The 212,832-nt window shown below is 40.9% G+C and overlaps 8 protein-coding genes and 2 long non-coding RNA genes across 32 annotated transcripts; 7 read left to right on the top strand and 3 right to left on the bottom strand.

Moving 5' to 3' along the window:
• The first annotated feature begins 83,882 nt into the window (after positions 1-83,882).
• On the top strand, positions 83,883-133,877 carry SLC1A1 (solute carrier family 1 member 1). Its single transcript, XM_054004148.1, has 12 exons — positions 83,883-84,351; positions 97,835-97,975; positions 113,705-113,797; positions 115,336-115,450; positions 117,264-117,306; positions 118,971-119,078; positions 120,384-120,568; positions 122,521-122,628; positions 127,334-127,456; positions 127,982-128,176; positions 128,693-128,827; positions 131,733-133,877. Exons 1-12 carry the CDS (start codon positions 84,261-84,263, stop codon positions 131,977-131,979), a joined length of 1,584 nt encoding a protein of 527 aa, XP_053860123.1. The 5' UTR covers positions 83,883-84,260; the 3' UTR covers positions 131,980-133,877.
• Positions 133,878-134,125: 248 nt separating this feature from the next.
• LOC128822443 (E3 ubiquitin-protein ligase TRIM11-like) lies at positions 134,126-155,590 on the bottom strand. 13 transcript variants are annotated; one of them, XR_008441429.1, is made up of 9 exons: positions 155,364-155,590; positions 154,992-155,266; positions 154,464-154,562; positions 153,869-154,078; positions 149,908-150,134; positions 148,794-149,215; positions 148,371-148,699; positions 147,863-147,910; positions 134,126-134,345 (listed from the first exon to the last, which is right to left on the bottom strand). XR_008441429.1 is itself a non-coding variant. In XM_054004151.1 (7 exons), the coding sequence occupies exons 2-7, from the start codon at positions 155,052-155,054 to the stop codon at positions 149,006-149,008; spliced, it is 726 nt and encodes a 241-aa protein (XP_053860126.1). In that variant the 5' UTR covers positions 155,055-155,266; positions 155,364-155,590; the 3' UTR covers positions 148,973-149,005. The 13 variants fall into 13 exon arrangements, 5 of the variants coding, with proteins under 5 accessions (XP_053860126.1, XP_053860125.1, XP_053860127.1 ...); XR_008441432.1 differs by lacking the exon at positions 134,126-134,345 and adding an exon at positions 143,405-143,917; XR_008441431.1 differs by lacking the exon at positions 134,126-134,345 and adding an exon at positions 146,221-147,734.
• LOC128822440 (glutamine-rich protein 2-like) lies at positions 136,368-143,273 on the top strand. Of its 3 annotated transcripts, none has more exons than XM_054004146.1 (16): positions 136,368-137,109; positions 137,416-137,520; positions 137,742-137,846; positions 138,255-138,548; positions 138,670-138,761; positions 138,923-139,031; positions 139,191-139,379; positions 139,649-139,771; positions 139,978-140,040; positions 140,362-140,526; positions 140,686-140,804; positions 141,438-141,503; positions 141,817-141,918; positions 142,357-142,453; positions 142,625-142,718; positions 143,053-143,273. In XM_054004146.1, exons 1-16 carry the CDS (start codon positions 136,708-136,710, stop codon positions 143,100-143,102), a joined length of 2,175 nt encoding a protein of 724 aa, XP_053860121.1. In that variant the 5' UTR covers positions 136,368-136,707; the 3' UTR covers positions 143,103-143,273. The 3 variants fall into 3 exon arrangements, with proteins under 3 accessions (XP_053860121.1, XP_053860120.1, XP_053860122.1); XM_054004145.1 differs by having other exon boundaries at positions 138,231-138,548; XM_054004147.1 differs by lacking the exon at positions 142,625-142,718 and having other exon boundaries at positions 138,231-138,548.
• An 87-nt stretch (positions 155,591-155,677) lies between the features above and the next one.
• Positions 155,678-158,366, top strand: LOC128822446 (butyrophilin subfamily 1 member A1-like). 2 transcript variants are annotated; one of them, XM_054004160.1, is made up of 3 exons: positions 155,678-155,828; positions 156,876-156,978; positions 157,305-158,366. In XM_054004160.1, exons 1-3 carry the CDS (start codon positions 155,763-155,765, stop codon positions 157,814-157,816), a joined length of 681 nt encoding a protein of 226 aa, XP_053860135.1. In that variant the 5' UTR covers positions 155,678-155,762; the 3' UTR covers positions 157,817-158,366. The 2 variants fall into 2 exon arrangements, with proteins under 2 accessions (XP_053860135.1, XP_053860136.1); XM_054004161.1 differs by having other exon boundaries at positions 155,778-155,834.
• Positions 158,367-158,412: 46 nt separating this feature from the next.
• LOC128822447 (C-type lectin domain family 2 member B-like) lies at positions 158,413-163,174 on the bottom strand. Its single transcript, XM_054004163.1, has 5 exons — positions 161,591-163,174; positions 160,578-160,676; positions 159,716-159,888; positions 159,262-159,368; positions 158,413-158,806 (listed from the first exon to the last, which is right to left on the bottom strand). The coding sequence occupies exons 1-5, from the start codon at positions 161,646-161,648 to the stop codon at positions 158,593-158,595; spliced, it is 651 nt and encodes a 216-aa protein (XP_053860138.1). The 5' UTR covers positions 161,649-163,174; the 3' UTR covers positions 158,413-158,592.
• LOC128822448 (uncharacterized) lies at positions 158,697-160,545 on the top strand. Its single transcript, XR_008441437.1, has 3 exons — positions 158,697-158,772; positions 159,101-159,263; positions 160,377-160,545. It is a non-coding gene; the product is annotated as an uncharacterized LOC128822448 (long non-coding RNA).
• LOC128822444 (C-type lectin domain family 2 member B-like) lies at positions 160,691-167,487 on the top strand. Of its 5 annotated transcripts, none has more exons than XM_054004158.1 (6): positions 160,691-160,799; positions 164,884-164,982; positions 165,298-165,438; positions 165,886-166,040; positions 166,266-166,375; positions 166,785-167,487. In XM_054004158.1, the coding sequence occupies exons 1-6, from the start codon at positions 160,748-160,750 to the stop codon at positions 166,951-166,953; spliced, it is 726 nt and encodes a 241-aa protein (XP_053860133.1). In that variant the 5' UTR covers positions 160,691-160,747; the 3' UTR covers positions 166,954-167,487. The 5 variants fall into 5 exon arrangements, with proteins under 5 accessions (XP_053860133.1, XP_053860132.1, XP_053860131.1 ...); XM_054004157.1 differs by having other exon boundaries at positions 164,866-164,982; XM_054004156.1 differs by lacking the exon at positions 160,691-160,799 and adding an exon at positions 164,001-164,200.
• Positions 167,488-183,256: 15,769 nt separating this feature from the next.
• On the top strand, positions 183,257-191,901 carry CDC37L1 (cell division cycle 37 like 1, HSP90 cochaperone). The gene is made up of 7 exons (XM_054004142.1): positions 183,257-183,446; positions 184,678-184,959; positions 187,242-187,332; positions 188,774-188,889; positions 189,180-189,302; positions 190,190-190,345; positions 191,173-191,901. Exons 1-7 carry the CDS (start codon positions 183,342-183,344, stop codon positions 191,272-191,274), a joined length of 975 nt encoding a protein of 324 aa, XP_053860117.1. The 5' UTR covers positions 183,257-183,341; the 3' UTR covers positions 191,275-191,901.
• Positions 191,902-194,451: 2,550 nt separating this feature from the next.
• AK3 (adenylate kinase 3) lies at positions 194,452-204,892 on the bottom strand. Of its 4 annotated transcripts, XM_054003509.1 has the most exons (6): positions 204,743-204,830; positions 203,114-203,256; positions 200,419-200,538; positions 197,441-197,613; positions 195,724-195,842; positions 194,452-194,779 (listed from the first exon to the last, which is right to left on the bottom strand). In XM_054003509.1, exons 2-6 carry the CDS (start codon positions 203,145-203,147, stop codon positions 194,656-194,658), a joined length of 570 nt encoding a protein of 189 aa, XP_053859484.1. In that variant the 5' UTR covers positions 203,148-203,256; positions 204,743-204,830; the 3' UTR covers positions 194,452-194,655. The 4 variants fall into 4 exon arrangements, with proteins under 4 accessions (XP_053859484.1, XP_053859481.1, XP_053859485.1 ...); XM_054003506.1 differs by lacking the exon at positions 203,114-203,256 and having other exon boundaries at positions 204,743-204,892; XM_054003508.1 differs by lacking the exons at positions 194,452-194,779; positions 203,114-203,256 and adding an exon at positions 194,786-194,953 and having other exon boundaries at positions 204,743-204,892.
• Positions 204,893-204,978: 86 nt separating this feature from the next.
• On the top strand, positions 204,979-211,470 carry LOC128822027 (uncharacterized). Its single transcript, XR_008441321.1, has 3 exons — positions 204,979-205,056; positions 207,718-207,797; positions 211,340-211,470. It is a non-coding gene; the product is annotated as an uncharacterized LOC128822027 (long non-coding RNA).
• Positions 211,471-212,832: the final 1,362 nt, after the last annotated feature.

Raw genomic sequence — 212,832 nt, 5'->3', positions numbered from 1 at the left:
AGTCCTGCAGTAGCTCAGTGTAAGAGTTACAGCTGACCAGAGCAGGTGCTTATTCTAAATAAACATAATAACACATAAATCAAAACTGTTCCTTATCAACATATAACAGTAATAGTTAACAAGTAGAAACAGTAAAAAAAATTTATGGAAATATTTTAATCCATTCACTTCCGCATTCATTAAGCTGCTTATTTTCCCTGTTTATTCTCTACAATTGTTTAACAGCTAAGCTTCACTCAACCTTGAAATGCAAAATTATTTCACTGTAATCTTCTGAAGAACATTCAAAGAATGCAGAAAAATACAACTACTTTAGAATTTACACAGAATTTTAGATGAGATTTTCTTAATTTATGTAATTTTCTTATTTTTTGGAAGAAGAGTCCAATATGAAATCAGTTTCACTTAAAAAACATTTTATTTTATCAGATATTGACTGAAAATCAGCCAATTTCTTTGTCTACTTCTTCATGTTAAGAGCAATAATTTGTTAATTCTTCCAAGAATCTCAGGTTAAAAAATTAAACTACTTCACTAAACCTTTGAAATTGTAAACTATGCTTTCCATATATAAATCATGATCAACAAAATATACAAAAGCAAAACCAGTTTTAATTGTCAGGTGTTCTGAAACACAGTACATACATACCAAATATGTAACACCAGATCAAATTCAAACATCTCTTTGATTAGTAAATTCTGTAATTACTGAACTAATCACTATGAAACAAAGCTACTAAAGTGATCTGAAAACCTGTGTCTTGTTACTTACTGTTAGAGCAACAATTATAAGAATTACAACAAGAGAGCAAAAGTTAATTAAAAGTTAATTACAACAAGAGAGCAAAAGTTGCTCTTACTGTTAGAGCAACAATTATAAGAATTACAACAAGAGAGCAAAAGTTAATTTCCCTAGGGGGTTTTCTGTGTACACATACACAGAAAATGTACAAGTTAAGAGCTTTGGAAGTGGTTGGTTTTAATGTTTCCCATGTATTGGGCTACCACACTTGTTGGTGCGTACTCTTTATTCACCAAAAATGGGGAGAAAAGGGCACAAGCAAAAAAGCACATTGTAAGACCATAAATACGGAAGAGGACAGAGACCAAAGGGATAAGGCAGATAGTGTGAATGTATTCTTCACATAGATTAAACTCACCAAGGCTGTTTGAAAACACAGTTGGCATTTTTCACAACACATTAATCCTCTGGATGCTGCAGCCCCCAGTTACTACATACATTTTTACTGTCTGTCACCATATCTGTAGGGTTATTGACATCCTATTTGGAGGGGGTGGGGGCTTCACAGTGGCTAGTAACTCAAAAAACTCAAACGTTTGCATAGAAGACATGCTTCCCAATGGTAATATCTTAGTCCCTCTCACCTTGAGCCTGCCGAAGCTTTCAGGATTCCCCTGCAGCAATTTCAGTTATATTATTAATGACTGCTAGAGAGCTAGCACGTGTCCCTTTGCCCTTAAACTAAATGGCCACATTTCTATTATTTCTACAGCCACCTAAGAGAGTCTATTGCACAACAACTACGTAGACAGAGACAGTAGATGCAGGGCAGCGGATATCAGACCCCTTCGAACCTTCTTTAAGTGTGTTAAACTGAAGCTTCAAAGGGTAGCAAATTTATTTTGAAAAGGCAGACTAGGGGGAATATTGTCATTTGCCTTTATGACTATATAAAATAAAATTTTTGCCAATTTGGAAATCTGGGCTGCTGGGCTTCTTCAAACTGGCATCATACTCTGAGTCCAAATCTTTTTGGAAGACCTTGAAGTTTCTTGGTGAACTAGACAAAAGCATAGTCACAAGTTTATTAGGTATGAACTTTTTTTTTTTTTTATAGCATGCAAGCTGGAGTTTTTCAGAGTACAAGTAAATTATTAAACTATGACTCAAAAAGTTGCTGAATTATCATTTGTGTTGCAAGTCTTACAAAACATTGTAGTTTCTCAACTATAATACACCACATAGCCACTACATGCTAGTGAAACAGTGATTTTTAGCATTTATTATCTTAAAACAAAACAAAACAAAAAACAAAAACAAACAAAAACAAACAAAAAAAAAAAAAAAAAAAACACCACAAGGATTTGTAGTTGGAGAGAAAATCATGAAATTATGATCCTAAAAGCTCATTGGTTTTCATATCATGGTTATGGTCATAGTTTATGGTTTTCTTAACACATTCAACAATGACATTTAGTAACAAATTTTCTCCAAATCCTCTGGCAGTGTCCACTCTGAACACTGAGTTAGACACACCATTAATCTGACTAGTACTGGATATACCCATGTTCTTCACTGTTTACGGGGACCTAATCTTTACAGTCAATAAAAATAATCTTACGAAAATACTCTAAACAGAATTATAAGATGGCATGGTATTAAGAGACAGGACTATGTACGTATTTTAAGATTCTTCATGCTTTGAATCTTGTAAAGGTAGTTTTTTCACTATCAGAGTGCATTTGGTAAATTAACTTGCACTGATTTCCAATGTTATTTGCAATCTTTGTATGAAGTAATCAAGCATGTACTTTCAGCAACTCTACTGGAGAGACAAAAGGGACTGACAAAGTACAATGAAAAACAATATCTCCCTTCAACTGGAACCAAGGTAAAAAATTATCCAGAACCAACCAGTAAAAACAATACCTCACAGGTGATTAACTTAGCTAGTTTAGAGCAGACAGCAATGAGATCACCTACTTCTATGGAACACTTTAACCACTAAATTTAAACAAATGAAAACAGTGGTCTTGTAATGACTAAACTAAGAATATATTATGAAACAGTCAGGTTCAGGAAACTTCCAGGAAAGAACAGACACAGTAAAACAAAGATTTTCAATTAGATCTACAGACATCTGTAATATCTCATACTAACTTTCAATCCATTTCATCTACATCAGGAAGACCTATCACTTACAAAAAAGTTATTTAGAAAGCTACTTTGTTTTTTTTTTTTTTATTTTGCATAAAACGTAAAACTTTATCAGTTAACTAATGCACACAATAGTTAATGTTTAACTGAACTAAAATATAAATGTTTTAGCTGCAATGGGTAATACCCTATTTGTTATCAGCAACATTAGATGACTTATACTTTTGTCCTTATTAGGCTAATATGGTATGTACTTTTCTGTTGCAGAAAACTTACAGCATTACACCTTTGGTTTGTGCTACTACTTTTCCATAGTATTAGTAACCAGTTTCTATTTATAAAACTTAGCCTGACCATTTAGTTTGTATTTCTGAAATATTAATATATTGTGCAAGCCTCATAATGAAATAACTGGTACAAATCAAGAGAAACTCCACTAAAAGTGCAATATATAAATATAATGGTGAATACTATCAGGTGGAAAAACCCAACAAGTTTCCTGTTTTAAGTTTCACAATTGGCCAGCTTCTTAGAATACCACTACAATACAGACAAAGAGAAAAGTATTATTAAAATCAAAATGGAAATTTACAGGTGTTTGAAAGAACAGAAGATAATTGTATTGGAATTTGAGATAATAAGAGATAATACCTTCCAGCTGCAGTGCCACTGGGCAATTACTGCCTGAATCTGACTTAAATAAACACAGAGCATATATCAATATGTATGTGAGAGAATACACTACAATTTCACTTACATGGGGCATTACTTGGGAAGCAAATAAAAAAATAATATTTTTAAAACTTCCTCATATATTTTGAATTATAGGACTCAAATGAAATCAATAGGGAAACACTTTGCCCAGCATTTTAACAGCATTGCAGTCATCTGCAAAATAAATTAATGTATTCAAGCAATTTTGTTGGAATACTTTTTTGTTGATACCATCTGATTGCAATGCAGCCATCTATGGAGGGGCAAAAAGAAAACATTCTAGAAAAAATAATTCTCTGTACTAGGTAACACTTCATCTGCAACAACAACTTCTAGCACTGTTCAACCTTCACTGCGCATCTGTGCTTTTCTTCATGTTAGAAATACATTCTTGGAATATTTTCCATTAATTCTTGTTTTCCTTTTCCCTCAATTTTAATTAAAACATGCTCAGATAACTTCTGTTATCTGAATGCTCTTAGTGTTTTTGAAAATATCACATAGAAGCTTTACTATCTGTAACTCTGAGCACATGTAGATCCTTACTCTAAAGACTTTATCATTCCATATGTATCAAAGTAAATCAGCACAGCTATGTACCCTCTGTTCAGACAGTAATTTCTGATTTCTTTCTGTATTCACTGGACCGTTTTCTGTCTTCCTTGATGCACACCTTATACATGTTTCTTCTGTCAGCCTGCCTGCATGGGCAGTGATGGGAAGAAGACCCTTTCCTTCCTCCAGGCCCCAGGAAAAGGGAAGACCCTCTGCCTCCTTTACTCCCTTATAAAAGGGGATGCAGCAGAGCTCTAAGAGTAAGGGGACAGATTCTCAGCAGATGAAGTCTGCCTTAACTGCAGTGCTCTATGACAATATCCTCCAAGCAAAACCTGCTGCCTTCTGTGCAGGAGTCCTGAACAGAGGAGAGAAGAGCAAGAAGATTGCTTTCTACCTTCAGCATGGGCCAGACCTCAGTCTTTGCCACATAGTATGTCAGTGCCAGACTTTGCTGCACGTCATGTTCCAGTAATAGCATGAGTTCAGCAAAAAAAAAAAAAAAATAAAGGTGTTGTTTAATGTTAAACTCTAATATCACATGAGGCTCCCTTTCTAAATCTCTACAGATAATCCAAGGCATTTGACTGTTCTTTCTCAGAAAAACATCTTTCCCCTCTAAGAGACCAAAATGTACAAGAAGCAGATAAAGATAAAGATAAAGATAAAGATAAAGATAAAGATAAAGATAAAGAATCCAATTTGTTTAATAGTGATACCCATTTAAAACAGGTGACAAATGCTAACATGGAAAGAACTTCAGAAACTGAAGTATGGAATCAGGAATCTAAGTAACTTGCAGTCACATTCAGTACATTTTTGTTTCTCAGATAAAGTCAACTATTCAAGGACACTACTATTTTTCAAACAGTATTGTCCCTGAGATTCTGAGCAACACATTTTTTCTTTCCTCACACTAAAAACAAGGTACTGTTTAAGGTTGTTTCTCCTAAAAGGTAAGAATGTTATCCTAGTTGTCAGTTTAACCAGGCAGAAATAACAAGCATACAGCCCATGTAATGTACATATTCTAAGAGGTTTTATATTCAGTTAACTAGTTTAACTATTGCTTCCATGGTTCATTTAAGTCTTTCATGATTCATTAAATATCAATATATTTTATCATCTCAGAAAAACTTCTCAGTAAAAATACAATTGTATTTTCAAGTGATAATATTCTTAACTAATATATATATTTCAAGCATGTCTATCAGACACCAGCAAAGTCTAAATTGCTATAGTAGCAGTATCTCAAACCATTATGCAAATTTCTTTGCCCAAACACAATGGAAATAAAAGTACTTTTGCTGAAACAAAAGTACTTCATCAAGAAAAAGAAAATTATTTTGACACATCTTACTTTCATTATTAAAAACATTCTCACACTGATCTTTTGCTGCTCCACCTTCACAGCAATCAGCTCAAACATACCCTGGATTCAGTAATTGTAACTACCCTGCCAAAAGTCCTCAATTCAGAAAGTCAGAAAATAATGTCCTTAAGGAAGCATAAAGACCAATGAAATTAATAGAAACCAAAAGCCAAGTGCAACTCATAAAACAAACTCCTGCGGTTAAGAGAACATTTGTCCCACCAGAAGGGTTTACTTACTTATGCATAGTATGAATTTTCTCCATTCAGGATATAGGAATACGTCAGAGCTAAATGGAAGAATATTTTCTAGACTGTGAAATTAGTCCTTACAAGTCCACCTGCAATTGCATACCACAAATTCTCTGGAAATTTCTACTACTATCTTCACATGCAATCTCGTTCTATGAAATATACAGCCAGTAAGGTACATTGCAATAATAGAACGACAGTGGTTCTTATTATTTAAACTGACTTTTAGAGGAGGCTACTATCAGCATCATCATGGTCCAAACAAAACCCTCTACTTGTCTTGCCACCTTAGTTCTTCATGTCAATGAGAGGCAAATCCTGGGAAAATTATACAAACATACAGAAGTATTTAAAATCTGAATTGGCACTACATGCTTCCACTCCTCTCAAAGCTTTAGACATTTTTTTTTTCAATTTTATTCTTTATTCCTTATTCTTTTCATCAGCCCAAGCCATACTAATGAATCAGAGTTTCCCAGGTCTTTTGTTGTTGTGATCAAAAAGAAAGGACCAAAATGAAAGCTTGCTTCATCTTTTTAAAGTGAGTCCATCTACCTTCCACAAAGCCAGACTAATAAGAGGGAGGATTAAGGCAAATTGAATGGCTTAGGCCCCTAAATACCAGTCCTGCTTCTGCCCTGAGCTGTCATCCTTGCCAAAATTTATTTGCAAAGAATGACGTCTTAACCACAGCTATTACTTTGCAAAGACAAGGCTGCCGTGTTGGCAGGGTTTGGCAGCCAAAGCTGGCTCCTGACTAAGGTCTGAGGTAAAGACACAGGAAACCACAGTGGTATCCCAATGCAATGGTGTCTGCAAGGGCCATCTGAAGGGCGGAAAGAAGTGCTCACAGACAAAGGCATAAAAAAGGCAAGTGTTTGCGTGCTCTGCTGAGCTAAGTACTTTTGTTCAAGGGTGGAAACCCATACAAATGTCCCGATGGACACTGAAATATTTTCAGGAAGCTGGTCAACCTAACTGTGTATCTCTCCTCCATACCTCTAAAAAATACAGTTTTTCATATTCGTTTTAGAGACAGAATGTGCTAAATAGGTAAAATATTTTAAATGGATCATGTGATTTTTGAGGACATCATCCTAGTGAATTTCAGTGATGTTAACTTCACAAGTATATTAGTAATTTTTTACAAACAGAATCTGGCCTTATGAGCTGCTTATGTAATTTTTCAAACTTCTGTCATAAGCAAGTGTTCATTTATTCTTCATATATTTTAGTGTGTGTTTTTTTAGTATTCTGGTGTGATTTTCATTAAATTGCAGGGATTTGGTTCCTCCCAACTCAAGGACTGCAATTCCCTGAAGTTAATGTGAATGGGATACAAATCTCTTACAGTCAGCTGTCATTGTATCCCAATAATGCTGCAATCCATACTCTATTCTACAGTTCATGAAATTCTATGTTAAAAGACATGTTTGCTTTTGAAATACTTACAATGCGTGCTGCAGGCTAAAAAGGCAAAGCAAAGTCTATTCCACATCCAAAAGGCTACAGACGACTAAATCAGGTCAACAGAGAAGACTTAAAGTCCTTGTAATTGAAGAAAAGGCAATAACCAAAACAATTGTTATAGTACTTTATCCTTTATATAACTAGCTTCTCTTCCTCAAGCAACATTCAAGAATCAAGTCTGCAAGGGCAGGCTGAGTGAAGCAAGAGTATGTATTTGCAGTCTGGTTTTGCAAGAGTTTTCAATGAGTGCCCAGATGTTGTCAGTTGCTGGCTGACAAATGCCTGCACAGCTGGTTTCTCCCCCTGTACCCACATTAGCACAGATAGCACAGGAGAAGAAAAGATGGTAAACACTCCTGGGTCAAGATAAGGACAGTTTAATCAAAAAGGTAAAAATTTCATACTGAGGCAAAGCAAAATAAGAAATGTATTCATTACTTCCCATCAGCAGGCAGGTGTCCAGCCACTTCCTCAGTCTGTGTAGCAGTTGCTCAGTAAGATAAATGCCATCACCACTAGTGCCCTTACATTCTCCTCCTTTCTCTCAGCTTTTATGACTGAGCACATCATACAGTACGGAACACCCCTTTGGTCAGCCAGGGTCAGGTGTCTTGGCTGTGTTCCCTCCCAGCCTCTTGCACACCCCCTTTCTAGTGGCCTTTTTTTCAGGAGGGTCATGGAGAGAAAACCTTGACACTGTGCAAACACTGCTTAACAAGAACCAAAACACTGGTTTATTATCACTGGTTTGTTATCAAGACTGGTCAAAAATGCAAACCCCAGCACTGTATGGACTGCTACAAAGAAAGTTAACTGCATCCTGACAGATGCAGTATACTTCCTGTAGAAAAATCCAACTAAATGTTAGGAGACTCCTCTGGAAAAGTACAAATACATGGGGAACCAGCTCAGTGGGGTAAGGAGGATAAGCACTTCCCAGGGAACCACCAGACTTCTGGCATCACTGCAGAATTCAAATTTACTTCTAAAAGCATTATCATTTTGAAATGAGAAATGTTTTCCCATTGTGATTTTAGTTTAAAATATGTGAGAAAAAGGAAAATTAAACATTGAATAGGTATTAAACACTCTGCATTCTATAGAAATAATGTAGTTGTAGGATTTCACAAGGGTTACATTTTCAGGAAAGAAAGTAATTTGCTTTAAAAGCAGGGATGTCTTACTGGTTTCAGAAAACAGCAAGAACTTTGGCTATGAATACTTTAATTTCACTCACTCTGAATAATTAAAAGCCAATTTCTGTTTTCATCACATAAAGGTTGTTGTTCTTTAAATCAGCAGGTATTCTTTTAAAAGGATGTTTTGGCCTAAGAAACTCAAGAAATGAGGAAATCTTGAAGGCTCAGCTGAAGCTAAGTCTATAGTACTTTTGCTCCTATATATGTATGCATTAGGTGTTGAAACATGCTTACGTGATTAAAGAATATGATTTTGTTTCATGTGCATTTTTAGTCGTACTCAGCTATAATACCTACTGAGAAACAATGACATCATTACTGGAGCAGTTATGTGAGGTTGATTGTGTTGCATTTCTGCTTATGGAATAAGATTTTTAAAAGAAACTACAGTTCTTAAATTAACAACTCATAAACAGCTGTTTGTAAAGTCTGAAGTTTTCATGACTACATTTTGATCTCCTCCATGTTTTCTACTGTTCTAATCCTGTTATGTTCATTACAAAATTTTTAAGTAGACTGCCACCTTGTCCTTCAAAAGGCTGCAGCTAAGGGACAGGAAAAAGCCATCAATATTTCAAAGGTTATCTATGGGCTAAAGAAGGGTGCTTCATTGAACATACTATGCAATCTTGTCCCATTCTTATTCAACTTACCAACATCCTGGACAAAGGGATTGAATGCACCTTCAGCAAGTGTGCTGATTATATGAAACCAAAGGGAATGGCTGATAGACCTGAAGGCTGTGCTGCCATTCCATGGGACCTTGATAGGCTGAGAATTGGACAGAGAGAATCAAGTTCAAAACAAGCTAGTGTAGGGTCCTACCAAGTACCAGTAACAGCTAACCATAAACTGGCAGTACCCTTGCAGCCTGGAGAGCCCACCATATCCTGGGGTGCACTAGGAAGAGCGTGGTCAGCAGGTGCTATTACAGGGAGGTGATCCTGTCCCTCTACTCAGCCTTAGTGAGGCCACAGATCAGTACAAGACAGACAAGAAGAGGGTGCAGCAGAGGCCACAAAGATGATGAGCAGACTGGAGCATCCCTCTTATGAGGAGAGACTCCAGGAGCTGGGTCTGTTTACTCTGGAGAAGACAGAGGGGATCTCATCAATACATATAAATATCTCAAAGGCAGGTGCTAAGAGGATGGTGCCAGACTCTTTTTAGTGGTGCACATGACAGGATGAGAAGCAATGGCCACAAACTAAAACACAACAAGTTCCACCTCAACATGAGCACTGGAACAGGCTGCCCAGGGAGGTTGTGGAGTCTCCCGCTCTGTAGGTATTCAAAACTCAGCTGGATGTGTTTCTGTGACACTTACTCTGGATGACCCTGCCTTGGCAGAGGTGTTGGATTAATGACCTCCCTAAAAGATTCCTTCCAAGCCTGAAAATTCTGTGATTCTGTGAGCTTTGTGATATTAGTTTGAAAAACTATAGTGTGCTTGGCCAAAAGGATAAACAAACCAACAGCCTGACCATGTGCAGTGATGTAAATACTTGGGAATAGGCTATCTCACATCTGTAAAGGTGTGTAAATTCTTAATATATGGGACTGGATCACAGCTATGATCAGAATAAATGTGGAAATTTCAATTAAATAATATAAATCTCAGTAGCAACACCCAAGTTTTCTATTTTAAAGAAACAATAAAAGTCCCTTTATTGGGAGCGGTTTTGTTAGAACCATAACTTAGCCCCTGGTTTCTAGTTTCCAAGTCTTTAAAAATCATTTCTTTCTCTATGAATTTTTTGAGCGAAAGAAATCTTAGTCAAGTTATAACATGATAGGTAGTCATGAAGGAGAAAATGAGATTATTATCATTATATTCAATGTTCAAACCCCTTGCAAGAGATTCCAATATCTAATTTAAGAGACTATTTGGAGATCTGTGGGTAAAGAACTATTCAAATAATTCAGTTTGACCATTAATGAACTTATAGGTTAGGATACAGTGAAGGAATTCACAGGAGCAATCATGTGGAAAGGAACTGCTCACAACTACTATTTGTTCTTTTTTTGCAGCACTTTTTTTCTTTTAGTCCAATCAATGTGGGTTTCTTCTTTCTGGTTCAATATACTACAAAGCTTTTTAAGTCTTTTCAGAGACTGAGGAATTCACAATCTTTCTTGAACCAGCATCCCTAAAACTGAACATAAAAATAAATATGAAATAAAGATCACAAAAAGAAAATTTTTTAAATTGTTATTTTTTTGCACAGAATTGATGTCTTGATATTTGCTATATGACTGTACAAAAGCAGGCTAATTGCTTGTGCTCTTGAAGGATTATTTTTATTCCTATTAGGAATAGGAATATATATTTCTTGTGTTCTTAAATACTCCCAATTCTACTTATAAATCAACAGCTATAAAAAACAAATTTAATTCTGATAAAAATCAACTGTGAGGGAAAAAACATTAAAGATCACTCTAAACATACTCCTCCCCATATTAAATCCTTTGGTTGTAAACATATATTTTGCTAAAAATACATACTTTTACATAGTTTTTTTTCCTTTGAAGTTTTCGCTGAGTTACTTCTTACACATAAAATGAGTGATAGAAGGCACTGCGTGCCTCAAATGGTGTTAGTGACTTGACATTTATCAACATTTTTTAACCACAGAGCTACCTGTAAATGTACTCAGGTACATTTTCTTTTCACAGTCAAGCCAAGGGGGACTGGCAAGGGTACTGAGAAGACCCTGCTTGTCTTCCACCCCCAACACCAAGGACACTGAGTTCATGTTCATCAGCTGGTGATATAAGAATACCAGGGGTGTTTCAGCTACCCTCTGCAGTGCAAGAATCCAGCTAGATGTTACCATGATGCCTGCAACAGCAGGGAACTTGCTCAGTCCAGCTCTCAACCTCCAGCTGCTCATTACACCTGCAGTGCACTCAGTCCCCACCTCTACTTCTGTTTATGAAGTAAACGTAAAGTGAGATTTTCAAAAAGTGCCGGCAAACCTTCTAATTCGCCTACACCAATTAAGATCTCAGGATCAGACAAAGTGTAACCACTTCTGAAGGCTTAAAAACAAGCAATACCAGACTAAAACAGCTATTCTTCAGTCAGGGCACAGCAACAGGACAATGCACACTCCAAGGCTGACCCTACAGTGTTGGTATAGAAAAAGGCAGATAATAGTGAAGTAAGAGTAAAGAAAAGAAAGTAAATCAGAACTGCATCTGCCTAGTGCAACCTGTGAACTCCGAGGCACAATACTTCCCAGGTCTCTCCTTCAGGAAGAACAGCTTTGCAAAACTTCTCAAGTAACCTGAATGTCATTTACACAGATTTGGTCCTCGGTGTTCCACTTGGCTTGTAGCAGGGCAATTAACAGCATAGTCCCTTTGTCCAGCTGGCAGAATTATACTATGGTTAAGTAAACATGGGGCATGTACACTTTGTTCTCCCTCTTCCTCCCACAAGTATCCCTTCACACACTTTCAGCTCTGACACACAATTTCAATTAGTATCGGTTTTACCAAAAGTCAAAGGCGAAGTAATGAAATCTGCATCACTAAAACATATTACCTTCTTATGCAAGAAGACTTCAGTCATTCACATGGCAGACATTGCATACTGCAGCTATACCTGCTCTGTATGTATGCCTTTCTGTAGTTGTGTGTAAACCATGTATTTTTAACACAACACTGTTGCTTATCATGACTGCTGTCACAGTAGCTCTTCATCACTCTATAAAGAAATTGGAGACTGAGAGGAGATTTGAACACTGCTTCAAAAAGTCTAAAAATAGAAGGTAGCAATGATGGGGAAATAATTAGAGCACAACAAGGATGGTGGAAGATAGACTAGAAATAAAACCACAATCAGCAGAAAAGCAAAAGACACACTTTTTAAGGCCCTCTACCTTATCTGAGTTCACTGCCTCTGTTAAAGGACCACTTGCCCAAAGGTGCTTCTAACATGCACCATCAGTTTGGGGAAATGACAAGGACAAACCTTTTCTTAGTCTTTTCTGAGTTATCATGCCTGTCATTAACACTAATTTAGAGTTGATACTACTCACCATTGCCAGGAATTTACCTTTCACATTCAATTAAAGGCTTAAAGCAAAGGATCAAGTTGTAAAATTTTGAATTGGACTCAGTAGCATGTTGAAAATGTTTATCAACATTCATAAACAGGGTCCATTTCACACAAAAAGACACATACATAAGGCAAGTGACAGGTATGGGAGAGGTATGACTACAAGCACTATGCAGATATTAAGACACTTTAATTTGCAGTTGTAAGTTTTTGTGCCTTAACAGTCGCAGATTTTGACACAGTATTAGCAGCAACTCAGAGCACCTGGAGCAGGAATTGCTCCAGTGAGAAGGCAGCAAAACTAGAGTTAAGGGAAAGAAATAGTAGTTTTCCACAAAAGGTAATAGACATGTACAATGCAGATATTTCCTTTCATGTGCAGTAGGCTGAGGTTTTTTTCATATATAGGGTAAAATATAGCATCATGTCCTACTGCAATATAAAAAGGCAGCTGATGTAGTTTTTTTGCTTCAGTGGTGAGAGTATTATCACAAACACAGAGCAGCCACTAATCAGCACACAAAATCAGCAGCCACTAATTTTCTGGTTACAAGTTAGACAGCTACGGTATTTGATTCATTTGTACATAGGAATAAAGAACATTTGCATCTCACATTTTGAATTTGTGCTGTACAAATAAAGGCATGTAAAATTAGGATATGTGCATATACTAGTATGTAAATAGATAACAAGCAGAAATACTGTAAATAATTAGAAAGCTCACCAAGGAAATGGATGGGAATAGACTCTAAGAAGAAAATCCTAAACCTTATACTGCATTAGCGTCAGCAACTGACTAATTTGAATGAAGTCATCTGAACATCCGACTGCATCTTTCACAATCAAATATGAATGACTAAAAAACCTGATGCTCAGTCTTTTCTTTTAATAATTCAAAATATCTTTTAAAATGTTTGCAGTCATAAATCAGACATTTTGTTAATACTTTAACAACTTGTTTTTCCTTTTCTAGAACAATTCAAGACTTCTGGGAAATTTACAAAAGACAGCTAGACAAAAAGTCCTATGTATAATTTTTCTTATCTTTCAAAGATACTATTAATCTGTAAGTGATTTATCATTGGCAGTTTTTAATCCAAATTCATTGGCTTCCTTTTAACACTATTTTACCATATTAATTTCAACAAAATCTGTTCTATGTGGAATTCCATATAACAGGATTTAATTAAAATGAAATAAATCAGTTTAAATATGTAGAATCCAATACAAATTTTTCTTCTATACATTCAACACTTCCACAGAAACAGCCAGTATCAGCATCATTTTCTATTATATTCTACAGAACTCCAGCATTTTCTAATAAAACTTCTATCACTCCTCCACAAATGCTAAAAATAAACAGCTCCAGCAACCTTTCATTCAAAGTTTCAACTTCACCTTTTGACAAGGAGAAGTTGTTACAATCTGAAAGAAATTGTTTTTCCAGCTTCACAGGCCTACCACCTCTCTCAATGGAAGAGGTTAATTTTAAAAATCTTTAGATTAAAAAAGAAACTAATGATAGAGACAGGGAACTCACAGGGAGTATTATCTGATAATAAAAATGTAAAAATTCCTGTTCTGATGGCCAACAGAGGACACAGCTGTGTAGAAAGAACCTGCCAAACTGTATTTTCAGAACTCTCTGAGAGAACACTGGAGCTTATCTTCCTACTCTCAAAGCCCCATGGACAGGCATATTTTCTCCTCAGTACAGTTTTCTAGTACCAGAGTCATAAATGTTTGCAAGAGTCTTCTACAGAATGCACACAAGGATCCTTTTCCTTTTACTAGGAGGAAGATTTTTACACTACATTTTAGGTTTGAAGACTTCAGACACTTCTCTTTTAAAGTAAATATTTTAAAAATTATTTCCCCTAAAAAATGATAGTGCACAATGACAAGAAAATATACAAGTCTAGATAAGTCTTTTGAACATTAAGACCAAAATGAAAACAGACTTGCAAACCCCATGGAAGAACTGAAGACAATCACAACTTAAGCTTGATTCAAGAGTAGTGATGGTAAGTAACTATATCCGTATTTAAATTACAATTTCTAACTCCAGTCCTGGTTGCCGTATGTATGCCCTGGTGCCTGGATGCCCATTTTCATCTCCTGTGGTCCAGATGATGATCCTTTAATTCCGCTAACCCTTAACTTTATACAGTGTAATCTTTAGAAGGCAAAAGGTTTTCAGCATCTGTTTTCTGTATCAGATAATATTTACATCTGTCAAAGACAAAATTTAAAATTAATATCTATTCAGACTTACTTTTCATATTAGACTCTTCACTGGTGTTTGGGGAGTTTGGTGTTTTCCCATACAAGTGAAAGTGAGAATTCTTGAAAGCCCCAAGTTTGTTTCTCCATCTCTCAAAATTACAATTCACTGTACTTACTCTTTGTACAAGCTAGTTTTCCTCTCCTATCATTGCTGTTGACACGCCTGGAAGAAGTTGAGCTACAGGAAGTTAAGAGGAGTGCCAGCAAGATACAAATGAGGAGAGGACACAGCTATCTGAGATACAAGAAGAAGCTGCAAGGCACACACTGCACAAGCATGCTGGTTTCTAGAAATGCTGGTTGACAGAGCAGTCATAGAGGGAAAGGAGACAGAATTGTGATGCTGGGGTCACCAGGACTTACCCCGATCCCAACTGGTATGGACCAGTGGCCTTTGGTAATCACTACACAGAAGACACTGCAGAAAAGGCATGGGTGAATAGTTTTCCAGTAGCCAACTGGACATGTGGTCTGACTCATTTGTTTCTCAATTATTTCCTTGGCAGACTCAAAGCTGATATACATTTCAAATACCCAGTAAGTTTAACATCATAGTCAGATATCAACCCTACCTAATTTCTGCACAGGACTGTCATGAGGCCAGTTAAAGTTATAAAACATTAAGCAGTTTCCATATTTAGCAAGAAAGCAATTTTTCTTTTGTGAGAAAGGAATTCAAAGCAGACATAGGAAAAAAATTAATTAATGGGTTTGGTCTTATATAAGTTTCTAAGTAGAGTTAGTAATTTGACTATTAATTACACAACAAATGCTTTCAACCCCCATTCAAATTAAGAGTAATAGACTGACCAAAAAATTGACAGTTTTACTGTGATTTGAATACTGCCCCATGTTTGTGATTACAAATGAAAGAATGGATAAATGGATAAATGAAAGAATGGATAAAAACAGAAATCTACATAAAATTAATTTCCTCATTTCTTTTCCCTCTCCATTAATTTTTAAAATTCATTCAATGAAAAAAAAATTTCATTAGAACATCTCTACTCCTTCTTCCATCTTGACAGCAAAACAAGTGCAGTTAAGCAACAATTCACTGCAACAGAAACTATATTTCCATCACATGAACCCAGTAATTTCAGAGACAAATACTCACGGTAGAAATTTCCCTGTTCTCTTTTGAACACACATGATACATTCAAAAATAAATGGCTTTTCACAAGGAACTAAGGTGTGTAACCATACTTCACACTAAAGAAGGGAAGTAGTTGAGAAAGTAGTGCAAGATGGTAAAGGTATGGACATGTATGAAGTCAATATAGAAAGCCACTCCTGGTGGTGCAGCAAATCTAGCAAGAATCCCAGTTTAGTTTAAGCAGGTGAAACACACCAGCTTTGTACCTCTCTGGACAAAGAAAAGTCATGGAGCAGCATTAACAATCCCACTACTCATGTGATGGCCAGGGAAGGTACATCATGGCCAACTTATCTTCCATCAGGCTGTCTTGAGGTCCCAAGATGAACAGCATTTCTCTTATATTACTAAAAGTTTTTAAACATTTCCTCATATTTGAAATTCAACTACATTTACAGCTACTTGTTTATGCAAATAATTATCCAAGCAGTCCTCTCTTAGTGCCAAAAGTGTCAAAACATTCATAAGAAACAGTGGATTGTGTTAGAAGATATATTTCACTAATTAATTGACATCAATACTGGGTCAGTAGCTTTTTTACGAACAACATTTATTTGTGAACACTGACTGACAGGACAATTATAGTTTGGTTAGCTGGAGCTTGACAGCCAACTACAGATTTATTAACAAATGTTCAAACAGTAGTATACAACAAATGCAAGCTCAATCTAGGTGAAATATGCTACAACCGAATTCTAAAATAAGCTATTAAAAATGTCTCAGGAGGACAGAGCAATCATCTTAAAGTGTATGTTATATAATTAAGAACTGTATTTAGCTGCCAAAGTGGTATGTCAGCAATGATGATGACTGCCTGTCATACTATACTTGTATTTGAATAAAGAATGAATTATAAATTTATTCTGGTTTTCTCAAGTGCCATTTTAGTAAGAGTACGTATTTTCTTTTTAACTTTCTAAGTAAAAATCACTTAACTGCATATAGAGATTTCTTTTTCCTTCTTTAAACACGTACTTACAATATTTCCAAAATGTTCATAGTAAAACCCTTGGTAACCCCAAGGCCTTTACACTGGCCAAATCTCACTCAAGTCCCAGAAACAGACAAAAACAAACTGTATCGCTTAATTATAAAGTAAAGGTAACTTTTTTGTGCAACAGGAGAATATAATACTAGTTGAAAGTACTCAAGTAACATTAATGAAAAGAGATATTCAAGGCAAATAAAGAGAAACATCTTTCATCAAAACCCCAAGATTTGAGGATACTTGGGCAGAAAAAACGGACAAGAGAACTTTTTAGTTTCTTTTTTTCCATCCTCAGTCCAGGCAGTACTAAATACTTCCTTAACAGAAAAACCTGTACAATCTCCTATGCTCATACAAAATCATCACTCTTGGTGTTCATAACCACGAAAACCTGAATAAATTATAATGTTAATAAAACATTATCCAGCCTAAAAACTCCCTCTCTGAAGGGGAACTCAAAACTTTTTTGGAACCTTTTTTCTTGGAAATGACATGATAATATTTCTTCTTTCTTGAAGAAAGAAACATTCCCTATATGTTTTCAAGATCCTCTCACAGCTGCTGAAAATGCAAAGCTGGGACAGCTTGACCCAAGCAGTATGTTCCTGGTTCCATTGGCTCCTTTCAGAAGGGACAGCACCAAGGTCAGTCATAGAGAAGAGAGGGGCTGGGCAGCTTTTGGCAACTGCTGGGCTAGTGGAGAAGAGCGAGCTGGAGAGATTGCAGGGTACAACACAGGGCCAGGATGGGGCAGAAGCATGGCTGTGGGTGGACAGAAAGTCACATCTTGGGGGAAAAGAGGCACAAAGACTTTGCAAAGGACTGGTGCCTCACTGCACCAAACCTCTGTACTGGTTGCCAGCAAGGATTCTATATATATTGACCATAGGGCATTTATGAATAAACATTTTTATTTCTCTTCTTACTGCTTTTACTCTTCTCTTTTTATGTTATCTCTACTTAACATCTAGCTCGAGTCTCTTCTTTAGTTACGTTAGCTATCTTATTTTTTTGTAACAGCTTAATTTAGAAAAATTATATAGGGCTTGGCATATCTGTTTTATAAAGGCCAACCAGCATTCTCCATCAGCATTAGCAACTGTTACCTCCACTAGCAACTGGAGAACTGGATCAGACATTGCATGGAGATTCCATTTCCAAAACCTTTTTAGTACTATTTAGTAGAGCTAGACCAGTTATGGACCAGAGACAAAGAAAATCTCCTAAATTTAATGATTTACATTTTCAGTATTATCTTCAATCAATAGGAAAAGGAGAGAACATATTAGGGCAAAAGTGACTTTGAAACTTGGCTTTCCAGTTGACATTTGCCATTTTCAATCTGCCAGCTCCTAATACTTGACAGTGTTTTTTTGAGCCATGCTGCAAATTTTAATCTACTGGTGCTTTTCAATCTACTATGTTTAATCTACTGTTAAATATTTTAGTAATCAACTCTTCAAATTTCAATTCTGTAAAGGATTTTTACTAAATACAAGGTAGGACTCACCCAAAAAATATTTGTAAATGCAGAAAGACCTGGATTCTCCTGCAAATGATAGCAGTTCCTGCAGGGAAACTGCAGGAAAAGAGCATTATCCCACTTATAATGGGGGAAAATTATATCCCCCATTATAATGGCTTATAATATGCCAAAATATGGCTTCTTTAGTAGGAGAAAGATTTTAATCTGATGGAGCTTATTTCCCTGCAGACGAGATACAGACCGGATAGAAGTGGCAAAGCATATTTTCTATTTTCATTTTGTTTGATTGAATTTAGGGAAAAAAGGGAGAGACACTGAAAGGAAGTAAAAATGGAAAAGTATGTGATTACCAGGTGTAAGATTGATGCCGATCTGGCTAGCTCTGGACCCCCGGCCCTTCTCAATCTCACAAGGACAAAAGTAAAAGACTGGAGGCGCTCTTTCCTTTCAGGATGATAGTCCCACTTTATTGTGGAACCACTCCAGGGAAGTCCAAGGGAGGTAAAGAGAGGAAAAGAGGTCGAGGGTCTTGCTGCAGGAGATTTTAAACCCAGGGGAAGGGGGGCAGAAGAGAGGGGCCACAGCCAATGGAATATAAGTGATGGGAGGGGTGAGGGGAGGGAGTAACCTGGGGAATGACCACCACTGGGGCTTTGGGCGAGAGGGGAAAGGGTGTGAGGAAGAAACTATGATACAAACCACTTAGTGCAATATAAAAATTACCCAGTGCAAATTCCAATCACCCAGTGCAAAACAACAACTAAACAAACTATTTAGTGCAACACAACAACCAGGTATACCAGGTACTGCATCCATTCACAATTGTTTAAATAAATTTTCTTCTTCCGATTCATCTCAATTAAATTTACTAACTTTTAAGGCTTAATTTCATTAAAAAAATTAACAATACCAAGGTAGAGTCAGGCAAAGCAACCTTTTCAACACAAAGGAATGCCTTCTGAAAGAAAATAACATTTTACCCTATCAAGATGCCCTCAAAGCCACAGGAAGCTCTGTAGAGCAATTCTGACAATGCAGATAAGTTACATCAATGTGCAAAGAAATCCCTTACTAGAGCCCAAATATGAATTTCTGGCTACACCATTGTTTTCAACAGGAATTTGGCTGAAGCATGACGCATTATCATTTCAGAGGACTAAATTCATTTGGCTTTTGGGCACATTTGGAAGGGGAAAGTAGAAAGGGAAAGCCAGAGCTTCCTCACTATTGCACATGGCTACCATGGGTCAGCCAGGACACCAGTACTTCTCACTGGCTGAAGTTCAACCACACCAAACACCAACAGAAGATTCGTGCCCTGGAGATGTTGCTTGGACAAAATGGGCCTGCCATGTGAACACTTCCAGGGAAACCTGTCAGGTCAAAATTCTCTCCAGAGATTTTGCAAGTGAAATGTTATGCAGCAACTGTTTTGTTGTAATAATTAAAGCTAGGAAAGGCATGTCTCTTCTACCGACCTCTCAGCTTGGTACTGTCCTCACCTAAATATGTCAGACTCAGTGTTAAGCAAAAAAACCGGAGGAGCCGGTGGCCTCTGCTCATTAAAGCATAATAATCCACTATAGACAGGCTCTCCTCCCATCATTTGAAACCTCTAATAAAGTGCCATGGTTTAACTTCAGCCAGCAACTAACCCCTCACAGAGCCACCACACTAATAATGTGTTAAATGGTTAGACTAAACAGGGATAGACTTCTTGAAAAAGCCCAGGAAAAACCACTTAAACAACTAATTTTATCAACCATATAGTATCTGTATAATTGACTGCATGAAACCTCAATGAAATGAGATGTTAATCTCAAGTTCCATTTCATGTATTTAGAGCTGCAACCAGAGATTATTGCCTGAACATGTGGTTTGTTTGCTTGGGGTTTTTTTGGGTTGCTTTTTTTTTTTTTTTTTTTTTTTTCCAGAAGGGCCTATGTATTCAGCTGTGTCACAAGACTGAGACACAGAAGAAAAAAGCACATTCCTTACTCCTGCCCCAGGCCTTCCTGCATTTCATGTGAGATGCATTCCTTACATCCCCTTCTGGGGGAACTTCTGGTCCCCCACATTCTGTGGAGTGTAGCCCAGTGACACCTAAACCATTCTGAATCTCTCTACAACAAATGTCTATGAAACAACAGAAGGCCATGCTTGTGTCACAAGCAGAATTTAACAAACATCGGTACGAAATGGCAGTATTTGACTTAGCCCCAAATATGACAGTTAAATGCATACCTTTATTACTGTATTTCATGCCTAGTGCACCTTCTACTGCACTCATCGCATATTGAGCTGGTATCTCAAGTCTGCTGAAAAAATGGTGCATACCCTTACCACTAGCAGTGAAAGGAATTCTCCACTAGTTGAAGTATAAGGTAACACTCCTGCAAACACTTCAGTGGCTTGAGATGAAATTTAGCCTGGAAGGTATAAAAGGAACAGAAACATGGACAAAGGGACATATGCAAGCTGTTTATAACCCAACTGGATACAGGTTAGGTACATGTTAAGCAGTTTGTTGTCCAAGCAAAGCCAAAGTTCAAACATGGAACTCCTTGCAAGAGTCTTCCATGCATTTATAGCTGTATGAGTTTCCTGAAAGTAGATTAAAGATAACTTTGCATTTTATGTACAGAATAGACGCCAGAAGAGCAGCTTCTCTTCTCATTGTTTTCTGTGGCTGAGTAGTAGGACAGAGCAGTTAAACCAAAGCAAACAGTGGATTTTATTCCTGTTCAGCACCATTTAACAGGTCTGAAGAAGTAGGGACCAAATAAAGAAACACATCACCATGGTGAAGGTCATGTTACAGTACTGCTAGGAAAGGCAACATAGTTCTGGAAGAACACAATAGAAATATGCGAAAACACCAAATAAACTGCAAAATTTAGTATTTGCACACTTCTATGCTGAAGTGTGTACGGGACAGCTTTTTGGTAGCCTGCTTCTCTATGAAAAGGCATAAACAACTTTATTTTATGTTCCATCTCTATAGGTGCATACACAGGTCTAAAATTAATTTTGTGTTTGACATCAATAAATTACACTTTATGTGGAGATCTCAAATCACTTTATTAATGTAAAAATAACTTTTCCAAAATTTGCCAACAAAAAGAATAGAGGCACAGGAAATTTATGTGACTTACCCATATTCATACCAAAATAGTGAAATCTTAATTCACCCAGAGGAGCAGGTGGCCTCAATGCAGTTTTCAAGAATTTTCAGGTACAAAATTTCCAGAATTCTCATACTTCAACTGTATTTTTATTACTAATTTCCTCTATAAAGAGTGGCTGAAACATACATCTCTCTGTATGAAAACAGATTTTATTAGTGCCATCTCCTGGTGATAAAACAAAACTGAAAAATCATTAACTGGTGTTGAAGATTCTCGGAGTAAAGTGAAAATGTAATCATTTGATCTGGTTAGGTTTTCTTTTAATGGCTTGACATGAGACATCAAATTTTTCTCTCTGTAGACTTGGAGGATACAGAACTCATTAGCCAATTTTAGGATGACATAAATAAGCATCAGTGACAATGGAGGAAAACCACAAGCTCTCATCATAGTGAAAACAGGTGTCAGAAACCTATTGATTAATACACCCTATCCCCTTTATTGGGTTTGCCCCAGTCAGAAAGAATAATATTTGGTCTAGGAAAGTCAAAGACATGTGAACCTTACTTAAACCAGCACCTTCGCTATACTGCATTTTGGATTGCTGCCATTAATTTTAAATCTCACTGTCCGAGTCCACAAAGTGGAGGGTAAAGGGTATAAGACACAGTATGAGAGAAGTTAAAATACACTCAGCACAGAATGGGAAACTGTTGGCAACATGCCTAATACTCTTGAGTGGGTTTACAGTTCTTGTGTAAAGTAGCTCCTTTTTGGCATTAAAGCATAGACTCTTCAAGGCATTTTTCTAAGTTGCCTGGGGCCTTTATAACACATAGTCCAATATGCATTTTGGCATCACCAGCTTTTTTATTTTCTTCAACATTTTGTTCTTAAGCATAATTTTGAATATTTAAGATAAAGACTGCAAAAGTACAGAGTCAATGTAAATCATACCCTTCCATCCATCACTTCTGTTTAAGAGTTGCCGGAACATCATTTGTGTTCAGGAGTTGAACCATGCCTGAAACATGAAAGATAGGGGAGAAAAGAAATAAGCCTGAAATAAGCACTCCAAAGGAGTGTCTTGCAACAGGAATCTGTGCACTAGCTTTTACATAAAAGTTAAGTAAACTTCTTGCACATTCTAGGAGAGGCATACCAACAGCAGCAGTGAACCTGCTCAAGCCCAACCAGGACTGCTGGTCATCCAGGCCCTAAAACTAATTGTAGATTTAAACTCAAGGATTCTCATGTTCACAGTTGTACCATTTTGAAAAGTCAAAGAGAAAAGAGTCCACCAAGGCTCATCCTTATTGTCTTCAGAATGGATTTCCAGAAACAACTACCAGAGCTGCAATGCCAATGCATTCCTTGCATTGATGTTGTTTTTTCAAGCATACCAAGGCCACCAAACAATGTGCAAAGGTGAAAAATTTGTCAAGCTGTGTAAAACTAAGATCATTATCACTTACATTTTTATACTTAAATATCATCAATAATCAGGCTTTAAAACTGCCTGGTTATTGATTATAGAAAACAACTAAAACGAAAGTGAGTTTTGAGTAAAGCTTTCTGCATAAGGAACTGCACAGAATACTGATGAATGTCTTTTTTTCAGACTGCGCCAACTGACACATAAAAAACAAAAGTACTAGAGAGCAAAATAAGTATGTTAAAGAGATTTCAAGTGTGGCTCAAGCTGCTTACTGATTAACACTTCAGCATATAACACTCCTCACAGACCTGTGTAGTCATTGTTCAAAAGTGAAACAAGGCTCTTTTGGCAACTGGAGACAAATTATTCTTGCTGACCAAGTTCACAGTTCTCACACAGCTTAGTAGCACTGGAGCTGTTTCTTCTTCCAGAGTCTCTAAAGGGAAAATCAAATCAAATCAAATCAAATCAAATACCAAGATGCAATGGTATGTCACCTATTGCCAGGATAAGAGCAAGCCCTAATGATCTCTAACAGAAAACAAGCTCATCTTACACATGAACAAATGAGCTACTTGACTCATTTTACCATAAAAAAATTACAGTCACATTTGCAAGAAAGCAGAAAATAAAATACAGAGTTGTCTTTATGTCAAGGAATAAACAACACTACAGAAATCTCAGAAATGGAGGATGACAGATGGCTTTTCAATGCCTGGGAAAGGACAACAAAGGGGGTCCATGACTATATGCACAAGTTTCTGTATTTCTTATTGAAGTTCCCCGTCTGGGGGCAGATGTCCATATTTGCTTCCTCAAGCTCCATTTCAGGTATATTTATTTCAAATCTTCACAATTGTAACACAGTCTTCATCAAACACCCACATGCTGACTGCACTGGTTTTAGTAGAGCAGTCAAGGTGGAACAAAAGGCCAGACTGGTTTCAAGGCTTGAACTCCCCCCACATGTAGTGTCACCTGCTGCCGGGGAGAACAGGGGACGCAAGGAGATGATGGCTAAGACACTCATGACTGTGAGCCACTTACAATTACTGAAAATCCTGCCAGACACACCAGCTCAAACCACAATTACAGGAAGACCAAAACCCGGGTTTTCTGGCTGCCTCTCCCCTCTCCCTGTCCATGTTAGAGTTCCCCACCAGGTTGTGAGTGCAGTGGCTGGAGGTGCTGCAGCTGCACCGATGTCACTAACAGCATGTCAGCATGGCATTTTGGTGACAGTAAAAATTCTTCATCAGCCAAATCCAGGCTGCTTTAAGACTACAATATATTATATTACTCCTCCTAAATTTTGAATGAATTGTCATAACAGGTTAAGTATGACCTCTGTGATTCAGACTAAGGATCCAGCTTCCCGAGCTGGATCCTCCCTCCCATAGTGTTCACCAATAATGCTAAGGGAAAAACTGAAAGTGAGCTCCCTAATTATTCCCACAGCTACCTCCTGCAACTACCTACACCAGCAAAGATACATTTATCTTTAATACTTCTCAATGAACTTCAAATACACCTTTTCATTGGCTCAACATGAGAAACAAATAGAAGTGTTGAACATACTGGTGCTTTCAGAAAGTATGTGCTGCTTTCAGAAAGATCTGGGATTTTTATCACAACATGAGACATGAGAATACTCAAGATATGCCTGAACATGGTCCAGCTCACACTCACAAGTCCATTGTCTGCACATAGGAATGAACAAGACAAGCAATAAGAATACCTACTAGATTTCCTAGAAAACAAAATTACTATTCAGATGTGCATAAAGTGTAGATATGCTGATATTAAGTCCTCAAATACATAACTTTTGGACATAACTACGCTAGATCACAGTTCTAATTTGAACAGTTTGAAATGTACATACCTTAAAATAAATTACTTTCTTAATAGAATATTCAGTTAAAAGCTGGCATTTTAAAATTGTGTTATTTTTCATAACAAAACTTCTGCCCAAAGAGCTGCATTGATGAGAGATATTGAAGACCAGTGCTGGTATCTGAAGTCCACAGTATTTTACCATGTACACAGTGTTTATACATAATCTTCCCTAATGCCAGCCCTTCAGCTGAATTTTCTACTTGCTATTCTACCAAAAAAGTGGACTATATTACGCATGTGCAAGCTAATCAAGCCAAGAAGGAAAGGCAGAATTGACAGCATGTAGGAACAGAGCAATTGGGCACAGCAGATAAAAATACCAGTTCAAAATCCACAAACCAGGGACACTGAACTGGCTGATGTTCTCTTCACCTTCCCATGCTGCTCTGCAACACATACTGTAGGTGGATTAGCTATTATTTAGGGCTACTTTAAAGATCTCAGTGTGGATTCTCAGTTTTCAGACATTACTTTTGAAGACCGCAAGAATCAGGTTCTGCCTGAAGTGAAAGAGAGAAAACTATCATGTGGGGAGTCCACTTCTTTTCACTCTGTGTGCTGTGGATCACACCCACCACCTCCACCACTTTGAGCACCAGATCAGTGGTCCCAGAGGTCACGCAATGAATATGTATATGTATTACCACCAGTCTGACTCAGCAGAGCACTCAACATGCAGTTAACTTTCAACTAGCTCTGGAATGATACTGGTTCAAGTTTGCAAGCCTTGCGGAAGAGGGACAGACTTCCTAAATTTGCAAATGGAAGTAGTGAAGAACAGGAAACTGAGAGAAGCAACACGCTTGTAATAAAATCGGAAGTCTCTCTCCTTTTCTTCACTTTCACTTGGATATCAATCTAAGCCTTTTTTCATTTATTTAATTTATTTCATTTTAAACCATTTAATTATTTTCTATACATGAAATTCTCGTCTATGTACATTAAATTTTGAAAATATGATTAAAAACTCCTCCAAAGGAGTATCCTCATCTCCAGCATGACCAGAGTCAAGAAGTATTGCAAACTTAAATGTTCCATTTTGACTTCTAAGACCCAAGAGCAGACAGTCAAGTACATTTTCAACTGATGCACAAGCACTTACAGAGAACCAGACTCCAGATTTTGTGAGAGTTATGCATCATTAATTTCTACAGCATAAACAGTGGTTTCAAGAAGTGCATTGCAAATCTATGGTCAAGACAAAGCACTCTACAGCATGTCCAGCCTAGACACCTTAAAAAAGTATGACTGTTGCTGCTTTCATCAGTAAGCAGCTGTTACTCACCAGTGGAAAGGTGTGTTCATGCATCCAAGGAGTATTCTTGATAGCACTGACAAAATTCTGGGGCCATAGAACATAAAAATATTCTCTGGATTTGTTGAGTCAAAAGGTTAGGTTATTCCGTTTATAAAGAATCTTAGGACAACTCAGTGATTCCAAGCAACTGCTGTGCAGTACAAAATCCCTGGTCATAATCAAATTATGAGTTTATTTAGTGGAAAATATCAAGACATCTTGTTGCAGTGTCTCTTCCTTTACAGGAAAAGAATGGTAAAGAAGTGACTGGCTTCATCTGCTTAAACCAATACCATCTGCATATGTACTACTGGAAAAAGATTGCTATTACGGATGGCACTAGAAAAATTAGTATTATCTTCACCTCAGCATGGGGAGAATGTGTTTGAAAAATCTTGCTGTTTTGGCTTTAAAAACTGTGGGACTGGCAGTTCTGGGGATTGTGGGACTTGTAATAAAGGGTCATTCTCATTTGTAACCACACATTTCTTGGACTTTAGGGCAGGGGAGTGAATAGGACTGTCAATGGTGCTGCTCTGAGGAGCTATCCCTCCTCCAAGTGCAGGCTGGCAGACAGGTTTCAAATAGCTGGGATTGGGGTGCTGCTATTTGAAGATGGGCAGGGTGCTCCTGCATGAATTCTGATTGGTGAGATCTACTGTCTACAGATGATCCTATATCCCTGAGGAATACCTGCTGTCTGATGTCTCATACTATATCACCTCCCATTACTTTTTAAAAAGTTAATGTAATCAAAGTGTGTTTTTACAGACCCATAGCTATGACTGATATCAAGCCAAAGTCAGTAAGAAATCCACTGTGTATTACGCCTGTTTAAAAAAATACATAAATAAAACCAAATTATATTGTAGTAAGTAACAGATGAAAGAGGACTGCACGTGACTATTAATTTTGTGACTTTACTGGTTACAAGAAACAAAGTACAAGCTCTATATGGTCTCTCAGGAAGAAAGAATAAAGCCAAGCAATGACTTAAGCTCTAATACAATGAAAATATTTTTTACCTTTCTCCACTCTTCAAAAACCTGAAGTTTGTAATAAGGTCAGCTGCCTTCACATTATCTAAATAAGCCATGACATTAAGTGAATGCTGACCAAGTACAGTAAGGCAGCCAGAAAAGACCCTCTGATAGGAAATTGTCATTAGGATGAACTCATCTATTACAATTTTTTCTGCCATCTCCTCAGTCTATGCTGAAAAGCACATGCAGTAGGGAAGCACCATATAGACAAAACAGGAAAAATAGCAGTTCACATTCTAAAGGATATAGATAAAACAATATGAAGAGAAAATAGTGAAACCACAGAAAAGCCTCTGTGGTCCCTCAAACTCTGTGGCACTTCACAATAGAGAAGTACTGGAGGAAAGCACAGCACAGAAGCATTCACAAACACAACTGCAATCACTTTGAAACTGAATGCTTATTTATAAGCCTACAGATATGCCATAATCGAAATATAATCACATAGTAGCAAATCTTCAAGGATATCTTTCCAATTATACCAATAATTTTTGAACTCTGACTTTTCATCACTTATGTTTTCCTATTATTTAAATCTTAGAAGACAAGACTGGTAAGGGAAAGGGGTTTGAGAGATTCATCTCAGCCACAACCTACTCCAAGGCAAAATCAAGTAGATCTAAACATTTCCTGACATAAAAAAGATTTTTAGGCAAAAGCAGCACTTGTTAGTGTAAGTCACTGGGCCAAGGTATCATACAGATGGAGAGTAACTTCATCCCTAATTCAGCTGAACAGCTCAGGTCCAATTTTCATCACTAGGTTCATCTGCTAAGCATTAAGCACATGTTTAAGCAGTTTGTTCAATCGTAGACTCGGTGCCTAATTAACTTGTTCAGATAAACAAATTAAGCTGACAGCAACAAAATTGAAGTATGGCTTCAATCATGGTTTTAATTCATATCTACATTAAGGTTTTAATGAAGTGTTACAGTCTTCTTGCAGCAAAACACTGAGCTATAACTTTATCTTCAGCTCAAAATATTCAACACTGAAGCCGGTAAGATTCCAACCAGAATATTCATCACTGAATTTAATGTAAAACCTTCATACTTAAACCTTTGCTTACTCTGATTCTGCAATGTCTCCATTTTCTCCATCTGTGAACAGACAAAAAACACAAAGCATCCTGTTTATTTCACAAAACTGCGTTCACAGCACACTTCTAGACTGAAAGTCATCTAAATGCCTTCAGAGACATCTATGCATAGGTATTCACACACAGTTTCCAGGTAAAACTCACTAAAAATTAAAGGCTTAAGCATGTTATCTTCAAAGGCAAGAGAAAAATCTCTAACTAGGAGAGATATGCCTTAACCACACTTAAATGGTCATGAAAGTCTTATTCTACATACTATTTTTGATTGTTACATTTTTATGTTGTGCAAATAAAAATTTTAAAGTACAACAATAAAAATCAGTTTTACTTATTTTCGTGCCTAGGTGAAGCATAAATCACTCTCCCCAGGTCAGCTAAGGACAGGGAGAGATGAATGTTCTTAAATTCTCAGAGTTTATTTTAAAAGTGGAAAGTCCCTTGCCTTAACACAGGTGACTAAGTATTTAGAAAAGGACATACTAAATAAAAAAAAAAAAAAAAAAAAAAAAAAACCAAAAAAACAAAAAGGGCATGTTTTGCTGGCAAGGGTTTATACCATGTCACTATAGACTGGCTACAAATAAAAAACATTCTTCCCTGTAGTTCTTGTCTGCAATTTTAACTACATTAGAAAAGTACAAATATAATCAAGAGAAGATTCTAACATACTGAAAGCATTAGCTTTATTCAACAAAAGCATCTTTAGTTTAATCAAGAGAATTTTACTACTTAGGCTACACATATCTACAAGGCTTATAAAACTGAGGTTGATATACAACTTGTGTTGTTATAATGCTGGTGTCCCATGCTATTCTTCTCTAGCAACATTATATCTTACAAGGAATGACAGTGTGACAGTGTTCTCTACTATCATCTTTTCTCATTACCTACTGTTGTGGTTTTTACATTTGAAGAAAGGCCTCTGGACTAATAATTTCCTTTCTCATGTTAGCAAACTGTTTTTTTGAACCAATTGACCTGCAAGCAAAAACAAATCAATTTTTTTTATGAGAGTAGAAACATGTTAAGCCATTCTTCTGCATTTTCTTCCTTTAGTCTCCATTCTGATTCTATCATGAAAATGTATAACATTACATTGACATGTAAATGAATATATTATTTCTTTAAAATATTAAAGCACCTTGGAGAGCGTAAGTCTTCTCATTTTAAAAAGTATTATATAATAATAAGTATTATTATTATTATATTAGTATTAAAGTGTATTTTTGGTATTTTAATACCAATTTCCATCAGGAAATCAGGATCTTCTCATATTAGTGGCCAAACTGAATGAGACCAAAGCACCAGATTATCTAGAGGTGCATTAAATAATATATTAATAATTAAATTAGAACATTAATTATTTTCTAAAAGTCTAACTACATTTTGCATCAAATCCATAAACAGCTACCCATAATAGTAAAACCCCATACACTTCTAATCAAAGTGATCTTTGAAATTGTGAGAGTACAGCACCAAATACAATGGCTTATTTAGAAATAAGCTTTGCAATCCTGAGTAGGGCTGAAATTTTATGTGCTAAGTTAAAACACAAAAATCCCCCCAACAAACAAATAAAAAAACACAGAAATAATAATAACCTGAAACTGATTGGCTTACTGACAAATTACTTTGTTCTATTGAAGGAACAGAAGCACTTTCCATCTTTGAATGCAATGTTGCTGTCCATGAGTAAGATACTATAGTGACATTTTTGTGCTCCCACATACGTCAAAAAACCACTTTTGTCCACTGCTTTTAAGGGCTCTTTTTTCCTAAGCTGACATTACTCAAAGTTCTATGACTCTGCATCAATAACATTATGACAACATAAGTGCTCAAAATCCATAGCAATGATTCATAAATTCACTTTCATCAAAATAAAATTTAAATTCAAGCTGAACTGAAGCCTTGGAAAATCCAAACACCATTCCTTCAGAAAATGAAACAAAAGAATAGTTCACAAATCTATGTCTGTAGCACAGTATGCTATAATGTCTACTTTTCCAGTGCAGTTTTGAGAGCTTTAATCAGAGTTTGCTTACTGCTTCGCCCACTGAAAGAAGAGGTAAAATACTTTTCAATTCCAACAAAAGCTAAATTACTCTACTGCAGAGATCAGTTTAAGGAATAGTAAATCCAGCTCAGGAGATGCTTTCATGGAAGTAGTTACTAGACACTGGCATTTTGCATATAGTGTAGCAAGCACTATCCCAAAGGAGAAGACTGAAAGACAAGGCACTCAGCCTCCTATTTTTTCCCCTGGACACATCTCACCTGTACAACAGCTACCAGACACCACAGAAATCAAACATGAACCATAACCCCCTCCTCTGGGACTGTGCATTCCAAGACTGTGAGTGCCTGCCCTCATCCCAAACATGAATATGGATAGCCAAGACTCTCACCATGTTCCCCTCAACAATTTCCTTGGCACAATTCCAGGAAAAAATTTACTTCCTCCCAGGGCTGAACAGACACATGGCCACCCAAAGTGTCTACCTACCCTTTGAGCTCTATTCTCCCCTATCAGCCCTTCCATCTACGCATGGAGAGCATGGAGAGCATCATCTCTCAGTGGCACCACAGTGAAATACTCAGAAGTATTGACATCACACCTGATGAGCCAGTCTGGGTGCACGGGACTGTGATGGAGAGGGGGAAGGAACAGGCACCAAAAGCTATAGGGATGCTTCACCTCAGCCTCACTGACTCCTGAGGTTATTGTGTCTCACAACTGCTTGTGAGAAAGACATACCCTAATATAGGTGTAAGCCACCATGCATTTTCTAAGTAGAGCACAAATGCATAGGAAGTGTTACAGTTTTTGTACAGTTATCTTGCTCTAGTTTGCAGAACAGAGCATGGCAATAAATTCTCCTTGAAAAGGCAAACCACATAGAGATTTAACTAGGCAAGAAATAATAACCGAGAGTTTGAAATTAGACTTGGAACAATAGATACATTAAGAATCCCAACTGCAATAAAGGAAGACAATGTGCTTTCAAAACTGGGGCTAAAAAATAAGCTTTTCTCTCAATTTATATAGAATATCTTCCCCACCCTCCATGTCTCCCAACATCTCAGAACTCACACACTACTGAGAATAATAAATATATCATATTAGCTTCCACTGTTTTGGTCATTTGTATCCATTTCCTCACAGCAGTATTCTTGAAGTACCACAGTGGTCTTAATTCTAAACTGCAAGTACTCTGAAAATACCACATTTTTCTAAGGTCCAGGTCTTCAGCCAAAGAAAACTAGAAAAGGTCACACAATCTGAAAGTTTTTAGTTCTCAAGCATCATCAGAATGATACAGCATAAACAAGCAAGGCAAATGATAGCTAAAGATCTTCCACAGCACTCAAGGCAACCAGTCCCCAAACATGATTGAGTTTCTCAGAGCTAGTATAATGAAATCTACTAATTACTTATTACTTGCATCACTATAATTCCTAGGAAGATTAGTCACCGAAAGGAATGCCTTTGTGCGAGGGACTGTACAAACACAGAGCAGAGCACAATCATTGATACTGCTGCAATTGCCACCAAGAGAGCAGCCATTATCAGTGGACAGGATAATGTATATCCTAGTGTTGGTACCATTTTTGCCAGTCTGCCAGAGAAACCTTCTCAAGTTTATGATGTTAATTAAGATCTCATAAGCTTCCTCTCTACTAGGACCTTAAATATCAGAGCAGTGCTACTGCAAGTGGTTGTCCCAAATGAATAGCATGAGCTTTCCAGGAGCAAACTTATTCTCAGCAGAGATAGCTACAATCTTCAGACAAGGTGCTTGAAAAACCCAATACAAATCAGGCAGCACTGAGTACCTGAGTCTGAGCAGGCTTTCTGACATGCCATCAGCAGCCACAGCATCCTCACCTAGCAAACAAAGGTTCCTGCAAGCCCTGATTCCTGCACCTTTTACTCTCAATGCTGCCTTGTTCACTTTGCCTGTAATGGCTTTGAACTTTCCAGGAGTGCAGGCACAACTGCTAATGCTGCCGTGTCAGCACTGGTGAGATCTTCAGTCCATGAAGGACATAGAAAACCACCAACAATGTCCCCGTGTGAGCCGACGACAATGCAGAGGCAGAGAGGTATGGGGCCGTGGACACCTGCCCTGCCTTGGTGTCCCTGCTGTGACCACCCCTCGTGTAGGAGGCCACCATAGGGTGCCCGGTTGATGGCCCGGGGGACAACTACCGCCACTCTTATCACTACCACGTCTCACCCCACAGATCTCGTAATCAAAGCATGAGCAGCTTCAATCGGGGCCAAAAGCGAACAAGGGAGGAGGGCTAAAAGCCATGGTTTTCGAGTCTTTTAAGAGGCTGGAGTTGCTAGCAAAGTACAGGCCGGCAGGTGAAGAGAGCTGTCACCTCACCAAGCGCGACACGTCTGGTCTCTTGCGGACGGGGACAGCCCCTGGATGAGAGGAAGCCCCAGGCGGGACACTGCCCGGCATTAGAGCCACGAGCCTCCGCGCGGCAGCTCCGCGGGATGCACATCACTCCGTCCGGTACCCCCGGCCGATCCCGGCTTCCCGCCCACGCCGCTCCGCAGCCTCCCTCCGCGGGTACCTATCTCCGGTTATTCACCAGTGGGAAGACAAATCTCTCGGGCGTGTGTCTGTCCCGTCTTTCCAGACAGAGCTGCGTCCCCATCTCGGAGGCGGACCGGCCGGCGAGGTGAGTAACCGCGAACTGATGGCACCACAAGAGCGTTTGTTTTGCTTTCCCTTCTCCTCCGCCCTCCCCGCGCTGACACGGAGGCCATGAGCCGCCGACTCACCCTCTCCCCGCCGGGGCGGCGGCGCGGGGCTGGGAGCAGCTCCGGCGAGCGAGGCAGCGGAGGGGCCGTCCCGCGCCGCACGCCCCCGGGCGCGGGCAGACTCGGCGGGGCGCGGCGCCGCCGCGGGGCTCCAGGCACTCACCTCCGGCCGGCAGCGCGCAACTCCCGCCGAGCGCGGCAGCCTGTGCCCCGCTGTCATGTGCCCGCCGCCCCGCCGTTAACCCTTCCCGCGGCCCGGGCTGGCCCCGCCGAGCCGCGCCTCCTCCGCCGCGCGGGGGGAGCGGCGTCCCGCCGGCCGCGGCCCCGCCGCGCCCCGTGCTCCGAGGGGACGCGGGGGGTGCGGGGACACACAGCTGTGTAGGGGCGGGGGTAGCCGGGGGTCTGGCAGGTGGTGTGTGGGGCTTGATGGGGCGGCCCTGTAGGGGGAGGCTTCGGGGGAGGGGTGGGCTGCGTAGACGCTGGAGGGGATGAGGAAACGGAGGGGTGCGCTGGAAGCCAAAGGTGTTTGCGGTAGGGCAGGCGGGGGGGATTTTGTGTCTGTGTGTAACGGGACCGGGGGAGCTGCGGTGCTGCACCAGTTCTGAAGGAGGAAGAAGCCCTAGGGATTGCAGGGCCCCTGGAGGATAGTCTGGGGGCTACACGCTACGGGCTTTATGGGGAACGCGTGGGGAGTTACGTGGAGGCTGTAAGGGGGCCTGGATGGGACCTGTGTGTGACGTGTACGAGAAAACGTAATGGTAGGGCAGGGTAGCAGGTAAACCAGAGGAACAAGGCTTTGGAGGTGGGAAATAGGATGAAGGGCCTTAATGTCTTGTGGCATTTTTCCACCAGGCATAGAAAGCTGGGATATGCACGCGAGAGACTTTCTCAATTAGAAGGAAATCTGACTTGGAAAGACCACAGGACTAGCATTATGATAAAGTTGGAAGTATCCACTCAGAGCAAAAGCACTGGGATCCTGTGGCCCCAGGTTGATGATCAGCTCTTGCAGCAACAGCTGCAGCCAAGAGGTAAATGCCATTAAGAGCACCCATTGCTATCGAAAAGACTCCTGCACATGCAGGATATGGCCCAGCAACTGAAACATGTTGGTTCTTTCAGTTTGGGTCCATCTTATTCCCCTCTGGTGTAATTGGGGAATTGAGAATGTAAATGAACTGAAGCTACAGGTGAATGAAGAGGCCGAAGAGCCAGGCTCAGAGAGCAGCAAATTACTCAATCACTCTACCAGCATGAGCATGCAGACCTCATGGCAGGGCATCTCCACGGGAGTCTCCAAGCAAGGAAGCCCACTAAAATGGTTGGGCAATTGGAGAGTGCAGCAAGTGCACTCTTTCATGCCAAGCATGGCCAACCCTGCATTTAAAACAATTTTAAATCCCAGTTCTCCAAGAATAAGAATGGCACTGTGGCAGTCCTGATTGCTTCTTCCAAGGTGAGGGGAAGCCTGTATCCCTATTGTGCTGCAAGAGCTGTTAGGAGGAGAGTTGAGGGAGGGGGATATGTTTTGGTGTGTCCGCATCACTGGGCTCTTCTAGGTCAGTCTGGATCTTTAGCTGAATAAATTCTTCCAAGCTAAAGGTCCTTTGTCATTCATTCATATTACATCCAATTAATGTGACTGTGAATTTCATAAGAAGTTGGTATTGTGTTCTTTACATACCGAGAAAATCTAACAGAGATATTCAGCCTTCAGTCTTTCTTTTAAAGTTTCATTGCTTTCCAATGTTTGGGATTTTTTTCTAAGTGTATGGACACTTAGGGATTGAGACACTTGTAAATGAATTTACTATTCTTAGCATTTAAAGCAGAAATATTTGTAAGCTGTGTCTCACTTTAAAAGTCATAGTAAAAGAACCGACAACTGAAGGGGTCTTTTCCGCATGAAAGCACAGAATTTACTTGTGAGCTCAATGAGTTTTTTGTTTACTGTCTCTTTACTCATGCTATATGTCAGAATTTTCTATGCAATTATCATTTAATTGGAAGTCATCACTGAAAAGTTCAAGGACTATCCAAAAACTAACGTGATAGCCATGGTAATGTAAATGAGTAACACAGACAACAAAAAAGGCATATACTGTCAAACTGCTCATTTTAATTCAAATCTACAAAATAAATGGTGAGTTTGTGTTAAATGAATTGTTTTAAATAGCCCTGACAACATCAGAAACCAAATCTAACCACCATTAAAAAAATCTCCTTCCCTTATCAAGTTATTTCTATGTATGGGAAGTAAATTGTCTCAATTTTTCATATGAAAAAAGTGATGGATCCTATCAATGTACCACCTTGAGAAATACATGGTCTAAAACACAAGATACAGGCAGCCTTTATATACAGGATAAGAGCTTTTGTTGTCATGGATGAAGCCTGCTGAGAAGTCCTGAGCACGAAGTAAGGAGGACAATCAGAACCTCAAATTAACAAAGTTAGCATTAGAAACTGCAGCTCATATCTAAAGATAATTCTTAATATTTGATGTGCTGAAATAGCAGCAAAGCTTATGTAAAATAAGGCAGGTAAGACTAATAAGTGCATTAAAAGTAAGTGCATCCAAAGTTTTCTTAGCGAGTGACACAACTGCACGTTCATAACTGCCATACACCATTGCATATTCATATCCATCAGTATGAACCCATACTTGTTCCTCACATAAAGCACACATCCCGATGATGAAAAGGCTATGTCTTAGTCCTTCAGAAGCTACTACTTTTTATTTTCTCTGTCGCAAATTTTATCCCCTCTATCGAAAAGCATGTATCTAATGGAGCTAGTGGATTCTGAAATTCAGTAAATGTTTCTGAATCCACAGTAATTCCTGTGAACTTCTAACACCCATCCAAGATTTGAGAGTAAAAATTTATATTTGTCACTTCAGTCCCAATTAAATTTTCATAGTTCAGTAAAATCTTTTATTTACTGCTCAAGGAAATGTATAGTTACATGCTATATAAGGGTACAGTGAACCTTGAATTAAGCCTTCAGTTTACAAACTGTCAAACACAGAAGCATTTTTCAAAATACTCTTTTTTTAAGAAAAAAAGTGCCCTTTTTCTTCTTTTTCTCTGTCCCAAAGTCTGTTGGAATAACACAGCATCCACCAGACCTTGCAAAGTCTCTTCCTAGCCTGATTCTTGTATTATGTCATTGGGTTTGTTGTCCTAGAGTGTTACTCCAGGTATGCAGGAAAAGAGAGACATGCTCATATAAATTCTTGTCTCCTTTGTCCCAGGGAAAGACCATATTTATAAGTGAGCCCTGACAGGAGATGGTCAGTGGCTAAAGATTCTAAAAAGGGCTCATTCAATGGGGGGAAAGAAACTGAATGAAGATGAGATTATTTATTTTGTTTACTGGTATTTTTGGAAGCCTTTTTAAGAAAGAGAATTACTCTTTTGGTGTTGAAGCATCATGTATGAAAACTTGGATTATTTTTTTCAGGGTCCAGAGAAAAACCATTGTAGCAGAGGGAATAGAGAACAAGGAATGTGACAACCAGAAGATAATGGCTGGTTTTAGTATTTCTTAACTCTTTCTTCTGTATACTAGTAGCAGCATAACTCAGCTTTTAGGGAAAAAAACCTAGGTACTAGGATTGTAAGACAAATTAATTTTGCATTTCTGTAGCAAATCGGAAAATTTTTTTGACCCAGATATTTTTGAAATTGTGGCAGTCAGTTTAATGGGAGGACAAGATTCCACTGAAAATAAAGAGAATCTCAAGAGTACCTAGAATACAATGGTACTTGGTTAGAGAACATTAACAGAATTAAGAGGGCTTGTCTCTTGTTGCCTTGGACATACTGATTTGAACAAATCCAAGTCTGAACATTCACTTCTCAGATGCAAACAGAAATGTGAAAGCTTTTTCAAGCAGTTTGGGTTTTGAGGGGTTTTGGTTTGTGTGTTCGTTTTGGGGGTTGGTTTTGGTGGGGTTTTTGGGTTTTTTGGGGTTTTTTTCTGGGTTTGTTTTTTCTTTTTTGGAGGGGAGGTAAACATATTAAAAACAATCTTACAAACTAACACTTTTGGTCTAATTCTTCAATTTTACCTCAGATCTTCCATTTCATATCTATTCTATTTTCATAGTTGCTGTGTAAATGAGAATAATATTTTTGCTAGCTAAGGTGATATGACCAAAAAAAAAAAAAAAGTCCTTGAGTTCCATCTTGAATACTTTTACTGACACCAGTATATTAAAATATCATCGAATTGGGTTTTCATGGTTTAGCTATAAAATCAAGTCTTGCACCTCTCCTATCTTAGCTTAAACTGACTCCTGGCAAGAAGGGACTCTGCAAGGGGGCTCTGTTTCCCATCATCCATGGGTCCAGCATCTCAGGACTGATATGTCTTTTTTAGTAGAAAAAATAGGTTATTATGGGTGTAAGTTCTGGGGCTTGATCCTTTATCTTCATCTTTCCAATCACAGGTCACAGGTTGCATTTACCTGCTCGTCACTGGAGATCAAGGAGAGCTGTCTGATACCATCATGACATAGCAGGGCCACAGAACTTTTTTCTGTGTTCAATTTCTTTTTTCTATGTCCAGATTTCACAAATATTACTTTTTTAGTGGGTTTTACTTGCTATGCAGGAGATGAGTCAATATTTCTCCTCCACACTGCAAGAAACTAACACTTAAGAAGAGCATATTGCTAAGATCTTCAACAGCATCTAGATACCCTTATAACAATTCAGTTCCTCTCCTTGCAGCTCCAGCAACTCACCCTGCACTGTGAATTGAAGAGATGTATAAAAGCTGTTCCATTCCCACTCTTAAATGTAAGCTGTGAGGTAGAGAGAAAGCTGTGTGTGGAATAAATATGAAAAAAATATATGCATTCTACTAACCTCCTCAAAGAAAGTGAGTTTGATTCCCCAACATTCTTATACAGACAAAGCTAGCACTGATAAACAGGATTCTTTTAATTAAATCATAGTCTAGTTTTATACAGTACAAACACACATGCAGAACCTTTGCAGAAGAATGCAGTCATTATCTATAACAATACATGATGATATCAAGTACCTTTAGGGTCAGAAAATTATCTATAACAATACATGATGATATCAAGTACCTTTAGGGTCAGAAAATAAAATTATTAGATGAAAATTAATTGCAAGGGACTTCTACATTCCTATAATGCACCTGAAGAAGCTGGAACTAAGACTGATGAGTAGAATAAGTTTTCCAGCTCTCATAAAAAAATTAATTAGTGATATATCAGTATCATAATATCAGTAGTGGAGTTTAGCTAGGGTATATTAATACTTACCTGAAACTTTTTCTAGGTATTTCATATGCTGGGGTCCAGGTCACAAAGTGGGAATATCATGTACATTGACAAATAGGTGAAGAGAACAGAGGGACTGCATTTGCTTGGGTACCTCTGTCTTCATGCTTGATTCGCATTTGAAGTCAAATTGAGCTTGATGTGGACCAAAGTATACTAAACCAAGCATGTCTAATTTCCATTGAGAAACTATAAGGGATTTCAGGCTAGCATGATATCCATTCCCTAACACCTAGTGATGAATAACACTGCTAGAAATATTGTTATAGGTGGGATGCTAACTGACGGCAAAGAAAAAAAGAAGGAAATTTCCCACAGTCTACTTAGAAACCTTAGAAGAAAATGCTGTGATAAAGTCGAACTACTGTTTGTCCTACAGTAAGATCTTCTGATATTAATAATTATTTCTTTTGTAGGCCCCAGCAATTTTAGATTGAACAGCAGATATGTACAATGTTGAAACTCACTTTTCTTGTTTGGGAGAGTAAGCATTTTATTAATCACTTCAGTGGTATGCCCATACCACTGCAATTTTTCTCCTACTCTTGTTTCTGTGCCTACACTCCTCAACACTGATTTTTAATGTCAAATTTTACTTCATACCCTGTAATAAATACTGACATGTGTGTAGTTAGCTTTCCTCATTACAGTACCTTTGGACTTCTACTAAAGAAACTAGTTTAGTTCAGAAAGTACTGGTGGAAAACACACTAAAAAGAAGGTCCTTGATCATTCAGATATTGAACAATTCACCCCAAACGTGGCTATCTCCAGCAGTCAGTGTGTTTCTTCCCAAGGGTGACATGCAATTAAGAAAGGGGTCTGGGGGAGGCATAAGGATGAAGCTATGGTGTTGCATGCATAGTATAGCCACAGGAAGCCCGTTACCTGTAACAAGGCAACAGTTGTCTCCATGAAACCCAAGTAAAAGGTATCTTGACTTTGTACTCTCTACCATGTCCTTAAGAAAATCACACTCGCTTCTTTTCACTGTTTTAGTATATTTCCATTATGAGAAGATGTGCAATTTAAAAACAACACGTGAATAATTTGATGTTACTCTGTTTTTTGTTTTATTTTACATGGAATACATTCTGATAGAAATCTAACTTTTTCCTAGGGTCATATAATTCACTGTTAGAATATGTTTCTTATGTTTTCTGATTCTTCACCATTGAATTTTCTCCTTAAAACAGTATTTTTCTACTTAACAGGAGTTAGAAACTACTCCTGTAGCCACTACTGAAATTAAATCGAAGTGCAGCTAAATGGCTGGTCACACAGTATTCTTAAAAGTTTGTGTTTAGACATATGTAAGAAATAGGAAAGTTGTCTGTATGCTAGCCATGTGTCAAAATGCTGACTTACCTGACTTTGTTCTCACAACAGTACACACTCATATTCCCAGCCTAGTTCATATAACTGTTTCAACATATCTTCACATTTAATTAGCTCTGTAAGAACTACAGGGATATAGTGGATTGGAAACTCATCTCCTGAGTCTTGCCTTGAATTTAAGTAAAGCAATGCTAAAAACTTCTCTTTTTTTTCATCCATTTGTAAAATGGATAAGAAAAAAGCCATGATGATCTGTATAATACTGCAATCTTGACTTAATTCCATTGGAATTAGTTATTCTAAGCTGTAAGAGTCTACATTGCACAAAAAAAAAATAAACCTTTAAAATGCTGTCAATTCCCTATTATACTTCTTTGCTCCAGTTTAAGGAATGCAAACCAGAAAAGAATAACACGAAGTCACATGTTCCACTCTTTCTTGGTATATGATGTTTCTCAGAAATGATGTGTCTCAGAAATGATCAAAAATCCACAAGTGCATATAATTTTTTTAATAAGCTGCATTTTTAGTTATTATTTCTTGTACTACACAAAATTCTACTCTATGGTATGCCTATGCACTTCACTAACTTCTGTGAGCCTGACAATACATATCCATAAGCATAAGTGACTTAGGCGCATATCTATCTATTTTCTTCACATTGCCAAAACCATATTCTGATCCTCCCAAAATGTTACTTTTTATATTTTTAATTTATTTTGTAAGGAGCTTCTTTTTAAAATTCCATAATTCAAAGCAACTTACTAATTTTCTGTAACTGAAGGGGTTTGCAGTTCCACAGAAATCTCTGGCATTCATGGATTCAAATGGAGTTGACTTGAAAAATAACACTGTCAGTAAAATTCTAAAATCTAATGATTAGACAAACAAATCCAGTGAGCTTTAGCTGTAGGAAAAAAATCTTCCAAGGTTTCCAGAGAAGTGCTGTGACGCTTAATGAGATCTCCTTCCTTTCCTTTTCTACCTTCCTGATCACATCTGTGAGTCCTGACTTTCAAAAACACTTATAAATTATTTCTTGTGCAGTTGAATTCAGACTGTTTGCTGTTGCTGGGTTAGATTCAAAGTGTCATATGTGCTAGTATAGTTCTTTTTTTTTTTTTTTTTGTCAACTCTGACAACATAAAATGTTGCATAACAGGGGGATATATAAATTGTGGGAAAACCTGACCACAGAGAAACAGGAAAATTAAGTATAAACAAGCTTTATAAAACATTGTGTATTTTTTTCTTTCTTGTTGCATCCAAGAACTTTGGCATCATCTGTTTTTTGCAAGAGATACCATATCTCTAGAGAGAATATATGTACACACATATGCACATATATAAACTGAAAAATCCAAGCAAAAGTTATCATATCAATATCTAATGAAAGCCTGTATCCATTAAAATAAAACAATACTGAATGCTAGTAATGACTGTCAATACTTAGGAACATTTTTGTCGCATTCCACATATCCTTTTTTTTCTGGAATTTTCACAGCACATTATGTTACTATTACAGGGAAACATCTCAACGACTTGAATTGGTTTAATTTCAATAGAAAAAGATAAAAATACTTAAAATTAAACAAGTTTTAAATGTTTAGCTGGACTGCAAACATGGCTTTCAGTATCTCACAAGATAGGGACACTAGGAATGAAGGAAAATACAAAAAGAAATGCTGTCTGACTAGAAAGCATGAATAGGCAGAAGGGCATTCCTCAAGTGAATCATTTTTCAGAGCATATGCCTTTGTGTACTGTTACAAATGAAAATCTAATCTCTGAAGTAGATGCTAATTAACTTGCACTGCTGCGCCATTAATACATTCCCAGATGCTTCCCAGTTATAGTGTCCGGGAGAGGGGAAACTCCTGACTGCCTCTTCAGACAGCTTCTCTTTTGGGTGCCTCATTCCATGAAATATATTTGCCCAGTCAGGACTGTCCTACAGGCCCTGGTATATTGTGAAAGAGACAGAGTAAGAAAGGGGCACCCAAACATGAGAATGAGGCACTGGGTCTTATTTACTGAGAGCTTGGCATGATATTTTTCTACTCAGATCTTGCTGGAGCTCTTCAAAACCTGTACTTTGAAAGACAAGTACTTCAGGTGTCAATAGAATAGAATTTTACTCTCCATTCTGGTCTGGATGGTATTTTTGGATGTTGACCAACTATTAATGTTCCATGGTGAATTTTTTTTAAACTTCAGGCTAAACCAATAAATTAGTAATATAAATAGCAGGGGGAAAAAACTCAGCCACATCTGTCTTTAATTGCCTGTTATAATCACGAATCCTATGATCATCTCTGTTACACAGCATAATAAGATCATTAGGTGATTTTTTAGGTTCTTATGAGATTCAGCTCAAGACAGAGCAGCTATTATAACATAGTTTCACTCCCAGAATAATCAGTTTCTTACTATACTCCTTTACTGTTTTTGCAACAAAGGATGCTGATAGCTCAAGTAACAGTCATAAAGTCAGTGGATATATTCAAGCATGGCTGACTCCTAAGTCACCTTTTGTTGTTACAAAGTGTCTATGCTCAAGTATCCTTTTTCAGTATTCTGCATTTCCCTATGCATACAGGGTTTTTTACATATTCTAAAGCAATTTTCTAAAAAAAACCCTCTATGGTATTTATTATCTACAAAATACAGAATTATACCACGGTTATGGTTAGAATGGACATTTAAAGAATCATGACCCATGGCAGGGACATCCTTCACCAGATCAGAGTATGAAACCTGACCTTGGATACTTCCAGTGATGGGGCATCCACAATTAATCTGAGCAACCGTTCCAGTGTTTCAACACCCTAATTGTAAAAGACTTCATCCTTATATCCAAGCAAATCTGCCCTATTTCAGTTTAAAACCATTGCCTTCTCTCCCCATCATGGGGGAGTTGACTGTAATGAGGTCTCTCCTCCAGGCTGAACCATGTGACCTCAGCTGCTCCTCATATAGCTTCTCCTCAAGGCCCCTCACCATCCTCATGGGTCTCCTTTGGACACTCTCCAGTAGTTTTATATTTCCTTTACTGTGGCACCCAGAACTGCCCCCAGCACTTGAGGTGAGCCTGCCCCAGCTTAGAGCAGAGCAGGACAATCCCCTCCCATGCCCAGCTGGCCATGCTGTGCCTGATGCCCCACAGGACGCTTGGCCATCCCGCCTGCCAGGGCACTGCTGACTCACATTCAACTTGCCACAGACCAGGACTGCCAGCATCTCAATTGTCTGTACATCCAGGGCTGCCCCATCCCAGGTGCAGAAGCTCCAATGCCATGGGAAAACACAGGACATACACATTCCAAGCACTGGCTGCAGAACTCCAATGCAGCCAAAGCTGGAACTTCTGTAAGTTCATGAATCAAGGTCTAAATAAAATTCTTTGAGATCCAAATTCAGCTGTTCTCCTTTAGTATAGACCTTAAAAATAGTAATGTAATATGTACACAGAAGCATGATCTGGGCTTCTTTCCTAAAGCTTATTTCAGTGGCTTGGAAACCATGATCCTAAAACAGTGTCAGGGGAAAAGAATCACTATGTCTTCTTTCACCACTTGCACTCCAACACTGCAGATAAACACTTGAATAGTAATCCAAAAAATAAACCTGCTATCTGCTATTTAATATAATCATATTGCTGTTAAATAAGGGTTACCATCTGAGAAATCTTTTCCAAAATGCAATCTGAGGTTCAATCCAAGTGCTGAAACTGGTTTTTCAAAGGTACTATTAGCTTTTCTCCTAATTTGAAAAACTCTTATTTCACCACTCTTGAATACTAACAAACAATAAAAAGATTTCACCAAAAATCATAGACACAATGTTACATACATCTGTGAAAATGCAAATCTACTCAAGGCAGGAGAAAATTAGAAGTTCAAGAATGCAAGTTTTATTCTAACCTAGAGTTGAGTGTCCATCTTTAAAAAAGAGGATGAGTTGGATCCTAATTTTTTCTTTTTCCTGGCTCAGAGAAGTCAAAACATAATGCCTACTTATGTCTCATTCTCAAAGTTACACTGAATCTGTCTGAAAGGATACATGACATTTTTATTTGTCACTGTGCAAACATGTGAGATGTAAATAAATACCAGTGACAGACAAAAATATTTCAGCCTGCATTCAGTGTTAGTGTTATAATACTGCAAACCAATACTGCAGTTTTCTCAGAAGTGAGTTTGCAGTGACCTCTGTAGGACAGACCTGAGACAGGGTCCTGTCATGTTCAAGACTTGCTTTTTGAGAAGCCATAATTGTATTGGACACTGCTGCAGCTTCAACATAATCCCAGTCCAGATTTTCTGCATAGTCATATTAAGAAGAAACTGGGCCTTCGGCCCCTAATACCCAGAATGCCGGACAGTTCTGGTGTGGCAGTGTAGTAGTGACCTCCCCACTGGTCCCTTCAGCCTTTGACATCTTAGTGCCATTTGTGAATATGATTAATTTTGGAAAAGTAATTTCTGTGAAATCACCTGTTCTTGCTATACTTCAAGTTTTAGAGTATACAGAGATCCCCTGGCAACCAGACTGGCTCACCTGTCACATGGCGATACAGCCGCCAACTACAGAATGTTCAATTCAGTGTGACTGTTGGGATTATTTCTTAAGTAACGGTGCTGCAAGACAGGGACAGTTTGTGCAGCATTTTGATCTCTTGCCTCTTGAACATTTTTAAGATAGCAACATTGTCTACCTGTCCAGGGAAAAATCAGTGGGGAAAAAGCAGAAGTACACTTCCTATCCCAGCCCAAGTTTCTGACTCAAAGAGACAAAATTAATTCTAATGTGTGTTGTTAAGCAAAATTCTTCTGACTAGTTCAAGAGTCATATTCCTTACTTATCCAGGAAACCTGCAGTAAATTATTACTTCTCATGACTACCCTATACAGGCCTTAGGACTAATCACCAATGTACAGGAAATCCAATAGATCAGGGGCAGCCAGCAAGAGTCTGTGAAATGTACATCTTGCTTGACCAACCTGATCCCTTCTATGACCAGGTGAAACCTTAGAGAATGAGGAAAAGGCTGTGGATATTTCTCCTTGAACTTTACTAAAGCTTTTGACACTGTCCCACAATACTCTTCTGGAGAAGCTCTCTGCTCATGGCTCATACAGGCACCCTGTTCACAGGGTAAAAACCTGGCTGTGTGGCTGGGCCCAGAGCATGGTGGTGCATGGAGTTACATCCAGCTGGTGGCCAGTGACCAGTGGTGTTCCCAGGGCTCAGTGCTAGAGCCAGTTTTGTTTCATATCTTCATCAGTGACATGGATGAGAGTATTGAGTGAACCCTCAGTCAGATTGCAGAGGACACCAAGCTGGGTGGGAGTGCTGAACGGCTGGAGGATAGCAAGTCTCTGCAGAGGGATCTGGACAGGCTGGATCATGGGCCAAGGCCAGTGGTGTGAGGTTCAACAAGGCCCAGTGCTGGGTCCTGCCCTTGGGTCACAACAACCCCAGGCAGTGCCACAGGCTGGGGCAGAGTGGCTGCAGAGCTGCCCACAGGAAAAGGCCCTGGGGGTGCTGGTGACAGCAGCTGAACATGAGCCAGCAGTGCCCAGGTGGCAAGAAGGTCAATGGCATCCTGGCCTGTACCAGCAATAGTGTGGCCAGCAGGAGCAGGGCAGGGATTGTCCCTCTGTACTTAGCATTGGTGAGGCCACACCTCAGATCCTGTGTTCAGTTCTGTGCCATTCACTACAAGAAGGATATTGAGGTGCTGGAGCAGGTCCAGAGGAGGTAACGGAGCTGTGAAGGTTCCAGAGCACAAGACCCACAAGACAACAGCTAAGGGAGCTGGGGTCATTTAGCCTGGGGAAAAAAGGTTCAGGGGGGACCTGCTTTGAACACTTACCTGAAAGGCCGTGGTGAAACGGTGATCTGTCTCTTCTTTCAGGAAGTTAGCAATAGGACAAGAGGAATTGTGCCAAGAAAGGCTCAGGGTGGATATTGGGAAGAATATCTACACTGATAGAGTGGTTAAGCAGGCTGCTCAGTGAGTGGTGGAGTCACTGTCCTTGGAAGCATTCAGAAAAAAAGAAAAATGTGGCTCTTTGTGCTATGGTTTAGTGGTCATGGTGGTATTTGATCAGTGCTTGGACTTGATGGTCTTGGATATCTTTTCCAATCTAAATTAGTCTGGGATCCAAATTATTACCTGGGAAGCAGTATTGCAGCAAAGAAACCCAGCCAAATGCTTGGGTGTACTGGCAAAGGCAGAGACAGCTGATCCAGGGAAGTTATCCTTTACCTGTTAATGATTCAGCCTTGGCTATGAATTGCTGTGTCCAGTTTTGGATCCCAAAAAATATAGGAAAGAGATGGATATATTGGGCTAGGTTAAGTACAGCCCCCCCAGCCTTCTGTCAACATAGGAAAAGTGATGGGAGATGTGTTGCTTTTTTGACTTCATAGAATGATAGAATGGTTTGTGTTGGAAGGAATCTTTGCAGTTCATCTTGTCCAACTCCCCTGCAATAAGCAGAGATATTTTCACCTAGATCAGATTGTTTAGAGCCCCATCCAACCTGACCTTGAGTGTTCCCAGGGATGAGGCATCCACAAGCTCTCTGGGCAAGCTGTTCCAGTGTTCTACCATCTCATTGTAAAAAATGTTTCCTCACGTCTAGTCTGAATCTACCCTTTTATTTTCAAAGTGCTACCTTTTGCCCTGTTATTTCAGTGCCTCCAAAAAAAGTCTGTGTTCATCTTCTTTATAAGCCCCCTTAAGTATTGAAAGGCTGCAAATGAGGTTACCCAAAAGCCTTCAGGCTGCTCTGATGTGTTCATCCCCAGCCTGTGTTAATACCAGAGCTTGCCCTAACCCAGATCCAGCACCTTGCATTTGGTCTTTTTGAAACTCATGATACTCCCATGGACCAACTTCATGAGCTTGTCGAGGTCCCTCTGATGGCATCCTCTCCCTCACGTGTGTCAACTGCACCACTCAGCTTGGTGTCATCTGCAAACCTGCTGACAGTGCTTGATCGTTTTGTCTGTATCACAGATGAAGACACTAAACAGAATCAGTCCCAAGACAGATTCCCGAGGGACACCATTCATCACTGATTTCCAGACAGACCTTGATCTGTTGCTCTCTGGATGCAGCCATGCAGCCTTCTCCACTCATCAAATCCCTCTCTCCAATTTAGAGAGAAGGATATTGTGGGGAACTGTTACAAGGCTTAACAGAAGTACAGATAAATGTCATCTTTATCCCTTCCTTGGCCACTGATCTGCTCCCTCCACCACAGAAGGCCACTTGGCTGGTCAGGCAAGACTTGCCCTTGGTGAAATTGTGCTAGCTGTCTTGAATCACCTCCATGCACTATAGCACCTCCTCTAGGTAGATCTGTCCCATGCTCTTCTCAGGCAACAGAGCAGAGGACTTCCCAGGGTCCTCATTTCTACCCTTTTAAAAGATCGGTACAGTATTTTCTTTTCCACTCACCTGGGACTTCCCCTGATTGCCATCACTTTTTAAATATTACAGAGAATGGCCTGGCAACTATATCAGCCAATTCCCTCAGGACTCTGGGATGTATCTCATCAGGTCCCATAGACTTAAGTTTGTTCAGATTTCTCAAGTAGTCTTGAACCTGGTCTTCTTTTAAAGTGGGAGGACTTTGCTCCCCATCCACTCCAGAGTTGTGGGAAGAGATTGCCAGTGAAGACTGAGGGGGAAAAGCTATTAAGTACCTGAGCTTTCTCCTCATCTCTTGTTACCAGTTTGCCAGTTTTATTTATCAGGGAGTTACACTTTCTCTTACCTTCAACATCCTCGTGGGAGGATATAGGGAAGGTAGACACAAATTCTATTCAGAAGTGCACATTAGTAGATGAAAGAGCAAGAGACACAAGCTGGAGCATGAAAGGCTCAGACTAGAAGTATTAAAATGTTATTTACCATGAGTGTGGTTAAACACACTGAAACAGGGAGGTTTTAGAATCTGTCTGCCTGTTGAAGGCTGTGATTAACTTGCTGTTGTTGACCATGATGATGGACAGAATGATCTCCAGAGTTACTGATGGGGTGAGCCACTTGTGATTCTTTCAATTGTCTTCTACATAAGATCATGCCAAGAAAGCACTGCTTCTGTTTAGCTCAAACTAACAAAAAGCAGTAACTATCCAGCTCCTAAGTCTAGACTCTCAGAACAAAAATGTTCCACTGGCAAATACCATATACCTTACAATTTTAAACTGCAAAAGCTTCAGAGAGCAGTACAAATTCTGACACTGTAGAGGACTAAGAGAAAAATGTTTTATAGTTTTTCCAACTGAAATTACCATGAGCAAGCACTCAGTTTACACAAAGATACCATCAAGGCACAATGAACTGAGAAACTGGTATTGAACTGAGACATCTACATCAAGCTCGTTTTTACTTCAAACAATATTTATCTTGAAAAATAAATCATGTCACAGCTGAAAAAAAACACATTTCATAGGTCTATTTAAGTACTTTTTATGTGGAGATCACCTCAATTTAGGCAATACAGGTGGTGAAAGAATGTTCTCTATTTACAGATTAAGAGCCTGATTGAGCCTGGATGTATTTACAACCTCTCTCAGCAACTCTAATGTTTATAATGTAGTCTTTGCCTTGATGCTACCAAAGAGCAGCACATAAGCAGTCACCTGGCAGATCAGTGGGAACAGAAAAAGCTGTTTTCTTGCATTAGAAATTATCTCATAAGATCATATCATCATGCTTCACAAAATATATTGCTATTCACATAGAATATTGAGTCACCCTCTTGCCAAACAAGGAACAGGTGCAGGAATAGGGAATATATCAGAAAGAATTGCTTCCTGCACCACACAGAAAACTAGTGCCTGAATCTTGTTAGAGAAGGCCATGTATCTGTTTTTCACTCAAACGTGTTTTAATACCTCCACAATCAGCAGCACAGTGCATCCAGCAGTCTGGATTTCACAGCCTGCCAGGTTTTCCTTTGTGCCCAGCATCCCCGTTAGGAATTACAGGCATAACTCAAAGACTTATATCATCCATACAACTCCAACCTCCCAACCAGCCATCAAAGCAGCAGCCCACAATGTTGTTCACTGGACACAGTCTGTTTGCATGGCTTGTGCTGCATGAACACAGTTGCTTCATGCCATTTTTTTACTCTCCAGCTCCGATATAGGACAAGAGAGGTCCAGGTCCCAGCTGAAGCACATTGCTGTCTACTCTCCCATTGGAAGCAGAAGGTGCTGCACCCAACTACACCACTGCTGAATGGACAATAAACTCTTCACATAGCTGTAGCTCACACTACATGGAGACCTCCAGGCCACTTGAATAATAAGGCTTTATATCTGAATAAAACACAGGCCCATGCCTTCTCATACTTTCTCACAAGCTAGTTAGGGCTTCACAGACAAGGGCTAACCAGTAGAGTAGGGTGTGCCAGGTTGTGTTTGAAAAAAGTGACTCATGAACAGCCAAGCTCTGGATGGCAAGGATGTCACAAGAGTGAAACAGAGGTAGGAAAATGTGCCATAAAACAACATGCCCTGTTACGACACATAATATGCCCTGTATGGCATGACTAGATCAGCATGAAAGACTTTAGGAGCTTCAAATGTGAATACCAATTTCAGCATAAGGTGTTCTCACTATGCTGGAAGTATGACTGGGGGTAAAAGTGTGCAGAGAGAAATGCTTATTTGTCCAGGGCCATAACCTCAGTATCTGTAAACCCCATTAATATAATAATGCAAGAAGCAGAATTTAGAAATCCAGTCATTTCCACAAATACTCCTTTAGTTTTTTTCACCACTCATTTTTACAAGCCAATCCTCTCGCCCCTTTTACTTTTTTTGAAAGCAAAATGTACTCCTATCAATGAAGTTATGAGACAGGTCAAGAGTTTCTTGAGAAAATAATTTGGATCTCTGAGCATAATTGTTCCCACTAGTGCAACAATTGATCCACTAATATATTATCCTACCAGAGCTGATACACAAAAATATGAAGGCACTAGATTTTCTTCCTTTGGCATTCAAATAACCTGCAGGTAGGAGCACTTCACAGAGAGCTTAGAGTGATCTTGGTATCTGAGACTGGGCAACGCTTTGCTTATTTACTACAGATATACAATATAAATTCCCTTTGTGGGTTATTCCCTCTGTGGAATAACCATTCATCTAATCCTGCAGCAGTTTTTCACATTTGTTTCACATCCTCCCTTTTAAGTCATTTCTTACAACCCTGGAGGAAACCCAAAGCCCTAGTTGGCAAGTATCTGAAGCCTAGCCATGAAGCCTGTTTCCCTATAAATATAAATATGCCCTGAGCATATTTATATTGTATCTGTAGTTGTTTCAAAACAGTTGTTTCAAACAGTGTTTTCACTGAAAGTGTTTCTCTGCTGCTTCAAGCTACCTGTGAGACTGCAGTAAAGCCTTCTCTAAATGCTGAGAACTTCTCTTGAGCATCACCATTCCCAGGGACAGACTTACACTTAATGGTCATTTTCACAGCAGATATATATGAAAACCTTTGTAACTTGTCAAACACTTAATATAAAAACTTTCTGTGACTTGCATTACACTGGTTTGTTGTAGGGGTTTTTCTGTTTGTTTGTTTCTTAGTTTCAATTTTTTTTATGTAAGTTGTGCACTGGCTAATGGCTGTAAGGCTAGGCTGTCTCTGTATTAGAGGTTATGGTAAGTTAGAGGTGATGATAAGTTACCTTTACACAGAAACTGAGCTACACCTTAGATGTGGTGTGAAGGAGGATCCCTGTACAGACAAATAGTGATAAAAAGCAGTGGCAGAAGTTGGAGATATCTAATATGAGAAAGATATTTCTGGCAAGTGAAACAGTTCTTTGATAACAGCAGGATGTTCAGCCTGAAGACATTTGTACTTCAGCAGCTACTTTGACATTTAGTATACTTCCATTAAAAATCTGTTGTTTCATTTTAATTTGTTGTAGGAGCTGTGAAGTCTTGGAGGATCTTTGCTGCCAAGATGAGGAGTTATCAGAGGAAGTGATCAGGCGCATTGCTATGGGAAGAAGAAAGACAGATAGGACATTCTCTGAGGCTCAATAGCTTGAAGAGCCACCAACCCCACCTGCAGTTGAGAAGTTGGCAGTATTCACCCCTAATATGAAGGTAAGTGCAACCTCTGCAGAGTGGAAGAGGTGGAAACAGGTGACTTACAGCACAACAGGAAAGGCTCTTTTCTCACCTAAAGGCTTGCAGCTACGCAATAGCTTCACTATCCTCAAAGTTGAGTAGGAGCTTCATGCATGTTCAAGAAAATTATCTGGTCCACCTGACCCTAAAACAGGCAATAGCAACAGGAGGAAACAGTAATTAATTGCAGTGGGTGACTCCTTGCTGCAGGGGACAGAATAAACCATCTGTTGGCCTGACATATCAATTGGAGAGATTGGATGCCTGCCAGGGTCCTCTGTCCAGGATAACGTGTAGGGACTGCAGAAGCTTGTCTGACTCTCTGACTAATACCATTGCTGATCTTCCATGGAAAAGGAAATGATACTGATAGGGAAAACTTGGCTCTTGGGCCCAGATGGTGCTCTCAGTACCGCTGGTGAAAAGAAAAGAACCAGCATGTAGGTGCAGAAGACTAAGGGACCAGATGAAAGGCATCCCTGAGTCCTGAGGGAATTGACTTATGTATTTGCCAAGCTGCTCTCATATTTGGGTGATATTTGATTTGGTGATATTTGAAAAGTGATGGCAATCATGTGAAGTCCCAGGTGACTGGAAAAAGAATACATCGTATTCATCTTTTAAAAGAGTAGAGAGGAGGATCTTGGAAACTACCAATCTGTCAGCCTTCCCTCTGTGCCTGGGAAGATCACTGGAACAGACCCTTCCAAAAGCGGTGCTAAGGCACATGTAGGACAGGGAGGTGGTTCAGGAAAGCCAGCATGGCTGCACCAAGGGCAGGTCCTGCCAGACCAACACAGTAACCTTCTGTAGTGGGGTGACTGCATGAGTGGACAGGGGAAGAGTGACAGGTATCATTTACCTGGACTCCTGTAAAGCCGTTGACACAGACCTCCACAACATCCTTCTGCCTTAAACTGGAGAGAGAGTAGACTGTTAGGCAGATAACAAATCAGTGGGGTGGTGCACCCAGAGGGTTGTGGGCAATGGCTCAGAGTCCTGATGGACATCAGGGATAAGTGGTGTCCCTCAGGGATCCATACTGGGACCAGTGTTATTTAATATTTTCATTTATGACATAGACAAAGGGATTGAGTGCACTCCCAGAAAATTTGCAGATGACACTGAGCTGAGTGATATACTTGACACACCTGGATGATGGAATGCCATTCAGAGGGAACTGTACAAGCTCAGGAAATGCATCCATGGGAATTTCATAATCCCTGTGTGCAACTTGGGCAAACCCTGGTATCAATAAGGGCTGGGGATGAACAGATCAGAGAAGCCCTGGTGAGAACAACTTGGGGTGCTGGTGGGTGAGAGGCTGGACCTGACCCAGCCATGGGCACTCACAGCCCAGAAAGCCAAATGTGTCCTGGGCTGCATCCAAAGCAGGGTGGGCAGCAGGGCCAGGGAGGGGATTCTGCCCCTCTGCTCTGCTCTGCTGAGACCCCATCTGCAGTGCTGCATCAGCTCTGGGGTCCCCAGCACAAGAATGACATGAGTCCAGAAGAGGCGCACCCAGAATATTGGAGGGATTGGAGCACCTCTCCTATGAGGAAAGGCTAAGAGAATTGGATTTGTTCAGCCTGGAGAAAAGAAGGTTTTGGGGTGACCCAATTACAGCCTTTCAGTACCTGAAGGGAGCCTACAAGAAACCTGGAGAGAGACTTTGTACAAGAGCATGTAGTGACAGGACAAGGGGGAATGGTTTCAAACTGAAAGAGAGTAGGTTTGGATTAGATATCAGGAAATATTATTTACTGTGAGGGTGGTGAGGCACTGGAACAGGTTGCCCAGAGAAGTTGTGGATGTCCTGGAAATGTCCAGGTCCAAACTGGATGGGGATCTGAGCAAGCTGATCTAGTGGAAGGCATCCCTTCCCACAGCAGGGAGTGTTGGTACTAGATGAACTTTAAGGCCCCTTCCAACTCAAAGTCATTCTATGTTCCATGATTCTATGATACAGAAAACACTGTGGTACAGAATGCCTTCTTTGCCTCAGTCTTTACTAGCAATCCCATCTTTCAGAAAACCCAGAGACACATGAAAAATGTGGAGAAAGCAAAATGCATAGGGAATTCTTCCTTGGTGGAAGAGGATCAGGTCAGGGAACACTTAAGCCATCTGAACATACCAGAGTCCTGTTGAGATTCACAGGAGTACTAAATTAACTTGCCTGTACCACTGTGAGGCAATTTGCAATAATCTTTAGTAGATGTTAAAGAGACTGGAGAGTGAGAAAAAGCTGACATGGGTTCAGCCCAGAAAAGAGAACTCATACATACTTAAAAATACCCAAAGAGAGAGTGCAACAAAGAGAGTGACAGGAGCAGAGACAAAACACAGGGCATAGTCTATGGGCATAGACTGAAACACAGGAGGTACCTTCTAAGCAACAGGAAACCCTTTTTTCTGTGAGGATGACTGGGCACTGGCACAGGTTGCCAGAGAGTTTGTCGAGTCTCCCTCGTTGGAGATCTGCAAAAGCCATTTGAACACAGTCATGGGCAACCAGCTCCAAATGGCCCTTCTGCACCAGGGGGTTAGACCACAGGACCTCCAGAGGTGCCTTCCAAACTCAGTCATTCTGTAATTCTGAGTTTCATATAGCCTCACTAAAAGAAATTACAAATAACTTCCAATTCTTTTTCAACTTAGATCTTACATGGTGATAAATTGCATAATGGTCCTGCTGAAAATGTCTCTAAATTGGTGAAATACTATTAGTAACCAGGATAAAGCTTTTTAGCTAATTTAAAGTGTTATATGAGAGAGCAGAATTAGGCAATTAACAATGCTTATCAGATGTTTTTGCCATTGCTTTCAGTACAATTTTAGATATGCATCTCTGAGACCTTACTTTGTAATTTATTTCTGCTATCAGACCTAGACCAGACTGTTCAAAACATGGGTAGTTCAAGCATTTAGTATTCTACACACAAAATCTATGACATTAAATCCCTGATTTTTCTAACTTTTTTTCTCTTGTGTTCATGTAAAAGCTTTTGTGCAAATGTGTATCTTAGTCTTTCTGATATTCCCAGAACTGGTTGAGGTACTTGCTCCTCATATTGTTTCTAGATATCATAGTCCTCTTACTAGTAAGGCTATAGAATTTCAGCCCTAGATGCACCAATGCTTTACTTAATGTTGTGATGCTACTTGTACCAGAGCAAGCTACTGATTTCCACCACAACTGATCACGTGCATTCGTTCTGCCATGGGTGCTTGGACTTTGCCTTGGAAGGGGAATTTCCAGTGTCCTCCTCATCAAAGTTTCAGGACCTAACTGAATCCAAGACTGCATTCATGTTGCAGGCATTATAGTTCATTGCGAAGTTGTCCTGGCTTGTAAAATAAGCATATATTCTATTTGCTATCTGTTGGGCAGTTTTCTTATCTTTTCCAAGAACAATGTCTCCCTCCAGGGAGATATCTTCTGTTAATGTGCCATTGAATGGCTCACTGCATGACTGATAAAGTTACATCATCCCATTGTGAGATGCTCCACCCAGAGGGGGGAGCCAAGCATTCCTACCTGCATAAAATCAGCATTTCTTGAGACAGCAACTCAGCCTGTTCACTGGATTTCCAGAGGAAGACCAGGCCCATCTACTCTATCACCAGACCTTCAGAGAAAACTGCACCCTTCTACTGGACCATGGCTTCAACAGCATTTCATCTGCCACTCCAGGAGCAGGAAGAGCAGCCACCATTTAACTGGACTGTCACCAACACCCTGACTCCTCAGGGTGTCAGGTTTCTGACTCTATCAGTAGTTTTGTTTGTACTAATTACATTTTTTTTTAATTTACTTTTTTCCTAGTAAAGAACTGTTATTCCCATTCCGATATCTTTGCCTGAGAGCCTTTTTATTTTGAAATTGTGGTAATTTGGAGGGAGGGGGTTTACCTTTTCCATTTCACAGGAGGCCCTTGCCTTCCTTCACAGACTCCTGTCTTTTCAAACCAAGATATAAGTGTAACGTGTATGTGGGACTCTTACAAACCCTTCTCAAAACCACAAGGGCAATTTTTGCCCTTGTCTTAAGCAATTCACAGGGTCAGATATCCTTGGCTAGAATTCATGGGAGCTGTACCTTTCCTGACTGTTTCCTCTCCTAGGTCTGCAATATACCCGTCTCTTTAAATAAAACGTATAGAGGGCCAGGGGAAATTACAACATAAAAACCTCCACCATATTTCCTGCAAGTGCAGACAAAACTATCCATGTCACTATGACCATGCGAGGCAGCCACAAAATAATTTCACTTGACAATTTGGCCAAATACTTGCCTTATAGTGACATTTTCGTTCTTGTTAGAGACCGGGATGAAGTACTTTGGTTTAAAAGGGCAGATAAAACTGTCAGATTTTTACAGGATTCATCAGTTGTTTTCTTTGTACTGTACTAATATTGGTAGTTCTTACTTAATAGAAGATTTTCACTATAGCTTTGGGAATGACAAAATCCATGTCATTTTGTTGTAGTCAGAACACATACAAGAGGGGAGGCTTAGGATTGTGACATTTGCAGTCCCCATTGCTTGGAGTTACATACACACTTCCCCATTTGTCCCATAGCTTTATTAACCAGCCCTTTTCAGTAAGAGTTTAGTCTTTTCCAGAAGGAATCATTAACTTTCTGGTACAGACTAATTGTGGTTATAACCAGTTTGATTTTGTTTTCTCCTTTCTATGGATGGAGTGAGAGTTCTTTTGACACTTATCTTAGGCTAGTTTTATTTTATTAAAATATGTAGTATCTCCTCACCATGAAGCCATACACTGCATTTTTATCAATTGCAGGACTCCATCACTCAGCAGTAAGCAAATCTGCAGAGTAAGGATGACAAAAGGAACAGGTGCTATTTACCTTGACTAAAACTACCACAAGATGTCACCAGTGTCAAAGTACAACAATATTTCAGAGGCTTATTCAGGAAGTGTTTGCAAAGCTGGTTTACAAAATACACATGCTATAAAAATCACCACTGTTGTAAAAATTTGTCCAGTTAAAGCAAGATTTTTTATAATATGTACAAGTAACTGGTGTTACACCAATCTTTTAGCTTTGTTTAAACACTGTTTAAACAGTTTGCAGTTGTTGCTTGCATCTAAACCAGTTTCTTTGGTTTGATTTTAAACTTTTAACACTTTTTAAAATATAGATTCAAAATTAAATATTGAAATATTGAGATAGATGTTCTCTGAATAACTAATATTTTTCCTGAACATTGTGTGTGATGTGCCTTTTAAGTGAATTCATTTCTTTAACATTGGCTATGTTCAAGATTCTAAGTTAGGAGGATTTGGAAAGTAATTGCATAGTTGGAAAGACTTTCTCTTTTCTTGTAGTTTTCTTCAGAGTGTTATGGTTTTTTGATTTGGGTTTTGGTTGGTTTGTTTTTTTTTTTAGATGATGTGTGCTATGTTTGGAGACACTGCTTGACATCTTGCCTTTTGAATAGTTTGCATCAGCACAGTTTAATACATTATCCCTCTAATCTGCCATTGTTTTATATCTACACTGTTTCAGTAAAAAGAAGATGTAATGAAGATGTAAGGTTATGATAACTCAAGATGTTAGGTCAAAACTGTACCCATTTGTTTCATCTACAGAGTTGTTAGTTAAGAAACATCATCACCATTTTAGTGATGTCGTTTTAGTAACCAATATCTCCATTTATCATTGTTCACATACAAAAATAGGGAAAGTAGGGTAACTTGATCCCAGACAGATACGAAACTGGATCCTGTCTAGAGCACTGATTCATCAACTGATTTTAAGGAAGGGTGTTCCTATTCTACCAGTATCTTCAAGTAGGCAAAACCAACATAGTTGCCAGGAATGTTAATATTGCTGTTCTACATCAACTCTAAACTCCTTTTCTTTCATACGTTACCATAACCAGTCATATTTGTCTCAATAAACCTCAGTCTTCTCCAACTCCTTCCTCCGAAGGGTTTTGATTCTTATTGTTCTCATTAAAAAGAATGTTAGAAAGAAATTTCTGATGGGGTTGTGAACTTCTTTCCATAAAAACTGCTCTCAAAAGACACTTGGACACTACAGCTTAAACACACATTCAGCCACACACATTTCTGACACCAAGAGGGGATGTCCCTGCCCTGCCATTTGTGTGACATGATTTTAATATAATTTGTTATTATATGATTGCAATGATCCTCAAACATAATGGTTAAGTCTTGGTATATTTGCCCTAATTTTATAGCTATGTGAATTGACACCTTAGGATTTTAGGGTTTATATTTTTCATATATTTGTAATCCTACAATTCTTTAGTGTATAACTCTTAACTCGATAGAGTGTTAGCTACTGCTTTCCCATTTTGGTCAAACAAAACAATTCCTCTCTAGGCCTGGGAATCAAGGATATCTTACTGTCTTGGGCCCTGAGAAATGTAATCAAAAGTGAGTTTGGGAGGAGAAGCCAACCTAGGGTAAATTGCATCAGAACTACTTAGAGAAGATGATTAAAGAGAAGCTTCACTGAAACAGGAATAAGAAATACAGTAGCTGAAAAAATTAGGAGCCTTCAAAACCAGAAATATTCATATCTGCCTGAAGATCCCACAGTACATGACTGGCAAGAAAAAGTACTACAGATTGTGGATGTTGGGATGTGAGCTTTAGCAAGAGGGAGAGGCACTGGAGTCATGGGGCCCATTCTGTCTCACACTTCTGGGGCTCAGGGAACACGTAAGGAGCTCAGTACACATCCCAGAGCTGGCACACTGTAGGTGCAGAGAAAGCTTGGGCACTTCTGCTCTCCTTCAACCTTGCTTTCCTCATTTGCCTTTGAATTCAAATAGTAAGCTCAGGAGGCCAGTTTCTCATCACAAAGCTATTTCACAGGTCAGGGGAAAAAGGTTGGTGGGCTACTGCCCCATGAACGCAGTCCTCTGTTGGCAAAAAAATGGGACCACATTGGAGCAAGCATCATTTCCTATGTAAGTGTCTGTCAGAAATATTTGGAAGAAAAGCATCTGCTCACTGGTCTGCCAGAGAAGAGCTGTAAGCTGAGGGTTCCACATCCTCACAGTATAAAAGTGCCATGTTTCCTCATGTCCAGAGGGAACATCCTGTATTTCAATATGTGAAAGAAGCACAAACAGGGAGGCAGGCTAGTGTTGCCTACTGTTTTTTGCAGCTGTACCAAAGGACCTCCAACAGCCCTGATACCCCTTTGATGTGTCTCTGTTTTCTGAAGAAAAGATGTGTGACAGAGGGAGAAGCAAGATACCCACAGCTGTCCCAGCAACTGTTAAACCAGGAAACAGCCCTAGACATTAGGCTGCCTGTCCATTGCAGGCTTCAGAGACAAAATGGGAATAATCATGACACCAGGCCTACCATGAAGCACAAAGGCAGTGAGTGAAAAGTACTTTTTGTGTGATATATTTTGTTCCTTAAGTCCTATAGTGATATCATGGCAGCACGAATATAAAGGCTCCTTCCTCTCCCCCTCTCATGGTCAATTTCCCAAGTTGGGAGAAATCAGGGGGTTTGAGTCTGGGTGACTTCTAAGTCACCTGCAGCAGTCCTCTCCATTTCATATCAACATCCAATTCTGCTTCAAAGACTTGTTCTGTAATAAATACTTGAGACAGGGAGTACAAATTCTCTGACTCAGAGTACAGTTTTTTTCAAAGCTGCCTGTGTCCATAGTCCTTGAAAAAAGCCACAATGTTTCTTCATCAGTCCCATGCAAAGTAAAGGAGTTAAGACACTTCTCTAATCTCACAGCCTGTGGATGCCTGGAAACAGTATTTTAACACTGCTCATTTGCAGATGTGTCCCTGTCCCTGGCTAAACCAGATTCTACCACACCCAGGGATTTGCAGCAAACTGCATAGGTTCAGTCCAGAGTATTTCCTCTCTTTCCAAATAGATTTCTTAGTAATAAATAATGTGGAAAAAAATGTGAAACAAAAGGGAAAAAAAATCCCTTTTATACATTACATTACAAACTTTGTTTATTTCAGGTGCTGCTGTTGTGATCTACTTTCAGAGGCTGTCAAATTATTAAGTACAGGAGAAACAGGAAGAGAGACATAGGATCAGAAACAGATGAAACAAAAATGAACTAAACCCCGACTGCATAACATTGTGACTATCCCTGTTCAGCAGTGCAGTACTGTCTACGTCTATCTGAGCAGAAATGCAGGCTGGACTACACAGTACCTTCTGAGAAAACGACCTGAGACCACTGGCCTGGTGGTCCAGTACCAAGACTGGATCAATCTTTCCATGTGCTTATTCTAGGTTGAGTGTACTAGCAAGTACTTGGAAAATACCTCATTCATCCCTGCAGCAAACATTTCTCAGTCGGTGACCAGTTTTTCATAATGAGGCTGTTCCATCTTTAGCTGTGTATTGTGGCAGTAACTGTTGCAATACCTCCTGGGCAACATCCAGTTAGCCACTCCGCTTTACTATAAACCAGATGCCTGTGGAGAGTTTAAAATGCTAATTCCTTTATGAAGACTGTTGTTCACTTCTTTTTACTGTGTGCACCATGAAAGGCATTCATGCTCATAAAGGTCACCATCAACTTCATTGCAGCGAGTAAGAAGGGTTGTGCAGCCTTCAGAGGAATCAATCTCAGCATGGGTTTGGTAAAGGTTGTAGCTTTGCAGCTTTGTAACAAATTCTGGGATTAGGCAAGTGGCTTTGCAGGACAAGATGGTAAGAGTGAATGCTAGACAAAGTGAAGATAAATTCCACAGAGTCTAAGGGTCCCCAGGCAATAGTAGTACATCTCAGTGTCTTAAACCAAAGCTGTTCCTCCTCCTTTTCATCAGCTGGGCAGGAAAGGCAGAGAAGTTTGCTGCTGGGAGACAATAAGCTCTACAATGCAGGCAAACCAGAAACAGGCATTTCACACACCCTCTATTGTCCACAAGTGAATTTGGCATGTCATATCTAACCTTTCATCTCACTACTGTGATTTCAGATATTACTACCCCTTTATATCAGATAGAATAGACTGTAAAAGACCCTGAAGAAAAGAAATGCAGATAGTTTACTAGTTTTTGAGGCTGTACACCATTAAGTGATAGCCTTTTATTATAATAATTTGAGAAAGCATATTATTCTTATGTACATCAAGATTTTATGAAATTCTACTTAAAGACCAGTTGTACAACAAACCTTAAAAAAAAAACAAAACTGTCTAAACAAGAATTGGGATTTTGTTTGTTTTGTTTTGTTTTGTTTTTGTTTTTTCCCCAGCCTAAAGACACCATTTTGTAACGGTGTGACATTACACAAACAGCTACAAAAAACAAAGTATGTCAGGTCATACAGTCAAGCCTTCAAAAACCAGGAAATAACTAAATTCAGACTGGTGTAGAAATAACTACATTGACAGCTGTTTCTGGAAAACAGTGATGAAAAATTTGAGACCAGGTGCTTTGTTGATGCCAGTTGCTTGAACACAGCCTCCCACAGTGCATTGAGCTAAACAGACTCGTCACCCACTCTAACTCCTTCCTATCATACATCGCTAATATGCAGAATTAAATCTTAGTGGGTTTTTTTTTTTAATACATGGGAAAATATGGTAGTACATAATTTGGATGGTTATATTTTGCAACTTGAAGTATTAATATTATGAATAAAAAGTTATGGGGTACAAAAGACATTATTAAGGGTTTTGCTATTGCCCTGCTTTTGAGTTAATCAAAACAAAGATAAAGAATTTAGTAAACTCTCATGTTCCAGACAGTTTTGTACTATAATCAGTGATAAATATATCTGCAAAGACATTGACACAAATATTTGAAAGCAGTGTTAGTGACACAGCGCAGTGTGTTGCTCTTCTGTTTTCTCACTTAAGGCAGGACCCGCCTGTCTTTTCAGAGTGACATGCAAGACCAGTTCAGCAACACAATGCTATAACATAGAAAACACAACAAAACCCTCCATCAAAAGGAGGGTTCATGTAAATCTTGGGTAACCAGAAGTCAAAAAATACCCTGAACATACTTATCTGTATGTCCTGCTTCACTTTGCTGTGGACATCCCCATTAACAAAAAGCACCCCATCCACACCCCATTTGTGCCTTGTAACTGAAGGCACAAAATTACCTAGGCTTTTTTTTTTTCCCCTGGCTGCAGCCTCCTTTCAAATCCCATGCACTCCTCCAAGAATGCAGGTGTGGAAGTGTCCCAGTGTGTCAAATATGTTGTATATTCTTCTGTACACCAGGTATAATGACACAATGAGCCACTTCAAAAAATAAGCAACCCTCAACCTTTGCCAAGGGTTACCTTTTGACCTTTGTTGAAAGTGTTACCTTTCTCTTATTTTTCCATTATAGATATTTGCATTTGTAGATATTCTGAGAGTTGTCAATACAATGTAGTAACAGTTACTCACTGTTTAAAATCATTGTATATACCACTGGCTTTATGGCTCCCCATAAAGATAAATCTTCATTTTAGCTGAACTCTGTGGACTGTTAGCTGCATTTTTTCACACTGAGCAACACATAAAACATCCTAGTGTTAAAAGGCTGAAAAGTCTCCAGACCTATGCATAGCTTTAGTTAAAAAAAAAAAAGTTTTAAAGAATAATCAGCACCCTATACTGTTTTCTGTTCCCAAAATTGACAGTCGTACCTGGAAACACCCTTCAGATCTATTCAGCAATTATATCTCCTCCCATTTTTGTATTTGGTTTGGAAACCAGTACAGGAGAGGCAGATTAGCCAAAACTAACACTATATTGCAAATGTCAGCTTCATACAAACTCTCTTCATCTGCAGCTAGGTCAAGAGAATTGCGACATCATCTAATTTGCTCTTTGCACTGCCAACTATAATGGAAGGCTAATTTCCAATTAATTTTGACAGCAGCAGATGTATACAAAATTGGAGTTTCTTTCCAAATAGTAATACTGCTTGATTGTTGTCTGCTGCAGAAGAACTAGGCAGGATTCCTCACATGCTTCTTGTCTACATAACTGGGAAAGGCAAATGCATCCAGACATTTCAGACCAGGTTCTTCACAAGTTTTTTGCTAATTTGGTTTTTAAAACTGAGTTTTTTCTCTCTACAGCCCCACTTCATTAGAGGTGATGGGCAAGAGTACACTTTAGGTCTGTCTGTAGGGCTGCACAATTTTTCTGCATTAATTACCCAATAAAATGGGTCCCCTTGTTGCTATCTAGAAGCAGGGGAATGCTAAACACAGGGATGACTTCTCTCTGCAATTCAGTTTTCCAACCGTTGTTTCATCTGCATGTTTAGGATAGACTTCTATCCTGAGAACATATCTCAAATGCTATGGACATGCTCAGAATCTAAGCATCTAGGCCTCTGAATACAGCAAATCTGCAAATTTATAAATGGTCCACACACTCCAGATGAGCAGCTATACTTGTCTGCTATTTCTCTGTCTACCACATTTTGTTGAAAAGTTGTCCTTGCCGTATAAAGCTTTAAGAATTTGAAGGGCACTGCGCTAGCAGACTGAGAAGTCTTAACTTCTAAAATTTCAAAATGCTTTTGTGCCAACAGGTCCTTCAGAGAAGACTATGCAGTCTGTTTCCCAACACCTCTTCCTTGAGGTGTTGGGAAACCATTCCCAACAAGACTGTCAGCTGTATATCAGCAGGATGTCCTAGCAAAGAAGAAGGGATGGATACATTAAACCACCAGAAAAAGAATAATCAGCACCCCATGCTGTTTCCTGTTCCCAGAATTGACAGTCATGCCCGGGAAAATCTATTTCAGATCTATTCAGACCTTTGCCAGACCTGTATTATGAAAGCAAACTCTCTCTTGTTAAAAAACAGTAGGCTGGGGGCGCTGTTCTTTCTACATAACTTCCTCCACTCTTGGTGCAAATCAAACACCTAATAACCTGTTTGAATATGGGGCTGAGCATAAAATTATTTGACAAGTGATGTCAGTGCAAACAAGTTAGTGTGACAGTAGGCCCCTATTAAGAAGCATAATTACTCTAGTCAACAAAAAATGTCTTCAGTTCCTACACTAAATATTCAGAAGAATCTGATAATTGCTTTTAAAATTGTGGTGTGTGACTCTTTTACATCTTCACACTGCTCTATTACGAACTAAAAGAAAAAAAAAAAATCAAGTAACATTTAGTCTACTGATAACATCTGAAATCTAGTGCTTACTCAACTTATTGGATTCTAAATCTATAAAATGGCAGGTAACTTGATTTTCATTACCTGGTATTACTTTCTTTCCTGTTGCATTTTCATTTACAGTATTCATTTCATGTAATTTGTTTTGTTCCCATATACAGTCTTATTACCTTTCATTATTACTAGATCATCCACCACCCTACAGATCAGCACCTACTCCGTGCAAGCTCTCACTTCATAGCAAACCATTCCTTTGCTGTCATTACATTGGGATGTTATGTGGTCATCATTTCTCCAGTTCAAAAAAAAAGCAGGTTTTCCTCCCTTCTCTTCTCAGTTCTTCCAATGTTGCATCAAGAATGATACTCTGCATGTTAGCCCCAGTTATTCAAGCTGCACTTTAAGAAAATCCCCACACAAACAGCTTTGCATAAAACTAGCAGTATTTTCTCCTGCCTCTCTGCCCTGCATTTCACCCCTTTGCAGAAGGATGTGGTGTAGCCATCTTCCTAAAATGGGACTTTGAAGGTAAGTGTCATAGACCAGCCTGCTGTCTGCCTGCACAAACAGAAGGAAAGACAAAAAGACTGGTTGTGGTCCTCAGGCATGGGTGAGTACATGATATAATCTGCATTCAGAGAAATCCCATCAAAAGACTCACTCCCAAGGTGTAGCTTAGTTTCACAGCACAAATTCAGTCACCAATTTTGTTGTACTACTCTGCATCAGTAGTAGAAAGTGGCTTTTATCAGTCTTTTCTAGCTATGGAAGCTATATGAGCCAGTAATGGGTGGTAGCATCCCCTTTGAGAAGCATACAATCCTTCCAGCAGCACAGAGAGTAAACTTCTAGGAAAAAAATATATATAGGTGAGGGTGTTTGACAACACTATTCAAAAAATCTGTGACATTCCCCCCGTCATGTACACACAACAGAAAAAATACTATCTATTAACTAATCAGAAAGAAAGATTTCTAAGTGACCTTACTTGCAGATGTATTTCTTTCCATGTTGGCAATATAGTTTTGAAGTGTTGATGATTTAATCTTATTTAAGTGATAATAACATGAATTATAGTGAACATTCTGTAAACAAAAGAAAAATTTATAAGACAAAATTGTTTTGCAAGATAGGACAGAGTCAACATATGATGAAGCAAAACTCTGCTGACTATTACTTTTGCAAACTACCTGAAGAACTCTATTTACTTCACTTTCCTTCACTGAAAAAACTTTAAAGATGTAAATTCCTACAAACTGGGGTTCTACATGTTTATATTAAAGAAGGGTTTTTGAATGTCTAAGTGATTTGAGTTGATAATTTCAGCAAAAATAATTGTTACTTAATAAAAAAGAGGGAAAGCCACAAGGAGTGGCTGAGGTCACTTGCTCTGTTCAGTCTGGAGGGGACTGAGGGGAGACCTCATTGCAGTCCTCCCCTGTTAGGGGAAGAGGAGGGGAGGCACTGATGTTTTCTCTGTGGTGAGAGTGACAGGAGCTGTGGGAATGGCCTGGAGTTGTGTCAGGGGAGGTTTAGGTTGAATATCAGGAAAAGGTTCTTCACACAGATGGTGGTTGGGCACTAGAACAGGTTCTCCAGGGAAGTGGTCACAACACCCAGCCTGGCAGTGTTCAAGAAGTTTGGACAATGCCCTCACACACATGGTGTGATTATTGCGATGTCCTGTGCATGGCTAGGAGTTGGACTTGATGATCCTTGTGGACCTCTTCCAGCTCAGGACATTCTATGATCCTGTGAAAAAAAAAAAAAAATAATCTCAAATTCAAGGAAAATGCTTCAAGTGCTTGGAGAAAAAAAAATTAACCCAATTCTAGGATCACATTAATTACCCTATCTAAAGGTAAACCACTAAGGTGATGCCACATGCCAAGGAGTCTCCTCTTTGTAGCAAAAATCAAAGAAAATAAGAGGATGCAATGAACATATTAAAAACAAAAAAAATAAATTATTTGAATTACTAATGAAATCTCTTTCTTAACTATATGTGTCATATATTATTTCCTCAACAGGGTTTTTATTTTTTTCTGTCTCATTTGACTTGCAGAAATTTTGCATCTTGAGACTGTCTTTACATGTAACTAAGGATTCTCAAGGTGCAAAAATTATTCTGAGAGGGAAGCATACATACACAGACACACACAAACACATTCACAGGCAGGACTGCAGGATCAGATAAGCCTCTTCCTCTACGAAACAAGAGTTACCAAAGGTGTACTTATGATACACTCTACAGACACTCTTTTAATTAAATTAAACACATGAACTTTTATAACCTGATTTGATCAAAAACTAGTCCACTTGTCATCTGGTAACTGTTTAGCAGCCTCCAGCTCCATTCCTAATGAATGGTGACCCATAATAGATATCCTGTTAATAATGATGTCACAGAAAGCAGAAAATTAATGCTATGAAAACTCAGCTCCCCTTTGCCCCAAAACATCAGGCAGCACAGGATTGCTTATATTGGTCGATGTATGGGGTTTTTTTTGTAGGTGGAGGGCTTCAGTTTCCACACCCATCTGCCTAGTACCTTTAATGAGAACTGATGCAGAATAAAAGAAAACTTGCATTCATTTTTGAGCAAATTAACTGCTCACCATCTAAATAGTATCAGATCAGAAGCAGATAGAAAGATTGAACAGCAATATATGAGGAGCAAAGGGAGAAAATATGTTCCTACTTCCATGATTCCCCTCTTCCATCCTTTGCATTAGCACTGCCTAGTATGCCTAGTATGTCTTTGCACTGCTCTGGTACTCATAGAAAGTCCCTGTGACCACAAACATTGCATATCTATGCTTTTAAAGTTGCACTTTAAAAAATGAGCTCTGCTAGACAAAACATTACATTCTTATTTAGATTGCCTCAACATCTCTCCTTCCACCTGTCTTCTCACATTGTTACCATCAACACCAGCAGATCATTGCTGGCACATGTGCAATTACCTGATTTATTGCCAATGACCAACATATAGCAAAATTCTCCTGTTTTCAGGTTTTTCTACTGAGAAACCAGATCATTATCAAAATGTATTTTTATGGATGTGAGGTAACCAACACCAAACCCAAAAAAGATGACAAGTTAAAAACAGGACAATAGAAACAAGAGACTGGAAGGTAATGCAACTTCATGCTTAAGAGCAGGAGAGAGTTCACAGGAATGGGAGGTAAATTAATTTCCATGAAGCTTCTGGTAATGACAATAATTAGAGACAGGATACGAGCCTAACCTCTGCTCTGACCCAGAATGGTAATACTGTTTTTTTAACACAACTACTGACAGATAGATGTAGGCAAGGATTTATTTCTACTAAGAAATGAAACAACACACAGCAAGACTAATCACTAAACTGTGACCATGGAGCTGATCACTATAATGGTAAATTTAGAACAACAAGAAGGGAAACAACATCAGCCCTAATGAATTTGGATGGGTATATGCAGTAAAAGGGATGATGCTGTAAAACAAACATTTGTTCTGGACATTATAAAGTTCATCATAAATTAGGTTCTGTCAAGAATTGAAATGAAATTTTGAAGTAGCTAGTTTTTTGCACAGTGAAATGATAAAAGTGTGATTTAGAAATTACAGGTAACTCATGTTCTTCAGTAGATATGTAGAGACATGTATTTGCGATCAGCCCTGCATCCCAGACACTTACAGTTCTTAAGGCTGTTTCCATACACAGTGATATCTGCTTCAACCCTGTCAGGTTCTGTCCTGCAGGCTACAGCTTGCCACTGAGCCAGGGAGGCATTGCTTCAGCCTGTGAAGAAGCAGCAGACCAAGCTGATCTGCAGGAGGCATGGGTCATCCAAATATGCCCTTGGCACACACAGATGATAAGTGTCAGGACTCTGATATACATGGAAAAGCAGGGAATCAAAGTCAAGTGAAAACTAATCCTGGAAGCTACTGGATTGACTAAACCACTCTAATAAAACTCCCGTCAGATTACATGGCATAACTATAATTGACAATTTTGGAAGTACACGATTTACTACCATTTGAAGATACAGATACACAAACTAACTGAATCTGTAGAAACTGTGAATTTCCTTGTTAGTGACAAATGCGTAAATTTCTTTTATTATCCCACTTAAACACAGAAGTAGAAATAAAAAAAAGATCCTTTATCTTAGATACTTACACCTTTCTATATACTTTGAAACACAATGGTTTTTCAATTGTCATTCCTTTGCCATATATACTCAGAGCCTGAATTCATCCCTGGTGAAGCTTGCTGTGTTACATCTTGTTTGTGAGGTATCCACTCCAGGATGCCAGATGTTTATAGTGTCCTATGAGAGGATTTGGATTCATGGAGAGGATTTGGATTTCTGTCTGCATCCTAGTTACTTGTTAAAAACTGCTTATAATACAACATTTCTTACATAGGACAAGAATTCCTCACTAGATCATGGCATTCAGGAGAAAAAAAAAAAAAAGATGGCAGTTGTAGTTTAGTCACAGTTAATTAAGAGTTTAAATATTTTGGTTCTTTCAGTTGCAAGTGCCCAGAAATATGTTTATTGTTTCCTTCCGTTATCTTTCTTTTAAAATACCTCATTCTTTTGCTTCATGCAATTACACTTTGCTGTCACTCTTCACTGAGTAAAAAAAAAAACATCTGGATGGCCAGGCCCAGAGAGTGGTGATGAATTGCCACCATGCCCAGCTTGAAGCTCCCTGGCTTCGCCTGCCCAGCACGGTCAGCTGCGGGGGACACTCCCCCGTTTCTCGAGAAGATTCAGGGAGCGGCTAAGACAGAGCGCTTCGCTGTCTGCCTTGTATGGAGGAGAGGCGGCATCCGAGGAGGCAAAAAGGGAGTCGAGTCAAGGCTGGGAAAACAGTCTCAGGTTTAATGCAAGCTCCGAGGAGCGCTGAATGCCGTTGTATCCAACAGCCGAAAGTGCCCCTGAGGCTTTCGCAACATCTTAAGTACCGGGGCGGTGACAAGGGGGAAGGGACGCCCATTAACCAATGGGAGAATTTGGGGGAGTGGAAGGTGGAAGGACAGACAGACACACAAACCAGTGGGGAAAGTTCAAGGGAAGGACCTCTGGCTCTCATCCACTCACTCGATGCCCAAGGTGGAAGATTCTGGGAGAGTGGGATGAGGAGTCGAGTGATGGACAGGGTGCCAGGGAGGGGACAGGGGAATGACTGAGCATTTTCAGGGAGATTGGCATTGAGGGAAAGGCGGGAAAGCTCGGGATGGAACCACCAGGAGAAAATGGGGGGTGAAGGGGCAAACCATTACAGAACTGTTACAGAGATATAAAAACACAATACAACAGTGAATGAAGTTAAATTCTGGTTATGTCCGGTGGGATTCTCCAGGGCTCAGTATTGGGCCCAGTTCTGTTTAATTTATTTGCTGACAATCTGGACAAGAAGACTGAGTGCTACCTCAGGCAATTTGCAGGCAAGTTGGGTGGGAGTGTTGATGTCCTGGAGGGCAGGAAGGCTCTGCAGAGGGATCTGGACAGGCTGGATCATGAGCTGAGACCAATGGTCTGAGGTTCAACAAGGCCCAGTGCTGGGTCCTGCCCTTGGGTCACAACAACCCCAGGCAGTGCCACAGGCTGGGGCAGAGTGGCTGCAGAGCTGCCCACAGGAAAAGGCCCTGGGGGTGCTGGTGACAGCAGCTGAACATGAGCCAGCAGTGCCCAGGTGGCCAAGAGGGCCAATGGCAATCTGCTTTTTCAATAAAGAGTTCCTTTTCTCCACAGCAAGCACTTGATATAGTCAGAAAATTACATATATTACAGTTCATTTATATTAAGAGAATGCATGAGGAAAACTCTCAAAAGCTTCTTTAGTGTTTGTTCCTTTCCCTTTCCTTTCCCACCATCTCCACCAAATAATGCTGTCCAGTTGCTATAAAAACTGTCAGTTTTCTTCTGTATTCTATGTCCAAGAGAAAATATAATACACTTTGATTAAAGACAACTCTGGTAATCATAACCTACCTTTCATTACACCTCTTTCATCCTTGTTTGGAGTGTTGTTGACTTCTCTAAGTCATGAATAGCAAGTCTTTGATTTTTTTTTTTTTAAACAAATAAAAACTGTTCAGTAAACATGTACTCAGGAGCTTATAATATCTTTTCTTCTTGCTTACTTACATCTCAAAAAAGAGACACAGTAATATAAAAATGTAGATGTGGAGTCTTTTCACAGAATCACAGAACCACCCAATGAACTAAGTTGGAAAGGACCTTTTGAGATCATCAAGTCCTACCTGTAACGTAACACCTCCTCATCAACTAAACCACAGCACTGAGTGCCACATCCAGCTTTATAGTTTTTACAGTCTTTTGACTAAACTATGAGAGGGAATTGGTGAATAAGCAGGGAAAAAAAAAAAAGAAAACAAACAAAAAACAACAACAACAAACCAACAAAGTCCTTTTCACTGCTTTTCTAAGGTTGGGTTTACTTATGCTGATTGCAAGCACATAAAATTTGCCTTTTTTTAGGAACATCATCTAGAATTCCATGGAAGCTTGAAGCACAATAATTTCCCACCTGCTCACAACGTACACCTTACCCTGTGAATATTGATCATGGCCTCTGGGCACATCTTCAATACCACCCTTCCCTAACAGAGTTTCAAGAAAAAACTCAGGGTAGCATATGAAAACTTGCACTTACCTGAAAAATAGCCAGCTTAGACTGAACCTTATGTTTTCGCACTGTGTGGAGGAATGTGGGAAGGAAAATCTGAATGAGTCAGTGGGTTTTTTTCTTTTAGGTGTGGATTGTGTATTTCTACAAAGAGGCCTATTTCTGAAATCTGGGAACATTCCCATACATGGAAAATATGGAAGATTGTTTCTTACCATTCTATTATGCCAACAGATTGTGCAATGAGTTAATTTTAAATACCTATAGATTATAGACACAGTAATGACTTCACAGTTAATGTCAGCCTGATTGCCAAGGTCTTGTAAGAAGGTTGACAGTTCATATATCTGACAAGAGTAAGATGACTGACTCATTAGTCACAACATAATTTCCTCTCATTTGTCCTCCTTTTCCAAGTCTGGAGCACACACAAATGACATCAGATCTTCTACCAAAATCAGATGCCATTTTCAAGTACTTGTAACTGAAGCCACAGGTAATTAATGGTCAGATTCTCTCTCTTTCCAAAACAACATGGATCCAAAATGAATAAAAAGGGGCAAGAAGGCACCATTCTGTGAAAATAAACTCCTCTGTAATTCAATTTCTCAGTAATGTTCCTACCTTGCTAAATGCAAGATACCCAATATCACCTTAAATAAATTTAGACGTGGCTTATAATATAGATGAATACTCAAGATATTTCTCATGTCTCCCTGAATAAAGAATTTTACACTGTGTCATTGAAGGCTTTCTAGACCTTTGAAAAGTGTCTCGTCAGGCACAAAAGGAGAGCAGAATAATAGTAATTATTATTACTATTATTTAGAGACTACCTCGTCTCTAAAACATTTGGATGAAAGTATCTCCTTTTAAAGATGAATGCCTCAGCAATTAATTCTTAGAACAGCATTAGTATTACAACTGCTTGTGTAAGCTCTGTTGCAATGCAGTGAGGTGAAATGAGTGCTCAATGATAAAAGGACACTTCCACTGGTCACAAAGAGAGAGTATGACAGAGAAATACATCATGCTTAGCCTGCAGATCCAAGTGCACAAAGCAAAGCATGCTGGAAAACTACCACACATGCAAATAAAAGCAACAAATGAAAGCACAATGAACAGGCATGGGTGGATGAAATGAGAAAAATACAACATTAAAAATGATCCTCACTGCTTTCAGAAATGGATCAAAACATAATTATCAGGCTAACATTTCCAAAGTTTGATGTGGAGCATCCATCTGATACTGAACCTGAGTTTTTCAAAGTGATGAAGATGAGGAAGTCAAAGGCAAACATAGCTTGACAAAAACCAAATCAATCTACTTACTGCTGAAAGCACAAAACCTAAGCAATTTTGAACTATTTCCAGTTGGGTGCCTATTTTCCAACTACTTATGATTCCAAGAAACTGAATTATTAGAGTCCCATTCAGCAATATGGAGTAATGTAAGCAATCAGAAGTCACCTTATTTTAACATGACAGCTCCTATAAAAAGATGATACAAATCTCATGCTTGCACAAAAACATTGAAATTGTTTTACTAGTCATTGGATTTTTTTTATTCAGCAAAATAAATTATACAAGCAAAGTGATTTTAGGGAGATAGCAAGAAATAAATTAGCATAGAAAAACCTAACTATTTAAGGACTATTCTTGCTGTTATTATAGTGATTTTTCTCCATACTTAAATTTGAACCAAAAAAGGGGCCTAATATACACATACATAATTATATTAATTATATAGTTATATTATATCGTATCATATCATATCATATCATATCAATAACAGGGCCCAGTCCTGTTTACTATTTTTATCAGTGATCTGGATGAGAGGCTTGAGTCTACCACTAGCAAATTCATGGATGGCAGCAAGTTGGGTGGGAGTGCAGATCTGCTGGAGGGCAGGAAGTCTCTGCAGAGGGATCTGGACAGGCTGGATCATGGGCCAAGGCCAGTGGTGTGAGGTTCAACAAGGCCCAGTGCTGGGTCCTGCTTGGGTCACAACAACCCCAGGCAGTGCCACAGGCTGGGGCAGAGTGGCTGCAGAGCTGCCCACAGGAAAAGGCCCTGGGGGTGCTGGTGACAGCAGCTGAACATGAGCCAGCAGTGCCCAGGTGGCCAAGAAGGCCAATGGCATCCTGGCCTGTACCAGCAATAGTGTGGCCAGCAGGAGCAGAGCAGGATTTTTTCCTCTGTATTTGGCACTGGTGAGGCCACATCTCAAATCCTGTGTTCAGTTCTGGGCCCCTCAATTTGGGAAGGACATTGAGGAGGTGAAACAAGTCCATAGAAGGGCAGTGAAATTGGTGAGGGGTCTGAAATGCTTGTCCTGTAAGGAGTGCCTGAGGGAGATGAGATCGTTTAGCCTGGAGAGGAGGAGTATCAGGGGTGACTTTATTACTCTCTACAACTCTGTGAAAGGAGGTTGTGAAAGGCCAAGTGGGAGGCAGCCTTTTCTCCTAGGCAGCTATGAATATTAGAAGAGGACATAGTCTTAAGCTTCTCAAAGGGAAGTTTAGGTTGGACAATAAGAAGCATTTCTTCACACGAAGGTCGATATACATTGAAATGGGCTACCCAGGGACATGGAGGTTTCACTGTCCCTGGAGATGGTTAAGGAAAGAAATGTGGCACTCAGTGACATGGTCTAGTTGACAAGGTAGTGTTTAGTCATAGGCTGAATTGGATGATCTCAAATGTTTTTTTCCAAATTAACTGATTCTGTGATTTCGTATGTCAGTACATACACTCAGAAATCTCATGTTCTGAGATTTTGTGCCTTGATTTGTCCAGGTTGAATTCTTTGCTGTTTCCTGCAACTCTTGAAGATGTATTATGCCATTAGATCTGAAAACTGAGTGACCAACTGAAAATTATTTTACTGGGCAAATATCTCCCTGTATGTATCTTCTTACCTTCCTGTAAAGGTAACGTAATAAGCTGGTAGAAAGGATTATCAGCCCCAAATTATCCAAATACTCTTTCACCTCAGAGGAAGAAATTTTTAGATGGTTATTTTCAACATACAGACTCTACAAAAAAAAAAAAAATATATATCTTACATTATTTACTGGCTTGGGATGGTGTCACAGTAAAGTTAACTACTGCTGACTTTTATATTCACAAAATTTGGGACTAGGAAAATCAGTGCTACAACAGACCCTATACCTGCTATTAAATTTTTGTTTTCAGTGTAGAATGTACTTTCATTTTCAAGAAAGCACATGGTCACAATCTGAAAGTAACAGAATTTAAATGTAATCAGAATTTATTTAGACTACAGATGACACAAATGGAATACCCCAAAGACACATTAGATGAAAAGAAGTAACCCACTGTCAGTTAACACTGTGAAGATTACACAACATGATTTCTGTGTTTTGACTTTTCTGTGATTTCTGTGTCTGTTCTTTGACAAAGAACATGTTTGACTTTGACTCCTTCCTACTGGTTGATTGCATGAGAACAACCATATTCATCTCTTTGTATGGTCTCTAGATAGAGAGAACCTGGGGAGTTAGAGACATCTCTAGAAATTCTAAAGTGAACCTACAACTGAATCTACTAACTTGAAATACAATATTCTGCTACACAATTGACCCCAGGTCCTCTCTGTTCTTTGGCAGGTGAAAAGAGGACACAAGTAAGGGAATGAATCTACACACCTGCACTGATCTATCTGAATTCATGTACAGATTGCTTCTTAAATACTTTCTGCTGCTGCCATGGGAAAGAGCTGCCTTCTGCAGGCTTCTGATACTGACCAGCAGTGAGGGATCATTTCCATGAAGTCCTTTTGCTAGCACAGCACAAAGTAATCTGCTCACTTGTTAAAATACTTTCATATTTCATCAGTCAAAAACCTTACCATGCGAATCTGCAGTTAAATGCTGAGGCATAGAGGGACTTTATGTCCTTTTGGATGACAGAGAGTTTCCATGGCTATTTCTCAGGAGATTTTACCTCTCCAAAGGCTATTTTCAGAAATATTTGTTTGTTCTTACAGGACATTTCTATCAGAACAGTGAAATTATGGTTAAAATGCCCTGCAGAAACTTAATTATAAAACTTGCTAGAAGCATAGGTTGAAGTCCTGCTTACCGCTGGTGACCACAAGTTTCTGTCAGGCTGGAAAAGCCAGCTGCTTCAAGCCCAGCAATGGCATTTTTTTTCCATGTTTCCATGACAACATTGTGTTTAAAAAATTAATTTTAAAACCTAAAAAAAAAAAAAATTAATTATAAGGTGAATTCTTATGGTTTTAAGTCTATTTCCTACTATGCAGTTTACTGATGTCCAGCTAAACAATTTCTAAGAAGCTAATTACCAGGAAGACTGAAGCATAGCCTCAAGTCTTCTCCCTTGGCTACTGCAATTAATTAACTAGAAATGCTTACCTCCTCTAACTGTTCCTTTACCAGTAGTAGTTACACCCCTGCTGATAAGTAAGAATCCTAAGGCCTAAGAACTATGTCCTGGGTAGAGGGACAAGAGGATGGAGCTTTCGGTGCTGTGTAGTCCATACCACCCACATCACTGCCGGAGGGGTGCAGCCTCGACAGGAAAACACTACAGTCAGAAACAGAAGTGACATCGTCTTTAGCCAGGGCACATAGAATGGTGTGTGCCAGATCAGAGTCAGGACTACGCTGCCGCTGGGCACCAGGATAGAGCTGGCATCACAACTGTTGTAGGCATCGGAGCCAGCATGCTGGAGCTTCTGGCTGTCACTCTGCTGCTGGCACCACTGTTGCGGAGAGAGAGCCCCTGCAGCCACACCACTGCTGCCGCTGTGGTGGCGGAGAGAGAGAAAGAGCCTGTACTGCTCTGAAAGCACCAGTACTGCTGCCACCATCAGAATGAGCATCTCTGCACCACAGCTCCTTATTTGGAAAAAGTAGTTTTCCCGATTTTGTTTTGTCCCTGTTTTCCATTGTTTCTGGACTGGGGAGGAGGAGGTTGAGCCACAGGAGCCTCCCTGGCATGCTGCCTCTGTTTTATTGGGGGCCATGTGGTGATAGTTTCTATTTTGCCTGTGTTTAGAGATTGCGCTGATTGGTGCCCAGGCAGATGTTCGGTGAATACCCTTTTGTGAGTAGAACTCTCTCCTCTCTCTCCCTCTTGTACACTCTTTGTTACTAATATTGTTGTGATTATTGTGATTGTTTCAGTAAGTTGTGATTCCAATTCATAATCTCTCCTAGTTTCCCCCATTATCAGAAGGGGCAGGGGGAAAAGGGGGCAGGTGCAATGGTTTTAATTTTTCACCTGGGTTTTAAACCAACACAAACAGAAGCACTAAAAGGCATAAGAGAACTGAATTAGTAAAAAGTTAGAAAAGATGACACTAAGAATGACAGTAAGTGCTGTGTCTCCTATGAACTACTATCAACAACATCCCTCACATGATATATTGAAATATGACCATATTACTGTTCAAACTGCTTGCATAATTTGCACTAAAATATTGTCTCTTGTATACTAACAGCTGTGTATGAGATTTACTTGCCACACTGGCTGAGCATTCACCTGGCTCCTCTGCACTACACTGCTTTCATTTCCCCTACTTTTTTCTAGCAGGCTTTTTCTGCAGTTAATGCACTGAGACAGATGTTGGCTGTCTAAGGCTTTCCTGCAGCTATGAAAATTTGGCCTATGACTTCCCATGCAGTTTGAACCAAAGCTCAAAGGCCAAGCTTCAAGTCTCAAAATAAGACTGACTCCAAATCATGGGATTTTTATAACACCAGCTTTTTTCTTGCAACTAAAAATTTTGGCATACATTTCATTGTAGTTCAGGGAGGGCTGTAATTTGTCAGCCAGCACTTCATCTATGTTTGTGGAGATATGGTAACCCATGGTGTTCTTCCTGGTTAATATATCTTTTGATATCTTTCGTTCCCCAGCTCTTGCAGAAATTCTGTCTCTCTTAGAGGACGTTTCAAAGCATCAAGAAAGAATACACAGAATGAAAGCTCCAAGGGTCGGGTGGATATTGAAACAAACTTGATAAGATACAGCTGCAGATCCTGAAGAAATTGATGGAGGAAGTGGCTAAGCTATCTATCATATTTGAGAAGCTGTGGCAATCCACTGACTGGTAAAGCAGAAATATAATCCCTATTTTTTAAAAGGGAAATACAGTAGACCCAGGGAGCTCTAGGCCTATCAATCTCATCTCAGTGCCTGGCAAGGTCATGTAGCATATCCTTCTGGAATGAAGGTACAGGGAGCTGATTGGTGACAGCCAGCATGGCTTCACTAAGGGCAAATTGTGCCTGACAAGTTTGGAGGCCTTCTGTGAAGGATTATAGCATTGGTGGATGAGGGAGGAACAACTGACATCATTTACCTGGACTTGTGCAAAGCATTTGACACTGTCACACATGACATCCTTGTCTCTAAACTGGAGAGACACAAATTTGGTGGGTGGAACCCTAGATGGATAAGGAATTGGCTGGATGGTAGCCCTCAGAGAGTCTGGGAACAGCTTGATGTTCCCACAACTTGATGTTCCAGTGGAGACCAGTGATGAGTAGCGTTCCTCAGGGGACCAGTGCTATATAGTATCCATGGCAGTGGCACGGACAGTGGAAGCACTGTCAGCAAGTTTGCTGATGACACCAGTCGGTGGGCAGATAATGCACTAGAGGGCAGGGATGCCATCCAGAGGGACCTGGACAGGCTGGAGAGGTGGGCCTGTGCCAAACTCTGGAAGTTCAACAAGGTCAGATACAAGCACCTACCTCTGTGTTGGGTCATCCCAAACACAGATAAAGGCTAGTGTTTAGTGAATCAATGGAGAGCTGCCCTGAGGACAAGAGCTGGTTTTTGATAAGAAGCTTGACATGACCTAGCAAAGTGAGCTTGCAGCCCAGAAAGCCAACCATGACCTGGGCTGCAGCACAAGAAGTGTGACATGCAGGTTGAGGGAAGTATTTCTGCCTCTCTATTCCACTCTTGTGAGACCCAGCCAATAGTACTGGATCCAGCTCTGGGGTCCCCAACACAAGAAGGACATGAACCTGTTGAAGTGAGTAGCCACAATGGTGACCAGGGGGCTGGAGCACCTCTTTTATGAAGACATGCTGGGACATGCTGTTTGAGTTTTCCAGCCTGGAAAAGGCTCAAGAAAAACCTTCTAGCAGCCTTACAGCATCTAAAAGAGATCTACAAAAAAGCCAGAGAAGGACTTTTTAGAAGGGCATGTGGTAAAAGGACAAGGGCAAATGGTTGAAGATTTAGAATCAGAGAACAGTTTTGCTTGGCAGGAAGGTTAAGATCATCTAATTCCAATTCCCCTGCCATGGACAGGGAAACCTTCCAGTGGACCAGGTCACTCAGAACTCCATCCAGCCTGGACTTGAATACCTCAAGGGATGGGGCATCAGCTGTTTCTCTAGACAACCTGTTCCAGTGCCTTCCCACCCTCAGTGAAGAACCCTAATGTCTAGTATAAACCTACTCTCTTGAGGTTTGAAGCCATTGTGCCTTGTCCTGTCACTACATGCTCTTGTAAAATGTCTGTCTCCATCTTTCTTGCAGGCTCCGTTCAAGTACTGGAAAGAAGGCTAGGTATCAGATAAAATGAGATTTTAAAATATTTTAAAATATTAGTTCTTTCCTTGAACCATTTACAGTGCATTACCATTGTATTTTTCCTTTTTTTTTTTCACATTCTTTTGCAGTAGAATCCTAGTTCACAATTAGATGTCTTTATTCTAATGTGTGCAGGCAACTAAAAAAGCTGATGCTTAGACACACAGACCATACTAAAGCTCCAAATCTTGTGATAAAACCCCTTGGAACAAATTGAGAATACAATGGTTGTTTAGTTCTGCCTAGAAAGGATGCCAAGGGCACTGAGCATTTTCAAGCTCTTGAAATGTCCCAGAAGGTCAGATTGTATGTCTTATAATTCATTTTTGAGTTCCAAGGCCAATAAATTTGAATGCCTTTCTCAACTTCGCTCTTCAGATCTTTGGCTATCTAAGTTAACACATTACCTCAAACTTGCTGAACATTTTCTAAATTAGTGTTCACCCAGTCATCCATTTCAATGTGCTACCAAGAGATTTGAGTTCCAAAATAATTTTGTCATTTGCTATCATTATCTTCTATCCATAAAATGTTCTGCTTCATTACGTCTTCATTAAAATAAATCTCCAAATGGAGTGTGGGTGAACAGTGTCCTTCAATTTCATTTATGTCATTTGTGAAGACTGGTTAAAAGTAACTGTCTTCTAGAATCAATAATTTTATAATTACATATGTATTAGTGTGGCTACTTATAACATATATCACATAATGAGGCATCCTGCAGAGTTGTTGGAGCAGGAGTAGAATATTATCCTATAATTTTTGCTTTGTTCACCATCACCTTGTATTAATACTTATGTACTTTGTGTAGTATGGAGGTTAAATAATGTTACTCCAGTATGGCAAGAAAATTAATCATCATCTTCATTTGGGGAACAAATTATTATTATGCTAATAAAGTGGTATTTATTCAACATAGTTTTACCTCTTAATTTTTCAAGATTAAGAGACATGATTGCCACTACAGTAAGGATCCAGCCTTTTCACAAGGGCCTAGAGGTCAGATGCTGGTGCTGCTGTGAAGTAACTCTTCTTCTGAGGTGGAATTGCCTTGTACATATTGGTGTGCCAAAGAGCAATATATCCTGTGCAACACCCAATATCAAGTCACATCTGAAAACAATAATGCCTGGTTAACAGTTCAAAAATCTTGGAAATATATATCAGGTCTAGTTCAAATTCCATTTAGTCATTTAGCCTTAAGTAGAGTTCATTTCTGAGTCAGCAGGTGAGAAGGTATTACAGAAATCAGAAGTGAAAAAGTAAGCCTCCTCTCCAGATAGTAGATGTATTTGTCTTCTCTACAAAGATTTATAAGTTGGTTACTGAATAATTTTGCCCATGAAGACATCATCCTTCAACACAAACCTCATCTCTGGCATGTTGATATTCTCTGACAGACATTTTTAAATGCTTTGCAGAAACTCAGATATTTTTAGTCTTCATGGAAATTTAATTAATTTCTTAGTACTACCAGAACTCCTTTGCACATGAAGCTGAAGAAGGGTATTGTGAGAAATATGTGTTCTTCATACTTATCCTTGTTGTTCATACTTATACATTTTGTGTAATTAGGAAGGAAAACTATTTGCAGTCATATTGGTCTATGACATATGGACTCTTAAGTGGCTGAATCTTTAAGAAAGGGAAGAACTATTTTTAAAATCATTACCACAATATGCACCTGGATTTACAAAGCTGCTGGTTCATGATCACTTCACAGATACGCCAGAATTCTTTCTAGGCAAATGAGAAATTTGGGATTTTGTAAAATGTGTTTGCTTGTAATGATTTTCAGAGCTTGGCTTTCCTTCAGCCTTCTGTGAATAGTACATAACTACCAGTTAAATCTTGATCTGTGAAACACATTTGATGCCACGTTCCCACTCTGCTTGCCTACTTTCTTACAACATAAAACGTCTGCAGCCAAGAACACGTATAAGCACAGTATGAAATATTTACACTACTTGAAACAAGAAAAAATAATCGCATTTTCTCACTGATAGAAATTCCTCCAAGTAAGACATGGGCACAACATCTTCCAAGTTTCATTAAAATAAGTGACAATATACACAGTATTTTTACTAGGGCCAGGAACACAATTTACTAAAAAACCCAGAAGTAATCTAGAATGCAGAGTTCCACATCCAAGGTTTTAAAAGCTGAACAGGTAAACCATTATCAAGGAATTCTAATACTTTTTCATCACTATTCTTTTATGCTAATTTGACACAGATGAGTTTTGTTACCAACAGTGAAAAATGACTGATAAAGTAACATTTAGTTGAGAGGGAACAAAACTGGGTTTTGATAGCAAAAAAAATATTCACTATTAGAGGGCTATAAGCTAGCAAAAAAAAATCCCATCTGCAGCTGTTGTCTTCCTCCCAGCTGTGGTCCCCATTGACTCCAGCAACAATAAAAATCCCATTGATCTGGTACAGGATTTCATTTAATTAAGGAAAACAAAATAAAACAAAACAAAACAAAACCCCCACACCCACTGACACCCTCCCAAAACAAGCAAACAACAAACCAAAACCCTCCCATGTCCTCTCTTCGTTAATTTTATCTCAAATCCAGACCTTTTTATCTATTGTTAATGTATTTTAACACATAATTCAACAATTTTAAAAAAGCTCAGTTGAAGAAAACATGAAGAATGACTAATCTGATAAAGTTTAGGATGTCTTTGGTAACAGTAGAAAAACTGGTGCGAACAGAAGATAAAGCACCTACTGGTAATATTCTGGAAGTTCTAAGTAGTTAGATGGATCCCTCTGTGCATTCAAAATCAACTACTGAAATAAAATATACATGACTTTAAAATTATAAAAGAGGGTTGGATTAATTAAATATACCAATAAAGGTTCTGGTAGTTTAAAACTACACTGGATTAAACAGCATCTGTGAAAGAAAAGGCATTACTGCTATTAAGCCAGTATTGTGGCCCCAGATATAAAATGAGCACCCTATCTGCTCTGCCCTTGAGGACGATCAATGCATCCGTCAAGTAAAGCTCAGTGGAGGAATTTTTTTCCTATCATATATATTTTCTTATCACATATGCTATATTATATAGCATATATGGGAGTTAAACTTTGAGGTGTGATGTCAGGAGGTGCACATTCCAGGCTATAAGGAAAAATTCTGCAATTTTGGGTGCTTGGTAACACTAAAGTATTTACAGTCATAAGACACATTGTGCATTTTGTTCCACATGCTTTTGCACTTCACTGAACTTAGAAATGCTACAATTTTTATTGCATTATTTTGCCATTAAGACAAGAGATATTAGACAGGAACTGATCAGTTTATGTTCTCAAATTTTGTATATACTCAAGCCTTTATGTTATTAAAAAAACTATTGCAAAGTTCCTATCTGGTGGACTGGTCTCAAATTAAAAAAATAAATTTAAAACCTTCAATTATTCTACCCATATTTTATGTAGATTTTTAGCATACAGTTTTTGAAATCTTTTTAAAATACAGTGGTTTTATCAAAGTATTTTAAAAAACACAATATTCAAAATTTCATTAATTTCCTGTTGATGCAGTTTCTTTTATATGCTCACGATAAACTATAAGAAAAAGGCACTTCATTAGTTTTCTATGGAACAAATCAACTATCACCAAAACTTATATAAATGATATTAATAAGCTATGCTACACAGAAAAAGTTGAAGGCCTAATAAGTAAAACTGAAGTGTTTTTTTTTTTCCTGTCTTAACTAGAATCACTAAAGATCTTTTTAAAGATATATGAAAGGTCAAGCTTCCACTTGCTACACTCTCTTCTGCACTGCACTGTATTGTACATGCTCTAGTAGGACTGCTCTGCATCTCCCAGCACTGAAACACTCATATGCCTCAAAATGTTGAAAATATTCCTATCCTGGTCTTAAATAATTCACTTAAAATGTAATTAAGAGAGTTCTACAGATTGGAAGTTATTGTTGAGACATGGCTGTGTAAGTATTAGGTCACTATGTGGTAATAATTTGTCAATAAAGTAGTTATTTATGTATGCTCCTAATGCTACAACAAAATAATCTGAATTATTTTAGCATTCAGGAACAAAAACCAAACATGGTCAATGTATGTCATTGTTTCCCAGGACAGTGTTCACATTTCAAGACTGATTCCTTGGTATGTTTCATTAACATTAAAAAAAACTAAACACAAAAAATAAAAGCATTTTTTGATGCATACAATCTTAACCATGACCTACTCTGACAACTTTGTAGCAGTGATCAATATAGCTACAGAATATATTCTTATAATCTTTACAGATAAGAGTGTATTGAAATTTTTTCATAAATGCAATCTATTAATTTCATAATGATTCCAGGATGTCTCGAAATCAGACAAAGATAAAAATGTTTTAAATAGAATATAGATTTATGTTTGCTCAGTAGCTGCACTTACTAGGTGTACAAGCAGGTAGTCTCGCAAAGAATTATGTGTTTTAGTCTTTTTGTATAGATTAATTAATTTTTAGAATAATTTCAACATTTCAAGAGTAATCCATGGGCTTGGGCTACATTTCTTTTCCATTTTATTAGGATACTTTTTCTGTGATGTTGGGTTTTTTAATTTATAGCTCCCTTTACAGAAACTGCCAGCTTGACTCTGCATCCAAGATCAAAGCCAATGCCCATCATTCTATAATAGGAAAATTAAATTAAAACCAGCTTGGTCATCAGGATGTTTAAAACATCCCTATTTCACCAGCCTAATTTTTTTTAAACCCTTCTTTAATTTTCTATGGGTGTTGTGTTATCAACTTTGTGGGGTTTTTTTTGGTTTTTTTGTTTGTTTGGTTGGTTGGTTGGTTTTTTTTGAGGTCAAGGCTGTGGAATTACTATTGATGAAATTAAAAAAATAAAGACAATTATTAAGGAAAAAAGCCTAGAATTTTGGCATACCTTTTTCCTTAAATATTTTTAGGGACAAAACACTAGCAGAAAATAATAGAACATTGTACTGTAACAGGAAACAAAATGTAAATAGAGATCTTCAGTATTATTCAATATATATTGCCTTGCTGTTTCAGAACACAAAAATAAGATCTATCTCTAGCCTTCCCAAGTTGTAAAGCATAATTGTATTCTGCTTTTTCTAAGGTTGTGCAATTCCTTTAAGGTATTGCAAGCTTCAGGAAAAAATATATCAGCTACAATCACATTGTTTTGTACCTGCAGAAGGTCATTTTTTCTGTCCTAAGAATGCTGCAGATAATTCTAGATCTACGAAGAAGGTACTATGAAATCCTTAATGTGAAAAAAGGATATTTAATGCTTTAGTATTAAGAGAAATACAAAACCTTAATAGAGAAATAAATAAATTCTAACCTTATTTTAGCTAGTCTTCAGGAACTGAATTGGAATCATTTCCCCTAGCTCACCAAAACAGCTCAAAAGAGAAGCAGAGTAAGTTGTAAGAAGGGGTATGTGAGAAGCTGAATAGAGAGAAAATAAAAGGAAGGCCTAAATTCTGAAGATGTCTTGCCAATCATCTTGCCAATCATTTTGTTCTTACTGTCTAGAGAGACACCAATTCACCACCTCCTAGGGCAGATCAGACATTTGACTTACTGAAAGCAACATCTGAGACTCCAAGTATATATGAGAGGAAACAATGATAAAAAAAATTATACCCTGTGGCAATGAGATCCAAAGTCAGAGATCTTCTGCACAAGGTATGCCTGATCTTGCCCACCCTGGAACCCAATGTGCATTTTTCTTCATGTATCTCTTTAGTGCCACTCCTACTTTGTGACATTTCCATACCAAATTCTAAGCATTGTCATGTTGTTTCTTACCATTTCTTTGCATTAATTATTTTTGTTTTGCTTTGTTGTAGCTTGTAACATGGTAGTGTGCCAGCCTTCCTTTTAAGAGGTCTGACACGTTTTATGACTTAATTTAATTAATATGATATTTACTTATCTGTTTCCTTTCCACCACTGAGCTTCCTCTTATTTTTTAAATTAAATTATCCTGATGACAGATGCAAACAAATTACTGCAGTTGTTCTACACATCTGAAGAATATGGACAATTTTAGGTGTCTCTGTATGAATTTATGCAGCTAGGTCCAGGTTTTAACACTTGAGATTGATGACAGCTCTTGCTTCGCATCCAGGTGGATTTCAGTGCTCCTACCTGACTCAGCAAGGTACATACTTGTCTCTTTCTCCAGGCTGTCACACAGCACAGCCCGGTTCATGTGAAGAGCAAAGTAACAAAGTTTCAATTGCAATTTTGCTGATCTCCTTCAGGCCTTAATTACCCAGTTGTTATAGATAGAAATAGGTAAACCTTAGTAGTGTATGATTGGAAATGGATGATATCAAGTGCAATTAAATAAGATAAATTGAACTTTCATTCTGCTCTGTCCATGTCATTCAGCAAGACAATGGCAGATTTTGGTTGGGCTTACTACAGGTTTGACAATCAAAATCAGCACGTTTATAGACATATGGAAAACCACAGACCCACAGGGAACTGGGTCAAATATTATATATGCTTTAATCAACCTTATGGTGGGGAGGGAGGAGACCATTGCCGGTGAGTTGCACAAGAGATAAACTCTCCTTCGCTATTTTGGTATTTAAGCCTACCAGGGTCAATTCCCGGGGGGAGGAACTGAGAAGACATTTCTGTATCGGCCGCCTCCAATATTCTCAGCAGGAGCTGGGTGTGCTGGCCGGCAGGTGGGCCGGCCGAGCGAGGGGCGGGCGTGGGGCCGGGCTCTCCGGTTGCCAGGTGAAGCGCGACGTCTCCGCCTCCCCGGGGTAGGCGCGCAGCCCCGCGGAGCGCAGGCAGCTCGGCTCGGCTCGGCTCGGCTCGGCTCCGCGCGACGCTCACCGCCCCAGCCCCGCCGACCCCCGCCATGGCGAAGGCGATCAAGAAGGGATTGTTCTGCCCGAGCTTCGTGAGGAAGAACTGGCTGCTGCTGAGCACGGTGGCCGCCGTGCTGGCGGGTGAGCGCGGGGACAGGCAGGGAGCGCGGCGCCGCCGCCCCCCCGCCCGGCCTTGCCGGCACGGTACGGCCTTGCCGGGCGCAGGGGTGGCGCGGCATCCGACTGGGGCCCGCGGCGGGGCGAGGTGTGCTGCGCGGCCGCAGGGCCGGGCTGGGCGGTGCGGGGCCGTGCTAACGACCCACCCGAAAGGCGGATGAGGGCGGCCGGCTGCTCTTCCCCCGCATCGCCGCGGCCGTGGAGAACAGTCGCGCAGTGTCGCGGTGCCGCGGCGGTCGGGCGAGAGCGGGGCTGGGCGCGGGGGGACGCGGCGCTCGCAGCCCCGGACGGCCGGGTCGGCAGCGGGGGCCCGGGGCCCTCCCGGCCGGGCCGGCTCCTCCGCGCGTCCCGTGCGGCAAAGGTCAGCGACCGGCGGGGCGAGACCGCCGTGTGGAGTAGCGCACGGGCGCCGGGGGCTGTGAGCCCTCCGTAGTGCGGGTCCCCACGGCGGGCTGTGCCCCGGGTTGGCCTCTGCAGCTCATGGTGGGAGGCGGCCCCTGCCTATGGCTGCTCTGCAGGTGGCAGCCCCGCCGAGGGAGGCTGCAGGGCTGGAGAGCGGTGGAGGTGGCTTTGTGGAGCTGGTGGTGGCCCAAGCGAGGGGTGCAGTTGGAAGAGTTTGGCAATGCCGCCCAGCTTTCAGAGAGGTTTTCAGGGGTGAAACGTCTGGAAGTGCCATCCAGCTTTCAGAGAGGTTTTCAGAACCATCACTGTAAAGATAGCAGGATTTATCCCCTGTACGTCAACAAGTTTCTGAAGGAAAAACTAATTGAATGCCATCTCACTAAGGATAAGTGGTCAAAGAGGGCAAAGAAAATGCATCAAGTTACTTAGATGGAGAGGTTTCTCCATAGGGTGTAATTTTGGCCCTATTTGCACACCTTATTTAATTTTCTCCTGGTTATTATTTGGAAAGCCTCGTTCACTTTTTCTCTCCTGTAGAGAAGTGGTGCTATAAATACTTCCTTAACTTGCTGTCTGGGTCTCTTTCAGATGACTTTTCTGCTAATTTGAATTTTGGCTGGACCATGCCTATTTCGGTGCAAATTTGTTCAGAAGAGAATTATTATTTTGGAATCCCTCCCAGTTATTTATCAGCTGTAATCAGAACTGTGCTTACGTAGACATGTGTGGTTTCCTCAATACATTCAGTATTTGAAAGATCTCTGGATTTTTCTTACCTCGTTCAAAAATATTAAGATAAGGGCCTTGCTTTGAAAATCTGACTGTACAACTGGAGGAGTGTGTTTATGTGTCTGTGTTTGCATGTGTACAATTGCTTTTTTGCATACTCTTGTCAGGTACTCTTCCAGGAGTTGGCGTACTTACTTCCAATTTACAGAAGAGGTTAAGAAATATTCCCCTCTTATTATCTTCAGTGTCTGTAGTTAGAATTAAAGAGTGTGAGGTGATTCTACAGATGCAACATTCTGAAATTAAATTTCTCTGAGCCACAATGTATGATAATGCAGTAGCTGTGGGGACAATTGACCCCAATTCCCCTAATACCCAATAGCAATTCCCAGTGAGAGGACAGGCTCCCAACACCTGCTGTGTCCTTCAGCTTCTCTGCCTGCTACACTGTAATTAACAGTCCATAACTCAGGGGAGCTCTATAATACTGTCAAAGAGAGTCTTCATAGTAATTTTGTGAGCCTTGGACCAAATTACCTTTTGCAAGGACCTGTGTATCTGCAGCACTTCCAGTATTTCTCAAGGGTGAAGTGAGATACACAAGAAGAACAGTGAAACCCTTGTAAAGATGGAGTTAAATGATATATTATTGTTTTACTACAGCATGAGGAAAGTTTGTAATACACCTAGAGTCCATAAACCCTTCATAATTAAATTTACATAGTCATTCTTTTTTAATATACCCTGGGAAATTGATCTGAGATTTGTTAATCTAGTTAGTTTGGAAGAACAATTTAGCATTTATAAGCAGAAGAGTGGCACATCATTTTGAAAGAAGAAAACAGGCTTTTCAGAGGTGTATGGAAGTAATTGCATCAAGCTGTGAAAATATGCTGTGAAAGCTGTCCAACTGTCCTGCAAAATATCTGATATTCCTACACTATCATGTGGAATTGTGATTTTTGCTCATCATCAGAGCCATGTTCAGCATTCAATCAAAAAATGCTTACCTTTGCTAGTACCCTTACTAAGCTGAAAAGTTTTCCTGATTACTTGTGTGCAGCTCAGAAAAAAGACAGAAAGAGAAGCCCCTCAGAATTCCAAGCACTTATTCCTTCAAGAGTATTATTTTATGCTATATCTTAAGTGTTCAACACTTTGCTTGTCCTTACCATTTTCAAAAATACCAGAATTTCTTTCATAGTGTGTGGGGGGGGTGCAATTTTAAATGTGTACACAAAATACCTGGAGTGTCATATCTTTTGGGTGAAAACACCTGAATGTATATTCAAAGAAAACAAAATTTGAGCTGCAAGTGGTTATTTTCCTTGCCTTAGAAGAGAGTCAACTTAAGGCCACCAAGCTGATGTGAAGATGTATAACCAGGAGAGCAGCAGCCTCACACAAATACCTGCAAAATGAGGCATCTTGCGTCTTTTTGTTCTACTGGCCTTACTGAGCCCAAAGCAACTGAGCTAACAAAAGTAGTTTACAAGTCAATTTGCTTCAAGCCCTTTATATAGAAAGTTACATTGTTTCCAGATTATACAGTCAAGGCAAAATAAACCAGAAATATCCCTGAAAATTACTCACCCTGAAACAGGTGTCCAAAGGGCAATTGCATACGGAGTTTAAGTCATACTTCACAGGTTTCTCAGAGAGTGTTTCTCTTTTGTCATCACTTTGTCTCCAAGGCCACTGCTGCAACACAGACCAGTCATGAAAGTAAAAGGCTGATTATGTGTAAATACTTGCTCATTCTTCTGCGTGTCATGGCCTGATGGCCTGTAGTACTGTGCAGTTCTTCAGCAAAACAGCTTTTTTTTTTTTACCATGGAAATTAAAGTGTAGGTGATCTGTGTACATATGGTTCAAGGCACTGAGTTGCTGTAGCATGCTATACTAGAGCCAAGGTAATTTTTACATTCTCAGAAATTATACACAAGTTGCAATTTCTTTATATACTGGTAATTTTGAAATCTATTAACAGCTTTGTGTCTGGGAAAGATTATTCTGAGGGATTCAATTCACCTAAGTTTGCAAGTAGTTTTTTTTGTTGTTGTTGTTTTTGGTTTTTTGTTTGTTTGTTTGTTTGTTTGTTTTTAATCGCTGAATGGAGTGTCTGTCACTTCCTAAACATATTCGGAACTTAAGATACCTCTGAGCTTGTCTGTGACTTGGGATTGGGCTTTTCTCAACAGCACAGTGGGACACTGAAATTGTTCAGGTGTTCATGTGGAAATGTGAGAAATGCAATGTTGAGACTGATAAAGAAGGAGGAAGCTAATGGCACCGGAGACTGTGAATGGCGGGTGTCCTTTCTTCAGCCCTTTGTTCATCAGGGGTGTGCCAGTGCAGTCTCAGTGAGAGGCAGCAATAAACACTTTTGTGCTCTGACGTTATCTTCCTCCATCGTTCTCCTCTTCACATATGTACATGGTCCTTACGCTGTACACAGCAGACGCCACGAAAAAGGAACCTTCGTGCAGTGCCGGAAGCCGGGTGGGCGGCGCAGGGGCGGCGGGAGCTGTCCGAGGTGGCTCAGGGAGAGCCTGGACCGGGCGGCCAGTGAACGCGCAAAAACGCGGGCTGCAGCAAGCGGTGATGTAAGTCAGGGATGGAGTAAAAGAGAGGGCGAGGGTCAGGTACTGAGGCTGGAGCATGCCTAAACACCTTACTTTTCCACCCCTGAAGTGAATTTATTCAGTCTCCGCAGGATCAGATGCTTTGCTTGTGCAGTTCCATTGTTGAAAGATTCGGGCTGGCATCAGATCTCCTTTTCTGCCTGCATTTGAGAGGGAGATTAAAATATGCATAGTTCCTGTTGTAACACCAGCATTGCAGAAACTTTGAGTATTGTGACTATAATGATTTACCAGGATTTGGTAAGTGCTCTAGCCACTGAATCTTTGGTTTGTGTTTTATGATACCCCCTAGCAGTTTATATGCCTTTATTCTCTATAATGTTAATGGAAGTTATTATTTTATATTATAATATTAAGTAGTAATATCTCACTTTAAGAATATTTTTTTGTTTCTATACAAGTCAGGTCCATTCACACCTGCTAAATGAAGGGCTGTGCTCCCTCTGTAATTGGACACGAGGGGACTTGACAGCTGGTTTTAATAGCAGTAATTCTGCATTACTGGAAGCCCACCAGTGCGTTCTTACAAGAATGAATGTCCCATAGGGTGAAGACAACAACAAAAAAATTAGTAACTTATCACTCTGTTGATGGTCTTTCCTTATGCAGAAGGCCACTTGAATCCAGGGATTTCACCATATTCCTGAGGTTTTTTTGCAAATGTTGACTGCAGCCTCTAAACCCCAAAAATCTATTAACTCTTTCTGACAGTAAGTTGCTTCTGTCTCTAGCAAATCAATTTAAATAGCAAAAGCCCATTTTTGATATGAAGTAAGGTTTCACCATTTTCCATTTCTCCCTCCTTGTACTCTTATCAAAAAGTAGCCTCTTAGCTTAATTTAGGGACTGTCTTCAGTACCATTTCTTGCTTGCACACTACAGTGGTAAGTTTCCAAACAATGAAGCAGATTTATAGTCTCTAGAAATACTCTAGCAAAACAGCAAGAAAGAAGTTCTTGGGGAATAAAGGGAATATAATAAAGCAAAAGAATTATTGCTTTGTTTCTGACAAGTATAGTTGAAAGTCAAGCATTCAATTTCTTTCTTGAATTCTGAAGCCTAGCATTTTATTAATTTGGAATTTATAAAAAATGAAGACCAGATATCTTGAATCAACTGTGGTAGCGTGGAAATTTAAAAGAAGACTGTTTTCTTCTTGCTGTGCCTCAGAACAGCATAGATGATATGTGTGACTTTTTATGCCTCTGTAGACAGTGATGATTCTTATATCTGTATTTCTCTGTAACGCTTGTCAACAGTTTGATATAGCATGGGATCTCTTCAGAAATGTATGAAACACAGCAATTCTGAGAAAATGTCTGAATTTAATTTTAACAATGGAAAGTAAAATGTGGAATGACAGATAATTACATCTGAGAGTTTCACATGCCACTGAAGATCAAAAATGCTCTAAGCCAGGAAGTCAGCCAATGAAAGAGTTCAAAGGTAATTGAAGTTAAGCATGATGCCTCTCTTGAACTGTTTTGAAGCAAAGAAAACCCATCTTTTATTTCTTCTTCTGGCATGTAGACTTTTCCTATTTTATTGTTTGTTTTAACACAGTCTCCAGGTTTCACTTTATGAGAGTGAAGTGAAACTATCACTAGAGCTGAATTTTTAAATCTTTAGAAAAGGTGAGCCTAATGTCAATTTACACTCTGCAAAGTCCCCAAACTACCAAAGTCTATCAGTATTATTTTTACATTTGAAGCAAGAACGTCAGTATTAGTATCAGCAAAATATTTACTGTGTCCAATTTCACAATATTATTTAAGGGAAGATATGACAATGTAATTGCAAAAATTTCTTTTCTTTTATATTTACATTGTAGAAACAAAGCATAAAGACACTTTCATCTTATACACTCCATCAAAAAAGATAATGTTCAGGTTGAGACTACTCACAACAAACAGCAGTTGCACTGTTCGGAAGTCTTCTTTTTTTTTTTTTTTCCTACGAATTCCCCATAGGATTTGTACTTACGACTAGTCCCACAATATTATCTTGTGCAGTGAGAACACATCTGTATCACATCTGAAGATCAGGGCTGTATTTGAGTTAGCATTTCACATTTCTTGGTCCTTTCATGCTTTTGGAATGGTAAACAACCTGGTTTTACTTAATCTGAGCTAATTTTCTGGGTCATATATCTGATTTCTCAATGCTCTGATGTCTTCATTCGTTTCAGAATAAAATGTTTCTGCATGTTACTATCTATCTATCTTTAGTGTCCACTAAATTGCCTTTCCTTCTGCTTATCTCAGTCACAATCATTCCAGTGCTCTTCCAGCAAGGGGAGAGCTAGAACAGAATGTCCTGTTTACTGTCCTTTTCTCTCATTCTCTCATCAAAGAAGCAATAACAAGGGTTAGAATCTGGCAGATATTTCCAGTTACTAGCCTTTCACCTTTCTTATACCACTTCCAACCATTTCGTTTCTTGCATGTTTTAGGAATTTTAAATAAAGATGCATTTCTCCTGATGTACTCTACTGAGCTAATATCTCTTGGGCTATCCATGTACAAAGGTGCTTATACAGCTTTGGGATAGCAAGCAAAACATTGTGGAAAGAGAACAGAAAATCAGTGGGATTTTATAAGGAAGGGTGTGAAATTCTTGGTTTTTCTGTGTGGCATTGTAATGGTGCTCATGGCACTGCAGTGTGTTAGGCCATATAAACAAAACATATGCTATAACTGGGAGACATTAATTTCTGAAACAACTGAGAAAGGGGTCTAAACAAAGCACTGCTTTATAAATTGTCGTGCATTTGGAGACATTGTGGAAGCATTAAGACCTATACATGTCTGGATGACAGCATAATTAAAGAAGGCTTACACATCATAGATGGATGAGATGAAGGAGAAGGGTATTGGTTTTAGAAGTGATATCAGAAAGAGGTCATAAGGAAGGTCTGCAAAGGAAGAAAGACAAGTTACTGTTGTCAGGTTACCTTTCAATTTTACTGTAAAGCACAGGAATAGAGATAGAAGGATACCCCCTGGCTTATCATATCTAGCCTCTGCTGCTTTGGGTTACACCATTGTAGATAAAATTCTGTTACATGCCATGCTCCATCATAAAGCTGGATAGGCTATTCAATGCTGTACATCCTCCTAGGAAGCTGTATTCTTCAATCTGTTGGTTGAAAGCCTTAAAATTTCCACTATAAATTTTGGAAACAAATCAGTGTTGTTTCACTATGCATCCAATAATTAAAATATTGCTCCATCACTAGTAGTATTTCTCTAACACTAGTAGAAATTTTCTATATTTCTACCTCATTAATCTGTGGTGGACAAACTAAGCTCTTTCATCTCCTCTCAAAAGGTAGGCTCTTAATTTTTTAATTACACTATAGTCCTCCTTCGTGTGTGTTCGACACTGAATTCACTTTTCCTGAAACCTTAATGAGTTTCACACAGTATTTCCCAACAGAACAGGTGCTTTCACCAGGACACATCCAAATTTATAAAGAAATGTAGGTTGCATAGCTGATGGGACAGAATTGTCATTTTCCCCACATTGTTTAATTTATGACATGACCTTGCTTATAAAATAAATAAATTTTTATGTTAAGGTTATAAGCACAGTACTTCACAAACATAGTAAGTCAACAAGTTGTTGCAAACTGTGAAAGAAAAAAATCTTATCTCTGGTACAACTTAGTTTATTTTTACAGTGGTAGATTCAGTACAAGAGTTTTAACTAGAAGAAGCACAGTCTAAATGAAGCACTTCTTCCTTCACCTGTATATTTTTTCTTGGCTTTCTCTGAAGGAAGTTGCATCTGGAAAATATTTGGAAGATATGTGCATGTGGGATTCATCAACACTATTTGGATAAAGGAGAGGAAATCCAGAGTCCAATAGAAGACATTGTTAAGTAATCAAGCTGGTTAGCCCTCTGCATGTTTGGAGGGAGTACTGGTTCAGATTCAGCAGAACTGTGGTCACATAGTCACAGGAAAATAGCCCACTATTTCCCTTTTCCTGGCTGAGTCAACTAACTGCCCTTGCTTTGACTAAGGATGAGGTGTGCCTTTGCAGGGCTGCATAGCAGAGAGGCTGCTCTGTGTTAGTGGTGACTGCTACAGGCTGCCCTATGTTATCAGCCCTGTTCCAGGCTTCATCAGCACAGAAAGTAGCAAGAGTTATGTGGGTTTGCTGTTTGCTGTAGCCTTCAAACCTACTGTGAGTAAAGGGAGTACACCGACACTGGAGAAGCTGATTTTTCCCCCTCTGACCAGCATTCCACCTTGCCTTCATTCCTGAAGGTCCTTCACAGGGAGTCACTGCCCACCTGAACTTTTCTCACACTGCAGTCATATGACAATGTGTTACTTGTGTGAAGGAATTTACAACCACTGCAACCTCGACAGGATAATCAGAGAGCATTAGGGGGTCTCACCATGGCAGAGAACAAGCCATTCTCTTATACATTGCTACTAAATATTCTTCAGTAAACCAAGAGCTGATATGGAAACTCTCTTCTGGAAGATTTCTGAGAGAACTTTTCTTCACATGTCTTTGTAAACAAGCTGGTAGTCTGGCTAACACAAGCAATGATAGAGTTAAGATTAGTTGCCTTGTAATTACACCCCGGAGCTCTTATACTTTAGTGGTGGCCTGCAGTTTTTCCAAGAATCCTCTTTCTTCAATCAACATCAGTATGTTTATTGGAAGGTAGAGTGTAAAACAGTAAAATGTATAACATTAGAAAGTATTTAAAATAATGCAAAAAGAGCTGAAATAATATGTTTATAAGCCTTTGTAATATATTCTTCCACACTTTCTCTTTTAGTGTTCTATAGTTGGCACTGTATTTCTTTGCTCTAAGAGACAGCCAGTGGTAAAAGAAACTCTATGGAGAGAACAGACAAAATCAGTTTATAAAATATTGCTAAAGGCTGAGAATATGTCACACTGCAGAACTCCTTCCTGCCTGTGCTGCACTTTGAGTTGTTTATATTGAATAGTTCGTATTGTGTTTGAAATCAAGTCAGTGAACTTTGTTTGCTGACCTTTTCAGTTCTATGAATCAACTGCTCTGAGGTTAATCCAGTTAAGACTCACTAAAATGATAGAAGTCATTGTTTTAGTCTGTCGTGTCTGTGCAGCATATAATGTGAAATTATGAAGAGCTTAATCACTTAGTTATTAGCACAATAGATATTGCTATAGTACAATTAAATAATACCAGGTTTGAACAATGTGACTTTTTTTCTTCTTTCAGGGCTGTGTCAAAGAAAAATTCCTATAATTCCCACTCTGTCTATCAGCATTAGGCAGGGTCACTAACTCTGCTTCAGTGAGAAGGAGTTTCCATATTACGAAATTTTAAGAAAAGAGGAAAAATAAATACCACAGCTTTTTTTTTTTTCAGAGTGCTGCATGTGCTACAGAACAGATAATTTTACAAAACAGATTATTAGTTCTACAAAAATATATGCTGGATTCCTTTTCTCATTGCCTTTATGGTTCATTCCTAAGGATCATTCACATAATAAAGTCAGCGTGAGGTAAAGATGATATGCTGTCTCTTCAGTGTCATGCACACTGGTGGAGAGCTCCCTGTCAATTGAAACTGTGTATCCTAAACCAGTGTTCTCATCTATTAACATAAATAACATGAGGGAGTCCCAACTGTTACATAACTTTTTTTTTTTCCTGTTTAATATTCTCTTTCAGTGAGAAACAGAAGCAGGCATGTCTGTGTGTGGACTTTGGTTATCTGTTTCTAAATTGTGAGTTGTTCCACCTGTGAAGGTAAAGAAAGTAAAGGGGCATGCTATCATACAATATTCTTATCAGGGATGTAATCAGGTTCTGAAGAGCAACTAACCCACAATAGTAATGATGTAAAGCAAATAAGTATAGTAATGTCATACTGCATATCCTGAACAGATTCAGATACTCAGGGTTTCTGAGTCTTCAAAATCTGTATTTTGTTTACCTCGCAAAAAAGGCTTCAGGGTTTAGCTATCACTTCCTGAAAAATTGTAAATGGTCTCCACGATGAGTTGCTTGGGGGGCTTCTGAATGGCCAGCACATTTTTACAAGTTTACAATAGCTTTAGGACAATCTGTGACACACCCCATGTCTGCTAGTATAACTGAGCCCGGAGATTATACCAGTATTTTGAACAGAGTATGTGTAGGTTTCTTACTCATTTCCAAATCTGTGTCATGAACTGCAGCAAGGTACTTGCAGAAAAATGTAGTAGCCCTATAATCGTTCCCATACAAAGAATTTACCTTTTTCCTTAGATAACATTTCAGAAAGAATAGCAATATGCAAAGAAACACTCCAGATGTAGATCAGATTGCAGTAAATTACTGTTCACCAGATATCCAGATGTCACAGAAGTTGTTTTGCAGATAGACAGAAACCTCAACATAATAGTCTCCCAAGACACATTTTACCTAATTTCTGTGGTGGACTCACTGAACTTACAAACACAGACAAGACTGGTTCTGCCACCTTACTACACACAGCCATCGTCTCCTAGGTCCTGGAAAGCCTCAGGCTTGGCAGATGTAATGGATCTAGTGCTACATACAGTGGAGCCAGTTGCAGGTGCTAGGTAACCCCTTGCAACACTTTCTGCTGCCCTTTTTCTGGGCAACACAATGAAAAATGGCTCATCCTCTAGAGAGGAAACATGCATTCCCTCTAGCTTTTTAAGCTGGGGCACCCTGAAAGTTGGGTGCCAATGGATTTCACTTGGTGTGCTTATATTCAGTGATTTTCTTATACTCTGTTTTTCTTCTGTTGTTCTTCTCATCCTCACCCCTCACTTGCCTCATTTGTGTTTAAACCCTTTATTTGAAGGATTGCCTGTCTGTTACCAAGCTTATAAAAACTGTATGTGCTGCCTGGGAGAACAGTAGCAAGGAGTTAGGGCATGTGTTGTTTCATTTGGGTTGAGACAGAAGAATTGTCCTGTGGCCTTCATTGTGCATCACAATCTCAGGGATCCTGACTGCACCTTTCACTTGCTGTCTTGGTAGCTGGGAGAGGAAACATAGACACCATGCTATACAGCGTGTGCTGTACTATGCACAGTTACAAGGATATATTTTCCTTAAAAATTTAAATTAAAGATATGGGATTGTACCGTTTATTCCACCATCATTCTTCACATCTGCCCAATATTGCAGAAATCTGGAGCTTAAGCAGAATGTGTCATTGACTTGCAAGTAAAGGATTGCTCTTGTGCTAAAAATTATAACCTAACTTAGCCATGTGGGCAAGAAGGAAAAGCAAAGAGAAGAGATAGAAAATAAATAAAACCGATTTATCATGGACGAGAAGAAAGGTGGAGTGGTTGAAACAAGAAAGATTAAGAGAGCAAGTAGGAAAAGTGACGCTTTGCTCTTCAAAAAACACTTTTTGAAGGGTTTTCGAACACTTTTTTTATAACACTTTGTCTCTACTTAGGGCTACTGTAATCAATGTGATGTTAAAAGCGATGGTTACCATGTGAAATGTGTTTATGCTAAACCACACTTCTTTTTGTGTGTTATAATTCCCAGAAGAAATTTCTGAGTTAAACTTGGTTATTGAGATGAGGCTCGAAAAGTTCTACATATGTCCATTTCCTGTACAACAGCAAGATTATTCTTCTAAATTTCTAATCTTCTCTTGTTACTGTTACAAAATAAAATTTCTTATATTCCCATGATATATTCAACCAGTATATGCTAGATGCTAACTGCAGTTAAAAGGTAGCTGCATTTTACTGTAGTTTGGCATACTACACAAGTCAATATGGATATAAGTGCTCTGTCCGGTAAAAAAAATTGCATGAATAAGGAATTGAGAGCAATAATGTAATGTCAAGAGATTGTTGAAACTCTATTCTCAGTTTTTGTCGTTAGATAAATAATATCCTCAACAAAAAAATCTAACAGACCAGGTATAAGTATATATAGATGGAAAATCTTAAGGAAACCCTTCTATAGTTTTGAGAGCATGTGGGAAGTTTTTGTAATGAAATCTAAAGATGTGGAAAACAAAACCCTCAAGAATTAAAGCAAGGGTGAACCTTTCTACCTGTTAGTAATCCTGCTGAATATACAACAATCAGAATTCCATCTGGTCAAATATGACAGTCATCATACAGAATGAAAGGCAGCTGGTTAGAACATGTCCTAGTCATACCTGCTGAAGGTAAAGTGGCATTACACAATTTGCCATAAACATGCAGTTCAGTCTTGCTGCAATTTAAGCAAATGTCTACCCTAAATTGCATGAATTGTCTGAAGACATGGAAATTACCTGTATGGTTAGATTCAGCTATTTACTCTAGTGCTTTCAGGATCAAAGCCTTAGCAACTAACTTCAATTCATGTAACCATTTTACAAATGGAATTTTATCTTGCTTGGGCTTATCTAAAAGCCCAGAGTAAATATTTTCAACTCATCTAATTTAGTCCCTAGATTAGAAATAGATATCATTGTGTCTTATCATTCTTTAATCAAGGTTATTTGCATAATATTGCAAATATCTTCAAGGCTGTTAAGATTCTAGATTGCTCCAAGGAATTCAAACTGTCCGTATTCACTGGCAGAGATTAGACCTTGATCAGAAATCTTAATCGTTGACTAGAGCAGCTCATTTTCTTGGAAGGTTACCTGGTTCATTTTCCATCTCTATTAACAGGAAAGACTTGGTTTTTAATCTGCTCTAATTTTCATTTAGCTTGATTTTGATGATGAAGAGTTCTGACTTGTTCTTTCATTGGATCCAGTCAGAAACTAGATCTCTTGATCTCTGTTCATTCAGGACTGAAGCTTTACAAAGCTTCTATGTGAAACAACAGTTCTAGTGCTTTTTAGACACTGATCAAGACATTTCCTGTAACAGTCATTTTAATTTGAAAATCATGTTGGAATGGAAAATAAAGGTATTGCCTGTCAAACTGAAGAATTTTGTCTCTGGCCCATGATTTTTTTCTTTCAGTAGAACTTTTATCTGTGATTTGTCTCAGATGTGGGATATATTCATGTGATAATTCATATAATCCAAAGATAAGAGGATGTATAAAGGTTCCTTGCACCATGGCTCAATCACTGATTGAATTTATAGTCTGATATTTATAGGCTGGTTGTGTTGTGAAATGAGTGTGAAATGAGCAGAGTGTATTTTTGTTGTTCTGTTTCCTGGAAGTTATTAAATTAATTTAGTGGTTACAGTCACACTCTTTCCAAATTATGTAGAGCAGCAATTACTGAAAGTGTTGCTGCTGGGTAGGTTTATTTTCACCAATAGAAATCATCTGAAGTATTTATGTCACCATATCTCTTTAGTGTTTGGTAGTGTTTATATAGTCTACTGATTTTTTTTAATGCCAGTTATGGGTCTTCTAGAACTAGTGAAGGTGGGTAAAAATCAGTACTGGACTGGACTGATAATCAGAGCACCTAATCAGATTTTTCCAAAGATATACCTAAAGACATTCTGTTTCAGAATTATGTGTTATTACTTTGCTTATCATTAGAAAAGGAAGTACATGATCTTACCTGATTTGCTTTGGAAGTTGTACCACAGTTGTGAAAATATGTTTATTTCTTACTCTTTTTGTTCTGATATTTTTTTCTCCTTGTCTCGTATGTCTCTATTATAAACTACATCTAATTTGTGTAACATTTTTATATCCCTTTTAGGTATTGGAATTGGTGTGCTGGTACGGGAATATGGCAATCTGTCTAATTTGGATAAGGTCTACTTTGCATTTCCTGGGGAATTGCTGATGAGAATGCTCAAACTCATCATTCTGCCATTAATCATATCAAGTATGATCACAGGTATGGCTGAAAATGTACTGTTAGCTTATGGGACTAACATTGTGGGTTAGCTTTCTTTCTAAAGGAAATAACCCCTAAAAACAACTTGATGGAACTCTATACCAAGAAATAGAGATTTCATACCTTTAGATTAAATTCTTTCTTTATATAATAAGAATGAGAAAAGATTTGGAAAGATTAGCATTATTATCTATGACTTTATATAGAGCTGTGAGCTAATAACTTTGCAAATCTATAGATTCTTGTATCTCTCTCTCCCTATTTTCAGAAGTGGGTTAAGCAGTTGCACATTGCAAGCCCAAAGCTGCAACTGCATATTCTGAGGTAGAGTTAACTATTATAAGCAGTCTCATGATGCCATTTCACAAGCAAGAGAGAGCTGATCTCATAGCCTACTGTCACAAAAAGAGGACATTCATGACCTATACTTCCTTGGTCTCAGCAAACTTCCCTGAGGTACCTTGCATGAGCTCTAGCATTCACTGAATCCTTCTACAAGTCCACTTCCCCAAAACTGAAAACTCCTTTGAACCAAGCGAATGCATGTGAGACTGTGTGGCCAGGAAGTGAAGAGGGAAGAGGGAAGCAAAACTTCCATCTTCTGGGAAAAGCAAGCAAGCTGTTGGCTGGAACCCTGCCCTGAATGCTAGAATTTGCTAACAGTTTGCTAGAATTTGCTAGAGTTTGCTAACACAGAGAAAACTTTGGAAAGATTTGGTGGAGAAAGCCCAAAGCAAGGAGACAGAACTGAACGTCAAACAGCCTTTCCTTAGAAATAACTTTTTTCAAAAAAGGGAAAGCCAAGTAAACTTCTCTTTATTGAGGGTACAAGGATTGTGACTATTTTCTTTCAGCTTCTTGCAGTGAATCAAGACACATTGGTCCCTTTTCATCTCCACAAAACCTCTGCTTTGACAACATATTCATGTCCAGATATTCATATCTTGTAATGTAGGGTGAGAGGAACCCAGTGTTAGAATTGAAATGGAGAATGTCAAGAGCTGCAAGATCCAGAATGGAAAGATGCCAAAGGCAGAGTGAGAAATGATATCACAAAATGGTCAGGGGTTATGTCCAAAGGACTGAAGGGAGGATAAACAATTGTTAGTGTGAAAAGGTGAGGAGAACCTTACTCTGTGTCAGGCCATCCAGGAAAAGCTTCCAAGACTAAGACATTTCTTTTTTTTTTGAACAAGCTTTTATTTGTGAATGAAGTTGGGCTCATGTCTTCAGAAATAGAATAATAATTAAATTAATTTTTTTAAATCTATCTGTCCAGCACTTACAGGGGAAACAAGAATCATCCTGTTAAAAAAATATTGTGCTTTTAACATTAATAGATAATGTTCCAGTATAAGTAAACTGCACTTGTAACTACTAACACAAGCTTGGATTTTACAGATTACAGTCAAATACAGAAATGACTGTATGATTGGATATGCCAAGGTCAGAATCAGAGCATCTCTTGGTGAGAATGAGATGCTCTGATTCTGACCTTGGCACATCCAGTTTCCTTAGCAAGTAAGGGCATATTTTTTCTACACTTCTATATTAAAATTTTAGGCAAGGGAAAGGAAACAAAATAGATAAAAACAGAAGCTACTTTGACAGAGTATGTAGGGCTTTGCAAATGAACCACAAATGTCTGTGCATGATGATTTTCACTATTCACCCATATCTGTCCTCAGAATGTTGATGAGATATTGCCTCTTTTAAAATAGGTATGTTAACTTTCCAATGCACAGAAATGCACATTTGAATTGAACAAGTAAACCTGTGAATGATTATGAAGCATACCAGTAATTTTTCTTCTTTTACACAGAGTCATAAAGAATTTTTGAGGTTGGAAGGGATCCCTTGAAACTATCTAATCCAATGCCTATGCAGGGCATAATGGTTTGATACTGGCTAAACACCAGACAGCCACAAAAGTTGTTCACTCACCGTCTTCTATTGTTGTTGGGCACAGGAGAGGGGAAAAAAAAATTAACGAAGGGCTCATGAGTTGAGATAAGGACTGAGATAACAATACTCTAAGGGCAAACCAGGTTCAAATTTAAAGGTATAAGATAAATTTATTATTAACAGAGTAAGAGGAGGATAGTGAAAAGTAAAATAAACCTTTAAAACACCTTTTCCCCTGCCAACCCCTCCCTTCTTCCCACTGACAGTGTAGAAAGATGGGGTATTGGGGTTTTGGTCAGTTCATCACCCAAGATCTGTTCACTCAGGGAGAGGAGCCTTTTCTCTGCCTTGCCGTGGGGTCCCTCCCACAGGCAAACAGTCTTCCTAAAACTGCTGTGGCATGGATCACTCGTCCACAGGGTGCAGTCCTCTAAGGACAGGCTGCTCTAGTTTGGAAGTAGTCTCTGGAAGCAGGGGCCCTCCCTCTCTATTTGGTCTCCCATGGATCATAGCCCCCTCCAACATCCACCCACTCCAGCATGACCACTTTTTCCATGGGCTGCAAGTGGATCTCTGTATCCCCCATGGACTTCATGCATTACAGGGGGACAGTTTGTTTCACCACAGTCTACATCTCGGGTCTGACACTTGGAGCACCTCCTCCCCCTCAAGGCATCACTGACCTTGATGCCACCATGTTGTTTTCTCTCACATGTCCTCGCTTCCTCCTCTTCCTCCTCTTCTCTGATTAGAAGAAAAACTGCTCCTTGTAGGTCCCATTGTCAACAAGTTCTACCAATTCAAAGACTCCTGCAGGGTCCCACACTGCCGCGAGGTTGATCTCTTCTAGGTTCCACGTTGGCGAGTCACTTGTGTTTCCGCTGCTGGCCAGGTGACCCCGCCTCCATCGCACAGGCGGTGATGGCTGCCGTGCCACTGGCACTATTCAGCGTCTCTCTTCATGCAGGGTCTGGGAAGGGAAAGCCACCACCACCTCTGTCCTGCCCCGGCTAAGGGCGACCAGGCCCGCAAAGCCCACCCTGGGCCGCGTCGAGATGGCCGCAGCCACAGCTCATCGCCACCACTGGAAAAAACTCTGCACATGCTATTTGGCTTTTCTTCTTAAATATGTCATCACAGAGGTGTTACCAACCTCTCTAATTGTGCCAGCAGCATGTCCATCTTCAGAGCCATCAGAGATTGCCTCTTTCGGGCATGGTGGAAGCTTCTAGCAACTTCTCACAGAAGCCACTTCTGTGACCCTCCCTTGTTACCTAAAAATTCAGGCTGTGTCAATCAACACACAGGGTCAGCTAAAGCAGTGTCTTTGTGTTCAGATTAAATCTCACATGTTTTTTAATTTTTGACTATTGTCTCATGTCTTGTTTCTGGGCACCACTGCTAAGAGCCTGGCTCTGTACTTATTCCCACCTATCAGCAGTTTATACACATTACTAAGGTCACTGAGCATTCTCCTCTCCAGACTGAACAGTCCCTGCTGTCCCAGCTGTCCTCATGTGAGAGATGCTCCAAAACCTTCATCATAGTTGTGGCCCTTTGCTGGACCAAGTCCAGTAAGTCCATTCCTTTCTTCTACTGGGGAGTCCAGAACTAGACCCTGTACTCCAGGTGTGGCCTCACAGGTGTTGTATTTAGAGATATCACCTCCCCAGCATGCTGACAGTGCTTGTCATAGTGTTGCCCAGGAGTCTATTGGCCACCTTTGCAGTGAGATCTTACTGTCTCATGGTCAGCTTATTGTCTGCCAGGACTCCCACACCCTTCTCTGCAGAGCTGTTCCAGCCAGTCAGCCTCCAGCATGCACTGGTTCACTGCAATATTCCTGCCCAAATGTAGAGCTCTGGAATTTTTCTTGTTGAACTCCACAAGATTTCTCTCAGACAAATTCTCCAGCCCATGCAGGTACCTTTGAGTGACCATGTAAGCATCTCATGCATCAGCCACTCCTCCCAGTTTTGTCTTGGTGATTCATGCACAAAACTGTTATCTGTAACCAAAATCTAGTATTTTGACATGACATAAATTCACAAAAGGCATCAAAACTTCCTAGATGCTTTTGGACTCGGAATCACAGTCTGGTTAGAGTTATGTACCAAATGAGCCATTGTAATTGTCTCTGGTGCACACACTTAACCTTCAGCAAAGGTACAATAACATGACAATGTTTTGCTCTCATGGTGAGCTAATTGCATCTCCTTAACTTGTAAACTAAGAATACTTTCATTCTGGACCAGCTGAAGTGTTGTTGCTATTTTAACTGCAGTAACTTTGAATATATTGTGGCCCTGAGTGTCTACCACTGAGGATGTGAACACATACATAGGTCCAACAGCTTTGATCATCAGATACAGGCCCTATAGGAGTCTGCATAATACAGGTATTTCAAGGAGGTGGACATCCTCAGAACATGTCTGGTCCCACCAAAGACAGCCAGCCAGCATGCAGATTGTGGTGCTTTCCTTGCATATCCTACATTTAATCAAGAATTATGAGGTTTCTTTAGAGAAAAATGCTTTTGGGTCTCATTCTAGAAAAGGTACCGCCAAATGCAAAAATATGTGGCCTTGCCACTAACAGTAAGGCAAACAGTGAGCTGTCTTGTTTACAGTCATAGCTGAAGACAAATCCTGGATCTTCCATAAATTTTTCATTCCCCTCTTTGTTTGCTGCTTTACAGTAATTTTTGAAAGTGTAAATTTTGCTTTTGATCTGAAAATTCAGAATTTCAAAGAGGTCATGTGGTCTAACTTGACTTTAGTAAGGTTTTTGACACTCTCCCATAACATCCCCACAGAACAACTGATAAAATACAGGTTAGAGAATTGCACAGTGAGGCAAATTGAAACCTGTCTGAATGGGCAGACCCAGAAGGTTGCAATCACCAGCACAAGTCTGGTTGGAGACAAGTCAGTAGTGATGTATCCCAGGATTCAATACTGGGGCCAATCCTGTTTAACATTTTATCAATAACTGATGATGGAGCTGAGTGCTTCTTCAGCAAGTTCACAGGCTTGTTCAGTATGCAGAAGAGAAGGTTACAGGGAGACCTTGTTCCAGCTTTCCAACACTTGATGTAGTCTACAAGAGAGCTGGAGGGGGTCTTTTTACATGGGCATCTAGCGCTGAGACAAGGGGCAATGGCTTTAAACTGAAAACAAGTAGGTTTAGATTAGATAGTGAGAAGAAATTCTTTACTCTGAGGTTTGTGAGGCACTGGAACAGGTTAACCCATGAAGTGTTTGCCCCATCCCCGGAATTGTCCAAAGTCACGTTGGATGGAGCTCTGAGCAACCTGTCTAGTGAAAGGTGTCCCTTCCCTTGGCAGATGTGTTGGAACTAGAGGATCTTTAAGTTCCCTTCCAACCCTAACAATTCTGTGATTCTAAGATACAAAATACGTCACCAAGACATTTTTGAAAATGCAGTCTGTGGTTTTCTTTTTTAGGATTATAATGTTTTAAAACGTAATGTCACATCCTGAAAAGAATCAGCTTATGCTTTAGAGATAGGAAACTGTGCACAAATGCATGTCCCATGACCAGATCCTGATCTGTTTGTTCATAATGATGTAAATCAAGCCACAGCAAAGAGAGTGGAGTTTGGAATCATGCCTTGAGATTTCAGGATTTTCTGCAAGATTTTAAGTATTAGTAATTTTAATTTGTTGGAATAAATTCCATCTTAGTAAAAATACCCTCACTGAATTCCTCAGTTAAATCAGGAACATACTTCTTCCTTCTCCTTGGAGCTTTAATTAGAGCAGAAAAACTCTTACCTATATTTTCAGATTCAAAAGGCAAAATTCTCCCTCTGGAGAGATGGAAGGCTTTGTAAAACGTGGTTTTCATTCACAAACTCAGCTTCTCTGAGTGTAAGAGATGAAAAGCATAGTTTACGTACTTATTTAGCGTACAAGTTGCAATTTGTGGAATTTTTCCACTAACCTTTCTAGAAGCATAACTGTAGCCTAGTAGAAAATTGACATAAGCACTAAGCATGTATTTGTTTTGAAAATCTTGGTTATTAGGACCTTGCTTTGGGGGTGGAATAGTCTAAGTAGTGTTCCAACTCAGAGCCAAATTTTAACTTTTCTCTTCTTCTTATAATCATTTTAATGGATTCAAATGTAAACTTATTTACTCTCACCCATAAGTCTGCCCCTGATAACTTGCTTCAAAATATAGAGCTCTTGTCTACCCATGAGATTTCTATACCTCAAATTAGTTAATAGCACACTAATGCGTCATTCATGTCAAAAAATTATTTTTGTTTTCTGTCTCCTGCTGTAGTGACATGGGAAAATTGGAAATGAAAATCAAAAGCCTAGAGTGTTACTCAAGATCATTGCTATGACATCAGAACTACAGCTGTACTGAGTGTAATACTCCATACCCCAAATCCACTTTTTTTTGAAGTAATTCTCTAAAAGAAGAAATATTAGACAAATACAAAAATAAGGGGTTTTTAGATGCCACATTGATTTTCAAACTGTAAACCATGGATCTTGATGTGGAGGTCTTTCTTCAGGGCTAGAATGTGTTCTGTCAAAAAATTCACATCATGTATGTGATAAATGACCTTTTCTTTGATGTTTCCAGAGTTAACCATAAAATGCCAGAAATTTTAGCTTTGTGTTAAAAGATGTGACACATAGCACAGCAAGTCCGTGTCTCAGATCTCAATATTAATGACATGATTTTATCAGCTGTTCAACATCTGTTTCAAGTTCTGCAATAATCTGTTCCTCATTTCTTATCTTTCCTCCCTGACAAAATATTAATAAAACTTTTTCTTATGTTTCTGACCTCCCCTGCACTTTCAGCCTTCACAGACAACTTCAAAGAGACTAGAACAGATGCATGGGAGTTTCCTGCATTGTGAATTTTTGCAGGCTCAGCTATGGGGAGCACTAAAATTTCTTAAAGCCATTGATGAGGCATTTGCAGGTACATATGGCATACTTCAGGAACAGTTGGAAAAAAAAGACAGTATCAATTACTTCTCTCAGGGCAGCTGTATGTGAGCTATAAATACAATGTCTCCTGAGCTGTGGGTCTGGCAAAACGATAAAGCTTCCATGGCTATAGACATAAACTTTTGCTTTACGCCAGGACCTGCTTTGACTACTGGTCCACTGCAGTCTGAAGCATCATGCCAGTTCCATTTTTCCCAATGCCAAATAAGTGCATTACTTGCTACTAATAGTACAAAGGCAATGATTCCACCAAAAATCTGCCTCAGCAGTTTCTATTTCTACAAGTCCAAGAAGTGCAGCTATTGGGAGATGCTCCATTACTTACATCCTTAGGCATCTTTAAAAGGCCCTGTGCATCACCAGCACAGTACTTGGGAAATTACCGATCTAACTAAACGTACTTAGGGATTGTCTTCTGAATGCATGTACCTGCATGTTCTTTGTATGCTTTGCTGTTTCTTAAGCCAAAAGAGCTTCCAAGAAAATCAGATCCATTATATAGTGTTAGTAAATTAGTTAATTAGGCTCAGACAGAAGACTCATCTCTTCCCTCTGTGTTATTGTGTGAAAGTCTGAAAACATTACAGTACTGTTCATGAGTTCTGCCTTTAGCTGTACTGAGGGATGTTGGAAGTTCTGTCCCTGCTGTCCATGTGCAGTCATTGAAGCAGGTAGGATGGTAGAGTCATAGCTTATTAATGGACAAGACTTTGTGCCCCTCTTTTTCGGATTACTTCTATCACAGTCATTTACTCCTTTCCCATCAATGTTAGCTCTCAAGGGCAGACAGCTCCAACAGAATAGCCATTTTGTGGCACCAGCTGCTAGCCATATCACTATGGGCACTGGTGGTGGCACCACTGTGGATGGGTCTAAAGTCAGCTGGTATCTTCTGCTGTTCTCTTGTGGAGCTCAGGACATACACAACTGTTCCACTAGATAAACCAGATTTCATTCACCTTTTTCACTCCATTTCCCTGTGAGTAGATATCACAATCCATTAAAAATGCAATGCCTTGTTAAAGGGCTTTTTTAATAGCTTGGAAGTTAAACCTTGTCCACCTATACATTTTGCCACCAATAATTTTGAGGGAATTCAAGTACTTTCAATACTACAGTTTTCTGTATACACTCTATACATGTATCACCAGCAACAGTTCAGGGGCTATATTTCTGCTGCATCCTTGAACTGAATCTGATTTCTGTAATGAATCCTGTTAGCCTGTCCATCTTGGCAGATAGATGTGTCATCTTTCTTCCTTTAAACTTCTTCTTATATTCCAGCCAAGGAACATCATCTCTCCTGAAAAGGCATTAACTTCAGATTATATAACCTCTAAGAGCTTTCTAGAGAAAAAATTAAAATGTTCCTAGAAGTAATGAATAGAAGGTAGTACTAATACCCTCTTTCTCTGCAAGTCTCCAAAAAGCTCTGTAGGGAAAGATCATAATACAATGATTGTGCCAACTGCCAAGAAGACAGCACAACAGTCTCTTAGCAAACTGATATCCAGGGTCAGAAATTCCCTCTGTTTTATAATGATTTTAACCCTTTCATTGCTATAAACTGTTCATCTCCCATTCCACCCTATCTGGCATTTAGAAAGGTTCATTACAATTACTTTTTCAACCCCATCCTAAATGATCCGAGACATCTCTCAGTATTTGGAGTGTTGTAACTATTGTTACATTCCACATTTTAGTCTCTTTGTTGGGGCTTTTTCAAATAATCTTTTTTCAATGCCTCTCCAAAGTTAAGAGACCAATATTTGACATGTTAATCCAAGTCTCATTAGATTCTGTGATTAGAAATTGAGAATTTTCTGACTTGAATTTTTTGGTGATATTTAAATAGCATGAACAGATGCTTAGGCATTACCTGCATGCACCTATCTTTCCCACTCTCTCCCTCACACTGCCCCCCCGTCATGTGCTATTTTTTTCATTTTATTTGTAAGATGTTCTTTTGTTGTGCTGACATAACCAGGAATAACAATCACTTGTTCCAAAGAAGAGCAATTAATGACATTTCTATCAAGTCGATTGAAAAGGTAATTGCTACAAGCTGCCATGAAATCCTTTTCCTTTACAGTGAGTAACAATGACATTTGAATTGACAGGATAACTGCTGTTACAGAAGAATTGACAGAATAGGAATGGAGAACTTCTAGTAAAAACACTAAGGACAGTAGATCATGAAAAATCTCATTTGAGAGACTGCATATAACTGTGTGTTTGGAGTTTCCATTTGCCATAGCTTTTTCATTACCTGATCTTCTCAGCCAGCTGACTTGGAACTATTCTCCTAATGAGACTTAGCTAAAGAGGTCATTCAGTTAGCTGGGGAAAGACTAGTTGCAAAAGATCCTTCCAAGCCCCAAGAGACAGTAAACATGAGGAAAAAATAAAATTATGAGATGCATATCAAGTGAAAGATGTTTGAGAATGATCTACTAGCAATAGTAATCTGAGTTCTTTGTCTCAGATGAGCAGTGGACAGTACATCATGCTGTCTGAAGTCCTGCATGTGGGTGGTATTTCAATAGATGTGAATTACTTACTCAGTCCTGATAGTCTTGTTCATACACAAGTAACGTGGTATTGCATTTCCCAGAGAGTTCCACAAAGCATCAGGGGGAAAAAGGAAAAGATTTACCATTCACCTTTTGGAAGAAGCAACAGAAATTGCTGTTGAACTAGTTTGGAAACTGAAATTTCAGGGAGAATATGAAGAAAATTACTTTTCAGGAGATTATTAACAGTCAGAGCAAAATTGTACTACAGCATCATGCAAATAAAAGGGCAAAATGGGAGAGAAAGAGCTCAGAGTCTGAAATGGGAAGAGGGAAAAATCGTAGATGACTCAAAAATGTCTTCAGTAAAGCATAGGATCTGAATTCACCACAGTGATTCCCTCACTGCATTTATTTTCTGAATTGTATACAGAAGGATTTTCCCTTCAAAAAGTGAGCATAGACCAAGGACAAAATGAAATACTGGGCCAAGAACAAAAGGACAGAGGACAACTGGCTTTGGAATCCTTTCTTTTCAGAAGCCCTGAGAAAAGCATCCTTCTGAATTTATGTTTGAACTGTCCCAAGTTTATAGGACAGCAGAAAGGACCTTTCCTTGGAGTGAAAAGCAAACTTTCTTGTTTGTGTCTATAACCCAACTATTAAATAATGGCAAAATTTACATGGAAATACGATGAAATCTAGTCTTACCTGTGTGAGATGTCTTCCTTGCCTAGCAGTAGCTGATTAAAGTTGGTATAGTTCATGAAACAAGAATGCAAATTTGCATTCCCTTAGATAAATAGAGGAATAAGAAAATAAGCAATAAACTTGCTATACACTGCTTGTGCAAGCAATAATCTTGCTCAACACTGGAGCGAGAATTTGGTGTTCACTCCTCAGGTAATAAACATGTTGGTCTTCTGAAGGTACAGGCCAAATACTGTTTTAGTATTGGTAGTGTTTCCCATTGCATGTAGAAGACAGTAACTGCAGAACTTTCACTTGCATCCAAGAAAGATTGTTTTTATGGCCTGACCACCAGCCTTGTGATGACCAGTGGATTAAATGAGAACTCAGTACTAGTGTCAGCACTGTTTTGAGTTTTTTTTCCTTAGTACTTTTAAAGAATAAATGTTACCTTTTTGCAACAACACATAACACATAACAGTTCACCCCAGCAACAAAATAAGGATTGCCAGCAACAAAATAAGGATCCTTCCTTAGAAGGATTGCCTATTGAAATTCTCTATATGCATTTTAAGAGTCACCTATGGTTTTCTGGTTTTTTATGTCTTATGCAACATTCTGTAAAAACTTTTTGCTCTCCTGGATGTTCACCAATCATAATTTCTATGATGTAGTGACTGCATATTGCAGTCAGAAGAACCAAAATGGACATGAAGAAATAAAGTATGAACACCTGGGAGAAGTTGAAAATTATTTTATGATTTATCTAGTGACCACAGAAATTCCTCAATTAGTCAGTAAGGCTGCTGGCAATTTGGAGCAGTTTCAGAACTGTGTTTTGCCTTTGAATCAGCATTGTGGTCATAGCTGAGAAGGTCTAAATGCCATACAGTTCTATTCTTCAGGAACTTCTGTTGTTATATTTTTGTTACAATTGGGAATTAGATAACAGAACCCTGAGAGAATTGTGTACAGTTGATATGCACCATACTTAGTTGGTTTTTGTCAGAATTTAATTTGCTTCGAAAGCTAATAGAGAAATATACCATGTAGCTGTCAGTAGTGTGAACTTGGAAGGCCCTTGAGCCAGACTCTTCCTTCAGGCCCTGGGTCACTTAAGGAGAGCAACTGTCAGTGTTAGGAGCTGGCTAAGTGGCATTGAAAACTCACATCTTGATCCTCAAGCATAGCTGTGCTGCAAAAGGAGTTAAACAGCCTAGCCTTTTATGGATTATACATAATGATCAATGTGTTGTGCAGATAAAATGATGATCCTGTCGGCTTCCACCAATATTCGGAAGTTTGAGAACAGGTAAGAAGTACTGCAAGAGATGGACTTGATGATGACACTGAAATTGTAGAGCCACAATAAAAAATGCCAGGGGGTCTAGGTATGATTATTTCTGTTGAACAGAATCAACCACTGCACCAAATTGATGATTAAATCTCTCAGAATGTACTGAAAAAGAGTGCCTGAAAGCATAAATCTGTGTGTACAGTTGCGTGAATTCCAATCTGTAGAATGGTATGACAAATTCTAAGGATGTAGGTGTTATACCCTAGGGAACTATGAAGATGATAAGTACTGGAAGTCAGAAGATCCCTGTGATTGTTTCCACTACTTCACAGAACCTTTTTTACTCCCAGATCTCACAGGACCACAGCACTGGTCTCACAAGAGCATAGTGAACAACTGGAATTACAGTGCTATGCCTCAAACCAAAGCCATTTGGCCATTTGTACATATGCATTTTTACAGGCCTCTAAAGTGAATACATTTTATGTTCAATGGCTACTGATAAAAAATTCTGGAACACTATGTTCCATATATAAGCTTAGTTTTGTTTAAATGAGACTATTCCTTTAGGTAGCTTTACCCAGTAGTATTTCAGGGAAGTAGTTTTAAACATATACCATTTTTAAAAATTGCTGCAGTGCAACATTTCAATTTGAAAGGGTTTTGAGGTCTTTGTACAAGAAAGAGTAGAAGGGAGAGACTTGATTTCACAGATTTTTTTGGGTTGTATTATTTTGCAAGTGTATGTTATACAAAACAGAGAAAGCTGGGAAAAAAGAGAGAAGAGTACTAAGAGCTTCAAGCTGGAGACTGTAACACAGAAAACATGGAAGGTGAATTGCAGAAGACTAGACAATTGATTCCAAAATTTGACTTCAGTGATTAAAACCTTAACTCTGTTCTGCTAAAATGATGCGGGCAGAGAGATAGATTAACAGATTTTAACATCATTTGGAATCTTTCGTGATGATCTCAAGCCTTTCTGTATCATAGCCACAGAATTGCATTTTATGCTTCAGTGGCTACAGCTGAATTAGAAAACATTTTATAGTAAAATTTAAGGGACTAATCAGAAATACTGCAGTTTTGAAATGCTGTGGGATGGAGGGGAATCCATCGTGCCTGTTCAAACTTTATACAGTAAATTATATTACCAGTTTATCTATTCAAACATGTTTAAACTTGGGGACAGATTGAGGGAAGAAAGAACAAATACATTCGTTTTAAAAGTTTAGTGGTAATCCAAAATAGATAACCAAACCTAATTACACTGCTTTTGTGGTCTAATTTTGAATGACACTGCAGACTTTCCTTTTGAAGCAGTGTATGTGTCATCTTAGTTTGAGTAATTAGTTTTCTTCTGAACTGAAATTGGTGTTGTGTAGTAGTTCAGTACTACTAACTTTGTAGTTAGTAGCGTTTTAGTGCTTTGTTCAATACACCTTCTGTTAACTCTTTCAGTTCCAAAGAAACTATAAAGCCATGATGTAACTACAAAGGGAATCTTAGTTTTCAGTTATCTTGAGAAAAAGGCTAGTAGCTATCAATTATGTAATCAATTGCTCAGTCATGACAGTAGGACATATGTGGATAGAAGTCCATTATTATATATCATATTTTCTTATGTGTAATAAGCTAACATGAAAAAAAAAAAAAGGAGCTTAGCAGTATGCATCACCCAGTGCAAACCTGTGTCTGTGGCACTTGTAGTGAATGCTATTTCAGTCTCTAAGTGAAAGCATCATTCTGAATGCAGGTTTCAGAGTATAGCAGCTTTCAAAAAATGCAAACCCCACACCTATCATCCCCAGACCATAGTTGTACTTATTCAGCCATGTCTGTCTGAATAATTTGTGTGGTTTTACCAGCAAAGCAGCATCAGCATGGCAGTAGAAGGACAGGCTGGATCCTAGCACAGCTTGCTCACTAACAGGATCTTTACCCAGTTTAAAAAGGCAGGGGCAAAGTTTACCCTCTACTGAGCATAACAGTTTGCAAAGGGATTTCATTTGGAGCCAGAATTCCTGTCACAGTAATTTCCTTTCATATTTACTGTAGGATCTTTATAACTGACTACTCCAGGGAAATAGTCTTGCATGATTATTAGGCTCTTGACTAAGTCAACAGGACTGTCAGACAAAAAAAAAAAAAATCGAAAAATATGAAGGCACAAGTTTTAGAATTATATTCCATTATTTCCAAGGTTTTTTTTAACTTTCCATTAAAAGATATGGAATGGTGGCAATACCTGTTTGCTCTCTTTTAAAAAAATTATGTGAATTCTTCCAAGTTAATTTATCAGGCGCAGAAGTTTCAGCATTGACAGTCTTTGAAAATAGGTTTGTCCACAGAAAGCATTATTTAGTATTATGGTGTGAATTGACACAATCAGGTAACCAAGAGAACCACCAAGTGACAGCTGAAATGCACAGAGTAGATTTATTTCATTACCTCACCAACAATGCCAGGTGGCCGAGACACATGGAGATAGCTCTGTTAGGCTTGCCTCATCCTAGCAGCCAGTGCGGGGGACGTGCTTGTGGCCTGCCTCGCTGTAACAGAAGGCTTCCTGCATGTTTGTGAGAGTGTGTTATCTCTCCAGAGGAATTCCACTTCTCAAAACAGGCACAAGGTGAACAACACTAGGCATAATAAATTGAGTTTTCCCACACTGACATTTTTAGCATTCCCAGCTGCAAGGTCACTTTGGTCTACACTATTCCCTCCTCCTCCCCAGATTTTCCAGTTTTAACTGTTTCCTCCCAAAACTATCCATTCTCAGTAGTTTTTACTGCCATAATTTCCACAGCAATGGAAAAATCCTCCTTTCTACCTTTTCTCCCCCCCAGTTCCTAAGGTGAGGAATAGAAATCAAGGCCCATATTCTATGTTCATTCTGTTAGTCGTGCCTCAAACAATATCCTTACTGCTGACAGTTTCCTGTAATAGCTGTGGCATTGTTTTTCTCTGCATTAATCTGTATTCCTTTGCCATATGAATAGTTCATTGATTATCCCTATTTGCTCTACAAGTGAGGGAATCTTGGCATTATGATTTCTGTATATATGCGTAGTTCTTCTGCACTCAATCTTATGATGCACTATGCCATGGAAGACCCCAAGATAATCAGACTATGAAATAAAATAACCTTCATTCTTCCCTCTGAGTGTTGTTTGCATTTTGAATAACAATTAACAGAACTAGTAAGACATTATATGAGTAATCTAGGCACAGGTTGTCAGTGCTGTTAATATACTTTCTGAATGAGACATCAACACATGGTTAAACTGTGCTTGCTAAGTTCCTTTTTGAGCTCAAAGATCAGTATGTTACATGTATGTCAGATCTCTTGATTTTTCTTCATTCACTTTTGAAACTATTTTTCCCTACAAAATCACACTTCTCTGAGGCTAAATATCCTCCTCATGGTTTAGCCAAAGGAATCCAGACAGTCTTTGATAAACTGACTCAATAAGCATACAAATAATAATGGATCTTTATTTACGCATAATAAAGAGATAGCAGTGAATTATTAACTAATGTTGTTATAAACAGACAAGTTTTGGAGTCAAAATGCTCATTTTACCCTAGTTACTGATTTTACACATACAACTTTTATAAATCTTTTGAACAATTAAGAAATACTTTATGAGAAGTTTCATCTAATATTGTTGCCACAAACTAAGTTGACCTGAGTATAATACCTGTTTCAGCACTTTCCCTACCTTCATTAGTAAATCTACCCTCATTGTTCTTGACAATGACATATACAGGTGGATAAGTGTGGACCACCCAAACTTCAGAAAAAGCTTTAGTCAAAAATTTAAAAACAGTAAACCTGTTAATGAAGACAAACTGACCAGAAATGATCCTTACTTGTCTGATGAGCCTTTGAGCCACCTGGTGTAACAGGCCTGAGCAACTCCTTTCACATGGCTTTTAGCTTTAAAGCCAAAATGTTACAGCTCTGGAAGAAGTGAAGCTACGAGTTAAGTGAATAAGGAAATAAATTGTGACATACTCTTATAAACCAAAGAAGTCTAATTAATCACAAACATCAGGGAATCAAGAAAGCCCAATTGTCCTAGAAAAAAGGAGAGGGAAAAAAAGGGAAAACAGATTTTTGCAAAGAAGCAGAAGGAAATATGTTGGTCAGCTACAGATATTTTTCAGAAGTGCAAATGTCAATTAAGTATTTAGAAACATCTTGAATAAGGAAAAATTTTCTGCATAGAAGTAAAAGACAATAATTACTTCTCTCTACAAAAATGACAACATTCTTATAAGACTAGTTTTTATTGTTTTGTTTCTGTGGCTGTTTTTTGCAGGTGTTGCTGCTTTGGATTCCAGCATTTCTGGGAAGATTGGTTTGCGAGCAGTTGTGTATTATTTCTGCACAACAGTCATTGCTGTAATATTAGGTACTCTGTGATTCTGTAACTTTTTAAATCATCAGCATTGCCTAATTACAAATGTACTGCACTGTGACATTACTAATTTCCCAAGACAGGATGTGGAGATGAGATGAGGAATCATACCAGACAACCTGACATTAGCTGCAGTCAGATACAGAGGGGAGCTAGTCCTGCTGTCCATGGTTGGGCTGTGTTCATATCCAGTGTGAAGCCAAAGGAAATTTCACCATTTCAGGTCAGGAAAGATTAGGAGCTGTATGCTGAGGTAAAGAATGACTGGCAGTGAGAAAGCTGAATGAATGTCAAAGGCCAACCTTAAATACAAAGTGATTTTCCTCAATAGCAAAACTGATAGCTTGTTCCTGATTCCCAGATCGGAAAATATGTAGTGTGTCACACTGGAAAGAATGACAGAAAATACTGGTTCCCTTGTCATCTTGTTTCTTTCCTTAAAGGTTTTTTCCCCCTCTGTCACTGCCAGGCTCCAATCCTACATCTACGAAAGCCTCATCTCCTCTTACAGGAAGTTCATTCCTGACAAGCAACATTGACATGTTCTGTATTTGCTTAAAGAAACATCCTCAGCCAGCCTTCTTAAATAAGAAACAAAATAAAACAATCTATCTCATATGTCTGGTAATTAAAGGCTAACATTAGTATGTATCTAATATTAAAGACTAATATGTATCTATCTTTGAAATTGTCCCAACTTGGGGTAGGTGGTAAACCAGACAATCTCCCAAGGTCCTTGCTATTCTAAGTTGTTCCATAATGTTATGACATTACTTGTTTCACAATGCAGTGCTATGCAAATATGCTACTGCTTTTATTCATTAGAAAAACTTGTTCCTGCCTGGTTGAAGGGTCATCCAAACAGTTCTTTCACCCTTCTTTCTCCCTTTGCTGAAATTTAGTATTTTCATTTGCTTTGGCTTTCTTTGGACTTGTATAAGGAAAAAACAAAACCAGAAAAAAATATTTGGAGAATTTGGAGAATAACAATAGTAAAAATTTGTCATTGATTTCAGTATTTACAAGGTCAAATCTAGTATTTCTTAATCTACATTTTTTTTATTTCTTTCTTTTTCTGAAGCCTTCTCTTACATAACTATATTGTTACCTAACTTTAATAAAACACCCTGTGATTCTGGGGGTCACAGGACAGTGCACACTTGTATTCACATCTGAAAGCTAGTAACAAGAAGAGCTACGTAAAGGAAAAGGGAAATAGCAATTAAATATATTCACTCTGCAAAAGTTGCAGCACACTCATCTGAAACCCAGCTAAAGTAATTTACCCTCTTGGTGAGCAGTAGTGATGTAGTACAATGAAGTGATGAAGTTTAGGGTCAAGCCTGCAAGTAGCTCCTGTACTAGGGGAACCCACACATTTAAGGAGACCACCTTCAGACTTTTCAGCAGAAGCACCCAGACAAAGTGTATTGAGTTGAGTTCACAAAGAGTTTGGCTACACAGGATATACTGAGGAAGAATGCACCAATGCCTCGTCTTGCACTGTGAGCTCTCTGCTTTTCCTGCTGCAGGGATTATCCTTGTTGTGACCATTAAACCTGGAGTGACTCAAAGAGCAAGTGAGATTGACAGAATGGGCAGTACCCCAGAAGTCAATACTGTTGATGCCTTGCTGGATCTTATCAGGTGAGATTTTAATTTTTAGTTTGCATACCCCCTCTGCAGAAGTCCAAACAAACATAAATAAAGTTGTGATATGTAATACAATAAAATGCCTTTTGATACTGTTTGAATGAATAAGGGTAATATTTCCACAAATTAGACAGATTAAAATTTACTCAAAGCAGTTTATTTTAAAAAAACTCTCTTTACACCATAAACTTTGGCTAATAAACTAGTGATGAAAAATCCTTCCTTTACAGAAATTGACAAGCAAGATTTATTTATTTTGAGGAAAAGATCCGTAAAGGATTGGTGGATTACTGGTGGATTACTGATTGGCAGCTTCTGTGTCATCCAGCATAGACAACCAGCTGAAATTGCAGAGCTGTGGTTCCCCTCCTCAAGGCAGCATGCAGAGTAACAGATGCAGTATGCAAAGATTTTCAGGGGTTCCACAGTCAAGAAGTTTGCTGCATCACCAGTATCAAAGGCAACTGTATAATGTGTCTTTCTCCATTAACATCATGGACAATGATAGATACTTTAAAGTGGTTAGAAGAAGGAAACCCCTAGAAAAGTCTGCAGAAGACAGGTGCAGGTTTTCAGAGCTACTGTGTCTAAGGGATTTATTTGTTTGAAAATAACACCAATAAAGGCTGCATTTCCAATAGAGGCTAGAAGCTAGGTGGTACCTTCAAAAATATTTCTTTTGATTATCTTTTTCTTCTGGTGTATTTAGTCTCTATTCTGGGTCACTATTCCTGCCCACCATTTTGTCTTTGTAGAATTTTTACTTAATCTGTCATGTAAGAATCAACTGCCACATATCTAGTAGTTTGGGGGTTTGCTATAGATTGTAGCTCAACTTCTTGCAAAGAAGTTGAAGACTGTAAATTAGCAGTTAAAAGATCTGAAATTATCTTTTAAAGGAATTAGAATTTCCTATATATTTCTATTCAAAAATATGGATTAAAAGAATAGATTTAGGATTCAAAACCAGACAGTCTTGTAAAGATGAATGAAAAACCCACACTTATACAAACTGATTTTGCTTTTGAATAGATTTTGCTTTTAAAACTTGAAAACCAAAGGCGGGAATTTGTGAAAGATCTTTAGGAGAGATAAAAAAACTTTTGCTTCAGTATATAAAATGCATTTTCTGCACTGGATTGGATATTTACCAAATACCTAATTAATGCTTTCTTTTTGTAATTGTTTGAATCTGAAATTGGCATTTGGAAAGGAGTCACACAACTGCATCACACTAAATCTCCTAATTTTTCAGTGTGTGAAAATGGTCCTTGACACCAGAATAACACAGGAGAATTTACCATTAACCAAGATTATTTTCTGAATTCAAAACTACAATAGAGCACACCAAATATCTTATTCTTACAGCACAGCCTTTGTAAGAGGTTTTTTTTTTCCTATTCTACCTATATTTGACATATCCTATAAAGATGGTGTGTCCTGTATTCCTTATGCAAGTCAAGGAGATAATGTAGCAGGGATAAAATACACTGGGTTTAGTAGCTTACCAATGGAAATGTCTAATACTAAAAAATAAGCCCAAAAGTTCAACAAGTGCAAGTAAGAAAACAGTCATTGGGACTCTTAAACCCTTAATTTCTTTGGAAAAAAAGAAATCTATCTTTCTATCTGTCTGTCTATCTATCTATCTATCTATGGATCTCTGCTGATGCTAAATATACTCCTTTCTGCTAAAAGAAACAAAACATGGTCTGTTTTAAAGCATCAAATTTTAGCATTTTTTTAATAACAAACAACTTTTCCTTAGTATGCTGTATTATTGAAATACTTCTATGCTTGTTAACAGGAATATGTTCCCAGAGAACCTTGTTCAGGCCTGTTTCCAACAGGTAAGTTTGAACATCCCTCTTCATTTCTGTAGTTTTCACTGTTAACCACAAATTATTTTCTTATGTCACAAGAAAAACTGTCAGGCAAGACTTATTTCTGAGAAGTCCAGGAATATCTTCATCTCCTAGAAAATGGTGGGGGTTTAAGGCATCTTGGTTCCATTTCTATTATGATAAACACTCTGCTATCAGCTATTAAGTCCCAAATAGGTACTGTTTAAAAGCTGGATGCAGAAACCAAACAGCATGTAAGACAAGATGTTCCCTTTTGGGACAGCAAGAGTTGGAAGAACCATCTTATGAGGATTAGTTTCCTTGTTCTTAAGATCCGTCTGTGTCTGATAAAGTCTGCGTAAGTTAGCTCTCACCCTGAAGTGTCTCACATCTAATATCCACTGCAAGACCAAATCCTTTGAAGGAAAATGATGATAACTAGTAGTCTATTTGAGACATCTTTCAGGAAAAGTGAATGTTGCAAGATGAAAGAGGAAACTTCTGTCTATATATTAGACTTATCAGTTAGCCTTCCCCAGAAATTTATATCAGATATGCTGCTGTGCACAACTCAGTTTATAAAACTTCTCCATGTAGTTTTTGTCATCATTACTGGCCACCCAGCACAAAGGGGACAAGCGGGCTCTTTAAGGAATCCTTGACACAATGATGGTGGCACTAAACTGTAGTTACTATTAAAGTCTTGTTTTCTTAATGGATTGTGATTAGCATAGCACAGAACTTACAATCAGAATAGCACAGGATTTCTATGAGCAGAATCAGTGTAGTGCAGTTTTATAACAGTACCATTTAACTTATGTTTTCTAATCACTTGGAGCCACTGCATATTTGATCAAATCTTAATACTTCATTTGCTGTATCAATATAACCATAATCTAGGCTTGAAAACCATATAAAAGAATGCAGGTTGGTCACTCAGTGCTCAGAGGAAGCAGACAATGATGGAGGCATCCCTGACCACCAGGTCTCACTGTCCTGCAGCAGTTTTGGTCCAAGTTACTCACTAGGACTTGTACCTTCTTGCTTTTATGGACAGTGTACTTGCTGCTGTTACACTTGCCTGTTCTGTGACTGCATCATCAACACCACTCATCTGGTTGGCTGCTGGGAGCATTTAAGACAAATAAGGAGAAGAGTAGTCAGCCTAGTGCCAGAAATCTGGAGACTAGTAGGGAGCGGGAGAGTAAGTCTGTTCGGTTTGTCTGCTATGTGCACAGGACCTTGAAGACCTAGCAATGAGAGAAAGGGAAATATGTAACCCATATGACCACTAAGAATGGCATTAGTTAGGCTGACCACATCACTAAGGGCCTCTCCTGGCATGGCTGTCAGCAGTTCTCTCCAGACTGTTTGTTCCAGCAAAAATTCTTGCCATTGTCAAGAGCTCTAGTTCATGCCCCACAGGACTGCAGTACATCCATGGGGTGTCTAAGATCCTGGGAAGCAGAATTCATAGCACATTATTTATGAATCTCTTGTTTGATCTACAGCTTCTGAGGTACAGAGCCATGGTGGCTCGACATTTGTCTATGTTTGCTACATTTGGTTCCAATTGGTTAATTTTTCTCTTATTTTTACTGGGCCTTTGTCTGTTCTTCAGTTTTCTCATTTTTCTAAATAAGTTCTGTATTTTTTTTTAACTTTTTCAGTATAAAACCAAACGTGAAAAAGTTAAAGTTACAAGTGCTGTGGATAAAAATAGCTCCATATTTCAAGAGGAACCCACTACAATGGCTACGACAGCAAAGGCTTCAGAGGTACAACCTTTTATCCTTTTATTCCTTCATAATATATGAAGTGGGGAGAAAGAATATAGACTACATTTGGTTTAGTTCATGTGGTTAGTGATGAAGAAATGAATGGAAATAGCCATAGATGGATTTTAGCAAGAGCACAGAAGTTAATTAGTAAATGCTTAGAGGTCCTTCCAGTAGGTTTAAGAACATCAGAGCATCCCATGGGTAATTGACCAGTCCAAAGAAAATAGATGAAGATTGATTACATTTATCTGCTTATGAATTGTCAATTTTCTGAGAAATTCAATGCATACTATGGAAAGACTAGATGTTGTATCACCATGGGATGTTTGAGTAGCAGTAACTGCAATTGTAAGCACTAAAGAAAATTAGTTGAAAATAATAATAAATACTTTAATGGAAAAAAAAAACAATATAAAGCATTTGTTAATAAATAGTTTGTTACTCTGAAAAAAAATGTACAGAAACAAAACTGAAGAAGAGATTTAAGAAGCCTTTCATTAGAGGTGCGGAAAGCTTATGTGTGTGTTAATGGTGTATAAAGTCTAGACTTACTCTGGAGGAGAGGGAGAAAGGAATTCAATAGAATGTGAACACAGAACTATAAACAATACCAAATCAATATACACTTTATTATACTCCTTCCAAATTTCATCTCAAAGTAATAATAGCATGGGAAGATGAGCTATATGAAGAGACATTAATTAAATCCTGAACCAGAATGTAGTGAAGAATTGCACTCTTTCATTCATATGTTCATGCTGCACAGAAGAATGTATGAATACTTCTTTAGTAGGATTTTTATATTATGTGCACACAGTTCTCCTATAAATTATGCAATTACACTAATGTCCTAGTTGTTAGGCAGTGGTGAATTTATCTTCGATCCAGATACAAACCCTTGAATTGCTCAGAAACAAACACAAGGATTCTACATCTGTGTTTTGCTTTCCAGTGGGGAGTAAATCTTGAGTGTAGGGGAGTAAATCTTGAAAGCATGACTGAGGATACTTAGACCTTGCCATACCTTGTGTCAGAAGTCTATAGAAAGGACAAGACAAATTAAGGGCTGCTTTACTCCTTGCTGAAGTTTGGTCAGATCCATGCATGGTTTTAAAATACAAAGTATTCAAGTTCAGTTTAGTGTATTCCTGAACTTGCCCACTTGGCACTTTCAGAAAGCCAATAGAGTGGCTGGGAAAGAGCTTCATGTCTGTCAAAAAAATCTAAATGTGTTTTCATTTTAGAATTCTTTAAAGTAAATTCATTATTTTCAGATAGTATTTTTTTTATTCCAATTCATAGAACAAAACCCAAGAATATAAAATTGTGGGGATGTATTCCAACGGCATCAATGCGCTGGGGTTGATTGTCTTTTGCCTTGTTTTTGGAGTGGTTATTGGGAAAATGGGAGAGAAAGGACAAGTGCTGCTGGATTTCTTCAATGCGCTGAACGAAGCTACAATGAGAATAGTTCAGATAATTATGTGGTAAGTTCAAGGATATACTGGCATTTTCCAACAACTTGTCTAAGTGGATTTTGTCACTGAAGAGGTAGAAGCAGACTCAGACGTCATGTTTGCTTTTGCATAGTGCTTTACAGAAAGCAACTTTCAAAGAAAGATAGGTAAAAATTTTCCTTTCTACAGAATGTGATCCTTTTGAGGAAACTGGAGACAGGGCTTCTTAATATATACTAAAAGAACAGTCCTATTGGTTCCCAAGAAACCTGACGTTTTTAGACGTTCTTGCTAAATGTTTATAAAAAACTAGTGCACTAGTCATTTGAGGAATATTTTGAGGATAAGCATTACCACTCATATGCCCTTCTGATATTCCCTGACAGACATTATGTTCACAGGATGGCTGTATTGGATCTAAGTTCCTTTAGAAATCTGAATTAATATGCAAGCCACAGCACAGAGAAAAATTCAAAATGGTGTGCAAAATACAGCTTAACATCATTTACCTCCTGCTAATAGGTTTTGCGAGACTACATTCTCATAATATTCTCAGACAAGAAAAACAAATTTAAAATATAGAAACTAGTCTGATAGTGTTTGATTGGACTTCACAGCTATTAATAGAATTTTGTCTGTGCAAATCACAATTACAGGATCAGGACTATAAATACACACAATTCCTTCCAGAGTTTGATCCTACATGTGTCTTGTGACACTTATTACAATATTCTGCTCATGTGCACATTTCGTACCAGTACCATGTCAGGTCTGACCCTTCCATGGGTTTTTCTTACATCCCAGCACACTGAGATGTCTGTAAAACAGCAAACCTGTCTAGGGTTTGCACAATTCTTGCTTCCTTAAAGAAAGGTAAATTAATTTCTGCAACTGGTCCTGTGCTAAGCAGCTAGTTTAGTCTCAGGCTAAGTTAAAGCCCTGTGAGATAGGCTGCCGCAGTCTGCAGAAAATTACCAACAAGACTCCAGACTTAGCACATGCCATACAGGAATTTACTTATAAATTGATTATCGATTTTCTTGCATGTGCCAGAAGCTGTGGCTACAGGCTCCCTGAGTTTCTACAGATGCAGGAGCTGTTGTTTGAAACAAGAGTTTTGTGCTGAAAGTATGAGGAATTAGTACTGTTTTCATGAAGTTCAGTGCTTAGAGAAACTAGGTGTCTCTGCTTTTTACAGGAGTAAGATACAATTTTGTTTATGAGATAGCACACATACATTTTATAAATTTATAATTTCTATGTTTAAATGGATACATTTTATATATTCACAAATTTATAGATTAATTTATACTGCTCTGGAGTAATAACTTGTCTCTATGACAGCCTGCTCTGTGGAAACAAAAAAGAATGCAGTAGAGCTGGTGCTAACATAATTCCTGATAATTCCTTTGAATTTTCTATAGGCAGTGGTCTATGCAGCTGTTCAAACCCATAAGGCATGGCCTTGTGCAGGTTTACTTTATTCTGTTCAGCCCCCAGTGCTGCAGGGCAGCTCCTGTAACTACAGAAGACCTTTCCCATCTGTGTGTGATTACAGACTAGACAGACACTGGTCTCAACCCTGCACACTTCCACCCCCAGGGAGCCTGTGGCTACACATGAACATTTGCTGTAACAGGGTATATGCCCATACCCCTTCCCAACTTCTGTGTACTCTATGTATTCTGTGACATCAAGTTATACAATACTACCTAGACTACATGTAGAGTTACATTTCCTTTTATTTTCCAGTCTTTTTTCATCACCTCTGTTCTAACCTTGCTGCAAATGAATGAAGTCCAATGTATAACGTAATATAAGAAAAAACAATTCTGTTGTTGTGAAATAGGATATCAAAACACATTTTTTATCTGTGTTAAAATATTACTCCGTGAGAGTAACTCCAGGAGAGAAATAATTTCATGGTGAACATGCAGTATTTCTGAGAATGCATTTTTGATAGCTTTATTTTTGCTTTCTAGGTATATGCCAATTGGTATCGTGTTTTTAATTGCTGGGAAGATAATAGAAGTTGAGGACTGGGAAATCTTTCGTAAATTGGGTCTTTATATGGCTACAGTAATAAGTGGGTATGTCATTTCTTAAAAGATGTATGCAGTTTTGGAGCTCAGTTGATTACCACTCAATTATCCAGCACATCCAGGCTTCTAGATCAGAGACAAAAATTCTCATCAGTAAAAATTATGTGAGGATGGATGAACATTACGTTTTGCTGGATGCATGTTCTGTTCTAAAAATTCACTGCCTTGCAGTCTAAAAAACCAAAACCCAAAAAGCAAATTCCTTTCTTGTATTCACTGTTTCATCTTCACAGATTGTGCTGAAGAAAATATTGTTTATTATTGTATTAAAGGTGAGGTTATGAATTACACCTTTTTGGGGCTTGCCAGCCTATCAAACATATAAAAATATGTGGATTATTGTGAAATATATGTTGGGAACCTCCATGGAATTTTTGGGCCCAAGGTGTTGCAGCACAGACCAAACTCCCTGCTGAACACAGATACATAGTAAAAGCAGTGCGCAATAAAAGATGCCAAAGAGACTGATCCCGTCCCTCACCAGTACTGAGCAGATAGCTGACATCAAGAGAAGCCCTGGGGATGGCACTCTTTGCTAATTCCTCCTTCAAGGTTAGGGTAGATGGGGAGGCTGCAAAAAGAGAAGTGGCAATCTGAATAACATAGCCAAGCTATGTTGGAATTTTTTTCTATTATTTTTGTCTATGTAGAACAGTCTGGGTGGAGGAGGTTACACCTGCACAATGTGGAGCCTTTCAGCAGTGGAATTTTAGAATAACTTAACTGCTCCAAATGATAAATAGTACCAGGTTATTATATATCTCTGAAGACTATCCTACAAAGGACTCTTGTGTCAGATAAATGGATATTACAGTCCCAAGAAGATGCGCTTAAATTTCTGTTTCCAATTCAGTGAAGCATAGCCTTCTAGGCACTCTTGGTCCATTACCTTAGTATCCACTCCTATAATTCCTTCAGTGTACTAAGGTTTTATATATGTTTTGTCTAGAGGCTGGGTCCAAAGTTGTTCAAGAGTTTCTTTCCCCACACTTTATATATTTGCATGCTATTCTTCAAATGTCCTTCACACACTTTCTGACAGCCAAGCAAAGAGAATGGTAATATATTAGTCTTAAATGCAAAGTACTTTATAATAGTCAAGAAGGATCTCTGTGGTTTTCACATTAATCTGTACTAGATAAGCACATTTATTTCAAGGTTGTTGTTTTGTTTTATTTATAAGCCAGTATGTTTGGACTAGCTGTTTGAAAATCAGAGATAAAATTTCTTTCTAAATAAGAATTGCTGCTCCAGAAATAGCACTGATTCATGACTTTTTCAAAATGTTACAGAGATGAGTGCAAATTATGTTTATCTAATGCATTCTGCAGTTTTTTATGAGTATTTGTTTGCACTTGGAAAATAAGTCAGATTTTTACATGTTTCAAAAGCTGATATTTACCAAGAGATGGTAAATCAAGACTCTAATATTTTCTATACAAATTATAAATGACACCCCCACCACAATCTTGATAGAAATTATTGACAGAATGATAGTGTATTACTTCTGCAGGTTTTCTATGTCATTAACTCCAGTTAATTCAGAGGAGGAACATGTTGAATGGATTACTACTGCCTTTTGATTTCAGTTTTACATCAGATAGCAAGTTTTAGTTTTAGATGTGCTAGCAAGTTTTATGACTATTTACCTATCCGTTACTGGTTACAGGTTACTATTTGTACTGTGACAAGTCAAGTTTTCCTTAAGATGTGTGTGAAGACACAGTGCCTTCTCCAAATACTTTGATTGCAAAGTAAACTGCCACTGTATAGCCTCCTGTTTAGCTGGTAACCATTGGCTTGACAGGCACAACAATTTTAAGTAGATCCCAAGGTGCCATCAAAAACATTAGTGAGCACATTTGCATCCTTGGAGAGAAAAAGTCTCTGTTCCTCCAAATATGACCATTTTCCCTGATGGATACTCAGGTAGATCTCTGCAGCATTTCTGCCTCCTGCAGAGCAGCCTCCAATGAGTGCTGCTTAAGGCATTGTGGATAAGGGCTAACAGCAGCGTATTCTCTGCAAAACTGACCATCAAGGAGAGCATGTTATAATCAGATCACAGGAGCAGATATGGACACATACACACAAGGCTATAGGCTGCAAGGAAAAGGTGCTTGTTCTACATTTTTCAGCCTGCAAGAATACCCTTTTTTCTTATTCTCATGAAAAAGGAGAAATGTTGCTCTCTGTTTCTTAAAAACTGCTGTTCCTACCATCATTTTGGTTTTCATTCTTATGTGTTTGACTCTGTCTGCAGTATATTCTGTTCACTGGTGTCTTCTATAACTGCTTATCATCCTCTTTTTAAGCTTGAACCTGAAAATAACAGGTTATCATAAACATTTCTTGTATTTCTTATCAAGATAATTGTCTTATCCTCTGCTTTCTTTCCTTTAACCTCCCTAACCAGCTCACCTTCTTCCCAGCTTAATTATTCATGCTCTTTCAAAGCCTCAGCCCTACCAGGACTCATGCACCATTGTCTGCAGTTCATCTTAATCTCTATGTCTCATTCAGGTCACCATGAGGGAACAGACTTCCCCAGTGTCTTTGGTGCAATGTGCCATTAAGTATCTCAAGTCTCTCACAATTAATGGTTACAGAGTCAGGATGAGGAAGTTACAGCAGAGGAAAGCCAAAGTAGAGGCATAATTTAAGTGCCAGAGGGAACTCAGGCTGAAGTGGGGAAAAAAAAAAAAATCTGCAGCAAGTAGACTCTCCTTGCCTGTGCCTTTGTCTCTTCTGAAAGCAGCAAGACAGCTACATCCCTGTAAGAGATATTCCGATATGAAACAGCTGCTTGGGATTCTGAGGGACATGATTCTGCCTAACTTAAAAATGAATGCTATTAGAATTTCTATTTTCAATTACTGATTATGATTTTGATATAAAAAATTCTGATGCTTGATGATAATTGCATTTTATGAACAAAAATAAATATTGCTTCAAATTTGTTTCGGGAAAAGCAGTAGTAGCAAAGCAGATACACAAAAATATTTTGAATAACATCATGTTCATGCTGCAGATCTAAATTTTTCAAATAACTAAGTCAGTATGCTTTTAGACTTAGACATACTTGAAATGCTTACTCTCATTAACATTTTATTATAACAGCAAATGGCATCCATACCACTTTATTTTTTTCTTATATATTCTGCAGAATTCAGTTTGCTCTCAGGCATGTCACAAACCTAGCAATTTATACAATGATGCCTTGTCGTGATGCATGTATAAATTGCTAGATTTCTTTCTAGAGTTATTTACAAAATTTTATCAAGACATGTTGCATGTAACTATTTACATTCCACTAAATATGTCATATGATTCTGCAATTCTACAATATGTTCTCATATAGAATGAAAACTTTAATGCCTGTTCCTTTTAAAAAGATGATTTTTCTGAGGAAACAAATATGTAGGTTTTGTGGGTGATTTTTGCCGTTGTGGATTTCTGTACTGTGACTACTGGTCTATTAATTGTCTGGTTTTGGCAGAACAAATGGTACCATGATTTATTGCTATCTTTATCAACTGCTCTGAAACCATAAAGCATTATTACAACACAGGAATGTGCACGTGAACATTTTGTGAGGACAGAATAAAAATTCCAAGGTCAACAGTTTTTGGGTTTATGTTTCCAGGCAATGTTATAATTTCTTTTTATGAAAAGCTGATTATTGCAGTCTGGGGTCCCAGGGGTCCAGCCGGCCCCCCGGGCAGCCGCTGCCATAGGTGTCCCAGATAGCTCTATGTTAATCAGCTCAGCCTGTCTGGGTTCCCCAGGCTAGCTCCCAGCCACAGGCAACTTAGCGAGCAACTCTGGAGTGATTTCAGCTCTGGTGAATTCAGCTCATAAGTGATTTCACTCTGTGCTCATAAGGGCCTGTGGCAGACTCAGGGATAGAGAGAGGAGGAGTCTGTGTGGAGTTCCACAGCGGTGGCTTTATTGGCAGCTCCTGTGAAAGTTTCCAGTGACAGCTCTTCTGCCGAATTGGGCAGAGATGGGGTTTATGTAGGATACTGGGGTGTTGGAAATTGTCCAATGGCCAGGGTTGAGGAGAATGCAACCTATAGCCTTACAGAGAGATAACAAGGGTCCAAGGGCAGAAGAGATGCTGCTTTGGTCCACTCATCATGACTATGCATTTCTTATCTTATATTTGAAGTTTCTGCAGAAAGCTGTGCATTTCATCTGTCCCTGACTGGAAAGCATATTTACATTTTTAAAACGTTGTCTGTAATAAGGGCAGACAAACTGAGAATAATAATTTGATCTGGTTTTCTGGTTTGTCTCTGGTTTGCATTGTAAGGATTTGGGAGAAGACTGAAGTGTTTTAGTGTTATTTCAAATCATCCTCTGCACATCACTTTAAATATTATGTATTAGTTTAGGCTTCTCATTTTTATCAGTTTAAAATTTTTCCAAGTCAATTCTTGCTTAGCTTAGGAAAGAGAGGCAATTCATATATGGTCTCTCTCTCCTTTCCAAAAGAAGTGTAGAAAAGCATTAGTCTGCTTTTTATTAACGTGGCATTCTCTCTAAATTTTGCACCTAGGTGTCATTAAAGTCACCTTTAGTGTTTCATAAGTATACTTGAGGACAGAGCTGGGTACCTATTATCACCATCTTAGTAAAGAAAGACAATGGGATGGACCTATTTGTTTAACTAGTTGATTTTATTTTGCAGACTTGCAATCCATTCCGTTATAGTTCTGCCACTTATCTACTTAATAATAGTAAGGAAAAATCCTTTTCGGTTTGCCATGGGGATGGCTCAGGCACTTCTGACAGCCCTCATGATCTCTTCCAGGTAAACAAAAGAAATATCTTTTCTGTAATGTACGCAGTAGTAATTGCATGATCTGTTCTGATTTTACTGCTACTTTTTTTAAAGCACTGATATCAGCTGGACAGTTCTCAGTCCTCTGGAGGCTGAAATACTGTTCTCATCTTTATTTCTGTCGTACCCAAAGGGCACTACAGAGTGTATTAGCCTTACACCAAACGAGAGTCTGCCTCTCCCTGGAGGAGGCAGTTCTTTGCCATTCAGTTCATTAGCTGCAGACTTGACAGCATTTAAGCTGTTGAACATTTTTTGTGACTGCGTATAACAAGGCAATTTACCATGTAATTTTGAGAGCAACTAACACTTAGCTATTTCTTCCAATAATTAGCAAGTATAAGAAAAGTTGTTTTGCTTTTCATGGTGCAGCCTTCCTTCCTCCTTAGATCTCCTTTTGAGTCATAAAGCAGATCATGCTCTGAGCAAAAGTAAGCATAATAGAAATGGTGTGTTGTTGTCTTCACTTATTTTATGTGTTTCATTATGTGCCAGTTCAGCAACTTTGCCTGTCACCTTCCGCTGTGCAGAAGAAAAAAACTTGATTGACAAAAGAATCACAAGGTTCGTTCTTCCAGTTGGAGCTACCATCAACATGGATGGCACTGCTCTTTATGAAGCAGTAGCAGCCATATTTATTGCACAGCTGAATGACTTAGAACTGGATATTGGCCAAATAGTTACCATTAGGTAAGACTAAAGCCATCACATGCATTTTGTGGGAAGTGAGCTTTTTTGTAAGTGGTACATTAACTTTGGATACGCCATGGGAAAGTTTAAACTATCATTCACAGCACAAGAAATAACAAATATTCTCACTTCTTGATCCAAGGCCTAGCCAGTGCAACCTGGTGGGGAGGTAAGATGGATCAGAATATGCAGCTGGTATACAGTACTGTTATGAAGATTACCATTATTCTTCCCTGCAAACACTTGCAAACCTGACTCAGCCTCTAACTTTGATCCATCTAGTTTGCTTGCTAGAAATGTGCTGCCTGTTATTCTGCTGTAACCATAAGAGTACATCAGAACATGTCTTGTCCTATAAGCTTGACACCAGACTTTGAGTAAATACTATTCAAGAGGAAAACTGAAAAATTTAGGTTTCTTTCTTGCAGTGAAATTAAACTATTTGTGCCAGAAAACAGAGTTTCTGTGAGTAACATGTATTCTGAACGCCTTTTCTGGGTTTTATTTGGGATTTAGTGTCACAGCTACTGCAGCCAGCATCGGGGCTGCAGGTGTGCCCCAAGCCGGACTTGTTACCATGGTGATTGTGCTGAGTGCCATTGGCCTGCCTGCCGAGGATGTTACTCTGATCATTGCAGTTGACTGGCTTCTGTAAGTTTAAGGCATCTCATATTTAATAATTTTTCCTTTTTCTTTTTCCTTATCTTTTTTTTTATGTTTGCATAAGTTGCCCAGAAATGTGTAAGTCTGACAAAGAAAGCAATACATCATTTAGTTGCAGAAAATGGACAAAGATTATTCTTATGGCCAGGCTTGTTCAGAGGTGAATGCAGTAATGGCTTTGATTGTGAGAGAAGTCCTACTGCATGGGATGGCAGTGAATAACCTCACATTTAGAGATGCCTTCTGCCTTAAAGTAGTGGTCACAGCACTAATAAATCATGAGCATCATCCTCAAGACAAATTTGACAGTACCAAGAAATGTCTCTATAGTGTCAAAGATGCCACTACATTACATGCTAAACACGTACATCATTCATAAAAATCAAATGTAGCCACAAGCTGCAAAGCACATAATATCCATAAGCTGGCAGTGGAGCACAACATTATGCTTACGAACAAAGCAAAACTGACCCTGCATTCCACATGCACATATATAGCACATTGTACACAGATGTATGCTGCCAGCACTACTTTGCTAGGGCTGTTCTTCACTGAGAGCACTGGCCCAGCCATCAATTGACAAGCACACACCTAAATCTGGAAAGTGATTCTTATGCCTAATCAAAACCATATCAGAGCTTCAAAACCTCTCCATCACATTCATCTGCTCTTTCTGGAAAGAAGCCTTTTCACCAGAAATCTTTTCTGTTCAAATTACACCAATGTGTATCTCTGCCACTTTGGCAAAAGCCCAAAGAATCACAGAGTGCATTCTGGAGGTCAGAAGGCTATCAATAATCATGGGACAAATACAAGTTTTGTCCCATGATACATAGGGTAACAGGATTCACAAGTTAATTAGTATAACTTCAGTTCTTTTGCCTCCTAAACTGTGTGAGCTTTATTGGTCAACCCAATGTCTTTTTCACCTGCAGTTTGCATGGATGACATTTCACTGGTATCAATCCAGTGATCTTAATAATTTAATAATATTTGCATGTCTTCTTCAGGTTTATTTACACTCAAGATAAATGCCTTGCTGTTCCTCCTCCGCCCTTTCCAGTCATATTCTTGAAGGATTTCTGGCAGCAACCTATGTATTTCACAGATATATTTATTTGATTATATAACTCAGTTTTACAAGTAGAGAGAAATGCCAGTCTCCAGAAAATCAGGGCTCTTGTATGGATCCAAGAATCAATTCAATTTATGTATAAGCATAATTTCTCCAAACGAACCAGTTCCATCCACAAGTACATTCTCCCAGTCAGCTGTCTGCAGCAGGGACTAATAGTTTTGTTTGCTGTGCTCCACAGTAATTTTGTTTTTTCCAGCTCTCTTCTATTCCTAGGGGGCACTTAATGTTTTTAAGGATAGTGTAGATCAGTACAAACCACTGGCTCAGAGCAAGTATCTAAATAGTCTAAGAACAGCACAAATGTATACTGGTTCTTTTTCCAAAGTATTTGCCCAGCCTCCTGAAGATTGCAGAGCAGAGAGTTCCTGAGTTAGAAGTGATTTTTGTCTTCTTCTTCTATGAATGCCCCATTGTTTTGGGACCCATGTTTCCACAAGTCCTAGGGAGATGAATTCCACATCCTAATGATGCAGAGATATAATTGAATTTTGTTTGTTTTCATCTACACCCTAATAATTTCATTTGATGCCCTCTACTTACCTTATGGGAGTGAGAGAGAAAGAGAACAATTCCCTATTTCTCAGAGCAATCATGACTTTATGGATCTGATCTTTACTCCACTTTAGAAGTCCATAGCTTTTGTGGGTTTTAGGCACAATATTAGTACACAGAAGGTACTTGTTCCACCATGAAACATACAAATAATTCAAGATGTTTCTGGTTCTAATTAAGGCAATTAATTTTTCAGACTAAGATGTGTTTTGCAGTGTAAATTAAATAAAATAGAATAGTGCTATTATAACAGGTGAGTTTCCAGATTGATTTCCTCACCTGTCACACTGATCCTACTAGAATCTTTACTGTTCTCTCTTCCTTTCCCTAACATATATTTTTGTTGCACATGGAAAACTTTTTTAGCACTAGAATTCAGCAGTTGTAGAAGTATTGTGAAATATCATAACTATATCTACCTCAATGTTTCTGCGCAGAAAGAGAAACTTGTTCGGCCACAGAGCCTTTGTAGTGCTCTGTAGCTGAAAAGAAAAACAGGGAAGTATATATACCCTTCCACTCTCCATACTGTAATTCCATGTCGATTTTCAAACTTTGTTATGTTGCAAGGGTTTGTTGTTCCTCTGCCAAGTAGCAGCAGGTTTGTAAGGCCTGCATGTCACATTTCAATAGTGCAGGAGTATCATATTCCTTTCAGTGACTTTTTTAGTACAGATTTGTGCTTCAGTCCTTTAATAAGGAGAAGCTAACAGAAGACAGGCCTTTCCCTTTTCCAGTTTTGGGCCAGAATACTGGGCTAGGTCCTCTTCTGGCTGAGGACATGACTGTTAGAATGACAAAAGGCACAATGCAGACTCTGCTGCTGCACCCCACAGTCTATCATTACAGGGAAGAGAACCAGCTTTGTAGCATACTTCAGGGGCCTGAGAGGTGATCCTTCCAGCATTTTGTAAGGCTATGCCACAGCAGTGGAATTACTGCTCTAACAGACAAGTGACATGACTTGCAGTTTTGCATGTCCTGTACAAAATCATTTCTCATTGAAATTACTCCATGCTTCTTCAAATACCTGTGAGTAAAATTCTGATTCTTGTTTTAAAAGACTATTTTCTTTTAATTGAATAATTACCTAAATCTGCACTGGGAAGAAAACAGTGCTGCACGAGCTAGAGTACTTTACTTTTACTAAAAGGATTTTCTAAATAACTGAATGGTTTGTCTGACAACTTTTTTGTTCCATAGGGATCGATTCAGAACAATGGTGAATGTCTTAGGAGATGCCTTTGGTACAGGAGTAGTGGAGAAGCTCTCCAAAAAGGAGCTGGAGCAGATGGATGTCACCTCTGAAGTCAACATAGTCAATCCTTTTGCCTTGGAAACAGGAATACTTGATAATGATGAAACACAGGCCAAGAAATCTTACATCAACGGAGGCTTTGCTGTAGATAAATCTGATACCATATCCTTCACACAGACATCCCAGTTCTAAAGCCAGTAGCTTTCAGATAAAACAGGAGCACTAAGGGAGATGGCCATATGCAATATTTCAAAAAGCTTAAAGGAAATTGAGAATGAATTACATCTCACTTACAGCTGATTTACCACACAGACTCTGATTCTCCTTACCAGTTCTGTCCCTTCTCATCATCTCCCTCAACAGTTTGAACTCACCATTGTTAGTCCTTACTGATAGGCTAAAGAAAAAGACAGTTGTAAAATACTTTTTTTTTGTTTGTTTGTTTCAGAATATATACTATTCCTGAGGCTGTGAAATGCCTGTCTAGAATCAGCATGCTCATAAATGGGTCATTAGCTGGGACAGCAAAATGTGTTTTACTCAGGAGTAGCACAGCATACATTATACATTACCACATCACAAAGTACCTATATGAAATCCCTTTTTACATCCTTGCCTTCTAAACAGGTTGCACAGTACTTGACAACTCCTGTAACTTGATCATTTGCCAAAATTAGCAAATTTCTGCAGCTGAGGGGATACTACTTGTGTGATTCAGGAAAAAACAGACCAGAAGGGCCTTGAAATAAGTACATTTTACTGTAAATAGGCTTTAGTTTTCATTCAATTGTGAAATAATTAGTCACTGAAAGAGGTCCAGTATTTATGTAGCCAAGTTTCCTCACACCTTTCATGTGAATGCCAGCTGCTGGTATTGGCCTTCAGATGTGCATTAAATTGCTCTGAGCTTGCTCTTCTGGCATTTGAAGAGTTTTTGTAAAATTATACTTTATCTATTTAGGTCAACTTTGATGGCCTCCTCGTACATTTCCATCAGAAACAGAAGTCCATTTTCTGTTGTCCACTTATGATTTTAACAAAGTATTAGTCAGCCCAGTATTATATCAGCCAAGAGGTCATGAAGACAAAAGTGCAGAGTGCAAATTCTAAATGTTTCTTCCTTGCAATAAAAGCAGATAGATATATATATACACATATATCAAGAATATAGGAAGATACCTTTCTCATAGAAAGAAGCCACTTTCATTATACTTCTTACACAGACTGATTATTTTTTTGGCTCTTTGGTTTAGTTTATCAGTTGAACATGCAAGTTTATAGCTGCAACACCACTACAGTGCCAACCTGTCAGCTAAGCTGTATCTTATGAACCATTTCTGGACCTAGAAAATCATGTCTTCAGGTGGCTTGCTGTAAAATAAGAAGCACCGAGAACTTCCTCATTAAAAATCTTCATTTTCTATAACATTTTATACAAGATTTCCATGGTGCAAAAATCACTCTCTCAAGGAGGAGTTGCTGTAACAATTTTTTTTCTGCCTTGCACATTGGTTAGCCATTTTATATACAAATTAAACTGAAATTCATATACAGTTACTTCTTTCCGAATAAGGTTGTGGTAAGCATAAAATCACATTCATTTGCTAACAAAAAACCCTCCAAGTACCTGCAGTGTTATATACTCGATTCAATCCTACGCTTTTGTATTTAGACAGACCAGAAGTGTGCCAAAGAGAACTGATTAAGAAGAAAATATTTACTGTAGATTTTGATAAATTGCACCTTAAATTAATGAGACATAATACTGTATTTAAATTTAACATCATAAACTATATGAAAACGTTAATCTAAGTATTGGTAAATTTATACAATATAAAGAAAATGTACAGATTGAGTAAATCAATCTTTTACCTTTGCAGAAACAGTATGAGACAGTCTTTATTTGTGCAGTTTTACTTATGGGAGGAAAAAGCCTACTAGTTTCCATGACTAGCCTATAATCTATGCCTTGTCTTTAACCAGCTTTTTAAGTCACCCTTTTATGATCACCTTATTATGTAGTCACCCTGTTAATGATGTACTGTGAACAGTGTTCCTATTGTGTTATAAATAAATAATTTCTCTCTTTACTCTTGTTTTAGCCTACTATCTTCTCCTTAAGAGTTCCTTTAGCTATAACAAGAAAACCAAACCCCATCAAATTCAGGATTTATCTTATTGTCTCTAGTGATTTAGCTGTAGTTTTGGCAAGAATTACTCTCTTCCTCCAATAAAATAGATGCTTAAGAGCAGAGTACTGAGATTGCAAGAAGCCCCTCTAACTACAGATGACCTGAATTCGGAGTATGCTATTATTAAACACACACTAAGCAGGTGATTGTTTACTTACAACTTATTTATCTGGATCAGATTCAACTGAGCAGGTGTTGATGGTATTGTTTTGCCATCTACTCACAACCAAAAGACCAAACCATATGCTGAAGATCCTCTTAAGTTTAAGGATGCTTTTCTTGACACAGTCTTGCAAGTATGTACCTTCTGTATATGTGGAAACACCCTGCTTGAACAATAGCTCCTCTTTTCCATAGTCTCCTGGTCTGAAAGATTTGGAGAGTGGTAAAGAATCACTGTTAGAAAGCCATCTGCAAATTTTGGTCCTTTACACCATGTTGTTACATTCTTGTAGGGGTTTGGGGGCTGCAGAAGCTTATCACAGGATTAGACTCTGCATTTTGAATAGTGTTTGTGACTTTAATTTAATTTGACCTGGAGGACCAGGTTACCCACACACCCATCTCTGCTGAAGTACTCAAGGACTTTTAGTTGACTCTTAATTCTGAACAAAGAAAGTACTTGCACATAAACATACATAGGTCTGTCAACACGCACAGGTCAACTATATCATCTCCACAAGATCTAAAATTGCATAAGAACCACCACCATGACATGTGCAATTCACTTGTTCTTTAACATTCCCTGATACGAACAGAAACTGACCAGTGGTGCATGGGCAGGGAGGAGGCAGCCAGTGGACCCCCATGCTGGGACACCGTGGGATCTGTGCCCTCATCCTGCCATCACCACACAAACCCCTTCTGCATCACTTGCCCCTCACAGGGTCAAGGTCTTCAGGGTGCCCAGTGACCCATAAGAACTTGTAGCCCAGTGACCTTCCCCAGACCCATGGAGACCCTTAGCCCTATTTCAGGGTACTGCTCCTAGCTTGAGACCTCCAGTGGAGATGGGGACTTCCTGGGGACAAGAACCTCTGGGCACTGGTATAGGATCCTTTGAGGTCAGGGACCTTCAGACTCTTAGGGGACATGCCATTTGAGGGTCATGCACAGGTGACATCCCCACACTGAGGTAGGTGGCCTTGTTCCCAGCTCCATGACCCTCTACTACCCCCAAATGCATCTGCTATCTCAGGGTCAGGGCCAGGGTGTTAAAATGACTCACAACTTTCTCACCAGAGGAGAGGTGATTTGTTTAAAATTTGAGCTATAAATCCTGGTTACATCAAAGCAAATCTTAGGCACAGCTGCCTTCCCACTGCATGTCACCAGTGGCACAGGGACTAGTGGGAGCTCTGGAAGCACTAGGATGGGGGAGCTGGGCTGGCTGTGCTTGGTAGGAGATGGTTGCTGGCAGCCTGGGAGGGCATTCTCATTGCATGTTCTCAGTGGACACTGGTAGCACTGAGATGGGCTGTACTGGGAATCCTAGTGTAGGAGTACTGGCAGCACTGGGCTGAGAGTACCGGGATCACTGGGCCATTCTGGGATGGGAGGTGTTGAGGGCAAATAGGAGCAGTGTGGTTTGGGGGTGGTTTGGGGGCTGGATGTGCTAGGCCAGGCATTTTGGGGGAGTATTTGTGGTCCATGGTGGATGTTTGTGGGCCATGGACTGGTTTGGGGGACTATTTTGGGGCCTAAGGGTCATGGGGCAAAGGCTGCTGCACAGAGTGGCTGCTCCCCTCCATGTCTGGGCAGTGGAGGTAAAGGAGGTTTGGGAGTTCAATGTGATGATGGTGTGTCATCCCCTTAGGATGACAGCAACTCCAAGGGCACCCACTACACTGTGCAGAAGGTGATGGGGAAACCCCCACTCACTGCCTCCCCTCAGAACCCCCAAATGATGCCGGGATCCTCTTCTGGTCATGAGGGGACAGTGCCAGTGTTCCACTTCTGGCTTTGGGGGGAACCCTAGACACATGTGTCTCCTCCTGGTTGCGGGGGGCCACCCAGATATCTGCATCCCATCCTGGCCCTGGGAGCCCATCTGGGCATCTGGGTCCTATCCAGAGGCCATCTAGATATCTGAGTCCCCAGGGGCTCCCTAACTCAGGCCATGTGTCCATGTGCGTGTATGTCTAGGCCTGCCACTGAAGCACTTGAGTTCCAGCATGACCCTTACTCAGCCCCGTAGCTCGACGAAGCACCATGGCAGCTGTATCACTGCCCTCAACTGTGCTGTACCGGGGCAGCGTAAGAAGGGGGGGCGACACTTGAGGGGGCGGAGGCTTGGGGTGCCCCTAATGCTGTCCCTCCCAGCCCAAGGTGGAATGTAGATGGAGATCAAAGGGAGCAAGGGAATTTTGAGGTTCCTAACCACCTGTTCCCCAATCCAAGGTGGGGTGGCTGATGAACAAGGGGGCCATCAGGGAGAACCCCTTCAGCCAGGGGTCCCTGGCCCACCACAGCTGCAAACATGGGACTCGATGAGTTGGAAGAAGTCCCTTCCAATCCGGCGTATTCCATGACTCCGCGACAGCCGGCTGCCAGGGCCAGACGTTACCTGGCAACAAGCGACACCACAAACACAGGCACGTACGACCGGGGCTCAGGAAGGCAGAGGAAGAGGCGGAAGGAGGCTGCTAGCTGCCCACATTCCTAGCTGCAGCTTCCTTCCGAGCACAGAGGAAGGACAGGTGCTGTGTTTTCGGGCAGAGCAGCAGCCATGGCCTCAGTCAGCCTGTTACAGCTGCTGGATGACGCCATCGGGACGCCCGAAGTCAATGTTAACTTGGAGGCGCTCCGCAAACTGCTGAAGGTCATATTGGGACAACTGAGCCTGCTGGGTCTGCAGGACGTGATCCCCCAGGAGGGGGCCCAGGAAGCCTCACCTGCCCCGGGGCAGAGCCATCCCGCCACATCACGCACCGGTCCGCCAGAGGAGGAGGGCGGGACCGGCACGGAGGCTGGAGCATGGGACACAGGGCAGCCGTCCCTGCTGCCAGGGGAGCAGCCGCCCGAGAAGGATGAGGTGCAGGGGACCAGGAGCGGCTCTCCTGTCACCTCGATGGTTGCCGACATGGGACAGATGGAGAAAACTGAAGCCAAAGAGCGTGGCATCTCTAAGGTAGAGGCTTTTCCCACCCCCTGGGTGTTCCCCCCAAGACGCCCCCTCCTCTGGGGTCTGTGTCCTTATAGCAAGGTTTGCTTGAAGCCCAAGCTCCGAGCAGCATGTTGACTTTCATTGTGGGAAAGGGAGGGAGATTTGGATAGAAAATCTGGGGCTGAAACACTGCTCTGGGTGCTTTGGGTCCTTCCCATGTTGTGTCTTTTCCTGCTGACCCAGAGTGTGCCATAGGCTCCCAAACACAGGAGTGGGAGTCTCTGGGGAGCTGCTTGCCTGGGGCTCACCCCCGCCACCTGTCTCTCCTAGGCCGCTGCTCTCTCCCAGGAGCCCCAGAAGGAGATGGCTGGGATTAGGACCATGCAGGCCATCATGGGAAAGGAAATTCAGAGGATCAAGGAGGCACTTGGCCAGGTGAGCTGCCACCATCACCATGTTGTAGGTCTGAGACAGCAGCCAGTGACCTGTCTGTGCGCTGGAGGTTCAGCTGCATCCGGCCATGCCAGATGAATGGAGAGTGCAACCCACAGTGCCCAACTATCTGGTTGTACCCCACAGATCATGGTGCAGGCAAAGGTCCTGCAGGTCCCCAGGGACCCTCCCCTGAGGTTTATACCCCCACCCCCCTCTCCTAGACCACAGATCTCTGCAAGGATCTCCGTAAGGAGATCAATGAGATGAAGGCCACACAATCCCGCATGGGAGAAGGCATCCGGATAATCCAGGAAGCACTTGGCCAGGTGAGCTGCTGCTTTTGGGAGGGAATTGGGCTCTCCCCACTTCCCTGTCTCTCAAGACCTTGCCCTGCCACCCCTGCCCTATGTCCATGGGTGTCACCCAGTGTGAAGGTCACTGGGAGGGAAGAGTGTCCTGTGGGGGAAGCATGGAAACTCAGCCTTGCCCACTAGGAGGCCCCCACCTCTGCCTGCAGATCACGCTGGTAGTAGAGGTCACTGCCTGCCTCAGCCAAAGGGTTGCTGAGGCACTTTGAACTAAACAGCCCTGAAAAAAGGGAAAATGGGTGCTGGGAAGGAAAGAAGGTAAAGATCTACCAGTACTTGGCAGCCAAAGCCCACCCAGCGTCTCTCTGGCTTGGGCGCAAGCTCAGTTGTGGATGCTTCTAGGTCCTAACTGCAGTCCCTCTCCAGGGGAACCTCCAGGATGCTGCTGGCCAGCCACTTGTCCTCCACGACCAGCCTGCCCCTGCCAAGCCCCACACTTTGGACATGGACAAGCTGGGGCAGAGCCCTGGTACCCAGAGCACCACCCCTGGGATGCAGACAGGGACCCCCAGTGCCCAAAGTGGCACCACTGGGACACAGCCTGGTTCCCAAGAAGGCCTTCCAGCTACGGAGAGCATTATCAGAGACCCATCTGAGCTCCAGGGCCAGATGTCTGCCCTGCAGAACCTGGCCAGAGATCTGCAGGGTGAGAAGGAAAAGGTAAGCCCATAGTAGTCCCTAAGGGGGCTGCAAGGATGCTAGAGGGAGTTGGCAGAGAGGAGGCAGACAAAGGTGAGCATGGGGTCCCATGCCCTGACTCTGCCACTACCACCATTCCCAGATCAGACAGCTGCAGGATGCCCTTGGAAAGCTGGATGTGACTGTAGCCAAGTGCGAAGTGGATGGCACCAACAAGATCCCCCTACAGCTGGAGTAAGAGGATGGAGAGAGGATTTTGTATCCTATGGGGCTGCAGGGGAGCCGGGAGGTATGGGAGGTGGCAATGCAGGAGCATCAGGTTTGGGAAGCAAAGCTCACCTCATAGGTGGCCTTGTGGAGGCTCAGCCTCCCTGTGCCTTCATCTTGTTGGCTAGGTCTGCACTGCAGGAGATTAAGCAGGAGCAGAAGGAGCTGAGAGAGGAGCAGAAGATTACCAAGGCCACACTGAAGCAGCTGGTCACAGCTGACCAGCTTCAGGAGCGGGTGAGGTTTGGAGGCAGCACTCCAACTGTTGTCTTGAATGGGCTGCTCCTTGTTGGGTTCCTGGCCACATTCCCTGCCTGGTCAGGGCCATCTGAGCACCAGGTTCTTCTGGCTGCATCCATTCTATCTCAAAATCGATTCTTTCTCCCCTTTCTGCAGCTGAATGAGTTGAGGGCAATGATGGAGACTGTGGGTCAGCAGCAGGGAGAGTCACAGGCAGTGTGCCCCGACAGCAGCTCAGACACCAAGCTTGTGAGGAAGCTCCTACACCGCTGTGAAAGGCTCCAGCAGCAGGTGGACTCTCTGGTGCCACACCAGGTGCAGAGGTCACTGCCACAGGAAACCCAGGTGGGCAGCTGGCAACATGGCAGGGGTGGGGGGCGCTTGGGAGGCTGTATCGGGACCCTCTGTGCTCACTGTAATATAGAGCAGCCCCTTGCTACCTCCCAGTTTGGTTTGGTCGGGTTGGCAATATGGCAGGAAATTAAAGCCTTGATACAAATGTCTGGCTGGCACTGAGGGCTCATGGCTCATGGCCAAGTAACCCAGATCTGTCCTTGAGGGCAGCCAGATACCCCTTGCATGACACCATCTTGTCATCTTTCTCCCTGGAGCAGGATGAGGAGCTGCTAAAGAGCATCCAGGCCACTGTTGTGCGGGTGGAAGGGGACTGCGAGCAGCTTGGCTATGTCACAGGGAGCCTCCGGGATGACCATCGCCAGCATCAGAAAGATATCGAGGTTGGTGGCTGGACCCCCACAGGGTCAAATTATCCCCCAGTCACACCAAGGCTGGTCTGATCACACAGAGGTCTGATCCCCTGCCCACCTGCTCGCAAGCCCTTTTTTGGTTCAAATGGCCTTTTCCAAAGAGCAGGGAGCACTGGCTGGCCAGAACACAGCTCTGACCCTGCTGTGGTGTCATGAGATGCTTTCTGTATTGGAAGGCTCTGTTCCGGTCCCTGGAGGGTCTTGAGAAGAAAGCAGACAAGGAGGACCTGCTGCTGCTGGTATGGTCTTGAGAGGTCCGTCTTCAGCCCAAGGGATCTTGGGCAGGGTGACAAATGCCCTTTTCCCTTTGGGTGCGCAGTGGCAAAACTGGCCTGGATGGGGAAGGGGGAGGGTGTGAGTACTTCCAGACTGGCTGCAGATACCTTGCCAGGTCCCTCTGTCTCCCTCTTTAAGTCCCTTTGACCCCATGGGGGTGATGGAGTAAGCAGGCCACACAGCCCTGAAAAGGGCACAATGGCCCCACAGGAACTTTTCTGCCTTCTGTCCCCAACACATGCTGGCCCTGCCTCCACCGCTCTCCTGCCTTTCCTCCCTGCTAGAAAGTGGACAAAGCTGCCCTGGGCAGCAAAGTCAGTTGCGCCCATTTTGATGCGAGCATGGAGCGTCTGGAGGAGAGGATGCGGGAGTTGCTGAGACGGGTGTTAGGTCAGGAGCAGCGCTGGCAGGAGGCCCAGCAGCGGTTCAGTGATGCCCTGGACTCCAAGGTGAGGGGTGTCTTATCCTCACGGTACAAAACTGGCTCCTTCGGCACTTTGCAGCCTGAGGCAACCTCGCTCTGAGGTTTCCCCTTCTGCTGGCTTTTCCTTGCGGACTACCATATTCCATCCTGGACCAGCTGGCTAAGGGGGTACATCTGTTTACAGCTGGATCGCCTGGAGCTTGGGCCTTTCCGGAAGCAGCTAGAGGATACCTGGGCAAGGATCATTAAAGATCTCAAGGATGAGCTGTCGGTAGAGATTGATGACGCTGCTGGAATTAAGCAGTGAGTGCAGTGGGATGGTACTGGCTTTGGCAACAGCACTGGCCTTGTTCCTTCCTGTATGGTACCTTGGCATCAGAAAAATGTAGGCAACAAACTGCAGGGATACTGACAAAGCAACTACACCTTCTTCACCCATCAGTATCAGGTTCCCCACATCAAAAGAGGCACAAAAATGGGCATCTGCAAAACTGAGCTGTCCAAACCAGAACTGGAGTGTAGGTGCAGAGGTTCAAGGATGGAGAACAGTGGGTTGTTCATCTTGGCAAGGGTGCAACACATGGTGCCACAGGCCTCAGTCATAACCTGCCCACCTTGGCAAGATGCAAGGGAGTTGTGAGCACTGACAAGGGAATGACACTGGGGAAAGGGCTGGTTTGGATGGCAGTGTGGGTGCCTGCACCATTCCCTTCATATTCCTGCCTGTTCTGGGTAGCTATGGGCCACAGCCACATTTCAGAAGTTCCAGTGCTGCCAAGGCAAGCTTATCTCCTTGTCCCCTTGAGTGGAAAGGCTCAACATGCCACAGCTCCACCTGCAAACATTGAGGCTCTCTGCAGCAACGTGCCTGGCACCTGTTGCTGGCTGTGTGCACTGCAGCCCTGTCAGGAGCTCACCCAGCCCTTTCTCCCTTAGGCGGCTGCTGGTCCCTTACAAGTGCCTGTCCTGCGACCGGCAGCTCAACATGCATGTGCCTGGCCCGTGAGTAGCACCTAGCACGGGTATATTGGGGGTCTGTGTGGGTGGGACAGGGGATGGGTGCTGGTGATGCTCTGTCTCAGGCACAGGGGTTAGACTCTGCTGAGGTGTCTGGAGGGTCTGACTCCAGGGCTCTGCTGAGCCCTCTCTGAAGCCATGTGTTTCAGATGTGGAGTGTTCCCTCCAGGAACACCGCCCTGAGGGCAGCAGGCAGAGGGGTGATGCAGGGTACAATCCTATGGGTTTTGGTGCTCTGCCCCAAGCTGGGGTGGCTCATTTGTCCCTTGTCACCCACCTGCCACTCTGGCCTCCCCAGGCACATTGACACACTGCCGCTCTTTCCACCGCTGCCTGGCAGCCACACTGCACACCCCTCTACCATCACCACAGAGGAGCAAGCACAACAGCACGGTCACAGGTAGGGGACATGGGGAACCCATCACTGGCCTCTGGGATGCTGGACAGTCTTGCCTTGGCAAGGGAGATCTCTGCCCTGAATGGGGGACAGAGTGGGCCAGGAGGCCTGGGCAAAGCATGGGAGCAGAGGGGGTCACAAAGAGTCAGCTGTACTTGCCCCAGGTGTCTGGGCTTTTAAAGCCCCTACTGCACTGCTCAAGCCCTGGTCTCAGTGGCACTGAAGCCACATATTGCCAGTTGTATCTGGTCTCAGCCTGATCTCAGGCTTGGTGGGGACTCAGCACAGTGGGACAGGCGTGGGTTTCCTGCAGCAGTTGTAGGGGAGTCAGCAGGGACATGCGTCAGTAGGGAGCACCCTCTCCCCAGTCTCGGCACAATGGGATGAAGCCCAGGATACCACAGTGCTCGACAATGAGCATCTCCATGCCCCATCCCTCAGGAAGCTGGTCAATAGCAAGTTCCTCAAGTCGCAGAGCTGCAAGGGTCAGGACACATCCAGTGCACCACTCAAGGCTGTCCTACACCTCTCCAAAAAGGTAGGGATGGTGAAGGGAGGAATGTCAGGGAGGAACAAGGCTGGGGGAGAGATGCTGAGCATCTGGAAGCCACCCTACCTCAGTTTCCTCAAGGAGAGATGGGTAGGGAGTGTTGCTTGGGGGATGCTGAATTGAGCCCCACATTGCAGCCAGCCATTCTCTCCTTCCCAGCCTGGCATGACTGAGCTGCTGGGTATGGATGACCGCATGGATCAGGGCCAGGAGCACAGGCCTGAGGTGGCAAAGAGGGCACAGGATAAGCTAGGTATGGCCTGTCAGGATATAGTGCTGGGGGGAGAGAGCACTAGCTGTTTTCTGGTGATGGGTGAGCAGGGCTCTATCTGCATACCTGGGCAGGTGCAGGGGTCTGGGGCAGGCTGAGGAGGGGTGGAAGCAGGATGGAGGGGCGGTGACTGGTGGATGGGACAGCTAGTCCTTCGGTGTGTTCAAGATGAAGTGCATTGTGGAGATGGCCCTGGCCAGTGTGGGAAAACAGCCCATATGTTGGAGGGCAGGGAATAGTACCCTGTCCCTGAGGGTCTCTGGCCATGCAAATGCCCCTGGGCTTCAGGGTGCTAAACTCTGTCCTTCGTCCCCAGGCCCCACCACCTTAGCAGAGCACCACACAGCTTCTGACCTCAAACACTGATCCCGGGCACTGCAGCATCTGCTGCAAATCCAGTCCCCCTGGATGGAGCCAGCAGCCAAGCAGCTAGCTGGGACTGGATGCTTGGAGCCCTGCATGAAGAAAAGACTGGGACAGCTGCCCAAAGGGATTTCTTTTCAAGCTAATAAAAAAATTGTAACCTGCTGTGTTTGAGATATTCAAAGCAAGACTGATCTCAAAACTAACCACTCGCTTCAGAGCTGCCACCCTAAAGCTGGACAGGTGCCACAGGGAAGGGCAAAGATTTGGTGGGGATAGGAGCAGCAGAGCTTGGGGTGAAGCCCCAGACTGGGTCATGTGGGTATGTGGGGGGTGTCCCTGAGCCAGGTGAAGGGGCTGGGGTTGCCCCAACCCATGGGCTGTGGAGGTACAAAAGATGTAGTCCCTGGGTTGCCTCCCCACCCATGCTGCTGCTGCCCCTGAACTGAGCTTTGGCGAGGCTGCAGCAGCGCCACACATCTTGGGAGAACTTGAGATGGGCCTGAGCAACACTGCTCCCTCTCCCGCATCAGACTCAGGGCAGGGTTTAATATCATCATCATCCATTATTTACACTCTAGGTGAGGAGTGAGCTGGAGCACCTCCTTGTGGCCTAGAAACCTGAGTGCTGCTTCCTGACTCTTCTCCGAGGACACCACATTCACAGCATTAATCTGGTCTTTACAGTGGGCTTGGTCCTGCTTTGAACTACCAATGTCCTCCTGCTTCTTGGCACTTATTTTATGGCCAGTCACATCAATCACTGTTGGTCAAACAGAAGTGCCAGTATAAAGAAGTTCATTCTTCCCCTGGGCTGGCTGTTGAAGACAGACATGAGAGTGGTGAACTTTGACCCAGCAAAAGTGTGCAGGGGGAGCAGAGGGTCATGGAGCTGGGTACGGGCCCACCTCAACATGGGTAGGTCACCCACCCCTGACCTGCAACACTGCATGTCATCTGCGTGCCTCAGAGTTCCCTGACCTCCCTGGGTCCCCAGCCTGTCCCAGAGGTCTCTTCCCCCCTAAGTCCTCAACCCCCCCATCCCAGATGTCTTTGTTCTCACAGATCAATTTCTCCCTGAATATCCACACCTCTGCCTGTCCCCATTCCCTGGACTGCCCCACCTGGGGCAGCACTGCAGTGTGGCTCAAAACCACCTTGTTTAAGACACCAGTCCAGGTTATGAGTGACACAATAAATCACTGAGCTCAACCAGTTTATTTAAAGACAAAGTTCAGTTCATACTTTTTTTTGAAGTTTGGTAAGTTTTTGTGTGGAGGATTTGGGTGAGCAGCAAAGCATAGCTGGCTCACCATAGTTCCAGGGGGAAAATCCTCCATGTGGGAAATTCAGATCTAAAGCTTGGGTCCATACCAAGTGCCTATTTTACAGAATAGAAGGCAAAAACTAAAAATTACCCAAAATTCAGATCTCTTTTGCTCAACCCAGTTATTAGCTCTATTCATGTTGCTAAGGCCCTATAATGCACTATAGTGTTTCATCCTGTGTTTTAAAAAGCCCGTTTTAGCTTAAATAAACCCTCAGATGTGGCGTTTTGGAGGGAATTTTGGTAAATGAAGGGACTTGGAGGGAGAGACATTCTGCTTTGCTTCATTCTGGGGAGAAAAAACCTCTTACCAGAGCAAGAGAAATTATAAAATGGGAAAAAATAAATGAAATTATAATATTTTATCCCAATAAACTGGGTAAGAAGAGGGGAAAAGGCCCCTGGAGGGGGCAACTGGGTAAACTGGTGACACCTGAAAAACTTAAGCCTCCCCTCCAAGCAGCATACAGGCTAATTCTGGAAGGGTTTAGGAATATTTTTGGAGCTGTTTCTTCCCCATGTCCACTGCTAGTGCTGAGAACAAGTCTTATTTTCACTTAAAAGGGGACAGTCTTCTCAAAAACAAAGGGGTTGGGGGTTTATCAACCTCCAACAAAAACAAAGGGGTTGGGGAGCACTTTCTCCTCAAGGCAGCAGTGCAGAGGCCACCATTTCTTTAACAAGTTCCTCCCTAATTTGGGGATTTCTTCCCTGTGAGCATTGTTTCGAGGCGGAAAATTCCCATCTCCCACTGTGCTAGCTGCTCCCTTGGGCAGAAGGCCCAAAATGGAGCAAACATACCCAAAACCAGAGGATTAAAAACACAGACACCCCTCTGGTTTGCGCACTGGAGCTGTATTTTCTGCCTTCTGGATATAACAAGCTGCTGATTTTAAAAAGTGCCTTTTGATCTCCATTTTTATAAGCACCCACCAACACCAAGAAATCATTAACAGTTGATAAAAAGTTGAACAGTTGTAAACCCATCCCCAAAATCCACCTCTTTCCACTTACAGTGGACCTCAATGAGGAGCATGAGAAGATTAACATCCTGGAGGACCTGTAGTCCTCTCTTAGGTTTACCCCTCCATGCCTGCTGCACTTCCCTTGGATGCACAGTTCCCAGTCTGCTCCTGAGGTGTTAGTGGAAGAGGAACAGCTTCTCTCCAAGAAGCAGGAGGCAATGGCTAAAACTCCCCTGTGGGAATGCTCATCCTCAAGCCACAGACCTCCACAAAATCTACCCTGGGCTCTAGCTTTGTGGAAAAATCTTCCACCCCTGGGCGGAAAAAAAACCCTTCAGCTACTCCCCACAGCCTCTTTCATCAGCTGGTATGAGGTGTGCCGGTCACTCAGGAGGATTTTGAGGTCCAAGGGTCCCTGTGTGAGGGCTGCAAGGTGCATCTGCTAGCTCTGCTCAAGCACTGGGGGCTGTGCACCCTCCATACCCACCCATCTGCTCTCCCAGCTGCTGACAGGACACTGTGGAGCTGCCCTTGAGCAAAAAGAGGCTGATTTCCTTGCCCCTCCAATGCTGGAGAGCAAACTGTGGGGTTACTGAGTTACAAAAAGGCAGGGTTTTTTTTTGTTGGTTTTTTTGTTTGTTTGTTTGTGGTTTTTGGTGGTTTTTTGGAGGTTTGTTTGTTTGTTTGGGTTTTTGTTTTGTTTTTGTTTGGTTTGGGGTTTTTTTTGGGGGTTTTTGTTGTTTTTTTTTTTTTGGTTTTTTTTGTTTTTTTTTTTTGTTTTGTTTTGTTTTTGTTTTTTTTGTGTGTGTTTGTTTTGTTTTGTTTTGTTTTGTTTTTTTACTTTCAAATTAAATATCCATAAAGCTTTTCAGATGAAAAGTGGATGGAGTCTTGGAAGTTCATCTGTTGGAGCAGGATGCTGCAAACCAACATCACTTTACACATCACTGGACCTTGTCTTTCAAGGAAACACCAACCTCACCATGAACCAAACAGGGAAAAAACTAATTATACAACTGAGCAGGGCTGTAATGTGGGTTTAGCTGTGATCTGTGTTTTGTCAGGACACTTGTCTAAAATTAGGGTCCCAAAGATAAAAGTTGCTGCATTTCCTGGTAGTTTCTCCTCTTCCTCACACCAAGGTGAAGAGTGCATGTGGATGGGGAAGCAATTCTGGCAGCAAAGGAGTGACTGGGACTGCAAGAGGCAGAGACCTGCCCAGTCCTGTCTGGGCTTGCTGATAACAGCACTTTATTACATGGTTGAGTCCTAACAACAACCTTCTGCTGCTTCAAGATTTCGGTTCATTTAGTTTCAGTTCCCCTTCTATTCACTTGCAGGCAGTGAAATGGGGGATAAAATTCTGTCTGTGGCCTCTCTCCCTGCTTACATCCTGGCAGTGAATACAAAGCCCTGAAAAGGCCCAAGCCTGAGTGATCCTGAGAGACGTGAAACATGGTTTTAACCCACTTCCCCTAAATTCTCTACAAATCCCAAGGAGAAAAGTTTCCACTTGCAAAAACTTATCATGAGACATCTAGCAGCACCAGCAAAGCCCATTTTCTTCCTCAAGGTGAGTTTTTAAAAATCTTTTAGGGACGTTCTCCCTGGTCTGGTCCATGCTTCCACTGACAAACAGCTGAGGAATTAAAAATACCTCTGTTCTCCCACTGAGAAGCAAAAGGGTGAAATATGATTGTTAAATTAGATATTTTAAGGAAAATTAAATAGGCTGTTGGAGGAGTGGGGCTGTTTGATGTTGAGTGGAGTGTTTGCTGGGGTGGTGGAAGTGTTTACACTTGGGAGGTTCATAGTGCATTTTGGGGAGACTCATGGACAGAGGGTGAGCAAAGCTGGCCCCTCGCCCAGACAGAGCAGTGGCCAGAGTGTTAAAGTGGGTGCGGGAAAGGCAAAGACTTCAGTCTGACTATTAGCATCACGGAAAGCCATCCACCCGCCAGGGTAATCCACAGCCACCTCAATGCATCAGACAGTGTGGTTGTGGGGCAGAGACATAGGGCTGAGTCAGGTGAGAGCCTCCAGCTGCCCCAACCACTGCCCCATAGCCCAAACCCCTTGTTTGGGGCTGAGACCGAAGCAGCCCTTCTGGGACACAAATTCCCAAGCTACCCCCAGTGCCCAGTCAGGACCAGGACAAACCTTCATGGCCCAGCAATGACAGTCCCCTACAAAGTCATGCTGACCCAAAACACAGCAGAGAGATTCAAAACACTCCACTCCTGAGGGCAGAGGAGCTGGGGGTGATTCCTGGTGGCCTGCAGTCCGGCCATCCAATGACACCAGGATTTGGGGGTGAGCTGTGACTGGATCGAGTCACAGCTGCTGGCAGGGAGAGGGATGTTCATGAGCCTCTATGCATTGGAATATCACCTCCAAAAATTGCACCAGAGCATCAGCTCCAGGCACTGAACCCAAATGGGGGTTCAGTAAGTCCCTGAAGCCAGACTCACCTCTCCAGTATCCCTCTGAGGCTTCCTCCAGAGAGCACTCCAACACATCTGGAAATAGAAGATGACCCCAAAGATTTTTACCTCTGGATCTGGCCCTGAGCCTTCTCCATATCCACCCTGCTGCACAGAGAAGGCAAGACCACCTGAGGTAGGAGACACAGCCCCCTTCATTTGAGGCATCACCTCTCTCCACACATAATTAGTGTCCTCATTTGGGTGCTAATTAAGCATCAACAGCATTCTGCACCTCCCACCTTCAGTCTTCCCTCCCTTAAGGTTAATCAGGAATAAATCCCTGATTTTCTTTTAAATAAATGAGCATCTTTGATGCTTTCACTTTCCAGCCAAATCTGCCTTCCCATTTTTGCTTAATAAATTCCCTTTTTTGCCAATTTTTACCCTCCAAGCACCATTAAACTATGTCACTGCCTCTGCCAGCGTGTTGGTTTTGCGAGTAAAATCCTCAAGCTGTTTCCAGCTCTGACATCAACAGCAGTGATGGCTATACCTTCCTCTCTGTGCACCTCGAGGGGAGTAAATTGGGGTGTTTCATGCCAAGAAATTCCCAAATTTTCTTTTCCCATTGCTAGAGAACCACTGGGACATCGTTACTTCCATGGGCAAGGCTCCCACTCCTGCAAGATATGATGGAAGATTCCCCGATCATAACCAAATTTTGGATTAACCATCAACCCTCTCTAGCTCCAAATCAAAAATCCCAGAGGAAAAGACCACAGGGGGAGAAGATGATCCAAAAAATTGAGGGCTTGGGGCCAAAACTGGTGTTCCTGGTGTTGTTTCTTGGCTCCAATAGCTGTTCAAGGTGGTTCAGACATCCTGGAGAGGAAGGGATAAAGATGCTTAGGGCTGCTTTCCTGCGAATAAACGTCAAAAGTGGGGGAACAGATTCTGGGGCCAAGTTTTGTCTCACCCGTAACAGGTCACCATCTGGTTGCTGGCACTTGGCCTGGAGCTCTGCGTGGCATTGCTGGATCCATGACATCTCGGCAGCTTCACCATGTTGCTGTTCCTCCAACCTCCAGCACAGGCGATGGAACCGGGAAAGAAACTGTGATTCCTGGAACTCAGCACCTGGCGGGGCCCTTTCAGCATCACTCACAGCTTCTGCTTTTCAGCACTGATTCAAGTCTGGGGGATGAAGGAGGAGGATGCTGGAGGGGGAATGAAGCAGTGTGGCCCCCATGGTGCACCCAGATGGCAGCACCACCCACCAGCATCTCCTGTCTTGTCTCCTTTGCTGCCTCAGTCAGCCCAGCACATCGCTTGTCCTCCTCTTGCAGGGTTTTTAGGGAAGCTTCGAACTGCTTCTGCAGGGAAAAGGGGTTTATACTCCTGGAGAAGGGAAGAAAAGAAGGAGATGGCTCTGGAACCCCTAAAGCACCAGGGATATGGCCAGCACAGATGGTCCCATCCTCACCATCTTCTGCAGCTGCACTGAAGCAGATATGTACATTCATATCCATGTTATAATTAACTTCACAGTTATGCTGCATGCACACCCTCACCTTATTCATACAGTTATGTAAACAAACAGTGATACCTGGGTACTACAGGTCTCCCAGATAGGCTGGGATATCCCATCTCTCCAAGGTCCCCTGTAAAACAGTTGCCACCAGACCTTAAAAAGTTCTGACCACGCTTCCATCCCCTTTTTCCCACTCCTTGCACCCACAGCCAAGTCCAAACCCCCTGTGGGGACCCCCCATTTCCCCTCTGTTACGGAAGCGTAACAGGAACCCTCCACAGCACAGGTGCCAGGTGAGAGCAGGAGTTTGAAATCTCCAGTGTTTAGTTTTGGTCCCAAAACTACCACCTGCTATACTGTTTCATACTTAACCCTCACCAAATTGCAGCATTTCAGCTGAGTTTTGGCTTCTAGATGCTTGCATTGCTTCTTTTCCCCCCTAGAAAGACAGGGAAAATCCTTGCCTCTGCTCAAAATACATATTCTGGGGGCTGAGTTTTTAAGGGAAATTAGTGTTGTTCAGGCAGGGGGAGAGTGTCTAAGCCAGGGATCCACTCACCCTGTAGCAGCAAGCGGCCTCTTCGAGCAGCACGGCAGAGTTGGCGCAATGCTTGGCGCAGGTGGTGCAGATAAGGACTCCATCACTGTGACAGAAGAGAGTGAGGGGTCGTTGGTGCCTGTGGCACAGATCCTGCACCAGCTGCAGAGCCACCTCCTGCACGGCCACCACCACGTTGGCCAACTGCCGGTTGGGGCGGAAGCCATTGATGCCTTGTGAAGGCTGACCTAGAACAGAGGGTAGACAGAGTTAAAGTAGGTATTTATTAAAAGGCCTCAGTGAATACACCTTGGGCACACAAGAGCCCAGCCGGGGCTACACCCAAGATGAATCCAAAATAGTCACAAAATGGATGACTGATCATGAGATCTCTCACTTTTATAAGTTCAGGTCCATCAGCATATTGGAGTTAATTGTCCAATTATAGCTTTAGGTTTGGAAGTCCCCATCCTTCTTGTTTTCCTCTCTTCAGTCCGTTGTTTATGCTCTTGGGTCTGAGATTTGGATTGGTTGTCCTTGGTCCCCAGCTAGAGAAGGAATTGTTTTGTCCACCTACTCTATGAAGAGAGCTTATTATCCCTTAATATGAAGCTCAGAACTACACACTAAAGCAGTACAGAATCCGAAAAATATAAAAGCTAAAACCCGAGGCATCTCTACCACGCAGGAATGGCACCCGGCACTGCCGACACGGAGCACCGCCTGCCGCACGCCACAACAGGCAGCGCCGGCAGAAATTGTGGCCGCAGCTCAGGATCACGAGAGGATCCTGGAAGAAATCCAAGCAAACAGCGCAGGTGGTTTCGTCCTGGAGGTATCTGATGGCGTTTCCCGCAGCCACGGTTGTTGACAGGCCGGACTCGGGGAGGCGCGCACCTGGCGCCTGGCCAGGGTGCTCCTGGAGGCGGCGGCGGGGCGGGACGCTGGTGCCGGCGTCCGGAACCTGCCAAACAAAGGCAACCCCGGGCGGGTCCGACATTCCCACCGCCTCAGTCATGGAACAGCCCCTCGGGCCAACGCCAGCGGGGATTTACGGACAGATGGGAACACAGGCAGCGGCAGCTGAGGCCTGGGAGGGACAAGTTATTTACAAGGCGAATTCTAACCCCTCCGGCTGCACCGGGGGAAGAAGCAGAGTGAGGCCAGAAGGGGGCTCCAGGAGACAAGGATTAAAGCAGGCGTGTGGCAAGGGAGCAGCGTTCCCTGGAGCTTATGTGAATACCAGCTTGGAGCGGGAGGGTTTAAGTGAAATAAAAACCCACCGTTGTTTGTATTTTAACTATAATAACGTTAACGGAGTTTCAATGTACTATATGTCATTTTAATATAACACGTACATATATATACAAATATAATTGCAAATTTTATTGTAGAGCTCTAAAAATAATTAAGAACACATTATGTTTAAAATACTAATTAGGAATTATAGTTATGAATAAGGTAGATAAAACAATAAAAGAAGTTCGATGTTCCAAAAAAATTGAGGGCTTGGGGCTGTAAAATCCGCTGTGCCCCAAAACTGATCAGCTTTGGCTTTTTCACAGGGAAAAAAAATTAGGGAGAAATTATGAGGGAAAAAACCCACACAGGGCATTCGTAACTCCCCAAAAACCGCCATTTATAGCCTCAGATTTGCCTCTGCCCGGGGGTGGGGGGGTGGGGGCGCATGAAAAACTCCTCCTCCATTGTTTGATCTCGGGCAGCGGCGCCGTGCGGTCCCACCATGTAGGGGGCGGGACCTCCATCCTGAGGTGTGGAGGACAGGGCGGAACCGCGAAACCGAACCCAAACAAACCCAAATTTTGATGTCTCGGGGCAAAAACAAAACAAAACAAAGAAAAAAAAATCCCAAACACCAACTTTTTTTTAAATGATACTTCCTTCTAAGAAACGCCTGGAAGATTAGTTAACAGCAGACCAACCTAATGCTTAAGTTAATTCTTAATTATTTCAAGGTCTTACTGTTCTTTTCGAAGAAGAATCTCAGCTTGCTTAAGGATTCTGCAGCAACAAGAGAAGTCAGGGCTATACTAGGTTTAAGTATTTTCCCAGAAATTTTCTCCCCGGGGTGAGATGGCGGTGAAGGGGCTACACGAAGGGGCTAGCGAGGCGAGGCGGCGAAAAAAAGCTGCCCCTCGGGGTGGCCGCTGTCTTGGGTGGCCGTGGCGGTGCGGTTCGGTGTGGCGTGACCTGCCCCTCGGGGTGGCCGCTGCCCCGCGTCCCAAAAAGCTGCGCAGCGGGACGGGCGAGGAGGCGATACCGGAGCTGAACCCAACCGTCCCGGTGTCGGAATCACCAAAAAAGCTGCCCCGGGGGCGAGACGGCGCTACAAGAGGCGCACCGAGTCGGTGGTGCGGTGCGAGCCGCTCTGGTCGCTACCCAGGCTCCAGAAACTGCGCCGCGGTACGGGCGGGGCGGCGGCAGAGGGGCCGCACCCCGGCTGCCAGTCACTAGAAGCCGTTCCGGGAGGTGACTGTCGCCTCTGACAGGTGTCGCCAAAAGAGCTGCACCGAGAGGGGGGGCGAGATGTGAATGGAACGTATAGAGCAGAATAAAAGAAATAAAGAGCCGCAGCAGAGGATGGCCACTAAGAGCTGCACCGCGGGACGGCACAGGCGGGGAGTCGCCGCTTATCGCGCTGCTTATCGTGTGGGGGCAGCCGAGTGACGACAGCCAGAGCCGCGGCAGCCGCTTCCAGCGGCGGAAAGAGCGAGACGTGCTGTTCTCAAATCAAGTTTAGGCCCCGGGACCGGTCTGCCACTCCGCACCCGAGAACCGGGACCCGTGTATCCCGCTGACCCTCGCTCGCCTGCTCCCTTCTCCCTGGCCCAGCGGAACCAAGAAATACCTTAAAATCTAGCCTATGCATACACACATACACACACACACGTGTGCACAAAAGGAAAATCGGGGGTGGGTATTTTTGTGGGGGTTTTGGTTTTGGTTTTGTTTTTTAATTCATGACCTACATGGTGAGCAGCAACACTAGATTGGCTGCTAATTAAAGCAGCTGGGAGGGGAGCTTGTCATAAAACCATTTGTCTCCCTAGGAATATGGGCAGCACCTAAAATGAAGATGCACAGGTGGCATCCTGCAGAGTCCATCTACTGTGTCCATGTCCTGCAGCTCCTAGCAATGACCCCCTAAGAGCCACCAGCCAGCTCCTGGCCTCAGCAGGGCTCCCTGGCCTCGTCCTGCTCCTCCTCCTCATCCCACAGCACACTTTTTGTCTCTGCCAAAAGCTGTGGGAGAGGTGTCGTGCTAGTCTCCAGCGTTGTCTTTGCTGTGGGGAGACCCATGGGGCGATCCGTGTTTGGGGGGAGGGAAGAAGGTGGGGAGTGAGCAGGTGCAGAGCCTCCTGCTGCCCTTCCCTTGCACAAGCTCCTCTTCCTCCTGAAACACCTCTGACTTCTCCCCAGATAACTAAATTATCCCAAAATGCAACTGAATTCCTCCCAAAATAACTCTGAATTCCACCCCCCAATATAGCCGAATATCTGAATTATCCCAAATACCTCTGCATTCCTCCCCAAAGCCTCCAAATTCTCATAAAATACCTCTGAGTTCTCCTAAAATATCTGATTTCTACTCTTTCCTATTTCTAAAATACCCGATTTCTACTCTGATTTCTGAACTTCTCCAGGGCCTCCCACAGAGCATCGCTTTGGTGGCAGCAGGAGCTCAGGCTCTTCCCCAGCTCCTTGGGGAGCCCCGAGGGGAGGTGGAGCCGCATTTCACTCAAGCTGGGAAAAGAAACTACAGGGACAGGTGTTATGTGATGGATGTAGCAGCCAAGCACCTCTCCACAGCTGGAGTGATAGGGACGTGAAACAACCAGTTGCCACATAACCTGCTTATGATGCTCCCGACATCCTAAAAGAAAAAAAGGGAGAAAAAAAGGGAATTCAAGACGCCATAGGCAACACTTTGGGACAGCTTTCGGGTAAGAACAGCACTCACCTGGGGCAAGCACCTGGCCTCTAGCTGCCCGATGAGTCTGTGGAGCTGTGCAACCCCCTCGGTCACCCGCAATGATTTTTCGGCGTGGGTAGCTGCGAAGGTGTGGTCCAGCTCAGCCAGCCGCCCCAGCACGGTGCGCTTCTGCTCCGCTAGCAGCCGGCGCAGCCGCTCAAAGTCAGCCTCAATGCGGCGCCGCTCGGCTTCACTCATCTCCTGGAGGAGACAAGAAATGTATATGCAATCCCCAGACCTGAATTTTCCGTCTTTCTTAATTTGTCCGAGTTAAAGGACAAAAGTGCTTCCGCTGTAGCCAGGGAGGCTGTAACACTGGGGCAGGGCTAAGGTTGCAGCTAATTAGCGACTGCAGGGTAATTACGTACTTCACCCCACGGTTCTCCTTTTCCTCCCCTGTTGCCATTCCTCTCTATATTCTGTCCAAAACCAATCCAGGCCCTGAGAAGCAGGGGGGAGTGTTAATTCCATGTTAACAAATGTTCCTTTATTACTCAGTCTGGGATGAAAATGAGCAGCACCATGACATTGATTTAAAGTGTGGAAAACAAGCAGCTGCACAAGGAGGTGGTGCTTGCCAAACCTGCCCAGGATCTGCACCAACCACTCCAACTGGATGTAGATCTTTGCAGGGCGCCAGGATGCCTCTTGGATATGATCCCATGTGTTTCTTCAAGAGGGGCTTGGGGAAAAAAAAATACTCATTCAGACTGCTGAAGAACAGAGGGGACCCCCTGTACCAGGTAGTCCTGGTGTCTCTTCTCTTCACTTGCTCTCCAGTCCAGAAATTCTGCCAACACCTTCCTTAGGGATTGCAGATGAGACTGGATTTTCTCCTGAATGCACAAAAAAAAAAAAAAAAAAAAAAAAAAAAAAAAAAAAAAAAACCACCAAAACACCAAAAAAAGCAAATAATCTCCCTAAAAAAGCCCCCCTCCACTGCCTTCCCTGGAAAGCAGGGATCAACTCACTTTATGTTTTTCCCACAAGTAAGAGCAGGCACTAGAGCTTTGCTTTCCCACGAAGAAATTAAAATATTTTCACTTTGCACCTCTTTTTCACGGGGAGGGAGAGAGAGAAGGCCTGATGCATCATAGGAAAGTGATCTCACCTCACAGGTCTCATCCAGTCCTCCAAAAGTCTTTATGACCATAGCCTCTGGTGGCTCACCCATTGCCTCCTGAGGGGTTTTTGTCTCTTCAACAGCAAGAGATGAAGCTCTGGCCAGTGTCAGCACAGGGGTTTTGTGCAACTGCTGTGGCCATGCTGCCCTCCTGGCGAGGAGAAAGGAGTGCTGGTGATTGGCTGTCGCACAGGGTGAAGCTGCCTGCCCTTGAACCACCCCTGGTTGTTCCTGGTCTCAGTTCCTGGCACAAGCTGCCCCAGCTGGAAAAGCCAATGTCATCACACACAAGTAGTCTTTAAACAAATTTTATATCCACAAGATTGTCTTATTTCCAGGCATTGCTGTCACATTCCTCACCTGGAGGCTGCTCCCAGCTTTGCCTTGTTCACTGCAGTCATGTGTAAGGGGCCAGAGTCAGATTTGGGGAACTAGGGGGGCAAAATTTAACCGATTTCGCCCTTGTGGTGCCATGCAATAATGGGGTTTTTTGCAGCACTTTAATTTTCCTCCCTTCCCTCCCCAGTGCCTGTGTTGGGATGAGAAATGGCCCTGAAATGGGGGAAAAAGGGGCAATCAGATGGTGCAGGTGTCCAAGCACGTCATGGCCCCATCTGCAGGCAAGAGATTGGAGGGCTCCTCCCTTCTTGGCTGATAAAAGCTGGCAGAGGCTGAGACAGGACTGAGCTTTGGCTGAGCCTGTGCCAGAGAGAGGAAGAAAAAATCCCAAGAGGAGAAAACGCAGTGGAGAAGCAGCCAATGGAAGAAAACCATCTGGAGGAAGCCTATAACAGCACCAGCAACAGCAAGGAAAACACCAAGAAGGTTTGAGTAAGGGAGAAAATCCCAGTGCTGATAGGGGGGTTACATCACCCTGATTTCTGGGGCAGGGGAGGAAAGAGGATTTTGAGCCCCATCCCATGAACTCAAGAGGGGAAGTGATTTACCCAAAGGTCTCAGGATCTTTGTTTTGTATTTAAAGGTATTTAAAAGGTATTTTGCAATGGAGGGTCATGATGATTATTTACTTCTCTTCTACCTGTAACAATCCAGTCAGGGAATTTGGGTGAGAATCAGCATGGCTCCTCATTTTATCTCCATTTGGGTGATTTTCTCAATTTTTCTCACTTTTACTCATCACCCTGCTGTGTTAATCCCCTTATCTGCAGATTTCCTGAGGAAAACATGTGGAAAAGAAGCAACCTGCTTGTTTTCAACTGTCACAGCATGGTTTATTCAATCATTTTGGGGCTTTATTACTCATGCCCAGGGCCCTTTAGCATAGGCAATCCCCTTTTTTTGTGCAAAACCCCACAGGACTTCCAGAGGATGAATTTGAGGTCATTTGGTGCCAGCCCTTATCTCTCCCATACACATTTTCTCCAAGGTCAATAGCAAACTTCTTCCCCTCTCACAAGATTTCTCTGGATGTGAGAGGTGAATGTGGCTTATCTCAATTTTAGGCTTTCCTCACTCAAATAAACTTTGATAGATTTGATTGATGAATGGTGGAGGCAGAGATGGACTTAAGATGGATAGATTCAGCCTTCAGCCAGAAAGAGGATTGGAGATTTGGGGGTATAAAAATATGTACAATGGACATGGGTTCATCCCACTGTGCTCCTCATGTTCCCTTCATAGTCATTAGGGAATTAATTGATTTAACCTATCTCATTTATGGGTGTTCCCATAAATGAACCAAGCTCTGTTGTAGCTGTTGAAGAAAAAAGAATGCTATTTTCTTGAAGTACTTTGATTAAATGTGGTGGTCAAACACATTTTTTGACATAGAAAGGGGCAGAAGCTGAGATGTGACTGTTTGAAGGATAATAATTAGATTTTATCCTTTCTTTACTTGTTCTGTGCCTCCAGTCAGGAAGAGAGGACTCTGAGGGTGCAATGGCTTTCTTCCTCAAACCACGGCCATGCACGTGGGACCTTGCCCTGGACTACCACACCGCTAAACAGTTTGAAGGTAATCAGAGGTGGCTAGAAAGGAGCAAAATACCCATTCCTTGTGTTTTCTGGCCTGAGATGTTCAATGGGGTTGGAGATTCCCCAGCTCCAACTTCTGTCTCCCTAGGGCCTCCGTCTCCAACCTCCATCTCTTTGCTCTTCCATCTCCAGTCTTAACTGGATATATATCCTCCATCTCCAGCTTCTACCTCTTCACACTTACATCTCCAGCCTCACCCTTCCTCTCGCTTTCTCTTTGAAAAGTCACCAGTGAAGGCATTTTGGGGGTATGTTTTCTCTAGGCTTAAATTTGGCTTCTAATTCATTCTCTGTTTTGCTTTTCAGTGGATGTAACCCTGGATCCAGCCACAGTGGGTCCAGAAGTGATCCTCTCTGAGGACCTCAAAGAAGCCACCTGGGGTAGACCTCGATGCCAGTGGCCTGAGGGTCCAGGCCGGTTCGACACAGACCCCTGCATGCTGGGCAGCAAGGGCTTCACCTCGGGCCGTCACTACTGGGAGGTGGAGGCCAATGGGCGCTTCTGGGCTGTGGGCGTGGCCCGTGAGTCAGTTCAGAGGAAAGGCCGGGTCCTCTTCAAGCCCAACACTGAAATTTGGGGCTTGCAGAAGTATGATGAGCTCTGCGTTGCTCTCACAGCTCCATCCAACACCTCTGTCCCACTCCTCAATGGGGAGATTGGGGTCTTCCTGGACTACGAGGTGGGACAGGTCTCTTTCTACGCTGTCAGCAGCCGCCAACGCATCTTCACTTTTCCTGTGGCCTCCTTCAGTGGGGAGAGAGTCTTCCCCTACTTTTGTGTGCTCCTCTCAACCATTAAACTGTCCCCCAAAGGCTGATGCCCTGGAAGGATCCTCCCAAAAGTTGGTTGCATCATGATGGCTGGAAATGCTGGTTGATGTTCCTCAACTCTTATTTTCCAAGTCTTGGAATAATTTCTAACTCAATTCATGGTCCTACCTCCATCTTAGATGTCTCTGTTTTGGGTTATGCCCAGGGGGTTTTGGATCTGAGCTCAGCATGGCTCATCTCAAGTTGTTAAATCCATGCAAAGCTCATTAACAGGAGCTGGGCTTCCCTGAGCTTGTTTTGAGCTAAAAACTTAATTTTTTTCTCCCAAGTACAGCTTCCCCTGAAGGTTCCTTTTGTTGACCTCAGTGCTTATGATTGTCTGGGCTTCCAGCACAAATTACAAATCTTAATTTTTTGCAGGCTTTGTATTAATACCAGCAGCTATACCTCATATTAAAACTGATTTTGTCATCACAAGGATGTGCTCACACCTACTGCCCCCACTCTTTTCCTCTGCTGTTCCCCATGCTTGAGATGTATTTCCAAGTACTTAGCATGTAAATATATTCATGATAGAATAAATTTCTTTTCCTCTAAGAAGTAGAAAGCATCTGCATTTGGGCCATCACCAAGTTGCCCCAAACCCAAAAATAGCCCCATGGGCTGCCCTGCCCCCCCACCCTGGCCCCCAGATTCTCAAGAACTATCTCATGTGGATCCCCAAAGGCTGCCTTGTGTCAGAAACATCTTGTTGGCCCCTGGAAACCCCAATAACCCCTTGTCCAGGGATTTCAAAATATTTTTGAGATTTTCTTTCATGTCCCTATGGTGCACCAGATATCTGGGAGTGAGAAGGCCTCCCTGCAGCACCCAAGGAGCTGACACAGAGGTTTGGAGGCCGTCTCATCCTGTTGCCCTTGCCTGAGCTCTGCAGCTCATGTTTATTACAAATCCAGCTCTTCTCTGTGCTGCAGTGGGAGGAGTTGAGCCCGTTGTCATCCAGGTAAGCACAGAGCCCACTACCATGGATCCGAAACCTGGAAGTACAGAGGACATAACCGATTTCAGATGGAGTGGCAGGAAAAAGGAGAAAAGTCACACATAGGCTTCCCTCAGCTTCAGTTCTCAGGCATCCTCATGGGCACCAACATGCCAAAATATCTATACATATTCCTTTTATAGGAATAGAACTAATTCAATATCAATATGCCAACACTGACACTGATCTATTTCTAATATGAAACCCAAAGCTTTGCAAGAGAAAAATAAACTTAAAATAAAAAATCCAAACTTAGGATTTTCTCACCAAATGCACCATGCCCATCTTTTAGGTCAAAGGGGAAAACAAACACCAGTTCCAGAAGCAATGTTGCCCTTCCCAAACATTGTCCCATTGCTACCTCTGGATATACCTCATGTATAAGAAGAAATGCACATTTTGTGGCTGAGGAAACACCAACCAACAACATAATAGTGAAAAACATGGACTCACAGGTGAGATAGAGGTGAGCGGTTCACCCATTGCCACGGCTGGTCCTCATCCTCCCGCAAAAGGCCAATCCAATGCTCTGAGATGCCTTTGTATCTCATCACAAAGCTCTGAAAGAGAGGAAAAGGAAAGAGTTTTACTTTCTTGCAATGAAAAACCTCAATTTTACCAGTTGCTCATGCTGCTTTAGGGCTTCTTTGGGGCTTGAACATTTCAATCTGCTACCAAAAAGTGTCATCTAGAAACAGGGGTTTATTCCTACAGCTCTTGCAGCAGCTGCCTTTGGTGAGGAATTTGAAGACATCTGTGATGACATACCCTCAAGGCCTTTTCCCTAACTTCTCACCCCAAATCTTAAAAAAAGATCCTGGAAGAGCAGCTAAATAAACCAAAAGGTTTCAAATACACTGCTTTTGGGTTTTTTCCCTATGCAGAGCAAGTCCTCATGTCTCCTTACCAAGTCCTCCATGCTGTCCAGCATGGCCAAGGAAGCACCAAGAGCTGAGCAGTTGTCCTGGCTGGATGTCCAGTTCCCCTCAACCTCAGAAAAATAGTAGCATTTTCCTCTGTACCTGATCCAGTCAAAGGGACACTGAAAGCAGGGCTGGGCATGAGGCTGAAAAGCTTGCACTGTCATTAAAAATAGAACAATGTTAACGAGCAGCACCTTCTCCTTGCTTCTCTGGGGTGGGGAGATCAGCCTCCACCCCATGGCTTGCAAAAGTTTTTCATCTGCCTCAACTGTAGGCAAAGAGAAAAATTAAGATACGAGGAGAGATCCTGTGAGAAAATAAGCTCAAATCATGGCCCAGCTTGTGATGTTGAACAAGAAATACAGGTGCTGCACCTTCAAAGGAGGAAACTGGTTGGTAGACTTCAAAAAAACACATTTTAAAGAGGAGTTTCAGAGTAGCCCTATCCCTAAACATGCCCTTGGATGTTGCTCTCTGAGATTAATGCAAAAATAGTGAAAACGACAGGAAAAAAGTCCTCTTATTCCTGCAGATTTCTTGACTTGGGGGGACTCATGCCAACATCTCCAGGCCCCTTCTTCTCTGAAAACAATAGTTCTGCGTGACTGTACTCCTGAAATGGCTCTTCCTGTTGATTTTCTAAAGGTTTCTAGATGACATCAGCTCCCACACCATGGGGATGAGTTTGGTCTTCTGTAGAAAGACTGCTCTGAAACATCCTTCTCCCAGAGAGAACAGCAGTTTGGGTGGGCCTTGTCTTCCCCAGGAACATGGAAATAAATCTGTCACAAATGCAACAACCTAAAATATCTCAGAGATGTTACCTGACAAAACCTTGACATTCACCTGCAAAAGTGATGGCTGTGATGAACAGAGCTGTGAAAAGCACTGCCAGCATTACCTGGCAGGCGACACGTGCCTCGGGCTTCATCTCCATGCTGTGACCTGCAGGAGGACAGACCTTCAGTGCCTCTGTGAGGGCTCCCAGGGCAGCAACACGCTACAGGTCATGCAAGATGATCAAGAGTTGGTCTCGTGCCAATGCCAGTGGACTTGGTGTCATTTTGGGTGAGAAATACCAAATAGCCTTCTTCATATGGAACAAAATGAGTTATTTTTTTATTTATGGGAGCTCTTTGGGGAACAGTTTCCTCCCCAGCTCCAGATGCAAACTCATGAAATGTACCATAATTTAAAATTTGCTTTAATTTCTGGGATTTACCTCATTATTAAAGTTCAGTGGAATTTTTTTCTTCACCTAAACTAAGACACTTTGGGTCATGGTGCCTCCATTTCTGTATCTTGTGATCCAGAATATGCACTTCACCATGAGCAAAGAAAATATCTTTCTTTATACAAATATCTTAGTGTTTTCATCCAGTAGGAATTCCTCCATTTTTTGTTTAAGATTTTCCTTTTTTGGTTCCCATCATATTAACAAAATTTCATGGGAAAACCCCTCCCTCCCCCTCTTCTTCCCGGAAAAATATTAGAAAGTAAGTCAGAAGCCAAATATGCCAAATATTTAAAAAAAAAAATTACATTTAAAAAAATGTAAAAATCAACAAATGAAAAATCAACAAAAAATCGGAATATTTGTGGGGGAAAAACATGCCTAAAAGAATCAGTTACTCAAGAGACTCAGGAAGGGTTAATGTTAAATTAGAATAACCCATCATGGTCTCTTTAGAGCAAAAACTCTATCTGCTGAGTGACAAAAATTTTCCCTCAAGGGAAGTGCCAGAAAAAGCTTTTTCCCTCCTACAACCTTACTTCAGCTGGGTTTTGTTCTCAAATTACAGAAGTATGAAAATAAAACCCAAACCCAGTGATTCTACAGTTCATTGCCCTACAGTTACCTGCCCGCTTGTTCCTTTCCATGCCCAAAAATCCGGAATAAACTCTCATTTCCTCCATTTTTGGGGTTCCACCTTTAAAGGTGCTCTTGCCTCACCTGCCAAGCAAAGTTCCGTCTATCAGAGGTGTCACAAAGGCTCTCCATGCTCAATTAAAATTTTCTCACCATTTAAAATTTTCTCCCTGCACCATAAAATTTTCTCCCCACCTGAAGTTTTCCTTCACAGTTAAAGTCTTGTCCCTGCAATTAAAATTTCCTCTCCCCCCAGTTAGTTTTATCTGCCTAATTATACTTTTCTCCCCTTGAATTTTCTCCCTGTAAGTCAAGTTTTTTCCCCAAAATCAAATTTCCACCCAAATTATTTTTCTCCACCAATTAAATCCTTCCCCTATAAAGTCTCGTCAGGTAACATTTTCTCCCTGCAGTTAAAATTTTCTGCTGTAATCAAAGTTTTCTCCCTGCAAACTTTTCTCCCCATTAAAGTTTTTCCCCCAATTAATACCTTCTCTCCTCAATTAATATTTTCTTTCCAGTTAATATTTTCTCTCCAAAATTAAGGTTTTCTCCTCTAAATTAAAGTTTTTCCCCCCCATTTAAAATAATCTCCCCCTATTAAAATCCCCTCAATTAAAATTTTCTCTTGCAATTAAAAACTTTTTCTTGCAATTGAAAGTCTCTCTTCCAGTCAAAATTTAAGATGACCTCCCCTCAGCTCCCAGGCCCATCCCAGACCCAGTCACCTGTGTCTGCTCTGTGGGAACAAGCCCAATGCTGAGGCACAACCTGCTCCTGTGAAGAGAAACAAAGTATTAAAAAAAAAAAAAAGTTGTTTTGGTTTATTTTATTGCTTTCTCAGGGATTTTCCTGTGCCTCCTTAAGGGCAATGAAGAAGGGGCTGCCTGCCCAGGGCCACCTGCCCACCCACTGAACCAGGGGTTCCCCTCCAGCTCCACCCAGCAGCAATTCACCTTCCTTCCCTACATTTCTGGAATTTTTTCTCAGCTAGGGAGATGGATTGTCCAAATATGCTTTTTTTTTAGTGTGCAGTTGGACAAAACACTGCTGGAGATCACTCTGTTCCAGAATGTCAGGGCACCTCAGAACAGCCTTCAGGGATTCTACAAAGGAGAAGTACAGTTCCCTCATCCCATTTTATAAGTTTTTTTACTATAAAAATATTAAAATAAGTGTTCTTGCAATTAAGCTACCCAGCTGCAGGGTTTTACCCTAAAACGTAATTTATTTTGTGTTTTTTAGGGTTTTTCTGTAATCACTGGTCACACACCACTGGAGCAGCTGCCTTTGCAGAGGGCAGGAAGGCTGGCTGATAGCAGCTCACCACAAAAACTTTCTGTGACAAAGAAAAGGCTGGGGGGGGGAAATGAAACTAAAAATAAACATGAGATAATAAAAATATAAAAATGAAAATTACATAAACACAATTTTAAAATAAAAGTATTTTTTCCATTAACTAAAAAATTTTAAATAATTTCAAAATAAATTATACAGTGCTTTTCCTACTGGGGCCTTTGGGTTTATTCTCTTATTTACCCTATTTCTGGCTGCTGGTATGTATTGGGGCAAATTTCTGCTGCTTTTTTTTTTTTTTTTTTTTTGAATGTCTGAGGAAAAAGCATCATTTTTACCTCTGTAAAAAGGTGCTGCTTTGGGATACTGTGGCACTGACTAAAACCTGGGATTAACACCAAAAAACCCTAAGAAAAGGGAGGGGAAAAGGTTGTTGTAGGCTGGAAATTGGTGGTTGTTCCATGCAGTATTCAGAGAGTCCCAAATTTGGAGGAAACATAGGTCTAGATGGTGTAAAAGGATACATCAGGAGTGGGAGGATGGGCCTGCAGGTGAAAAAGTCAAAATCAAATAAAGTAACAAAATAAAATTTATTAGCAGCCTGAAGGAAATCAAGATTCTTACCTCTTCCTGGGCAGGAGCTGGGCAACCCTTGACCACATTGGATCTCTCTGCCCCAGGACAAAACAGAGGCTAAATATTGTGTCAAAACCAGCAGAATAAGTCACATGGAGCAAAAGGCATTTCAAGTCACTCCCAGCCTATATTGTGGGGAAGAAACACCAAATGTCACCTGTCTCCTCCCACCTGCCTGTGGTCACACTGATCCAGCTCCCAACATGCTTCAACTACACAATCAAAAATCTTATTTAAAAGCTTTTTGAAATGATTGTTTATTAATTCCCTCACCACTTTCTATTTACAAGGGAAGGGTGTAGAATACATACATACATACATACATAAATATATGTATGTATGTATATATGTATATGTATGTATGTATGTGTGTGTATGTATGTATATGCGCATATATATATATATATATATAGTGTATGTATATATATATGTGTATATATATATATATATATATATACAAACAAAAAAGCAGATAAAAGCCCCAGCCAATACCATTTCCTGAAGCCAGATGCAGATGTGAGTGCATAATTCACAAGGCAAGGGGTTGTCCAAGGACGGTGTCACTTTTGGGCTGCTCCTGGGACCTTCTGAGCAGCCATGGCTGGGGAAATAGTTTATGCTGATTTAAGGCATCTTGGGGATGGTTCTTCTGTTGAGAAGCATCATGGTAAGTCCTATTTTGGGGGGGGGGGGAAATGTTTGTTTCAAATTTTGGGAAGATTTTTGGATTTGTTTACTTTTAGGCTTGCTTGCTTCTTCATCTCCATGTTGAGGTTTCCAAGATCATGGAGAACATTGTTTTGAGTTATTTCTTCTAAGGTAGGATCCTGGCTTGAAAAGAGGGGAAAGAGAAAGGAAGGGATGGGAGTATGTGACAGAGATCTGGAAGCCATTTTGCTTCCAAGACTCTTCACCCGGGGGCCAAAATGAGTGCCAAGAAACCCAACAAGAGCCAACACACCTGGATGGGAAGGAAAGCTGCTGAGATCCTGTCTGGAATCCTGATGGAGATGAGAGCTGGAGTGACATTTGTCTCACCAACTTCCAGCTCTACCATGAGCTCTAAATTAAGCCAATTTCAGATGGTCTCCCATCCCCCAAGCTCCATCATTGGGTGCCCAAGGATGCTCTTGAGGCTCCTGCAGCCCCTCCTCCACCTGAGAAACCACTCTCAACCTAGACCACATCAGTGCTGGTTTACTTTTTTGGAGGAAGCAAAGAAGCTGTAAACTTCTGCTTAAACTCACCAGCTTGACAGAGGGGCTTTTTTTTTTTTTTTTTTTTTTTTTCCCCCTCTAAACCCTCAGTTTTTTCATCTTTTATTTTATAAAGCAAATGTGGCTCTTTCAGCGCCTGCCTTCTGTCCATGGTGGCACAGGGTCCTTCTCATAGCTGGGGGGCTGGGGCAACTCATCCTGCTGGTCCTGGTGGTGGTGCTGAGTGTGCAGGGTGAGTAATCAGCTTTTATCTACATCTCACACTCCAGTGAGCAACCAGGGAGGGGAAATTGGGGTTTATTTCAGCATTTCAGTCTTTGGAAGGGACAAGGTTGTCCTGTAGAGATGCAACATCACCCATCAAGAATAAACCCATTATGAGTAAACCTGAATTATACCCATAGCTATCAAACAAGGGTGAAGAATAGAAGCCATGTTTTTCAGGCTAGCTTAAGAAACTGTATGAGAAAATGAAACCAAATTTTGTAGGGTTTGTGGTTTTATCTCCAAATGGCTGCAGCTTCTCACCCTGGATTACCGTTCCAAGTTTTTCAGGGCTCCCCACAGCCAGTGGTGACTAGTGTTCCGCAGCTAGGCAGTGGGATCCAGGGAAGGAACCAGGTGGAGCAGTGCATGTTTTCATCCCTGGTGCAGTATTTCTGCAAGCCCCAAGGGGACAGCCCCACAGGTAATCCCCCTTCCCATCTGACTCTGCTGGGAGATGCTCAGGTGAGACCTTTGTAGAGGTCTTCTACTGCAAGGAGAGAGACCCTTACACCCTTGGGGTTGTGAGACCACAAGGTTATTTGACAAAGAGGAGTCTGGCAAGGAAGAATCCTCTTTCCCATGCAATTTTTGCTGATTCCTCCTCCATGGATGAGCAGCATCAGCCCTAGGGAGGAGGTTCCTTGCCACTCTTCCTCCACCTCCACCAGGCAATAATGTCCTTGTGGTCACCCAGCCTCAGTAACCTTCCTTCTCTCCAATGGCTGGCAAAACCACATAGATGTGAAAAACTCAGCAATAGGGAAAGAGCTGGGGTGTGGGATGGGGAATCCCTCAGTACCTTCAGCTGATGGCTGGGGAATAACCTGACAACCCTTCGGAGTCTCTCATGGCTTTTTCTCCTCTTCAGCCTATGCTGGCTGCAAGCTGTGTCCCCAGGACTGGCAGTTCCATGGGGAAAGATGCTACTGGCTTTCTGAGGAATTGGGAAACTGGACTCAAAGTATGAAAAGCTGTGAGAACCAGAACTCCCAGCTGGTGGTGCTCCAGGACAAGAAAGAAAAGGTAAATAGGGAGAAGAAGGCTTAAAAAGGACGCACAAGTCCTGATTTTTACGTGGGCAGGGAAGAAAAAAGTGCCTCTCAACAGGAAGGTTTGGGGAAGCATTCAAAGTATGGGGGAAATTCATGTCTCAGTGAATTTAGGAGTCAGATTTACTTTGCGAATTTTATTGCCATAAAACCCTCCAGAGAGACATTTTGGGAGCAACTGGTCACTTCTATTTTCCAGGAGTACATCAAGACTGTTACAGGCAAGAGCCCACCACCAGTGTGGATTGGATTAAGGTCACATCAGAAGGTGTGGAGATGGGTAGATGACACACTGTTCAACCCCAAAATGTGAGTGTATCCACAGTCTGTTGGTGTAAACAGCAGCTTTGCTCCATTTCAGACCCAGTTCATGCCCTGACCAATCTGTCCAAGATTTTGGAGTTTATGCAAGTGTCTCATATTCCCCCCAGTAAAGCTCTGTAGAACAAAGGCTGGGAAACTGTACCAGAGCACAGTAAGCCCACAGCTCCCACCAGACCCATGCAATAACATGGCTTTTTATACTCCACACGCGCTCCTTGCAGATCTTACTGCAGGTACAGCAACTCTTCTCAAATCTGGTCACCCTCCAGCAAGAAATGATGCGTACATGGTGAGACAGTGTAGGAAAAGGGCAGAACAACCCAGACCCACCTCTCATTTTCTGTAAGATTTGGAGAGTTTCCTCCTCTTCAGCAATACAATTTTTGTTTTACAGGCTTGGCACCTCTCTGCACAAGATGGACGAAGGGTGTGGGATACTGAGAGCAAAGGACTTTGAAGTTAATAGATGTGATGCTGAACACAAGTGGGTTTGCAAAAAAAAGCCTTTCCTGCTCTGCTCTGTGACAGCAGAAGATGGAGCGAAAAGTGATGCCTCCTTCTGACACCCACCCCAAAATGCCCATCCCACAAGACACTTGCTGCCAATATTTGGGGTAAAATAGCCCCATCCTCACAGTTACAGCTTTGCAGGAGATTTCAGGGTTTGCAAATCCTCTTACCATAAGGACCAAGACCAATTCTGGGGGCACAGATGAACCCCTGAGCTGGAGAATCGGGCCTCAGGCACAGTGTTGATAGAGCTGTGGCATCAATAAAAGCTTATCAAACTGGTTTGCTTCAATTTATTGAAATAATGCAGGCAAGAGCACAGGTGGCATATCATGCAAAGTTCATATATAAATATTGCAAATTTCAACTCAAAAAAGCTTTTGTGAGTGGCAGATATTACCTGTATGCATCTCTTCAGGCCCAGCTGAGAGTGTTAGCACACTGATGCAGGCAACTGGGTGGATGTGGGCAGCTGGTTTTGGCTGGTTTTGTTGTTTTTACCAAATTCCCTCCCTGTCGCTGTTGAGCAGGACGAGACCAGAAGGACTCCAAGTTAGAAGGCAAGAAATGAAACCGATTTATTTCAAATGCACCGCTCTATATATAGAGAACATCGTGCAGACTAATTTCATTGGTCTTACAGTAAAAATATCTCACACCATTGGTGTGCAGTAAATGACACACGGTAGCAGAACATATCTATAAACAATGTGAACAACAAAAGAGATTAGAGATTTACATTCTTTCCCAACTGTTTCCCAGGCTCTCACCTGGTTAGAAAAGGTTAGGAAAACCTCTCTCCTTCTCTCTGACTGAACTGAGAATATCTATATTTCCTCCATTTTGTTTACAGAAAAAGAAAAAGGCGGTGTTTGTGCCCTCCTGCAGGGCTTTTGGAGGAAAGAAAACAAACACAGCTTGAGAGCTTTATCAACTCCAGTCAATCAAAACCTCAATTTGGATATTGACTCAGAACGGTCAAAGAGATTCCAAACTCATATTATAAATTTCAAGAAATCAGTTACCAACTCTAGGATAGTAACAACTCGTCGTCAGTCTGCCAAAGGACTGGCCAAAGGACTGGCAGTCCAACTTGTCAAAACCCATTTCCCAGTGTGAGCAGATGCCCACATGACAGAAAATAAGGTATTAACAAACACATGCACATACCTAAATCAGCCAAATTCAGAATTCGGCAAGATGAGTAACATCTGTTTGCCACAGCTGCAAAGCCTTTAGGCCTCTGGGATTTATCCCAGCCAGTAAGGTGCAGCAGGTCAAGCCTTGGTTGGCATTTATCAAATTGCTTTTGCAAGGTGTGTGCACTTGATAGAAGAATCATGCAAGGCTTTGGCCCATGCAGTCATGTCCTCAATGAACAACTTGAGTGACAAATTTGAAATCAGGTCCAAATTGCATCCTCAAAGCTTTCAAAGCAATTGAGTGAAATCGACCCAATTCAGAAATTGACCAAATTCAAAAACACTTGAGAAATCTATGAAATGCCATGGCCACAGCCGTTAATTCAATCACTTGGGCCGAGGCTGTTGTGGCTTTCTAGTACTTTCAGCTGTCAGTAAAACACAGCTCTTTCCGGGTTTGTTTGTTTGTTTGGGGGTTTTGTTTGTTTGTGGGTTTTTTTTTGTTTTTGTTTGTTTGTTTGTTTGTTTTTTCTTCCCAAAAAAGCCAGTAGCACCTGCGGGCTCTAGGACCCTGCAGTGCTCGGCGAGGCGGAGGACCCGGTCCAGGGGGCCAGACCAAGTGTCTCAAACCTGGCCGGGTGGGCGGGGAGCCAAGGCTCTCTGCCGAGCCAAGATCCACGCGGCTCGGCCCATCCCCCCAGTTTCTCATCGGTATCACTTGGGGTCCCTGAATCTGGGGTCCCCTGGGACACTCCATGGCCACCCGCAGATTGGCGACCCATTCCAACCTTATATTTCGGTGCACGCCCCCAGCAGGCTGCGAGGATGCCGGCAATTCCTCCGGCTTTTCGCCCTCTCCCCACCCCACCTGGCCATGGATCAAGCCACAGCTACTCGGGACCCCGCTCCTCCCTCTCTGCTAACAGAAGCAGGACGCGCGGGGCGCGGGCAGGGGTTTTCCCGGGAACATAAAATTCCACCCTGGTTTTGGGGATCTTGGCACCACTCATGCCTGCCCAGTACAAGGGGCTGCTCTTCGCTCCCAGTGTGATTGTCCTGCCGCGGGATGCAATGGCCTGAATCGCGGCCCCACCCCCATCCCCAGCCACGGTAGCAGCAGCAGTGGCACTGCTGCGGACCAAGCCGGAGTTCGCTCCCGCTGCCTCTGCCTCAATGGGACAGAGCTCGGGGCAGTCTGGGGGAAGCGGAGGGAGTGGTGGGCTGGATGCAGGCTCTGAAACAAACAGGCTGGATGTTGTCCAGCACAGGGCTGCCTGCCGCTGCCGGCGGCGCATCACAGAGCAAAGTCGCTGCCGATGAATCGGCTTCAGGCAGCGCGGCGATGGGAGCCGCTGCGCCCTGTGGGCGCTCCCCGCCCGCAGCGAGCGGCACAGGGGGTGCAGTTTCCCCCGCGGCGTGGCGCGCCGCCAGCCCACGCGGAGCGGGCGGCGCGGCTTCGGCGGCGTCTCTTGGCGCCGGCGGTCCCGGGGTCGGCGGTAGCAGTCGGCTCGCTGGCGGTCCCGGGGTGGGGGGCCGCGGCGTTCGCGACGGCGTCTCTCTCAGGAGTGGCGCTGGTGACCGCGGCGGTGTGGCGACGTCTTTCGGCCCGGCGGCGGCAGTGGCGGCGGGCTCGCTCCCAGCGGAACGGAGGGTGGAGCGAAAGGCAAGGCGGCTGCTGCTGCTGCTGCCGCTGGAACGGCGGGCGGGGCGGCGAACCCCGCTGCCGGCAGGGGTGGCGCCATGGCAGGCGGGGCGTGGAAGGCAGCCACCGCCCCCGGCGCGGGAGCCAGTCCCACAGAGGGCAGGGCGGAGGACAACATGGAGGTCGCGCCCAAGACGTGTTGCTGCACCGCAGGCGCTGGTATCGCAAAGGATATCAAATCCGCCGGTCCGCACGGCGTGCAGAGGGGCGGACCGGGAGGCAGTTGCGCCTGTCCCGTTGGCAAAGCCGAAGCCCCCGCCTGCGGCGGGGGGCGTGCCAGGGGATGGATCAGAGGCTCCATTGCCGGTCCCAGCAGGACGAGGGCAGGACCCGTACATCTGCGCAGGCTCCATTAGCGAAGGAGTCGGAGGGGCTCCAGCCCCTACTGCGCCATGGACTGCGGGCGGCGCCGCCCTCCCGCGAATGTTGTCCGGAAGGGGGGGAGGGGCGCTGCGGAGTTGTGGGCGGTGGCGGCGGCCGCCCGTGCAGTCTTGCAGCGTCGGTCGCGGCGCAGGCTGCGGCGCGGTCAGCGTCCGGAATCCCGAAATGTCCCGGTCGGAACCGCTGCCTCTCGGGGACTCGCCTCGCAGGGCTGTGTAGATGTGTCCCCAGACTGTGAACAGTGCGGACGCTGTAGCGTCCCCCTTGCTCATGTGCTTCATGACGCACCGACCCAAATTGCGCCAGACCCTACGATCAAAGGCGTGTCCAAGGTCCGCAGAAAATACACGATCCCGAGCCCAACCCAGGAGCCTGACGAGCTCAGCGTTACGTCTGCAAGAGGGCAAAGGTGTCCGGCCAGAGCCTCCAGGCTACTGGCGCGCAGCCGCGGCCGCAGAGCGACCCCTGCAAGACGCCGGGGCTCGGGTCTTCCCCCTAGGCTGCACTAACAGTCGGGGTCCACCAGATGTCGCTGTTGAGCAGGACGGGAACATAAGGACTGAGATATTCAATACCTTCTTTGCCCCCATGTGTTCTAGTAAAACTGTCCTTGAGGAATCCCAAACTCCAGAAAACAGAGGAAAGTTTGGAACATGCCTGGCCCTCCATGAAAGGAAAAACCGATTAAAGAGAGTTTAAACAAACTGTACATATATAAGCTCATGAAGCATAAGAGGTTGGACCCACAAGTGCTGAGGAAGCTGCATGATGCCACTACAAGTCCACTCTTTATTACCTCCAAAATGTCATGGCAACTGGGAAAGATTCCTGAAGATAGGAGGAAAAAAAAAATGTTATTTCTATCTTCAAGAATGGCAATGTGAAACATCAAGGGTACTACAGGCAGACCAGCTTTACCGCAACCTCTGGGCTGGGAAGATGAAGGAACAACTAATCCTAGAAGCCATTTTTCCAAACAGATGAAGCACAACATGGTAGTCAGGAATAGTCAACATGGATTTACAAAGAAGAAGCTATGCTTGATTAATCTGATAACTTTCCACAATGTGGATGATGTAACTGTTTTGGTGGATGATGGGACAACAGTGGAAGTTGTTTACCTCAATTTCAGTAAGGCTTGTGACACTGGCTCCTCTAACAGACTCACAGAACAACTGGCAAAATACAGGTTACATAAGCATACAATGAAGTGGATTAAAACAGCCCACCTGCCAGGCCCAGAGTGTTGTGATCACTGGTTTAGGGGCAAGTCATTTGTGGCATATCCAAGGGGTCAGTGTTGGAACCAGCACTGTTAAACATCTTCACCAATAACCATGAGTACATCTTTCAACAAGTACACAGTACACAACTAGAAGGACTAGCTGAACTATAAGGTGATTGTAGATCAGAGATAAGGTAAGATTCAGAAGGTCTTGGACTGACAGAAAAAGGATATCTGAGAGAAATCTCTTTAAGATCAACAAGGATGAATGGAGGTCTGCATCTGGGGAGGAATAACACATAGCACTGTTACATGCTGTGGCCTGGCTGACTAAAGAACAGCCCTGCAGAAAAAGATTTGAGGGTTTTGGTGAACAACAAGCTGACCATGAGACAGTGATGCAAGCTGATGGCAAAGGCAGCCAACAGCCTCCTAGGCCACATTAGGAAGGTAATTGAAAGCAATGTGGAGAGAGGTGGTCTTTTGTCTCTACTCAGCACTAAAGCCACGCATGGAGCACTGTGTCCAGCTATATGAGCCCCCCAATACAAGAACAAGATGGACTTACTGGACAGTGAAGGACTACAAAGATGACTAGGGGACTGGAACATTCTCCATATGAGGAAAGCTTGAAAGATCTGAGACTGCTCAGCCTCAGAAGAGAGGCCTAGGATGTCTTACCCACATGTTTAAATACCTGAGGGGTTGGAATGAAGGGTACAATGCCAGGTTCTTTTCAGTGATGCTCAGAGACAAGAGGCAATGAACATGAACTGAAAACCATGGAATTCCATCTGAACGCTGTTTTACTGTGAGGCTGTTCAAACACGTTGCCCAGAAAGGTTATAAGACATTCAATGAGCAATTGGGCATGATCTTGAGCAACAAGTTCTAGCTGACCCTGTGTGAGCAAGGGGGTTGGTTTCATGAAATGTTTTCCAATAGAAACAATTCTGTTATCCCGAGATTGGGTGGTTGTCTATGACTATCTAATGTCAGGATATAGGGAAGATTAAGCCAAGCTTTTTTTCAGAGATACTTAGTGGAAGGGCAAGAATAAATGGTGTAACTTAATTAGATAGAGGGATTTTTTTTTTTTTTTTTTTTTTTTTTTTACCATGGTGGTGTTCAGCCTAGAATGGCTATGGATTCTCTGTTCTTGGAAATATTCAAAACTCTACCACACAAGGCCTCAAGCAGTTTACTCTAACTGCACCTGCTTTAAGGGGGGTTTAGACTAAGTGGCTTTCAGAGGTCCATCTCAAGCTGAAGGATTTCATGCTTCTCCATGGCTGGATTCAAGGAATGTAACTTATAACAGCTCAACATATTTGTGGTAGCACTTAAAATACACATTATTCTTAAATTTAGGGTTGGTAAAATATGCATACTGAGGAATACAAGACCAGGACCTTGGCAAAGCCAAGTTACTCTAGATAGCAATCAATTTATATTGGAAATACTGATCACCTGAAATATATTCCTCTGTATACATATATAGGCAAATAGTCAGAAGAACACTGTCCTAGTAATTTTTAGTGTTTTGAAACATTCAGATGGAGCACCCCACTGGCTAAACTCAAAGGCTTACAGATGAAACCCCAGAAACCCTTTCCACTAACTTCAATGACTAAAAAAAGAATTTGATTGATCCAAGTAGAACCAGGGAGACTAATAAGCACTGCCATACCACCAGGTGCCTCAGCCTACTTGGCCTGTCAGTAAGTGCAAACATGCCCAGAGTTTTCGGAAGGAAGCAGAAGGCCTAGCTCAAAAAAATGAAAAAACCTGCTCATTAAATCCTTACCAAATATTGAAATGTACAGATTGGTTTATGTCCAAAATAAAAGGAGAAGGTTAAAAAGAAAAATATTTTTAATGTATCTAAATGTGTCTTTTGAATTTGATATTCAGGAATTTCTTTTCCTTTCCTAAATATTCCTAACTCATTAACCTGATTTCCATCAGAAATTTGTCTTTGATATCTAGATACAAATGCAACAGTAAAAGTAGACTCAAATATACTCTGTAATACATTGTAAAAATTGTAACCAGATCTTCATCCTTACCATAAATGCTTACCTAATTTTTCCTTCTGTACTGAAGTGGAAGCTCTCCAATAGTTGTCTCTGTGCAGAACTCTATTTTTGGTGCTATTCCCTTGATAATAGCTGTTAATCACTGCATATGCATCACTCTTATAATCACTTCAAGACTTCCATTGAAACTGCATAATCAGAAGTGACTAAAGGGGGCACTTTAGCCAAAGAAGCCTTGCAGCAAATTCACCACCAAATAACAGTGTCAAAGGAGTTTTCCCATGAAAAGCAGCACTTTGATTTTTGTCTGCTCTCTTAATTGGTATAAACTGTGCCAGAAGGGGAACATGATGCACAAGGCCAGCATGTTCCAAACATTTGCTTCAGGCACTGACCCAGACACTTGGTAGTGACTTTGACACTTCCTCATAAAGCCAGTATTGTGAAGAAAGGTGAGAAGAAACCCGTGATCTACAAGAAATATATACAGTTCTTTACTGTGTAATTAGCAGCTCCTTTTGTACAGTGGTGGACTAGGTTAACTCAAATGACACTTTCCAAAGCAATGTGAAAAAGAAATTCAGATTTGCCTTTCAAGGCAGGTAATGCCATGAAAAATACTGTAAAGACACTAATAATGCCTGACAACAACAACAACAACAACAACAACAACAACAACAACAACAACAACAACAACAGCAACATCCGTTCACTTATCTTAGACTTTGAACTGTGCACTTCTAGCAGCTCCTCTCCTTCTACAAGAATGACAGGGAAATCATGGTACAGTACCTTCAAACTTCATTTGCCCCTACCCCTATGCAAAGAGGACAAAATATAAGCAGTAGTGATAAAGAAGGAAAGAAACAAGGTACATCTGGAAGGAAATACTGACATATTGGTAATTTGAGTGCAGCATCTGGCTGGCCCAGATCCAGCCATAGAAATGAGGTGATGTTGCCATTTCTCCCTCTGGATCTGAGCTAGTTTGAGGGTACCCCCAAATCACCTGTTCCTTTATGAATATGTTACCACCTTCTTTGTCTTCATCAGGTTTTCAAGGACCAAGTTGAAGAATTGTACAATGTAATGTTTAGTTAACCTGAGCATATATTTCTAAATTTCTATTCCAAATGTATGGAAAGTATTCCTGTATTAGGCAGAACTTCATAACTGTCTGTTATGAAAAAAAACACAGTAATTTTTTTAAGTCTAGTATTTCTATACTTGCAACTTATACATAATATCTGATTTTGTGATGTGAAATAATGCCCTTACTAGTTTGTAGAGTAAGCACAGGAACCTTCTGAATGAATCAGTGCAAAACTGAGTCCACAGGAAAGATGATCCTGCCTGTTCAAAGCTATTGTATGCTGAAATACACTTATATTAATAAAACTGAAGTAAGTTTTATTGTTTCTTTTGCATAATCTAATCCATAATGTAGTGAAAAGTATGAAAATATAATCATTCTAGGCTGCTGTTGCTCCTTCTGGAAACAATGGACCCTAGAAAGAATAGGCAAGTGGAAGGCCTTACAAAACTACAAAAATAAAAGACCCTCAAGAGAAGAGTGAGAACAGGCAAAGTGAAAAAAACAAGGTGTGTACATGAGATAAAGAAAATGGACAGAAATCTGGCATCCCCAAAGGCCACTGGTACAAAGAATCTTGAAAATCTTTTAAGTGACTGGACCTTTCACACCATCTGTGGATGAAGGCATATAGTTAAACATAGTGTTTTGTTATTAGATCTTCTACTGACCTACAGTGTGTGACAAACAAATTTAATTGTTAGGATAGCCCATACTTCGTACATTCTCTTAGCACTTCTACATTCAAAAGTGCACAGGAGTATTCCCCTCTGCTTAAAAGGATCAAAGAGATAGTCAAACTCCAGTCCACACAAAATTGCCATTACCACTCCAGTCTTTTCTTTTTCAGACAGATATGATAAACACTAATTTCAGGCAACTTACTGGAAAATAAGGAGAAACTGTTATCACTAATTTTCTATCCATACCACAACAGGCAGGAGTCTTGCATTCTGGGAACAGAAAGACTCCTGTGCTCCCTTCATAAAATGCACAGTCCTCCCCTACTGAAAGAAGAAAGACACATCTATTAAAAATAGCTGTCAGGGTTGTTACATGGAATTGTCATCACTGTGCAATGAAAACTTTATAAATTTGCAAATGTGAATGAATGGGTGAATGTTCTTGACAGACTACTACTCATCTCATGCATAGTGATGCTTTCAGGAGCAGGTGATAGTTGGAACATTAGTGGGCCTAGGAAGTGTGGTACAGGGATGGCGCATATTCTGCATGATTTAGAATTGTTTGATGCTGGAAATATTTAGGACAGCAGCTATTTTTAGTGTACTGTCCTCCTCTATTGTCAGGGAACATTTCAGTTTGCATTCCTGAGAGCCACAGCAAACAACACCATATGAATATAACAAGCCCAAACCATTTGGTCCTGTATTTGTATATAGGAAAGAACACAACAACATCAGGGGTTTTCTGCCTGCTTGACTAAAAGAATAACTACTTCTCCAGAAAATGGCTTATTCACTACATCCCCAGAACTTCACTACATCCTCTTACTTTGCTGCAGCTGATTACTTTGTTTTCTGAACCAGAAATGAAGAGGGTAGGAGGTTGGGAAACCATTTATGTTTGCACTGGATTTGAAAGATTTGGTTTAGCAGAGCAGTCCTGGAGTTTGATGCTGTCAATAAGTTTCAAAGCACCACAGAGAAGTCAAAGTATGTTGGGGATGGACACAACTACAAGATTTGAAGGCAGACTACTTATTTAGGTTGTAGAGAATGTCCAGAGCTGTGATAGAGGATGTTGTGCTAGTGCATATTTTATAAAATATGTATAAGGCATGTGTTTATACACAGATTACTAAATGTTGATCTTGATTTCTTGGTGTTTTCAGTACAATTAGAAGTTGTCTCACACAGGGAAAAGAATTAAATATTCTAATCTGCCTACCGCAGGAATAAAATAAAAAAAAAAGATATGAAATTACAACATTCTAATGTTTGTTCGGCAGATATGTCATCATAAAGTAGTGCTGAAAGACAATCAATACAATGGTGATTGTATTTCCTCCAGAGAGCCAGCATGTAGTAATGAACATTGTGTAATTTGGCCAACAAACCATACAGCATGCAAGCAGTGTCCTACAAAGAGGGTGTAAGTATCCATGTATTACAAGCAAAAAGGTGATGCTAGTCTCTCAGGGACAAGGCACAACACTCAACAACTTCGGCTTTGATGAAAGCATGGCATTACCAGTACACAAACCCTAATCAAATGGGAGACCAGTAGATCTGCATGGAAGTACAGCTCAAAGGATGGCACTGCAGGGGTGGATAATAAAAGTTGCACTGATTAATTGACTTGCCTTACATATATGTGCAAATTTCTGTTTTGTTCCCTAGGGATCTCATTGTTTTTGTCTGAATTCCAAGACTGGCAGCTAGTTATCACACTGGTAGCTGTGCAAAATTGAGTAGAGAAGATGAGGAAGCAAGCTATCTCAGTTACTTTCACAAGAGAAAACATGCTTTATGTTTTATAACATAAAGCATATGTGGGACTCTGCATATGCAGATGGGAAAAAGTAAGATACCCCAGGTTACCATGACCAGACATGATGTACCTGGGATTGTACGTACTTAAATGAGGGAGATGAATTGTCCTGGGTTACCTTAGTAAAGTCTTGTCAAGCCCTATACCACACTTGTCTTTAGTTCTTTTCTTCCTTCAGAAGCCTATTAACTGTGTTCTGAGTAAAGGAGGTCAGTGCTGCTCCATACAGGTGGCACAGCCAGACAGAGAAAATACTTTCATAAGCTCCCAGCCCAGGAGGCAAGCTATATGGCACACTGTCAAGTATCTGGCTTAGAAACTATAGCAGGGGTTTTGCCTTCCTGAGGTGTGATACTAATGGACATTCTGCTATAAAAGCTGCTGCTGCCTTAACTTGGACATGTTCTGTGTCTTTACAGAAGCAGGACATGTTCACTTCTAATCAGAAGAAAAACAAACCCTGCAAACCATGTTACAAGGCTGACAATTTTCAGTAGAAGTTAATAATGAGACTACCATATTTGATCATATTCCAAATTTTATCTTTTTTAGTAACACTGCTTTTCTGCCTTTCTAATGGATCCCAGCTTTACAACAATCAAGAAAAACTTTTGTAAGTTTTTGACACTCTGAAAAGGCAATACTAAGTTTTGCCATATGAGATCTGACTTCTGCTGTACCAGGCACATAAGTAGGCACTGGTTCCTCTTGTGAGGAATACATTTTGCTTTTGTCAGTATCTTTTAAATTTAAAAAGTTGAAAGAAGATAGTATACCCTGCAGTATAATAAGTAAGCCAAATCTCAAAGTTGCATATTTTTGCAGAGCCAAACAACAACAAGAATGAAAACAGATGACATTTGATGGATGAAGGATATGTCAGTACTATGCAGAATAAAGAACAGATATTATAAAGGGCCAGAATATGCTGGTGATATTGTTAAATCCTTTGGCATTACTTAAAAGAGTCTCATCCCTTTTAGAGGTATTACTGATCAGTCTTTTCTGTACTGACACACAGAAAAAAATATGCGATGCTGAGGAGACAAACAAGATTTATACACTACACCTAGTTATCTGACAGCATGATACCCACAAAGCTTGCATGAAAGTAATCATACAAGAAAATGAGCACTCTCTGTACTAAGCCAGATCACCCTCTTTTTTTGCCTTGTTTAGGCTTTTCTATAGAGATAATAAAAGATTATCTCAATTTAGTCTTTGCATCCTCCTTCTTCAGTATCACTGATGTTTTTGAACCAGGAATAATATCACAAATTACCCTTTAATATATCAGCAACTCTTCAAAGCATAAAGCAAAAAGGAAAGGGAAAGATGACTATCTGAAGCAAAATATCTTGAAAAATAAATACCAAATATACAAGAATATTTGTTACATGGGGAGCATCAAGTATATTTTTAATTTGCTGTAACAGAATAATAACTGATTTTAGTAAATAGCCAGTTTTAGAACATACACGGATGCTCCATAATCAGTTACCTCAACAATAGCACTCATCTGCCACCCAGTGTCCATTTGCCTTTTTCCCATCTTACAAGAACGCACAATATGAAGCCTGAAGATGACTTTCTAAAAAGATGAACCTTACACTATTGTGTTCTGTTGAATGTAACCAGAAAACTAGACTCTTATCAGAAACAAGAAAATTAGGGTGAAGAAACTAAAGCTTCATGACTGATCCTAACAAATTATTCAAATTATTCAAATCAGAAAATACTTTTTTTTCTACACAAGTGTATACCCACAATATACAAGAAATTATGGAGTAGAAAGAAATAGCAGTGGAGGAGGTCCTTAAATTTATAAGGGAGAGAAAGCTTGGTGGCATGACATAAAACTAACATTAGGATCCTTAGTATCCTGATACTAATATCCTTTACAGTATCAAATCAATTAGTGTATGGAAAAATACTTACTTGCCTATGGAAAAATATTTACTTGCCTATTATGTGAAGACACAAGATGAGTTAATTCAAATTTTATTACATAAAGTGGGAGATGAAAAACAAACTATAGCAGGCTGGCTGAATGATAGAATAGATTTACTATTTACACTGGGACAGTAATCAAAAGCTACCCTTACAGAAAGGAATGGAGGAAGAACAGCAAAGGAATCAGAAGAGTGGACAAATGACAGATGAGAAAGGAGACAGATGCAGACCTGCTTTCTACTTTGGTTCCTTGAGTATTTGTTCTAATATTATTATCATTATTATTAGAATAAAAGTAATATCAGGACAGTCAGTCTCTGTGATTGATATTGTATCTTGAAGGATACAATCCTTCAAGACAATGGGACAGTCAGCGGCTTCTGCTTGATCTTCTGTTGATTTTACAGGAATGGCTTCCTCCAGAAGGACAAAACACTGAAACCCTTATAAGACAAAGGAATTCCAAGTGAATTAAAGCTAAGGGATTGAAAATATTTTAACAAAACATGTGCTTCTGTAGGTATGCCTGACTGTTGAGAGTTCACGAGCAATGGCAAAACATAATGTAGACAGGCCATTGTTATAAATATTTTTTTCTCTCCCCCATCTGCCTACAAACAATAGATTTTGGTTTTTAAAAGACTGCCTAACCATTAAATGTGGCATGACTTGTCACAGACTTCAAAATGCAAAATTGCTGATAGAAAAATAAAAAACACAGTGTCAGGTTAGCCTAGTGTGTCACACTGTCAGAACACAGCCTGTCCTAAGAATGGAAAAATCATGTAATTGATTTGAGGGGAGCTTGCTTATAAAGGCTGACATTCAAATGGCTCAAATAAGTGCAACATAAAGGAGGACCAACATGTACCAGGTCATGTACTCTGGAAAGACAGTCAGAGAAACAGACTCACTATCTGAATACATGGATCTACTTTTTTCAATTTTAATTATCAGCTATTCAAATATCATACTTACTTTCTGTATTTTGCTTTCTGTAGCAGGATCTAAAGCACCTTCAAACACCTTTGGGAAAATAGTAAGAAGCAAAGAAATTCATTAAACAAATTAGCATTCACAGGAACACTTTAATACCTATTCAAAATAATTCTCTTATTTTTTGCCAAGACACCACTGAGCAAATAATTTAGCTAATATTATATATTACTGCATACTTTAGGATGTGGTTTACATTTTTAAAGTTATGCAGTGTTTTGGAAAAAACAAAGCTGAAATTTCATATTCATGTATATCGGCATCAACTTCAGAACAGCCTGTAAATTGTAGGGAAAAAATACCAGGTTCACAGTACCCAAAATGCAATTCTTTGAACTGTAAATCAGAAGAACCACAAGCAGAATTAGGAAATATATGTTTGAAAAACACTTGAATTCGTGGCCAATCCTACAGGACACATCCTGAATTAAAAGATTAAAAGCTGTAACTCTAAACACCTTAAAGGACAGTAATTTTCCACCTGGGCAAATGAGAAAATGTAAGGAAGTTTTCCTTTATGTTTCTGTGTATTATGTAAAGTATGTTTGAATATCTTATAAAAACAAAATTAGTTAAGATGTCACCTGTGAAATACCTTTGTCTGCCTTTAGCTTTTGTCTATTTTACTGCAATGAATTATGTCTTATTCAAATACTCTTTGCACACCTTGGAGTGAAATTCTGACCCCTTTGAAGTAAATTGGAATTTTACCACTGATCTTATTTGGGCATAAACATCAGATACTCTACCCATTTAGAGAAGATGCATTCAGCTGCATTCCTCTTGTTTTATTAATATTTGCTACTTTTTTTTTTTTTTTTTTTTTTTTTTTTTTTGTGAAGGCATCACCTTCCTTCTTCAAATGACACCAGTGTTTTCACACAAAATTTTAGCAATAGTCTTTTTTAAAGAGGGCTGACCTAAGCCATGTTTTCTCCAAGAAGATGTGCTGCTTCACTGTTTGTCAACACCTACTAATGAAGCTCACAGGCACAAAAATCCCTAATGTGTGGTAAGACAAAAGATGAACTTATCTAACAAGACCTACTTCATGTGAATTACTTTACTCTTAGCAAAATTAAACATGAGAAACTACTCTTTTGTGGAATTAAGTTGTATTTCCCACTTCTGGTCATAACATGGCTGTGGGGTTTTATTACATAAAGATCAAAGAGTCATGTGTTCATAGTTATGTTTGCCTTGAAACAGGGAAAAGGCCTTAATGAGAATTATACTTTAGTTTGCATGTGTAGTTTTCCACTTGTGTCAAGGACAACCACAGGGGAAAGAAAAAGCAATCATGCTACAGGAAAGTAAAAGAAAGGTTTTTCACCAAAGAAAAGCCTCTTTGCAAGCCAGATATAAACATTTTAGAGAAACATACAGGTAGTAAGAGTAATTTGAAAAACAATCAAGAAGACTTTGGATCAAATAGATAAGAAATATACTGTTCCTCTAAACTTATTGTATTCCTCTTTTGCAAATGGCTTCAGCATGGGCTTGCTTGTCAGTAGACACAGCCATGCTGTCTTACACCATTTTTAATTTAAAAATTTTTAATCTTCAAACACAACATTTCAAAAATACAATAACATACGGTAAGGTACAGGTAAAACACTGAGACTCCTCTTACATCAGTTCCAGGTGTTTGAGTGACATGTAAAAGGGCACCAAAACCACTTGTCCCTCATTTATTTAGACCTTCCTTTACATAATATGTCTTCTATACAGACAGAAATCTTAATAATGATAGCCATATTATAACTAGGATGTCATATTGATCCCAGATCAATCATATCTGAATCAAAATAACTTCAATTACCCTCATATAGACTGTTGCTATTACTGATATTAGGTAAGAACTGTCCATGTGGGAGATGACCTCTCATTATCAGTTATGTCGAAGTTCCAGATCATAAAAATCTTAAAGAAATGTGAAGTTCCGTTTGAGGAATGGGCCTAATAATGCATCTTATTATGTTGAGAAACATGTGAAACAAGAATAACTTATCACTTAAAAAGAGAAATAGGATTGCACCTGAATTACATCTTATATAAGACTTGAGACATCAGTTTCTAGCCCAAGGCATGCAACAAACCAAAGTCACCTTTTCAAAGCACACCTTATGAGACAACATAATACTCCTCAACAGAGGAGTAACAGGAGGAAGGCATTCATTCTTCCCTTTTTGTTGATCCAGGATGCACAAACTGAGAAATATGTTGGTTTCTCAGCCAGAAACACATCAGGAAAGGTAACCTTACAAAAGAAAATGATACTTACATGTGAAACTCCTTGCTCTAATCTTAGGCATGTGCACCAGCCCAAGTCTGCAGGACCCTATCTCAGAAGGGACTCAGTGGCCATTGGCTTTATTGCTGATAACCTCAAAAGGGGGCCAGGTTAATAGCTATCACTGGGAGTTCTCTCATTTTGTATTTTTGGCTTTTATCATCCCATGTAACAGAGACTAAATTTCATAGGCCTTAGCATTACACAGAAACATTTGATTACAAGAAAATGATTGAGTGAAAACCATGGGGTTTTTTCTTCTATCTGATGAGAACTGTCGTGAGCAACATACTAGTATTATCCCTTTGGCCACAGCAGTAATCCCTTTGTTAAATGAACAACACACAGCAACAGGTCCCCTACCTTCCAATTTAATCTAAAGTTTTCCTGGCGTATTTTTCTAGCAGACTTTATACCTGCGACCCCCAAAGAAGCAGTCAGTGCTTCCCGTTCGGAGGAAGAGCTAAATAGCCAATCCATGGGTAAAAAAAGTAGGACTACAACGAGGGCATATTTTAATCTTTACAGGGGTGCTATCACAAAGGTATGGACTCATTATATGCTAATTTCCATTCCCAGATGAGAGCCAAGCTATTAAAACACCCTAGACAGCAACCCAGGAGCTCTTAGGACTGAAGGATCGTACATACATGTACACACACACACACACACACACACACACGTTGTAGTTTGCCAGCGCCGTGCGGCAGCCTGCAGGAAGGTGAGCGGGCTTCCAGCGGCACGGAAAAGGCAGGGTCAGGGAAAGGCATAGGGACAGGTGACGGCGCAGGACAGGGGCAGCTGCAGGGTCAGAGACAGCAACGAGATCACGGACAAGGACGATGCACGGACAAGGGCGGCTGCACGGCCACGGGCACCGGCAAGGGCCGGGGCGGAGCAGGAGAGGAGCCGGGGCCGAGGCGGACCCGCGGCAGAGCCCGCCCCCGCCCACTCCGCTGCCTTCATTACCGCCCCTGAGGCGCGCTCGCCACTCGCTCCTCCCGACGCGCCGAGGGCGGGCGCTCCCGGCCGCGCTCCGATCGGCGGAAGTGTCGCTTCCCCAGTTCCGGCGAACGGGTCGCGCCGCCGGGACGGCAGCGGGCATGGCGCTGTGGCTGCCGGGCTCCCGGGACGGCGGCGCCCCGGAGGAGGAAGACCAGGAGCGGGCACACGCTGCCGCCTTCCGCCAGCGCTTGCCGGAGGTGCAGGTACGCCCGCTGCCCCGCCCTGCTGCCCCGACCCCTCGCACCGTGTCTGGCGCGGCGTGGGTCGTTGCCGGGCGGCGCGGCCCGCGGAGGGGCAGCGGCGGGACCGGGGTGATCGTGTCGGGACGGAGCCGTGCGGGAGCGCCCGCTGGGCCGAGGGCCGGCGGGGACAGGTGGGGTCTGGCGGGCCGCCCTGGGTAAGAGCTCCACCGGGTCAGGCGATGCGGAAGGAGCTGGGTTGGAGTTATCCCAGCGTCCCCGTGCCCAAGGAGCAGATAGATAGGCGGTGCGTTTCTCTGTTGGCCAGGGTGATTACAGGCGATTTATAAACGCGTTGTAAGGAATTCTATGTGTTCTCGCAAGCAGCTGCCATTACGTTACTTTTCCAACGGTGGAATTTTATTCTTGTTACTGCAGAAATAAAAATGCTGTAATTCTTAAACAAAGTTGGAACAGTAAGTTTGATTTACTCGCGTTAAAGTTTCTTTCAGATAATCTTTCACCAATTGTCCTTCGTGTGCCCCTACCAGAGGCTATCAGCACTGCAGATTTCATAATGTGGCAGTGGAAGGCTGAGGAACTAATGCATATGGGTGCATTTTTATTCACTCCTGGTGGGAAAGGCTTGGCACATTACTGAGTGTGAATTCTGAGCACACACGTGGAAATAATATAAACAGGGTTAAGATGTCCCTTTTCTCTCCCAGCTATGACTGGTGACATCCTCAACAGATTTGACCTAAAGGAGTGTGTGTTTGTGCTGGGCCTTGGCCACTTTATAGCTTAAATACCACTTCTTGTGTCAGTTCAAGAGAAGACGTTGGCCATGTTTAGGCACTAATACTGAAATGCAGGCAGCAGCAGTTACTTTACTGTTGTATATTCAGATTTTTCTCACACTTGGCTGCTGCTAATGTTCCAGCCCTAAGATAGCCAGAGGGATTTCTGCTGTGTCAAAAGTATTTTTACAGTCTGGAGACTATTACTGATAGCAGCACATGATCCATGATTTTGCAAATACACTTAATAAGGTTAAGGTGACTTGAATTGGAAATCTCTTTCTAGAAGACATACATTGCCATGCTTCATCGCTTCTGCTGTTATAATGCTGCATATCTAAGGTGCCTTCCAGGGGCATTATTATTAGCTTTGGGATTTAGGCTAGTCTGCTTCTATAGAAACTGTAAATCAACAATTTTCTCTCCATAAATAGCATGTCTGATTTTCCTCACAGACATACAGCCAAGGGATTGAATTAGCCTGCCAAAAAGAAAGAGAGTTTGTGAAGCACTCTGTAGAAAGCACATGGAACCTAGCAGAAGCCCAGCAAAAATTTGGTAGTTTAGCACTGCATAATTCAGAATCCTGTGATCAGGAATCTGCTCAAGCAAGGACTGAAGCTGCTGAGTTGAGATGGAGAGAGGAAGAGTGGAGAAGAAAAGAAGAAGCACTAAACCAGAGGGAACGACAGAATCTATGGAACACAGATCCTGTTAGTAAAGAGGTTTTTAATAAGGTATGACCTATATCATTGTGCATGGAAACAAATGCTCTTTTGTGCATTCTAGTTGTTACTAATCTGAGTGTCTTCTGTGTCTTGTACAGCACAAAAACACAGTATGTCACTCACCTCTGTGCCTGGGAAGGTCATGGAATAGACCCTTTTAGGAGCTGTGCTCAGGCACATGTAGGACAGGGAGGTGGTTTGGGACAGCCACACAACTGCACCAAGGGCAGGTCCTGCCTGACTAATTGAGTGGCCTTATCAGTGACCTATGATGAGGTGACAGCATCAGTGGACAGGTGAAGTGTTAGAGATGTCATTTATCTGGACTTCTGCAAAGTCTTTGATGTGGTCTCCTATAACATCCTTCTCCCTTAAACTGGAGAGAGGTGGATTTGGTGAGTGGACTGTTAGGTGGATAAGAAGGTAGTTGGTTGGTGGCATGCAAAGGGTAGGGTCAATGGTTCAGAGTCCCAATGGACACCAGGAGCCAGTGGTGTCCTTCAGGGGTCTGTACTGGGACCAGTGTTATTTAATATCTTCATTAAAATTAAACAGAGGGATTGAGTGCACTCTCAGCAAGTTTGCAGATGATACCAAGCTGAGTGGTGGTTATCAGACCTGAAGGAAGCCTTCCAGAAGGACCTGGACAAGATGGAGAAGTGGGTCCATGAGGATCTCATGTGTTTTAACAAGGCCAAGTGCAAGGTGCTGCACCTGGGTTGGGGAAACCACACCACCCCGCCCCCCCCACCCCGTCTCAGCACAGGCTGGGGATGAACAGATCAGAGCAGCCCTGCCCAGAAGGACTTGGGCATGCATGTGTCCTGGGCTGCATCCAAAGCAGGGTGGGTAGCAGGGCCAGGGAGGGGATTCTGCCCCTCTGCTCTCCTGAGACCCACCCCCAAAGTAATGCACCCAGTTCTGGGGTCCCCAGTACAAGAAGGACTCCTGTTGGAGCAGCTCCAGAGGAACGCTACAGAGGTGATCGGAGGGCGGGAACACCTTTCCTGTGAGAGAAGGCTGGGAGAGCTGGAGTTGTTCAGCTTGAAGCAGAAAAGGCTCTGGGAAGCCCTTATTTACCTTCATGTGATGTTTCAGTACTTAAAGGGACCTTATAAGAAAGATGGAGAAAAACATTTTTTATCACAGCCTGTGGTGACAGGACAAGAGGGGATAGCTTTAAACTGAAAGATGGTAGGTTTAGATTGGATGTGAGGAAGATGTTTTTTATTATTAGGGTATCAAGACACTGGAACAGGTTGCTCAGGGAAGTTGTAGATGCACAGTCCCTAGAAGCAACAGAGGTCAGATTGAACTGGTCTTGGAGCAACCTAATCCAGTGGAAGATATTCTTGCCTGGGCAGGGAGGGTTGAAACTCTGTGGTGTTTAAATGCCCCATCCAACCCAGAATATGAAACTGTTAGTTTGCCTCTAATACGGTCTACTGTAATACAAATTATTTAGCATGAATATTTTTTAATAGTAGGATCGCATCTTTGTTTTCACAATTTAATTTCAACAGCTATCGTTGCCTTTTACTGAGCACTAAAGTCACAAGCTAGACACAGTCAGGTGATAAATGTGGTCAGCTTTTTATGAAGGGTCTCTTCAGCCACACAACACACCAAAGTACACACTGAAAAATGCACCAAAGGTGCACATGTGACATAGAGCAACTACAGTTTTGTAAGTGTAGCAAATTAGCATAATTTACAAGAATGCCCAACTAGAAACACAGATGTTGAGATAATTCCCCACCTTGGTTAAACTCTCTTCTAAAGCCCCCGTTCCTCTCTAGTTCTTTATGGGAGAAGAAGTTCTTTATGTTGTCCTTAGTCTCAGAAGAAACTAGATTAGGATTGAGCTTTTAGGAATGTGTTTTGTTTTTCTTGCTAACTGAGTAGGTAAAATTCTAGCTATGAGTCTATATAGTTATGCAATAACAGGCTACAAATGAATAGATAAAAGCAAAAATCAGTTTGGCATCACTATCACATCTCCTAATTTCATTGATTTATCTGATCCAGGCTGCAATGTATATGATTCTCATGACTAACAAATCAGTAAGTTCCTATCTGAAAATAGAAGTTTTTCAGAGACTATAAGGAAACTTTGAAATTCTGTTACTAGGTAAGACACTTTCTGAAAAAAAAAAAAACCTCAAATATGATACAACTCTAAAATTAGAACATAGTCATTTAAATAGTAACATTAAAGTATAATAAGTCCTTTATATCACTAAACAGTATGTGTGGAGTTTATGTGATAGTACAATCTTTCTCTTCCTCAGAGTTTTATTAATCAAAAAAGAAAAGAAGTTGAAGATGATGCTGTGTCTGAACCACTTATGCAAAAACATGAACAGAAGATTAGACACTTTGGTAAGTCTGTTTTTCTAGCGTCTTGTGGTTCCTACAGAATCTGTGTTAGTTTGCTCCTTCTTGTACAGAATGAATGCTAATAAATGAAAGACCTAAATGACAGACTGTTCAGTTTTATTTTATCAGGACTCAAGGGATATTCCACACCAGTGGGAAAAGGCAGGGACATTCCTGGACACATAGGTCATGTATATAAAAGTGCATAGGTCATCCATGGCTCTCTCATTTTTTAAAGGAGATTAAGTGAAATATTTTATTAAATTATTTTTTGTCACCTGTTAATCTATAACAGTAATGGCTGATTAAATGGACATGTTTGTTAACACCTACACTGAGAGTATTTATGCTCAGAATTGTGTGTTTAAAACTATGCTTAATTATCCACTAGGTGTCACTTTAGCTCTGTCATAATTGTTAAACCCGATTGAGCACAAAGCTGATCTTATAATCTAAAATTTTTATGGTTCTCTGAAGTGCTTGCCATTCAGGCTGGTTTCACGCTATACTATAGCCATATTTGGAATTTTGGAACAATCAGGAATAAGTCTAGATTGGCAAAATTCAATTGTTACTACAAAGTAGTTTTTACTGAGTTTTTTAGCTTCTGAGGGGGCTTAAAGCTATTTCCAAAAAAGGTCATTGAGCCCTGTTAGCCTTAGCAAGCCTGTCAAGTATCAAGTTAAGGCACAGCCCTGTCAAAAATATGTAAATAATAGGCACAGGCTCTCTTAAGTGCCTTAACTATTCAGTGTAATTATATTGGAATTAGAAGACATCTCTCCTGCTGTGCATTTCAGCAGGTAAAAAAAGAGGCTGTCTTGTAAGCTTCCTAGCTGAGAGTTGGGCAGTTCTGATTTTTACATTGTTACCTGAAGGTAGTGCCATGATACCACAATTCAAAGTTCTGATTAACTTTCCAATACTGGTGTGGCTTTGTTTTTTGAGATCAAGCTGTTTGAATTTTCTAAAAATCTAGCTAACTATGTGTTAAAAGCATTTTAATTTTTGACAGGTTCTGTTTACAAGTTCTGTTCTTGGTGTTTTTATTTGCAAACATTTAGAGGATTTGTGTTTGTTAGAATTACTTAATATAAATCTCTGTCCATAAACTTTTTAAGCTCTTTGGTGTTGTAACTAATAGTACCTACACCATTTCGTTAGCTAATGAGAACTGATTAAAAATAAATTATCAGTATTACTAGAAGTGCATGACTGTTATAATCTACTTTCAGTATCTTCAAAGTCTAATTATGCCTTCTAGTAATGCTCTTTCGGGATTGGTTAGATATATATATAAAGCCCCCCAAATTTAGCTACATGCTGTCATTCTGAGGTTAGTAAATTGCCAAGGTGTGTATACTTGGTATCAATGCAAGTAACTTCCTTGCTGCATTAAATCATTTATCTGTTTAGAAGATCTTAACTGTGTTTCTCTTATTAGGGATGCTGAGCAGATGGGATGATAGTCAAAGGTTTTTGTCTGATCACCCATACCTTGTATGTGAAGAAACTTCTAGGTATCTCATGTTGTGGTGTTTTCATCTAGAAGCCGAACAGGTATGAAGATGTTTTAATCTTTGGAAGCACACATTTTCCCATTTGCACAGCAGAAAGGTAACCAAGTTCATTAGCTGTTTAACTGTTCTTCCAGCCCTCTCTACTTTATAGTGCATTATCACCTTTGTGTCTAGTTATAGCTAATTATGAATCCTCTTGCTTCTGTAAGCATTGGTTCACATCTGCTTAGGAACTGGAACAAAAGAAAATCATGCTGAATTTTAGAAATATAATCTCAGGAAGCTTCTTTCAATCAGAATTTCAATTTTTTTTTTTTTTTTTTTTTTTAGAAAAGAGCTCTGATGGAGCAAGTAGCGCACCAAGCAGTTGTAATGCAGTTTATTATAGAAATTGCCAGAAGCTGCAATGCGGATCCAAGAGGATGTTTTCGTCTCTTTTTCCAAAAAGCCAAAGTAAGTCAACTTGGGTAATAATGTGAGAAACTCTTGATACAATACAAGATACAAGTGTTTTAGAGAGGGTTTCTTCCCAACCATGTGAGGCTAAATAATTTGTTGACTAATTTAGACTTATGGGAAAGTGTTTTGTTAGCAATTATTTTCTAGACAGAATACTTTGTTTTAATTCCAGTTCTGAAAATGAAAGCTTAGTGGATTTTGCTTGTTGTAGATGGAAAGCAAGATGCAGCTGGGGGACAGCAGGTGTTTACAGATAAGTAATAACTAAGTAACAACAGCAAACACTGACTGGTCTTAAACTGGTCTGACTATTGAATAATTACACATTTTCAAAGTGTAGTTACATATTGCCACAACTCTTCCATTTCATCTGCCCTTTACAGTGAGGTAGATATATAAAGTGTCCCTTTCTCATGACTGAAATAGGGCAATCCAGAGCTTTGCAGGAAGAAGGTGGGAAAACTGTAGACTGTTCAGTTGTTCAAGATTCTAACGGATCTTAATATTGCCTAAACAAGTGTAGTTAAAATGTGAGTTAGTTTGTGTTTTACTTTTGACCAAAGGGCTTCAACAAGCACCTGTTGTAAGGATACATTCTGAGTTGGAATAAATGAAAGGCTAAAATTAAATTTAGTTTTACATGTTCTCAGATAAATCAGCTACTTTGTTTATGTATATAAATTCTACAGATTGTCTTAAAAAGAAATCTACACAAAACGTAATTTTAAATTGACTAACATTATTCCTGAGTTGCTCACTGTTGTTATTCCCCAAAAGGTATAACATGTCATTACTGCATGGATTTTTGTCAGCACTGTGTAAGCTTACAATTCAAAAGTAAATCTGGCTAAAGAACAAATACCTTATTTTTCTCTTTTTAGACAGGAGAAGGCTACTTTGAGGCCTTTAAAAATGAACTTGAGGCATTCAAGACAAGAGTAAGAGTCTGGTCACAATCACATGGCTTTCAAACTATGTTGCTCCATGATCTCAATGTCAGTCCTGGTTGTGTGGCAGAGTGGACATCTTTTTTACAGGTAGGTTTATTATTTCCAAAATTTTATTTAACTAAAGCAGGATTAGGTCCTGCCTAGAGAAACTATACCTTTCTGATATATAGAGAGGATTATTTCTTGAATTGCTAGTGCTTGGGATATATCATGCAGTGTTATTAATACACAAGGCATTTATGGAGTTTCTTTTTACTTGCTGGAATTCACAGCATCAGCATAAGGTCAAAAGTATATATTTGTTCATTGCTTTTACATATTCATGCCTAAAATAAACAATGCATGATAAAACTGATCAGATCCTAGAATTGTATTCCCAGTCATCACCATGAGCAGTGTAAAAGCATGGGATCAGTCAAGTAAGTTGCAGAATCATAGAATGGTTTGAGTTGGAGTGGACCCTAAAGATCATCTAGTTCCAAATTCCCTCAAATCTAAGGAAAATCTCCCTTTGTGATGAAGTTATGGCCACATTCTGGAATGAAGAAACAACTTAAAAGATTGTCAAAAATTATGTATTAGGAAAGGAGTCACAATTGAAAGTACTTATTTGAAATAATTTGATTAAAGTACCTCTCAGAGGTAGATAAAACAGCTGAATTTTATATAAATGTGCAGTTAGGTGCTAGAAATATTAAGACCAAATAAAAGGTATGCTAGCAAATTTCAAAAATTCTTGACACAGTGACATAATACTGGTTGATGATGTTTTCAGACCTTACTTCCTTTCTATTGTAAATTTGTCTCATCGTAAGATGGACAATGCAAGCAGTCTTTGTTTCCCTCTCACTCTGTTTCTCCCTCCATCTATACAATTATGGAGCATTAAGCTGTCAGTGTTTCATCTGTTGCAGAACACAGGAGATCTACAAGGTTCCATAAACACAGATGCCTGCAGTTTCAACTCTGTGATACAAAGAGATGAAGAAGAATCCAAAATGATGGACACATTATAGTACTTTTAAGACTGAGGCCAAGTACTCTTTTATTTCCTTTTTTTTTTTTTTTTTTCCAAAGAAACAAACATGGCTATTTTCTTGACACTTATTTTTCTGGGTACTGCACTTTATTTTCTGTGTCAGATTTTTGTTGTTTTTGTTTTATCTGGGGGGGAGGGACTTTGAAGGGTGGGTAATTAAGGAAAAACTTGTAATATTGTTTGAAATGTGCTGCTAGGTTTTTAGTTGTCCTTGAAGAGCAGGGTTCTTATATTGTCGAATGTGAAACTGGATGTGTTTTCTGCTACTAACCTTGCCTTTCATGACTTTAGAAATTAAACATCTGCACAAATACAATGTTTACAAGAAGCAGCAGATTCTTGGTAGAATCTGCTATTGTCTTACTACAGATGTGGATATGTTTTACTCTGAATATTGGAGATTGCAACTGTATTCATGCTACCTTGCTGACAGTATAAGCTCTCAAATTTGGTTATCACTAATAGCAATAAATCAGTATCTGGTAACAGTATTTCTGATCTGAATGGATTAGATTAATACACTGGCTTTCTACCTCTACTAAGGGGATTTAAATGTAATATTGTACTTTCATTAAACATAACTTGGTTTAATCCTAAAACATAAGCAACACTTGTCTACAAATGAGTGCTGAGTTGTATGATTTCTGGGAGTCTGATTCTCTTCTTCTTCAATACGCTAACTTCAGATTATTTTTTTAAAACCAAGTCTTGTTATGGTTGAAGTAATTGATAAAGGGAACTTGTACAAGGGTTAGGCTAAGACCTCAGTTTAAAAGAAAAGCTTTGTTACAGGTCACATAGGTGAGGTGTCATGCACTGTTTGAAGGTTTACTTCATATGCTACTCAACCAAAGCGGGTTTCTGACATTGTCAACTCAAACATTAAGTGGTAAACAATTAAGAGCTTTTTGTTTAAGAAGCTGGAAATCCAAATATATTTTCTAGACCAGGCCTTCCACAGAGCCTTGCACTCCAAAACTCTACCGTGCTTTTCTATCTTGCTGCTCTTACAGCAGGTCTGTCTATAAAATGTATACTATAATTGGAAGACTAGCAAAGATAGCTTATGCCTCAGATCATGGTACCAGTACACACTCTCCATCCGTTGCTGAATTGTTCTGATTTTATGTAAGGTCTGGAAGGCATATTGATTTCATAATTTCAGTGGTCATAACCTACCTTCAGTTTTTAGTTCATACAGAATAACCACAAGCAGTGCCACAGGCTGGGACAGAGTGGCTGGAAAGCTGCCCAGAGGAAAAGGACCTGGGGATGCTGGGGACAGTGATTGAATGTGAGCCAGGGTGTGCCCAGGTGGTCAAGAAGACCAATGGCATCCTGGCCTGTACCAGCAATAGTGTGGCCAGCAGGAGCAGGGCAGGGATTGCCCCCTGTACTCAGCACTGGTGAGGCCACACCTCAAATCCTGTGTTCAGTTTTGGGCCCTTCAGTACAAGAAGGTAATCTTGGTGTTGGAGCATGTCCAGAGAAGGGCAGTGGAGCTGGGGAAGGGTCTGGAGCACAAGTCCTGTGAGGAGCAGTTGAGGGAGCTGGGATTGTTCAGGCTGGAGAAAAGGAGGCTCAGGGGCACGTTATCGCTCTCTGCAACTGCCTGGCAGAAGGGTATGGCCAGGTGGGGTTTGGCCTCTTCTCCCAGCTAAGAAGTGACACGGTTAGAGGAAATGGCCTCAAGCTGTGCCAGGGGAGGTTCAGGTTGGACATCAGGAGAACTTCCTTCACTGAAAGCATTGGGATGGAAGGCCCATGGAAGTGTTGGAGTCAGCATCCCTGGAAGTGTTTAAGAAATGACTGGCCATGGCACCTAGTGCTGTAAGTTATTTGGCAGGGTGGTGACAGTCAGAAGTTGAACTCAATGATTTTGGAAGTCTTTTATAATTGTAACAATTTTATGATTCTGTGAAATAGAATCCAGTAATTTTCAGTTTTGCCTACAGCCAAGATAGGGAAAAGTCTAAGTCTGCAGACTATACCAGAGTATTAGTACCAATGCAATAGCAGATCCATTCACAGAAATCACTTTCCATATGACTTCTGCTCTCTAGCCTTCTTTTGCAAACAGACTGAAGATAAAAGAGCAAGGAGCAGTTTTGTCCCGCATGCAAATTGAAGATAAAAACTATAAATTTCTACTGCATCTGGTTAAATTTGACCAATACTCCTGGAAAGGGTTAGCAAACACTGCCTCCTCTTTAATAATTAGTTAAATATTAAGGGAAACTTAAAGGAAAACAACTGACTTCAGGTTGTTTTTTAACTGAATGTTGTATGCAAGGGTAGTAAGGGCAATGTAGCACAGTGACTTGTAACTGCTACCCTTAGCAGTGGAGCCATTGATCTAACAAACTATTACACAGTAGAACAGTAGAAGTTATTTTTTAGTTTCTATGGGGATAAAACTAGATGGTGCAGAAGTAAGTGTCAAATATTAAGGAGATTCCCTTCCCCCTGCTCCTTCTGGTTCACTGAAATTTATGTAAGCTGCTGAGAAAAAGAAATTGACTTTTTTATTGAAATCAAAATATAAGAATACAAGCAGCTAATCAGAGTTTCTCACTATAATATGTAGACATTTTCTCAAGAGGACAGTACAAGTGGTCAACCTTCCTGGCAAGCTTTCTTTAAAAGAAAGTCAAACTGATTGTAGTGGTAGCTGCTGCTAATATTGTTTGTTTATAGTAAGGGGAAAATGTCACAAATTCTACAATGACCATCTCTTTTTAGACTCAAATGTGTCTCAATATTCATAATGTGAAAACTGGATGTGCAGATGCAGTCCAAGGTATGTCAGCAACCCAGCTCTGTAGCTGTTTACAGTCACTGCTAAAGGAAATTGAAACCTGCATTACTAGGACACAGCTACTTCAGACATTACCTAGACAGAGTTGTTTGTTCCTCAGATTTTGCTGACTCTTGAAACTCCCACTCTGATGAAAAAGGGCTGGGAGGATTCACTGAAAAATAGCAGTGTCTGCAGTCCTTGGGCTGTTAAAAAGTGTGGACTGTGGAAGTCTGTATTTCCAGTTATCTAGTGAATAAACACAAGAGCAAATGTTTCCTTCACCAATCAATATTGCAAATGTATTTTCCAAATAAGAGACACAAGAGAACTAGCTTTTGTTAAAGACAGTTACTGTATTTTTTAAATTATTTAATATAAAAAAATACAGCATTGAAGTGGTAACCACAGGCAACAAAATTTTACCATAGTGTAAGTTAAGGACAGCATTGGACTTAAATTATTGATGAGTCTGGTAGACTACTCGGACAAATCCTTGATTGCGGAATCTCATGTAATCGGGAGTGAGATATAAAAGATGAGCAGAAGTTTCACCCATTTTCACCTCGGGTTGGCAGCATCTTTCTGGCTCATGTCTGGCAACTTGGTTTGAAGGAAAGCATAGATATGTGGCCAGATCTTATTGGTTTCTGTTCCAGAAAAGGATTTCAATAACCCTTTTTTCCTAAGGAAGAAAAAGAAGAAAGCATTACAGAGGTCAAATTGCTTAATTGTTCTGAAATCTCCACCTCACTTGAAGATTATCCTGGCAGGAGTGTGAAAATATGCATGTGATGTAACACCAAGAAAGCTGTAGCATTGGAAATGCAGGCTGGACATTGATTTCTGCTCAACAGTCCTGGAAGAATAAAATGAAGGGTGGTGAATATGGAAATACAGAAAGGACAATCATTGATGTTGTCAGAGTCTGATTTCTTTGTCTAGGCAAGGTAAGACTAGAGCTCTACATGGTGACCTACTACATATCTATATATTAGCAGTATGATACTTGCAGCTTGACATTAAGAGAAACATTGTGTATAATTTTGACTCTTAAAAGAACTAGTAATTTATTTCCACTCCACAATGCAAATGACAAATTCTGAATTAGCTACTTATTCCTAAAGAGTCTCGCTAGTTGGGTCCAATCACAGTCCTGTTCTTAGAACAGCCACATTTAAATCCTCATTAACAGTTTCTCTATTTGTCTATTGCTTCTTGACACCTTGCACTTATTAGAAGAGTTTCTACTTACACATCCAGAAAACAAAATATTGTAAATTCTTGCAAAAAAAGGAACTGTCTGTTACCTCACCCACCAGAGCTGTTGTTGCTCAGAACAGTACTATGATGTATTGAATAATGCATAGCATTCTTTATGAAGCTAAATGTGGCTACTGCAGTGAAAAACTATTTTACCACACAGGTTCCAGAACATCTCATGCAACCCTGGAAAATCATACCCATTCTACTGGCTTGGTTTCTTATTGAGTTCATGAAAGCTACACAGCTACTCACACCACACTCAGTGTTGTGGTATAATATATTCTGTAACAGAGAGATCTGTTCCTTGCTATGCTGCTGCACAGTAAGATTTTGGAATGTGGAAGAACAGATATTACTACTTACCGATAATATTCTAGAACAGGTTTTGTTTGTGCATCATAAGCCTGAAGCCTCTTGCTGACAGTTTCTGGCTTGTCATCATCACGCTGAACAAGCGGCTCACCAGTAATGTCATCAATGCCCTAATCATGGTTAAAAGCAAATACTAGAGTATACGTCTTACTTCTCTTTAAGCATGCTTTATGTAATTTTCTATTTAAATTGTGATCAATTTCCACTTAATCAGGGTGTAGATTGCTGCTTATAAAGAGAGTTTGCTGCCTGTGTTCTCATCTGGAATATAAGTTGTTGACTTTCCAGTAAAACAGTCTCTCAGTTAAAAATATTTTCTCAGTATTGCCAGTGAATATTAGATCATTGTAACTTGAATAATTTGTCCTCTGGAGCATTCATAGAATATGGGGAATATGAAGACAAAACCTTCACGTACAAAGGAAAACAACATTCCTGTGTAACAGGAAATAAGACACCAATTGGACCTTCATTTGACAATACTAAAATAGGCAAAGGAGTTAATGGCCCGTTGATTTTTAAGTTGTAAAATGGAAGAGTTACCATTTAACAACAGCTGCACAAAAAATGGCATAAGAGTCAACTGAAGCTTTCCCTACAGAGGCAGGGACATAATGTGTGAACTTTTGTTCCTACTAAGTAAGCATTTTGCAGGTCTGTTAAGATAATAGAGACAACTGTATTTCACCTGCTTAGTTCTATCCCATGTTTTGCTAAATAGCAAAGCTCTGGCAGCTGAAGCCTACTCTGATAAGTCTGAGAATTCTGTGTTCTATCTCGCCTGTGCTCTTCTGCAATTGAAAATAACCATGATTTTAACCACCTTGTTTTAAACAAAACAAAGGCAATATTTTCAGTTGCTCACTTCCAGTTCTTACCTGGTATTTTAAGCTGGCCTCTTTTCCTGCAACACTGAAATCCAAAAACTACAGGGCCTGCTGTGCTTCTGATGTAAATTAATAGAGCTTCCAGGTGAAATGTGATGCCACAACAGCTAAGTTATTTAGAGTTAAGGGTAAGATACAGTTTTAGCTGAGTTGCACTAAAGCAAATAATTCTTGAAAAAAATTAAGGTAACAATGTACAGTCTTTTTCTTCAAACTCCTCTTTAGGATATTTCAAGTCATAAAAATCTGTTGAAAATTAAATCTGTTAAAAATATTCCCTGACTTGAAAGTTTCTACATCCAGTTTTGCAGTACAGCTGCTCTTCCCTTGAAAATACCCATCCTGGTTAAATATAAACACAGGGAAAGCATTAAGTGGATTCCTCTGACTGGTGGTTTGGTATTTCCTAGATATAAAGCATGACTCCTCTGGAGGAAGGAAAAGAAAGCTACATTTTCAATTGTACAGGCTGCAAACAGGCTAAGACTGTGCCTAGATCCTGTGCCAGTGCACAAGGCAGACAGTATTCCAGGTCAGTGAACAGCTTTAACAAGTGCTTACAAAACACCATGGTGTTCTGCTCTGCAGGGGACAAATACGTTGTCCACCAACTTGAGGTTCTGCCAGGTCACTAACATACCCTCATACCAGCACAGTGTTACCAGAAAGATTCTGTGCTCCCAAGAAATTAGATGAGCCATTTTCTTCTGAGCTGCTGTGTTTTGAAACAACATATGCTGCGACAGCAAACAATATTTTACTGCAGCTAGCAAACACAATGCAGTACTTATTTAGTGCCAACACCAATGCATATTGCTTACCTGCACTTTGGGAGGACTGAATTCAAGATTGTAGACTCTGCCACTGGCAGGGTGGATCCAGCGTGCTGTAAGCCGACACTTTATGGTCTCAAATGGCACGTCCAGGTCAATTACAGTGTCTATGTGACATTCTTTATCGAGGGCTTCTGCCTGAGCAACTGTTCTGGGGAAACCTTTTTAAAGGAAACAACTTCATAAAATTCTGAAAGCTGAGTCATAGCAAAAATTACCTGGATTGAATCATTGGAGAAAATAATTGTTACACAGCAGAAAAACCAAAAAGCATTGTCATGTTATATAAAGGTGGAAGAGACATCAGATTTTCCAATATCTTTCAGTGTGTCGCAGCATTTTAACTTTTTAAACGCCTCCCAGCTTTTATTTCTTCATTTCAGCTGATCATCTTCCCAAAAGTGCAACAAATAAGTGCAAAAATACCCCATATTCATATATACCACTACACTGAATAAAAGCACCATATACACATTTGGAATAATAAAAGCTCTGATGAAAAGTTTCCCTCAGAACAACCTAGAAACATTTGTGATATCTCTTACTTTCACAGCTGTGTAAGTCTGGCTTGAGGTGGTGGACATTACAAACCTGTTTTATTCAGTTGCATTAAGCCAAATATATTTACTAGAGGCAGTACAGGATTTAGAAGGTTTCTGAAAGTGTTAGTATATCAAACTATTCTCGGGTATGATGACTGTGAGAACACCAGGCTGATCAGGAACCTGTCTCTTCACTTCAAAGACCATTTTGCCCCATGAACTCTGTGGCTCCCTATTCTATGCCTTAAACTATTAGATGATCTAGTGGAACTTAGGAGCGGTGCAGTGGGAACAAAGAAGAAGAAAGCCAAGGTCTCCACAAAGAATTTAAAATTAAAAATTGAGCACAAGACCTTCAGTGGTCAAAGCTACTGCAGAACATGCTATTGCATCCTATATTCACTGGAACAGTTTCTCTCCTCAAAAAGCCCTAGCATAGTCTCATGTTCTTCAGTAGCTTGTAATTTGCAACATACCATACAAGTAAACTTCTCCATAAAGGCAAGTACTGATAGGCACAAACTTAAGAAACTCTTGCATAATGTTGATCTGTCCATAGCATGAGTAAGGAAAAACATTACAAAAAGACAGAGTCGATTAACTCAGACCAAGTGCTTGCTTGTGCATTAAATCTCTTGCACCTGGCTTGCATCACAGTCATAAGCTGCCCTCATCCTATTTCTCACACATTCACATTATCTCATGGAAGTGCTTCTGAATGCTAAGAGCAGAGGAAGAGCCAGGTCTTCAACACTGCTGTTGAACACTGTTTAAGAACTGCTGTTCTTACTGCAGCTACCATATTTCTAAGTTACACAGCTGGAAAGTGAGTGTGCTTGGGACTGAGTAATCAGAAAATTCCTCAAATTTAAGTGCCTTTACAAAAGCATTTCATTGAAATTAAACTGGCATTTTCTACATAGCGTTCTCTCTATACAGAAAAAGATCTGCGAGAGGTGATGAATTATGAAGATTCCAGGAACACAGAGAAAAGTGCTCTAGATTATACAGCACATAAATCTAAATAGATTATACCCACAGACACATACAACTCAGACTGCTACATCTGCTATGGATCTAGAAGCAACCAACCTATTATAAAGCACTAAATGTGTGTTTGGCTAAGTGAACATACAAAAGCAGTTCAGCAACTCTGGTTTGAGCTAACTGACTCCACCTGTTTGTTCTACATTGCAAAACAACTTAAGATTTTGGGTTAACATATTTGAACAGAACAGTGTTGTTCCTGCGAAGCCCATTATGCCAGAGCTATCCCTAGTGTAATTCATTGAGTCTCATTACAAATGCTGATGCAGGCAAAATTTCTGCCCCAAAAGTTTAAAGGCAGGAGCACATTAACATGCAGCAGAAATTGTTTTATTCTCTTATGGTCTCGACGCAATCCTCCTGCTGAGAGCTGCTAGGCACAGCTATACTGCTACACATCCAGATCCACAAGACTGGAACTGTGTGTAAATAGGACCTGAAACTAAAGAAAGAAACCCAATATCTGCTGTTCTTTGCTATATTGTTTAGGTTTCATTGTACTGTTTACTGTGGGAATAAATTTTTTCTCTCAGGGACGAACCCAGCTGTGACTAAAGCCACCAGAATGTATCACTGTAAGTAGGAGCAACTATATAAATATAACTATAATAAAGCACTAAGGGACAGAGGCCACTGTGGGTTTTTCATTCCCTCTAAATAGAAAGCCACACCAATAACTTTTTTGTTGTATCTACTGAGACAGGCTGTGACTAGAGTCTGAAAAAACACACATCCAGTCTAGACACTATTTTTGTGCTGGGCATCCACCTATACTCCCATGGGCTGGAATAACAAGAGCCATCCAGTTCATGAAGACAGCATTTTCTCTCTAGTAAGAATGCTGAAGCCATGAGCTTACTGCAAAATGGTTCACTCTGGAGAACTAAACAGCAAATGAAGAAGACCTTTTAGGGCAATTCAGCAATGGTTTTTATTACACTCCACACTGCTGCAGTACTTTTCCATACTTACCTTGCATCACATTCCTACCTTGCTATTTAAATAATTCTAAAGCCCCATCCTTCAAAAGTTTTCCATTCCTCAAGGACTTTAATAAGAAAATATTTTTAAAAGAAACTTCTCAATGCCTATTTTGATGAGGAAATACCATATGAATTATCATTAAAAATGCCAGAATTGCCAGTTTTGAATTTTTTCTGGAGTGTTGAACTATCCTTTTTAACATGAGTTAAATATCCCTGTAATGTTCTGAAGGCAGGGTACACCCAAAGCCTTTGTCAGCCAAAGAAACTGGGGCAGACTATCTGCTAAAAGTTTCACAACGAGCTGGCAACCAGCGACCAAAGTTTTCAAGTCCCAAGTTTTCCAGAGCAGATTTTCTCTCCATACATAGTGATATCCAACATGATAACTTACCATCCAATAGCCAATTGTACTGGTCTAGACCTTTTATCTCAGTCAGCATTAGTTGTGTCATGATGTGATCTGGAATAAGCTGCCCTTGATCAATGTAGGACTTGGCAAGGATTCCCACTTCTGCAAAAGTAAAAGTTGCATTACACTATCTCTGACCTCCAGCAAGTGAGAAAAAGCCCACAAGCCTACAAAAAATTGTTTTGATGAGGATCATGGAGAAAAGTTGTAAGCAAGACAGACAGCATGCTTTCCAAAATTAAAAAATATCCGGATGATCAACTAGGATCTGACCATGCAAATACATATCCAGTTAATTAGATCCACCTGTAGGGCAAAACACACCTCTATCCTCACACCCTCTGAATAAATTTATTTATATGTATTTGAAATATGAAGTTCCAAAAACTAAAATGAGGAGAAGCCATTAGCCAAGAGTCTTCAAAATAAGAAATAGAAAGGATACAAGCTTATTAAGAGATCAGCCCTCAAACTTGAAAAGAACATTATTTTCTCAGCTTAGTGGCTAGTTATTAACTTACACTTAGGCTTCATTACAAACATAAATGCCTTTGGCAATCTGGAGTGGGACACGCTTGCCTGATATTTATTTTTATGATTACTAGAGTTGCAAGAGGGTGTTCATAGATACTGTACACTATTTATGGGAGCACACAGACACTAGTATTTTCCCATGGAACTGACTAACCTTTAGTACCAGTCATTTATCCCACTGGCTTACTAAAATTCCATCCCTGGTAGTTACAGCTATCACACCATGCTCCTACATGGCAGGCAGTAACATGCTGTAGTTCACCCAAATCATGGGTAAATCCAAGAAGAAATTCAGTTGCCTGGATTGTGTCCTAGGCACAAAGTTTCCATATCTTTCATTTATAAAACAATTACCCAATTATGTTAAGTAACCCAGAATTGCAGCTAGACTAGTTTTATTGTGGATCTGCAGAAGCCTTTACTTGCAGCCAGTTAAGATCTAGTTACAGAAAACTGAAGAAGAGAAAATGGGATGGACTGACATACCCACACAGATATGAGCACTCTCGACAGAAAGCAATGACAAATGCCAGTCACATCTCAGTGCATGGAATGTGCAACAGGACAGAGGCCCTTCTTTAGATGAGGCAAGTGAAAAGCAGTACATGCCCTCAAAACATGCAAATAGTAGCTTTGGTGATGAGGAAAAAAAAAAAAATGAACAATTTCTGCCTGTGCACATCTGTAGTCAGGCTTTGAAAGTACAAAGACCATTTAGAAATAGGCACTGTGCACCTTGGTCAGATTTCAAAACATGTTCACTATATGGAAAAGAGTCAGACTGTGGTGCCTGAGTCCTCCAGCACATCACAAACTGGAAAGAAGGTGACTGTCTGTCTGGGTACAAAGTGTCTCTTCTTTTCCCTACCTCCCTTCTTCATACCTTTTTTATTATTCTAGTGTGCTTTGAACCATGTACCCCGAAAAAGTAGGTTGGGAGAAGGAATAAATCATTTCTAGGTAGTTTAATATGTACTTGATGCTTGGGTCTGCTACTGATTCATGTTGCAGCATTGCTCTAGCCATAATGATCTAAAAATGTGCACAAGACAACAGTCACAGGGAACAATTCTAACTTACTTTGGAAAGATTCATAAGTTTTTGGGCCCAGAAAGATTTAGAATATGGCAAGCTATTATTAGACCAACAGTGCTTGAAAAATGCTGCCTTTTGCCCCCCCTCTACAGAACTCAGGTAATTTAGAAAGTCACTATTACAGAAGGAAAAAAATAGGCAGAACCATACCCAAATAGTCATACATTAGGACAAAAAGTTGATACACTAGCTCACAGCATTTTTTCCCCACCCCTGCTGTTGGGAGTGGGATTTCATGGGGTTTTGTAGGTTTTATTTAGTTCTTTCAGGTCGGGTCTGAAACCACTAAAGGCATGACAATCTTCAGAATTACAGGTAACACAGGTTTCTTTCCTTTGTAGGTGATGACAGTCTATGGCTTTACAAAGGATTGGCACATTCTAACCCTATTACAGCAATCAAGCTCTAGCCATAATCAGACAATAATTACCTTAGCATTAGAGAAGTGGTCACAGACTCTCCACTGTCCAGAAGAACATGATAATAACTGCAGATTGATAAGGACACTCATCTTCAACAGGACTTTTCAACAATGTCCATTTTCACAAGACAGCAAATGCAAAATTTGCACCATATAACTACTGTTAACTATATCTAATTTTCCAAGGGCTTTAACTGCCCATGTTAGTGTAACCCATTTCCCAAAGAATTGGAAATTGCAGGACTTTTCTATTGTAGTCAAAACTCATGGATCTTTGCTTTGACTGAATTTGTCTAGGCTGTCTGAGTTGCCTCTCAGTTGTTCTCCTATTTTCAGTGTACTACCTAGTCCTTCTACCTTCACCTTCATCTCAACCATCTGGGAGCCATTTCTGAAACTAGTGACTGACTTTCAATGAAATTGCAATTGAGTTTCATCTGGGTTTACCAGTAAATGAAAAACCCTGTAGCAGATTCTTGTAAATTCTGCTGTAGCTAATTTAGAGCAAACTTCACCTCTTAAGCTGTCCACTGACTTCTTTCCTTATATTCTGGATTTTAATGTGTCTGCTAAATTTCCATTTCACATGTTTACTCTCCTTCACAGTCTTTCATCTGTCCAACCCACCTAGAATTCTTTGCCTAATCACTTCTCTCTTCATCACTTCAGGCTCCCACTTCAATTCAAGCAATATGATATTTCCACTTGCAATTTCCTCTTCTCACACAACCTTCAGCATGATTCTGATGCTTTATGGTCTTGCACAAAACCTGAAGTATTTAGTAAACATTGTAAACCTCAAAACACTTGGTAAAATAACATTTTCTTCATTTTCTTGGAATGGCTACCCACCAGGTCTTACACTGAAAGTTCATAATAGAGCAGTTTTGTCACCCTCTGTAAATAAAAACATATGATTGTGCAACCAAATAAAAATAGCAGGAATATCATCAGGTATGTCTACGCAGGTGTGCTTCTAGCAAATTCTTAACTTGCAGTATCTACAATATCAACTATTGTAAAGTCAGTCACTGTACCAAAGCCATTATCCTTACTGAGTAAAGAGAATTTGTGTGAAGACATGTGGGAATCACATCACAACTGCTTCACCTTGAAACATGCTAATAAGTATTCCAAAACTAAGACCGACGGTTACCTAGGCATAATACTACAGTGATACTTACAAGTGAATTTAATATTCTACAGCTTGAAGTTGCTGGAAATAATAATACTCTCACTTCATCACGTGCAGCCTGAGATGGTTCTTACAAGGTTTTTCACCCCACCAAAAAGAAAAGCAGATATGGAAGTCAGGAGGGAGCCTTCCATCATTGCAAAAATTCACCAGAGAGAGAGACTGTGGTATCTCAACTGAGGCCAGAGGTCAAGCTAGGACTATTCAGCAAGAATAACTCATATCTTTACCTAGTATAAGCATCACTATATGTAAACACAGACCATGCTTATACCTAAGCATGATGTGAACTCATAAGACAATAATAATTTTAAAAGCTAAGCAGTTTGAAAATTTTGCACGTTGCTATTTTTGAAAGCACCGCTATGATATGCCTGCCAGCTCAGGACTAGGCATAATTTTGGAATAATACTTCTAGCCATCAAATGACCATCCAGAAAAGTCTGATTGCCCAAAACCCCTCTTCTCTTGCCCTGCCTGTTAAAAGGTGTGAATTTTAAATATTCTCTTGAAAGAGAATATTTTTCCTCTTTTAAGATGCTTCCAGCTGGAGAAACCATGAGAAACTATCAGAACTATTAGAAACACGTACAAAACCCAGTGGGTGCTTACGAAAAGCACCCAAGGCAAGGAAACAATGAGGTGTAACAAAACAGGAAAACAGGATAATCCCGTCCACTTTCATGAGGAGGCTAGCAAGTGACAGCCTATGGAGGACCCACGGCTGCAGATGAGAGGCCCACTTCAGTGGCCTCTGGCCTCCAGAAGAGCTGTGTAAAGTCACCCAACCTCTGCCTGCGCGGGGGGGGGGGGGGGGGGGGCGGCACACGGAGGTGGGATTGGGGAGCAGCAAACCCCATTAAAGAAGCTCCCTCCCTCCTCGGAGGGGAAGGGAGGGAAGGAACGGGGCTAGGGGCAGGAATGCGTGTTGTGAGTGTGTGTCCCTTCCCGGAGCGGAGCTGTCACGCGGCAGCTCCCGCAGGGCTGCGTGGGGACCGTTCTCGCGGGACGGGGACAGGAAGAGAAGTCGCACACATCCCCACCCGCGTCCCCATGCCCACCTGTCTTCTTCTGCATGTTGTCCCTCAGCAGGTCGCCGCTGGAGAGGTGCTTCACGCCGAAGTGCTTGATAATCCGAGCGGAGACGGTGCCTTTGCCGGAGCCCGGCGGCCCCATGATGACGGCGCGCAGCAGCGGTGGCACCACCATGCTGCTCCCGCTGCTCCTGCCGCGGGCGCGCAGAGGCGCGGCAGGAGCGCCGCCTTCCCGGGCAGCGCCACCTCGCTTCACCGGCGAGCCGGGCCGGTCCTCCCAGGGAACAGCCGCGGCAGCTTCTCCGGCTGTCAATCAGGGGCAGGAAGGAAAGATCCTTTACGTAAGTGCGAGGGGGGGGAGGGAGGGATAAATCAATAACGATAATAAAAAGATAAATGAAGCAAATTGCATCTTAGAAAGTCGTATCAGACCGCATTTAGGCATCACTGTTCAAACCGGCCCTGACCAGATTCTCCACACCCCTCTGCCCAGGAGGCCCATTTTGGCTGCTCCTAAGCCGTCAGCCCCTGCCCCCTCTCAGACACAGAATCAAAGAGTCGTTTGGTTTGGAAAAGACCTTAAGAGTCGCCGAGCCCAACAAGTAATCCAGCTTTGCCAGTCCATCCCTAAGCCAAGCCCCAAACTGACACAAGCCCACCTTTTAAATATCCTCAGAAATGGTGACTCCACTACTTCCCTGAATTATCATGATAATTTCCCAAACTGAACTGAGACGTGGCTCCTTACCGGGCTGTCACCAAATGACTGCTTGGCTGCTGGCACGTCCCATTGCTGTCACTGCCCTGCCCAGGTGCCCTGAGGCTGTGTCTGACCTTGCTGTGCTCCTTCACCCTCATGCAGCAGCCTTGCTCTTGCTGGTCTCTCACAAATAAGCTCCCACTGTCTAGCAGCAGGCAGCTGCATTTTTAATGAGCTGTGCCTGAGTTTTGTTTATGATACTTGAATGTGAACAACTGCAGATTGTCTTTGTTCTGAGTAGTGTTCTTCCAAACACGAAGATGTCCTTTCCCACAGATATGATTTGGTCATCCTTAGCTACATCAGAACACAGTATTTTGGCCAAAACATTAGATTGTCCCATTTCCTGAGTGTTCACAGTCATGTCCACAACAGGGGAAGTGAGCCTTCCTGCTCAAGGTTCTGGAGATGCTGATGGATCTCAATCACTGTACCAGAAAAGTCACAGTGAAAAAGTGAGCAGAAAGCAGAGCTAGAGTCAAAACATCAATGAAATTCAGCTTCCCATTTTAAAACATTGTTTCATTTCAATAGTTTCACAGTGAAACAAGTAAAGCCAAAAGAAAATATTCAACTTGCTGTTTGGTACTTTGAAACAGTAAAGAAATAGGAATACAGCCCCAAAACTCCCCAGTCAACAAAATTAATTGCCTTAAGAATTGAATAGGAAGGCACTGGTTTAGCTCATAGGGCTTACTATGAGCATAAGTCTCATTACACTGAGAAATGTGAACCTTCATAAATGAACATAATAGTACCTCTATTCCAGATTGTACTAGGACAGAAAGAGTTAAACATTTGGGGCTTTAGCAGCGTTCCCAGGGCAACACCTCAGTCTGCCAAAGCACCACAGTCTTAAACAAAATTTGGCACCAAAGACCATTTAAATGTCAGAAGCCACATTGTTCGTTTTAAGCTCCATACTTCAGAGACTTCTGAATGGCAGAAGTCCACAAATGTGTTGATAAATCTTTCTAAAGTAAATATATGGGAAAATTGAAGGTATTGTATGAAATACATGTCCAGCAAATAACTAGACTTGTCAAAGAGATCATTAACTCTAATCTCCAATGCCACCATGTATAAAAAGCAGCAATAATTTATCTGCCTGTTAAAAAGGAAGACAGAGGTTCAGCCTGTCTACAGGCCTATTGCGCAGCCCAGAAATCCAGACAGGAATGCTAAGACAATCCCTTTGTTAAAGACTATTTAGAAACCTCTCTGAACTTCATAACAGATTCATGAGGAAGGGGTGGAAAAGAATAGAAAGGCACTTCTCTCACATACACAGGTTCTTACTAACCTATTGCCTTTGCAGAACAGAAGTGGGTACTTAGATTATAGAAAATATGTAGTAAAAGAAATTATTGTTCACATTTCCTTTGTTATCTTTGCTAGTCCAAACCTCGCTGTAGTAGTTTTGTGAGTAGTTGTGACATACTCAGAAGTGGAAAAGGAAATAATGGAAGAAATGGGGTCAGTGGTTCCCTAGTTTGTGTACAAGTCTTTACACAGCTATTTTGTATTTAAAGACATGCAAGGTTTGGATTTTTTTGTTTTGTTTTTTGGTTTGTTTTTTTTTTTTTTTTTTTGGCAGCCTTATTATGATGTTTGGAAAATGACATTTCATCATCTTCATTCAGACTTAATTATTCACATCTTAACTGAGTAGTCAATGTTTATGTAACACAACTTGCACTATATTCTGATCAATCTTTTTCACACATGTAGCCTACAGGTATAAATTAAAAAGTTAACTTTTGCTTAGTGAGTATAGAAGTAACCCTCATGGTGACTGACCAGTAATCAAAATCTTGTTTCAAACAAATCCAAATGTTCTTACCAATAAATAATCTTTCATATTAGTAACCATTTTTTTTCAAACATAAGAAATGTTTGAAGAGGCTTTTTAAGTCTCAAACCGTCAAAAGAGTTTCTGTCAGGTATGCTCCTTGGAGATCTAAATCCTTTCATCTGAGTTTGATACAGAATTCCTTTAGTACTATTGGGTAACTACGTCTTAAGTGTTGTACTTTGTATCAAAATGAAATGGTTACTTATATGAGGAAGAAGTCATAGTACACTGACGGGCAGGATGTCTGACACGGTCTTCCACATAATTTTTGTACCTCATTTGGTGGAGGGGTGGACAATTTGATGGGTGTAAATCTCGCTGGAATAGGAGTGTAGTGCTTAGTGTTTTGTACCGTACCAAAATCTGCTAACAAGCATGTTTTTCCAGGGCCTGTCCTGGTACCTTGTTTTGTCTAGTGTCTGTGAATAACCCCTGAAGAAGAGAGAGAGCATACCCTCACCAGTTTTGTGAGTAACAGCTAACCATGTGGCCTGAGCACATGGGGTTAGGGGCAGGAGGTGGAGCTCTGCAAGAACAGGTGGGGAAAGGGGCCAAGCAGGACCCTGACAAAATTCAGCAAAGGCCGGTACAAAGTCCTGCATCCAGGACACACCAACTACTTCCAACAGTGCAGGCTGAGAACTGACCAGCAAGGCAGAAAATCTGCTGGAGAAGACTGGGGAGAACTGGTCTACAGCCAGCCAAGCACCATCCACCTCTAAGCATGTGGCCACTAACATCCTGAACCATATTAAGAGGAGGGTAGCCACTACATCAGGGAAAACAGTTATCCCTTTCTATTAGGCACTTCTTAGGCCACATCTGTGTACTGTGGCCAGTACTGGGCCCTCCAGTACAAAACATTGTATCAGCATTGATCAGCTGGGGCAGATATAGCAGGAAATGACCAAGATGATCAGGGGATGGAGAAGAGACACTGCCACAGACAGATGGAACCATGCTTGTTCAGACTGGAGACAAGAAGGGTTCAGGAGTACCTAATAGCAGCCTTCTAGCATCCATGAGAAGGTTACTGAGAAGTCAGGGACAGGCTGCTTACTAAGATGAGTGGCAGGACTCAGTAAGTCAAGCAGTGGAATCTAAGTATTAGTAGACTCAGGTCCCTGAGGTTTTTAAGACCCAACTGGATAAAGCCCTGAGCAACCCAGCCTGACCTTGCTTTGGTCCACAGACTGGGCTACAGATCTAGATTCCAGCCTGGATAAGGCTGTGATGCTGTATTTGCAAAAAAGATACCTAATTAATAATGTTTTTTTTTTAAAAAAAAACAATGCATGAAATACTTATCCAGTGAAGGCTAACATATATACACAACATAGCTGAAAATTCTCCCTCAAAAAATATATACCATCAAGAACAATTGAGGGGCAGATTTTTATATTTTTTATTAGATATAGGTTGAAATATGTAGAATGGAATGTTGCTGTTGAACTGTTCCCTTTAAAGTCGCAAAGACATAACTCTTTACAAACCAAAAATGTAGAGCTGTGATTCTTTATTTGGATTTAAATAGTGTTTTATTGCAAAGAGGGATATAACACTATCATTTTTGATGTCAGTCCTACCTTTATTAAAAAGCCTAAAGAATTATTCCTCCCAGATGGCTGAGTACAGCAAATTGACATTTATACATAGCATGGGTTGTTCCAAAACTCTAAGTTTCCTAGGAAATGTGTATTCTTCAGACAGAAGAAATTCAGAAATTCATTGCCTGTACACCAAGCTTGTGTACACTCAAAACCTTATTTATGACAAAGATGAAACACACCTTATTTATAAAGTGAAAAATCTATTAACATAATTGAAACTCTAACAGTCTCATTCAAGAATTATTAATTATTACAGAAAGTTTATGCTAAATTACCATTATTAAGTTTTAATATTTATTGTATAAAGAATTAATTGCTCCACACAAACTTCTTAGTTTCTCCCATTCTCCTGGTGTTGTGTTTACCCCCTCCCCTCCTTGCCTGGGCCCCAAGGTCATGGTCTCACTCAGGTGAGAGTGGTGGTGAGTCATCAGCATCTAGAGTCCCTCACCAGGAAGACTGCCATGCTTCTGTTGACAGCTTCTTCATCATCACTGTACGGTTCACTTGGAGTTGGTTTTGTATGCTTGCTAACACAATTTTACACCTTGCTTTTTCTTCACTAGTCTGTATCTCTATATTACATCGGAGTTTACTATATATATTATTACCTTCCACATATATTAGACAGTTTCTTTGTCTTTTTTGCTAAACCAGCTATGTCCAGCTCCAGATCTGCATCCAAGAAAAGAAACAATAAATGCAAGAAAAATAAATTAGCCACAGAAAACTTGTCAAAACTGCTCTAACAATTAAAAGAAGCAAACAAAAGCTGCAAGCAGATCAAAGAACATTCAGACAGTGCAAATCTGACTAGCTTCTTTTCTGATACCTTGGAAACTCAGTACAAGGCTTATGTCCTGTTACGAGCAATGGCAATACTTTGTTGGAGTCACAAGCTGATAATAATCTAATTCAGAATTTAAATTATTTGGAAAACATTTCTGTTGTCTCAGTGGTTCTTTTGAGCTGTATTTGGAGTTGGTAATTTTAGTCCTATCAAAAGCACTCATCACAGATTGTTTAGACATCCCTCAGAATAAACATAAATAGGAAAAGAAATTAAGTTCAAGTAAAAGAGAAGTTACATAGCTGTGTTTCTGAGACTGTGTGAAAAGTCTTGGGAGGTATGTAAACTAACAGAAATTCAGAGAAAAGAGTTATCTTTTTGCATTCTTGGAGCCCTCATACGTTAGTAGAAGGCAGATCTCTTTTGGAAGTTTCTGTAATGACCTTTTCTGTATTATTTATCTCAAGTGATCAAACTATCAGGAGATTTTCATGTTCTCCAACCACTGTTTAAATGAAAACTAACATTTCCCTGAGTACCAAGGTAAGCCAGTAATAGCTTTACATTTGGAGGTTAAATTGTAACAACTGCCCAGATCATGACATGTATATATCTCTGAGCTGCCACTCAGTCTCTCTGTGCCACCTCTAGGCAGTTGATAAAAAATATTTTCCTGACTCCTTAAACTTCTAGCACAATCAGCTACTAGCATTCCCAGGGAAACAAAACCCCTCCTTTATGTCACTCAGTATTTTTATGACAGATAGAACTTTTATTACAGTGATACACTATACCAGCAGAGTATATATGCCAGTGATTTTTTACAGAAGTACCTTATTGCAGTTACATAAGAAAATTCTGACTGCCAATGGAATAATTTTTAGAGAAGACTGTTTTTGTTTTGTTTTCCCAATTTTGTTTTCCCATGCCTAGACATAAAGCAGATACTTGCAAATTGTTAACAGATGATAGCAAGTAATTGGAAGTCACAGAAGAAGAACAGGATGGACAGAACTAAAAATACATGTGTGGGAGCACAGGGGAGTACACAAAGGAAGAGAAATGAACCACAGAAGAGAGTTCATTCAAACTTAGGCACAGCTGACTAGACATTTTCAATGTAAATCTAAGACACAGATTTCAGACAATGCAGTGAAAAACACAGTCCCAGCACCTGAAAGCCTTTTACACAGCTGTCTTCACAGAAGAAGACACTTGATTTCAGTGGGAGTGTTCATCCTTTATCACATGCCATAGCCACAGCCTCACAAACTGTTTGTCCCAGGGTGATGGTATGGTGTTTGTATCCCAAATCGTGTGTTCTGTTTATGCCTGATATTATGTTCTGTGCCTTCAGGACTGACTCTGAAAGTGAAGGATTGTTTTGTCTTGTTATCAGCCGGCTCACCTCCCACCATGGTCTGTGTCTAGGAGAGGCTTGGCTGGCTTGGCTTGCTTGCTTGCTGGCTTGCTTGGTTTTGCTTTTGCTTATTAGCTAGTTTAGCTAGGCAGTCCAATTTTTACCCTGGACTGTTTCTTTTTCCCTTCCCTTTCCTGAATATCATCTGAACCTGCTCTGGACCTGGACCTGGACCTGGGAAACATCAAGAAACACCGAGAGTCTGCATTTTTGTGACCTGCAGCAGCCATCCTCAGCGCCGGAGACTGATAGCTGAGCGACCACTCCCAGGAGAGACTTTCTGAATTTGTCATCTCTTCAGAACGGTGAAAGAGTTTTGTCATCTGGTATTGTTTTTTTATTGGGGAGTGTTTTGCTTGTTAAATAAACAGGGTTTTTTCCACTTCTCTCTGAGGAAATCCTTCCCGAACTAGGTGTGGGGAGGGGCTGTGGGGGGTATGCTTTCTGGGGGCTCCTTCTGGAGGTCTTCTCCCAAATTTGCCCTAAACTGGGGCACTGTTATTTAACTACTACCCTGAAATTATGTCTAAAAGGCCTGTGAATGAAGGAAATTAAAGAAGACAAAGTTATTCCCTGAAAATCAGAAACACTTCTTCTCTATTAATCATAAAGATTAGCACTGTTTGTTCTGGAATTCCAAAATGCCCTCCAAACTCTGAAACCCAAAGGAATTATGCAGAGACTTGACTGAATTTAATTGCTTGTAAGCAGGAAAACAAACCACTGATTTATCAAGAAAGTTTTAAGAATTTTTGTGAAGTTTGGACATAGATTTATTAGCTCTGAGAAAATATGTATGTTCTTTACCTTCCTTACACTCAGTTTTCTCTTAGTTCTGCTCAGTGCATAACAGAAAAGAATTTCAGCTGCCCAAGCCCCACCCTATTTTCTGTTATATTCTAGATCAGAGCTCCAACTGGCAACTAATTTCTTACACACAGAAAGCTACAATTCTTTGATTCCACAAAACTGCCCATGACAAAACTCTCTTTTTCTAAAAATACAGAGAGGTTCATCTGCACATGAACCATGAATAGCTCTAGATATTTTTGCCCATATCTCAGAAATCTTGGGCATCACTTATGTGAACTAATGTTGTTTAACAGCTGTCATTTTTTTGATCCTCATTTTCCACAAATTTCTCAACATGCTTCCTTTAAAAAAATTCTTAGGCTTTGTTTCCACACAGATGTGGTCTTCTGATTTAGATGTATAATTTTTCTGGGTTTGATTTTTTTGCCTTAGCACTTGCTTCTGGGAATTCCACAGCATCTGTACCATCTGTGTTGTAAATGGATTAAGTGGAGAAGAAATTTTGGATACTGGTAGGTGAAAAATTGGACTTGAGCATAAAGAGCAGTGTGTCCAGCTGTGTGCCCAGTGTGTCAGGGGCATGATTGCCCTTTTCTACTCCATGCTTGTGAGACCCCAACTGGATTTCTGCATCCAGCTGTGGAGTTCTCAGTTCAGGAAAGACAAGAGGACAGTCTTAAGCTGTGCCTGGGAACATATAGGTTGGACATTAGAAGGAATTTCTTCACAGAAAGGCTGATTGGGCATTGGAATGTGCTGCCCAGGGAGGTGGTGGAGTTACTGTCCCTGGAGGTGTTTAAGAACAGACTGGATGTGGCACTCAGTGCCATGGTCGAGGCAACAAAGTGATGTTTGGTCATAGGTTGGAC

The sequence above is a fragment of the Vidua macroura genome, chromosome Z (assembly GCF_024509145.1).
Source record: "Vidua macroura isolate BioBank_ID:100142 chromosome Z, ASM2450914v1, whole genome shotgun sequence".
Classification (NCBI taxonomy): Eukaryota; Metazoa; Chordata; class Aves; order Passeriformes; family Viduidae; genus Vidua; species Vidua macroura.
This window is presented reverse-complemented; position numbering and strand designations above follow the sequence as displayed.

Bases quoted from the DNA above. Each gene is read 5' to 3' on its own strand.
- LOC128822446 (XM_054004160.1), top strand. From the start codon at position 155,763: ATGGAAGAAAACCATCTGGAGGAAGCCTATAACAGCACCAGCAACAGC. The intron at 155,829-156,875 runs GTTTGAGTAAGG...CTGTGCCTCCAG, and splicing joins GCAAGGAAAACACCAAGAAG to TCAGGAAGAGAGGACTCTGA. The intron at 156,979-157,304 runs GTAATCAGAGGT...TTTGCTTTTCAG, and splicing joins CACCGCTAAACAGTTTGAAG to TGGATGTAACCCTGGATCCA.
- CDC37L1 (XM_054004142.1), top strand. From the start codon at position 183,342: ATGGCGCTGTGGCTGCCGGGCTCCCGGGACGGCGGCGCCCCGGAGGAG. The intron at 183,447-184,677 runs GTACGCCCGCTG...TTTTCCTCACAG, and splicing joins AGCGCTTGCCGGAGGTGCAG to ACATACAGCCAAGGGATTGA. The intron at 184,960-187,241 runs GTATGACCTATA...TCTCTTCCTCAG, and splicing joins GTAAAGAGGTTTTTAATAAG to AGTTTTATTAATCAAAAAAG.
- LOC128822444 (XM_054004155.1), top strand. From the start codon at position 164,131: ATGGCTGGGGAAATAGTTTATGCTGATTTAAGGCATCTTGGGGATGGT. The intron at 164,201-164,865 runs GTAAGTCCTATT...TATTTTATAAAG, and splicing joins TTCTGTTGAGAAGCATCATG to CAAATGTGGCTCTTTCAGCG. The intron at 165,439-165,885 runs GTAATCCCCCTT...TCTCCTCTTCAG, and splicing joins CCAAGGGGACAGCCCCACAG to CCTATGCTGGCTGCAAGCTG.
- SLC1A1 (XM_054004148.1), top strand. From the start codon at position 84,261: ATGGCGAAGGCGATCAAGAAGGGATTGTTCTGCCCGAGCTTCGTGAGG. The intron at 84,352-97,834 runs GTGAGCGCGGGG...TATCCCTTTTAG, and splicing joins GGTGGCCGCCGTGCTGGCGG to GTATTGGAATTGGTGTGCTG. The intron at 128,177-128,692 runs GTAAGACTAAAG...TTTGGGATTTAG, and splicing joins GGCCAAATAGTTACCATTAG to TGTCACAGCTACTGCAGCCA.
- LOC128822447 (XM_054004163.1), bottom strand. From the start codon at position 161,648: ATGGAGGAAATGAGAGTTTATTCCGGATTTTTGGGCATGGAAAGGAAC. The intron at 160,677-161,590 runs GTAACTGTAGGG...GTCCTCCTGCAG, and splicing joins GGAAAGGAACAAGCGGGCAG to GTCACAGCATGGAGATGAAG. The intron at 159,369-159,715 runs GTAAGGAGACAT...CCTCTCTTTCAG, and splicing joins TGGACAGCATGGAGGACTTG to AGCTTTGTGATGAGATACAA.
- LOC128822440 (XM_054004145.1), top strand. From the start codon at position 136,708: ATGGCCTCAGTCAGCCTGTTACAGCTGCTGGATGACGCCATCGGGACG. The intron at 137,847-138,230 runs GTGAGCTGCTGC...GGATGCTTCTAG, and splicing joins TCCAGGAAGCACTTGGCCAG to GTCCTAACTGCAGTCCCTCT. The intron at 140,041-140,361 runs GTATGGTCTTGA...CCTCCCTGCTAG, and splicing joins AGGAGGACCTGCTGCTGCTG to AAAGTGGACAAAGCTGCCCT.
- AK3 (XM_054003506.1), bottom strand. From the start codon at position 204,890: ATGGTGGTGCCACCGCTGCTGCGCGCCGTCATCATGGGGCCGCCGGGC. The intron at 200,539-204,742 runs GTGGGCATGGGG...TTACTTTTGCAG, and splicing joins CAACATGCAGAAGAAGACAG to AAGTGGGAATCCTTGCCAAG. The intron at 197,614-200,418 runs GTAAGTTATCAT...TCCTTTAAAAAG, and splicing joins GTACAATTGGCTATTGGATG to GTTTCCCCAGAACAGTTGCT.
- LOC128822443 (XM_054004150.1), bottom strand. From the start codon at position 155,054: ATGGGTGAGCCACCAGAGGCTATGGTCATAAAGACTTTTGGAGGACTG. The intron at 154,563-154,991 runs GTGAGATCACTT...TTTTTCCCCAAG, and splicing joins GACTGGATGAGACCTGTGAG to CCCCTCTTGAAGAAACACAT. The intron at 149,479-149,907 runs GTGAGTGGATCC...ACTGTTTTACAG, and splicing joins AGGCCGCTTGCTGCTACAGG to GGGACCTTGGAGAGATGGGA.